Consider the following 234,591-nt stretch of genomic DNA (forward strand, 5'->3'; position numbering starts at 1 on the left):
GTTCCTTTCGTCTAAAACATATAATTTATGTCAAAATATAAATCGTTTTAAATATTTAAAATAATAATAAATAATTTTTTTATATATATTATTTTTATTTATATTAAATATAATAACTATATTCACGGTTTTACGCCGGTAAGGATGAATTTAGTATGATATGACAGTCAAAAGAGGGGGCAACAAGCAGATGAATGCATTAACTGATGGTAATTGTTCTGGAAATGTACTCTCATTTATTGTCTTGAAATTATCAAATTTCTATAAGAATGTTAAGCCACAATTCTTGGTACTCAAATCTTCATTAACCCCTTCTTTGGAATTAATTTCAAATTCCTTTTCAGTTGCCTTTTTGTTTATTTTTCACTTTATCATGTTGAAGCATATAAAAATAAACTGATCTTTAGACGAATTTTAACTATAAAATTAAATCGTTATCGGAAGAATTTTATCTAAATAATATTTCGGATTAAACTTAGAAATATGTGTGCGAATAAAAAAAAACATAAAATTTAAAAAAATCCTTATTTATAGATAAATTAAGTATGATTATTAACTCACTGTGCATGGTCAAAGTGAGCAGTGAAATTCTATGATTTAGAAGAAGGTTAAAAATTGAAAAAACTGCGTCGTTGTCTGTCCACAGTCAAAGTTGGGTAAAAAAATTGACCCGCAGATAAGATTGTTGAAAGAAGAATCCCATAGGACTCCAAACAGTACACATTTGCCCCTTTGACAGAACGCAGCCATTATTAAGCAATTTCAAGCTTTTTCAAATTCAGAGACACCTAAAAAGAAAATTTACTTTTCAGTTTAGCCATTACTTTCAGCCCACACCCCCACTTATTGTAACAGTTAAAACTCCCTATTCTAGGTGAAAAAAAAAAATGGAAACCCCACAAATTATGGGGCCCCATCTCCTGTCTCCAGCGTGAATGTAGCTCAAGAAATCATTTTTTCTTTCAAAAAAATAATAAAATAATAATATAACTTGGCTGGTCAAGAGATATTTGCTTATATGGGAAACGAGAATTAAGGGGTTGTAAAAAGTGAGATCTATATTATAATCTGAAAGGTTGACAAAAAAGCTACCAGCCTCCAAGACCAACCAAGCAAAGCCAAACCTATTTTTCTTTTTTTCCTGTTTTTTTTTTTTTTTTTTGGGGGTATAGTATTACTACTGTTTGCTATAAAGAACTGAAATGTATCTTTCTTTCTAGATTCTCTCTGCAAATTCTGAGGTATTATTATCTACTTTGCGAAGAGAGTGTTTCTTGAGAATCCCCAAATAAACCCCCTTTTTCCGCTATCTCCCTTTTTAGATAGCAGCTCTCCAATCTTTCTCTCTTGCGCCTTTGTCTGCACTTTTTTTGTTTGTTTCACTAACTTTCTCTTCTTCTTTGGCTTCTTCTGATTGCTTTGCCACAACATTAACATGGATGTAAGCTATTTCTTTCTCTCTTTCATTTCTTGGCTTTTTTCATGACCCAAGAGACCATTTCTTGGCTTTTTTTTTTTTCTTCTTGAAAATTCAATGTCAAGAATTCAATATTAATCTTGGATATTCAAAAGCCGAGGGACCATTTCTTGGGCTTTTATTTCTCTATTTTAAAAAAAAATTAAATTGCAAGAATTCAATTCTTGGATATTCAAAACCGAAGAAAACAAGAAAAGATGCTTTCTTTTTTGTTTTTTCAATGGAGATTAAAGTTTTTTCTATTGTTTTGGGTGGTTTTAGGAGTGGAAAAGGACTAGTGGGCAAATTCCAGCATTTGGAGATTGGGAGAATGCAAATGAAATGCCAATAACTCAGTACTTCGAGAGTGCAAGACAAGCTGGATTGATTCGATACAGTTCCTCTTCTGGAGAATGTGATCAGTACATGCATGGTCACGGTTCTTCTGATTTATATGCTTCTGATCTCAAGAAACCACCTTCTCGTGATCTTGGTCCTCCAATAAAGGTTCTTAAATTTCCTCCTTTTCCTTCTCTTCCATTTCAAGATTTTGCATTTCAACACCATTAGATCTATTTGATGTTTCCCCAAAGAAAATACAACCCTTTCCACAATAGAAAAAGTGTAGGATTTGAATCACCGATTACTAAGTGTGGGTTAAATAAAAAAAAACATATTGATTGAGTGGTAATAATTTTGAAGTGGGTAATGACAAAATAGATGATGCAGAAAAGCATAATTATGGTATTAATGATGATTTTGGGTGGTTAAAAAATTTTTGGCAGACAAGGGGGAGGGAGAGGAGAGTCCCACGTGTGAAAGAGCAGAAGAAACTAGGCAAAGTCTGTGACGTGACTGAACCGCCAAGGAAACAACACATGTCTATGTACACTGTGTCGCATGGTAAAAACGACAATGACGTTCCTCATCCACGTCCAAAATTGCCTACCAGGCCTACAAAAGCGGTCGACGAGGATCTCTATAAAATCCCTCCTGAGCTCCTTCACTCTTACAAGCGGGTTAGTTCTTTTCTCCTTCTTGCCCTTTTTTTTTTTTTATTTATGTAAATTTAATATGGACACTCCTTTCTAGCTTCTAAATAAGAAAATTAAACATTAATCTGAAATTGCATTTAGTATTGGGGTAAGGACTTGTAAAATAAATATTTTATGTTGTTTTCCTCCATGCCCTTGGGAAGTAAAAAAGAAAATGAGGAGACAAACATTGCAGACAGTGGAGAAGTTAGGTGTATGAGCACACTTTTTTTCTAGTGGATGGACTTCCCATTTCTCTAATTAAGGTTGAAAAATTGGGTCATGGTGGATAATTGGATATGTGTCAACCAAGGAAATTGAATTTTAGTGCATCTTATAGGGTCCACATCACATTAAATAAATGGCCTCCATTGTCACTAATTGGGTCACTGTCTTCATTTTTTTAAATTATTTTATTTTATTATTTAATAAGGTATATAATAATACAAAAATAAGACAATTTCATCAATCCAACTCCCTTCTCACCCTATTTGATCATCTAATGTGGACCAAGTATGCTCACAAAGATATCCAGTTTGGATTTGGGCCAGACTGATTATTGACACAGATCTTTTATCTTTATTTTTTATTTTATGGTTTTCCATTTTTTTATATTATTATTTTTTTAGGAAATACAGAGTTTATTTTGGAATTTTATTTGCCTTTTTTTTTAATCTTGTTTTTCAATGTAGAAGAAGAAGATGTCAGGGTTCTTTTCATGCTTTGCGCCTGCCTGCGCTTCATAGATTTGCATTTGGTTAAGAGATTGCGTATGTGAAGAAGAAGAAGGAGAAGAAGAAGAAAATATGACAAAGCTCTTATTTTGTTTTTTTTTTTTTTTTGGTTTCCTTATTACATAAAATGTTTAATGATTGTTAATTATAAACCAAGCTATGATATGAGAATAGATATGTTTATGCTAATTAAACAATTAATTAATTAATTGTATTAATTATGGTGCTAATTAAGCAATTAACCTATTATAGAAGAAAAACCATATGTATTAATTAATGAATACATTTAGTGCATTCGAAAGTATATTTGAAACCATTTTATGGTTTTTTGCTGGAAATCTAAATCCAGAATGACTATTCCAAACATATGCCCCTAGCGATCAATTCATTGCACTGTCTAGTTAAAAAATAAAAATACATTGGATATGATTCAATTGGCAACGCAAGTTAAACACATGAGAAGAACTCTTAAGTTCGATTCTCATTAAATACACTTGTAGGGAAGAACGATTAGCTTTAACTATGACTAAATTTTGAGCCGAATTAGGCGGTCTCCATGGCTTAACAAAAAAAATTAAAAAAAAAGGTTATTATACAATTTGGTGAAGTTATTTCTATTGTTGGCCTTTTTTCCATTTTTGCATGAGCGTTTTCATTTTTAATTTGAATATAAAATTAATTTTATTTATGGATTCCTGATGGCCTTTTCTTTTCTATAAATTTTTCTCCGGATCCAACACCAATAAATGTTTCTCCATGGATCCAACACGCGCCTAACTTTACATAAATAGTCCACGCAAAGTATGATATGGACATTAATGACGTTATTTTTAGTCAAATATATAAATTTACATATGAATTTTGTTATTTATAGTCGAATATATAAACACATCGACCTATAAAACTATATTTATTAAATATTTTAATTTTTAAATTTATTTTATTGAACACTTTAATTTGTAAAATTAGATCAATTAATCACTCATTAAAAAATTTAAATTTATAAAAATTATTATTTATTAAATATTTTAATTTTCAAATTTATTTTATTAAACACTTTAACTTGTAAAATTAGATCAATTAATCACTCATTAAAAAATTCAAATTTATAAAAATTATTATTTATTAAATATTTTAATTTTCAAATTTATTTTATTAACCACTTTAACTTACAAAATTATATCAATTAATCACTCATTAAAAAATTCAAATTTATAAAAATTATTATTCTGAAATTCATGCTAATTGCATATCACGTTGAAATTTTGCATATAAAAGTCAAAAACGTTAAAATTTATTAATATTATTGCTGAAAAGTGTATAATATTATCAAAAATCATAAATTCAAATACACGATATGTCATTCTTAAAATTTAGGGTGCCATAAAATTAAAGTTGTAAAATTGAGAAGTAAATTTATATATTCAGCCCATTATTTACTGGAACAAGCATATGATCATTGCCTATTGAAGAGAAATATTGAGATAAGGTATTAGTGATAGTGGGAATCTCCTCCATCCTATTTCCTTATATGAGCAAATACAAAATGATGTTTGATTTTATATATATATATATATATATATATGAACTGTAGAGGTGTCTTAGAGAGTGCTTTTGTGGTACCAAATTACCAATTTCAAGTCTTAAATAATTCGAACTTATAAAATAATGTGCCTTGTCTGGGCCTTGATGTTCTAATGATATTTTCCAATTCAAGGGCTTGTCTGCAATCGCAAAGGACATGAATCTTCCTAACCCTAATTTGCAGTGCTAAATTTTTGTAAGTCACTAACAATTTAGATTAAGGACCACTTAAGTCTAATTTCAATTTTGATGTCTGTTTTTGGCTTTATTGCTAAGTAAGCATTTGACTTTCTTTTTTTTTTTTTTTTAAATAAGGAATGTTTTCTTAAATTAATTCAAAATTGCTTAAATAATCCTCGAAAATTTCCAACACCTCAAAAATATTTCTAGGACAATGTTTTAGGGCTGTTTTTTTATTTTTATTTTTATTTTTATGTATAAGAAATTAGCTTCGGAGTGCAATATCAAATGAAAGTGGAAAAATGTCATTTTTCATTTTTGGTCAAAAACATATGTCATTGTACTTTATTTATTGGATTGGTTTGGACATTCCCTATCAGAATATGCATATAACATATCGTAGCCTTTTTTTGGTCTTTGATTCTCAAGTGATGGAAGCCCAAGGGAATAAATAATATTAGAATAAAAAAAGAAAGAGCAAATCAACTAATTTATTTGGAAAAAAAATCACTGGATTAATACTTTAAATCCCAAAAAAAAATATTTTAAATTATTGATAAATGATTTTTTTAAAATTAATTATAATTGAAAAAAATTATATATAGCTAGTGAGAAAAGCAGAGAAGGGCAGTTAATTTATAAACGTACATTTTTAACCATCTAACCTTAAGTTCTGGCTGATGTGGATATATAATTAGTTTTTTAATTAATGTCCAGAATTCCTGATAATCTTCAATTTTTACTGTATTGCTTGTCAATCTCAAGAACACTGTTCTCTCTTTCTTTTATGGACCACTTAACCGAAAGCCAACACAGTAATTACATGACTAGTTGAGTCCAAATACACTCATTTAAGATGAAAATGACACCGTTTGGTAACTACTACCTTTGTCTAAAGTCACAACAAAATTTAGATTCCTGCAATTCAATTCATCTTCCAACAGTAACTTTTGACACATCAAGAAAAAAAACAAAAAAAAAACCAAACAAGTACAATAATGGAGGTTTTCATGTCTTGTACCAAACTGTGGTTCCCATTTTTCTTATCATCTTGTGTATATTTAGTTTCATCCCAAAAATAGTTTCAAGCCATTCAAATAGTATAAATCGATCCTCTAGATGACGTTGAAAGAATTATGTCGGTCCATAATTTTATAGCAAAAGTTATAATTTTCTCTGTTAAAAATTATATTGGTATACGCATTGGTTTAGGTGGTATGTGATTAGAATTCTTGTAAGATTGAGAGTATTAAATTTATTTTCTAGAAAGGGTTGAGAATGTAAAAATCTTACGCTCTACTGATCAATATGAAGTTTACAAAATATTGAATGATAACTTAGGAAATTAGGGGAATTTTATTTTAATCATAACCTAAAATAAGTAAATACAATCTAGATTTGTGAAATTCCAATTTATAATTATTAGAGGAGATAGCCAAATGGCATGTGAAATTCTTAGAAAATTTTTATATTTTTTTTAAGAAAAAAAAAAGAAGAAAGAAAAAGCAAAAGGGTTTTTGTGTTGCTTGCTAATTCAACTGAAAATCAAGATTTGCATTAAAAAAAAAAAGAAAAGAAAAAAAGAAAGAGTAGCTAGTTGTTTAGCAGTATATTTTGACTGAAAGAAGGCTAATTCACCAAACCCAAACTAAAAGTTGGGGTATCAAGAATCAGCACTAACCCTAAAAATGCTTACCTTGTTGGGATAACTAAAGTGATTGGAATAACGAGTCAGCTCAGCAACATATACTTTCTTTTCTTTGTATTATTATTCTTGTAGCTCTTGAATCTCATAGCACCGTCCAAAATTTGTCACTATGTGATACAGTAAAATTATTGTATTAGTGAAAAACCAAATCCATTTGTATATTAAATATTAAAATTGTGCCGACACTCTTAAAGTTGTTGCTGAAAGGAACAATTCAAATTTGAAGCCACTGTCACCATCTTAATCTGTGAAAATCATTTCCTAACAGTAGGCCTTTTTTCTCTAACATTTCAAGTATCATCAAACCCAAAACATTAAAAATCCTATGTTGGCTTTTATAATTATGTAATTAATAAGACAGTGTCGGTATACAAAACTTTCAAGATTACAAATTCTAATGCCCTTTACTCATCTATTAGCCCCAAATGAACCAAAATTTTGCCTGGAGAACACCAATAACAGGATATCTGACATGTGAACTTTTTACATGTAACTGAGCTAATATCAGTAATGTGTACAATGGCAGAGTTAAGAATGAAAGTATGTACAAAAAGCAATTAATCAAGTTTTGAACTAGTGTATCATGCAGTATGAGTAAGTAATGCAACTCTATCGAGTCTCTCAAGAATACCATTAGCCTTTCTCTTAGCTCTTGAAGTGCCATTTTCTGCAAGCTTAGAAAGTGTTCCATAGGTCTTTTCCTCTTCTTGAATCTCTTTAAACTTAGTTCTGTCATTAAAACATATTGTGTATAAGATTGCTATGCAGTTCTCTTTGTTGCGCTCCGAAGTGCTTTCCCTAATAATGTCGAGCAAGCAATTTACAGCACCGAGTTCAGCCATTTCCTCAACAGCCGTCTGATGGCTAGCAAGCATTGCTAGTATAGCCAACAACTCATCAACAAGTACTCCACACATAATCTTTTTCAAAATAACCTTAACTGCACCGTCACGAACTGCTCTCCCTTTGTTATCAATAACAATGCATAGGTTGAATATTGCAGAGGCAGCATCCTTCATGGCTAATGGATTTCCTTCTTCTAAAAGGTCAATCAGAGATTTTAGAGCACCCGATTGACCAATAAGAACCTTGTTTGAATCAAGAGCTGATAGGGTAAAGAGAGCAGCAGCAGCATTACTTCTTGTTTCCATAGTTCCAAATTTTAGAGATTCAATAAGTAAAGGGATGACAAGTGGATTTCCTGCTACTATTTTCTTATTATCATCATGAATGGATAGATTTAGAATCGTTGTAATCAAATCCTCTTGTAAATCAGGATGAGCATCAGCCTTCCCTGGAGAAAGTGGATTTAGTAATTGAGGAATTGCAGCAGTAGACTCACTGAAAAGAGCTCGAAATGATGGCTTCCTTTTAGTTAGCAGTCGAAGCTCTTTTGCAGCTAATTTCTGATCAGAAAGGGAAGACGACATTTTCTTGAGCAGTGAATTTAAGTATCCTTTGTCTGCATCAGTAACCACATTATCATCAACATCCTGAACAGGCATATCAAGTTTAATTCCACGCTCCTTGCTCCACTGTAATATCATTTCTCTCACCAAGTGATTAGGGGTGAGGATAGTATGAGGAAGGACTTGTTGAGTTTGAGGACATGTCCGATGCCCATCATTTAGCCACCTTAAGATGAAGGGTCGATCATAAGTCTGCAAATCAAGAAATATTTCAGGAAGAACAAAAATAAAATGGATATTGCACTACAAGCCTGCAAATCAAAGACCTAGAAGAAGATGCTAATATTGATTCGTAAATGCTCCAAAATTGATCAGACTAATCACAAGTCCTGCTTTCCAATGTCACTATCACAAATTAAATTGGCAAAACAATTTAAGCTAGAATCAATCACAGCATAAGGACACTGGTGACAGATTCATTAATGCACCACAATGAGGGTCAATTTCTTATCATTGTTTGAGAGGCCACCCCGAAAGTAGATATTTTTTTTCTACCTACCTACCTTATCTCCAACATGGAAAACAATGGTAAAAGATTCAAACGAAAAGCCTGCTAGAGGCTATGCCAGCTTATCATCTGAAAATTATGCTTAATTATCAACTTTAGTCTTCATCTACAAAATTTTCTTGCTTTGGGCCCCACTTTCTCTTCATTTCAACCTTCTTGAAATTCAATGTTTCTATAGTTGAAAGGAGGAAAGGTGAACCAAATTAACTGTTTCCATATTATTAAAGTTAAACCTTTAATTCTCTAAGACTAATACTATTCTCTTACGAACTTTAATTCTTGCATAATTGGCCAAGGAAGGTACAAGTAAATTCCGAAGCAGAACTTAAATTCTGCAATGGATACCAAGTTTTATTCTTGCATGTGTGATCAACATAATTTTAACAAAAAGAAATCATCCAATAGGATCTCAAAACTCTAACCAGAATTCTAACAAGTAGTCTAGAATGTAAAAAAAAAAAAAAAAAAAAAGAATTCCTAACCTGCCCGGTAGCCAAGATTACAGGGTCAGTCATGAGCTCTCTTGAAATTGGACATTTAAATTCATCAGGAACAACACAATCATCAACCACCTTCAAAGAATCATCAGAAGAATTCTGCAACTTCTTCAACTTCAATTTTTTCAAAGCAGTCAAAATGTTTATAATCTGATCAGTAATTCCCAAGCTATAATCTTCCTCATCAAGAATTGCCTGTACCAGTATCTGAAGCTGTTCCTTTAACTCCGAAGCTTTTGCCATTCGAGTAGAAGGAATAGGTTCAATAAACCCACTTTTAGCCATAAAAGTTGAAGAGAGAACAAGAATTTCAAGAAAAGGAACAAGAAATTATAAAAATGAGTTTGTAATTAAGAACTGAAAAAGAGGATGGTGTATCGTATGAATCATGAGGTTTCTCGTTCTTGTTTCTTTCTTCTTTGATTTCTATTTCTTTTTTCTATTGCGGTTGTTGCCCCACTTTCTTCACACAGTTGAGAGAAAAGAGAAGAATTAATAGGAACAGACGAAGGGGTTACACTAGGTGGCAGAATATATAGCGTGGGGAACTGGGGTAGTCTACATTGTGCCTCTCTTGCTGACGTGTCTGTTTCTCGTTTTCTGAAAACCAATAGTTTTTTTAATTTAATAATCTTTTAATAAAATGGAAACTTCACTGTTTGGAATCATAAAGTTATGGATGTATTCACTTAAACAAATTGGAATTTATTTATCTGAAAAAAAAAAATTTTTTTTATAGCGGCTCACTGCTCACAAAAATTGATGAAAAAATTTATGGTAAAAAAGAGATCTCTCACTTTTTACGTAAATGAAAAGATTCAAATAATTAATATTTGGAAAAAAGAGATTTAAAAAATTATATATAAAATAAGAAATTTGAATCTTACGAAAATTTTGATGATATATTCTTTAATTATTATATTTTTTTGAGATAATTTATGTAAATGAAATTTGTTGAGAGATACTTTAAAAAAAGATTTCTTAGATCCACATAGATTAGATTCAAGGAATTTGAATCTTATGCCAATTTTAGTGATATTTCTTTAATTATTATATATTTTTAGATAATTTATATTTGTAAATAAAATTTGTTGAAAGATAACATGGAGGCTTTAATTGAAGAATGATCATTCATTGTTGGACTAAAGAGGTAGAATTTTCAATTCATATGCACATGCAAATTATTAAAGCCAGAAAATAAGAATCTGAGGCGTAATATAAAGTTTAATAATAAGTTTATTTTTGTAAAAAAAAAAAAAAAAAAAAAAAAAAAAAAACTCTTTCCAAATTTTGGAGGAGCAGTGGCCCAATGCTTAATTGTAATATAAATATTGTCTTACGAAAATTAATTGATTATTATCTTTAATTTGTATTTTAAACATTGATTTGCTAGTAATTAATTGTGGGTTTGTCCTTAGGTTTGTGATGCTGCGCTGTTTATTGAACAAGTAGTTTGTTTGAGGAGTTTATTTTCTCCATTTGGAAATAGTCAATTGGATGCAATGTAAAAGATAAAAAAGAAAATCTACAAATTAGGAGATAAATAAATAAAAATGGTTATTGGCAGTTGTTAAAAACGTGCTACAGAAACTGCATAAGTATAATAAATAAATAATAAACTGAAAAGCTGCAATGAAAGACTTTTTAGTGTGGGGTTCTAAAGTGGCTTTTTCGTTGGCAGTCACAGAATCGCCCAAGTGCCAATTGTCTTTCGGTTTCTCTCCTGTGGAAATGGCTGACAAGTTTCTTTTTTCCTTCTTTTTTTTTTGACATGTAAAAGAAAAGGAAAATTATTAGTCAGCCAAAAGTATATTATTTTATTTTATTTTTATTCTGCAAATGTGTAATAGTTTAGTAAAATTCTCACATTCAAATCCCTTCACTCTCAATGGAGTTGCTCAATTGAAACGTATTACAATTTGTTGAAATAAAATTAAATTTTCATATATTTTATTACAAGTATTTTATTACACGAGAAAAAAATATTATTTCAAAAATATATTGTTTCTTAACAATAGAAATAAAAGATTTATATATTAGTTATTGTTATTGTAAACACAAAGACCATAGCCTCCATTCTAATATTCAAACTTTCAATTAAAATTTTAAAAGTTTTTCACTTAGACAACTTTCCCTTTATCATTCTCTTTTTATCCTCTTCTTTATTAGTAATTTTTGTATTATTGCATATGATTCCTTTAATGACATGATGTTAAAAACATGGCACCATGACCTCCAATAACCACAATTAATTTGAAGCTTTCATGAACTACTTTAAGAGGATTCCTTAATTCAATGCCCAACCTTTGGACAAGAGTTGGAGATAAAAGAAGAAAAAGATAAAAAAGAATTTGACTATTTGAGGCCACATAATAATGCATGAAAAGACATGAATCTGAAACTTCATGTCGTTTTGTATCTCTCTCTCTCTCTCTCTCTCTCTCTCTCTCTCTCTCTCTCTCTCCCTTTAACTGCTTTTCACCCTCTAATTTTTTAGTGCATTTGTTTCCATCTATGACATGAGGTAAAAAACAAAAAAAAAAAAAAAAAAAAAAGCCACTATCACCTCTAATAACCAGAATTAAAGCTTTCATGAACTACTTGAGGAGGTTTCTTTAGCTGCAACAACAGAAAAGCTTGGGAAAGGTAGGTTGAGCAAATAAGATGAGCTAGAAATAGACATAAAGAAAGGAACTAAAGAGGGCATTTATCACTTATCATGAACTTTAGAAAGTGAAATAGCAGTTGCAATAAATGCCTCATCAGAAGGGATGTTAAGTTCCACTACCTGCAGGAGAAAAAGGTATTTGTCCCTACCAAACAAAGGCAAATAATCAATAGATACAAATTCCTTGTCGGGTAACAAATGTCTAATCTAATCCGCACAACTGCAATTTTAGGTTTGCCCCGAAGGTATCCCTTTCTTTGCTTAAGGCATGCTTGGTTCACTTTCTAACAAGAACTTGTGAAACTTTATTTCAAGAGTTGCATTTCATTTTTATTTGGAATAAACAAAATGTGCCATCCATTTAGTAACTAACCCTTCAAGACTTCTCCCATTCTTTTGGAATGATGTTCCATATTCAAACCAAAATAAAAAAAAATTTAAATTCATTTGAATACAAACAAAAGAAAGATTTACAATAGTAAACAAAAAAAAAATGTAATTTAGCATCATTATCTTTTCATATTAGAGAGGAAACTACGACAGCGAAGGGTAAAATGGCCAGGGTGATATAAATGGTAAGAGCAACAGCAGGTGAATATTAACTTTAAATCTACATCTATGAGAAACAACTAGAGATATAAAGACAAAAGGCTGATGGAAAATTCGTAAGGTCATCATCTTACTGATATGATAATTCTTTTGTTCCATTGCTAAGCTTGTTTCTGCACCATATGGAAGATCTTCAAGGAAACTGGAGCTCCAAAAACTTCATATATTCTTCAAAAAAAAAAAAAAAAAAAAAAAAATTGCAGCATTCTTTTTTAATCTACAAGCAGAAAGGTGAGATATAATCTCAAATAACAAGCCAATTTTGCACGTAGAGATAAAACCCCTCAAATTTAGGAAAATTCAATGTTATGCATTATAATGCTTTCTCCTTCAAGAAGAAGGGATTTTAAACTGGAGTTATTCAAATCAAGCAAACCTGAAAACCAATGCTGATTGATTATCAATTGCTTTTGCCTTTTTAACCAATGATCTTACCATCAAAGAATTGTTTAGCAAGGAATTGAAAATTTTGAACCAATCACAAGAAACATCTCAGGTGTAGACATTATTAATAACTATTTCTGTTGGTATGGGAAAATATGACAGTATAAAGTAAATATTAAATAGTTTTCACAGTAATGTCATTTCAACTTAATTGACTATTGCTACTCATTGTCAATTGAACTAATGATAAAACAGTTAAGGATACAACGGAGGATACAGAAGCAGACAAAATTGCTGAAGCCTGATGACTTCCTACTGCAAAGTTGTGTGGAAAGACAGTGTTAAGAGCAAACCTACACATGTAGTTCAAATAAAACAGTTTTAGAGGATACAGAAGAATGAACAGAATGACTTACCCATATCATAAAACTTAAGGCTTTCTCAGGATAAGCGGTCGCAGAATTGCTGCAATTTTAATTATGGAATTTCTCTGCTCTGACATACTTCTTGTTAGCGTACACATCATCTTGATATGTGTCATGAGATACTGCAGGGTTGTATCTATCCTCAAAAGCATTTTTCGCCAGAAACTTTGAGCTATGATTCTCATATGAGCTTCTTAGATGCCTATCCATAACATCCAATTTCTCGTCATCCTTTTGTCTACCAGAATTATTGGCAGAATGTGACAAATACTGAGATGACTTGTTTTGATAACTGGACTTGCTAGAAGATCTTTTGTCACGATGCTTATTAGTCACTTCTGAATCATCTTGTTCTGTTTGACGGCTACTCTGTTCATGCAACAGGCCATGACTTCTATGTCTTTCTGGACTTTCAGAATAATAATCTTTAACATGTCTGCCTTGACAGGTGTTTCTCTGATATTCTACATGTTCACGGTACCTATCATGACTGCGTTCCTGTCGTGCATAATATTGAGGTGAAGTATCCTTGGCTTTTATAGATCTGAGGCTATGATCAGGTTGTGATTGTTTTTCATAGTATTTTGGAGTAGCTATTATTGCTTCAGAAGACTTAGACTTGCTATTGCCTTCTCTGAATTCATCAACGTCCATATCAATGTTAGAAGCAGAGGATGGTTTATGAGACATCCGTTCCTCTTCAGCCTCCTTCTCAAAACAACCAATCCCTCCAGCTTGCTTGATTTCCTCCATGTATTCATCTATTATATCCCGCATCACCTATAAGAAAACATTACAGAAATAAAAATAAGGAAAGCTCAGGGCACTTCAATATGACAACCATGCGCAGAAGAAGAATAACAAGAAAAAGAAACTGTTAGCTGGCTGGGTTCCTTCGTCAAATCCAGTGATCAGATACAGTCATAAATTTCTCGCCTAAGTCTAACATATATCAGAAACATATTTTAACACAGCCATTCAACAAATCTAGGATTTAATCAGGCTTTGAGAATCAACAAGACAGTGTAATAATTAATTAAAGCATCTACTTCAACATGAAAACATCATCCTACCTGCAAAGTTGTCCTTTTCAACTTCTTGCCACGATATGACATTCTTCGCCGTTTGTAATCCCGTTCTTCAGCCAATAACTCCTGCCTTGTCTTAGTCTTGCTCGTTTCCTTGTTAAAAGTCAAAAAATCTTAATTTACAGGCTATCAGTCAATAAAAGGGAAGCATTACAAGAGAAACAAATGAGTTTCCATGGCAGCAAAACAACATATAGGTTGTCATCTGCTAAGATGCCAACCTTCAGACAAGCTCCTAATAACATGCCAGACCAAAAATTTATGATTATTGGTTAAAAGATTTCAAGTCCCAATACAAGCTATACTCATGCACAGTCTCTCTGGGGAAAAAGCAGCTATCCAGCAGGATACAGTTCTATTCTACAGTTCTAGCTGCTTGTTTATTTTCTTCATTTGAAATATGCCCAGAAACAAATAATAAACCACATTACATAGGGTAGATCATCATGTATCACAAATAAGCTTAGCCCACTACACTATTTTTCTGAAGTGAAAAACTTAAAGAGAATTTCTTCCGTTTTTTTCTGAAAAGAAAAGCTGGCTTTCAAATTCTAAAATAAACTGCAACATTCACTCTTTTGAAAATTTTTCAGAACTGGATTTTCAAGCTTTAAACTTTGAAATAGACTGCATTAATCACTTATGAGCCCATAACTACACCGCCGACAGTGTAATTTACTTGTGGCAAATGAATCATACACTTTTATGTGGTACCTGGTTATTTGATTGCTTCGAAGGCAGACCATCATGCTCAATAATAGCTCTGTAGTTAGGACGTTTTTGACGCTCCTCTTCTGCCCTTTTTGACATATATTCATGCTCAGCCACCCTGCATGTAAGAATATATCTTACCACACTTCCTTTGAGCACACACATATTACCACATTTAATGAACTGTAAAATACTATGAAACATATTGACTTGCAAATTATGAAACATATTGCAACTAAAGAAAAAGCCAAGCACCAAATAAGAAAAGGAATCACGACATGCCGTTGATATCTTGGTAGTGTTTGAGACATCCTTAATCTCTTCAACTTTGCTTCGAGTAAGGTGCGTTCGTGCAGAGCTGCAACCGAAGCTGCCACTTGGGACACAAAAATCTCCTCTCCATCGACACTTTCAGCCACTTTTGTGCCACCTTCACAGTCTATCCTTCGTTCAAGAGGCTCATTTAATTTAAGATCTCTTATATCACTAGCATTATCATCCGAATCTATTGATTCTTCCTTCGAATTAGATTCCCACGGAAACAGTATACCATTGGCAACTTCTAGCACACATTGCCGAAAAATGTGAATAGCAAAGCACTTCGCATTCACTTCACCATACAAACCAGAAAGGTGAGATGCAATCCACATCAAAACTTGCCCCAAAACCGGGCAGTTGTAACTCGAAGTTTTCATGTTCACCTCGTGATCCACAAGGCTCAAAGCTTCTCTTCTAATTGCCTTTAAACAAAGCTTAAATAGCACAGAAATATGATCTCCCATATACACATCAATCACCACACCATAATGCGGAGAATGGGCAATAAGCCATCTCCTCAAATCGGTCTCTCTAATCACATTCAACTGTAAAATAACACCAAAAACACCATAGGAATACATACTAGGATACTCAACCCAACCCTCAACTTCCCTCCTAATTGCCCATAAATCTGATGGCAAAATTTTAAACCCGTTCTTAACAAAACCCTTATTATCTCCCTCACCACTGCCAACAAAATTTGCACATTCTACTGATAAAACACCAGGTAATGTGAATGTTTTATTTGAGTCATCTAAATCAGTGGAGTTAACAACACCTGGGCAATCTTTATAAAAGAAGTTGGAACCGAACTCATTGTAAAAACTATCTAAAGAAAAGCACAGTTCAGTGTTGGAATCCTGAATCGACTCAGTAAAGAGACTTTTAGGCGGCGTTTGGAGTTTCACAGTTTTTGGGTAGTGGAGGGAATCGATAAGAGACGTGGGGTCATCAAAGAGAGGAGATGGACAACGAAGAGAGTGGAGAAAGAGAAACTCTGGAGGCATGAGGTGGTGAGGATTATGGGGACAGGCAACAAAATTGGCATTCTGGGATTTTAGAGAGGTAGTTTGAGGAGAGAGTAGAGAAGATAGAGAGCTAAGGGTTTGTTGGGAGAGAGAGAGTAGGTCAGTGAGAGAAGAAAGTGTGGTAGAGAGATCGAGAGTCGGAGTGGCTGCGGCGGAAGGAAGTTGCTGTTGCTGAGCTTGAGATTGAGACGGCGGTGGTCGTTGTGGTGGTGGTGGAGGTTGGTGAACAGCGGAGAAGAAGAAATTAGGGATAGGATTAGGGTTAGGGTTTTGAGGGGGATAAGGGAAAAGGTATTGATTGGGATATGGAGTCGAAGAGGGATTCATGGAGAAAGGTAGAAGAAGAAGAACTCTGAATCCGCAAATGAAGCCAATTCTAATTTTTTAGCGATAAAATTTAGTGACAAGCGATACGTCGTTTTTATGAAACACCAACACCTTTCTCCGAAACGACGGAACGACAGGTCCTTTGGTAAGCACAAGAGACGCACTATTATCTTTTCTTTTCCGTGTGAATAAGATTATATATTATAGATATAACTAGGCGAAATCCGCACTATTACTTTATTATTATTTTTTAAAAAAAATTGTTTTATTAATGTATATAGATTTATAATTTATAAATTGAATTTACTAATAAATTAACAAAAACAAAAAAATCTCTTAATTAGAAAATAAACTCAAAAAATTTAAATTAAGTGTGAACCAATAATGAAAAACTAATTTAAGAGTCTTGTTTAATAGTTTTTTTTTTTAAATATAAAATTTAGAATATATATATATCAATGATCATATTTTGCATTCAATTATCATTTCATTCAAGAAATTCAGTCAATCCTCTAAGGTCAGATTTATACACTAATAAAATTAAATCGTTTAACATCACTACAATCAAAGAAAAAAATGTTTTATATCAGTATCAACTTCTTTTCTGCTTGAAGCTATACTGAAAAATAGAAAGAGTTCATATTAATATAAATTAATAAAGGCAAATTGATACTTAAACAATGATACATATTGAGATTTTAAAAAGAAAAGAATCGTTTTTCAAAGTCAGATGGAACAATTTTAAGCATATAATTTCAATCATACACAATTTTGATTGGATATCATTGTCGGTAGAAACGATAACGAAAGCAAAAAACTCTTTTTGGAAATGCATGATTCCAAGAGATATTGAGTCAAACTACGAGTGTGATGATTAATGCTTACCCGTGAGAAGATAACTGGATTGTAAATATAGTAAAAATGTGTGAAATATACTAATTGATGCCCTATTCAAAAGAAAGAAAACAAAAATTCAATGTACAACACACTAGGAAAAGAAAGAAAGCAAAGCAGTAACCATATAGGTATATAATAAAAAACAAACTAATTATATATTTTATGCAAAAACAATAATAGAAGCCAATAACTACTAATTATATATAGATACAGATACAGGTATAAAATTAAAAATTTTCAAAATAGCCAAATTATCTTTAAAAAAATTTAAATTTTGAAAAAATGAAAACCAAATACCAAATAAAATAGAATAGTTTTTAAATTAGATTAGATTTTAAAATATATTGTTATTATGTAAATATTACTTTTAAAATGAAACAAATATAATCATCCAATCAAAACATAAAAAAATAAAGAAAAAATATCCAAAATTTTCAAAAGCTAAATTATTTTTAAAAAATTTTAAATTTTGAAAAATGAAAATAAAATACCAAATAAAATAGTTGTTAAATTAGATTAGATTTCAAAATATATTGCTATTATCTAGATATTAATATTAATTTTAAAATTAAAAAAAATATAACCATCCAAGCAAAACATAGAAAAATAAAGAAAAAAAATCCAAAAATTTCCAAAAGATAAAAAAGAATGCTAAAAAAATAGAGCTTCAATATATATATATCTGACATCTACATATAAATATGCATGTCTCATGCAAGATTTCTCCACACTCCCTCATACCTACCAAAATTGTACGACGACCTAAATAAGCGTGCATATAGTATAATCATGAGAGTTGCTAATTTCCACGTCGTTTTTTCCTTTTTGGCCTTAGTTTTCTCCTCTGCCATTGCATTTGACTAGAGATGGCCAAATTACGGTTCGGGGGAACCGGAATTAGAATCGGACCGAACCGATTTGATTTCGGTTCTAGATTTTCTGGAACTGAAATCGGCGGTTTCAGAAAATCGACCGGAACCGGATTGGAACCTCCGGTTCCAGTCCAGTTAGAACCGCTGATTTGAACCGGCGGTTCTAGCCGTTGTAACTATCAGACCAGTTTTTTTTTTTTTTTTTTAAATTTTATTGTGAAATCTCTTAATTACCCCTCCCAATAGCCATAAACGGCTACATAACGACTAGTTTCAAGGGTATTTTTGAAAAAATAATTTTTTGAATTTATTATAAATACCTCATTTCATTTACAAATTCATTACAAAAAAATCTCAACTCTCTCTAATTACTCTCTCTACAATATACTGCACTCTACTTACTCTCTCTACAATATACTACACTCTATTCTATATTATTCATTTATTATTCTCTACTCTACAATCTCTCTTATTAAGTTATTATTCTCTCTAATTTTTTTATTCAATTTTTCAAATTATATCTTATTATCATATAATGGCAAGTGGAGGAAACTCAAATTCGGGTAAGGGCAAGGGAAAGATCGGAGAAACACAATATTCATCTATCCCTACAAACGACATCTATGATCTCACTCCCAACCAATTTAATTTTGAGGGATATCCAAATGAAAATTTGGAAATTCCAACTCAAGAATCTGAATTTAATGAGCAATTACAAGAAGAGGAAGAGCAAGAGCAAGAGCAACGAGCACAAATTGTTGGAAGAGCAAGACAAAGTTCCGACATATTCGCCATTCATTTCACAAAAAAATTCAAAGGTGAGAAAATGTACGATGTAATTTGCAATTATTGTGGAAAATCTTATAAATTTAAACAAGCGGGCGGCTATGGATCATTTTGGAAGGATTTGGAGACAAAACATCCAACAAAAATAGGAGTTGATCGGTCTCAAACACAAATTTCCGGGTACGCATCTTCTAACCTTTCTTTATTTCAATATTCTGAAAAAATACAAAAAGAAGAATTAGCAAAAATGATTTCTATGGAACATTTATCTTTTAGTTTTGGTGAAAAAGTAGGTTTTAATAATTATTGTCAAAAAGATTTAAATCATTCTGCTAAAAGAGTACCAAGAAATACTGTAAAACGAACTATTATTTCTTTATATAATAAAGGAAAAAAGAGTTAGAGCTTTTATTTTCTCAAATGAAAATTCGTATTTCAATTTGTTGTGATATTTGGAGTGATCATTGGCAAATGCATTCTTATATGGGTATTACATGTCATTGGATTAATGATGATTGGAAAATGCAAAAAAGAATTATTGCTTTTCGTGTTTTTGATGATAAACATATTGCAAATAATATTTATAGAATAATTTTTTCAATTTTAGAGGAATATAAGTTGACAAAAAATTTTTTTTTCAATTTCATTTGATAATGCTTCTGCAAATACTAAATCAATTATTGAACTTAAAAAAATTTGTGAACCAAATATTGGTGGAAATTTTTTCATATAAGATGTGAATGCCATGTTTTAAATTTATGTGTACAAGATGGTTTAAAAATTCTTGAATCTTTTATTTCTCCAATTAAAAAAGCTATTTCATATTTATGGGGACATCCCCAAGTGATGAAAAGTTGGGCTAAATTTTATAAAGAAAATAAGAAAAGACCAAAACGTTTTCCAAGGGATGTCCCAACTCGTTGGAATTCAACATATGAATTACTAAACGAGTCTTTTTCTTATAAAGAATTATTATGCTTTTTTGTTACTAATAATATTGAGGATATTAATTTATATCCACAAAATTGGGATATTTGTGCAAAAATTTTAGATATTTTAAAAATTTTTAATGATGCTACCTATAAATTTAGTGGGGTTTATTATCCCACATCTCGTTTATTTTTACCTTTGTGTATTAATATTGTTAGTGCACTCAAAGAATTTGAAAATGATGATTTATTAAAAGATTGTATTTTTTCAATGAAAAAAAAATGATCTTGTTGCTATTGTATTTGATCCTAGATGTAAAATTGATGTTTTATTTGATTATTTGACTATTTATTATGAAGTATTAAATCTTGATGTAGAAAATAATGTTAATATAAATGTAGTAATGCATGAAGTTAAACAAAATATTATGCAATTATATAATGAATTTGTTCAAGTTTCTAGTTCATCTACTTCTACTTCTTCTCAATCTAGTATTCAACAATTTCCAACACAAAGGGTAAGTGGTGTTGGTGTTGCTCAACAAATTTTACTACAAAGACAAAAAAGAACAAGTGAATCCAGTTCTATTTCTGAATTTGATAATTATCTAACCACTTCTTTTGAGTTTGGTGATGATTATGCAGATACTGATTTTCCAATTTTAGATTGGTGGAGTCGTCACGCAAATACTTTTCCAATTTTTTCTTTAATTGCAAAACAAGTTTTAGCAGCTCCGGTCTCCACTGTTGCGGTTGAACAAGCTTTTAGTCAAGGAGGAAGCATACTTGATGAAATACGATCTCGTATGACACCCGATTCATTGGAAGCACAATCATGCGTGGATGATTGGACCAAGGCCGAACTAAGAGCCCAAGAAAATCCAAAAGAAAATGAAGATTTATATGATTTATACGATGGGTCCTCAACGGGAATATCAACCGGTGGTGCAAATAGCGATTAAGGTAAAAGGGGTGAAATTGGTATAAGGTAAGTAAGAACTACGTGGGCTTGGATTCCTCTAAACCCCAAGAGGATACGTAGGCAACTTAATTTTTTTTTTTTTTTTTAAAAAATTAAGTTCAAGCCCTTTTTTTTTTTTTAGGATTATGTTCAAACTTTTTTAAACAAAAAATAAATTCAGTTGAAATTTTTTTTAAAAAAAATAATTATGTTCAAGTCTGTAAAAAACTAAATTTAATTGAAGTATTTTTTAATTTTTTTGGTGTATTTTTTAATTTTTTATGTTCAAAAAATTTTTTTAAACTGGTCTTCAAAATTTAAAATTTAAAATTATGCGATTCGCCGAAAAACCGATCGGAACCGTCGGTTTTGTCACCGGACCGGAACCGGAACCAGAACCGGACGGTTCCAAACCGGAACCGGACCTTTTCGGTTCGGTTCCGGAACCGTGGCCATGCTTACATTTGACCCTGCTCCTCTCCAGGACTTCTCTGTTGCAATAGATGACTTAAAATTTAACGGTAATGTATGCTAATTTTCGTTTTTTTCCTTTCAAGATTAAACCCTAATGCAAAAAATTATAAATATGGAAATTAGTAATTTTAGGGATATATTAGTTATTATGTATTATTATTCCTAATCCTAATATTAGTAGGTTATTCAAACACTATAAATAGTCACTGAGAATCCTTTTTCCACTACAATCAGTTTACTCTTCCCTTCAGATTGTTTCTCTCTTTTCGCTTCTTCTATTGCCTTTTCTTCTAAATCCCTAATTTTAATCATAGTAGGAAAATGCTTTCAATCCATAAGAATGCAGACCCATTATCCTTCAATTACGGAGATTTGCCTCTGCACAAGCTACAATCGATGGAGGAACGGGATCTAAGTCGGTGGACCAAAGTGCAAGACCTAACTGGATTGTTGAAAGGCAAGGAGGTGTTGATTAGAGGCCGGGCTGAGACAATCCGTGTAACGAAGGATGTGGTGCTTGTTGTGGTTAGACAGAGGGTTTTACAGTCCAGTGTGTGATTACTGTTCAACTTGGATTGGTTAGCGACCAGATGGTTGTTTTTGTGGCTAGCCTTAGCCCGGAATCCATTATTGATGTTTAAGGTTTTGTTTTCGTTCTATCGTCTGTCCCTATAAAGGGAACGACTCAGAAGGTTGAGGTTCAAGTGAGGAAATTGCATTGTATCAGTCGGGCAATGCTGACTCTTCCAAATAATATTGATGTTGCTAGCAGGAGCGAGAAAGAAATTGAGAAAGCTAGATGTTTGAATTATAGAGTTCTGGACGTGCGAGCAATTGCTAACCAGGGAATTTTCCATATTCAGAGTGAAGTTGTCTTTATATTCACGCAGTTCTTAAGATCAGAAAATTTTGATGAAATCCACCCCCAAATTTGGTATCAGGCATTAATGAAGATGGTCCTACTGTATTAGAGCTGGACTACAAAGGCCAACCAGCATGCTTGGCTCAGGCACCTCAACTTCACAAGCAAATGGCAATCTGTGGTGATAAAGAACGTGTTTTTAGGGTCGGTCCTGTTTTCAGAGCAGAGGACTCTTATGTTAGCCGCCTTTGTTGAAAAAAAAAAAAAAAGGTTTAGCTCAATCCCACATCGGGGAGATTGAGTTTTGAGGGTAGGTGGTTTCGCTATAAAAGAAAGCCAATGTTTAGGTTTCTAAACACACCAAAACACTTGAATGTGTTTTATATTAGGGATTTAGAGCAAGTCTCTTGGAGTCCCTTGGAGTATAAAATATTTGGAATGTTTTTGAGGGTGTCGGGTAGAAAAATATTTTGTAATTGTGGTTGTAACAATTTGCCGCATAGTGAATATTTTTCTTGGTTGTCGTTTGGCAACGGCCGTGGTTTTTCTCCACTTGGGGAGTTTTCCACGTTAAATTATCGTGTTCTTTTTAATTTCTCAGTCATTATTTTATTTTCTCATTTGTTACTGCTTGAAGCCGATCCGAAGGGCGGGAAAATAGCGATTTTCCCAACAAGTGGTATCAGAGCCTAGTTGTTAGGTGGAGCTTTTAGTGTTAAAATAATTTCTTGTAATTTAAATTATAAGTATGCACTGTGGTTGCGGCTTAGTCTGATCTTCCACATCAGAAATACTGTTGTCAGAAATTATTTTATTTTAAAAGCAGGTGGAGTTTTGGAAGTCTTGAAGCGGGTGGAGCTTTGCTTTGGTGTGCTTGAGTACCGGTGGTGAAGGTCCTGATGATAATTATTGAAGTTATTCTAGTACGAAAGTTCTGATAATATACCGTGCACGTAACTTCTGTCTAGAAGGCCGGATTTTAAGTGGGACCAATTGTGACCCCTCCGCCCAATTGGGATTTTACGTGGAATGGTAATATTGTCTAGGAGATCATTGTGATCTTTCCTGGGTATTGCCGAATCGGTTTACTTCACTAATTATTGGGTTCACGGTTATAAGCACAAGTAAGCATGTCGGCTATGAGATATGAGATTGAGAAATTTGACGGGAGAATGAATTTTGCACTGTGGCAAGTGCAAGTCAAAGACGTGTTGATTCAGTCTGGACTGCATAAGGTTTTACAGGGTAAACCAGTCAGCGGAAAGAATTCAGGAAAAGACAGTGGCAGTGGAGGCTCAGAAAAATCCAAGATTAGCGATGAAGAATGGGAGGAGCTGGATATCAAAGCGGCAAGTCAAATTCGCATGTGTCTAGCAAAAAATGTTCTTTCTAATGTGCTTGGATTGTCCACGACAAAGGAGTTGTGGGAGAAACTGGAAGAATTGTACCAGATAAAAAATATATCCAACAGGTTATATTTGAAGGAGCAATTTCATACGTTGAAAATGGCGAAAGGTACAAAGCTGTCAGATCACCTGAGTGTTCTTAACGGCGTCGTCTCTGAATTGGAAACTCTTGGAGTGCAAACCATAGATGAAGATAAAGCTCTCCGACTCATCCTGTCACTTCCTTCGACATATGAGCACATGAAACCTGTTCTGAAATATGGTAGTAAGGAAGTGGTGTATGCAGATGTGGTTAGTAAGCTCATTACTGAGGAGAGAAGACTGAATGAAATGAAAAATAAATCATATGAGGATTCAGCTTTATCTGTCGGTACTAGGAAAAAGAAGAAAAGCTCCGGAAAGAGGAAGGTTGTCTGCTGGGGTTGTGGTCAAACTGGACACGTGAGGAAGGATTGCCCGAACGGTGGAGCTGATTCGGCTAGAAGCTCTAACGTTGTTGCTGCCAATGTGATCTCCTGTGGCGAAGGAGATGATGTGTTCTCTTTGTAATTGAGAGATGGGTGTCCTCATGGCATGATTGCTACCCGTTGAGATGCCATGGAAGAGGACGGATTATTGGTAGCTGGTCCACGAAAATGCGCATGGCATTGGTTGACAGTTGATGCAAAGTGTGTGGTGGAAAAAATATGTCGATGGCTAATGAATTCTCGGAAAAGTCAACAGGAGGGTTGCACCATAAACTATTAGCGGGATTCGACATGGCCGATGGAAAATTCTTAGAGTCGGTAAAGTGGTTCCAAGTGGCGATACTCTTTTATGGTGGAGTATGATAATTCTTGACGATAAGAATTATGATTGTCGGTAGCAGACAATGTTGTGTTTTTTTTATTTTATTTTCAAGGTGGAGATTGTTAGCCGCCTTTGTTGAAAACAAAAAAAAAAAAAAAGGTTTAGCTCAATCCCACATTGGGGAGATTGAGTTTTGAGGGTAGGTGGTTTGGCTATAAAAGAAAGCCAATGTTTAGGTTTCTAAACACACCAAAACACTTGAATGTGTTTTATATTAGGGATTTAGAGCAAGTCTCTTGGAGTATAAAATATTTGGGGTGTTTTTGAGGGTGTCGGGTAGAAAAATATTTTGTAATTGTGGTTGTAACAATTTGCGGCATAGTGAATATTTTTCTTGGTTGTCGTTTGGCAACGGCCGTGGTTTTTCTCCACTTGGGGAGTTTTCCACGTTAAATTATCGTGTTCTTTTTAATTTCTCAGTCATTATTTTATTTTCTCATTTGTTACTGCTTGAAGCCGATCCGAAGGGCAGGAAAATAGCGATTTTCCCAACATCTTACACCCATAGGCATCTAAGTTTGTGGGTCTTAATGTTGAAATGGAGATTTAAAAACACTATTTTGAGGTAATGGGTATCGTTGATCGGTTATTTGTCATGATTTTTGACTATTTGAATGAGAATTGCAAGGAGGAACTTGAGGTTGTTCAGCGGCAGTATCCATTTGACACTCTGAAGTACCTACGAAATACACTACGATTGAGGTATGAAGAAGGGATCCAGATGCTTAAGGAAGCAGGAGCGGAGATTGATCCTTATGAGAAATTGAATACTGTAGTAGAGAGAAAACTTAGCCAGCTAATTTTGGAGAAGTATGGAGCCGAATTCTACATGCTTCATCGCTGTCCTTTAGCGGCCAGGTCATTCTACACCATGCCTTGCTATGATGATGCAAAGTACAGTAACTCATTTGATGCCTTCATTCGAGGGGAGAAAATAATTTCAGGAGCACAGTTGTCGGAAGAAAGTGCAAAGACCTGTGGAATTGATGTCAGTACAATATCCACATACATTGATTCTTTTAGGTAGGGAGTGCCTCCACATGGTGGGTTTAGTGCAGGGTTAGAGCGGGTGGTTATGCAATACTGTGGTTGGAATGATATTCGGAAAGCATCACTTTTCCCTCCTGACCCACATAGGCTTGCCCCATGATATGATAAATGGAATGGTTTCTGAGCAGATTTGAAAGACTTCTGATATTATAATTCAGTAAACTTCGTAGGAAGAGGAAGAGGTTCGTAGAGAGCACAACTGGGCTTTTGTTCAGTAGTGTATTTCCCTTATGCATCCCTCTCTATTTTATATCTGACAGAGATAGTTTTAGCTTTATTATGTTAATTCTAATTGGTCTATAATTTTAACTGCTGGCCAATGTTGATTGTTTGTGATTGATGAGATCTTGGTTTATGTTATTATTTGTTTTTAGACTTTTAGTAAAGGAGTCTGTGAACTCATTATTCATATACTCCAGTTTCAATTTAATTAATGTCAAGTGCCAAATTACTATTGAAATTTACTCAATCTGCGTTTAATTACAGTGCTTTACATTCCAATCTTTTTTTTTTTCCTTTTTTTTAATTTAATTTAAAACATTGCAATTGATAGAAGGTTAGGCAAAGAGCGGAGGAAAGCGATGCATGGATCCAAAGGGTTTCAAATTGGAGAACATTTTATCTACTTACATCCTTTTTACTTGTTTGATATAAGTAAAATTGAAATGCAAAAATCATTTATTAATTATTAGAATGATTCAGTTGAAATTTAATTAGAGTAGATAAAAATTTTTCTTCTTAATTAATATGATATTTCTTGTATGTTTTTATATTTATATGTATGTAAATATATATTGATTTTTTCAGGTATGGAGTGTCTTCACATGGTGAGTTTGAAGCGGGGGCTAGAGTGGATGGTTGCAATTCTCTGGTTCGAAACTCCATAGCAGGGTCTCATCCTTTTATCTTCAATAAGATCAAAATTCTTCTCTTCGAAGTTGAGGTCCAAATCCATTCATAAGCCCCTGAACTTTAAATTGTTAGTATTAAACATATATGTCAAACAAGCTAGTTGTTTTATTATCTTCTGGCTTGGATGTGGAGCATGTGCTGCGATTGTGGTGCCCAACTGCCAAAATCCAAATGTGAAAAGAAGAAACCAGAGCATGAGACTGCTTCGAAATTAAAATGGTGAAGGGAACGATTGGTCTTTTAGATTTTGTCAGGAGAAGCTCGCACAAGAACATATAAAGCAGGATGGTTGGAATCCGATATCACTAATGATCAGTCCAAAATTAATTGCTTGCATTGTGACATAAAAAGTTATAGTTGACCATGGAGGCCATGGCAGTAATAACTTTATGTAATTAGGGCAGTATTTAAGTAATATTCCTTTTAAACGATGGTAACTTTAGATTTTAAATTCCTAATTTTATAGAAAAAAAAAAGTTAACTTGAAAATGAAATCCATTTCGCACGGATAAATATAAAGTTGCTAAAAATAGTAATAAGAAAAAAAAAACGAAAAAGTCCATAGTCAGTAAATTCAACAAAAGACTGGTGTATAGTCTGCTTAAAATTTCATCATAGGATATCTCACACTTAAATTTCAGTTAGAACAGTTGATTAGTCAGAGTCATCCTACTCTAATAATACATCAGTTTTTCTCTCCACTCTAACTACCTCTAATCCAACTTTTATTTTTCTTTTGGTTATTCCTTGCAAAGCTAATGTTTTAAATCATCAAATTTCATATTCAACGCTCCTTTATCTCGTTGATTCAAAAAATAGTTATTTAGATTGAATTCTAGCTCCATTTATATGCCAAATCAATGAAAATAATTTTTTAAAATATTTAATCATATTTTATCATTTTTTTTCTCGCTTAAAAATATTATTTTTTTATTGAACTATTCCATGGACTTGGTCTAAAAGCAGACTTGGCCACGGTTCCGGAACCGGCGGTTTCGGTTCCAGAAAAGCTAGAACCGGAACCGAACCGAAAAGGTCCGGTTCCGGTTCCGGTTTGGAACCGTCCGGTTTCGGTTCCGATCTGATTACAAAACCGACGGTTCCAATTGGTTTTCCGGCGAATCGCATAATTTTAAATTTTAAATTTTGAATGCCGGTTTAAAAAAAAAAATTTATTTGAACATAAAAAATTAAAAAATACACCTAAAAAATTTTAAAATTTGAAACCGGTTTAAAAAAAAATTATTTGAACATAAAAAATTAAAAAATACACCTAAAAAATTTTAAATTTTGAAGACCGGTTTAAAAAAAATTATTTGAACATAAAAAATTAAAAAATACACCTAAAAAATTAAAAAATACTTCAATTAAATTTATTTTTTTAAAGACTTGAATTGTTGAGTGTTGAACATAATTATTTTTTTAAAAAAAAATTTCAACTGAATTTTTTTTTTTTTAAGTTTGAACATAATTTAAAAAAAAAAAATTGGGCTTGAACTTAATTTTTTTTTTATTTAAAAAAAAAATTAAGTTGCCTACGTATCCTCTTGGGGTTTAGAGGAATCAAAGCCCACGTAGTTCTTATTTACCTTATATCAATTTTACCCCTTTTACCTTAATCGCTATTTGCACCACCGGTTGATGTTCCCGTTGAGGACCCATCGTATAAATCAAATAAATCTTCATTTTCTTTTGGATTTTCTTGGGCTCTTAGTTCGACTTTGGTCCAATCATCCACGCATGCTTGTGCTTCTAGTAAATCGGTTGTCATACGACTAAAAGCTTGTTCAACCGCAACAGTGGAGACCGGAGCTGCTAAAATTTGTTTTGCAAGTAAAGAAAGAATTGGAAAAGTATTTGCGTGACGACTCCACCAATCTAAAATTGGAAAATCTGTATTTGCATAATCATCACCAAACTCAAAAGAAGTTGTTAAATAATTATCAAATTCAGAAATAGAACTGGATTCCCTTGTTCTTTTTTGTCTTTGTAATAAAACTTGTTGAGCAACATCAATACCACTTACCCTTTGTGTTGGAAATTGTGGAATATTAGATTGAGAAGAAGTAGAAGTAGAAGTAGATGAACTAGAAACTTGAACAAATTCATTATATAATTGCATAATATTTTGTTTAACTTCATGCATTACTATATTTATATTAACATTATCTTCTACATCAAGATTTAATACATCATAATAAATAGTCAAATAATCACATAAAACATCCATTCTACATCTAGGATCAAATACAATAGCAACAAGATAAAGAGGTGGTATATTTTTAAAATAAGATAACCATTTTTTTTTCATTGAAAAAATACAATCTTTTAATAAATCATCATTTTGAAATTCTTGGAGTGCAGTAACAATATTAATACACATAGGTAAAAATAAATTAGATGTGGGATAATAAACCCCACTAAATTTATAGGTAGCATCATTAAAAATTTTTAAAATATCTAAAATTTTTGCACAAATCTCCCAATTTTGTGGATATAAATTAATATCCTCAATATTATTAGTAACAAAAAAGCATAATAATTCTTTATAAGAAAAAGACTCGTTTAGTAATTCATATGTTGAATTCCAACGAGTTGGGACATCCCTTGGAAAACGTTTTGGTCTTTTATTATTTTTTTTACAAAATTTAGCCCAACTTTTCATCACTTGGGGATGTGTCCATAAATATGAAATAGCTTTTTTAATTGGAGAAATAAAAGAATCAAGAATTTTTAAATCATCTTGTACACATAAATTTAAAACATGGCATGCACATCTTATATGAAAAAATTTACCACCAATATTTGGTTCACAAATTTTTTTAACTTCAATAATTGATCTAGTATTTTCAGAAGCATTATCAAATGAAATTGAAAAAAATTTTTTTGTCAACTTATATTCATCTAAAATTGAAACAATTACTCTATAAATATTATTTGCAGTATGTTTATCATCAAAAACATGAAAACCAATAATTCTTTTTTGAATTTTCCAATCATCATCAATCCAATGACATGTAATACCCATATAAGAATGCATTTGTCAATGATCACTCCAAACATCACAACAAATTGAAACACGAATTTTCAATTGAGAAAATAAAAGCTCTAACTCTTTTTTTCCTTTGTTATATAAAGAAATAATAGTTCGTTTTACAGTATTTCTTGGTACTCTTTTAGCACAAGGATTTAAAGCTTTTCGACAATAATTATTAAAACCTACTTTTTCACCAAAACTAAAAGATAAATGTTCCATAGAAATCATTTTTGCTAATTCTTCTTTTTGTATTTTTTCAGAATATTTAAATAAAGAAAGGTTAGAAGCGTACCCAGAAATTTGTTGTTGAGACCGATCAACTCCTATTTTTGTTGGATGTTTTGCCTCCAAATGCTGCCAAAATGATCCATAGCTGGCCGCTTGTTTAAATTTATAAGATTTTCCACAATAATTGCAAATTACATCGTACATTTTCTCACCTTTGAATTTTTTTTGTGAAATGAATGGAGAATATGTCGGAACTTTGTCTTGCTCTTGTAACAATTTTTGCTCGTTGCTCTTGCTCTTGCTCTTCATCTTCTTGAAATTGCTCATTAAATTCGGATTCTTGAGTTGGAATATCCAAATTTTCATTTGGAAAACCCTCAAAATTAAATTGGTCGGGAATCATATCATAGATGTCGTTTGTAGGGATAGATGATTCTCCAATTTTTCCCTTGCCCTTACCCGAATTTGAGTTTCCTCCACTTGCCATTATATGATAATAAAATTTAATTTGGAAAATTGAATAAAAAAAATTAGAGAGAATAATTACTTAATAAAAGAGATTGTAGAGTAGAGAAGAATAAATGAATAATATAGAGTAGAGTGTAGTATATTGTAGAGAGAGTTGAGATTTTTTTGTAATGAATTTGTAAATAAAATGAGGTATATATAATAAATCCAAAAATTCATTTTTCCAAAAATACCCTGAAACTAGCCGTTATATAGCCGTTTATGGCTGTTGGGAGGGGTAATTAAGACATTTCACAACAAATTTAAAAAAAAAAACTGCAAAAATCTGACAGTTACAACGGCTAGAACCGCTGGTTCGAACCGGCGGTTCCAGTTCGGTTCCGACCGGTTCTCTGGAACCGAAATCGAACCGAATTTTTTCGGTTCCGGTTCCGGTTCGTCCCGATTTCGGTTATGGTTCCGGGCCGGTTCGAACCGACGGTTCCGGTTCCCGAAACCGTAATATGGCCATGACTATCTAAAAGGTTTCTTATTCTTAAAGAGTTCCTCTGTCGGTCATCATTGACTTTCCTTTAAATGAGTCGTTGATATAATTTGTAATGCATTTAGAAAATTGGAATTGCATTAAAAAATGTGTTTGAATGATCGCAACATTGCCTATTATAAATATGAACATTTTATGTTCGTATGAACAATTAAAATTAAAGAATTCTACGTAATTTTTTTTTTCAACTGCCGCCCCCCTTTTTCTCTCCCTTCAAAATTTTCTTCCATTCTCTATATTGAAACACAAAATCAAGCATGTAGATACGGGGAAGGACTGAGTTTTGTCTCTTGTGACAACCCCTCCTCATATTTTTAGTATATTTTTAGTTTTGTTGTAAATTTTTATATTTTTTTGTTAAATAAATTACAGATTTATGTTTATTCTGGCATAGATTTATGTTATTTATATTTTTGCTATTGTTTGTATTTTATTTCCATCTTGTGTGACGTTTATGATCTCTCCATTTTATGTGGGATTTTGTTTGTTGTTTGCATTTGCTTGGTTTATTTGGATAAGTTGCAATTTGTGGAGAATTTTTCAACTATCCAATGATTTTCGTCTTTTGGAGTCAAGTAGTACGGCCTGTTCCTCCATTGGATTTAGTGGTTTAAATCCTCTGTGTTCGTCATAATCAATTAATTTATGGATAATTACGTCGTATATAGAAGATTTGGAGAGTTCATCTAATTAACCACTTTTGAATATCTATTCATTTTCTTCAAATTCACCTTCTATTTTTGAATGAAATTTCTTATTAGATCAGCGAACAATAATTATTTTATAATTTTTGTTTTATGTTTGGTCTTCATGATAAAAGTCATGTTCTCCCTACAATATTTGTATTGATTTGAAGTTTTGCAATGAAATACTAATATTATCTTAAAAAAAAATTAAAGAATTCTCTATAGTATAATTTTACTGAAATTTTACAAATTTATAAAGCGAATTAGTACAAAGAAAAATATAGAATACAAATTAGTGAAGCAAAATTTTCCCCATATACAATCAACAAAATGTTTTGGAAGACCAGTCTATTATTATCCAGTGACTGTAAATAGAAGATTCCTGATTATATATATATATATATATATATATATATATATATATAATTAAAAAGCCTGAATTAAAAATAAGAAGCATTTCCTTGCAAAATCATAACAATTTTGTAACTCAAATAAGTGTTTCCAGTGAAATTAAACCTGCGATTATAATTCTTCCAAAATACTGATTCATACACTTCTAGAACGATGATTCGTTAGGAGAAATTATAAAAGAAAAGGCAACAGAAAAATTTAAGCCATTAACCACTACTTGGTAGTTGGTAATTGCCTACATCATCACTCTATATGTGATCAATATAGGATCGATGGCTTTGAATACTTCAGAGACTTGCTTCTATAAATACCTACGTATTCAACCAATATTTCTCACACCCAGCACTTAAGAATAACAAGCTACAGAAGCCTCTTATTTTCACAGAAAGTTATAAAAAAATAAAAATGAAAGGCGCCATTTTTCTTTCTCTTTCACTGTCTTGGCATTGGCTTTCTCATTTGCCTCTGCCTACGACCCTAGCCCTCTCCAGGACTTCTGTGTAGCCTTTGAAGAACCCAAGAATGCTAGTAATATAAGCTTCCTCAGTTTTCCACTTTCTTTATGTTTATTATATGTATATATAATTTATGCATGGATTATATTAACATTTCTGTAATATTATTGCAGTCTTCGTGAATGGCAAGTTCTGCATAAACCCAAACCTTGCAGAAGCAAATGATTTCTCCTTTTCGGGTCTAAACATTCCAAGAAATACAAATAATGGAGTGGGATCAAATGTAACTCTCGTAAATGTAGACCTATTAGCAGGCCTCAACACTCTTGGTATTTCTTTAGCTCGTCTTGATTTCGCACCATATGGCGGCTTAAACCCTCCCCATATCCATCCTCGTGCAACAGAGATTCTTGTCGTCCTCAAAGGCACTCTTTATGTTGGCTTTGTCACATCAAACCCAAGTCGTCTTTTCGCTAAAGTATTATACCCAGGAGATGTTTTTGTTTTTCCAATCGGTTTGATTCATTTTCAGTTGAATGTGGCAAAGACTGAAGCAGTTGCTTTTGCTGGGTTGAGCAGCCAAAATCCTGGTGTTATTACTATAGCTAATGCAACTTTTGGGTCTGACCCTCCTATTAATCCTGATGTTCTTGCTAAGGCTTTCCAATTGGACAAGGACGTTGTTGCTTATCTTCAGAAGCTGTTTGGTGGTAGCAACTAATTAACGACATCTATATGTACATGCATGCATAAAACAGCCATTTAAAAGAATACATATATACAGTGTTGTTTGACAATAATTTTACGCTGTTTATTTTTTTCTGTATTTCCCAAGTTGCATGTGATACTTTGATAATAATAAAAAGGAAATTGCTTTCTTTTACGATTAAATTTTTTTTTTTTAAATTTGTGTGGACAGTATATATCTCATTTTGTGCTTAGTTAATGGTATCAAGATCGTTTGTCTAATTGGACGAATTAAGAAAAAGAATGGAACTCTTTTATTCAGATTTTGCTACAATTTGTTGTTGATAGTTAACTGTGTCTACACATTTTTCATATTTCCATATTTTAGGAATTATTGAACGCAATTGCTATTGTTTTATAAGGAAAAGATTTAAATATACTCAGTATATGCATCTGCCTATATATCAAATCAATTATAAACGATGTTTTGGTTTAAATAAGTGTATTTATGATTATACACTAGAAAGAAAAAATGACAAATCAGTAACATTTAAAAAATTTTTTTTTATTAATATAATGTATGAGACCACCCATACATCTCTAGCTATACACACGAATTTTTCATATTTTACTAGTTAATTTAAACCTATTGTTTTAGAAATTTTTATCTCTCTATTTTTATAACTATAAATATTAAAGTTTTCGAGTGATCATTCGTTATATATTTGTTTTTATGTTTGTTGTGCATTACTTCTAAACTATATATATTATTGGGATCGGTTTCCAAATTGGAATCATTCATTATAAGTGGATTAAGTTTATAAGTTAAAAAAAATAGTTTACCAACCAAAACCACTTCTCTCACTCTTTTCTAACAAGTTTCATTTTTTATTATCAGTGTATGTATATTTGTCAATACTTATTAATTTGCGGAGTTGTTCAAAAATTGGGAGCTTACCCAATAAATTAGCAATCTAGGAGCTTAAAATTGGAAGTAATACTAATACCACTTGCGGTGAGGGATAAGACTTATCCAACACTCTCTCTCTCTCTCTATATATATATATGCTAACAAAGTAGCTGCGTGATTAACAATATAAACACAAATTTTTTTTGTCATTAGCAAAGTTTGAAGGATAATTTCAGTTGTCAAACATCTTTGATTAACCAAATTGAAAAAAGTACAAATAATTTAATAATTTCAAGAATTTATTAACCTAATTTAGGAAGGAACAAATTTATTTCTAATCATTAATCATAATTTTAAACAATAAGTATTTATCTTTCTTTCAAATGTTATGATAAAAAAAAAAATTAAATCTTCTATTGTAAAATAATCAAAATTATTTTTTAATACAATTAATTGTTTATTTAAAAACTAAATATTGAGATTATATTCACAAAACAAACAATAGTCATGTCATGTTTGTATAAGCATTGAAAATTCCAAATTCATTTATCATTTCTAATCCATTACTCATCCATGTGAAATGTCTATAGAAAATTCCATGTATCATTATTATCATTAAAGAAAATTTTTCATCCTTCTTTACCATTGATTTATAAACACAAACCTAATTTAAGGTATCATATCTCATATTTGCAATTTTGGTGAATGATGCAATTAATTTAGGTTTGTGTTTATAATTTAATAATATTTTTTTTAAGAAGTAAATCAAGGATATCTTTATACTAAATGATGTATGTTTTGGTGAAAAAATATTTTGAGCAAATAAATATTTTTAGTGAAGCTATTAATTAATCGGATGGATTTTTAATAAAACATTATTTTTTGTGTATTTTTTGCTCACTAATAGTCATATCTCATATTTGCAATAAAACTAGTTTAATGAAAAAGTCTTTTTGATAATTTACAATTTTTATTTATAGAAAACAACTCGATTTGGTGATTTCAATGCAAAATAAAAATTATTTAATGTTCTGATCGCTTTTTCCTGCCTTCAATTAAGTGTAATATTCACTTTCCATAGCAGACAAACATTAGATTTATAAATAATTTAAATTTTACATGACACTCGTAGATACAACATTATTTTTGTTAAAATTAATCAGCGGAGAACTGACAGATTAAATTGGTCATGGCAAAATTTTCATGTCACTGAATATTGGTTGCTTGTAGAATAGGATAACAAGCTGTATTTGATTCATTAAAAATGACCAGTGCCACGCATCTGCAGATGACGTAAAAATAAAATAAACACAAATTTGTCAACCAAGTTTTATTTGTATAGGGAGAAGAATGATTCATGCAGGAAGAAATTATAAAGGATAATAAAAATAATGATTCTAACACTAACAATAATAATACTAATAAAAAAAAGAAGATAACCATTACCAAAGTTTAGCTATCAATACTAATCCACTAATGCAAGATTTCTCACACCTTGAATTCGAAACAAGAAAGCTAGACAAAATGAAAGATAATCATTCTTCCCTTGCTGTATTATCTTTCACATTACTCTTGGGTTTATTAGCTAATAATTCGCCGTTTGTCTCTGCTTATGACCCAATCCCTCTTCAAGATTTCTGTGTAGCCATTGATGAGCCGACAAATGCTGTGTTTGTCAATGGAAAATTCTGCAAAGACCCCAACCTTTTTGTAGCAGATGATTTCTCTTTTTTAGGACTGAAAACTCCAAGAAATACAGGAAATAAGGTCGGGTCAAATGTAACTATGTTGAATGTTGACAGAATACCCGGTTTGAATACTCTTGGAATTTCTCTGGCTCGAATTGACTATGCACCAAATGGTGGATTAAACCCTCCACATACTCATCCTCGAGCTACGGAGATTCTTGTAGTTGTTGAAGGCACTCTTTCCGTTGGCTTCGTTACATCAAACCCTAATCGACTCATCAGTAAAGTACTATACCCAGGAGATGTTTTTGTTTTTCCGATTGGTTTGATTCATTTTCAGATGAATATTGCAAAGACAAATGCAGTGGCTTTTGCTTCAGAATAGTTTCTTCAGATGAATATAATTATAAATTTTATAATTGATTTAAACATAATAGTTTCTTCAGAACGAGAAATCTTTTTGTGAAATAAATTACTTCCAAATAATATGTTTGCTAGAAACATAGATAAACCGAAAATTCAGTATAATACAAAATGGAAGGGAAATGATTTAATTATAGTTCCCTTGTCTCTGTCATTTCAGTTAAAAACCGGTCTTTAATGTACAATAATTCAGTATAATACAAAATGCAGATTTGCGCCTAATAATATTTTTCCTCACAAAAAAGAAAAAAATTATTTTTCCTCAACAAAAATTTTGTTTTTTCTCATTTTAGTTGTGGAAGTGTATGAGAGCTGAACAATACTGAGTACAGACTCACCTTAAGATTGAATCATAGCTTCAAGTAGATAACCAACCAAAACTAATCCTTGAAAAAACAGATTATTTATGTTGTTAAGGAACAAGACTCGATAGTGCAAAGATATTCATCTATAAATAATGTGTAATCATGCAGTAATTCTCACACTCTCAGTCTCAGGCGCTCATTTAAGAAGTAAAGCTAGATGGGGTCTCCGATAAAAATGAAAGGTGTTCATTTTCTTCTAGCCTTCACAGTCTTGGCTTTGGCGCTCTCATATGTCAGTGCCTATGACCCTAGCCCACTCCAGGATTTTTGTGTAGCAATAGATGAACCCAAGAATGCTGGTATAATCTTGTTTCAGTTTTTTTATTTTTTTGCTTTATTCCAAGTTACTGTTTGTTATTTTTTCATCCCAGAAAGGACATTATTTCTTCTAAAAAACGAGTATTGTTGGAATACGTTGGTTTACATGATTTGAATAGTTAACAATAAATTTTTGCCATGCAGTGTTCGTGAATGGAAAATTTTGCAAGAATCCAAATCTCACTACACCCAATGATTTCTCCTTCTCGGGACTCAACATTCCCGGAAATACAATGAATCAAGATGGATCAAATGTAACGCTCTTAAATGTCGACCGGATACCAGGGGTTAACACTCTAGGTATCTCCCTATCTCGTATCGACTATGCACCAAATGGTGGTTTAAACCCTCCTCATATTCACCCCCGTGCCACAGAAATCCTATTAGTCCTCGAGGGCACCCTTTATGTTGGTTTCGTGACAACAGACCCAAATCGTTTTATCAGTAAGATCTTACACAAAGGAGATGTTTTTGTCTTTCCAATTGGCCTAATTCACTTTCAGTTCAACATTGCAAAGACCAATGGAGTTGCCATTGCTAGTTTTAACAGCCAAAATCCTGGTGCTACGACCATAGCAAATGCAACCTTTGGATCTAATCCACCTATCAATCCTGATGTTCTCGCTAAGGCATTCCAATTGGACAAGAATGTCGTCAACGATCTTCAGAAAAAGTTTGCTAGTAGCAATAAGTAAGGAGACATGCACAAAATAACTGTGAACCAGTAACCTTCTATGGTGATGTTGTTCTATGTTCCTTGAATACCACAAGTAGAATAAACTAATAAGAGATTTCCAATCATGTTCTGTTGTCAATTCCAATCATGTTCTGTTGTCAATTCCAATCATGTTCTGTTGTCAATTTCAACTTTGGAAGCAGTATGAAATATTTGAATTTTTGTCAAATTGATTCTCTCCTTATATTCCAGCAGAAATTCCGAACTCTTTATTCTACAGTTCTATAACTAGCCAGGAGATAATACATCGAAAGAAAGAATCATTCTTATTATCTTCTCGTTCAAAGCAGATACTCAAATGAAGACAATGAATACATATGCTTACAAAAAAATATAACTGACTGTTATATATATTTAACTCAAGAACTACTTTTTTTATCATGTAGCCTAGTGGAAGCTTTTTCAATGTTTAAGGAAAAAACAAAATGAACTAAAACTCAACAAAATATAATGGTCTCTGTTAATTTGATTGCAGAACAAAGTTTGTGGGCTAATTGGACCCAAATTGATAAAATTATATCATTATTTCTCTATCATCTCCATGCACAAATGATAGACTACTCTGTGACTTACCCATAAAAAGGATTGTGACAGATGCAAGATTGTACAAGATCAGGAAACCAACATCACTTAACAGGAATTTAAGATTGGAGCAGATTAACCATTATTTTTAGGTTGTTTAATTTGCTTGCAGCTTTCTTCCTCTTGAGTCACCCCCTGCCAGTCTTCTGTATTGCTATCAATGACACAAAGCTGCTGGCATGTGTAGTCTCTCCACACTTCCAATACACTTCTCATCCTAGAAAGATATCAATTTGTTATTTTAACAAGCTGCATCGCGGAAAATCACACGAACAGTATTTGTTTATGAAATTATCATCTAAATGAACAATTATAATTTCTCATCTCAGTGCCCATTATCTTTAGAAGTCTTCGCTTTGGTTGACAATTAACTGAAATTAACAAAAATATCTTTCATGCAGTTATTGCAAACAGAAAGTTCTGCAAAAAGAACGCAAAGGCTTGCAAACTAAACGATTGCTTTTTGCAGGTTCAATACAATTAGATAATAAACTCATTTAAGCATTAGGCTTGAAATGCAGATAATGACCAGCAGACAGCATCAGACACTCGAATTCCCACATCATGCCGCAAAGGACAGATTTAGGAAAATTATAACTTAAGTGAGGCTGGTATTTGAGCATTTCTCTCCTGGATTTACAACTAAGACCAGAATCTACCTTTGCAAATCAACCAGCTTTCCATATCCAAGCAGCACTTGTCATCCATGAGGGAAGCGGAATAAAATTCTACAAATTCCATCCATGATGAAGAAACTGTCAACAATCAAATTCTAGAAAGAGACACTTCTAACTGTTCTATCCTCTTAGCCAGATCATGCTTCCCGCAATTTTTCAACCCATCAGTCACCATATCAAAGCACCTTGAAATTGGCATCAACCCCATCTCAGTCATCTCAAACAAATAATTAGCTGCTTCCACATATCTGCCTGCACGTCCACACATAGTTATCAACATTGTATATACTGGCCTATTTGGAGGGTGACCCTTGACCTTCATTTCGCCGAAGAAACAGAAAGCATCATCAAATTGCCCTGTCCTACACATCCCCTTGATTATAGGTGCATACAAACTAGGAAATGGCTTATGCCCATGCTCAATTGAACTATGCAACAACCGAAAAGCCTCATCAATCCTGCCCACCTTTGAAACAGCAGGAATCAAAATCTTATACGTATTTATATCAGGACAAAGCCCCAAATTACACACACCATGATACATATCAACACAAAGACCAATCTCTCCTACATTACAAATAGCTTCTATCAAACAATTAAATGTATTAACATCTGGCACAAAGCCCTCCTCAGTCATCTTTCTAACCATTTCCTTTGCAGAGTCTAAATACCCTGCACTTAACAATCCTTCAATCAACAAATCTCTTCCTCTAACAGGAGGATTAAACCCTTTCTTACTCATCTCCTCTAGAAAACCCTGTGCCTCAATCATTTTCCCACTTGAGCACCATCCATTAACAAGAACAGCATAAGTCCTCTTATCAGGAGCCAAACCCTTCCTAATCATCCTTCTAATCAAAGCATAAGCTCCATGGAACATTTTCACTTCACAGAGAGCAAAAAGCAAGGCATTGTAAACGCCAACGCTTTGTTCACAGTTCAAACTACTGCACTTATTAAAAACCTCCACGGCTTGATCGATCAGTCCATGTTTGCCATACTCTTCAATAATAGAACACACCGTATCACTAGAAATGCTGAATTGGGGATTTTGGTCTTTCATTTGAGTAATTAGTTTCCACATAGAAGCATAACGTTTCGCGCGGGCTAGGGTTTTGATAAGTTCTTCATATTCGACGGAGGTAGGGGAATAGTGCGCGCGGGCCCACGTGAAGAAGCGGAGGGACTCGGAAGGCGAGTGAGAGCACGCGCGTAGAACACGGAAGACGAGCTCAGAAGTCACAGGGAGGTTGAGTCTGTTGAGAGTGCGTTCCGGATAAATGTCGCGACGGACTATGTTGGTTATGTGATGGACCAAGGCAAAGTAGGCGTCTTTATTGGCGGTTGTAGTGCTGGTAGAGAGAGTTAGGGTTTTGAGGTGGCGGCGGTTTGCGGTGGCGGTGGCGGTGGTTCTTAAATAGAGTTTGACGGATCGGAGCATTTCGTATTCTGATGGCTTTGCTGAAGTGAGATGGTCGCACCGGAATTACGCAAATGGGCATCTGCAGTTCTGCACCGCTGCTAAGAATCAGAGGGGAAAAACACAAAAAGTTTTATTCCAAATTAATCCATCAAATATTATCATAATGTATTTATACTTTAAAATCTTAAAATTTTAATATTACCAATTATTTTAGAAATGAAGCCCAAGTATTTTAACTGTAAATATTACTTGTTATGTAAGCAGAAACACGCCAAATACTCTCTATAAGAATACATTTAATTTCAGATGAAAAAATAAAACTAATTAGTTAACATTTTCAAACTTCATGAATTAAATAATATCTTTTAAAAAGTAAAAATTTACTAAAATAAGACAGACCTCAACGAATGATTTTACTCTTCCCTTTAAATACTAAATGAGTGCCATATCATATTATGGAATATTTACAAATTCTAGATTAACTTTATAAAATTTAAATTATCCGATTAAAGGTAAGTATATAAAAAATACAATTTATCTTCCGAATAACAGCGAAATCAAATAAAAAAAGCTAACTGTTTTTTTACCTCATATATACAGGAAACTAGGAGAGCTTGAGCACAGGTGAACTCGAAAAAGAGCGATCAATTTATGACTTCTGTAATGAGAATTAGCAGTATAACAAGAAGCATTCAATGAGACTAATAATCCACAATGACCTCTTCGCAATTTAAAAGATCAATGAAAGGCCCTCAAACTCAACTACCCACGTTAAGATGAAGGGTCGATCATAAGTCTGCAAATCAAGAAATATTTCAGGAAGAACAAAAATAAAATGGATATTGCACCACAAGCCTGCAAATCAAAGACCTAAAAGAAGATGCTAATATTGATTCGTAAATGCTCCAAAATTGATCAGACTAATCACAAGTCCTGCTTTCCAATGTCACTGTCACAAATTAAATTGGCAAAACAATTTAAGCTAGAATCAATCACAGCATAAGGACATTGGTGACAGTTTCATTAATGCACCACAATGAGGGTCAATTTCTTATCATTGTTTGAAAGGCCACCCCGAAAGTAGATATTTTTTTCTATCTACCTACCTTATCTCCAACATGGAAAACAATGGTAAAAGATTCAAACGAAAAGCCTGCTAGAGGCTATGCCAGCTTATCATCTGAAAATTATGCTTAATTATCAACTTTAGTCTTCATCTACAAAATTTTCTTGCTTTGGGCCCCACTTTCTCTTCATAATCAACCTTCCTGAAATTCAATGTTTCTATAGTTAAAAGGAGGAAAGGTGAACCAAATTAACTGTTTCCATATTATTAAAGTTAAACCTTTAATTCTCAAAGACTAATACTATTCTCTTCAGAACTTTAATTCTTGCATAATTGGCCAAGGAAGGTACAAGTAAATTCTGAAGCAGAACTTAAATTCTGCAATGGATACCAAGTTTTATTCTTGCATGTATGATCAACATAATTTTAACAAAAAGAAATCATCCAATAGGATCTCAAAACTCTAACCAGAATTCTAACAAGTAGTCTAGAATGTAAAAAAAAAAAAAAAAAAAGAATTCCTAACCTGCCCGGTAGCCAAGATTACAGGGTCAGTCATGAGCTCTCTTGAAATTGGACATTTAAATTCATCAGGAACAACACAATCATCAACCACCTTCAAAGAATCATCAGAAGAATTCTTCAACTTCTTCAACTTCAATTTTTTCAAAGCAGTCAAAATGTTTATAATCTGATCAGTAATTCCCAAGCTATAATCTTCCTCATCAAGAATTGCCTGTACCAGTATCTGAAGCTGTTCCTTTAACTCTGAAGCGTTTGCCATTCGAGTATAAGGAATAGGTTCAATAACCCCACTTTTAGCCATAAAAGTTGAAGAAAGAACAAGAATTTCAAGAAAAGGAACAAGAAATTATAAAAATGAGTTTGTAATTAAGAGCTGAAAAAGAGGATGGTGTATTGTATGAATCATGAGGTTTCTCGTTCTTGTTTCTTTCTTCTTTGATTTCTATTTCTTTTTTCTATTGCCGTTGTTGCCCCACTTTCTTCACACAGTTGAGAGAAAAGAGAAGAATTAATAGGAACAGACGAAGGGGTTACACTTGGTGGCAGAATATATAGCGTGGGGAACTGGGGTAGTCTACATTGTGCCTCTCTTGCTGACGTGTCTGTTTCTCCTTTTCTGAAAACCAATAGTTTTTTTTTAATTTAATAATCTTTTAATAAAATGAAAACTTCACTATTTAGAATCATAAAGTTATGGATGTATTCACTTGAATAAATTGGAATTTATTTATCTGAAAAAAAAAAAAAATTTTTTTATAGCGGCTCTCTACTCATCAAATTGATGAAAAAAATTTATAATAAAAAAGATTAAAACTCGATATCTCTCACTTTTTATATAAATAAAAAAATTCAAACTGATACCTCTCACTTTTTATATAAATAAAAAGATTCAAACTGTTGATATTTAGAAAGTGAATATTCTAAAAAATTATATATAAACTAAGGAATTTGAATCTTACGAAAATTTTGATGATATTTCTTTAATTATTATATTTTCTTGAGATAATTTATGTAAATGAAATTTGTTGAGAGATACTTTAAAAAAAAATTTCTTAGATCGAAATAGATTAGATTCAAGGAATTTGAATCTTATGCCAATTTTAGTGATATTTCTTTAATTATTATATATTTTTAGATAATTTATATTTGTAAATAAAATTTGTTGAAAGATAACATGGAGGCTTTAATTGAAGAATGATCATTCACTGTTGGACTAAAGAGGTAGAATAATATTATTAAAAAAAATTAATTATAAAAGTTAATGACCATAATCTTTACCCTTAACGTTCAGATTGAGATTGTTGGGTCATGTTCTACATAGACCCGTTACAATAGTTAATGGTCGACAATATTAAATGAGAAAGAATCACAGGAGGAAAAATTATTATTTCAAAAATATATTGTTTCTTAACAATAGAAATAAAAGATTTATATATTAGTTATTGTTATTGTAAACACAAAGACCATAGCCTCCATTCTAATATTCAAACTTTCAATTAAAATTTTAAAAGTTTTTCACTTAGACAACTTTCCCTTTATCATTCTCTTTTTATCCTCTTCTTTATTAGTAATTTTTGTATTATTGCATATGATTCCTTTAATGACATGATGTTAAAAACATGGCACCATGACCTCCAATAACCACAATTAATTTGAAGCTTTCATGAACTACTTTAAGAGGATTCCTTAATTCAATGCCCAACCTTTGGACAAGAGTTGGAGATAAAAGAAGAAAAAGATAAAAAAGAATTTGACTATTTGAGGCCACATAATAATGCATGAAAAGACATGAATCTGAAACTTCATGTCGTTTTGTATCTCTCTCTCCCTTTAAGTGCTTTTCACCCTCTAATTTTTTAGTGCATTTGTTTCCATCTATGACATGAGGTAAAAAAAAAAAAAAAAAGCCACTATCACCTCTAATAACCAGAATTAAAGCTTTCATGAACTACTTGAGGAGGTTTCTTTAGCTGCAACAACAGAAAAGCTTGGGAAAGGTAGGTTGAGCAAATAAGATGAGCTAGAAATAGACATAAAGAAAGGAACTAAAGAGGGCATTTATCACTTATCATGAACTTTAGAAAGTGAAATAGCAGTTGCAATAAATGCCTCATCAGAAGGGATGTTAAGTTCCACTACCTGCAGGAGAAAAAGGTATTTGTCCCTACCAAACAAAGGCAAATAATCAATAGATACAAATTCCTTGTCGGGTAACAAATGTCTAATCTAATCCGCACAACTGCAATTTTAGGTTTGCCCCGAAGGTATCCCTTTCTTTGCTTAAGGCATGCTTGGTTCACTTTCTAACAAGAACTTGTGAAACTTTATTTCAAGAGTTGCATTTCATTTTTATTTGGAATAAACAAAATGTGCCATCCATTTAGTAACTAACCCTTCAAGACTTCTCCCATTCTTTTGGAATGATGTTCCATATTCAAACCAAAATAAAAAAAAATTTAAATTCATTTGAATACAAACAAAAGAAAGATTTACAATAGTAAACAAAAAAAAAATGTAATTTAGCATCATTATCTTTTCATATTAGAGAGGAAACTACGACAGCGAAGGGTAAAATGGCCAGGGTGATATAAATGGTAAGAGCAACAGCAGGTGAATATTAACTTTAAATCTACATCTATGAGAAACAACTAGAGATATAAAGACAAAAGGCTGATGGAAAATTCGTAAGGTCATCATCTTACTGATATGATAATTCTTTTGTTCCATTGCTAAGCTTGTTTCTGCACCATATGGAAGATCTTCAAGGAAACTGGAGCTCCAAAAACTTCATATATTCTTCAAAAAAAAAAAAAAAAAAAAAAAATTGCAGCATTCTTTTTTAATCTACAAGCAGAAAGGTGAGATATAAGCAAATCTCAAATAACAAGCCAATTTTGCACGTAGAGATAAAACCCCTCAAATTTAGGAAAATTCAATGTTATGCATTATAATGCTTTCTCCTTCAAGAAGAAGGGATTTTAAACTGGAGTTATTCAAATCAAGCAAACCTGAAAACCAATGCTGATTGATTATCAATTGCTTTTGCCTTTTTAACCAATGATCTTACCATCAAAGAATTGTTCAGCAAGGAATTGAAAATTTTGAACCAAACACAAGAAACATCTCAGGTGTAGACATTATTAATAACTATTTCTGTTGATATGGGAAAATATGACAGTATAAAGTAAGTATTAAATAGTTTTCACAGTAATGTCATTTCAACTTAATTGACGATTGCTACTCATTGTCAATTGAACTAATGATAAAACAGTTAAGGATACAACGGAGGATACAGAAGCAGACAAAATTGCTGAAGCCTGATGACTTCCTACTGCAAAGTTGTGTGGAAAGACAGTGTTAAGAGCAAACCTACACATGTAGTTCAAATAAAACAGTTTTAGAGGATACAGAAGAATGAACAGAATGACTTACCCATATCATAAAACTTAAGGCTTTCTCATGATAAGCGGTCGCAGAATTGCTGCAATTTTACTTATGGAATTTCTCTGCTCTGACATACTTCTTGTTAGCATACACATCATCTTGATTTGTGTCATTAGATACTGCAGGGTCATATCTATCCTCAAAAGCATTTTTCGCCAGAAACTTTGAGCTATGATTCTCATATGAGCTTCTTAGATGCCTATCCATAACATCCAATTTCTCGTCATCCTTTTGTCTACCGGAATTATTGGCAGAATGTGACAAATACTGAGATGACTTGTTTTGATAGCTGGACTTGCTAGAAGATCTTTTGTCACAATGCTTATTAGTCACTTCTGAATCATCTTGTTCTGTTTGACGGCTACTCTGTTCATGCAACAGGCCATGACTTCTATGTCTTTCTGGACTTTCAGAATAATAATCTCTAACATGTCTGCCTTGACAGGTGTTTCTCTGATATTCTACATGTTCACGGTACCTATCATGACTGCGTTCCTGTCGTGCATAATATTGAGGTGAAGTATCCTTGGCTTTTATAGATCTGAGGCTATGATCAGGTTGTGATTGTTTTTCATAGTATTTTGAAGTAGCTATTATTGCTTCAGAAGACTTAGACTTCCTATTGCCTTCTCTGAATTCATCAACGTCCATATCAATGTTAGAAGCAGAGGATGGTTTATGAGACATCCGTTCCTCTTCAGCCTCCTTCTCAAAACAACCAATCCCTCCAGCTTGCTTGATTTCCTCCATGTATTCATCTATTATATCCCACATCACCTATAGGAAAACATTACAGAAATAAAAATAAGGAAAGCTCAGGGTACTTCAATATGACAACCATGCGCAGTAGAAGAATAACAAGAAAAAGAAACTGTTAGCTGGCTGGGTTCCTTCGTCAAATCCAGTGATCAGATACAGTCATAAATTTCTCGCCCAAGTCTAACATATATCAGAAACATATTTTACAACAGCCATTCAACAAGTCTAGGATTTAATCAGCTTTGAGAATCAACAAGACAGTGTAATAATTAGTTAAAGCATCTACTTCAACATGAAAACATCATCCTACCTGCAAAGTTGTCCTTTTCAACTTCTTCCCACGATATGACATTCTTCGCCGTTTGTAATCCCGTTCTTCAGCCAATAACTCCTGCCTTGTCTTAGTCTTGCTCGTTTCCTTGTTAAAAGTCAAAAAATCTTAATTTACAGGATATTAGTCAATAAAAGGGAAGCATTACAAGAGAAACAAATGAGTTTCCATGGCAGCAAAACAACATAAAGGTTGGCATCTCCTAAGATGCCAACCTTCAGACAAGCTCCTAATAACATGCCAGACCAAAAATTTATGATTATTGGTTAAAAGATTTCAAGTCCCAATACAAGCTATACTCATGCACAGTCTCTCTGGGGAAAAAGCAGCTATCCAGCAGGATACAGTTCTATTCTACAGTTCTAGCTGCTTGTTTATTTTCTTCATTTGAAATATACCCAGAAACAAATAATAAACCACATTACATAGGGTAGATCATCATGTATCACAAATAAGCTTAGCCCACTACACTATTTTTCTGAAGTGAAAAACTTAAAGAGAATTTCTTCCGTTTTTTTCTGAAAAGAAAAACTGGCTTTCAAATTCTAAAATAAACTGCAACATTCACTCTTTTGAAAATTTTTCAGAACTGGATTTTCAAGCTTTAAACTTTGAAATAGACTGCATTAGTCACTTATGAGCCCATAACTACACCGCCGACAGTGTAATTTACTTGTGGCAAATGAATCATACACTTTTATGTGGTACCTGGTTATTTGATTGCTTCGAAGGCAGACCATCATGCTCAACAATAGCTCTGTAGTTAGGACGTTTTTTACGCTCCTCTTCTGCCCTTTTTGACATATATTCATGCTCAGCCACCCTGCATGTAAGAATATATCTTACCACACTTCCTTTGAGCACACACATATTACCACATTTAATGAACTGTAAAAAACTATGAAACATATTGACTTGCAAATTATGAAACATATTGCAACTAAAGAAAAAGCCAAGCACCAAATAAGAAAAGGAATCACGACATGCCGTTGATATCTTGGTAGTGTTTGAGACATCCTTAATCTCTTCAACTTTGCTTCGAGTAAGGTGCGTTCGTGCAGAGCTGCAACCGAAGCTGCCACTTGGGACACAAAAATCACCTCTCCATCGACACTTTCAGCCACTTTTGTGCCACCTTCACAGTCTATCCTTCGTTCAAGAGGCTCATTTAATTTAAGATCTCTTAAATCACTAGCATTATCATCCGAATCTATTGATCCTTCCTTCGAATTAGATTCCCACGGAAACAGTATACCATTGGCAACTTCTAGCACACATTGCCGAAAAATGTGAATAGCAAAGCACTTCGCATTCACTTCACCATACAAACCAGAAAGGTGAGATGCAATCCACATCAAAACTTGCCCCAAAACCGGGCAGTTGTAACTCGAAGTTTTCATGTTCACCTCGTGATCCACAAGGCTCAAAGCTTCTCTTCTAATTGCCTTTAAACAAAGCTTAAATAGCACAGAAATATGATCTCCCATATACACATCAATCACCACACCATAATGCGGAGAATGGGCAATAAGCCATCTCCTCAAATCGGTCCCTCTAATCACATTCAACTGTAAAATAACACCAAAAACACCATAGGAATACATACTAGGATACTCAACCCAACCCTCAACTTCCCTCCTAATTGCCCATAAATCTGATGGCAAAATTTTAAACCCGTTCTTAACAAAACCCTTATTATCTCCCTCACCACTGCCAACAAAATTTGCACATTCTACTGATAAAACACCAGGTAATGTGAATGTTTTATTTGAGTCATCTAAATCAGTGGAGTTAACAACACCTGGGCAATCTTTATAAAAGAAGTTGGAACCGAACTCATAGTAAAAACTATCCAAAGAAAAGCACAGTTCAGTGTTGGAATCCTGAATCGACTCAGTAAAGGGACTTTTAGGCGGCGTTTGGAGTTTCACAGTTTTTGGGTAGTGGAGGGAATCGATAAGAGACGTGGGGTCATCAAAAAGAGGAGATGGACAACGAAGAGAGTGGAGAAAGAGAAACTCTGGAGGCATGAGGTGGTGAGGATTATGGGGACAGGCAACAAAATTGGCATTCTGGGATTTTAGAGAGGTAGTTTGAGGAGAGAGTAGAGAAGATAGAGAGCTAAGGGTTTGTTGGGAGAGAGAGAGTAGCCCAGTGAGAGAAGAAAGTGTGGTAGAGAGATCGAGAGTCGGAGTGGCTGTGGCGGAAGGAAGTTGCTGTTGCTGAGCTTGAGATTGAGACCGGGGTGGTCGTTGTGGTGGTGGTGGAGGTTGGTGAACAGCGGAGAAGAAGAAATTAGGGATAGGATTAGGGTTAGGGTGTTGAGGGGGATAAGGGAAAAGGTATTGATTGGGATATGCAGTCGAAGAGGGATTCATGGAGAAAGGGAGAAGAAGAAGAACTCTGAATCCGCAAACGAAAGCCAATTCTAATTTTTTAGCGATAAAATTTAGTGACAAGCGATACGTCGTTTTTATGAAACACCAACACCTTTCTCCGAAACGACTGAACGACAGGTCCTTTGGTAAGCACAAGAGACGCGCTATTATCTTTTCTTTTCCGTGTGAATAAGATTATATATTATAGATATAACTGGGCGGAATCCGCGATGGTGCGAGTTGCTTTATTATTATTTTTTAAAAAAGACTGTTTTATTAATGTATATAGATTTATAATTTATAAATTGAATTTACTAATAAATTAACAAAAACAAAAAGATCTATTAATTAAAAAATAAAATCAAAAAAATTAAATTAAGTGTGAACCAATAATGAAAAACTAATTTAAGAGTCTTGTTTAATAATTTTTTTTAAATATAAAATTTAGAATATATATATATATATCAATGATCATATTTTGCATTCAATTATCATTTCATTCAACGATTTGAGAAATTCGGCCAATCCTCTAAGGTCAGATTTATACACTAATAAAATTAAATCGTTTAACATCACTACAATCAAAGAAAAAAAAAAGTTTTATATTAGTATCAACTTTCTTTTATGCTTAAAGCTATACTGAAAAATAGAAAGAGTTCATATTAATATAAATTAATAAAGACAAATTGATACTTAAACAATGATACATATTGAGATTTTAAAAAGAAAAGAATCATTTTTCAAAGTCAGATGGAACAATTTTAAGTATATTATTCTAATCATACACAGTTTTGATTGGATATCATTGTCGGTAGAAATGATAACGAAAGCAAAAAAATCTTCTTGAAAATGTATGATTCCAAGAGATATTGAGTCCAACGACGAGTGTGATGATTAATGTTTACCCGTGAGAAGATAATTGAATTGTAAATATAGCAAAAATGTGTGAAATATACTAATTGATGCCCCGTTCAAAAGAAAGAAAAAAAATTCAATGTACAACAAACTAAGAAAAGAAAGAAAGCAAATCAGTAACCATATAGGTATATAATAAAAAACAAACTAATTATATATTTTATGCAAAAACAATAATTGAAGCCAATAGCTACTGATTATTTATAGATATAGATATAGGTATAAAATTAAAAATTTTCAAAATAGCCAAATTATCTTTAAAAAAATTTAAATTTTGAAAAAATGAAAACCAAATACCAAATAAAATAGAATAGTTTTTAAATTAGATTAGATTTTAAAATCTATTGTTATTATGTAAATATTACTTTTAAAATGAAACAAATATAATCATCCAATCAAAACACAAAAAAATAAAGAAAAAATATCCAAAAATTTCAATTAAAAATTTTCAAAAGCTAAATTATTTTTAAAAAATTTTAAATTTTGAAAAATGAAAATAAAATACCAAATAAAGTAGTTGTTAAATTAGATTAGATTTCAAAATATATTGCTATTATCTAGATATTAATATTAATTTTAAAATTAAAAAAAAAATATAACCATCCAAGCAAAACATAGAAAAATAGAGAAAAAAAATCCAAAAATTTCTAAAAGATAAAAAAGAATGCTAAAAAAATAGAGCTTTAATTTACATCTTTTTGCTTCAGAAAAAAAAAAAAAAAAAATATATATATATATATATATATATATATATATATATATATATCTGACATCTACATATAAATATGCATGTCTCATGCAAGATTTCTCCGCACTCCCTCATACCTACCAAAATTGTACAACAACCTAAATAAGCGTGCATATAGTATAATCATGAGAGTTGCTAATTTCCATGTCGTTTTTTTCCTTTTTGGCCTTAGTTTTCTCCTCTGCCATTGCATTTGACCCTGCTCCTCTCCAGGACTTCTCTGTTGCAACAAATGACTTAAAGTTTGGCGGTAATTTATGCTAATTTTCGTTTTTTTTCCTTTCAAGATTAAACCCTAATGCAAAAGATTATAAATATGGAAATTTAGTAATTTTAGGGATATATTAGTTATTATGTATTATTATTCCTAATCCTAATATTAGTAGGTTATTCAAACACTATAAATAGTCACTGAGAATCCTTTTTCCACTACAATCAGTTTACTCTTCCCTTCAGATTGTTTCTCTCTTTTCGCTTCTTCTATTCTCTTTTCTTCTAAATCCCTGATTTTAATCATAGTAGGAAAATGCTTTCAATCGATGAGAATGGAGACCCATTATCCGCCAATTACGGAGATGTGCCTCTGCACAAGCTACAATCGATGGAGGAACGGGATCTAAGTCGGTGGACCAAAGTGAAAGACCTAACCGGAGTGTCGAAAGGCAAAGAGGTGTTGATTAGAGGCCGGGCTGAGACAATCCGTGTAACGAAGGATGTGGTGCTTGTCGTGGTTAGACAGAGGGGTTTTACAGTCCAGTGTGTGATTACTGTTCAACCTGGATTGGTTAGCGACCAGATGGTTGTTTTTGTGGCTAGCCTTAGCCCGGAATCCATTATTGATGTTTAAGGTTTTGTTTCCGTTCTGTCGTCTGTCCCTATAAAGGGAACGACTCAGAAGGTTGAGGTTCAAGTGAGGAAATTGTATTGTATCAGTCGGGCAATGCTGACTCTTCCAATTAATATTGATGTTGCTAGCAGGAGCGAGAAAGAAATTGAGGAAGCTAGATGTTTGAATTATAGAGTCCTGGACGTGCGAGCACTTGCTAACCAGGGAATTTTCCATATTCAGAGTGAAGTTGTCTTTATATTCACGCAGTTCTTAAGATCAGAAAATTTTGATGAAATCCACCCCTAAATTTGGTATCAGGCACTAGTGAAGATGGTCCTGCTGTATTAGAGCTGACTACAAAGGCCAACCAGCATGCTTGGCTCAGGCACCTCAACTTCACAAGCAAATGGCAATCTGTGGTGATAAAGAACGTGTTTTTAGGGTCGGTCCTGTTTTCAGAGCAGAGGACTCTTACACCCATAGGCATCTAAGTTTGTGGGTCTTAATGTTGAAATGGAGATTTAAAAACACTATTTTGAGGTAATGGGTATTGTTGATCGGTTATTTGTCATGATTTTTGACTATTTGAATGAGAATTGCAAGGAGGAACTTGAGGTTGTTCAGCGGCAGTATCCATTTGAAACTCTGAAGTACCTACGAAATACACTACGATTGAGGTATGAAGAAGGGATCCAGATGCTTAAGGAAGCAGGAGCGGAGATTGATCCTTATAAGAAATTGAATACTGTAGTAGAGAGAAAACTTGGCCAGCTAATTTTGGAGAAGTATGGAACCGAATTCTACATGCTTCATCGCTGTCCTTTAGCTGCCAGGTCATTCTACACCATGCCTTGCTATGATGATGCAAAGTACAGTAACTCATTTGATGCCTTCATTCGAGGGGAGAAAATAATTTCAGGAGCTCAGTTGTCGGAAGAAAGTGCAAAGACCTGTGGAATTGATGTCAGTACAATATCCACATACATTGATTCTTTCAGGTATGGAGTGCCTCCACATGTGGGTTTAGTGCAGGGTTAGAGCGGGTGGTTATGCAATTCTGTGGTTTGAATGATATTCGGAAAGCATCACTTTTCCCTCGTGACCCACATAGGCTTGCCCCATGATATGATAAATGGAATGGTTTCTGAGCAAATTTGAAAGACTTCTGATATTATAATTCACTACACTTCATAGGAAGAGGAAGAGGTTCGTAGAGAGCACAACTGGGCTTTTGTTCAGTAGTGTATTTCCCTTGTGCATCACTCTCTATTTTATATCTGATAGAGATAGTTTTAGCTTTATTATGTTAATTCTAATTGGTTTATAATTTTAACTGCTGGCCATTGTTGATTGTTTGTGATGGATGGGATCTTGGTTTATGTTATTATTTGTTTTTAGACTTTTAGTGAAGGAGTCTGTGAACTCTAACTCTCCCATTATTCATATATTCCAGTTTCAATTTAATTAATGTCAAGTGCCAAATTACTATTGAAATTTACTCAATCTGCGTTTAATTACACTGCTTTGGATTCCAATCCTTTTTTTCTTTTCTTTTCTTTTTTTTTTTTTTTTAATTTAAAACATTGCAATTGATAGAAGGTTAGGCAAAGAGCGGAGGAAAGCGATGCATGGATCCGAAGGGTTTCAAATTGGAGAACATTTTATCTACTTGTTTGATAGAAGTAAAATTGAAATACAAAAATTATTTATTAATTATTAGAATGATTCAGTTGAAATTTAACTAAAGTAGACGAGAATTTTTCTTCTTAATTAATATGATATTTCTTGTATGTATTTGTACTTATATGTATGTAAATATAGATTGATTCTTTCAGGTGTGGAGTGTCTTCACACGGTGAGTTTGAAGCGGGGGCTAGAGTGGATGGTTGCAATTCTCTGGTTTGAAACTCCATAGCAGGGTCTCATCCTTTTATCTTCAATAAGATCAAAATTCTTCTCTTCGAAGTTGAGGTCCAAATCCATTCATAAGCCCCTGAACTTTAAATTGTTAGTATTAAACATATATGTCAAACAAGCTAGTTGTTTTATTATCTTCTGACATGGATGTGGAGCATGTGTTGCTATTGTGGTGCCCAACTGCCAAAATCCAAATATGAAAAGAAGAAACCAGAGCATGAGACTGCTTCGACATTAATGGTGAAGGGAGCGATTGGTCTTTTAGATTTTGTCAAGAGAAGCTCGCACAAGAACATATAAAGCAGGATGGTTGGAATCCGATGTCACTAATGATCAGTCCAAAATTAATTGCTTGCATTGTGACATAAAAAGTTATAGTTGACTAGCAGCCTTCATTTGGAAAATCTAATTATCTTTTTAACTACTATAATGTCAATAATCATCTATACCAATCTTATCTTTTTAACTGCTCTAACGACTTTGGTACAACACCTAATTAATACCTACCAATCATTTGGCTTAATCTAAACTAATTAATTACGACTTAATTAGTGTGAGTATTTATTCATAAGAGTTGAATTATCACATATTTATTTATTTTTATATGCTATACAATTATTTTATATTTTGATAATTTCCTATACACAGCTGGCAAATGCACCTCTTGTCTAACACATCGCTCCGCGGCTACTGGCGGCCATGACAGTAATAACTTTATGTAATTAGGGCAGTATTTAAGTAATATTCCTTTTAAACGATGGTAACTTAAGATTTTAAATTCTTAATTTTATATAAAAAAAAAAAAAAAAGTTAACTTGAAAGTGAAATCCATTTGGCTAAGGATAAATATAAAGTTGCTAAAAATAGTAATAAGAAAAAAAAAAAACACAAAAAAGTCCATAGTCAGTAAATTCAACAAAAGACTGATGTGTAGTTTGCTTAAAATTTCATCATAGGATATCTCACACTTAAATTTCAGTTAGAACAGTTGATTAGTCAGAGTCATCCTACTCTAATAATGCATCAATTTTTCTCTCCACTCTAACTACCTCTAATCCAACTTTTATTTTTCTTTTGGTTATTTCTTGCAAAGCTAATGTTTTAAATCATCATGTTCCAGATTCAACGCTCCTTTCTTTCTTTCATTCAAAAAAATACTTATTTAAAGTGACTTATAGCTCATTCTGTAAACCAAATCAATGAAAATAATTTTTTAAAAATATTTATTCATACTTTATCATTTTTTTTCTCACGATTAAAAATATTTCGTTTCAATAAAAATTTTTTTTTTATTGGGCTGTTCCATGGACTTGGTCTAAAAGGTTTCCTATTCTTAAAGAGTCCCTCTATCGGTCGTCATTGACTTTCCTTTAAATGAGTTGTTGATATAATTTGTAATGCATTTAGAAAATTGGAATTGCATTAAAAAATGTGTTTGAATGATCGCAAAACTGCCTATTATAAACATGAACATTTTATGTTAGTATGAACAATTAAAATTAAAGAATTCTACTTATATATATTTTTTAAACTGCCGCCCCCTTTTCTCTATCCCTTTTGCCATTAAAATTTTCTTCCATTCTCTACATTGAAAGACAAAATCAAGTATGTAGATACATTGAGGAGCTAATTCTTGTCTCTTGTGACAGCCCCTCCTCATATTTTTAGTATATTTTTAATTTTATTATAAATTTTTATGTTTTTTATTAAATAAATTACAGGTCTTCATGAGAGAGGTCATCTGTAATATTTGTATTGATTTGAAGTTTTGTAACGAAATACTAATATAATCTTTAAAAAAAAAATTAAAGAATTCTCTATAGTATAATTTTACTGAAATTTTACAAATTTATAAAGCTAATTAGTACAAAGAAAAATATAGAATACAAATTAGTGAAGCAAAATTTTCCCCATATACAATCAACAAAATGTTTTGGAAGACCAGTCTATTATTATCCAGTGACTGTAAATAGAAGATTCCTGAATATATATAATTAAAAAGCCTGAATTAAAAATAAGAAGCATTTCTTTGCAAAATCATAACAATTTTGTAACTCAAATAAGTGTTTCTAATGAAATTAAACCTGCGATTCTAATTCTTCCAAAATACTGATTCATACACTTCTAGAACGATGATTATAAAAGAAAAGGCAATAGAAAAATTAAGCCATTAACCACTACTTGGTAGTTGGTAATTGCCGTCATCATCACTCTATATCTGATCAATATAGGATCGATGACTTTGAATACTTCAGAGACTTCCTCCTATAAATACCTACGTATTCAACCTATATTTCTCACACCTAGCACTTAAGAATAACAAGCGACAGAAGCCTCTTACTTTCACAGAAAGCTATAAAAAATAAAAATGAAAGGCACCATTTTTCTTTTCTCTTTCACTGTCTTGGCATTGGCTTTCTCATTTGCCTCTGCCTACGACCCTAGCCCTCTCCAGGACTTCTGCGTAGCCATCGAAGAACCCAAGAATGCTAGTAATATAAGCTTCCTTTCAGTTTTCCACTTTCTTTATGTTTATTATATGTATATATAATTTAAGCATGGATTATATTAACATTTCTGTAATATTATTGCAGTCTTCGTGAATGGCAAGTTCTGCAAAAACCCAAAACTTGTAGAAGCAAATGATTTCTCCTTTTCGGGTCTAAACATTCCAAGAAATACAAAAAATGGAGTGGGATCAAATGTAACTCTCGTTAATGTAGACCTATTAAAAGGTCTCAACACACTTGGTATTTCTTTAGCTCGTCTTGATTTCGCACCATATGGCGGCTTAAACCCTCCCCATATCCATCCTCGTGCGACAGAGATTCTTGTCGTCCTCAAAGGCACTCTTTATGTTGGCTTTGTCACATCAAACCCAAGTCGTCTTTTCGCTAAAGTATTATACCCAGGAGATGTTTTTGTTTTTCCAATCGGTTTGATTCATTTTCAGTTGAATGTGGCAAAGACTGAAGCAGTTGCGTTTGCTGGGTTGAGCAGCCAAAATCCTGGTGTTATTACTATAGCTAATGCAACTTTTGGGTCTGACCCTCCTATTAATCCTGATGTTCTTGCTAAGGCTTTCCAATTGGACAAGGGCGTTGTTGCTTATCTTCAGAAGCTGTTTGGTGGTAGCAACTAATTAACGACATCTATATGTACATGCATGCATAAAACAGTCATTTAAAAGAATAAATATATATAGTGTTGTTTGACAATAATTTTACGCTGTTTATTTTTTTCTGTATTTCCAAAGTTGCATGTAATACTTTGATAATAATAAAAAGGAAATTGCTTTCTTTTGCGATTTAATTTTTTTTTATTTGTGTGGACAGTATATATCTCATTTTGTGCTTAGTAGTTAATTAGTTTAATGGTATTGAGATCGTTTGATAGTTAACGGTTGTTGTGCGGTGCCCACTCAGTGGGACCCACATTTGAATTAAATAATAAAAAAAAAATTCTTTGGTAGGTGATCTATTTTTCAGTGATTTCTTAGGTAGGTGATCTGTATTTCGGTGGACGCGCGATTAACGCGTCTACCTCCGGAGATGCCACTGGAGCTTCAACACAACAAGCATAGCAAAAGAAAAAGAAAGATTTAGAGAGTTTCCGTTTTAGAAAGGGTTCTAAAACAAGGGTAGAGAAAATAGTGAAGATAATTTGGGGTGTTTTTGGAAAACACTTTTGAGCGCCACTATTTTGTATTACTCTCTTTGTAAGCTTACTATTTTTAATAGTGGAAGAAATATTCGGTTTTTGTCCCGTGAATAAAGCCCTAAACAGTTAAAGGGTGAACCACGTAAATATCTGTGTGTCATATTTCTATTTTTTCGCTGTGTTATTATTCTCGTAATTTTATTGCCGAGACCTAACAAGTGGTATCAGAGCCGAAGGTTTCAACAGATCCAGCCAGGCAAATAGCGGTACTAGATCCGTGGATATATTTTGAAAATAAATATACCACGACGACTAGAAAATTACAACGTGTCCATTGGTATAGTCCGTTCGAAAAGAGGTTGCAGAATCGACTTAGTGATGAATAGTAAACTAGTAACTCAAAATTGATTGTGAACAGTACTATTGGCGAGCCCAGCACTATTCACGCATAGTACTATTCACGTGTATAGTTACTATTCACGCATACAGTTACTATTCACGTATAATACTATTTACGTATACGGTTTCTGTTGGTGATAATACTCTGCATAAGTCAAAAATGGACGACAGAACAACAGACACAATGGTTAGACTCAACTCATCAAACTATGCAGTATGGAAGATATTAATGGAAGATCTTCTATGCTGCAAAGATCTTTTTGAAATGATTGAGTTGAAAGGGGTCAGACCAACGTCAATAAATGAGAGCGATTGGAAGTCGATTAACAGAAAAGCAGTCGCAACCATCAGGCAGTCTGTTGAAATGAGCGTCATAAATCATATCGCTCGTGAGAAAGATGCCTATTCAATCTGGAAGAAGTTGGAGGACATGTACGAGCGAAAGAATGCCCAGAACAAAGCCTTTTTTAATTAGAAAGCTTGTAAATCTAAAGTACAGAGATGGCGAAAGTACTTCAGATCACTTGGGCAAATTTCAAGAAATATTGAACCAACTGACGATGTCAAAAATAGTGTTTGACGACCAGTGCAGGCACTATTCTTATTGAGTTCCTTGCCGGATAGTTGGGAGACGCTGACTGTTATGCTCGGTAATGTGTCAGAGGGGAATCTAACCTTAACCATAGTTAAGGAAAGTATTCTGAATGAAGATACCAGACGTAAGGAGAATGGCACGAGTAGCAACTCAGATGCACTCGTTATAGTTACAGAAAGAAGGGGGAGAAGCAAAACCAGATACCCCTAAAATCCAGACAAACGTGACAGTTCACGAAGAAGATCCAAGTCAAGAAAAGGTGTCACTTGTTATCATTGTGGCAAGCCCGGTCACATCCAAAGGCATTGCAGAAAGTGGAAGAAGGAACGAGCCAAAGAAAATGATGAGGAAAAAGACGATACGGAGGTGGCTTCAGTAGCTATTGATGTTGACACACTTGGTGATGATAGTGCGCTGATTTCTCATGCTGGTCTCAGTGAGTGTTCCACTAATCAACAATCTCTTTGGATTATTGACTATGCATGTTCTTATCATATTTCTTCAAAGAAGGAATATTTTTCATCACTTACCCTCGGAGATTACGGCCATGTCAAGACTTTGAATGGCACATGTATGAAAAATTATGGCATTGGAACAGTATGCATCAAAACCAATGCTGGTTATGATCTCTGGTTGGAAGATGTGAGATACACTCCGACGGCAAACTTCAATCTGATCTCAGTTCATTGTCTTGATGAATTGGGCTATGTAAATCTGTTTGTCAACAGAACGTGGAAGCTTTCCAAAGGTAACTTGGTGTTCGGTAGAGGAAGAAAGTTCAACACCCTCTATTACACCCAGGCCAAAGTTTGCACGGGAGTGGTGAATGCAGTTGAAGATTCATCTGTTGAGTTGTGGCACCAACGACTTGGTCATTTGAGTGAGAAAGGAATGGAGACTCTCACCAAGAAGAAAATGCTATCTTTGAAAGGTTTGCCTTTAAAAATATGCACTGATTGTTTGTCTAGTAAACAACATAGAGTTTTCTTTCAAAGATCCCCTTCTCCTTCTAGAAAGCCTGGTATTCTAGAATTGGTACACACTGATGTTTGCTCAATGGGTGACAAATCCTTGAGTGGTTGCTCATATTACGTAAGCTTTATTGATGACCATTCTAGAAATGTGTGGGCTTTACCAATAAAGTCAAAAGACCAGGTGCTGGATATGTTTAAAGTCTTTCATGTCAGTGTTGAAAGACAAACGGGAAGAAAGTTGAAATGTGTTAGAGCTAATAATGGTGGTGAGTACAGAGGACCATTTGAGAGGTATTGCTCAGAACACAACATCAGACTTCAGAAGACAGTTCCCAAAACTCCACAACAGAATGAAGTTGCAGAGAGAATGAACAGGACCATTGTTAAATGTATGCTCTCTCATGCTAAATTTCCGAAAACCTTTTGGGCTGAAGCAATGAATATTGCAGTTTACTTGATCAACCTTTCACCTTCAACCTCCCTCAACGGAGATGTACCAGAAAAGGTGTGGTCAGGGAAAAATATTTCTTACGATCATCTTAGAATATTTGGCTGCAGGGCTTTTGTTCATGTTCCAAAAGATGAAAGATCCAAGCTTGATTCGAAGTCAAAACAGTGTATCTTCTTGGGATATGGAAATGATGATTTTGGGTACAGATTATGGGATCCAGTTAAAAAGAAGCTCATCAGAAGCACAAAACAGTCTTTTTTTTTTTTTTTTGAAAACACATAAAACAGTCATTTAAAAGAATAAATATATATAGTGTTGTTTGACAATAATTTTACGCTGTTTATTTTTTTCTGTATTTCCAAAGTTGCATGTAATACTTTGACAATAATAAAAAGGAAATTGCTTTCTTTTGCGATTTAATTTTTTTTTATTTGTGTGGACAATATATATCTCATTTTGTGCTTAGTAGTTAATTAGTTTAATGGTATTGAGATCATTTGTATAATTGGACGAATTAAGAAAAAGAATGAAACTCTTTTGTTCGGATTTTGCTACAATTTGTTGTTGATAGTTAACGGTTGTTGTGCGGTGCCCACTCAGTGGGACCCACATTTGAAATAAATAAATAAATAAAATTCTTTGGTAGGTGATCTGTTTTTCGGTGGTTTCTTCGGTAAGTGATCTGTATTTCGGTGGACGCGTGATTAACGCGTCCACCTCTCCTATAAATAGGATATGGCACTGGAGCTTCAATACAACAAGCATAGCAAAAGAAAAAGAAAGATTTAGAGAGTTTCCGTTTTAGAAAGGGTTCTAAAACGAGGGTAGAGAAAATAGTGAAGATAATTTGGGGTGGTTTTGGAAAACCCTTGTGAACGCCACTATTTTGTATTACTCTCTTTGTAAGCATACTATTTTTAATAGTGGAAGAAATATTCGGTTTTTGTCCCGTGGATGTAGCCCTAAACAGTTAAAGGGTGAACCACGTAAATATCTGTGTGTCATATTTCTATTTTTCCGCTGTGTTATTATTCTCGTAATTTTATTGTCGGGACCTAACAACGGTGTCTACACATTTTTCATATTTCCATATTTTAGGAATTATTGAATGCAATTGCTATTGTTTTATAAGAAAAAGATTTACATATTCGCAGTATATGCATCTACCTATACATCAAATCAATTACAAACGATGTTTTGGTTTAAATAAGAGTATTTATGATTATACACGGAAAAAAAATATAAAAATCAGTAACATTTTTTTAAAAAAAAAATTATTAATATAATGTATGAGACCACCCATACATATTTTAAAATTTTTTATTTCTCTATTTTTATAACTATAAATATTTTGTTTTTATGTTTATTGTCCATTACTTCTAAACTATATATATATATATATATATATATTATTAGGATCAGTTTCCAAATTGGAATCATTCATTATATACGTAATTGATTGATTAAATTATTACAAGAATTTCTAAACTGAGTCATGCTTTCTCTCCCTGCGGTTCAACTCTATTATTGAGGGGTTCAACATTTGAAATTGCAAAAAATCATTGAACTCGTCTTAGATTGGAGATCACTGCGGCATGGCTTACCAACCAAAACCACTTCTCTCTCTCTTTTCTAACAATGTTATTTGTATTATTCAACTAAGACAAAATAAATTAAGTTTATAAATTAAAAAATAGATATAATAGTAAGTATAAATATGGTAAAAGAGATGCGGAGAATAACCCTTGCTGTTGCTGCTTGGATTCAACATTAATTAAATTAATATGATATGTATATTATTGACTTGGTATTAAAGCCAGGCTACAGATAATATTATCATTTATGCATAAATATATATAGTTAATTAAGGAGTGGGAGAGCAATAAAAGCGTCATGCTGCTAGACGAAGCAGTGAAGTGCTGCACCCCAGATAATAAAAGACCAAAATACCACCTTCTTTAATTTTACAATTTGAGATTTAATTTTTTTTTTATTAATCTTTAGTTCAAAGTTCAAACTGTCAACAAATTTCATTTTTTATTATTAGTGTATATTCGGTCGTATAAGACCTTGTCAGTACTTAATAATTTGCGGAGTTGTTCAAAAGTTGGGAGCTTACCCAAGAAATTAAAGGGAAAAAAATAAAAAAAACATGTGGTAATTAGCAATCTAGGAGCTTAAAATTGGAAGTAATACTAATGCCACTTGCAGTGAGGGATAAGACTTACCGGTCAACCAAAGACTTATCCAACACTATACTAATTATATGGGTTTTTTTTTTATTGTTTGCATTTGCTTGGTTTATTTGGATAAGTTGAAATTTGTGGAGAATTTTTCAACTATACAATGACTTCGTCTTTTGGAGCCTAGTAGTGCGGCTTGTTCTTCCATTGGATTTAGTGGTTTAAATCTTCTGTGTTCGTCATAAACAATTAATTTATAGATAATTACGCCATATATAGAAAATTCGGAAAGTTTATCTAATCAACCACTTTTGAATATCTATTCGTTTTCTTCAAATTCACCTTCTATTTTTGAATGGAATTTCTTATTAAATCAGCGAATATTAATTATTTTATAGTTTTTGTTCTATGTCTGGTCTTCATGAGTTAGGTCATGTCTTCCCTACAATATTTGTATTGATTCGAAGTTTTGTCATGAAATACTAATATTATCTAAAAAAAAAATTAAAGAATTCTCTGTAGTATAATTTTACAGAAATTTTACAAATTTATAAAGCTAATTAGTACAAAGAAAAATATAGAATACAAATTAGTGAAGCAAAATCTTCCCCATATACAATCAACAAAAAGTTTTGGAAGACCAGTCTATATTATCCAGTGACTGTAAATAGAAGATTCCTGATTATATATATATAATTAAAAAGCCTGAATTAAAAATAAGAAGCATTTCTTTGCAAAATCATAACAATTTTGTAACTCAAATAAGTTTTTCGAATGAAATTAAACCTGTGATTCTAATTCTTCCAAAATACTGATTCATACACTTCTAGAACGATGATTCGTTAGGAGAAATTATAAAAGAAAAGGCAACAGAGTAGTTGAGAATTGCCTTCATCATCACTCTATATCTGATCAATATAGGATCGATGACTTTGAATACTTCAGAGACTTCCTCCTATAAATACCTACGTATTCAACCTATATTTCTCACACCTAGCACTTAAGAATAACAAGCTACAGAAGCCTCTTACTTTCACAGAAAGCTATAAAAAATAAAAATGAAAGGCACCATTTTTCTTTTCTCTTTCACTGTCTTGGCATTGGCTTTCTCATTTGCCTCTGCCTACGACCCTAGCCCTCTCCAGGACTTCTGTGTAGCCGTTGAAGAACCCAAGAATGCTAGTAATATAAGCTTCCTTTCAGTTTTCCACTTTCTTTATGTTTATTATATGTATATATAATTTATGCATGGATTATATTAACATTTCTGTAATATTATTGCAGTCTTCGTGAATGGCAAGTTCTGCAAAGACCCAAACCTTGCAAAAGCAAATGATTTCTCCTTTTCGGGTCTAAACATTCCAGGAAATACAAATAATGGAGTGGGATCAAATGTAACTCTCGTAAATGTAGATCTATTACCAGGTCTCAACACTCTTGGTATTTCTTTAGCTCGTCTTGATTACGCACCATATGGCGGCTTAAACCCTCCCCATATCCATCCTCGTGCGACAGAGATTCTTGTCGTCCTTAAAGGCACTCTTTATGTTGGCTTTGTCACATCAAACCCAAGTCGTCTTTTCGCTAAAGTATTATACCCAGGAGATGTTTTTGTTTTTCCAATCGGTTTGATTCATTTTCAGTTGAATGTGGCAAAGACTGAAGCAGTTGCTTTTGCTGGGTTGAGCAGCCAAAATCCTGGTGTTATTACTATAGCTAATGCAACTTTTGGGTCTGACCCTCCTATTAATCCTGATGTTCTTGCTAAGGCTTTCCAATTGGACGAGGACGTTGTTGCTTATCTTCAGAAGCTGTTTGGTGGTAGCAACTAATTGGCGACGTCTATACGTACATGCATGCATAAAACAGTCATTTAAAAGAATATATATACAGTGTTGTTTGACAATAATTTTATGCCGTTTATATTTTCTGTATTTCCAAAGTTGCATGTAATACTTTGATAATAATAAAAACGAAATTGCTTTCTTTTGCGATTTAATTTTTTTTTTATTTGTGTGGACAATATATATCTCATTTTGTGCTTAGTTTAATGGTATTGAGATCATTTGTATAATTGGACCAATTAAGAAAAAGAAAGGAAATCTTTTATTCGGATTTTGCTACAATTTGTTGTTGATAGTTAACTGTGTTTACACATTTTTCATATTTCCATATTTTATGAATTATCGAACGCAATTGCTGTTGTTTTATAAGAAAAAGATTTACATATACTCACTATATACATCTACATATACATTAAATCAATTATAAATGATGTTTTGATTTAATGATAGTATTTATGATTATACATCGGAAAGAAAAAATAACAAATCAGTAACATTTAAAATAAAAAAAAATTTATTAGGGTAAATTATTATTTAGTCCCTCAGGTTTTACATAATTAACCAACTAATCACAGGTTTTGAGAAAATATCTAGCTAGTCCCTCAGGTTTAATTCCGTCGAATTAAAAGGTCCTTCCGTCCGAAAAGTTGATTTTTTTCCGTTAATTATAGAGTAAAAGACTAAAATACCCCTCCCCAACTGACGTGGACCATAAGGAAAAATTATTATCTAGTCCCTCAGGTTTTACATAATTATCTAACTAATCTCAAGTTTTGCGCAAATATCTAACTAGTCCCTCAGGTTTAACTCCGTCTAATTGAAAGGTCCTTCCGTCCTAAAAGTTAGTTTTTTTTCCGTTAATTGAAGACTAAAAGACAAAAACACCTCTCCTTAGCTGACGTGGACCAGTATGAAGCGATAAGGGAGGGGATTGTATAAACTAAAAGACTAAATAATTTACCCTTTTTCTTTTTACCCCAAATTATCATCATAGTTTCTTTTTTAGCAAAAAAGTAATAAACATAATTTTCTATTTTATTCATATTTAATATGCAAATTTTATCAAGAAACATTACTATTATCATTGATAAAATCTAAAAAAAAAAAAAAAACAAAGTATTCCATCTATTCATAAATACTTTTAATGTTTTTATGGTAATTAAGTAAGTAAATTTATTCTTATAAATTATAACAAAATATTAATTAATTTTATTACGTAACCTTAAGTAAGAGAGGAGATATTATATGATTTTGAAAAATTATAAAAATAATTATTAAATTTAATATAAATAAGAATAAAATTGAAAAAAAAATTAATTACTCATTAATATTTTAAAAAAATATATATTTGCGGAGAAAACACCGGCTCTAAAATAATAATTATTTATAGATAAAAAAAGTAATTATCTATAGATAAAAAAGTAATTGTCTCCATCGACTTTATATGAAACTCTTCAATTTTCATTTTTAAATTTAGCGAAGCTAATTTTCCTACTCGTGTAATTAAGCTTAGTCTATATAATTCTACATGTGCATAAAATTATAGGAAAAATTATTATTTAGTCTTTTAGTTTATACAATTTCCTCCCTTATCGCTTCATACTGGTCCACGTCAGTTAGGGAGAGGTGTTTTAGTCTTTTGGTCTTCAATTAACGGAAAAAAACTAACTTTTCGGACGGAAGGACCTTTCAATTAGACGGAGTTAAACCTGAGGGACTAGTTAGATATTTGCGCAAAACTTGGGATTAGTTAGATAATTATATAAAACCTGAAGGACTAGATAATAATTTTCCCTTATGGTCCACGTCAGCTGGGGAGGGGTATTTTAGTCTTTTACTCTATAATTAACGGAAAAAAACCAACTTTTTGGACGGAAGGACCTTTTAATTAGACGGAGTTAAACCTGAGGGACTAGCTAGATATTTTTTCAAAACCTGTGATTAGTTGGTTAATTATGTAAAACCTGAGGGACTAAATAATAATTTACCCTATTTATTAATATAATGTATGAGACCACCCATACACCTCTAGCTATGGACAAGAGTTTTTCATATTTTACTAATTAATTTAAACCCATTGTTTTAGAAATTTTTATTTCTCCATTTTTATAATTATAAATATTAAAGTTGTCGAGTCATCACTCATTATATATATTTTTTTATGTTTGTTGTCCATTACTTCTAAACTATATATATATTATTAGGATCTGTTTCCAAATCGGAATCATCCATTATATATGTAATTGATTGATTAAATTATCACAAGAATTTCTAAACTGAGTCATGCTTTCTCTCCCTGCGGTTCAACTCTATTATTGAGGGGTTCAACATTTTGAAATTGCAAAAAATCATTGAACTTATCTTAGATTGGAGATCACTGCGTCATGGCTTACCAACCAAAACCACTTCTCTCTCTTTTCTAGCAATGTTATTTGTATTATTCAACTAAGACAAAATAAATTAAGTTTATAAATTAAAAAAAAAAATAGTAAGAGATGCGGAGAATAACCCTTGCTGTTGCTGCTTGGATTCAACATTAATTTAATTTAATATGATATGTATATTATTGACTTGGTATTAAAGCCAGGCTAAAGATAATATTATCATTTATGCATAAATATATATAGTTAATTAAGAAGCGGGTGGGAGAGCAATACAAGCGTCGTGCTGCTAGGTGAAGCGGTAGAGTACTGCACCCTACATAAAATACCAAAATACACCTTCTTTAATTTTACAATTTGAGATTTAATTTTTTTTTTATTAATCTTTAGTTCAAAGTTCAAACTGTCAACAAATTTCATTTTTTATTATTAGTGTATATTTGGTGGTATAAGACCTTGTCAGTACTTATTCATTTGCGGAGTTGTTCAAAACTTGGTTTCTTACCCAATAAATTAAAGGGGCAAAAAAAAAAAAAGTAGCTGCTTGATTAACAATATAAACACAAATTTTTTTTGTCATTAGCAAAGTTTGAAGGATAATTTCAGTAGTCAAACATCTTTGATTAACCAAATTGAAAAAAGTACAAATAATTTAATAATTCCAAGAATTTATTAACCTAATTTAGGAAGGAACAAATTTATTTCTAATTCATTAATCATAATTTTAAACAATAAGTGTTTATCTTTCTTTCAAATGTTATGATAAAAAAAAAAATAAATCTTCTATTGTAAAATAATCAAAATTATTTTTTAATACAATCAATTGTTTATTTAAAAAAACTAAATATTGAGATTATATTCACAAAACAAACAATAGTCATGTCATGTTTGTATAAGCATTGAAAATTCCAAATTCATTTATCATTTCTAATCCATTACTCATCCATGTGAAATGTCTATAGAAAATTCCATCTATCATTATTATCATTAAAGAAAATTTTGATCCTTCTTTACCATTGATTTATAAACACAAACCTAATTTAAGGTATCATTCATCCAAGTTGCAGTAGGTGTAGACACCTTTATTATACTAGGAGGAGATCTTCTCTTATTGCAATTTGGTGAATGATACTTTAATTTAGGTTTGTGTTTATAAATTAATAATATTTTTTTTAAGAAGTAAATCAAGGATATCTTTATACTAAATGATGGATGTTTTGGTGAAAAAATATTTTGAGCAAATAAATACTTTTAGTCAAGCTATTAATTAATCAGATGGATTTTTAATAAAACATTATTTTTTGTGCATTTTTTGCTCACTAATAGTCATATCTCATATTTGCAATAAAATTAGTTTAATGAAAAAGTCTTTTTGATAATTTACAATTTTTATTTATAGAAAACAACACTCGATTTGGTGGTTTCAATGCAAAATAAAAATTATTTAATGCTCTGATCATTTTTTTCTGCCTTCAATTAATTTTTATTTTTGTTAAAATTAATCAGAGGAGAACTGACAGATTAAATTGGTGATGGCAAAATTTTCATGTCACTGAATATTGATTGCTTGTAGAATAGGATAAGAAGCTGTATTTGATTCATTAAAAATGACCAGTTCCACGCACCTGCAGTCTGCAGATGCCAGTGACGTAAAAATAAAATAAACATAAATTTGTCAACCAAGTTTTATTTATATAGGGAGAAGAATGATTCATGCAGGAAGAAATTATAAAGGATAATAATAATAATGATTCTAACACTAACAATAATAATACTAATAAAAAAGAAGAAGATAACACTTACCAAAGTTTAGCTATAAATACTGATCCATTAATGCAAGATTTCTCACACCTTGAATTCAAAACAAGAAAGCTAGACAAAATGAAAGATAATCATTCTTCCCTTGTTGTATTATCTTTCGCATTACTCTTGGGTTTATTAGCTAATAATTCGCCGTTTGTCTCTGCTTATGACCCAAGCCCTCTTCAAGATTTCTGTGTAGCCATTGATGAGCCGAAAAATGCTGTGTTTGTCAATGGAAAATTCTGCAAAGACCCAAACCTTGTTGTAGCAGATGATTTCTCTTTTTCAGGACTGAATACTCCAAGAAATACAGGAAATAAGGTCGGGTCAAATGTAACACTGTTGAATGTTGACAGAATACCCGGTTTGAATACTCTTGGAATTTCTCTGGCTCGAATTGACTATGCACCAAATGGTGGATTAAACCCTCCACATACTCATCCTCGAGCTACGGAGATTCTTGTAGTTGTTGAAGGCACTCTTTACGTTGGCTTTGTTACATCGAACCCTAATCGACTCATCAGTAAAGTACTATACCCAGGAGATGTTTTTGTTTTTCCGATTGGTTTGATTCATTTTCAGATGAATATTGCAAAGACAAATGCAGTGGCTTTTGCTGGATTGAGCAGCCAAAATCCTGGTGTTATTACTATAGCTAATGCAATTTTCGGACCTAAACCACCTATTAATCCTGATGTTCTTACCAGGGCCTTCCAGTTGGACAAGAATGTTGTTGGTTATCTTCAGAAACAGTTTGGGGGTAGTTAGCTATGATCCTGTTGTTTGATTGCGTGTGTTTTTCTTTTTCTTTTTTTTTTTTTTTTTTTTTTTGGTAATATGATTATGGGTGTTTTAATGTTTTGCTTGAATAATTGCTCTAAGCATTTGAATTTGGTTAAATGAATTGAGTTTTCTATCTTTTCTTTTAATTTCTTTTATTTGGGATACTGAAGATGGTATGAAATATTATTGCAGTTGGTCAGTTTATATGTAGACTTGTTTGAATTTCTCCAAAAAAAAAAAAAAAAGAAAAAAAAAAGAAAAGAAAAATAGTTTGAATAGCATAAATCTTGCAAAATAGCCAAAATAAGCTGTTAGGTGAGAAAATTACTTGACTTTTACTTGGTCTGTTAGACATGATAAAAGTCAAAATTGCTCTGAAAAATAGCTCTTTAGAGCTAGTTGAGACAATTTAAATTTTTAAAAATTTATTCACGAGCTCACATTTTTATTTTCATTTCATTTTTTAACGTAAATAAGGAATTTAATATTTTCAATTTCATAACCTTAATATAATAAAGCTATTAAATTCTAAATATAAATTAATAAAATAATACGTTTAAAATAAATTTTATAATTGACTTAAACATAATAGTTTCTTCAGAACAAGAAATTTTTTTGTGAAATAAATTAATTCCAAATAATATGTTTGCTAGAAACATAGATAAACGGAGACTTTAGATTAATGAATTTCTATGAATAAAAAAAAATCTGATTCAGAAATATCAAAATTAACAGAATTATAATTCTACATATGTTAAGAGATAATATAAACACAGGTGTCACAAAATTAAGGTAACAATACTTTTATAATATTAATTAATACTAATTAACTCAGTGATCATGAGATAAAATGTTACGTCTTTAAATTAAGTTTGAGGTCTATTAAACAAATACTAAAGAAACAAAACAAATCAAGAAATTTTTAGGTAGTTCAGCAACATGCATGTACTTCTATGGAGCTTCCTTTGTTTTTACAGACTCAGAAAAAGCTGGTAATATCAACAATATCAACAAGAAAGAAAATTATGCACTAAAATGGAAGGGAAATGATTTAATTATAGTTCCCTTGTCGCTGTCATTTCAGTTAAACCAGTCTTTTATGTACAATAATTTAGTGTAGTACAAAATGCAGATTTGCATCTAATAATATTTTTCCTCAAAAAAAACAAAAAAAAAAAAATATATATATATATATATATATATATATATATATATATATATATATATATATATATATATATATATTTCCTCAAAACAAAAATTTTGTTGTTTCTCATTTTAGTTGTGGAATTGTATGAGAGCTGAACAAAACAGAGTACAGACTCAACTTAAGATTGGATCGTAGCTTCAAGTAGATAACCAACCAAAACTAATCCTTGAAAAAACAGATTATTTCTGTTATTAAATACCTAATATAAACACCAAATCATCATTAGAATAAACAAATAAAAGCCATCAACTCAGAAGCCATGAAGACATCACTGTTTCCCTCTCTTGTTAAGGAACAAGACTCGATATTAGTTGGGTTCCTATATATAAATTAACAGCCCAACTAACTGATATTAAAAATCTAATTAGAAAATACAGAGAATATCTAAAACTCGAAATAGTCCTATTTCCATGTGACAAAAAGTAATGTAAGCATTGAATAGTGCAAAGATATTCATCTATAAATAATGTCTAATCATGCAGTAATTCTCACTCTCAGGCGCTTATTTAAGAAGTAAAGCTAGATGGGGTCTCCGATAAAAATGAAAGGTGTTCATTTTCTTCTAGCCTTCACAGTCTTGGCTTTGGCGCTCTCATATGCCAGTGCCTATGACCCTAGCCCACTCCAAGATTTTTGTGTAGCAATAGATGAACCCAAGAATGCTGGTATAATCTTGTTTCAGTTTTTTTATTTTTTCGCTTTATTCCAAGTTACTGTTTGTCATTTTTTCATCCTAGAAAGGACATTATTTCTTCTAAAAAACGAGTATTGTTGGAATACGTTGGTTTACATGATTTGAATAGTTAACAATAAATTTTTGCCATGCAGTGTTCGTGAATGGAAAATTTTGCAAGAATCCAAATCTCACTACACCAATGATTTCTCCTTCTCGGGACTCAACATTCCCAGAAATACAATGAATCAAGTTGGATCAAATGTAACGCTCTTAAATGTCGACCAGATACCAGGGGTTAACACTCTAGGTGTCTCCCTAGCTCGTATCGACTATGCACCAAATGGTGGTTTAAACCCTCCTCATATTCACCCCCGTGCCACAGAAATCCTATTAGTCCTCGAGGGCACCTTTTATGTTGGTTTCGTGACAACAAACCCAAATCGTTTTATCAGTAAAATCTTACACAAAGGAGATGTTTTTGTCTTTCCAATTGGCCTAATTCACTTTCAGTTCAACATTGCAAAGACCAATGGAGTTGCCATTGCTGGTTTTAACTGATAGAGATATACTATTAACCATGCCTATGTAATAGTATAGCTATGAATGATTTTCTATTGACAATTATTTCTTTGTATTTAATTGGAAATTTGCATTAAATAAATGTTATTAGCATATGAACAATAATTGTGATTAGTACATTTTGTATGTATTTAATTGGACCAAGTAGAGAATGGATGCTTAGTACTGACTGTTAAACATATTCTCTAGGACATTAGAAATAATGTTTATTGTTCTTAATCTTGATTTATTTTAATATGAGCAAACATTGATTGTCTTATGCTTTGATTCATTAAAGGGTGAGTTTCATTATTGGAATAATATTCTCGGTGAATTGGGCAAAGATATTTTGTGTTTGTGAAATATTAATTAATGATAGAATCCATGTCTCGGTTTAGAGATTGATGATGCACTTTAAGTAAGCTTATAAGGTTTCATAGTGTAAACCCTGCAGGTGGATATTGAATCCGACACATGAAATAAGTTGAGCGACAATCTTAAAGTTATATTGTGATTTAAATAAATTCTCAGTAAATTATTTAAATGACAGCATCTGTAATCTTAACGTGGGGAACATTATTTTATTATGTTGTGGAATTGTAAAATAAATAAGGAGTTCAGTCATGAGTTTTTAGTGGAATAATTCATGATTAATTATAATAAGAATATGTTGGTCTACATAGGTTCTTATTATAATTAGTAGCTTGATTTATTTTATTCCTGCGGTCCCTGTAGTGCCCTAATTATTTGAAAAGTTAAGGGTGTATTAAATAATAGATAAATTATTTAGTTTTAAAATAATTGATAATTATTTTAATTAAATAATTTTTTATTTAATTTATTTTATATTAAAAAATATCTTCCTATCGAAGAGAGTTTTTTTTTTAATATAAAATTGCAAAACCCTAAGAATAAAGAGACGCACGTTATTCTATTCTCTGCCACTCAGAGAGTTCCAAAAGAGAGATAGTTAGGGATTACTGCAGAAGATCGTGGGTGACTCCAAGATCTCTGGAAAGAAGACCGGTGAGCGATTCTGTGCTTCAAGAGGTCAGTTTATTGATTTGTTCGATAATATTTTTAGTTTGCCTCATATGGTTTCGAAGAGGGTTGTTTCCGCTTTATACCCGCTCCCATCAATTGGTATCAGAGCCATACGAAACTGTATGATGGTGGCTATTTTGTCATGTTTCAATCGTGTATCTATAATCTGTTTTGATTGTTTGATTGGTACATGGTTACAAGAGCTTCAAGAGTTTTTGAAGGACAGCAGCACAAAAGTGCAGTACCTGATACAACCTTTGTTTTTGAAACTGTGGTTTTTAATGGGCATTAATATATATATATATATATATATATATATATATATATATATATATATATATATATATATATATATATATTGGGTTTTGTTTCGATGAACAGGAGAGGGGCAAGAAAAGACGAAAAAAAAAAAAAAAAGATCAGTAAATGGAGGTTGAAGGGAAAAGGGGCAGCGGCGGCTAGGGCTTCTTCGTGAAGAAGAAGCTGCTGCTTGCCAAAATTCCCGTCTGGTCCCTCAATCTTTTTAAATTTTATATTTTTGACCCCTGATCTTTAAGTTTTTATTTTTTTTTGACCCTGAATCTTTCTATTTATTATATTTTGACCTCTGGACTTTAATTTTTTACATTTTGACCCAGAAAGTATCAGTTATTCCGTTTTGGCCCCCTGGAGTTATTTAAATTATAAAGTGAGCCTGATTGTTTCTGGTTTTATTAAAATTGCCTAGACTATTTTCGGTTTTTGCAATTTTGGCCCAATAGTTTCTGTTTTATGCAAAATAGTCCAAACAAGTTCTGAAATTTGCGAAATGGCCCAGAATTTTTCTGCTTTTGCAAGATAAACCCAGAATGTTTTAATTTTTTTGCATAAATAGACCAGAACACTAAATTTTTAACATTTTCAACCAAAAATGTTAATTTTATTTGCAAAATTGTCTTAAAAATATATTATTTTGCAATTTTGATTATAATTAATTTATTTTAATTATATGAATTAATTTGTGAGTGGTTTTTTATTACTTTCTAGTTGTAATTATTTGCATTTCTTCCCCATCGGAAGATGTCATGTTTTAATATAATTACTGAACTAGTCTAATTTGTCTGTATTGATTTAACTCTCCATCTGAGTAAATTAATTAGTGACATGAATCAGATGTAATATTTTCTCACACATTAATGTTAATTTAAGAGGCATGTTATCTCCCATCGAGTAGTATGTGCCGGTCTTATCTAATTATAATATGCAAAACATGTGATTGGTTGAATTCTCCCATCGAGGTTGCTATTCATGAATGTTGTGAATGTGTATTTTTTTTTTTTTTTTTTGAATTGTGATATCAATGTTGTATATTTGCAATTTTGATTTATTCAATGTTTATTATTGATATGCTATTTTTGTTTAATGCATGATATAGAAATGGCATCATTCAGTCCCCTTGCAAACATCTTAACCCAAAACAAACTTGAGGGTCCAAACTATGTTGACTGGAAGAGGAATTTGGACATTTTGCTTACTGCTGAGGAGTATAAGTTTGTGCTTACTGAAGTTTGTCCTGAAAAACCCGGTGAGGGTGCCTCTGAGGAGGTCACCAGAGCTTACCAGAAATGGGTTAAAGCTGATGAGATGGCGCGATGTTACATTTTGGCTTCTGTGTCAAATGTTTTGCAACATCAGCATCAGAAGATGGACACAGCTTTTGACATGCTCGAAAATCTCAAGGAGATGTTTGGAGATCAAACTAGTGCAGCAAGGCAAAACGCACTGAGGGAGATTCTTACTTCCAAAATGGAGGAGGGAACTCCAGTTAGAACTCATGTCTTGAAGATGATGAGTCTTCTGAATGACATGGAGGTTCTTGGTGCTGAGGTTGACAATGCTACACAGATAGAAATGATCTTGAACACTTTGCCAACCAGTTTTCAGCAGTTTCGTTTGAACTATAACATGAATAAGATGGATTTCACTCTGTCTAAGTTGCTGAATGAGCTGGTGGCTGCTGAGACTATCATTAAGTAAGGAGCTGCACCTGTTGTGCTTAATATTGAGCGAGGTTCTTCTTCTGCCCTGAACAAGGGTAAGAAGAAGAAAAATGCTCACAAGGCTAAGCCTAAAACAAGTGCTACATCTACTAGTGCAAGTGTTGCTGTGAAAAAGCCTAAGGGTAAGTGTTTTCACTGCAAGCAACCTGGGCACTGGAAGTCACAATGTCCAACATGGTTAGCCAAGAAGAAGCAAGGTATGTCTCTGTTTTATATGCTGATAGTTGAAACTTGTTTAGCGGTGTTGACTACACTCCAATGGTGTGTAGATTCTGGAGCCACTAATCATGTCTGCAATTCATTGCAGCAGTTTGAGGTAACTCGTCAGCTAAATAAAGGAGATGTAAGCATTTTTCTAGGAGATGGCACAGAAGTTGCAGTTCTAGCTATAGGAAATGTTTCTTTGAATTTTGAGAATAATAGAACATTGTTTTTGAAGGATGTTTTATATGTACCTTCAATTAGAAGGAATTTAATTTCAGTTTCTATTTTGAGCAAGAATGGATATTCGGTTTGTTTTAATGAATTTTATGATGATTCTGTCGTTATTAAATTTAGAAAACAAATGATATGTTCTGGCTCAATGATTGATGATCTTTTTATTCTCAAAGTTTCACCTGAACTGCAAATTCCTAATTCTGAAGTTAATAACTTTGATGTCATTGTTCCATTGAAAAGAAAACGTCCTATTGAATTTAGTCATACCTATTTGTGGCATTGAAGGCTTGGTCATATTAATTTAGATAGGATTTCTAGGTTGGTCAAGGATGGACCATTGAGTTCATTGAAAGTGGAGCCACTACCAACCTGTGAATCTTGTTTAGAAGGTAAAATGACTAAGAGGCCTTTTCCTATAAAGGGTAATAGAACTAATGATGTACTTGAATTAATTCATTCTGATTTGTGTGGTCCAATGAGTGTCCAAGCTAGGGGTGGTTTTGAGTATTTTGTGACTTTCACAGATGATTACTCAAGATATGGATACATTTACCTGTTGCGCCGTAAGTCTGAATGCTTTGAGAAATTCAAAGAGTTCAAGGCAGAAACGGAGAAACGACATGGAAAATATATCAAGTCGTTACGGTCTGACCGTGGTGGCGAATACCTCTCTAGGGAATTCATTACTTATTTATCAGAACAAGGAATTACTTCACAGTTGTCTGCACCTGGTATGCCACAACAGAATGATGTAGCAGAAAGAAGAATTAGGACGCTTATGGAAATGGTTCGATCAATGATGAGTTATTCAGATTTGCCCATTTCGTTTTAGGGGTATGCCATAGAAACAGCAGCATATATTCTGAATTTGGTTCCATCTAAGTCAGTACCTAAAACTCCTACAGAACTGTGGACTGGGCGAAAGCCAAGTCTAAGACATGTTCGGATGTGGGGTTGTCCAGCCTATGTGCTGAAAGGGAAAGCAGACAAGTTGGAATCAAAAAACAGACTTATGCTTCTTTATTGGATATCCTAGAGGAACGAAAGGTGGTTTATTTTATAGTTCTCAAGATAAAACGGTCATTGTTAGCACCAATGCACATTATCTTGAGGAAGACTATATTAAAAACCATATTCCCAAAAGTCAATTAGCCTTGTATGAATTGAGAGGAGAAAATATACCAACTAGAACCTTTCCATTAGAACAACAACCTAAACCATCAATGGTTGGAGCTGACATTCCATTGCCTAGTCGTAGTGGAAGAAATGTTAGTCGACCAGTAAATCAACATCAGCCTGAATATTCAGTACCTAACATTTCGCTACCACCTGAAAGTAGTGGGAGTTATGTAGAAACTGAAGTGGCAGCTGTTGATCCAAATATACAGGAGCACAATGTTGGGGCTTCTAACATTTCATTGCCTCCTGGTGATGACAGACATGTTGAAGTTCCAGAACATGATCAAGATGTAGTCCCACCAGTCATGGACTTGCCGGCTTTACAGCCACAGTAAGATGAAGGTGTGATTGCAGAACCTGTAGTACTTCGTCGTAGTGGGAGAATTAGACAACCACCGGTTCGATATACACTTTTGGGAGAAGCTTTTGATAGAATCCCTGAAGAAGTGAATATTGAACCTGTCTGTTACGATGAAGCACTACAAGATAAAGATGCTGATAAGTGGCTTGTAGCTATGAAATCTGAGATGGAGTCCATGTACTCTAACCAAGTCTGGGAACTTGTAGAACCACCTGAAAGGGTTAAACCCATCGGATGCAAGTGGATCTATAAGAAAAAGAGGGGTATAGACGGTAAAGTGCAAACTTATAAGGCAAGGCTTGTTGCGAAAGGGTTTACTCAGAAAGAAGGGATCGATTATGAGGAAACTTTTTCGCCGGTGGCCATGCTAAAGTCTATTAGAACTCTTCTATCCATTGCAGCTCATTATGATTATGAGATTTGGCAAATGGATGTCAAGACAGCTTTCCTAAATGGAAGTCTTGATGAATGCATCTATATGAAGCAACCAGAAGGTTTCATAAACAATGGACAAGAAAATTTGCTTTGCAAATTGAATAGGTCCATTTATGGGCTTAAACAAGCATCTAGGTCATGGAATACTTATTTTGACCAGGCGGTTAAAAGTTTTGGCTTTGATCAGTGTCATGATGAGTCTTGTGTGTATAAGAAATGGAATGGTAGTAAGGTTGTTTTTCTGGTACTATATGTGGATGATATTCTGCTTATAGGGAATTGTGTAGGTATGTTGAATTCTGTCAAAGATTGGCTATCCCAACGTTTTGATATGAAGGATTTGGGAGAGGCTGCTCATATTCTTGGGATTAAGCTTATGCGAGATCGCAAGAAAAGGATGATTGGCTTATCTCAAGCACTTTATATTGATACCATTCTTGCTCGTTTCAGCATGCAGGATTCCAAGAAGGGTTTTCTTCCCTTCAGACATGGAATCACTCTATCTAAGGACCAATGTCCTAAGACACCTGAGGAGATAGAGAACATGAAGGCAGTTCCATATGCTTCTGCAGTTGGAAGCCTTATGTATGCAATGTTGTGTACCAGACCTGATATCTGTTTTGCTGTTGGCATGGTTAGCAGATTTCAATCTAATCCTGGGCGAGAACACTGGACTGCAGTCAAGCATATAATCAAGTACTTGAAAAGGACTAGGGATTATATGTTAGTTTATCAATCTGACGATCTTGTACCCATTGGGTATACAGATTCAGATTTTCAGACTGATAAAGACTCTCGGAAGTCAACCTCTGGTAATGTTTTTGTCTTGGGAGGTGGAGCCATAAGTTGGAGGAGTATTAAGCAAACTTGTGTTCCTGACTCCACCATGGAAGCTGAATATGTGGCAGCTTCTGAAGCTGCAAAGGAAGCTGTATGGCTTAGGAACTTCCTTATGGATCTAGGCGTAGTTTCTTCAGTGCAATTGCCTATTACACTTTATTGTGATAATAGTGGGGCAGTTGCAAACTCGAAGGAGCCACGGAGCCATAAAAGGGCAAAACACATTGAGAGGAAGTATCATTTGATACGAGACATAGTTCAAAGGGGAGATGTGGTAGTGACAAAGATTGCATCGGAAAACAACCTGGCAGATCCTTTTACAAAAAGCTTACCAGCAAAGACTTTTGACAGTCATGTAGAAGGAATGGGAGTTAAAGTTATAGATGCATGGTTATGAGTCTAAGTGGGAGATTGATAGAGATATACTATTAACCATGCATATGTAATAGTATAGCTATGAATGATTTTCTATTGACAATTATTTCTTTGTATTTAATTGGAAATTTGCATTAAATAAATGTTATTAGCATATGAACAATAATTGTGATTAGTACATTTTGTATGTATTTAATTGGACCAAGTAGAGAATGGATGTTTAGTACTGACTGTTACACATGTTCTCTAGGACATTAGAAATAATGTTTATTGTTCTTAATCTTGATTTATTTTAATATGAGCAAACATTGATTGTCTTGTGCTTTGATTCATTAAAGGGTGAGTTTCATTATTGGAATAATATTCTCGGTGAATTGGGCAAAGATATTTTGTGTTTGTGAAATATTAATTAATGATAGAATCCATGTCTCGGTTTAGAGATTGATGATGCACTTTAAGTAAGCTTATAAGGTTTCATAGTGTAAACCCTGCAGGTGGATATTGAATCCGACACATGAAATAAGTTGAGCGACAATCTTAAAGTTATATTGTGATTTAAATAAATTCTCAGTAAATTATTTAAATGACAGCATCTGTAATCTTAACGTGGGGAACATTATTTTATTATGTTGTGGAATTGTAAAATAAATAAAGAGTTCAGTCATGAGTTTTTAGTGGAATAATTCATGATTAATTATAATAAGAATATGTTGGTCTACATAGGTTCTTATTATAATTAGTAGCCTGATTTATTTTATTCCTGCGGTCCCTGTAGTGCCCTAATTATTTGGAAAGTTAAGGGTGTATTAAATAATAGATAAATTATTTAGTTTTAAAATAATTGATAATTATTTTAATTAAATAATTTTTTATTTAATTTATTTTATATTAAAAAATATCTTCCTATCGAAGAGAGTTTTTTTTTTAATATAAAATTACAAAACCCTACGAATAAAGAGACGCACGTTATTCTATTCTCTGCCACTCAGAGAGTTCCAAAAGAGAGATAGTTAGGGATTACTGCAGAAGATCGTGGGTGACTCCAACATCTCTGGAAAGAAGACCGGTGAGCGATTCTGCGCTTCAAGAGGTCAGTTTATTGATTTGTTCGATAATGTTTTTAGTTTGCCTCATATGGTTTCGAAGAGGGTTGTTTCCGCTTTATACCCGCTCCCATCATTAACATCCAAAATCCTGGTGTTATGACCATAGCAAATGCAACCTTTGGATCTAATCCACCTATCAATCCTGATGTTCTCGCTAAGGCATTCCAATTGGGCAAGAATGTCGTCAACTATCTTCAGAAAAAGTTTGCTAGTACCAATAAGTAAGGAGACATGCACAAAATAACTGTGAACCAGTAACCTTCTATGGTGATGTTGTTCTATATTCCTTGAATACCACAAGTAGAATAAACTAAAAAGAGATTTCCAATCATGTTCTGTTGTCAATTCCAATCATGTTCTGTTGTTAATGTCAACTTTGGAAGCAGTATGAAATATTTGAATTTTGTCAAATTGATTCTCTCCTTATATTCCAGCAGAAATTCCGAACTCTTTATACTACAGTTCTATAACTAGCCAGGAGATAATACATCGAAAGAAAGAATCATTCTTATTATCTTCTCGTTCAAAGCAGATACTCAAATGAAGACAATGAATACATATGCTTACAAAAAAATATAACTGACTGTTATATATATTTAACTCAAGAACTTCTTTTTTTATCATGTAGCCTAGTGGAACCTTTTTAAATGTTTAAGGAAAAAACAAAATGAACTAAAACTAAACAAAATATAATGGTCTCTGTTAATTTGATTGCAGAACAAAGTTTGTGGGCTAATTGGACCCAAATTGATAAAATTAAATCATTATTTCAGTATCATCTCCATGCACAAATGATAGACTACTCTGTGACTTACCCATAAAAAGGATTGTGACAGATGCAAGATTGTACAAGATCAGGAAACCAACATCACTTAACAGGAATTTAAGATTGGAGCAGATTAACCATTATTTTCGGTAGTTAGCTATGATCCTGTTGTTTGATTGCGTTTGTTTTTCTTTCTTTCTTTTTTTTTTTTTTTTTTTTTTAATATGATTATGGGTGTTTTAATGTTTTGCTTGTATAATTGCTCTAAGCATTTGAATTTGGCCAAATGAAGTGAGTTTTCTATCTTTTCTTTTAATTTCTTTTATTTGGGATATTGAAGATGGTATGAAATATTATTGCAGTTTGTCAGTTTATATGTAGACTTGTTTGAATTTCTCAAAAATAAAAAATAAAAGATAAAAAATAAAATTTGCACATTCTACTGATAAAACACCAGGTAATGTGAATGTTTGATTTGAGTCATCTAAATCAGTGGAGTTAACAACACCTGGGCAATCTTTATAAAAGAAGTTGGAACCGAACTCATTGTAAAAACTATCTAAAGAAAAGCACAGTTCTGTGTTGGAATCCTGAATCGACTGAGTAAAGAGACTTTTAGGCGGCGTTTGGAGGTTCACAGTTTTTGGGTAGTGGAGGGAATCGATAAGAGACGTGGTGTCATCAAAGAGAGGAGATGGACAACGAAGAGAGTGGAGAAAGAGAAACTCTGGAGGCATGAGGTGGTGAGGATTATGGGGACAGACAACAAAATTGGCATTCTGGGATTTTAGAGAGGTAGTTTGAGGAGAGAGTAGAGAAGATAGAGAGCTAAGGATTTGTTGGGAGAGAGAGAGTAGGTCAGTGAGAGAAGAAAGTGTGGTAGAGAGATCGAGAGTCGGAGTGGCTGTGGCGGAAGGAAGTTGCTGTTGCTGAGCTTGAGATTGAGACCGCGGTGGTCGTTGTGGTGGTGGTGGAGGTTGGTGAACAGCGGAGAAGAAGAAATTAGGGATAGGATAAGGGTTAGGGTTTTGAGGGGGATAAGGGAAAAGGTATTGATTGGGATATGGAGTCGAAGAGGGATTCATGGAGAAAGGTAGACGAAGAAGAACTCTGAATCCGCAGATGAAAGCCAATTCTAATTTTTTAGCGATAAAATTTAGCGACAAGCGATACGTCGTTTTTATGAAAAACCAACACCTTTCTCCGAAACAACCGAACGACAGGTCCTTTGGTAAGCACAAGAGACGCACTATTATCTTTTCTTTTCCGTGTGAATAAGATTATATATTATAGATATAACTACGCGAAATCCGCGCGTGGAGCGGGCTGCTTTATTATTATTTTTTAAAAAAAGATTGTTTTATTAATGTATATAGATTTGTAATTTATAAATTGAATTTATTAATAAATTAACAAAAACAAAAAGATCTCTTAATTAGAAAATATACTCAAAAAATTTAAATTAACTGTGAACCAATAATGAAAAACTAATTTAAGAGTCTTGTTTAATAGTTTTTTTTAAATATAAAATTTAGAATATATATATATATCAATAATCATATTTTGCATTCAATTATCATTTCATTCAACGATTTGAGAAATTCAGTCAATCCTCTAAGGTCCGATTTATACACTAATAAAATTAAATCGTTTAACATCACTACAATCAAAGAAAAAATATTTTATATTAGTATCAACTTTCTTTTCTGCTTGAAACTATACTGAAAAATAAAAAGAGTTCATATTAATATAAATTAATAAAGGCAAATTGATACTTAAACAATGATACATATTGAGATTTTAAAAAGAAAAGAATCATAGCTTCAAAGTCAAATGGAATAATTTTGAACATATAATTCCAATCATACACAATTTTGATTGGATATCATCATCGGTAGAAACGATAACGAAAGCAAAAAACTCTTCTTGGAAATGCATGATTCCAAAAGATATTGAGTCCAACGACGAGTGTGATGATTAATGTTTACCCGTGAGAAGATAACTGGATTGTAAATATAGCAAAAATGTGTGAAATATATTAATTGATGCCCTATTCAAAAGAAAGAAAAAAAAATTCAATGTACAACAAACTAAGAAAAGAAAGAAACCAAAGCAGTAACCATATAGGTATATAATAAAAAACAAACTAATTATATATTTTATGCAAAAACAATAATAGAAGCCAATAACTACTAATTATATATAGATACAAATATAGGTATAAAATTAAAAATTTTCAAAATCCCAATTATCTTTAAAAAATTTTAAATTTTGAAAAAATGAAAACCAAATACCAAATAAAATAGAATAGTTTTTAAATTAGATTAGATTTTAAAATATATTGTTATTATGTAAATATTACTTTTAAAATGAAACAAATATAATCATCCAATCAAAACATATAAAAAAAATATCCAAAAATTTCAATTAAAAATTTTCAAAAGCTAAATTATTTTTAAAAAATTTTAAATTTTGAAAAATGAAAATAAAATACCAAATAAAATAGTTGTTAAATTAGATTAGATTTCAAAATATATTGCTATTATCTAGATATTAATATTAATTTTAAAATTAAAAAAAATATAACCATCCAAGCAAAATATAGAAAAATAAAGAAAAAAATCCAAAAATTTCTAAAAGATAAAAAAGAATGCTAAAAAAATAGAGCTTTAATTTACATCTTTTTGCTTCAGAAATATATATATATCTCATGCAAGATTTCTCCACACTACCTCATACCTACCAAAATTGTACAACAACCTAAATAAGCGTGCATATAGTATAATCATGAGAGTTGCTGATTTCCATGGCGTTTTTTCCTTTTTGGCCTTAGTTTTCTCCTCTGCCATTGCATTTGACCCTGCTCCTCTCCAGGGCTTCTCTGTTGCAACAAATGACTTAAAGTTTGGCGGTAATTTATGCTAATTTTCGTTTTTTTCCTTTCAAGATTAAACCCTAATGCAAAATATTATGAATATGGAAATTAGTAATTTTAGGGATATATTAGTTATTATGTATTATTATTCCTAATCCTAATATTAGTAGCTTATTCAAACACTATAAATGATCACTGAGAATCCTTTTTCCACTACAATCAGTTTACTCTTCTCTTCAGATTGTTTCTCTCTTTTCGCTTCTTCTATTCCCTTTTCTTCTAAATCCCTGATTTTAATCATAGTAGGAAAATACTTTCAATCGATGAGAATGCAGACCCATTATCCGCCAATTACGGAGATGTGCCTCTGCACAAGCTACAATCGATGGAGGAACGGGATCTAAGTCGGTGGACCAAAGTGAAAGACCTAACCGGAGTGTTGAAAGGCAAAGAGGTGTTGATTAGAGGCCGGGTTGAGACAATCCGTGTAACGAAGGATGTGGTGCTTGTCGTGGTTAGACAGAGGGGTTTTACAGTCCAGTGTGTGATTACTGTTCAACCTGGATTTGTTAGCGACCAGATGGTTGTTTTTGTGGCTAGCCTTAGCCCGGAATCCATTATTGATGTTTAAGGTTTTGTTTCCGTTCTGTCGTCTGTCCCTATAAAGGGAACGACTCAGAAGGTTGAGGTTCAAGTGAGGAAATTGTATTGTATCAGTCGGGCAATGCTGACTCTTCCAATTAATATTGATGTTGCTAGCAGGAGCGAGAAAGAAATTGAGGAAGCTAGATGTTTGAATTATAGAGTCCTGGACGTGCGAGCACTTGCTAACCAGGGAATTTTCCATATTCAGAGTGAAGTTGTCTTTATATTCACGCAGTTCTTAAGATCAGAAAATTTTGATGAAATCCACCCCTAAATTTGGTATCAGGCACTAGTGAAGATGGTCCTGCTGTATTAGAGCTGACTACAAAGGCCAACCAGCATGCTTGGCTCAGGCACCTCAACTTCACAAGCAAATGGCAATCTGTGGTGATAAAGAACGTGTTTTTAGGGTCGGTCCTGTTTTCAGAGCAGAGGACTCTTACACCCATAGGCATCTAAGTTTGTGGGTCTTAATGTTGAAATGGAGATTTAAAAACACTATTTTGAGGTAATGGGTATTGTTGATCGGTTATTTGTCATGATTTTTGACTATTTGAATGAGAATTGCAAGGAGGAACTTGAGGTTGTTCAGCGGCAGTATCCATTTGAAACTCTGAAGTACCTACGAAATACACTACGATTGAGGTATGAAGAAGGGATCCAGATGCTTAAGGAAGCAGGAGCGAAGATTGATCCTTATAAGAAATTGAATACTGTAGTAGAGAGAAAACTTGGCCAGCTAATTTTGGAGAAGTATGGAACCGAATTCTACATGCTTCATCGCTGTCCTTTAGCTGCCAGGTCATTCTACACCATGCCTTGCTATGATGATGCAAAGTACAGTAACTCATTTGATGCCTTCATTCGAGGGGAGAAAATAATTTCAGGAGCTCAGTTGTCGGAAGAAAGTGCAAAGACCTGTGGAATTGATGTCAGTACAATATCCACATACATTGATTCTTTCAGGTATGGAGTGCCTCCACATGTGGGTTTAGTGCAGGGTTAGAGCGGGTGGTTATGCAATTCTGTGGTTTGAATGATATTCGGAAAGCATCACTTTTCCCTCGTGACCCACATAGGCTTGCCCCATGATATGATAAATGGAATGGTTTCTGAGCAAATTTGAAAGACTTCTGATATTATAATTCACTACACTTCATAGGAAGAGGAAGAGGTTCGTAGAGAGCACAACTGGGCTTTTGTTCAGTAGTGTATTTCCCTTGTGCATCACTCTCTATTTTATATCTGATAGAGATAGTTTTAGCTTTATTATGTTAATTCTAATTGGTTTATAATTTTAACTGCTGGCCATTGTTGATTGTTTGTGATGGATGGGATCTTGGTTTATGTTATTATTTGTTTTTAGACTTTTAGTGAAGGAGTCTGTGAACTCTAACTCTCCCATTATTCATATATTCCAGTTTCAATTTAATTAATGTCAAGTGCCAAATTACTATTGAAATTTACTCAATCTGCGTTTAATTACACTGCTTTGGATTCCAATCCTTTTTTTCTTTTCTTTTCTTTTTTTTTTTTTTTTAATTTAAAACATTGCAATTGATAGAAGGTTAGGCAAAGAGCGGAGGAAAGCGATGCATGGATCCGAAGGGTTTCAAATTGGAGAACATTTTATCTACTTGTTTGATAGAAGTAAAATTGAAATACAAAAATTATTTATTAATTATTAGAATGATTCAGTTGAAATTTAACTAAAGTAGACGAGAATTTTTCTTCTTAATTAATATGATATTTCTTGTATATATTTGTACTTATATGTATGTAAATATAGATTGATTCTTTCAGGTGTGGAGTGTCTTCACACGGTGAGTTTGAAGCGGGGGCTAGAGTGGATGGTTGCAATTCTCTGGTTTGAAACTCCATAGCAGGGTCTCATCCTTTTATCTTCAATAAGATCAAAATTCTTCTCTTCGAAGTTGAGGTCCAAATCCATTCATAAGCCCCTGAACTTTAAATTGTTAGTATTAAACATATATGTCAAACAAGCTAGTTGTTTTATTATCTTCTGACATGGATGTGGAGCATGTGTTGCTATTGTGGTGCCCAACTGCCAAAATCCAAATATGAAAAGAAGAAACCAGAGCATGAGACTGCTTCGACATTAATGGTGAAGGGAGCGATTGGTCTTTTAGATTTTGTCAAGAGAAGCTCGCACAAGAACATATAAAGCAGGATGGTTGGAATCCGATGTCACTAATGATCAGTCCAAAATTAATTGCTTGCATTGTGACATAAAAAGTTATAGTTGACTAGCAGCCTTCATTTGGAAAATCTAATTATCTTTTTAACTACTATAATGTCAATAATTATCTATACCAATCTTATCTTTTTAACTGCTCTAACGACTTTGGTACAACACCTAATTAATACCTACCAATCATTTGGCTTAATCTAAACTAATTAATTACGACTTAATTAGTGTGAGTATTTATTCATAAGAGTTGAATTATCACATATTTATTTATTTTTATATGCTATACAATTATTTTATATTTTGATAATTTCCTATACACAGCTGGCAAATGCACCTCTTGTCTAACACATCGCTCCGCGGCTACTGGCGGCCATGACAGTAATAACTTTATGTAATTAGGGCAGTATTTAAGTAATATTCCTTTTAAACGATGGTAACTTAAGATTTTAAATTCTTAATTTTATATAAAAAAAAAAAAAAAAGTTAACTTGAAAGTGAAATCCATTTGGCTAAGGATAAATATAAAGTTGCTAAAAATAGTAATAAGAAAAAAAAAAAAAACACAAAAAAGTCCATAGTCAGTAAATTCAACAAAAGACTGATGTATAGTTTGCTTAAAATTTCATCATAGGATATCTCACACTTAAATTTCAGTTAGAACAGTTGATTAGTCAGAGTCATCCTACTCTAATAATGCATCAATTTTTCTCTCCACTCTAACTACCTCTAATCCAACTTTTATTTTTCTTTTGGTTATTTCTTGCAAAGCTAATGTTTTAAATCATCATGTTCCAGATTCAACGCTCCTTTCTTTCTTTCATTCAAAAAAATACTTATTTAAAGTGACTTATAGCTCATTCTGTAAACCAAATCAATGAAAATAATTTTTTAAAAATATTTATTCATACTTTATCATTTTTTTTCTCGCGATTAAAAATATTTCGTTTCAATAAAAATTTTATTTTTATTGGGCTGTTCCACGGACTTGGTCTAAAAGGTTTCCTATTCTTAAAGAGTCCCTCTATCGGTCGTCATTGACTTTCCTTTAAATGAGTTGTTGATATAATTTGTAATGCATTTAGAAAATTGGAATTGCATTAAAAAAATGTGTTTGAATGATCGCAAAACTGCCTATTATAAACATGAACATTTTATGTTAGTATGAACAATTAAAATTAAAGAATTCTACTTATATATATTTTTTAAACTGCCGCCCCCTTTTCTCTCTCCCTTTTGCCATTAAAATTTTCTTCCATTCTCTACATTGAAAGACAAAATCAAGTATGCAGATACATTGAGGAGCTAATTCTTGTCTCTTGTGACAGCCCCTCCTCATATTTTTAGTATATTTTTAATTTTATTATAAATTTTTATGTTTTTTATTAAATAAATTACAGGTCTTCATGAGAGAGGTCATGTGTAATATTTGTATTGATTTGAAGTTTTGTAACGAAATACTAATATAATCTTTAAAAAAAAAATTAAAGAATTCTCTATAGTATAATTTTACTGAAATTTTACAAATTTATAAAGCTAATTAGTACAAAGAAAAATATAGAATACAAATTAGTGAAGCAAAATTTTCCCCATATACAATCAACAAAATGTTTTGGAAGACCAGTCTATTATTATCCAGTGACTGTAAATAGAAGATTCCTGAATATATATAATTAAAAAGCCTGAATTAAAAATAAGAAGCATTTCTTTGCAAAATCATAACAATTTTGTAACTCAAATAAGTGTTTCTAATGAAATTAAACCTGCGATTCTAATTCTTCCAAAATACTGATTCATACACTTCTAGAACGATGATTATAAAAGAAAAGGCAATAGAAAAATTAAGCCATTAACCACTACTTGGTAGTTGGTAATTGCCGTCATCATCACTCTATATCTGATCAATATAGGATCGATGACTTTGAATACTTCAGAGACTTCCTCCTATAAATACCTACGTATTCAACCTATATTTCTCACACCTAGCACTTAAGAATAACAAGCGACAGAAGCCTCTTACTTTCACAGAAAGCTATAAAAAATAAAAATGAAAGGCACCATTTTTCTTTTCTCTTTCACTGTCTTGGCATTGGCTTTCTCATTTGCCTCTGCCTACGACCCTAGCCCTCTCCAGGACTTCTGCGTAGCCATCGAAGAACCCAAGAATGCTAGTAATATAAGCTTCCTTTCAGTTTTCCACTTTCTTTATGTTTATTATATGTATATATAATTTAAGCATGGATTATATTAACATTTCTGTAATATTATTGCAGTCTTCGTGAATGGCAAGTTCTGCAAAAACCCAAAACTTGTAGAAGCAAATGATTTCTCCTTTTCGGGTCTAAACATTCCAAGAAATACAAAAAATGGAGTGGGATCAAATGTAACTCTCGTTAATGTAGACCTATTAAAAGGTCTCAACACACTTGGTATTTCTTTAGCTCGTCTTGATTTCGCACCATATGGCGGCTTAAACCCTCCCCATATCCATCCTCGTGCGACAGAGATTCTTGTCGTCCTCAAAGGCACTCTTTATGTTGGCTTTGTCACATCAAACCCAAGTCGTCTTTTCGCTAAAGTATTATACCCAGGAGATGTTTTTGTTTTTCCAATCGGTTTGATTCATTTTCAGTTGAATGTGGCAAAGACTGAAGCAGTTGCGTTTGCTGGGTTGAGCAGCCAAAATCCTGGTGTTATTACTATAGCTAATGCAACTTTTGGGTCTGACCCTCCTATTAATCCTGATGTTCTTGCTAAGGCTTTCCAATTGGACAAGGGCGTTGTTGCTTATCTTCAGAAGCTGTTTGGTGGTAGCAACTAATTAACGACATCTATATGTACATGCATGCATAAAACAGTCATTTAAAAGAATAAATATATATAGTGTTGTTTGACAATAATTTTACGCTGTTTATTTTTTTCTGTATTTCCAAAGTTGCATGTAATACTTTGATAATAATAAAAAGGAAATTGCTTTCTTTTGCGATTTAATTTTTTTTTATTTGTGTGGACAGTATATATCTCATTTTGTGCTTAGTAGTTAATTAGTTTAATGGTATTGAGATCGTTTGTATAATTGGACGAATTAAGAAAAAGAATGGAACTCTTTTGTTCGGATTTTGCATCAATTTGTTGTTGATAGTTAACGGTTGTTGTGCGGTGCCCACTCAGTGGGACCCACATTTGAATTAAATAATAATAAAAAAAATTCTTTGGTAGGTGATCTATTTTTCGGTGGTTTCTTTGGTAGGTGATCTATTTTTCGGTGGTTTCTTCGGTAGGTGATCTGTATTTCGGTGGACGCGCGATTAACGCGTCTACCTCTGGAGATGCCACTGGAGCTTCAACACAACAAGCATAGCAAAAGAAAAAGAAAGATTTAGAGAGTTTCCGTTTTAGAAAGGGTTCTAAAACAAGGGTAGAGAAAATAGTGAAGATAATTTGGGGTGTTTTTGGAAAACACTTTTGAGCGCCACTATTTTGTATTACTCTCTTTGTAAGCTTACTATTTTTAATAGTGGAAGAAATATTCGATTTTTGTCCCGTGAATATAGCCCTAAACAGTTAAAGGGTGAGCCACGTAAATATCTGTGTGTCATATTTCTATTTTTTCGCTGTGTTATTATTCTCGTAATTTTATTGCCGAGACTTAACAAGTGGTATCAGAGCCGAAGGTTTCAATAGATCCAGCCAGGCAAATAGCGGTACTAGATCCGTGGATATATTTTGAAAATAAATATACCACGACGACTAGAAAATTACAACGTGTCCATTGGTATAGTCCGTTCGGAAAGAGGTTGCAGAATCGACTTAGTGATGAATAGTAAACTAGTAACTCAAAGTTGATTGTGAACAGTACTATTGGCGAGCCCATCACTATTCACGCATAGTACTATTTACGTGTATAGTTACTATTCACGCATACAGTTACTATTCACGTGTACAGGTACTATTCAGGCATGCTTTCACTATTCACGTATAATACTATTTACGTATACGGTTTCTGTTGGTGATAATACTCTGCATAAGTCAAAAATGGACGACAGAACAACAAGCACAATGGTTAGACTCAACTCATCAAACTATGCAGTATGGAAGATATTAATGGAAGATCTTCTATGCTGCAAAAATCTTTTTGAAATGATTGAGTTGAAAGGGGTCAGACCAACGTCAATAAATGAGAGCGATTGGAAGTCGATTAACAGAAAAGTAGTCGCAACCATCAGGCAGTCTGTTGAAATGAGCGTCATAAATCATATCGCTCGTGAGAAAGATGCCTATTCAATCTGGAAGAAGTTGGAGGACATGTACGAGCGGAAGAATGCCCAGAACAAAGCCTTTTTTAATTAGAAAGCTTGTAAATCTAAAGTACAGAGATGGCGAAAGTACTTCAGATCACTTGGGCAAATTTCAAGAAATATTGAACCAACTGACGATGTCAAAAATAGTGTTTGACGACCAGGTGCAGGCACTATTCTTATTGAGTTCCTTGCCGGATAGTTGGGAGACGCTGACTGTTATTCTCAGTAATGTGTCAGAGGGGAATCTAACCTTAACCATAGTTAAGGAAAGTATTCTGAATGAAGATACCAGACGTAAGGAGAATGGCACGAGTAGCAACTCAGATGCACTCGTTACAGTTACAGAAAGAAAGGGGAGAAGCAAAACCAAATACCCCTAAAATCCAGACAAACGTGACAGTTCACGAAGAAGATCGAAGTCAAGAAAAGGTGTCACTTGTTATCATTGTGGCAAGCCCGGTCACATCCAAAGGCATTGCAGAAAATGGAAGAAGGAACGAGCCAAAGAAAATGATGAGGAAAAAGACGATACGGAGGTGGCTTCAGTAGCTATTGATGTTGACACACTTGGTGATGATAGTGCGCTGATTTCTCGTGCTTGTCTCAGTGAGTGTTCCACTAATCAACAATCTCTTTGGATTATTGACTCTGCATGTTCTTATCATATTTCTTCAAAGAAGGAATATTTTTCATCACTTACCCTCGGAGATTACGGCCATGTCAAGACTTTGAATGGCACATATATGAAAAATTATGGCATTGGAACAGTATGCATCAAAACCAATGCTGGTTATGATCTCTGGTTGGAAGATGTGAGATACACTCCTACGGCAAACTTCAATCTGATCTCAGTTCATTGTCTTGATGAATTGGGCTATGCAAATCTGTTTGTCAACAGAACGTGGAAGCTTTCCAAAGGTAACTTGGTGTTCGGTAGAGGAAGAAAGTTCAACACTCTCTATTACACCCAGGCCAAAGTTTGCACAGGAGTGGTGAATGCAGTTGAAGATTCATCTGCTGAGTTGTGGCACCAACGACTTGGTCATTTGAGTGAGAAAGGAATGGAGACTCTCACCAAGAAGAAAATGCTATCTTTGAAAGGTTTGCCTTTAAAAATATGCACTGATTGTTTGTCTAGTAAACAACATAGAGTTTTCTTTCAAAAGATCCCCTTCTCCTTCTAGAAAGCCTGGTATTCTAGAATTGGTACACACTGATGTTTGCTCAATGGGTGACAAATCCTTGAGTGGTTGCTCATATTACGTAAGCTTTATTGATGACCATTCTAGAAAGGTGTGGGCTTTACCAATAAAGTCAAAAGACCAGGTGCTGGATATGTTTAAAGTCTTTCATGTTAGTGTGGAAAGACAAACGGGAAGAAAGTTGAAATGTGTTAGAGCTAATAATGGTGGTGAGTACAGAGGACCATTTGAGAGGTATTGCTCAGAACACGACATCAGACTTCAGAAGACAGTTCCCAAAACTCCACAACAGAATGAAGTTGCAGAGAGAATGAACAGGACCATTGTTGAAAGGGTTAAATGTATGCTCTATCATGCTAAACTTCCAAAAACCTTTTGGGCTGAAGCAATGAATACTGCAGTTTACTTGATCAACCTTTCACCTTCAACCTCCCTCAACGGAGATGTACCAAAAAAGGTGTGGTCAGGGAAAAATATTTCTTATCATCATCTTAGAATATTTGACTGCAGGGCTTTTGTTCATGTTCCAAAAGATGAAAGATCCAAGCTTGATTCGAAGTCAAAACAGTGTATCTTCTTGGGATATGGAAATGATGATTTTGGGTACAGATTATGGGATCCAGTTAAAAAGAAGCTCATCAGAAGCACAAAACAGTCTTTTTTTTTTTTTTGAAAACGCATAAAACAATCATTTAAAACAATAAATATATATAGTGTTGTTTGACAATAATTTTACGCTGTTTATTTTTTTCTGTATTTCCAAAGTTGCATGTAATACTTTGATAATAATAAAAAGGAAATTGCTTTCTTTTGCGATTTATTATTTTTTTATTTGTGTGGACAATATATATCTCATTTTGTGCTTAGTAGTTAATTAGTTTAATGGTATTGAGATCGTTTGTATAGTTGGACGAATTAAGAAAAAGAATGGAACTCTTTTGTTCGGATTTTGCTACAATTTGTTGTTGATAGTTAACGGTTGTTGTGCGGTGCCCACTCAGTGGGACCCACATTTGAAATAAATAAATAAATAAAATTCTTTGGTAAGTGATCTGTTTTTCGGTGGTTTCTTCAGTAAGTGATATGTATTTCGGTGGACGCGTGATTAACGCGTCCACCTCTCCTATAAATAGGAGATGGCACTGGAGCTTCAACACAACAAGCATAGCAAAAGAAAAAGAAAGATTTAGAGAGTTTCCGTTTTAGAAAGGGTTCTAAAATGAGGGTAGAGAAAATAGTGAAGATAATTTGGGGTGTTTTTGGAAAACCCTTGTGAGCGCCACTATTTTGTATTACTCTCTTTGTAAGCCTACTATTTTTAATGGTGGAAGAAATATTCGGTTTTTGTCCCGTAGACGTAGCCCTAAACAGTTAAAGGGTGAACCACGTAAATATTTGTGTGTCATATTTCTATTTTTTCACTGTATTATTATTCTCGTAATTTTATTGTCGGGACCTAACAACAGTGTCTACACATTTTTCATATTTCCATATTTTAGGAATTATTGAATGCAATTGCTATTGTTTTATAAGAAAAAGATTTACATATTCGCAGTATATGCATCTACCTATACATCAAATCAATTACAAACGATGTTTTAGTTTAAACAAGAGTATTTATGATTATACACGGAAAAAAAATATAAAAATCAGTAACATTTTTTTTTTAAAAAAAATTATTAATATAATGTATGAGACCACCCATACATATTTTAAAATTTTTTATTTCTCTATTTTTATAACTATAAATATTTTGTTTTTATGTTTATTGTCCATTACTTCTAAACTATATATATATATATATATATATTATTAGGATCAGTTTCCAAATTGGAATCATTCATTATATACGTAATTGATTGATTAAATTATTACAAGAATTTCTAAACTGAGTCATGCTTTCTCTCCCTGCGGTTCAACTCTATTATTGAGGGGTTCAACATTTGAAATTGCAAAAAATCATTGAACTCGTCTTAGATTGGAGATCACTGCGGCATGGCTTACCAACCAAAACCACTTCTCTCTCTCTTTTCTAACAATGTTATTTGTATTATTCAACTAAGACAAAATAAATTAAGTTTATAAATTAAAAAATAGATATAATAGTAAGTATAAATATGGTAAAAGAGATGCGGAGAATAACCCTTGCTGTTGCTGCTTGGATTCAACATTAATTAAATTAATATGATATGTATATTATTGACTTGGTATTAAAGCCAGGCTACAGATAATATTATCATTTATGCATAAATATATATAGTTAATTAAGGAGTGGGAGAGCAATAAAAGCGTCATGCTGCTAGACGAAGCAGTGAAGTGCTGCACCCCAGATAATAAAAGACCAAAATACCACCTTCTTTAATTTTACAATTTGAGATTTAATTTTTTTTTTATTAATCTTTAGTTCAAAGTTCAAACTGTCAACAAATTTCATTTTTTATTATTAGTGTATATTCGGTCGTATAAGACCTTGTCAGTACTTAATAATTTGCGGAGTTGTTCAAAAGTTGGGAGCTTACCCAAGAAATTAAAGGGAAAAAAATAAAAAAAACATGTGGTAATTAGCAATCTAGGAGCTTAAAATTGGAAGTAATACTAATGCCACTTGCAGTGAGGGATAAGACTTACCGGTCAACCAAAGACTTATCCAACACTATACATATATTATATGCTAACAAAGTAGCTGCTTGATTAACAATATAAACACAAAATTTTTTTTGTCATTAGCAAAGTTTGAAGGATAATTTCAGTTGTCAAACATCTTTGATTAACCAAATTGAAAAAAGTACAAATATTTAATAATTTCAAGAATTTATTAACCTAATTTAGGAAGGAACAAATTTATTTCTAATTCATTAATCATAATTTTAAACAATAAGTATTTATCTTTCTTTCAAATGTTATCATAAAAAAAAAATTAAATCTTCTATTGTAAAATAATCAAAATTATTTTTTAATACAATCAATTGTTTATTTAAAAACTAAATATTGAGATTATATTCACAAAACAAACAATAGTCATGTCATGTTTGTATAAGCATTGAAAATTCCAAATTCATTTATCATTTCTAACCCAGTACTCATCCATGTGAAATGTCTATAGAAAATTCCATGTATCATTATTATCATTAAAGAAAATTTTGATCCTTCTTTACCATTGATTTATAAACACAAACCTAATTTAAGGTATCATTCATCCAAGTTGCAGTAGGTAAAGATACCTTTATTATACTAGGAGGAGATCTTCACTTATTGCAATTTGGTGAATGATACTTTAATTTAGGTTTGTGTTTATAAATTAATAATATTTTTTTTAAGAAGTAAATCAAGGATATCGTTATACTAAATGATGTATGTTTCGGTGAAAAAATATTTTGAGCAAATAAATATTTTTAGTCAAGCTATTAATTAATCAGATGGATTTTTAATAAAACACTATTTTTTTTGAGCATTTTTTGCTCTCTAATTGTCACATCTCATATTTACACTAAAACTATTTTAATGAAAAAGCCTTTACAATTTTTGTTTATAGAAAACACCACTCGATTTGGTGGTTTTAATGCAAAATAAAAATTATTTAATGCACTGATCATTTTTTCCTGCCTTCAATTAATTTTTATTTTTGTTAAAATTAATCAGAGGAGAACTGACATATTAAATTGCTCATGGCAAAATTTTCATGTCACTGAATATTGATTGCTTGTAGAATAGGATAACAAGCTGTATTTGATTCATTAAAAATGACCAGTTCCACGCACCTGCAGTCTGCAGATGCCAGTGACGTAAAAATAAAATAAACATAAATTTGTCAACCAAGTTTTATTTATATAGGGAGAAGAATGATTCATGCAGGAAGAAATTATAAAGGATAATATCAATAATGATTCTAACACTAACAATAATAATACTAATAAGAAAAAAAGAAGATAACACTTACCAAAGTTTAGCTATAAATACTGATCCATTAATGCAAGATTTCTCACACCTTGAATTCAAAACAAGAAAGCTAGACAAAATGAAAGATAATCATTCTTCCCTTGTTGTATTATCTTTCACATTACTCTTGGGTTTATTAGCTAATAATTCGCCGTTTGTCTCTGCTTATGACCCAAGCCCTCTTCAAGATTTCTGTGTAGCCATTGATGAGCCGAAAAATGCTGTGTTTGTCAATGGAAAATTCTGCAAAGACCCAAACCTTGTTGTAGCAGATGATTTCTCTTTTTCAGGACTGAATACTCCAAGAAATACAGGAAATAAGGTCGGGTCAAATGTAACTCTGTTGAATGTTGACAGAATACCCGGTTTGAATACTCTTGGAATTTCTCTGGCTCGAATTGACTATGCACCAAATGGTGGATTAAACCCTCCACATACTCATCCTCGAGCTACGGAGATTCTTGTAGTTGTTGAAGGCACTCTTTACGTTGGCTTTTTTACATCAAACCCTAATCGACTCATTAGTAAAGTACTATACCCAGGAGATGTTTTTGTTTTTCCGATTGGTTTGATTCATTTTCAGATGAATATTGCAAAGACAAATGCAGTGGCTTTTGCTGGATTGAGCAGCCAAAATCCTGGTGTTATTACTATAGCTAATGCACTTTTCGGACCTAAACCACCTATTAATCCTGATGTTCTTACCAGGGCCTTCCAGTTGGACAAGAATGTTGTTGGTTATCTTCAGAAACAGTTTGGGGGTAGTTAGCTATGATCCTGTTGTTTGATTGCGTGTGTTTTTCTTTTTCTTTTTCTTTTTTTTTTTTTTTTTTTTGGTATTATGATTATGGGTGTTTTAATGTTTTGCTTGAATAATTGCTCTAAGCAATTGAATTTGGTTAAATGAATTGAGTCTTCTATCTTTTCTTTTAATTACTTTTATTTGGGATACTGAAGATGGTATGAAATATTATTGCAGTTGGTCAGTTTATATGTAGACTTGTCTGAATTTCTCCAACAAAAAAAAAAAAAAAAAAAAGAAAAGAAAAATAGTTTGAATAGCATAAATCTTGCAAAATAGCCAAAATAAGCTGTTAGGTGAGAAAATTACTTGACTTTTACTTGGTCTGTTAGACATGATAAAAGTCAAAATTGTTCTGAAAAATAGCTCTTTAGAGCTAGTTGAGACAATTTAAATTTTTAAAAATTTATTCACGAGCTTACATTTTTATTTTCATTTCATTTTTTAACGTAAATAAGGAATTTAATATTTTCAATTTCATAACCTTAATATAATAAAGCTATTAAATTCTAAATATAAATTAATAAAATAATACGTTTAAAATAAATTTTATAATTGACTTAAACATAATAGTTTCTTCAGAATAAGAAATTTTTTTGTGAAATAAATTAATTCCAAATAATATGTTTGCTAGAAACATACATAAACGGAGACTTTAGATTAATGAATTTCTATGAATAAAAAAAAATAAATCTGATTCAGAAATATCAAAATTAACAGAATTATAATTCCACATATGTTAAGAGATAATATAAACACAGCTGTCACAAATTTAAGGTAACAATATTTTTATAATATTAATTAGTACTAATTAACTCAGTGATCATGCGATAAAATGTCACGTCTTTAAATTAAGTTTGAGGTCTATTAAACAAATACTAAAGAAACAAAACAAATCAAGAAATTTTTAGGCAGTTCAGCAACATGTACTTCTATGGAGCTTCCTTTGTTTTTACAGACTCAGAAATAGCTGGTAATAAGATCTTCATATTGTACATAAGCCACAATATCAACAAGAAAGAAAATTATGCACTAAAATGGAAATGAAATGATTTATTATAGTTCCCTTGTCATTTCAGTTAAACCAGTCTTTAATGTACAATAATTCAGTGTAATACAAAATGCAGATTTGCATCTAATAATATTTTTCCTCAACAAAAATTTTGTTGTTTCTCATTTTAGTTGTGGAAGTGTTGAGAGCTGAACAATACAGAGTACAGACTCACCTTAAGATTGGATCACAGCTTCAAGTAGATAACCAACCAAAACTAATCCTTGAAAAAACAGATTATTTCTCTTATTAAATACCTAATATAAAGACCAAATCATCATTAGAATAAACAAATAAAATATACAGACAGCCATCAACTCAGAAGCCATGAAGACTTCACTGTTTCCCTCTCTTGTTAAGGAACAAGACTCGATATTAGCTGGGTTCCTATATATAAATTAACAGCCCAACTAACTGATCAAAAATCTAATTAGAAAATACAGAGAATATCTAAAACTCGTAATAGTCCTATTTCCATGTGGTAAAAAGTAATGCAAGCATTGAATAGTGAAAAGATATTCATCTATAAATAATGTGTAATCATGCAGTAATTCTCACACTCTCAGGCGCTCATTTAAGAAGTAAAGCTAGATGGGGTCTCCGATAAAAATGAAAGGTGTTCATTTTCTTCTAGCCTTCACAGTCTTGGCTTTGGCGCTCTCATATGCCAGTGCCTATGACCCTAGCCCACTCCAAGATTTTTGTGTAGCAATAGATGAACCCAAGAATGCTAGTATAATCTTGTCTCAGTTTTTTTATTTTTGCTTTATTCCAAGTTACTGTTTGTCATTTTTTCATCTAAAAAACGAGTATTGTTGGAATACGTTGGTTTACATTATTTGAATAGTTAACAATAAATTTTTGCCATGCAGTGTTCGTGAATGGAAAATTTTGCAAGAATCCAAATCTCACTGCACCCAATGATTTCTCCTTCTCGGGACTCAACATTCCCGGAAATACAATGAATCAAGTTGGATCAAATGTAACGCTCTTAAATGTCGACCGGATACCAGGGGTTAACACTCTAGGTGTCTCCCTAGCTCGTATCGACTATGCACCAAATGGTGGTTTAAACCCTCCTCATATTCACCCCCGTGCCACAGAAATCCTATTAGTCCTCGAGGGCACCTTTTATGTTGGTTTCGTGACAACAAACCCAAATCGTTTTATCAGTAAAATCTTACACGAAGGAGATGTTTTTGTCTTTCCAATTGGCCTAATTCACTTTCAGTTCAACATTGCAAAGACCAATGGAGTTGCCATTGCTGGTTTTAACAGCCAAAATCCTGGTGTTATCACCATAGCAAATGCAACCTTTGGATCTAATCCACCTATCAATCCTGATGTTCTCGCTAAGGCATTCCAATTGGACAAGAATGTCGTCAACTATCTTCAGAAAAAGTTTGCTAGTAGCAATAAGTAAGGAGACATGCACAAAATAACTGTGAACCAGTAACCTTCTATGGTGATGTTGTTCTATGTTCCTTGAATACCACAAGTAGAATAAACTAAAAAGAGATTTCCAATCATGTTCTGTTGTCAATGTCAACTTTGGAAGCAGTATGAAATATTTGAATTTTGTCAAAGTGATTCTCTCCTTATATTCCAGCAGAAATTGCGAACTCTTTATACTACAGTTCTATAACTAGCCAGGAGATAATACATCGAAAGAAAGAATCATTCTTATTATCTTCTCGTTCAAAGCAGATACTCAAATGAAGACAATGAATACATATGCTTACAAAAAAATATAACTGACTGTTATATATATTTAACTCAAGAACTTCTTTTTTTATCATGTAGCCTAGTGGAAGCTTTTTCAATGTTTAAGGAAAAAACAAAATGAACTAAAACTAAACAAAATATAATGGTCTCTGTTAATTTGATTGCAGAACAAAGTTTGTGGGCTAATTGGACCCAAATTGATAAAATTATATCATTATTTCTGTATCATCTCCATGCACAAATGATAGACTACTCTGTGACTTACCCATAAAAAGGATTGTGACAGATGCAAGATTGTACAAGATCAGGAAACCAACATCACTTAACAGGAATTTAAGATTGGAGCAGATTAACCATTATTTTTAGGTAGTTAGCTATGATCCTGTTGTTTGATTGTGATAGGCCAAGAAGATCTTCTAGGATGCCTATCAAGAATAAGAAGTATCTTGACTGAGTCCTCATTTTACTGATGCGGCAATCACTTAGTTGTTATTCTTTTATTTGTTTTTAATATTTTTTTATGCCTAATAAGAAGTCAAATTGCTGTTGAGATTTTCCAGCAATTCTTGACTAAAATAAAGCCCATATTGTGCCGTTGTGGCCTTAGAATAGGTCTGAGTTTGTTTCATTACTTTCTCTATTTATTCCTTTGTAATAGCAGCAGAAAGCATCAAGGAAAAATACACCAAAAAACTTCTCATTCTGAGAATTAATCTCCTTGGCTTTGACTGGGCCCTATCAGTGGTATCAGAGCCATCTATCCTAATTTCTTCTTTTCTTCATCTTTCATGGCGACAAACAAAGAGCCAATTGAAAATTTGGAAGTTGGCCTTGGCCAGCTCCAGGAAAATCTATCTAGAATGGAACGAGGACTTAGTGATGAACTGCAACAAATCAAAGCAGCCATCACTAAATTCTCTGAAATTACACTTCCTAGCAGAGATACGTCTAGCAGTACAAGTGACCACATTAGCCAAAATTGCACCAACCACGATGAATCCAGAGAGGGAGGAAAGCCATTGTATTCTGCGAAATTGGCGAAATTGGAGTTTTTGAAATATTCCGGAGACAACCCTACTGAATGGTTCACAAGAGTGGATCAATTTTTCGAATACCAAGGAACCCCAGAATTAGAAAAAGTGTCCTTGGCGTCTTATCACCTTCGTGGAGAAGCAAACGAATGGTGGCAGTGGCTTTGCAGAACTCACACCGAAGCAGGGAAAGCAGTAACGTGGGGAATTTTCTCTGAGGAATTGTGGTCCCGTTTTGGGCCCACTGATTGTGAGGATTTTGAAGAATCATTATCGAAAATCAGACAAACGGGACTCCTACGCGACTATCAACGAGAATTTGAGAGACTGGGAAATAGGGTCAAGGGATGGACCCAAAAGGCACTAGTGGGAACGTTCATGGGAGGTCTCAAGCCAGAAATTACTGAGGGCATCAGAATGTTCAAACCGCAGACTCTAAAAGATGCCATCAGTCTAGCTCGGATGAAAGATGAGCAATTGCTGCGTCAAAAGAAGGCAATTCGCCCATCTTATCAGATGAGCTCCTCATCTGCAACGAAGATAAAACAGAGTACACCTGTCAAACGACTTTCTTGGGAAGAGATGCAGAATCGATGGGCTAAGGGGTTGTGCTTTAATTGCGATGAAAGATTCGTTCCTGGGCACAGGTGTTCCAAACCGCAACTTCTTCTTCTTGATGGCGGAATTGGCATTGAGGAAGACGATGATGAAATTGAACCAGAGATTTCGTTACATGCACTTACTGGATGGTCCTCGGCAGGTACTATGCGGGTTGCTATTCAAATCAAATCCCTGGAATTAATTTGCCTCATTGATAGCGGATCCACGCACAATTTCATCAACGAAAAGATAGCCGAATTTTTAAAGCTATCAGTGGAGCCAACCATACCATTCAATGTGAAAGTAGCGAATGGGGATCCTCTACAGTGCAGCGGAAAATTTAGGAACATTCCTACTATTCTACAAGGTATACCCTTCTCAATTACTTTCTATTCCCCGCCAATTATGGGTCTGGATGTGGTATTAGGGGTTCAGTGGCTGCGCAAATTGGGAACAGTTCAATGCAACTGGGACAGATTGACGATGGATTTTATGTGGAAAGGGGAGCAACAGCATCTACAGGGAATTAAAGGGCAACAAATCAAAGCTTCTTCCTTGAAGGCAATGGCCAAAGAATTAAACCACAACACTTCACTCTTTGCCATTTGCGTAGAGGCTTCTTCAATAAATTTCCCTGAAGGACTACATCCAGAAATGCGAACTCTGTTAGATCAATTTCCAGATATCTATCAACGGCCTAGTCAGCTTCCTCTGGAGCTGAAAATCAATCACCGGATCAACCTCAAAGAAGGTGCCAATCCTATTAATGTCCGGCCTTACAGATATGCCCACTTTCAAAAGGCAGAAATTGAAAAACAGGTTCACGACATGTTGAATTCTGGACTAATTCAGCCAAGTACGAGCCCCTTCTCTTCACCTGTGTTACTAGTTAAAAAAAAAAGATGGTTCTTGGCGATTTTGTACAGATTACAGGGCCCTTAATACGGTGACAATACGAGACAAATTTCCAATTCCAACGGTAGACGATATGTTGGATGAACTATATGCGGCTTCTTACTTTACAAAACTTGATTTCATTGCTGGATTCCATCAGGTTCGGGTTCACCCTACTGACGTCCATAAGACCGCCTTCCGCACTCACAATGGCCATTATGAATATCTGGTAATGCCCTTTGGCTTGTGTAATGCTCCCTCCACCTTCCAAGCCCTCATGAACACAATTTTTCGTCCATATTTGAGAAAATTTGTGTTAGTTTTTTTTTATGATGTTTTAATTTATAGCCCAACTTGGAACATGCACCTGCATCATGTGCGATTGGCCTTTGAATTACTAAGGCAACATAAATTTTACATCAACAAATTGAATACTTGGGTCACATTGTCTTTTGCAATGGCATTCAGTGGATCAAGGGAAAATAAAGGTTATGCTTGATTGGCCTGAGCCTACTAATGTGTCTGAATTATGTGGTTTTTTAGGCTTGACAGGATATTATAGGAAATTCGTTCGTGATTATGGAGTCATAGCCTGGCCTTTAACTAATCTATTAAAGAAGGGTCAATTTTCCTGGAATGCCGAAGCAGACAACTCTTTTACTGCATTGAAAGAAGCCATGGCCTCAACACCCATACTTGCAATGCCTAATTTTGAAGAGCCTTTTGTCATCACCACAGATGCTTCCAATAATGGCATCGGGGCTGTGTTATCTCAGCAAGATCGGCCCATTGCATTCATGAGTCGCGCCTTGGGGGGCTTCCAAACAATCATGGACCACATATGCTAAAGAGATGTTAGCAATTTTGCAAGCTATTCGAACATGGCGACCATATCTGCTTGGCCGAAAGTTCTACATTCACACTGACCAGCGTAGCCTCAAGTATATGGTGGAACAGAGGATTGTCACACCTGAACAACAAAAGTGGGTCTCCAAGTTATTGGGATTTGACTATGAGATAATTTACAAACCGGGCAAGGAGAACAGAGTTGCAGACGCCTTATCCAGGGTTAGTGGCAGCCCAAGCCTCAACGCTCTTTTCATCCCTCACACTTCACTTTGGGATCAGATTCGAGCAACAATCTCCACTCATCCCTACATGATTAATATAAGCAGATTGGCTACGGAGAATCCAGGAACCCCTTATTCTTGGCGAAATGGGTTGATCCTTTACAAAAATCGGGTTGTGGTTCCCCCTCATTCTGACTTAACTTGTAAGAATTTGCAGGAATTCCATGATTCGCCTTGTGGTGGACATTCCGATGTCTTGCGCACCTATAAAAGGGTTGCTTTGCAGTTTTACTGGCCTTCAATGCGGAAGCAGATTCAAGAGTACATTGCTGCTTGTTCTGTTTGTCAGAAAAATAAAACTTCCACCTCTTCTCCGGCGGGGATCCTACAACCGCTGCCCATTCCACATCAGGTTTGGGATGATATTGCAATGGATTTTATTGATGGGCTACCAACTTCTAATGGGAAAAATTCAGGTAATTGACAGGCTCAACAAGTATGCTCACTTCTTGCCTTTGTCTCACCCTTATTCTGCTAAAATTATTGCTGACAAATTTGTGGATGTGATTGTTAAATATCATGGGATGCCCAAGTCTATAATCAGTGACAGTGATCCAATTTTTATGAGCAATTTTTGCCGTGAATTTTTCAAACTGTCTAGTACTAAGCTGAACATGAGTTCTTTGTATCATCCAGAGACTGATGGCCAATCAGAAGTGACTAATAGATGCTTAGAACAGTACCTTCGCTGTTTTGCATCTCAACAGCCTCGAAGATGGAGTTTTTTCTTGCTTTGGGCTGAGTACTGGTATAATACTTCTTTCCACAGTTCGATTGGCATGACTCCATTCATGGCTTTGTATGGCCGAGCTCCTCCGATGGTACCAAGATATGAAACAGGACAAGCCCTTGTTCATGAAGTTGATCAGACATTGGCCACCCGCGATGAAATCTTACAAGAACTTAAGTCTCACCTTTCACGTGCTGCTAATCAGATGAAACAGGCAGCAGATTTGAAACGTTGAGACGTTGAGTTTCAGGTTGGTGATCTTGTTTATCTCAAACTTCAGTCGTACCGACAACATTCAGTATACAGGAGAGCCTCTCAAAAATTAGCTAGTCGGTATTTTGGGCCTTTCTTGGTAGAAGAAAGAATTGGGAAATTGGCCTACAGATTGCGGCTGCCTACGGGGTCCAAGATTCATCCAGTTTTTCATGTCTCACTTCTCAAGAAACATATTGGAGATACTGTACCTGTGTCTACTGATTTACCTCAATTCTCTAGTGACGACGAGGCTGTTTTGGAACCTGAAAAAGTGCTGGAAACGAGACTAATTCGAATTGGTTCCAGGTCTGTACAAGAAAGTCTAGTTCAATGGAAGCATTTGCCCCAAGAAGATGCTACATGGGAAAATTCTGCCAACTTACGTTTGCGCTTTCCAACTCTGAACCTTGAGGACAAGGTTCCTTCTCAAGGGGGAAGCAATGATAGGCCACGAAGATCTTCTAGGATGCCTATCAAGAATAAGAAGTATCTTGACTGAGTCCTCATTTTACTGATGCTGCAATCACTTAGTTGTTATTCTTTTATTTTTTTTAATATTTTTTTATGCCTAATAAGAAGTCAAATTGCTGTTGAGATTTTCCAGCAATTCTTGACTAAAATAAAGCCCATATTGTGCCGTTGTGGCCTTAGAATAGGTCTGAGTTTGTTTCATTACTTTCTCTATTTATTCCTTTGTAATAGCAGCAGAAAGCATCAAGGAAAAATACACCAAAAAACTTCTCATTCTGAGAATTAATCTCCTTGGCTTTGACCGGGACCTATCAGATTGCGTTTGTTTTTCTTTTTTTTTTTTTTTTAATATGATTATGGGTGTTTTAATGTTTTGCTTGTATAATTGCTCTAAGCATTTGAATTTGGTCAAATGAAGTGAGTTTTCTATCTTTTCTTTTAATTTCTTGTATTTGGGATATTGAAGATGGTATGAAATATTATTGCAGTTTGTCAGTTTATATGTAGACTTGTTTGAATTTCTCAAAAATAAAAAATAAAAGATAAAAAATAAAATTTGCACATTCTACTAATAAAACACCAGGTAATGTGAATGTTTGATTTGAGTCATCTAAATCAGTGGAGTTAACAACACCTGGGCAATCTTTATAAAAGAAGTTGGAACCGAACTCATTGTAAAAACTATCTAAAGAAAAGCACAGTTCAATGTTGGAATCCTGAATCGACCGAGTAAAGAGACTTTTAGGCAGCGTTTGGAGGTTCACAGTTTTTGGGTAGTGGAGGGAATCGATAAGAGACGTGGGGTCATCAAAGAGAGGAGATGGACAACGAAGAGAGTGGAGAAAGAGAAACTCTGGAGGCATGAAGTGGTGAGGATTATGGGGACAGGCAACAAAATTGGCATTCTGGGATTTTAGAGAGGTAGTTTGAGGAGAGAGTAGAGAAGATAGAGAGCTAAGGGTTTGTTGGGAGAGAGAGAGTAGGTCAGTGAGAGAAGAAAGTGTGGTAGAGAGATCGAGAGTCGGAGTGGCTGTGGCGGAAGGAAGTTGCTGTTGCTGAGCTTGAGATTGAGACCGCGGTGGTCGTTGTGGTGGTGGTGGGGGTTGGTGAACAGCGGAGAAGAAGAAATTAGGGATAGGATTAGGGTTAGGGTTTTGAGGGGGATAAGGGAAAAGGTATTGATTGGGATATGGAGTCGAAGAGGGATTCATGGAGAAAGGTAGACGAAGAAGAACTCTGAATCGGCAAAGGAAAGCCGATTCTAATTTTTTAGCGATAAAATTTAGCGACAAGCGATACGTCGTTTTTATGAAACACCAACACCTTTCTCCAAAACGACCGAACGACGGGTCCTTTGGTAAGCACAAGAGACGCACTATTATCTTTTCTTTTCCGTGTGAATAAGATTATATATTATAGATATAACTAGGCGAAATCCGCGTGTAGAGCGGGTTGCTTTATTATTATTTTTTTTAAAAAAATTATTTTATTGATGTATATAGATTTGTAATTTATAAATTGAATTTACTAATGAATTAATAAAAACAAAAAGATCTCTTAATTAGAAAATAAACTCAAAAAATTTAAATTAACTGTGAACCAATAATGAAAAACTAATTTAAGAGTTTGTTTAATAGTTTTTTTTAAATATAAAATTTAGAATATATATATAATCATTGATCATATTTTGCATTCAATTATCATTTCATTCAACGATTTGAGAAATTCAGTCAATCCTCTAAGGTCCGATTTATAAACTAATAAAATTAAATCGTTTAACATCACTACAATCAAATAAAAAAATGTTTTATATTAGTATCAACTTTCTTTTCTGCTTGAAACTATACGGAAAAATAGAAAGAGTTCATATTAATATAAATTAATAAAGGTAAATTGATACTTAAACAACGATACATATTGAGATTTTAAAAAGAAAAGAACCATAGCTTCAAAGTCAAATGGAACAATTTTGAACATATAATTCCAATCATACACAATTTTTGATTGGATATAATTGTCGGTAGAAACAATAACGAAAGCAAAAAACTCTTCTTGGAAATGCATGATTCCAAGAGATATTGAACCCAACGACGAGTGTGAAGATTAATGCTTACCCGTGAGAAGATAACTAGATTGTAAATATAGCAAAAATGTGTGAAATATACTAATTGATGCCCTATTCAAAAGAAAGAAAAAAAATTCAATGTACAACAAACTAAGAAAAGAAAGAAACCAAAGCAGTAACCATATAGGTATATAATAAAAAACAAACTAATTATTTATTTTATGCAAAAATAATAATAGAAGCCAATAACTACTGATTATATATAGATACATATATAGGTATAAAATTAAAAATTTTCAAAATCCAAATTATCTTTAAAAAATTTTAAATTTTGAAAAAATGAAAACCAAATACCAAATAAAATAGAATAGTTTTTAAATTAGATTAGATTTTAAAATCTATTGTTATTATGTAAATATTACTTTTAAAATGAAACAAATATAATCATCCAATCAAAACATAAAAAAATAAAGAAAAAATATCCAAAAATTTCAATTAAAAATTTTCAAAAGCTAAATTATTTTTAAAAAATTTTAAATTTTGAAAAATGAAAATAAAATACCAAATAAAGTAGTTGTTAAATTAGATTAGATTTCAAAATATATTGCTATTATCTAGATATTAATATTAATTTTAAAATAAAAAAAAATATAACCATCCAAGCAAAACATAGAAAAATAGAGAAAAAAAATCCAAAAATTTCTAAAAGATAAAAAAGAATGCTAAAAAATTAGAGCTTTAATTTACATCTTTTTGCTTCAGAAATATATATATATATATATATATATATATATATATATATATATATATATATATATATATATCTGACATCTACATATAAATATGCATGTCTCATGCAAGATTTCTCCACACTCCCTCATTCCTACCAAAATTGTACAACAACCTAAATAAGCGTGCATATAGTATAATCATGAGAGTTGCTAATTTCCATGTCGTTTTTTTCCTTTTTGGCCTTAGTTTTCTCCTCTGCCATTGCATTTGACCCTGCTCCTCTTCAGGACTTCTCTGTTGCAACAAATGACTTAAAGTTTGGCGGTAATTTATGCTAATTTTCGTTTTTTTTCCTTTCAAGATTAAACCCTAATGCAAAAGATTATAAATATGGAAATTTAGTAATTTTAGGGATATATTAGTTATTATGTATTATTATTCCTAATCCTAATATTAGTAGGTTATTCAAACACTATAAATAGTCACTGAGAATCCTTTTTCCACTACAATCAGTTTACTCTTCCCTTCAGATTGTTTCTCTCTTTTCGCTTCTTCTATTCTCTTTTCTTCTAAATCCCTGATTTTAATCATAGTAGGAAAATGCTTTCAATCGATGAGAATGGAGACCCATTATCCGCCAATTACGGAGATGTGCCTCTGCACAAGCTACAATCGATGGAGGAACGGGATCTAAGTCGGTGGACCAAAGTGAAAGACCTAACCGGAGTGTCGAAAGGCAAAGAGGTGTTGATTAGAGGCCGGGCTGAGACAATCCGTGTAACGAAGGATGTGGTGCTTGTCGTGGTTAGACAGAGGGGTTTTACAGTCCAGTGTGTGATTACTGTTCAACCTGGATTGGTTAGCGACCAGATGGTTGTTTTTGTGGCTAGCCTTAGCCCGGAATCCATTATTGATGTTTAAGGTTTTGTTTCCGTTCTGTCGTCTGTCCCTATAAAGGGAACGACTCAGAAGGTTGAGGTTCAAGTGAGGAAATTGTATTGTATCAGTCGGGCAATGCTGACTCTTCCAATTAATATTGATGTTGCTAGCAGGAGTGAGAAAGAAATTGAGGAAGCTAGATGTTTGAATTATAGAGTTCTGGACGTAAGAGCACTTGCTAACCGGGGAATTTTCCATATTCAGAGAGAAGTTGTCTTTATATTCACGCAGTTCTTAAGATCAGAAAATTTTGATGAAATCCACCCCCAAATTTGGTATCAGGCGCTAGTGAAGATGGTCCTGCTGTATTAGAGCTGGACTACAAAGGGCAACCAGCATGCTTGGCTCAGGCACCTCAACTTCACAAGCAAATGGCAATCTGTGGTGATAAAGAACGTGTTTTTAGAGTCGGTCCTGTTTTCAGAGCAGAGGACTCTTACACCCATAGGCATCTAAGTTTGTGGGTCTTAATGTTGAAATGGAGATTTAAAAACACTATTTTGAGGTAATGGGTATCGTTGATCGGTTATTTGTCATGATTTTTGACTATTTGAATGAGAATTGCAAGGAGGAACTTGAGGTTGTTCAGCGGCAGTATCCATTTGAAACTCTGAAGTTCCTACGAAATACACTACGATTGAGGTATGAAGAAGGGATCCAGATGCTTAAGGAAGCAGGAGCGGAGATTGATCCTTATAAGAAATTGAATACTGTAGTAGAGAGAAAACTTGGCCAGCTAATTTTGGAGAAGTATGGAACCGAATTCTACATGCTTCATCGCTGTCCTTTAGCTGCCAGGTCATTCTACACCATGCCTTGCTATGATGATGCAAAGTACAGTAACTCATTTGATGCCTTCATTCGAGGGGAGAAAATAATTTCAGGAGCACAGTTGTCGGAAGAAAGTGCAAAGACCTGTGGAATTGATGTCAGTACAATATCCACATACATTGATTCTTTCAGGTATGGAGTGCCTCCACATGTGGGTTTAGTGCAGGGTTAGAGCGGGTGGTTATGCAATTCTGTGGTTTGAATGATATTCGGAAAGCATCACTTTTCCCTCGTGACCCACATAGGCTTGCCCCATGATATGATAAATGGAATGGTTTCTGAGCAAATTTGAAAGACTTCTGATATTATAATTCACTACACTTCATAGGAAGAGGAAGAGGTTCGTAGAGAGCACAACTGGGCTTTTGTTCAGTAGTGTATTTCCCTTGTGCATCACTCTCTATTTTATATCTGATAGAGATAGTTTTAGCTTTATTATGTTAATTCTAATTGGTTTATAATTTTAACTGCTGGCCATTGTTGATTGTTTGTGATGGATGGGATCTTGGTTTATGTTATTATTTGTTTTTAGACTTTTAGTGAAGGAGTCTGTGAACTCTAACTCTCCCATTATTCATATATTCCAGTTTCAATTTAATTAATGTCAAGTGCCAAATTACTATTGAAATTTACTCAATCTGCGTTTAATTACACTGCTTTGGATTCCAATCCTTTTTTTCTTTTCTTTTCTTTTTTTTTTTTTTAATTTAAAACATTGCAATTGATAGAAGGTTAGGCAAAGAGCGGAAGAAAGCGATACATGGATCCGAAGGGTTTTAAATTGGAGAACATTTTATCTACTTGTTTGATAGAAGTAAAATTGAAATACAAAAATTATTTATTAATTATTAGAATGATTCAGTTGAAATTTAACTAAAGTAGACGAGAATTTTTCTTCTTAATTAATATGATATTTCTTGTATGTATTTGTACTTATATGTATGTAAATATAGATTGATTCTTTCAGGTGTGGAGTGTCTTCACACGGTGAGTTTGAAGCGGGGGCTAGAGTGGATGGTTGCAATTCTCTGGTTTGAAACTCCATAGCAGGGTCTCATCCTTTTATCTTCAATAAGATCAAAATTCTTCTCTTCGAAGTTGAGGTCCAAATCCATTCATAAGCCCCTGAACTTTAAATTGTTAGTATTAAACATATATGTCAAACAAGCTAGTTGTTTTATTATCTTCTGACATGGATGTGGAGCATGTGTTGCTATTGTGGTGCCCAACTGCCAAAATCCAAATATGAAAAGAAGAAACCAGAGCATGAGACTGCTTCGACATTAATGGTGAAGGGAGCGATTGGTCTTTTAGATTTTGTCAAGAGAAGCTCGCACAAGAACATATAAAGCAGGATGGTTGGAATCCGATGTCACTAATGATCAGTCCAAAATTAATTGCTTGCATTGTGACATAAAAAGTTATAGTTGACTAGCAGCCTTCATTTGGAAAATCTAATTATCTTTTTAACTACTATAATGTCAATAATCATCTATACCAATCTTATCTTTTTAACTGCTCTAACGACTTTGGTACAACACCTAATTAATACCTACCAATCATTTGGCTTAATCTAAACTAATTAATTACGACTTAATTAGTGTGAGTATTTATTCATAAGAGTTGAATTATCACATATTTATTTATTTTTATATGCTATACAATTATTTTATATTTTGATAATTTCCTATACACAGCTGGCAAATGCACCTCTTGTCTAACACATCGCTCCGCGCCTACTGGCGGCCATGACAGTAATAACTTTATGTAATTAGGGCAGTATTTAAGTAATATTCCTTTTAAACGATGGTAACTTAAGATTTTAAATTCTTAATTTTATATAAAAAAAAAAAAAAGTTAACTTGAAAGTGAAATCCATTTAGCTAAGGATAAATATAAAGTTGCTAAAAATAGTAATAAGAAAAAAAAAAAAAACACAAAAAAGTCCATAGTCAGTAAATTCAACAAAAGACTGATGTATAGTTTGCTTAAAATTTCATCATAGGATATCTCACACTTAAATTTCAGTTAGAACAGTTGATTAGTCAGAGTCATCCTACTCTAATAATGCATCAATTTTTCTCTCCACTCTAACTACCTCTAATCCAACTTTTATTTTTCTTTTGGTTATTTCTTGCAAACCTAATGTTTTAAATCATCATGTTCCAGATTCAACGCTTCTTTCTTTCGTTCATTCAAAAAAATAATTGTTTAGACTGAGTTATAACTCCATGTCTATAGACCAAATCAATAAAAATAATTTTTTTAAAATATTTATTCATGCTTTATCATTTTTTTTTCAATATATGATTAGAAATACTTTATTTCAATAAAAAATTTTATTTTTATTGGACTGTTCCATGTACTTGGTCTAAAAGGTTTCCTATTCTTAAAGAGTCACTCTATCAATCATCATTGACTTTCCTTTAAATGAATTGTTGATATAATTTGTAATGCATTTATAAAATTGGAATTGCATTAAAAAATGTGTTTGAATGATCGCAACACTGCCTATTATAAATATGAACATTTTATGTTAGTATGAACAATTAAAATTTAAAGAATTCTACTTTTTTTTTTTTTAACTGCCGCCCCCCTTTCTCTCTATCTTTCGCCATTAAAATTTTCTTCTATTCTCTCCATTGAAACACAAAATTAAGCATGTAGATATGGGGAGGGGCTGATTCTTGTCTCTTGTGATAACCCCTCCTCATATTTTTAGTATATTTTTAGTTTTATTGTAAATTTTTGTGTTTTGTGTTAAATAAATTAAATATCTATGCTTATTCTGGCATAGATTCATGTTATTTATATTTCTGTTATTGTTTGTATTTTATTTCCATCTTATATAGAGTTTACGGTCTCTCCATTTTATATGGGATTTTGTTTTGTTGTTTGTATTTGCTTGGTTTATTTGGATAAGTTGCAATTGTGGAGAATTTTACAACTATACAATGATCTTCGTCTTTTGGAGCCTGGTAGTGCGGCATGTTCCTCCATTGGATTTAGTGGTCTAAATCCTCTGTGTTCGTCATAGGCAATTAATTTATGGATAATTACGCAGTATATAGAAGATTCGGAGAGTTCATCTAATCAACCACTTCTGAATATCTATTCGTTTTCATCAAATTCACCTTCTATTTTTGAATGAAATTTTTTATTAGATCAGTGAACAATAATTATTTTATAGTTTTTGTTCTATGTCTGGTCTTCATGAGAGAGGTCATGTCTTCCCTGCAATATTTGTATTGATTTGAAGTATTGTAATGAAATACTACTATTATCTTTGAAAAAAAAAATTAAAGAATTCTCTATAGTATAATTTTACTGAAATTTTACAAATTTATAAAGCGAATTAGTACAAAGAAAAATATAGAATACAAATTAGTGAAGCAAAATTTTCCCCATATACAATCAACAAAATGTTTTGGAAGACCAGTCTATTATTATCCAGTGACTGTAAATAGAAGATTCCTGATTATATATATATAATTAAAAAGCCTGAATTAAAAATAAGAAGCATTTCTTTGCAAAATCATAACAATTTTGTAACTCAAATAAGTGTTTCCAATGAAATTAAACCTGCGATTCTAATTCTTCCAAAATACTGATTCATACACTTATAGAACGATGATTCGTTAGGAGAAATTATAAAAGAAAAGGCAACAGAGTAGTTGAGAATTGCCGTCATCATCACTCTATATCTGATCAATATAGGATCGATGACTTTGAATACTTCAGAGACTTCCTCCTATAAATACCTACGTATTCAGCCTATATTTCTCACACCTAGCACTTAAGAATAACAAGCTACAGAAACCTCTTACTTTCACAGAAAGCAATAAAAAATAAAAATGAAAGGCACCATTTTTCTTTTCTCTTTCACTGTCTTGGCATTGGCTTTCTCATTTGCCTCTGCCTACGACCCTAGCCCTCTCCAGGACTTCTGCGTAGCCGTTGAAGAACCCAAGAATGCTAGTAATATAAGCTTCCTTTCAGTTTTCCACTTTCTTTATGTTTATTATATGTATATATAATTTAAGCATGGATTATATTAACATTTCTGTAATATTATTGCAGTCTTCGTGAATGGCAAGTTCTGCAAAAACCCAAAACTTGTAGAAGCAAATGATTTCTCCTTTTCGGGTCTAAACATTCCAAGAAATACAAATAATGGAGTGGGATCAAATGTAACTCTCGTTAATGTAGACCTATTACGAGGTCTCAACACTCTTGGTATTTCTTTAGCTCGTATTGATTACGCACCATATGGCGGCTTAAACCCTCCCCATATCCATCCTCGTGCGACAGAGATTCTTGTCGTCCTTAAAGGCTCTCTTTATGTTGGCTTTGTCACATCAAACCCAAGTCGTCTTTTCGCTAAAGTATTATACCCAGGAGATGTTTTTGTTTTTCCAATCGGTTTGATTCATTTTCAGTTGAATGTGGCAAAGACTGAAGCAGTTGCTTTTGCTGGGTTGAGCAGCCAAAATCCTGGTGTTATTACTATAGCTAATGCAACTTTTGGGTCTGACCCTCCTATTAATCCTGATGTTCTTGCTAAGGCTTTCCAACTGGACAAGGACGTTGTTGCTTATCTTCAGAAGCTGTTTGGTGGTAGCAACTAATTAGCGACATCTATACGTACATGCATGCATAAAACAGCCATTTAAAAGAATAAATATATATAGTGTTGTTTGACAATAATTTTACGCTGTTTATTTTTTTCTGTATTTCCAAAGTTGCTTGTAATACTTTGATAATAATAAAAAGGAAATTGCTTTCTTTTGCGATTTAATTTTTTTTTATTTGTGTGGACAGTATATATCTCATTTTGTGCTTAGTAATTAATTAGTTTAATGGTATTAAGATCGTTTGTATAATTAGACGAATTAAGAAAAAGAATGGAACTCTTTTGTTTGGATTTTGCTACAATTTGTTGTCGATAGTTAACGGTTGTTGTACGGTGTCCGTGGGACCCACATTTGAAATAAATAATAAAAAAAAATTCTTTGGTAGGTGATTTATTTTTCAGTGGTTTCTTCGGTAAATGATCTGTATTTCGGTGGACGCGTGATTAATGCGTCCACCTCTCCTATAAATAGGAGATGGCACTGGAGCTTCAACACAACAAGCATAGCAAAAGAAAAATAAAGATTTAGAGAGTTTCCGTTTTAGAAAGGGTTTTAAAACGAGGATAGAAAAAATAGTGAAGATAATTTAGGAATTATTGAACGCAATTGCTATTGTTTTATAAGGAAAAGATTTAAATATACTCATTATATGCATCTACCTATATATCAAATCAATTACAAACGATGTTTTGATTTAAATAAGAGTATTTATGATTATACGCTGGAAAGAAAAAATGACAAATCAATAACATTTAAAAAAAAAATTGTTTTTTAATATAATGTATGAGACCACCCATACACCTCTAGCTATAGACACAAATTTTTCATATTTTACTAGTTAATTTCAACCGATTGTTTTAGAAATTTTTATCTCTCCATTTTTATAACTATAAATATTAAAATTGTCGAGTGATCAGTCGTTAAATAATTGTTTTTATGTTTGTTGTCTATTACTTCTAAACTATATATATATTATTAGGATCAATTTCCAAATTGGAATCATTCATTATATATGTAATTGATTGATTAAATTATTACAAGAATTTCTAAACTGAGTCATGCTTTCTCTCCCTGCTGTTCAACTCTATTATTGAGGGGTTCAACACTTGAAATTGCAAAAAATCATTGAACTTATCTTAGATAACTGCGTCATGGCTTACCAACCAAAACCACTTCTCTTTCTCTTTTCTAACAATGTTATTTGTATTTTTCAACTAAGACAAAATAAATTAAGTTTATAAATTAAAAAAAAAAAAATAGTAAGAGATGCGGGGAATAACCCTTGCTGTTGCTGCTTGGATTGAACATTAATTTAAATTAATATGATATCTATATTATTGACTTGGTATTAAAGCCAGGCTACAGATAATATTATCATTTATGCATAAATATATATAGTTAAGTAAGAAGCGGGTGGGAGAGCAATACAAGCGTTGTGCTGCTAGGCGAAGCGATGGAGTACTGCACCCTACTTAAAATACCAAAATACACCTTCTTTAATTTTACAATTTGAGATTTAATTTTACACCTTCTTTAATTTTAAAATACCAAAATACACCTTCTTTAATTTTACAATTTGAGATTTAATTTTTTTTATTAATCTTTAGTTCAAAGTTCAAACTGTCAACAAATTTCATTTTTTATTATTAGTGTATATTTGGTGGTATAAGACCTTGTCAGTACTTGTTCATTTGCGGAGTTGTTCAAAACTTGGTTTCTTACCCAATAAATTAAAGGGGCAAAAAAAAGTAGCTGCTTGATTAACAATATAAACACAAAATTTTTTTTGTCATTAGCAAAGTTTGAAGGATAATTTCAGTTGTCAAACATCTTTGATTAACCAAATTGAAAAAAGTACAAATATTTAATAATTTCAAGAATTTATTAACCTAATTTAGGAAGGAACAAATTTATTTCTAATTCATTAATCATAATTTTAAACAATAAGTATTTATCTTTCTTTCAAATGTTATCATAAAAAAAAAATTAAATCTTCTATTGTAAAATAATCAAAATTATTTTTTAATACAATCAATTGTTTATTTAAAAACTAAATATTGAGATTATATTCACAAAACAAACAATAGTCATGTCATGTTTGTATAAGCATTGAAAATTCCAAATTCATTTATCATTTCTAACCCAGTACTCATCCATGTGAAATGTCTATAGAAAATTCCATGTATCATTATTATCATTAAAGAAAATTTTGATCCTTCTTTACCATTGATTTATAAACACAAACCTAATTTAAGGTATCATTCATCCAAGTTGCAGTAGGTAAAGATACCTTTATTATACTAGGAGGAGATCTTCACTTATTGCAATTTGGTGAATGATACTTTAATTTAGGTTTGTGTTTATAAATTAATAATATTTTTTTTAAGAAGTAAATCAAGGATATCGTTATACTAAATGATGTATGTTTCGGTGAAAAAATATTTTGAGCAAATAAATATTTTTAGTCAAGCTATTAATTAATCAGATGGATTTTTAATAAAACACTATTTTTTTTGAGCATTTTTTGCTCTCTAATTGTCACATCTCATATTTACACTAAAACTATTTTAATGAAAAAGCCTTTACAATTTTTGTTTATAGAAAACACCACTCGATTTGGTGGTTTTAATGCAAAATAAAAATTATTTAATGCACTGATCATTTTTTCCTGCCTTCAATTAATTTTTATTTTTGTTAAAATTAATCAGAGGAGAACTGACATATTAAATTGCTCATGGCAAAATTTTCATGTCACTGAATATTGATTGCTTGTAGAATAGGATAACAAGCTGTATTTGATTCATTAAAAATGACCAGTTCCACGCACCTGCAGTCTGCAGATGCCAGTGACGTAAAAATAAAATAAACATAAATTTGTCAACCAAGTTTTATTTATATAGGGAGAAGAATGATTCATGCAGGAAGAAATTATAAAGGATAATATCAATAATGATTCTAACACTAACAATAATAATACTAATAAGAAAAAAAGAAGATAACACTTACCAAAGTTTAGCTATAAATACTGATCCATTAATGCAAGATTTCTCACACCTTGAATTCAAAACAAGAAAGCTAGACAAAATGAAAGATAATCATTCTTCCCTTGTTGTATTATCTTTCACATTACTCTTGGGTTTATTAGCTAATAATTCGCCGTTTGTCTCTGCTTATGACCCAAGCCCTCTTCAAGATTTCTGTGTAGCCATTGATGAGCCGAAAAATGCTGTGTTTGTCAATGGAAAATTCTGCAAAGACCCAAACCTTGTTGTAGCAGATGATTTCTCTTTTTCAGGACTGAATACTCCAAGAAATACAGGAAATAAGGTCGGGTCAAATGTAACTCTGTTGAATGTTGACAGAATACCCGGTTTGAATACTCTTGGAATTTCTCTGGCTCGAATTGACTATGCACCAAATGGTGGATTAAACCCTCCACATACTCATCCTCGAGCTACGGAGATTCTTGTAGTTGTTGAAGGCACTCTTTACGTTGGCTTTTTTACATCAAACCCTAATCGACTCATTAGTAAAGTACTATACCCAGGAGATGTTTTTGTTTTTCCGATTGGTTTGATTCATTTTCAGATGAATATTGCAAAGACAAATGCAGTGGCTTTTGCTGGATTGAGCAGCCAAAATCCTGGTGTTATTACTATAGCTAATGCACTTTTCGGACCTAAACCACCTATTAATCCTGATGTTCTTACCAGGGCCTTCCAGTTGGACAAGAATGTTGTTGGTTATCTTCAGAAACAGTTTGGGGGTAGTTAGCTATGATCCTGTTGTTTGATTGCCTGTGTTTTTCTTTTTCTTTTTTTTTTTTTTTTTTTTTTGGTAATATGATTATGGGTGTTTTAATGTTTTGCTTGAATAATTGCTCTAAGCATTTGAATTTGGTTAAATGAATTGAGTTTTCTATCTTTTCTTTTAATTTCTTTTATTTGGGATACTGAAGATGGTATGAAATATTATTGCAGTTGGTCAGTTTATATGTAGACTTGTTTGAATTTCTCCAAAAAAAAAAAAAAAGAAAAAAAAAAGAAAAGAAAAATAGTTTGAATAGCATAAATCTTGCAAAATAGCCAAAATAAGCTGTTAGGTGAGAAAATTACTTGACTTTTACTTGGTCTGTTAGACATGATAAAAGTCAAAATTGCTCTGAAAAATAGCTCTTTAGAGCTAGTTGAGACAATTTAAATTTTTAAAAATTTATTCACGAGCTCACATTTTTATTTTCATTTCATTTTTTAACGTAAATAAGGAATTTAATATTTTCAATTTCATAACCTTAATATAATAAAGCTATTAAATTCTAAATATAAATTAATAAAATAATACGTTTAAAATAAATTTTATAATTGACTTAAACATAATAGTTTCTTCAGAACAAGAAATTTTTTTGTGAAATAAATTAATTCCAAATGATATGTTTGCTAGAAACATACATAAACGGAGACTTTAGATTAATGAATTTCTATGAATAAAAAAAAATAAATCTGATTCAGAAATATCAAAATTAACTGAATTATAATTTCACATATGTTAAGAGATAATATAAACACAGCTGTCACAAATTTAAGGTAACAATACTTTTATAATATTAATTAGTACTAATTAACTCAGTGATCATGCGATAAAATGTCACGTCTTTAAATTAAGTTTGAGGTCTATTAAACAAATACTAAAGAAACAAAACAAATCAAGAAATTTTTAGGCAGTTCAGCAACATGTACTTCTATGGAGCTTCCTTTGTTTTTACAGACTCAGAAAAAGCTGGTAATAAGATCTTCATATTGTACATAAGCCACAATATCAACAAGAAAGAAAATTATGCACTAATATGATTTAATTATAGTTCCCTTGTCTCTGTCATTTCAGTTAAACCAGTCTTTTATGTACAACAATTCAGTATAGTACAAAATGCAGATTTGCATCTAATAATATTTTTCCTCAAAACAAAAATTTTGTTGTTTCTCATTTTAGTTGTGGAAATGTATAAGAGCTGAACAAAACAGAGTACAGACTCAACTTAAGATTGGATCATAGCTTCAAGTAGATCAACAACCAAAACTAATCCTTGAAAAAACAGACTATTTATGTTATCACATACCTAATATAAACACCAAATCATCATTAGAATAAACAAATAAAATATACAGACAGCCATCAAATCAGAAGCCATGAAGACATCACTGTTTCCCTCTCTTGTTAAGGAACAAGACTCGATATTAGTTGGGTTCCTATATATAAATTAACAGCCCAACTAACTGATATTAAAAATCTAATTAGAAAATACAGAGAATATCTAAAACTCGAAATAGTCCTATTTCCATGTGATAAAAAGTAATGTAAGCATTGAATAGTGCAAAGATATTCATCTATAAATAATGTGTAATCATGCAGTGATTCTCACACTCTCAGGCGCTCATTTAAGAAGTAAAGCTAGATGGGGTCTCCGATGAAAATGAAAGGTGTTCATTTTCTTCTAGCCTTCACAGTCTTGGCTTTGGCGCTCTCATATGCCAGTGCCTATGACCCTAGCCCACTCCAAGATTTTTGTGTAGCAATAGATGAACCCAAGAATGCTGGTATAATCTTGTTTCAGTTTTTTTATTTTTTCGCTTTATTCCAAGTTACTGTTTGTCATTTTTTCATCCTAGAAAGGACATTATTTCTTCTAAAAAACGAGTATTGTTGGAATACGTTGGTTTACATGATTTGAATAGTTAACAACAAATTTTTGCCATGCAGTGTTCGTGAATGGAAAATTTTGCAAGAATCCAAATCTCACTACACCCAATGATTTCTCCTTCTCGGGACTCAACATTCCCGGAAATACAATGAATCAAGTTGGATCAAATGTAACGCTCTTAAATGTCGACCGGATACCAGGGGTTAACACTCTAGGTGTCTCCCTAGCTCGTATCGACTATGCACCAAATGGTGGTTTAAACCCTCCTCATATTCACCCCCGTGCCACAGAAATCCTATTAGTCCTCGAGGGCACCTTTTATGTTGGTTTCGTGACAACAAACCCAAATCGTTTTATCAGTAAAATCTTACACGAAGGAGATGTTTTTGTCTTTCCAATTGGCCTAATTCACTTTCAGTTCAACATTGCAAAGACCAATGGAGTTGCCATTGCTGGTTTTAACAGCCAAAATCCTGGTGTTATAACCATAGCAAATGCAACCTTTGGATCTAATCCACCTATCAATCCTGATGTTCTCGCTAAGGCATTCCAATTGGACAAGAATGTCGTCAACTATCTTCAGAAAAAGTTTGCTAGTGGCAATAAGTAAGGAGACATGCACAAAATAACTGTGAACCAGTAACCTTCTATGGTGATGTTCTATGTTCCTTGAATACCACAAGTAGAATAAACTAAAAAGAGATTTCCAATCATGTTCTGTTGTCAATTCCAATCATGTTCTGTTGTCAATGTCAACTTTGGAAGCAGTATGAAATATTTGAATTTTGTCAAATTGATTCTCTCCTTATATTCCAGCAGAAATTCCGAACTCTTTATACTACAGTTCTATAACTAGCCAGGAGATAATACATCGAAAGAAAGAATCATTCTTATTATCTTCTCGTTCAAAGCAGATACTCAAATGAAGACAATGAATACATATGCTTGCAAAAAAATATAACTGACTGTTATATATATTTAACTCAAGAACTTTTTTTATCATGTAGCCTAGTGGAAGCTTTTTCAATGTTTAAGGAAAAAACAAAATGAACTAAAACTAAACAAAATATAATGGTCTCTGTTAATTTGATTGCAGAACAAAGTTTGTGGGCTAATTGGACCCAAATTGATAAAATTATATCATTATTTCTCTATCATCTCCATGCACAAATGATAGACTACTCTGTGACTTACCCATAAAAAGGATTGTGACAGATGCAAGATTGTACAAGATCAGGAAACCAACATCACTTAACAGGAATTTAAGATTGGAGCAGATTAACCATTATTTTTAGGTTGTTTAATTTGCTTACAGCTTTCTTCCTCTTGAGTCACCCCCTGCGAGGCTTCTGTATTGCTATCAATAACACAAAGCTGCTGGCATGTGTAGTCTCTCCACACTTCCAATACACTACTCATCCTAGAAAGATATCAATTTGTTATTTTAACAAGCTGCATCGTGGAAAATCACACGAACAGTATTTATTTATGAAATTATCATCTAAATGAACAATTATAATTTCTCATCTCAGTGCCCATTATCTTTAGAAGTCTTCGCTTTGGTTGACAATTAGCTGACATTAACAAAAATATCTTTCATGCAGTTATTGCAAACAGAAAGTTCTGCAAAAAGAACGCAAAGGCTTGCAAACTAAACGATTGCTTTTTGCAGGTTCAATACAATTAGATAATAAACTCATTTAAGCATTAGGCTTGAAATGCAGATAATGACCAGCAGACAGCATCAGACACTCGAATTCCCACATCATGCCGCAAAGGACAGATTTAGGAAAATTATAACTTAAGTGAGGCTGGTATTTGAGCATTTCTCTCCTGGATTTACAACTAAGACCAGAATCTACCTTTGCAAATCAACCAGCTTTCCATATCCAAGCAGCACTTGTCATCCATGAGGGAAGCGGAATAAAATTCTACAAATTCCATCCATGATGAAGAAACTGTCAACAATCAAATTCTAGAAAGAGACACTTCTAACTGTTCTATCCTCTTAGCCAGATCATGCTTCCCGCAATTTTTCAACCCATCAGTCACCATATCAAAGCACCTTGAAATTGGCATCAACCCCATCTCAGTCATCTCAAACAAATAATTAGCTGCTTCCACATATCTGCCTGCACGTCCACACATAGTTATCAACATTGTATATACTGGCCTATTTGGAGGGTGACCCTTGACCTTCATTTCGCCGAAGAAACAGAAAGCATCATCAAATTGCCCTGTCCTACACATCCCCTTGATTATAGGTGCATACAAACTAGGAAATGGCTTATGCCCATCCTCAATTGAACTATGCAACAACCGAAAAGCCTCATCAATCCTGCCCACCTTTGAAACAGCAGGAATCAAAATCTTATACGTATTTATATCAGGACAAAGCCCCAAATTACACACACCATGATACATATCAACACAAAGACCAATCTCTCCTACATTACAAATAGCTTCTATCAAACAATTAAATGTATTAACATCTGGCACAAAGCCCTCCTCAGTCATCTTTCTAACCATTTCCTTTGCAGAGTCTAAATACCCTGCACTTAACAATCCTTCAATCAACAAATCTCTTCCTCTAACAGGAGGATTAAACCCTTTCTTACTCATCTCCTCTAGAAAACTCTGTGCCTCAATCATTTTCCCACTTGAGCACCATCCATTAACAAGAACAGCATAAGTCCTCTTATCAGGAGCCAAACCCTTCCTAATCATCCTTCTAATCAAAGCATAAGCTCCATGGAACATTTTCACTTCACAGAGAGCAAAAAGCAAGGCATTGTAAACGCCAACGCTTTGTTCACAGTTCAAACTACTGCACTTATTAAAAACCTCCACGGCTTGATCGATCAGTCCATGTTTGCCATACTCTTCAATAATAGAACACACCGTATCACTAGAAATGCTGAATTGGGGATTTTGGTCTTTCATTTGAGTAATTAGTTTCCACATAGATGCATAACGTTTCGCGCGGGCTAGGGTTTTGATAAGTTCTTCATATTCGACGGAGGTAGGGGAATAGTGCGCGCGGGCCCACGTGAAGAAGCGGAGGGACTCGGAAGGCGAGTGAGAGCACGCGCGTAGAACACGGAAGACGAGCTCAGAAGTCACAGGGAGGTTGAGTCTGTTGAGAGTGCGTTCCGGATAAATGTCGCGACGGACTATGTTGGTTATGTGATGGACCAAGGCAAAGTAGGCGTCTTTATTGGCGGTTGTAGTGCTGGTAGAGAGAGTTAGGGTTTTGAGTTGGCGGCGGTTGGCGGTGGCGGTGGCGGTGGTTCTGAAATAGAGTTTGACGGATCGGAGCATTTCGGATTCTGATGGCTTTGCTGAAGTGAGATGATCGCACCGGAATTACGCAAATGGGCATCTGCAGTTCTGCACCGCTGCTAAGAATCAGAGGGGAAAAACACAAAAAGTTTTATTCCAAATTAATCCATCAAATATTATTATAATTTATTTATACTTTAAAATCTTAAAATTTTAATATTACCAATTATTTTAGAAACGAAGCCCAAGTATTTTAGCTGTAAATATTACTTGTTATGTAAGCAGAAACACGCCAAATACTCTCTGTAAGAATACATTTAATTTCAGATGAAAAAATAAAATTAATTAGTTAACATTTTCAAACTTCATGAATTAAATAATATCTTTTAAAAAGTAAAAATTTACTAAAATAATACAGACCTCAACGAATAATTTTACTCTTCCCTTTAAATACTAAATGAGTGCCATATCATATTATGGAATATTTACAAATTCTAATTTAACTATATAAAATTTAAATTATCCGATTAAAGTTAAGTATATAAAAAATAAAATTTATCTTCCGAATAACAGCGAAATCAAATAAAAAAAGCCAACTGTTTTGTTACCTCATATATACAGGAAACTAGGAGAGCTTGAGCACAGGTGAACTCGAAAAAGAGCGGTCAATTTATATGACTTCTGTAATGAGAATTAGCAGTATAACAAGAACCATTCAATGAGACTAATAATCCACAATGACCTCTTCGCAATTTAAAAGATCAATGAAAGGCCCTCAAACTCAACTAGACAAGTGAAAAAGCTTGCAATACGGCCAAGCAGCCACCAACCACCATGAAACTTCAATTCGTATTAACAAATTCTAATTCATAAAAAAGAAGAAAAGAAAATGAAAATGAGAAAGGAGAAAAGAATCGTCAATGATGGCAGAGAACATGCAGAAGGAAAGAACACCACTGCATGAATTTCTCATTTCAAACTAAATAAGCAGGATACAGATAGAGACTGAATTTTCGTTGCATTGGTACAATCACATTGACAATCACTAACAGTAAGTAAACACATCACCATTCCATCATCTGAATAATTTTGAACAATATCTTCCTAAATACACTATTCATTTTCTCTTGCTCTTATCTACAATGCCGGATATTCACTCTTCTCTCATCTATCACAAGGGAACTCTGAATCATTCTCAGCAACTTTGAAGTGCCGGGGCTGCTGGCCCAAGCAATGTATATTCCACATTTTGAAATATGCCCTCTCCAGATTCCGGACCTGCATAATTATTTTCAAGATAATTGGGTCTGTCAAATAAAGCAAACCAAAAAAGATTAAAAAGAAAATCATCGACAATGCTATAGTAGGCTTACCCAGCGTGCTGTATCAAACAAAGGACAACTCATTCGGACTGCCTTCAGTTTATTGGTAAGAGCTTGGAGTTTTGACCTATTCAAAGCCAGGGACACTGCTCTCTCTTCGTATTCCTTCATGCTGTCAAAAGGCAAATCATTCCAAAATTCACACATTTTGACAACCAGCAAAAATAGAAACCACAAAAGCAGGCCTATAGTAGGTAATGCAAATCAGAATCCATAATAAGCATTCCACCAACACACAAAAAATTAAAATGCCTACCTGCTAACTATCATCTCGTCCCCAAGTCCAGTGGCAACACAAAGCGATCCAGCAACTCTAGTAGCCATTTTCTCAAGGGGCAGTGTTACCATTGGCAAACCTGCCCACAGAATATCTGTTCCAGTGGTATGTGCATTACATAACGGCCTAAAACAGAGATATCCCACATCAATACCCAAAACAAGTAACAAAATAAACTGCCTTTCGAATGTAAATATAACATATACAGGTAGGTAGACATATATATATATATATATATATATATATATATAGAGAGAGAGAGAGAGAGAGAGAGAGTACGTGTCCAGAAATAGATCTGCTAAGGCAGACCGCCTGATATGTTCCTGTTTCATGGCAACATCAGTAAAAATGATCTGCTCAGGTTGCACCCCTTGTGCGACAGCATCTGAAAGAAGTCCCAGCTCAATTAAAACCAGATTTGCAATGTGTATGGTAATGATCCACCTTCTATTGTCAATTTGTTCTTCCTAGACTATATGCTTGGAACTTTGACAATCATCAATTGTAGCTATACCAAGTAAAAATTTAACAAATTCCTTACAGAACGTCAGTAAATAGAACAGGTTCACCTACATGATCGAAGTCTCATTTCGCCTGCAGCAGGGAACCTAAGGAGCCAAAGTGCACTATTTGGCACACGTTTAAGAATATTGCACCTAGAGTGATCAAACATAAAAAACAATTAGATAACAGAAATAGCTATATTTGGAAGTAGAAAATGAACTTGGTACCATCTTTATTACCAAGTATTAAGTATTTCAGGATCCATCTTGTATAACTGGTTGAAGCATGCAAATATGAACTTATCCTCAGGAAGACCATAATCTGATCGCTTGTGTTGACATGTTGGATCCAAGACATCCAGATTTTTCTGAAAAAAAATAATAACAGTTTGGGAGAATCGGATCACAAAATTGAAACAAAAAGAATAGGTTGTTTATAGCCCTCACTGAAGCAATTTCTCTGCGACTAGGTTTTTCAAAAAGGACTTACCTGTTTATAATCATTCACAAAGTAGCAATGAGGCATGTGAACCAGCTTTTCAGAATAAATATGCGAGTACCTTGTAGGTGAAACAAACTGAGAGAAGAGAACATGCATCAGAGAAATTAAAAATGAAGAGAAAAAGTGGTACAAAATTAGATTAGATTGAGGTCAATCTCCCACCTCATCAGTGACCAAGTAGTCTATGTATGTTGCTCCCGTGGTCCCAGGGAAGCCCATGTATGACACCTGTATAGGTGCAGGCTGCATAGCAAATATTTCATTTCTGGCACCCTGCATGATCATAAAGGTATATCTGTAAGAAGGAATGTTGGAAATGGTCTCATACAAAGTTTACACCCTCAAATACATGAACAAGGAACAAGATTATGCTACAGAAAACACTACCACAGTCCTTTGGAACCCCAATAGCAAATAATTCCTTGATGAGTAGAAACTGAGAGAATATTACACCCAGCACACTTAACTTCAGAGTTCATTACAAAATTACCCATCTTTAATTACTCTAGTACCAATTCTAGAATTTATAAACAGGCGCAATTGGTAACTTCACTAATTTTCTCTTCCTAGATTTTCAATCAATTACTTTGCAAAATTTTAGAACTCATGGATCTAATGAACAAATAATCTGATCAAGGGGGGTCTACGCACTCAATTTCCACAGAACAATAATGGATTAGTGAATTGTAGTAAAGAAAAAAGACTCATATTTATGCCCAGAGCTTTTTTCTAAGATCTCTCACATAGTATTTAACTGTTTTGAATTAATTACACATCAAAGAAGAATTTATTATATGAATAACTGAAACACAAACAATTTTGTCAACCAAAAAAGAATTTACATGAATTTCTAATTCAACAAGAATGGGTATTATAAATCTTAAACTAAAGATTATGGTCTAAATTGTGATATTTTAAATTATTGTTTGTTATTGTTGCAAGAATTGATACTGTACCTTGGTATAACCATTAAGGTTAATAAGTATCTGTATCTTATCCTCATTAATCAGTTTAGCAATCATATCAGATGACATGGAAGAAACATCCACAAAATGCTCAGCTTCAGACTGGATACGCTGCCTCCACTCAGTGCCATCATTGGGACTCAAGGCATAGCAGAAAACCTGTTACATTTTGTTAGCTCTGATAAACTATTACAAATTACAAAAGGAAGGATATGCATGTTGAGACAAGATAGCTCCTCCAGCCAAATAAGAAAAGAAGGGTTTTGGTAGGAAAGAATAGAGAGAGAAATAGACGTTGACCTACCTCAACATGTTCTCTGTTGTGCATGCCAAATACAGATCCCATGAGGTGGGACAAGGGGTGATTACCAAAGTCACTGCTCACATAACCAATCCTAAGTCTTTCATTTCCACGATCACGCTTCACAGGAATTGGTGCAGGATGATTAAAAGCAGGAAGTCCAAAACGAGATGCAATCATAGAGCAATGAGCTGCATATTTGCGGCTTCAAGAAGGATAAACAAAAATGAGAACTAGAGGCCTTAGGTAACTTAAGCTGATCATAAATTAGTCCAAGACAACAATCCTACCTGATATCAAGTGCTAGCATTGGATCAATGGGATATGCAATAGCATGAAAAGGTTGCACACTAGGGAGAACAGACATCTGAAATGATACAATTATAGATTAGTTTCATGTGTCTATGTGAGATGCAAGCCATCTGAAGAATCTTTTGAAGAATATGAGCAAACATCATGACTCTTACAGTAATCTGCCTCCGGATAATTGCTTCAACTTCAGAGAACATTTTATCACGATCCTCCCAGCTGCAGACACACTGAAAAACACATCATCAAAGTACATTAGTTAAGAAAGTATTTTCTTCTAAAGGAGAAACATAAAAAGATTCCTCCAAAATTCATAATTTGGTCAGCTTAAGAAAAGCCAAAAGTGCCAAAATTTATGGACAAATGACAGAAGCAGATAAATATTTTGGATATGCAGCACACTTCAGTTTAACAGTACCTGTAATGTATGCAGCAGGTTGCAAGTAGCTTCAGGAAAGTCCGGTCGGAGAAGCAATGCCTGCCTATAGCTCTTTATAGCAGCCTCCACATGTCCACTGCATAATACATCATCTACCTCATGAACACCAAACTATATAATCCATAACTGAATATAATAGCCACAGCAATTTAATATATCAGGTAAATTCTAACCTTCTTGCAACAAAAACTGGGATTAAACAAAAACAGCTTTAAGCTATCCAGAGAAATCCAGAGAAAAAACAGAGTATAACGTTGGATGACCCAAAAATGTAGGCATAACCTATCCCAATACAATACCTGTCTTTATAAGCTGAAGCCAAATTTGCATGAGCTTCAGCCATAGTTGGCCTGATAGTGATAGCACGAATATAATCCTGGATTGCTTCACTTACTCTACCAATCTCCTTGTATGTGTTGCCTCTGTTTACAAGTCCATCAGCTGCCAAGGGATCAATGCGAAGAACCTCATTGTAACAAGATATTGCATCCGAATAATTTCCCTGACATAAAAACAGCATACTCAGAACAGAAATAAAGAATCTAAAAAGGGTATTTGAAAGGTCAGATGCTGATGTTCAATTAATTTGACACACAAATGGAAATTCAGACACCAAAATAGAAAGTTGAAAATACTCCAGCTGCCAATACCTGTTGTTTATAGATCACAGCAAGATTGTTAAAAGGAGCAGACAGTCCCGTTGTGACAGCCAACGTAGCCTTATAATATGAAGCAGCAGTAGATGTCATGTTCCTAGACATTCACAAATATCCCATATGAATTTCATTTACTGTCATAGACAATCAACATAAATATAAATTCTGGAAGATACAAGAAATTCAAACATCATATACCATTCCATATATATGTTTCCAAGGTTGGTAAGAGCTTGTGGGTGGCTTGGTTGTAATGCAAGGCATTGCTACACCAAGACAGAAAGAGAAACATGTACAATTATATAAACGGAACCCAATCAAGGAAAAAAAAGAGTTAAAAAATTAAAGAATAAGATGTTCACTCACATTATAGCATTGGATTGCTTCATCCACTCTGCCCACATCTTTTAGTGCATTGCCCTGGCAATTGCATGATAATTGAGAAGTTCAAGTTATTCAAATTGAAAAGACTCCAAGGCAATAAAATATCAAAAAGAATAAAGATAAAGACACCAACCAAATTATTGTAAGCCTCCAAAAATCTTCCATCACAGGCTATGGCTTGTTTATAATGAAGAATTGCCAAATCCAGTTGGCCTCGTTCATAATAAGTACTGGCCAAATTTCCTGCACAGTGTAATAGATTAAATGGTCAAGTTAAAGCAGTTTACATGACCCAATATTAATATTAAAGAAATAAGGTATTGCAAAAGAGATGACTCCAACAAGAACTTCTAATGGTAGCCACCGATTCTTTTTCATGATAATAGTAAGATTCCATTAATTCCTTGAAGACAATAATGGAAGAGAAGCTACACTTAGTGACAGTTTCACCTCAACAAGACATACAGATATTGGACACAAAAATAAATTGCAACCACCCTCAATCAACTAAGAACATATTAAGTGAAAAAACCAAAATTCATCACAAGGGAAAGCCAGGGTCAATTGCCGATTGTAACTTGCCAAAAGCAACCGCATAGTTAGGCCTCGTCTGAACAGCTCGTTGGTAGCACACAATAGCCTCTTGGGGCATTCCCAAGGCCTGGAAAAGGCAAAACAAACATCTGGGTTTCATCCAAATCTACAATAATAATCTACCACATCATACTACCTAATGGACACAAAACCAGGACAGCTTACCCTGTAAACATTTCCAAGGCTTAGGTAGGCATCAGGAAACGTGGGCTTGAGTTTTACAGCTTCCTGGAATTCACATTATAAAATCAAAATCAGCATGTCTAAACAAAGCATAAAAGATGCAAATACATTTAAATATGTTGATTATTCAACAATGAAGGGAATAACTATTGAAACATACTTTAACATGTCTAGCAAAAGAAAAACAAAGGGAAAAAAAAAAAAAAGAGGAATGACAAACAAAATAAAAAAATACCTTATAATATTGAAGAGCTCTGTTAAGGTCACCAGACTCCAAAAAGAGACCAGCAAGATTTGACCACGCAATAGCAAAAGTTGGTTGTATGCGTAAAGCCTCGAGATAGCAACTGTATGCCTGCAAAAATGTTAGATTCTGACAATTTGGAGTCTTGCACATGGAAGTTACAACTAGACCAACCATCATCTGAGCCCTGGCCTGTAGATAACAACTTGATATCTGTATCGAACTGTGATTTAAAACAGTTCCACACATGAAGCATGTCGATCAGTAACTTCACTGGAAAAGGAGAGAGAGACGCATGCTACTAAAATCTATTTATAGAAAGGATATCTTCCATGATATCAGAACGGGTATGAGTTTGGGCCAGGTCAATCCAGTTGAGAATTAACTCAAATTGGGATGTCAGGTTGCCACTGGACCACCAATTCCATCAATGGAAGGTGAAATGGTTTGTCCATATTTTAGTCCTAACATTGGGCCTCGTAGTGGGAATAGATATCAATACTGGAAGGAAATGAAATCCCACAGCCCAAAAAAATTTAGTGCAGCTGACCACCATGAACAAGGGTATTGGTATAGGAAACTAGAAAACATTTAGCAACCCTTGATACTTACCTCTTGCACCAGCCCTTGCGCCTTCATTAGATTCCCAAGGTTGCTATGAGCATCGACCTAAACGCCAATTGACAGAAAATTAATAGCTCATTGCCATTCAAACATAAGTTACAACTAAGAATAACACAAAACCCTTTGATGCCAATAGAGGACACAACATACCAATAGAGGATTCAAAGCAAGCGCTTGACGACAGCACTGTGCTGCCTCATTGAGTCTTCCTTTTCGCATGTAAGCACTAGCCAGGTTTGACCAAGCATCAGCAAAGTTGGGACGGAGCTGCCATAAAAATGAGTCAAAACAAAATCATGTAACATATTATTAAACAAGGTAGCAGAGAAAGTGCAATTACAGAGGCAACAAATGCAGGAAAAGGTTTAATCTGCATTGCTCATAATATGTGGCCCTAGCAACAAAATTTGCCCAACTCGGGATGGTATAAATTGGCCACAAATCAGATTTGAAGCGATTTTCTTCTCCTGCCTCTCCCAGAATAAGTTCTCATTCCAGATACAATTTTTACGTCAAAACCTAGTCGCTAATTTCTCCATGGCTACTACCTATATTTGCTAAGATTTTCTTATGAATTTATTCACAGTTCTTGACATGGCTCTCTTTTTTCATTAGGTTAGGGCTGTTAAGCAATTAATCCATTAACTGAATTCAACTATCTGAGCCTTAGCAAATCAGGGGAAAAATTCCATGATTATTTGGCTAACAAAGTGCGGAGTAGATGAACAAAAAAAAATAAAATAGTATGCAAAATAAATAAGATGGTGTTGCCAGGATGATTTTCATCGGTTAACAAAGTATACAGATCAACATGATCTAATTCAAGCTTAGAATAATAAGAACATGGCAACATTGCAAACAATCCCCTCAGCCTGAACTATAAATAACAAATCAAAGTCATCCACTGTGACCTCCCAGATAACTATTTAACTGAATAAACTAGGAATCAGCTATTTGATTAAAGAAAGTGCAATAAGTGCATACGAACCTCAATGGCAACCAAATAGTACCGAATAGCAAGATCAATGTCACCCTTTTCCTGCAATAAACGACAAATCACCACCATATGTACCAACAGCGATTTAGCACTTTAAAAGCCGAAACAGTAGAATTCTTTTATTAAGGCATAAAATGATTTGTACAAACAGTGGTACCTTCCAGGCATTTGCCATGTTCCCAAAACACTCTGCAAAACGTGGGTCAAGTCGAAGAGCTTCTTCATTTTTTGAAATGCACATGTCATAGTCATGCAACTGCAAAGGAATGAATACAAAAGTTAAGATGAGACAATTTCAGGCTCCCTAAACAACCAGTCATATCTAAACCAGTGAAACCTGATAATAAATAGCACCCAGAAGAAGAAGATTGTCAGTGCGCTGTGGACTTCTCTCATAAACAGCAGTGCTATGCTCTAGTGCCTGTTTATAGTTCCCAGATTTGTACATCTGATGAGCAAGGGCCAAATACATGTCTTCATCAACTGCATTAAAAAATTACAATAGGCCAACCCCTAATTAAAACAAGAAGTAACGAGGTATCAAACCAACTCATTTGAGTAATAAGCACATGATCCATATCAACATTGCATAGCCTAATGCATAGCTCGAAATAGTGAATAAACCTAGACTAGATATTCGATCTTTTATGCAATGAAAGCTACTCCTAAAACAAGAAACCTAGGAATCCCTCAACTTTCAAATGTTCAGTCGAAAAAACGCCTAATATTCTTCTGGCACAATAATGAGACACAACCTGAAAACGTTGGTACGGCGGAGAGTCCACCAACAAAGAAATCCTCAGAAAAATCTAAATCTAACCAAAAAAAACCCTGGAAAAACAGTACCAAGATATAGCCAAACTACGCACATAGTGTATGCATAATAAAGAAATGTAAACAGATGTAAACAACAGGATCATCACTCACCTTCATGATGAGAATCACGACCCTTAAAAGGCACAAGACTCAGCGAAGATGACGATGGCTCGAGCTTCACCTGGAAGCTGGCTTCATCGCGAGCCGAGCCGAGACCAAGAGAAGCCCGAGGTCCGTTCTGCAACGAAATCATCCTGATCTCTTAAACAAACCAATGAAACTCCAGAAAATCAACCGCTCCCCCGCCAAAATCCAACCATCAAAAACAAACACGCGATTTCCAGATCAGATCCAAAAGCTCTACACAGAGAAAAATAGCCTTTTAATGGAGTAGAAGAAGAAGCAGCGAACTCGATTTCGAAAAACCCTAGCTTCCGTAAACTGCTAGAAATTGGGGTTTTCTCGAGCTTGTTTGCTTCTTCGACTTTGATTTTAATTTTTTTTTTTTTTTCTTAAATAAATGGAACTCTCTAATTTCTGCTGTTTTCTTGAGAGAAGAGAGAGAGTATATGTATAAGTAAGGAGGAGGATGATGAGGATAAATCTGGGCCGTTGAAGTGTACGGCGATGATACTGTTGTTTTACTTTTTAGTTTGGAGATGCGGTTTAATTCTGACACGTATCTATGTAGCTTCTTTGATGAGCTGGCTCCTTTGTAAAAATTCTTTGACATTAATTTGGTGGATTAATTGAATTATTAGAACTTATTTCAACAAATTTCAAATATTAGATTTAAAGTTAGTAATTTTTTAAAAACTCTCTTGTTTTGCTAATAAGAATCTCACTTATTGTTTGGATAATTAAAATTAATTAACTAATTTATTTGGCTGGAATTTGTCATTTTGGTGTTTCTCGATTTTCAAATATTAATATCCAAAAAAATTAGACCAATAATAAACACGTGCTGGCTAAATTTGTAAATTCATATTGGAAACAAAGTAAAGAAGACGCAACTCTTGTTCGTTGCGACCGAATGTTTGATCTAGAAGGTAGATACCATATACAGAACCGCCACTTGGTTCAATTTATCCATCCGCCTGTGGTTGATTTACATCCAAAAAATGTGATTTGGTAAGATTTTAATACATAATATAATAATATATTGTGATAAAAGTCTCAATAAATTAACTCCCGATTTTATTTGATATAATTGTAATAATAGAATAAAATTGTGTTTGATAATAATTTCGACATAGTTATAAAAGCGGTTCCTATCGAACTCCTAGTCAGTTTATATTTATATTGGCATTATTCAGTAATACCTTATTTTCAGTTATAAATTTGAATTTCATTAATTTTGTGGTTAAAATTACTGTTGTATTCTTACTGTTTGGTAGAATTATAGACTTGTCCTTGAATTTTAGCTCCGTGAAATAGGTTATTTGGAGTTGTCCTAGCAGCAAAAAAAAAAAAAAAAACGAAGGCAAGGCAAATAATAACTATTGTGTTCGGAATATACTAAGGGCAGTCTGTATACTACTCTTTGTAACTAATACTATGATAAATTAGCTGCTAATTAGAAATCATCCCAATCAATCAAAATTATTTATTACACATGTACAATCAGTTCATCACTTGAACTACCATGATGACTTGGTGATGAATCAAAATGTCCTTCACTCGAATTAGCATGATGACTCGGAGATGACTCGATGTATCCTATTCGTTTGCTGGATTCGATAAGCATCAAAACAGCTTCTCTCATTGTTGGTCGATCGAAAGGAGTCATGCTTGTGCAAAGTAAAGCAATTTTCATTACAGTAATCATGTGAGAGACAGTATTCTCATCTTCTAGATCGAGTCGAGCATCGAGCAGTCCAGGTGCTAATGTATGAACTTGAATGTAATTTCTAACCCAGGTTACCAGATCACCGCCTTGGTCGAGTGGTTGCACAGGTGTTCTGCCAGTCAGCAACTCCAAAAGGACAACTCCATAGCTATATATGTCACATTTTTCTGTCACTTTCATAGTGTATGCATATTCTGCATTCAGCATACAATTCTTCATCAACATATTTAATTGACTTCAAAAAAAGATTGGGCAATAAAAATGCCCTGATTCAACAATATATTCAAGAATAAGTTTCAATATATATATATATATATATATATGCAGTATCAATAATGGTAATCGATAAAAAGGTATCACAAGATAGCTTACCAGGAGCAATGTAGCCATAAGAACCTGCAACAGCAGACATTGATTTTGACTGTGGCATGTCAATCACCTTTGCTAACCCGAAGTCACCGACATGAGGTTCAAACTTGTCATCAAGCAGAATGTTATTGGACTTTATGTCACGATGAAAAATTCGAGGCTTGCAATCATGATGCAGATAAGCAAGGCCCTGAGCTGCTCCGAGGGCAATCTTGAATCTTGTACACCAATCAAGACTACAGGATGCTCCATGTAGCAATTCTCCCAAACTACCTTTTGCCATGTACTCATAAAGAAGTAGATTGGAACCTTGGTGGTAACAAAAACCATATAACTTCACTATATTCCGATGCCTGATCTTTCCCAAGGTCAAAATTTCTGCGCGGAAGCTATTGTCAATGGTACTTCCTTCCCTGTTAGATGCTAACTTCTTAACTGCAATGGTGTGACCGCATGGCAAGACTGCTCTATATACAGTTCCACAAGCTCCCCTTCCTATAACAAAGCTATCATCAAAATTGTCGGTGGCTGCAACCAAGTCTTGGAAAGTGAATCCTTCTCTTGGAGAAAAGTAAATATCAGAAACTGGAGAAGAGAATGGTTTGTCTTGCAAAGGTGCTACTATTTCAACTGGACGTCTCAAGAAGTATATAATTACTACAATTAAAATGAGAGAAATGCCACCAATAACAGCTGAAACTATGGCAATGATTTTACCCAAACGAGCACTTTTTCCTTCTGTATCAGAAGGAAGATAGGAGGACGGAGATTCACTGCAATTACCAAGAGGGCCACCACAGAGACCTTCATTTCCAAGAAAGCAGTTGTTGCCTGAGTTTAGAAAGAGAGGCAGTGACGGTAAAGGCCCTGTTAAGTCATTGTAAGAAAAATTGCATCCAAGTAAGCTAGAAAGGTTCCTTAATGAGTCTGGAATTTCACCACTCAAATGGTTGTTGTTAAGCACCAAGAATTCCAGTAACACAAGATTTCCAAGCTCTTCAGGTATTGACCCAGAAAGATTATTATAGCTGAGGTTTAAGGCTATCTGCAAGCTTGAAAGGGCACCTAACTCAGCTGGTATCCCACCTGAAAACATGTTTCCTCCCATTTCTAACTCGGTTAGGTGTCTCAGATTTCCTACCTCCATAGGTATAGCACCAGAAATTTGATTGTCTGAAAGCATGAGAAGCTCCAATTGGGAAAGACTCCCTATCTCACTTGGTAAAGCACCTATAAAATTGTTCCTGCTGAGATCTAGTCGTTGAAGCATCTTGCAGCTGAAGATATCAGGTGGTATCGTTCCGCTAAGCAGATTAGATGAGATGTTAAAGGTTACCAATTGAGAAAGTTTACCAATCTCTCTTGGCAATTCACCAATAAAGTAGTTCTCGGAGAGATGCAACCTTTTGAGACCACGGCAGTTACCTATCTCCGGAGGAATTCGACCAGTAAATCTGTTCTGGTCCAGTTCAATACTAGTGAGGTTCTCCAACTTGCACAAATCAGTGGGAAAACTCCCTACAAGGTCATTTCCTGCAAGATAAAGCTGTGCCAATGTCTTGCAGCTAATGACGCCATTAGGGATATAACCAGTTAGGTTGTTTGATCCAAGGTTCAACAAGAACAAGCTACCATTTTTGCACAGATACGGAGGAATTCTTCCAATAAGGTAGTTATTTGACAAATCGACCACCCAAAGATTTCCATAGACTCCGAGACCTTGAGGGATGCTACCAGTGAACGAGTTGTTGAAAAGCTGCAACATGGCCAAATGCTTCAAAAACTGGAATCCGGGAGGAATAGTACCAGTAAGATTATTAATAGAGAGGTCAAGCCTTGTCAAGTTTGCCAAAGTAGTGATCTCATTTGGGATGACACCAGTAAGCTCATTCTCGAAAAGATAAAGCAACTGCAGTCCAGTTATCTTAGCAAACTCTACCGGAATAATTCCAGACAACATATTCTCAGAAAAATCAATCTCTATTGCAGAAGACAGGTTCCCAATCTCTTTTGGGATAGTACCATTCAACTTATTTCTATAGAGGTACAACCTCTCAAGAAATACAAGGTCACCAATCTCCTTAGGTATAGCTCCCATGAGATTGTTATCATAGAGAGCAAGAGTGGCTAAATTTGTGCAGTTGCTTATCTCCTTTGGAATTGACCCTGAAAGCTGATTACCCCAAAGGACTATATCAGCTAGATACTTAAGCATTCCAATTTCTCTTGGTAATTCCCCAGTTAATTGATTTTGTGCAAGACCAAGATACTGCAAGTTCTCACAGCCACCTATTTCTGGAGGTAAGCTTCCTGATATCAAATTCTGGCCTGCTCTAAAAGTAATAAGCTTTTTAAGGTTGCCAAAAGAAGCTGGCAAAGGTCCAGTGATGTTATTACTATAGGCAATCAAGTGGGACAAAGACAAAAGATCACCAATTTTGTGAGGGAAAGGGCCTGATATTCTATTGTTGGAGATATTGAAAATTGTCAAACGAGAAAGTTTAACAACTTCTACAGGAATATGACCTTCAAATTGGTTATTGTTTAGAAGAAGAAGCTCCAAATTTGAGCAATTCCCAATCTCATTAGGGATATTTTGAGACAACCCATTAAAAGAAAGATCAAGATTTTTCAAATGACCCAATTCACCTATACTTGGAGACAGAGAACCAGAAAGATTTCTATAGCTTAATTCAAGAGACCAAACTACAGGATTGTAATAATCATTTGTGCAATTCACACCTTTCCATCCACAAGGAGTGGAATCATTTGGGTTCCAATCACTCAAATGGTTATAGCTATCAATTAATTTGCTCTTTATATCTAAGAGGTATATACCCTCAGTATTAAGCCCTAAAGATCGATGAAATAAAAGAACAATAATAAGAGCAAATATAATGATAGACCCACATGGTATTCTCTCCATACCTAAGGAATACGAGTGCAAGAAGTGAAAAATATACACTCAAGATTTTGCATTTACACGAAATATTGACAACTCATGGTTGGATATGAAACTACAGAACAGGACATAAACTACCCACATGACACATATCAACTTTTTATCATCTCTTCGAAAACACTAAATAGCATTTACAAAGAAAAGGAAAAAGAAGAAGAAGAAGTAATGACTCTTTACGTACCTTTTTAGCGAACGAGTGACCAAACAGAGAAAGGAACCCAACCCAAGAAAATCAAAGAAAGACAGGGAAGACGAGTTTGAATATCCCAGATAATACTGTTACCACAGTTTTGAATGTATGAGATACATTTCTTTAATGGGTCTTTGAGTTATAAATGCTAAATGCGATGGATTGTGACAATTGTCAACCTCTTTTGATGATCTCAAAGAATAACAGAAAGCAAGTGTTCATTTTATCCTGACTACAATGATTAAGAAAATCCTATTTGCTTTGAATGCGAAGGATTTGTGAGAAACAGAGAAAGACCATATATCTTATATGAATATATATTTATTTACATGTTCATTATCATATATTATATACATATATACAAAGAGAGATATGGCCGACAGGCATGAAAATACTTTCTCCTATCTTACTCCATTTCTGCAATATTTTAGTGCTTTGGAAAGTAAACAGGAAAGTATTTTGTCTTTTTTCTTTCTTGCTTTCAATTTGTGTTCTGCAAAATAATACAAATATAAACTCTAATTTTGACACTTAAAAGTGATTTCTACTCATATTTCCACAAGCCAACAACAAGAATATTAGAGGGCTGTACGCATTTCTTCAAGGATAAATAAAATTTATAAGAAAAATATTGAATTTTTATGTTCTAAATGATTAATTAATCATGAAAATTAATAAGCTATTGCATTAATAGTGACATTAAAATATGTTTTTATCATACTATTAAAATAGATGCAAGAGGTGGTGTCTTTCATGCTATTTACACGTATACTGCACTTAAAGCCCTTGCAATTTTATTTTATAATCACATGAAATGAGTCATTGCTGACGACTTTTCTCACACATCATTATAGTTATTTATCATATTTCTTATTACTATTTTGTATTTTATAATTTTTATATTTATTTTATGAATATTCGGTGATCACAAGCCTCTAGGTCTTAAAATTCATGTGTATTATTATCAAGAAAAATACAAAAATAGTTGTACCATTGTTCACATAGTGCAGTACTTATTGCCTGGGTCCTTTCAAAGTGGCTAGAATAGTAAAAGAGGATCTAAATCACCACTATGTGTTCTTTTGGAATATGAAATTCTCATAGTGGCTATAGAAATGCATAATATAAATTTTAAGCAGTTCAAAAAATATATATATAAAAATTTTAAGAGATTATAAAATTGACTTTTTATATATGCGATTCTTGCTTATACTTTTCAAGTAGATAAAGGATATACCATAGAAGGGATTATAAAAAGATGAACTAAGGATAAGAAATATGTGTAGACAACTATCATTAAATAAACATTAGAATCCATACAAGACAATAATTTAATGGTAAGCGAAAATACAACTTGCAATAAATTGAGCTTCGAATTCCTCTTTTCCTAATACTCAAAAGAAAAAAAAAAAAGATTAAAATGATTAGGAAAATCTCATATAAAAAGTCTTAATAAAATGGTATCATCTTTATACATGCTTGAGTGAAAGACTATTGGATTAGCAAAAGTAGATTATATTTTCAAGTGAATTTTATATGTAAGTACAATACCAAAGGTCTGAAACCTAGAATCATTGTCATTAAGAGAGTTTTATCTGAATACTATCTTAATTCTAACGTAGAACATGCGGGTGATTAAGATAGATGAATGAAAATGGATTAACTTTTCTTTCTTTTTCCATCTGTTGTTATTTATAAGGAGGGGTATTACCATCTACACTAGGCAGGAAGTGCTGCAATTTAAACAGACTTAACACAATTACAATTTTCAGATACAAATCAAAGCTCAATAGGTCATGGGTTCAATTCACACCCCATCAATACTTTGTAATTTGTAATTATATACTACTCCTTATGGATTGGACCGTCCTTATTGTCTTATTTTGTCTTAACAACAAAATAAATTGGAATTTTCAAAATAATTTGTGCAAATTAAATGAAACCTAACAAAGAAGAGTGAAATTGGTGAATTATGTATTGTGATATGAAAATGATTATCCTTTTGAAAGTGAGCATTTAGTGTCACATAAAAAAATGGTGTTGGGGTTATGAGTGGTGGTGATGGTGTAATGTGCCTACCCATGACTTGGAAGAGCCACCAAGTTTGCCAAAACGTGGGCCAATGCTTCACATAATTTCAAGTGGATTCATTTGAAGCATACTGTTGTTGGTGGTGGAATGTGCAGGCCAAGTAAGTCAACCTGTGCACTTCCTCTCCCTAAATTCCCATCTTGTGGAAAACCTAAAAATAAAATAAAAATAAAAAGCTCTAATTGGCTTAACAAGTTCAAAAAGGAAAAAGAACCATTAAAGAAAGAAATAGCGTTTGACTGTTCAATTCACTTATCTTATATTTGTCTTAATGGATGACAATGGTGTGTGGTGATGCTAATTGTCCTTTTTTTTTTTAATATAAAAAACTACTTATGCTAAATTATCTCTAGGTCAAGTTTTTTTTTTTATGGGTTGATTTTTTTGTCAGGGCTTAAATATGTCACCTTAATTGGGTTAATTGGTCTAATTATAGGACAAAATAATTTAATTGAGCTAATTCTTTTACTCCTTTTACCAATAAATTGCCACCGATAATGTATCTTCATATAGAATATATAGCTTAATATGCCTTTATAATATTCTGATTTTATTAAACAACGTGCGTCTTTACTGTTTTGTGTATATTTTAAATAAAAAAAATATTGATAAATTAGTAATTTAATCGTCAGAATAATTATTATGAAATACAAAAAATCAAAAATCCAAATCCTAGACAAAATAAAATCAAATATTCATATTTAAAATTCAAAATTGCCTTCTTTTTAAGAGAAAAAAAAAAAGAGGGGAAAGTGCAAACCAAATTTTTTTTTTTTTTTGAGTGTTGCAAAAATTCAGTTATTGGATCAACAAAAAAAAACCATGTTGGTAATATTCCAATGTTATTCTTTATTGCTATTATCATTATTGATACCAATCATATGAGTACATGATAAAAGCAATACAATTTTGTATTTGAAAGTATACATAATACATATGTCCTGTCATTGAACAATTTTATAATAAGCAATCATTCTCAATTACATTATCTCTCAAATTAAACAAATTTTGAGATTCTCCTCCTATGACTTCTCAACAAATCTTGGTAGGTATAATGTATTTGGATTTCATATTCCCTTTTCTCACTAAGATTCTTTTCTTATTTTTAATTGTATGTTATGTTTCTTTCATTTGATTCTTTCCTTTTCTTTCGATTTTAAAGGAGATGAGGGAATGTAGAAACCAAACTATTCCATCCTACCTCATGTTCATTCCATCTTGCACCTTTCTTAAAGGCTAAATTTTAATTAAGAGAGAAATTTCATTATTAAATTAATTTTTCAATTTCATTATATACATTGTGCATTTTGATATTTTTCCACCATCTTTTAATTTATCGTGCATTTTTGATATATTTAAGAAAACATTGCATTTTGAACATTAATTATGATAAATAAAGTATTCATATATGGTATGTTTTTTATTGAATTAGATTTAATTGATGAGCAAAAATTGATCCATTATTACTATTTTTTTTCGAGAGAGCATTATTTTTACCTTAATTAAAAAAAAAGTAATGTTAGGTGGAAAAACTATATTCAATTAACTAGATTAAAGAATTTTACTACTAATCTAATTGATTTGATATTAAAGTTAATTAACTATTTTGCCCTTAAAAAAAACTAAAATTTCTATAAGAATAATAAAATGATTGAGCTCTTTGCCATTTTCCTTGCCAAATATTTTAAAGTTAGGGATTCAAGAAACAAGGAACCACATAATTATTTTCCTCCTTTAGAATTCTACTTAAAGATAGAGAGAAGTAAAGTTGTCATTTTTTTGGGCAAAGAAGAACACCCACCAGCACAAAGTTAATAAGCTCTCAAAAATGGCAGGTTGACAATTCATTTTCAATTATACACATTTATTAGAATACAAATGGGAGTTTACAACAACCCCTACATAGGGTAGACTATACAATTTGCATTTTCATCTCTAATACAATTTTTAGGAAACACCTTTGCAACTAAATCTCGATAATCTTGCAATCATGGATATTATATAATGAGAACAAAAGATTACAAGACTCGATTCAAGCACCCTTTTGAGGCAGAGTCTCAAATGCAGAAACAGTGTTTTCAAACTTGATCCGGTGCAGAGGGGCTCCACTTTGCTTTATCGCACAAGCAATCTTGTCCTCTAGGGGGCAACGCGCTTTTAGCATAGAGAAAACATGATTGTTCAATCTTCTTGCCTTCTTCATGGCTTCTAGTAAGGTTTCCCAACCCTTCACAAAAGAACATGGTAATTAAGCGATCCGAAGGATTGCAAATGAACAAGTTAGGGAAAAAAAATTGCAAGTTGGGGCACATCCCAGTCCAACAAAATGTTGAAAACTACTCCAGGAATACATGTAAATTTCTACATATACCTGAGAAAAATGAGGATTCCTGTGCATTTGCGAGAGTGATCCAGCCTCCACCTCAGCAACATTCAGGACTTGGTATGAAAAATCGAAGAGCTCAAAATGTAGTTGCTGCCCAAGCAAGTATATTATAGTGCAACCACCCCAGGAAACCGAATCACCCAGCATTTCACAACTGTTCAATGATGGTTTATCAGACTCCTCCAGGTATCCCTAGAGTTCAAGAATTAGCAACACATTAGCAGGGAGGACCATAGCCCATTCACATGGTGATGCAAGGAATAACAAACCCCTTCCCTAATCCCCACTAGTTATGCAACAAAAATATTATGGCACGACTAAAACCATTATTAATCAGATGTACAAGACCATAGCCCATTCACATGGTTGTCCAAAAGAGCTACATACTTGTAAAATACCATTTAATCTCATGTATGAAGAATCTAAATAGACCAATGCAAGACCCAAGTGCAGTTCTCCTTCCCAATGCTTAGAAAAAGGAAAAAAGTTATTGTTCCTTACGATTAGAAGGCCACTATATATACGGTAGAAATCTTTTGAAGTTGTTATGTCAATGAACCCTGTCTTTGGAGCAGCACTCCACTTATTACAATATTTATCAAGTGCTGCACTAGTAAAAGCAAGAGCATATTCCAGCACACTTCCACTATTTATGTTAGCCTTATACAGAAGATCTGCAAGCAAAGAAACACCGGAACTGTAAAACTAAAAATTAAAATTAAAAACAAACCATTAAATGGGAATGCAAGGGCAGGCATGTAAATTGGAGAATTTAACCAGTACAAGAAGGTATAATAGAAATACTTTCAGACATTAGTATTTCCTCTTTCTGTTTCACCCATCCACACCAAGTCTGAAATTATTTGCATTTTAAATTTTGTATTTAGGCCCAGGAGAAAACTTGAATTGAGACTTGCATCAAGGATAAGAAAATTTTATTAAGCATCTGTTATTTGTATCTTAACTGTAAGAATAGTCATTGGCCCAACTTCCATTAGCAGAGAGGCAAATGTCCTTTAGTTGCACTTGTGTGTGCGTAAAGGAGTTGTCTACATTGGAAGTTGCCACGTTCCTGGGATGGCAAGAACAACAAGCATGCCAAAAAGAATTTGCACCATTGTACAAGACTTTGCAGATCCTCTTAGATGTTTATGTGATATATTTTCTCCCACAACAAATCTATTTCTGTTTGTTCTTTCTTCGTAAATCCGACCCTCTTCCAAAGAACATCTCTAACAAAGATTTATACTGATAGTACAATGTTACTGGAGTGACTTTTAATCCCCATCCACAAATTTTGGGAACCAAGCAATGGTATGGAGTAAATGACATATTACACACCTGCAGCTTCTGCCTGCTTTGACATGGTGAAGAAAGATGAAGGATTTGGACACCCAGGATTAGATACTATGGCAGCAATTGATGATTTGAAAAGATTGACAAGAGGACTATCCCCTCCATCCTGCGACTGCAATATTTGCCCATCTGCACCAGGAAGCAAGCCCAACCATGGCGCTGTTTGCATGAAATGTGTGGTATCGACTTCCCTCTGCCAAAATATGAAACTACAACTGTAAGCAGCTAGAAACTTCCAGTTACTGCCAAGGAGTCCCAACTTGTAGGATACTAACCAATACAATGTCAAGAAGCCCCATCCAATATATAACACTTCCAATTTCCTTTATCCCCCTAAGAACCTCTGCTTTGAGCTCTGACTTCGTTCCCCAACTAAGATTTTCTTTGATGAGCCTCATACAACCTGGGTATAGATTATAGAGAGTTAAACAGATGAACTAGGAAAAATAAGATATAGTTAACACACACAAAGAGAAGCATGCATAAATTCAGCATAATATAATAGTAAAATTTTTAACTCTCTCTCTCTTGCACATATATAAAAAGGGAGGGAGCCTCTTTCCCACATGGGGATGAAGATCCTATTCATTGGCCACGTATACATGGAGGTATGCTTCGGAAAAGAAATTAAATATTATTTCTCCATAAATATTTTCCCTATGATAAACAAAGAAACTCAAATAAAACTATTATACATTAGATTCAAGTTTACAGCAGTCACTAATCACTAACATTGATTGCGTGCCCCACTTTCTACAGTCAATGAAATCTCTTAACCCAGGGTTTTAAAATAAACAAATGGTTCACTGAATCAGGATTGCTTATGGTTATGCAGATTTGGAAAATAAGAGGAAATTGGTTGCCACTTGCCACACTACTGTAAATTTTTTCATAAAATTAGAAAAATAATTCAAATCAAACATTATACCAAAAACTTGACTAAATACTCCCTCCGTCCTCAATTGATAGGCACACTTTCTATTTAACAAGAGCTAAGCAATAAGAAGAGAAGGAAAACACTGCCAGAATTATGACACTACATGTACCTGCAACTCCAGCATCAAAAGGAAGCAGTCCGATAGATTTTGGCAATGCTTCTTGTAATCCCGTAATCATGGGTTCAAGTGCAGTTAGCTGAAACATTAGACTGAATCTCAATGAATTTGATCTCCAGTAAACTCAATATAAGCAAGATAATATGGAATACTTTATATACTGATGTAGAGAACAAATTATTTGCTGAACACAATAAATTCATAATCCACCCTCCTTTGCCCCATGTGGTAAAAAGGGAACGTCCAAGGGGAAGAAACACAGATTCTTCAAATAGGAACGAGAACTAATTGTCCTGGAAATTCTGTTTTCAATTAAGAAATGAGAATGAGGTAAAGTTTGGAAAGCATGACATACCTTGTTTGATATGTGATCCAGTAGGGCTCTGATAAGCCAGGGCAATGATCTGGATCCAAGAAGTTTAACGATGGAAAACATGTGGGGAATTCCAAAGAACCCACTGTGCAAGCGAGCAAAACTCTGATGTGCAGAATTCAACTCCTATGATATCAAGCCATAAGGAATAACAGTTAAAAAATATGAGAGGAAGCATAAGTAACAAGAATGTCATTGATAAATTCCAGTCAAAATATGGTGATTAGCTTCTCACCTGCGTTCCACAATAGAAGTTGGGCTTGGCATAGGGAACTGAAGGTTTTTGAACAGGAGTCAGTGGAACTCTTGATGATCGGACAAAACGTTGAGTAGTATTGCATAGAACAAAGTTCGGCAGGAAATCATTTTGCATCTCTGACCAAATCTAACAGGTAAAAGAAAAAATTAATCCAGTGAAAACCGGCAAAGGTGAACCAGACTCATTAAGTTTGCATCCTCAATTCTGACCTTGGAAATTTACCAAAATAACATATTTTCCTCATTCCCCTCCTCCCCCCCCCCCCCCCCCCCCCCCCAAAAAAAAAAAAAAGTATTTTCCTCTAAGTAATCCAAATATATATATATATATATATGTTCATGTCATGATATATGACAGAACATACAAATTTAAGAGAGAGATACATTATAAAATGAAAATAATGCATCCAAAATCAAGATTGAAGATTTATGAGGAAGAAATTATTATACACACAAATATTAGTACCCAAACACACAAATAGATGTCCCAAGAGAGTTTCACCACACCTGAGAAGCAAGTCGACTAGAAAATGACACGAGTGATATATTTTCTTGCATCTCATTCAACATGAGACCAAACGAGTCTATTGAAATATCTTTAGAAAGAAGTTCATGGGTATGCTTCAAGATATCCAGCAGTTTTTCTAATTCCTGCAACCAATATAATGTTTTGGGTATGAGTTATGGTTGGAAAAATAAAAAACAATTAACTGTTAGAGTTAGTAGTCCAAGACATTAGATGGACAGGGCCATACACTGGATGCACCTATACAAATCCCCACATGCAGCTCAACAAAAACATACTCAACATACTCAGCAACAAAACCAACAATTTTCAACGGAATTGGTACAGTGGATGTGGCATTAACAGCAAGGAAACACAATGAGATGGTCAAATAACATATCCAATAATCCACCCGACTGACTCAAGAGGGCCATACAATGCATGCAACAATATCATTCTCAACATACTCAGCAACAAAACCAAGGATGCTCAAAGGAATGGGTAAAATAGACATGGCATTGGCATTAACAGCAAGGAAACACAATGAGATGGTCAAATACTATGTTCAATGATCCACCCAACTGACTGAAGCAGATAGGTGGAGAGACCCACATATTATGTAAAACTTTCTAGAATTCATCAATATGAGATTACTTAACAGTTGCATCAATCTTTAAAACGTAGGGAGAACTTAATTACCACTATTGCACACAAATCCTGTGACTCAAAACGATCAAAAAGAAACTCAAGATTGTCTCTGAAAACTTTGTTCATCCGTTCAGCGATCAAACTTCTTAAATCGATGGTTCTCCCAAGCAACTGTGATCACAAAGATCCCAAAGAAGTGAGGGAGTATGACATTATTTAAAAAAATAAAAAAAAATACTCAAAATGAAAAGAAGAAATCCCAGAAAGTGCCAGTATAACAGGTAGCATCACAAAGATGTATGGTTCAGTTCTCATGTTAAAATATGTGCATTAACTATCAGTCGAAGATATATCAATGATGACAATGAAGGGACCACAAAAAATATACTGAATAAACAGTTCAAGAGTCTCCTTTATAGAGCCTATTACTAAAAGATACAAAAGCAGCATGACCTGCGCTAAAAAAAAAGAGGTCATGAAAAGAAGAGTGACTGCTTTGTCTTTAGAGATGTACAGATGCTGAAAATCACTTAGAAATCAATCCCTCAGAATGATACCAAGAAATCAACAGACAGATGGCATTTCATGCTTCCTTAAACCTAGCCCTACAATGAAAGAACCTATTTTAAGCATTTAACTCTCGTTTCTACATTCTTTGAATAGTTCCCATTAAGTTCAAGTAGAGCTGCAAATGAGTTGAGCTGAACCAAGCATTGGCTGAGCTCCTTTATTAAATGAATTTCAAATTTAAGCTTGGGTTTGGCTAATTTAGCAAAATACCAAAACAAATAAAAAAAAGAGAGAGACAACTGAGAAAGTATACAGGCTTTCAATGATAGTAGTGAAATGACAGAAATCATTTTCATTTTCATATTTCCAATCACTGTTAGCAATTGGCCAGTGTGAATAACATTAATGAGCTTTGCAAGACATCATAGATAGAAGTGAACAAATTAACTTGCAAAAGACTGATTAACTATTGACAACAACACAAGAAAGGCTATACATATACCTTTACTCTAGTCATCTTAAATAGAGAGCTGAACCTCATAGGCTGGACAGAATATTTTTCTCCATTGTCCAAGGCAAAAAGAAATGATGGATCAAGAAGTTCACTACAGAATTTAACAAGCATTAGATGGTTCATTAGATTTACATTGCCTAGGAACTACAGTAGTAATCATGGCAAAGCACATACCTTGCTGCCCAGCTCTTGTAATACGTGAAAATGATCTCACAGAGTTTTGAAACAAACAAATCAAAACAGTGATCCACCTATAAAGAGAATACATATTTGCAAGCGTCAAAAGGAAACCATTCCACTTAACTTATATGACCAAAATCAGAGTACAGAGTTGTATGGATGAACACTACTGAGACTTATCCATGCATCTCTTTGGATATGTGAATTTGAGATGATCTCATGCTTTGGATATTTCACATAAGAAAAACTTCCCAGCAAATGAATCAATCATCATATGATGGAAAAAATAAAGAAAAAAAAAAAAAAAAAACATAATCAATAATTCTATATAATTTGTCCAAACCATCACAGAATCAATTTGGACTAAATTATTAACCTATAGAAATGCCAGCTGAAATGAGATCAAAATTCAATTTGATTGGGCACAAAGATCTAATTCAGAGTCATAGGAAAAAAAGAATGATCTGAGAGACTGAGACATTACTTAAATGTTTGTGATTAAGAATGTGGAGGTGGGGCTGTTTTTTCATGGACTGCTGTGATTCTACAGTATAATTGCAAAGGCTTACTGAATCCATAAAAAAAATGGAGTTATTTCAGACTAAATAGCACATCTATCCACATAAAGAAACTCACTGTTTAAAGGAGAACAACTAGCAAGAGTTGAGAAAGAAAAAATCTCAATTAAACAGGGTATTCAACATGGCAGTACCAATTTATCAAAATTATAAACGAGATGTACATCCAAGGAAGAGATTTTAAAAAAATTAACACTTAGAAAAGACTTAAAAATTGATATACCTCTGCCTCAATTTCATCATAGAGGAACCGCTGCCTCAGCATGACCAGAGCTTGCTGAGCTGAATCATTGTAGATGTCAAATGGCATAAGAACACTTTCAAGGAGGCCCGCATTCTGCGACTCAAGCACATGATCTACCAACATCCAGGGAAGAGAGCATTCAATGGGAAACTACATATAGATACAAACTAGAGCCTGTAAGTCAGAAAGTAATCAAGCAAACAAAATATGTGTGGAAAAACAAAATTAGAGAGAGAAAGAGATAGATTAACTTCACAACCATAGAACTCAAGCTCTATACAGCATTGTAGAACTGACCTAGGAATCATGAAAAGCAATTGGAAAACAGAGTTGAATAGGCAGTTGCTATAGAAGATTTTATTCAAGCGAGTACTTTTTTTTACTACTTGTCCATTTGAAACTTATTCAAAATCAAGCATTTCTCTTCCAACTTTTCTCACCATCATTCCAGCTGTACCAAATCCTAAACAAAATAATCTATGCTAAACAGAAGAACAATATGGTCAGCATCTTCCAGCCATCAGTAAGTAGTAGCTAGATGATTTGCCTGAAAACCTCCTAATTCTTTACTTTCTCAGGGAAAATAAAAATCAGTGACAAAAGCACCTCCCCTTCTCTAAGAAACCTTGTTCATTTCAGATATATTCTCATTGCAGATATAATTAGACCGCTTTTTAGTAACATGTTTATCCAAATATAGCCAACAACCTCTTAGCCGATGATATCTCCACAGATCATTCCTCTGATTTAGGAACAGATTACAATTAATTTCCTGTAATTAATCTCTGTAATTCCTTTCCATATTCTGTTTGTATTCTCCCTATTTAAAGGGCCTTATACATCAATACAAATCATCAAGAATTCCAAATCCTCAAACACTTTCATGGTATCAGAGCTTCGGTTCTGAAAATTATCCCTCCCTCTCCTTTCTCTCTCATATTTTTTAGCTGCCGCCGCCGATAGCCATGACACAAACACCCACCTCCATTCACCCTGCCTACTCTGTGACTAACATCCAATCAAAAATAAGAACCCTAGATGGTAGCACAGTTACATACACATCATGGGTGAAATTATTCAAGTTTCATTCTATTGCATACCGTGTTCTTGATCACATTGATGACACGCCACCCCCAGCCTCTACAGATCCATCATACAGTGCTTGGAAAGAAATAGATGCCTTGGTGTCTCAATGGATTTACAGTACCGTGTCTGATGAACTGCTCACCCGCATCCTCGACACTGAAGCTACGGCTAGAAAAACATGGCTGAAACTTGAGAAAATCTTCCTTAGCAACAAGAAAGCAAAAGCGGCAGCTCTTGAAACAAAATTCGTTAATCTCACCCTTGCAGCCTGCAGTTCCGTTGATGATTACTGCAAGAAATTGAAAGACATCGCCGACCAACTGAACGATGTTGACCAACCAGTTACAGAATCCCGATTGGTCTTACAACTGGTTCGTGGCCTTCCTCAAGAATTCGACGCCATAGCTTCTCTTATTAACTCACAAAACGCAGACTGGGACCTTGCACGAACCATGTTGAATGATGAGGTCATTCGCCAGGCTGCACGACAACAAACCACCTCTGTCCTTGTCGCTCCAACCACGCAGACAAACCAAACCCAGCCGGCCACAACTCAACAACCTGAAAACAATCAGCCTCACAACAGTTCTTACCACTCCAATTATAGAGGCCGTGGTCGAGGCAGACGTGGCAGAGGCAGAGGATGCGGCTACAGGGGAAACTCTCCGGGGACTCCTTGGGCTATAACCCATCAGTCCGCCAATCAAACCTACCCAAAATGGGCTTGGTGGAACACTCCACCTTGTCCCTACCCAACACAAACTCCATGGCCACCAAATCATATTCAAAACACACCCAATGCCCATTATGCCGCTTATTCAGAACAGCAGCCATACGGCCCAGCACCACCATATCCCCCTCCACCGCATACTGGATATGATGCTTTAAGTCCTTCCGATCTCAGCCAAGCTTATAACACGATGCAACTCAACTACACAGATCCAAATCTGATCATGGATACAGGGGCAGAACGTCATGTCACCGACAACCGAGGTATGATTCGCAACCCTGACTCTTTTCCTGTTAACACTAAACTTTTAGTCGGCAACGGACACTATTTACCAATTGAGGGCTCAGGAACAGGTTACCTTCCCATCCTTAACCGTACATACATCCTCCCAAACATACTTTACAGCCCACAGATCATTAAAAATTTATTATCTGTCCGCCGTTTTACACGTGATAACAATATTTCTGTTGAATTTGACCCTTTTGGTTTCTCTTTGAAGGACCTCAAAACAGGACAGCTCCTTTCCCGCCACAATAGTACCGGAGATCTCTATCCTGTCACTCCACCAACCCTACCACCACAAGCTTGTTCAATCACATCTCCCAATTTACCTTGGCACGATCGCCTCGGTCACCCTGGCACACAAGTTTTAGATGTTTTAACCAAACAGTTTGGTCTTCCTTGTAATAAGAACAAGCATTTATTTTTTTGCAATTCTTGTCATTTATCTAATAGCAAACGATTACCTTTTTATGAGTCAAATTCCTTTACTTTTTCACCATTTGATATAATACACTGTGACTTGTGGACCTCCCCTATTCCAACCAAATCTGGATATAAATACTACATGGTGCTAATTGATAATTTTTCCAATTATGTGTGGGTATACCCTCTCAAGTTCAAATCTGAAACTTTCACCACCTTTACTAAATTCCATAAACTCATAGCCACCCAATTCAACCGCAATATCAAAACTTTTCAATGTGACTTGGGGGGAGAATTTGACAACCATAACTTCAAAATTTTTGCCCAACAACATGGTCTGTTATTCCGTTTTTCATGCCCCCAAACATCTTCCCAAAATGGTCGGGCTGAACGCATGATTCGTCGTCTCAACGACATCATCCGCTCACTCCTCATCCATGCTCAATTACCACCTATGTTTTGGGTCGAAGCACTTCACACTGCTGCCTATCTCCATAACATCCTTCCAACCAAACGTCTCAATTATTTCACACCCACTTTTGCCTTATATCTCCGCCACCCGACATACGATCACTTACGTGTGTTCGGGTGTGCTTGTTATCCCAATACCTCCGCAACCCAACCCCACAAATTACACCCAAGATCCGTTAGATGCATCTTCCTTGGATATCCTCCAGATTTTAGGGGATACCGATGCTTTGACCCTACAACCGGGAAGATCCACATATCACGACATGTAACCTTTGATGAACAAACTTTCCCATACACCATTCCAACTCCACCCAAAACATACACATTTCTTGATGAACAACCACCACCAGGATTTCAGTTTATACAACCTCACCCAACACCAAACACCACCCAAACCCAAAAACGCCCAATCTCTCACCCCATAATATACACCCGCCGCCATAAACAACAGCCCCTTAACCCAGTCTCACAAAATCCCAACACTCAGACCACCGCTGTATCAAAACCTGCACAGAATACTCATCAAATGACCACCCGCTCCAAAGCTCGCCATGCCCTTATGACCACCTCAATTTCACCAATACCCACCTCTTATGCAAAAGCTTTTTCTGACCCTCATTGGTTAAGTGCTATGCAGGCTGAGTTTCGTGCTTTGCAGGAAAATGATACATGGGAACTCGTGCCTCGCCCTCCTGACCGACCAGTCATTCGGTGTATGTGGCTTTTTCGACACAAATTTAAATCAGATGGGTCACTTCAAAGGTACAAAGCACGTTTGGTGGTAAATGGAAAATCTCAAACAGTGGGCATTGACTGTGACGATACTTTTAGTCCCGTAGTGAAACCCGCTACTATACGGACTGTGTTATCCATTGCAGTTTCCCGTTCTTGGCCAATACACCAGTTGGATGTCAAAAACGCGTTTTTACATGGGCATTTAAATGAAACTGTTTTTATGCATCAACCCCCGGGTTTCACAGATAGAAGATACCCTCATTTTGTGTGCAGATTGAAAAAATCCCTTTATGGGCTCAAACAGGCTCCACGGGCATGGTACACCAGATTTGCAGCCCATCTGCTGTCTCATGGGTTTCGCAGCAGTGTGTGTGACAATTCCCTATTCATTTTCTCAAAGGGAAATCAGCTTGCTTATTTACTTCTGTATGTTGATGATATAGTGCTCACTGCCTCTTCTAATGAGTTATTGCAGAATATTATCCGCATGCTCTCACGAGAGTTTGCAATGACAGATTTGGGCCGGGTGCATCATTTCCTGGGAATCAAAGTGACACGGACATCTGGTGGGTTATTTTTGGATCAGTCTCAATACACAAAAGATATCATCTCCAGAGCTTCAATGTCCTCTTGCAAACCGTGTGCCACCCCAGTCGATCTATCATCAAAACTGAGTGCTTCTGATGGACCTCTCTTCCATGATCCAACATTATACCGCAGTCTTGCTGGCGCATTACAGTATCTCACATTCACACGCCCAGATATATCATATGCTGTTCAACAAATATGCCTCTTCATGCATGAACCGCGGGATCCACACTATGCCTTTCTCAAAAGAATAATCCGATATTTACAAGGCACAGTTGACTACGGTATAAGAATTGGCAAGACAAATACACATACCTTGGTAGCATACTCAGACTCAGATTGGGGTGGATGCCCAGACTCCAGAAGATCAACTAGTGGCTACTGTGTTTTCCTTGGTGATAATTTGATTTCATGGTCTTCAAAACGGCAGCCTACTATCTCACGGTCTAGTGCAGAGGCAGAATATAGAGGAGTAGCCAATGCTGTTGCAGAGACCACCTGGCTTCGCAATTTACTTCTGGAATTACACCTCTCACTTCAGCAGGCCTCTGTCGTATACTGTGACAATGTTTCCGCAGTGTATATGTCTGACAATCCTGTCCAGCATCAACGCACAAAACACATTGAGATCGACATACACTTTGTACGGGAGAAAGTTCGAATAGGCCACATTCGGGTCTCACATGTCCCATCTGCTTTTCAATATGCTGACATCTTCACCAAAGGCCTATCTCGACAGTTGTTCCAGTCATTTCGATCCAGCTTGAGCGTCTGTCCTCCGCCAGCTCAAACTGCGGGGGAGTCTTAGCCGATGATATCTCCACAGATCATTCCTCTGATTTAGGAACAGATTACAATTAATTTCCTGTAATTAATCTCTGTAATTCCTTTCCATATTCTGTTTGTATTCTCCCTATTTAAAGGGCCTTATACATCAATACAAATCATCAAGAATTCCAAATCCTCAAACACTTTCACAACCACCTTGACCCACAACAAATTAAGTGACTTACTTCCTTTCCATTCAAAGACTCCATAATAAAGCAAAATAAAATAAAAATTCCACAGACTTGTAGCATCTTTCCTGCCACTAAACTCTCTATCTTAATTTAAGAGAAGTTTTAAAAGATTCTGGAAATACCAATGCTCTTCAGAAAATACTGAATATGTGATTTGCATTTAGGTTTACTCGTTGAAGAGCCCCCTGAGTTCTACATCATGTGTATAATAGTTGAACTAAGAATTTACATTTCCATTTTGTCATAGTTGCAAAAGGTTTTCAATTATTATAGAACAAAACATAAATGAATATGAAGTATCTGGCAGTCCTGAAATAGCACACAAAACTAATCTACTAAGTTAGGCTAGCTCTCTAGAGTATCATAACCAAAATAGTTATAAAAGGAAATTGCATTTCTATGTAGTAGTTATAGCAGAATAACGCTAGCACATTTCTGTACCTGAATAACGCGAGAAGACTCCAAATAAAATTCTCTAAACCACAGGAAACCAAGATCTGTCAAAGTTCCAATGGTCACTGCAAAATTTATTACAGCAAAATTAAACTTAGTTTACTATTGAAAAGCCAAATATCTTTACTTTGTCCACACAGTTTAACCAAGTCAAGGACAGCAAGATGAAACATAATTGTTGTAGCTTCAAGAATCATCATAAGCATCAAAGTGATATAGTGTTAAATAAACAACCCCACAGCAATATTATACACTGTTATCACAGTGATGAAAGAACAAAGAAGATTTTATGCTTGGAATGACAGCTTACAGGCATACCTGAGTAATCCAATATATGAAGGAAGAAAGTAAGCTTGTAAAAGAAGGTCTCCAACTGCTTTAAATCATTCACGGGAATCTCAGACCCGCTATTGCCAAACAGGCCACCGGGCTTCCGAAGATTACCACCAGATACTACTTCATAGATCAGGAACTGCAAACAGTGGACCTGAATAAAGAAAAGTAATGTTCTGAATCCTGGAATTAAGTACACCCAAATACCTGTGCTTAGCATATTGCAACATCTTCAAATGAAAAGTTATATATTTTGGAATAGTAAGACATTTACAGTATAATGCAGCTCCAAGCGGCATGGCTCATTTGCAGCCCAAAGCCCCACAATAATATGTAATCTGGTGAAAATTTGCCACTAAATTAATTTAATTTTCTTGGTAATAAATTTTCCTTCTCTCGCTTTTTCATTTTTTCTTTCTATTTGATGTTTCAGTCCACATGTACAAAATGCCAAAATTTTTTTTAATTCTTCAATCTTTTACTTTACTTTTTGTAAGTTTTCATAATTCATATAAGTTAGAGAATAAGTGGATCAAATTATGTTTGATAAGAGAGGCACATTTGCCACTGTTGCACACAATGTAGCTGCCTGCTGCACATGTTTATTTCTGAATATATATTGTAAGAAATTTTCCAAGTAACAGGATAATATGATAGTTAATCTCCGTGGTAATAAAACCAAACTATGCCTTAACATCCATTTAATCCAATACAGGATGCTGCGGCTCCACGGCTTGATAGCACAATATTGATAAATATTCAGCTACCACCATTATCAACTGAAGGAGGTAATGAGGTAATTTTATTCACTGGTTCATCTTGCCATCATGAAGTAAATACCACCTATGATCATTGAAATGAAATTAAGGGAAAAAGAAGAGAAGAAACAAGCAGGGAAAATAAGTAACAACCTGTGCAGTTGTTGGTGGGACAGCTCTAGGATAAAAGAAGCTTCCTTTACTATTTTCACCTCCTTGTGATTGTAAGTCGGTTTCAGGCTTGTTTGTATTTGCCATCCAGTCTGCTGAAAGAGTCCGCATATCAGAAAGAATCCTGAAATTCAGCAATTAGACAAACATATAAGCAAGGGAAACATTTAAATAGAACACTCAATTAGAAAAGGCAGATTTGCCTTAATTAGCAGATTAAGAAATCTCATCATTTTTGTTTTGGCATGATGTAGATAAGAAAAATTAGAAGATGATGTTAGCTTTGGCTTCTGATCCTCTTTTGGTTTTATTCCAAATATGATGGCATTTTTTAACTTCATTAATAAGTCAACAAGCAATATTTGAAATTTCACCATATGAAAAATAGAAGAAATAAATGTAATAAACATGATTATGTTTGCAACATTTGCAAACCTATTTGACCAGACGAATTATCAGAAACTACCAAAATGGAAATAGAAGTGCAGGTTAACATCGATAATCCCTCCAGATATATAGATGTCACATTCCTATGTCAGAAAAGAAAATCCCTTTTCTTCATACTTAACTTATGACCTTTTTACTATTTCATCATATGTCCTTCAGAGGCAAATAAAAGATCATAAGTTACAAAATGTGAAATTTGTTACACTTCCTTCATCGCTTATATTTTTATTTCACTTCAATAGAACCGTTAGCCCACTAACATGATTATATCATTCATGCTATAGCGTAATATTGAGAACTAAGCTTATGAAGGACATCAAAGTTAATAGAAATCAGTAAACATATAAACAGAAATTCAGATCACAAAATACCAACTCAAAAGCCCACCTTGAAAGATCCTTCTTCTTTCGGAAGGTAGTTCGCAACATAGTGGCTAATGTGTTTTGGACAAAATCTTGAACCTCAGCATGTACAGTTTCCCATAAGGCGTCAACTACCAATGTCTCACAACGATGCATCATGGATCCAACATTCTTTATGCAGCTAATGAGTTCAACGAGTGCTTTCCTTTCCTCAGCCGTGTAATTATATCTTACGACCTGCAAGATAGGCCAAGAAGCATGAACAGACAAGCAAATAATAGTATATATATATATATATATATATTTATGTAATATTATATGTGTATGCTACACGAGGCAAAAATTCTCAAATTTGTTTATATATTAATTACATGCGCATGTATTTATTACCATGTTGGTTATAAATAATTGGAGTTTATATCCTCAAGTGAGCCTGCAAAGTCAAGGATTAGCATAATACCTTTTCATAGTCAGAAATGGTTGCAGAATTTCCATTTGATTCAGAAGGAATTGCATCTTTACATGGACGAGAAAATTTCCATGCACATTGTTCCCAAATGCGTGCTGTCCACCTGCTTAATAGCTGGAATCCTTCAACAACCATATCATACATGTTTCCCTTGGTTTCTTTGCACCACTCGATATCAGCACCATCTGTCGACTTCAACAACAACAACTGTACATAAAAGTGTAAAAGGCAAGAAACACGTATTAAAATCCTGTAAAACAAAGATTAGAAGAACTCTCATCAATGTGCATAGAAAGAAGGATAAAATGTGTGGCTTGGTGGAGGGGGGAAGGGTAGAGTACCTGATTCATGGCCGACGCAAAACGAATTGCAAAATCATCATGCTCAGCACGAATAGCTCCTATGTGATTGATAATTAGATAATGTCTCTGATAGGTAAAGTATTTTAAGGCTCATCAATTGTATTGAGTATAGCAGGATACTTAAAACTAAAAAATCACCAAAAGATAGTCAGCAATTAATGGCATTAAATGCAAATGATATAGTAAGAAAGGCAATAAACTTGCACCCAATGTGTTTGCAAATGTCAAGTAAACCAATTTTCAATCCATAAACCCAACATGAAACCATCGTTTCAACTAGCCACCATATTTTCAATCCATTTTCAAGTAAGAATACAGAATATTCTTTCCCGGCGGGTATTGCAGACATATGTTTTTCTAAAAAGTATCCACTCATATCTTAATGGTAATTTATGCAACTAAAAAAGCTCTTACAATGCTGAACCATATTCACAATGATGGTTGTCAAAATCAAAAGCGAGAAAGATATAGGCTTATTACCAGATATCGAGTAAAAGATCAAGCAAAAAGTTCATATGGATAGCAATCAACAATGACCTAGGTCAACCAAAATAGAACTGTAAGATGGTACATGAAAAAGAAAATCGAAATGAAAAATGATGTCAAGGATATTCTTGTGCCTCCCGGGGTGGAAGTTCATGAGGTGCTGGAAGGGTGAGGAGGCGAGTCTGTGAGGAAAACTTCTGAAAGTACATTGACAATTCTTTCAAAATTGCTGCTGGAGAAAGATGCAGATCAGGAAAAGCAGGAATCACTGGATCATTCTGCCAGAGAATAGAAATTATGAATGAATTTTATTAGGTTTCAAACATAAGGAGACAAATTATTTTGTGACTTCATAAGTGATGTTTTAGAATATTATATGCACAAGAAGGTATAATCAAAAATACCTTAAAAATATTGATCAGCCTGTTGATTTTCACCCTCTTGTAAAGTGACTCGCTGTCTTTCTCTGATGATGTTGCTAGGACAACAAGAACAGGCAAAACACGCAGAAGAATGTGTCTCTCTGGAAATAGAAGAGCAAAATCTAACTCCAACGACTCTACAGCAAATACTATGAGAACCTGCAGAATGTCTTCTACACTGTTTTCTTTGTCAAGGATCTCAGAATGAATTGTTAAGAGGCAAAAGCATTAAATCAAGAAAACAATGCACACACAATATATTAAAAATAATAAATAAAAAAAAGATAAGAATAATAAGCAGTAAATCAAAGGCATATCACTTTCCAAATGAACTTAGAAGGCATCACAGAGAATTTATGTCAAAGAAGGTCATATTTTAGTGCTTAACCCAAAATATTTCTCCTTCGCTATCATACCAAATGCCTGCAGTATTGTTCAGGATACTTGTTCACACGAAACATCTCAGCATGCAAGTTCAACAAGATAGCCCACCTCGTGCTCAAGAAAATCTGCAATAGTTTACAGATTTTTGAAGGACAATTAAATGATTATAGATTAGATAAGATTTATCTATCTGATAGAATTTGTTCTCTATAGTTTTATTATTACACAACAATCTGTAAATATCCTTTTAGTCCTTTGAATTCTAAATTAATATACACATCAATGAAACAAGTCAGTTTCTGTAAAGTTTCTATTCTGCAATACAGCATAGTGAGTTTTTTTTTTTTTTTTTTTAAGGAATACAGCATAGTGAGATGTAATATACAAACATATTGAGAAAAATCAAGTTGGAACTATAAAAATATAGAAAGCAAAATAATACTACTGGAATAAGTGATAAACTACTGGAATAAGTGATAAGATACTGCTGCATGTTATTGGATCCATAAAAAAAAAGGGCAAACACACACCTGTAAATCATCTAACTCCTCCCTCATGGAATCAATGTCTTGCCACTGAACACTGACTTGCGTGAATGTCCTGGTAAAAGCAGGAATACGTAAAATGTTAGAAAAAATTTTGGGCGAGGGAGGGGGTGACATAGGTGGAGAAAGAAAGCAAGAACAGTGTTAGACTCCTTAGCAAAGCAGTTAGCAAACAAAGTTCCAGTTTGTTGGAACTTAACCAATTGAAAAACTGTGAAAATACACAGCTAGTAAGTAACATCAGGCAGAAAACATGATCCATGTGAAAAAAGCTGACATCAGCTCAAGAAATGTACTGCAGCAGAAAACCGTTTGATTGAACTAATAGCCAGAATTATTATTATTTAATCGAAAACTGGTAGAAGAAACAATTAAAAACACTAAATGTTGACATAATTTACTCAAAAAAGTTTATTCCATCAGGCCAAATTTGACAAAAATAACCTTTCATTCTCATTAGACTTAATCAATGTTAATGAACATTCTGAGCCACACTAAGATTAAGGCAAATTCAAAGATTGCCAAAGAAGATATATTAAGGAGATTGGTTGTTAGGTTAGCATGACCTTTTACAATATTGCAATGTTTTTTATGTGAAGGAGCGTGTCCTGTCCCTAACCCGTGTGTGTTGTGTGTATCCTATTCAACCAATAAAATAAAATTAAAAGAAAAAAGGAGAGAGAGATTGGTTGTGGTAAGAAGATAAAGGGGAAAAAAAAAAGATAATTGTGATAATTATGATCTTGTAGAGAAAATAAAGATTCTCAACTCCAAGTTACTATAACCATAAAGAACAGAAAGGACATAAAACAAAGTAATTATTTTCATACCTCTTATACCAAGAGAAGTCATTAGGTATACTTGCTTTAGCATTTTTAAGATGATCGAGTTGCACTAAAACATCAAGTAACTTCAACATGGACCTGAAGTAATAAATGTATTAAGGAAAGAAGATAACAACCAAGAGAACATCGCAGTCAAACTAAAGTTATATATATATATATATTAGAAAGAAAGAGCGAAAAGGTTTCCATAATACCATAAATGAGTAATTGTAGGCCCATTAATGCGTCGTTCTGGCCTAGAAAAACGTTGCATATCAGCTGCTAGCTGAATTAACAAATTAACAGTTAAGAGGAAGTGAATATCTATCATGCACTCTAATGCAGACTATGTAATAATATTCCAACAATAAAGAAAAGACATGAGATTATATACTTTAGATGCAGCAGATGCTTGCCATCGCTGAATTTCACGCAGACGACTCATCTCCAAGTCCAAAACTTGATATGTTTCAAGATACAAGTCAGCCTGACTGTGTTTCATAGAATCAGGTAGCTGCCACATCAAACATGACCTTAGATTTGTTGTTTAAGAAAATAATATAAACAAAATTGTGACGTTTACTGAACTTTTTATTATCATTTATGACATAGAATTCGCTGTATGGTAACAACCAACTACAAATTGGCTGTGGAATAAATTTTCATGCGAAAAGAATTTCAATTTATGGAAAAAATTACAGAGAAAAGGCTATCTTGGCCGACAAAAATGATAAAAAGGAAACTAATATTCATAACATGGAAAAAGGGGCTCTCAGCGACATCTCAATCCAGGGCATAAAAAATGTTCCAATATTATTATTTGAATTGAAACCAAAATGCACCTGAGGCAGTGCTTTGACGCAACTGCGATATGTATAAAGCACCGATGCCATGCCCTTCCCCTCTTGGATAAGTGCATTCTGTACATATTGGAGAATGTACTATTAAAAATCACCAAACAATTCAAATGCTACAATATTCGAAACCAATAGTCAACTTATCTAATAGAAATAAGCAAAGCAAATGAGTTCTGCGCATGAAATGATAAAGCAAAGAGAGGGGAAAAGAAAGACCACATACCAGCTGATTCAGTGCCTTTGTGTCTTCAGATAAAGATAAGCGATATGCAGAAACATCACTGTACTCTGCACAAGGAAAGGAAATCAATTCTAATTTACTACAAGCTGTGCAATTTTTCCTCTTCAAATTGTTGTGCATGACTTGCCCAGAAATTGCAATCTGTAAGTTACTCAACTACCACTATCTGCAGACTCCATGTTAGTTATTTAAACAATTAAAGTGGCAAAAGCTAACCTTTTCTATTATCATTATTAGTAGATATTAGCTAACATATTCTAAACAATCAAAGGAAAGAATGCTCAATGGAAAGCACAATCCTTCATGACAAATTGACAGCTGCAAGCCTTTTTCTCCTGATTCTTCTGCTATTAATCTTCTTCATTCTTTCTCAGTTTCTTAGCATTAACAGCAAGCCAAGATTTGTTGAGTTCGAGCTTACTTGTCAAAGGTATACTCAAGCTTGAAAATCGAGCTTGAGCTTAGCTCTTTCACAATTTTTTTTTTTTTTTAGAAAAAAAAAAATTGCCCCTTTGCAAGCTTTACTGCTCAAGCTCGCCTTGTCTATTAAATGAGCTCGATAAGCAAGATCAAGCTCGACTCATTAAGCTTATCAAACGAGCTTTTCCTGAGCCAAGCCTCAAGCAGCTCGTGAGCAGTTGGCTCATTTACAATCCTATTAACAAGGCACAAAGTTCTCCATATATTTGACCAAACTTTCACATGTGATAATTTATGAATTTAAATGAAATCAATTTGTCCAAGAATTTCAATTTGACAAAAGAAAGGCTACTATAAACAAGCCAAGTTACTTAAAAATCCATGTTTTTTGAATTTTAACCTTAGTAAGCCATGAACTTTGGTTAACACTGCAATTATGACAAAGTTGCATAAATGACAAGTACTTACATTTTCTAATTATGTCTATGCAATAGTTTGATCCCAGGAATACCTATTCCTTTTGCCAAAAAAAAAAAAAAAAAAGTTCTACACCATCCTTAAAGAGACAGGATATGAATTGAAACACGAATAACTGATATGCAACTGAATAACAGCCAATTGCACTTGAGTAGACTGTGGGCGGTACAACAATTCAAGGTGGACCTGAAATTCAATTTCCTAGCAATTAAGGGAATGTATTTTCCTAGCTCATCCCTAGCCATAACTAAAATCCTACCCAAAGTTGAATTGAAGCCTTGATTTTAGCAAACTAATAAAAGATTACGCTAAAAGTTACAACAAAAGAGAAGTTACAACTTATTGAACTTTTAAGTAATTTACCAAGATAAATATTGGCAAAGACATACCAACTGGACTACTGGTTGCTCCCCTCTCACTTGACACCAGAACTGCTGGTCCTTGCACCTCTGGTTGCTCATCCTTTTACATAATTCCCCACAAAAAAAAAAAAAAAAAATAATAATAATAATAATAATAATAATAAAAATAAAAAAGATGACTATATTTCAGAACACAAACATAATACACATTATAGCTTTCTTCTTGAAAACTTGCAAAATGATGTGACAACTAAAAAAAAACTACAGGATGGGTACTGTAAAATGAACACAAAGGACTAATCTTGAAGTATAATTGCTTTCAAAGTTTTTAACTTCGTATCATTAAGAAAAATACCCATTAAAGTTTCATCAACGGAAAGATTATTACAACAGAAAAAGGAAGAAAATTTTGTTACCTCCAGAGAGAATGTGGAGAGGGCAGCAATGGCTTCTTCTATTGGAACTGCCATTTAACCTTCTTATTCAGTGGGTACAGTCAGAATTCTATCTCTTTATGTGTCAAAAGCTTAAGAGAGTTTTTGCATTTCCAATGGAAGACAAAAATGAGGTAGATCCGGAAATGTAGTGGTTCTCCAGATTGGTTTGGTGAGTTGAGGCTCGGAATTTTAATGCTGGAACCAAGTCGGAACTAGCTTGATGACTGTCTAAACTTTGGGATTTCTAAAATTGGCATAATATGTGCCTTCAATTACGCTATTGCCATCATAGGACGTGAATAAATTTTTTCCTTTAAAGGGAAAATTTTCCAATAGGATTCCTCTATTTTTCCGGTCATTCCCATTAAGTTCTAATTTTTTTTTTTTAAATTAAGAAATTCATTTAATTTGAAAGATCAAAAAATTAATTTGTTTCTTTATTTATTCTAGAATCTTTGTCTGTTTATCTTTAAACAATTAGTTAACCTATCTTTTTTCTTTAAAAAAAAAATACATTTTTGAAGTAGTACTTTGAACAATATAATTTAATCGATTGTCCATTTATATGAATTTCCCGAATTCCTTTATTTAGATTAGAAAAATATATTACAATTCATCAATTTTATAAATTTCATCATATTTTCATTGTATTTAAAGTTAAAAGTGAGATTTTCCATTCCTCTACTCATGGATACAAATCAATTAAAATTGAGAAATCAAATTGAATTGATTTAGTTTGATTTTTTTTGTTCAGCTATTTAGACTGATATATTTAGTTCGGTTCATAAACTTAAAGCTCAACTTTTAATTTAATTATAGAAAGTAAGTTAATTATATCCAAAATCGAACCAAAACACAATTTATTAGAATCAAATTTTATAGTATTTACAGAACAGAAATAATTTTGTGAGTTCAATTATTAACCAATCATGAATAATCACCTAATGTTAAATTTTAATTCCAAGCTCAAATTGCTAATTGTGCGCATTAGAAAAAGGGGTTTGGACTTGAGAATTCTTTTAGCTCTTTTTCGAAACCAGATTAATTATGCATATTATACTTGGGTCCCATCCCATACGCCACCTGGCCAGCTGCCTACAATTATTCTTTTATTGGTTTGGCTTTGCTTCCGGTTCAAGTGGGGATTAGTTAACGTCTCCACCAAGAAAAATTGAGTACACGTCATGAACTTCTATCATGAACTCAAATAAAATACCATACAGAGTGGTATTCTAAAGCTGCTCCTTTTTTCTTTTTTCTTTTTTTTTTTTTTTTTTTTTTTTTCATTTCTACTTCAAGATCATTGTTAAAGAAGTACGTGAGGTTATGTTAGTGCATGTAATAATGTAGTGGTCCTCCACTTCATTTCTTTTTTTTTTTTTTTTTGAACCGAGTATATCCACCTCAGTATAAAAGGAATGGCTCCAAGGTCAAACCCGTTGCCCTTTTTTTTTTCCCTTCTTCATTTTTATGGGAGAATTTTACAATTGCTCTTCAACCGCCTGTCAAGCAGTGTCAATAACATTATTATCAGTTCCCTGTCTTGCAGAAATCACCCGGTCAAGTGTTTGGTCTGGGACAGTGATTCCAGTAGTCTCCATGTCTGCAACTATGGCAATTGCTGCATCTAGTTCCCCAAGGTCGAGACACAGCGAGATTACTTCATTATAAAGCGGACTGGCACAGAATAAAACATTATTAGAACTGAAAGTGAAAGGAGATACAGTTGCTAGCCAATCTCCAAGATGGGTTAGCCAGAATCAAACTTTCTAACCAAGAGTCAATATGTAGGATCTTACCTCCCAAATGCATAACCTAGACTGTGTGTCGTCTGCAAGATCTTCAAGAAAGCTGAAGGCATAGGAGCCCTAATCGCTGCACGTAAAATCATTGCACAATCCCCAATGGTGGGAGTTCCCCCGAGTTCTATTACCTGAAACATTATCCGGTATTTTTTTTTTTTCAGAGTGAAGTATATAACAAACAAGACCTATCAATTGATTTGTGTGAAGAAAGATCTAGGAACATGTTATCTAAGAAAGAGCAGTCTATGCATATCATGAATGAGTACAAAATGAGGAAAGAAGATCTTCAATGTGGAAATAAAACAAGTATAAGCTGCTAGAACATGCCTTCAGCATTACTTTAATTGCCAACTCAACTTCCCATTCTTGTGACCACTTCTGTGGAGGCCTGTTCTTTATTTCTCTCTCCCATGTCCAACCCCAAGCATCAGCTATCGTGTACATGTCTTGTACGTCAAAAACTTTTCTTTCTCTTAGCTCCTTAAAAGCTTCAAATATATCCTCAGGAAACCAGTCCTCATCAGCGTCATCCTACATCCATATGCAGAAGGGTTTAATGTCTTTATGATAGTATGCATTGTCATTACTACCACAATAGTCAGGTTAATGAGAAATTGTGTGCACCGTCATCCAGTTTGGTAATCTCACCGACTGAAACTAATATCAACAAGCGCAACAATTGATCTAAGCCAAGCAGTTATCCACATAAAAGGCAGAGAATTAGCTCAACAAGTTGATCCCCACATGGACCAAAAGAAGAAGAGCATGTATTATAAGCAGTTTTCATACCTCCAGTGATGCTCGAGCGGATCTTCTTTTTGATTTTTTTGATGTCCTATTTGTTTGATCAGAATCCTTCAATAACTGGACTCCAATCATTTGAAGAGGCTTCTTAGCTTCAACTTCCTTGTCCTTAACAACCCTGTCTCCTTCTTGGCTCTCAGTTTGTTCCACTTCCACTTCTACTTCCTCGTCATCATCAGCTTCCTCATCTTCAACATCATCTTCAACATCTTTTTCAACATCTTCTTCTGCAGCATCAATGTCATCCAATGTATCTGAAAGTTCTGATTTATTCATATTCATAGGCTTAACATGATTATCATTCAAGCCTTCTCCAAGAAACCGGCGCTTCCAGAACTCCGTATTTCCTTCTTCCAGCTTTATCCGAGATATTAGTTCATCAAGCTCTTCATCAACCTGAAAACAGAAAACGTTTACATTTAATCCGTGGTAAACAGGAATCTCCAGTTGACACCAAAAGGTGAACAGAACTGCTCAAAGATGAGCTACTAAACTAAGGGTCCAAAACTACAAGGCAGAGAAAAAGACACCATAGCTGATAAAGAACAGGTTGATTAAAAATGAAAGGATAATGAATGCTTAACCTCTTCTTCTTCCTCCTCCACAGGAGGAACCCAAAGGGGTCGACCCCGAGAACGGTTTATTCTCCTTGCTTTTTGCACTCGCTGGTAAAGAACATTTCTAGTTCCATCAATTGGTAGACCCTGTGCTTCTAGCTCTTCCTTCAATTCTGATACTACCATCTTACTTGCAGCTTTAGGCTTTAGAACATTCTGATCAGGACCCTTAATTATTTTCTTCAGTCTTTCCACTACTCTCAGATAATCAGATTCAGATGCATCTCCCAAAACTGCAGGACCTTCATTCTGTAAGGTTCTCCAAAGCTTTCGATGATGCACCTTCAAATCCTCAAGACACCTTTGCTTAAATGAGGTTTCCATCGGATTTGAATATATAAATCCAGCCGCATCAGGATCTAGAGGGGTTTTTCCTCTTCGGGGTACCCACCTCTTGCGTTCACCAGTAAGCCCACCCTCTGCAATATACCTGTTATATAGCCAAAGCAGGAAAAAGCTAAAACAATAGATTCACAATCTAAAAAAGCAAAGGAACAAGATGATTGAAAAGTTTGAAATCAAGTAATACTGTGCATGGAAAAAAAAATTAGAAAGTAAATTATCAACAAGTTCCAGTTAAGACTCAATATGCATGCTTTAAATTAGGCAACATATGCTTGATTCAAGAATATCTGGGTAAATAACAAGTCATAACAAAATTGCAGCAGCTGTTTTAAGTAGTTAATATGCACACCTAGCAACATAATCAATCTCGTATCCAAGTTCAGCTTCTTCTTGCAATGGTTCAATCCACGAGCTAACCAATGTCCGATATTTTCTGCTCAGTATCATGGCTCTTGGTGGAATAGGTTGGTTATCTTTGGCCATAGTTTCTAAAGCTTCCAGCAATTCAACAATCCTACCTGATTCAAGAAGGTATACCATCTTATAAGCATTATATTTAGGTTCGGTAATCAAACACAGGTCAAGGATCCATGAGAAATATTTATTGGAGTCTATGAGACAATAACGAGATAGAAATTCAGGAAAATGAAAGCAATACTGAAATAGAGGAAAACTCTATTCAATTCTCAATGGAAACAGACGTTTGTGAATTTTGCATATTCTGTAACATGTACCTCTAATTTGTTTTTCCCAAAAGGAATGCCAGTCAAATTCAAGGTAACTAGCAACACAAATATTCAAAGATGCTATTACTTTCATTGGAAAATCAAACGAAAATTAGCAGTTAGCACAACTCTAGAAGAGATCAAGAGAACAGGAGTAACTTAGGCTTCAAATAGAATACATAGTAAAACACCATTCGCACAAAAGCTAAAAAAAGACAGGGAACAACCGTGGCTCATGCAGCAGTCCAATCAGGGACAATCTATGATTAATGAGTATTAGGCCCAAAAACTTAAGTCCAGCATCTGCTAAATTTTCCTTTTTTCAATTGAGCCATTAATGCATTCTATCCTTCTCCATTTTTCTAGAACGGCGAATAGAAACTAAAACTATTCATATCAGGGATATTTTCCTGCCTTGTCTGTTATAATCATCCAATTGCTGAATAATCTCACTCTTTTTAAAGATATTTGAGAAAGAAAACTAAATGAAGAGCAAGTTATAGTTTGTTTTGGGGTGATTGAGATGAGGTTGAATCTTTAATTGTATTATATACACCGAGTTTCCTCAAGCATTTCTGGATGCCTTTGCACTGAACTACATAAATCATCAAATCATAATTTTTATTGTTTTGCATTTGTGCATTAATCTTGTTTGACTAGAACATAGATCTGGAGTTCACTAAAAATAGAATTCTGATTGTTTTTCTTGTAAAGCCATTGCTAAAGATATGTGCAAAGTGGGGAGCATGATATATGATCACATATAAAATTACTTATTAACTTCAAGAGTGAATAACAAACAAGAACATGGCCAAAATACATTTTAACCATACAAAGGGAAGAACAAGCAAGCCTTAAATTAAAACCACATCCAATAGGCTGGGATAGAAACAAGAATATGAGGAAATACAAGAAGACAAAGCATTCCAACCACAAGGACATCTCTAAAAAGAAGTTTCAAGTATCAGCTTCTGCTATATTATAACGACAGAATTTAGACACAAATTAAAAAAGCAATTGCAGTAATAAAAAAAATAATCTAAAACACACAAGTGTGCTATGAAAAAGAAAATGAAATAAACATCCCTGTAAAATACCTTCTCGACATAAAGCCCGAAGATACAAAGAAAGTGGATCGCCAAAGTTCCCTTCATTGTGTAATACTTTTGTTCCTCCTTCAAAGTTTCTGAGTGCACGAAAATGCCGAATAGCTTCACGTACCACACAGTACTTGGTAAAGCACTCTATTAACAGCCTGAACATGCAGGTACCCTGTTATCAATCACAGAAGAAGCAATGTATGCACAACATCCACACACACATATGGATGTTACTGCTTGACTCACAACATCAATACACACAGTGTCGATTTTCATAACACGTTATTTTCAGTATTCCATTTGTAGGGGTAAGGGTAGAAATGTAGTTCTGTTTTCAAATGAGAAGAAATCAGCTAGGCAGCACCATGTTTCGATCCTAACGTTCAGCAGGAAAACATAAGGATTATATCAATCAAGATAAAGGTTTTGCACATCTGCTTATCAGGATGTAGGACAATTCGATATTGCTTATTATATAAAACTCTCTGCTTGAGCTTTCTATTTTTATCACGAAATACCTTCAAGGATTTTAACAGGAGTTTTGCCCCTTCCCTTCCCTCCTAATTTTCCATACTTGATATCAGCATGAATAACTCAAAGAAATATAATCCTCACACTAGACAATCTTCCAAGCTCAAAATCTGCAACAATTCAGTGGAGCTTTTATGTTTCGTACCCTCTCTCTCTGCCATCCACCCTCTACTTCCTTCCCCCCAACCCCAAATGTTACATTAGAAAATAAGGATATTTGGTAGGAAAATGTACGCTGTTCATATTCAATAAGCATGCAATTATCAACCCCCTCCTTGAAGTTAGGATAAGCTTCCAATGCTTGCATACAAATAAGATGCTAGAACAGTGAGGAATATAAACATCCAACTAGAATTTTTTCCCCATTTTCCTCTTAGTTGTTTCCTCAGTTTCTTCTATTAGAAAATGTATTGACCCTAATACAAGATCAAACCAACAATATCAACCCTCAACAGTCCAAAGTGTCGTAAGAAGTAAAGGAGAAAAGTGCATATGGTAAAGCAACATTTGCATAAATCTAAAGATTGAGTTGAACTGTGTCCATCAAATTTTTTACAATTTCATCAAAATATCATCTACATGAGACCGCAAGGCACATGAACACAAACCAACACATTTGTGTATGTGACAGACAACAACACTTAATATAATGATTTCACAGGATAAAAATTTATCATACACTTGTGAAATACAAAATTACCAAATAAATTATCTATTTATAAGTTGAGCTCAGACAACCAAATCTAGCACCACCAGTTAAGACAAGCTTACTTGAATTGTATAGCCCAATAAGTCAAGAGGAAGCTGTACTTACGCATAAGTTCTCACATTAGGTTGCAAACGCTTGTGGTCTTCAACCATCATCCCAAGCAACTCAGCAACATCTTGAACTCTGTGTTCAATGTCAGAATCAAGACAGATGTAATATAGATGCTAATAAATATAAAACTTATAACTTGCAAACAATTTAATAATGACTCGGAATTTCAAAATTTAGCCACATGCACCAATCAAAGGGTTATGCTCAAAATGGAGATCGTGGTTTATGGCAAAACATATTCACCAATAGCAAACATTAATAGAGCTTTTACATGACATGAAACTGAAAATTTTAAAATTTTTAGTCATTAAGGAGAATTCTCATATACCCAGGTTTAAGAAAAAGCTGCCAGTGGCAATCCGCAAACAAACATAGCATGTGCTGTTGATGTGCAGCAGATTTTACCTGTCATAGGATTCAGCCCTTGTATATGCTTGGATCACCCAGTTATATGTCTCCGTATCAGGTTTCATATATGCTGTCATGCAAAAACTGTAATTGTTATAATCCAGAAACTTGAGGAGCCAGTACAACTTGAAGAAACCCAAAAATATTCCTTTGCAACAATTTTCGTTAAAAGCATCATTTCTAACTCTCAACCTTCATTTAGTGGGCAGAACATTGACGGAAGCAAGATATGAAATAGAATTGGATAAATGGCTCACACAACCAAGCGACAACCTAATTCACAAAGAAACTAATTTTATGCGAACGCTCGCTAAAGTCGCTAGATTGGCAAAGCAATGTGGCTTTTTATATGCCTGACTACATCTTGATCGAATAACATCCACAATTATAGATGAAACAAAAAATTTCATATAAAATAATGTTTCATTATATATTGTTTATTTTTCCATAACATGCATTATAAAAAATTACTATAAAATGACCTAGAAGAGTATCTGAAATGTGACTGACAGGCATGTCAGACATTTTGTCTTTTTTGTTTTTTTGTTGGACACGGTTTAAGGTGCACATTACATTCTGGCCAAGTTTGAGGCAATTGCACTTGTTAGAAATGCATCCAACGCTGCACATCCTTGTTAGGAGGTCTGTCAATGCATCATAGCAAGTAAGCAATAGATAAGTAAAAGAAGATCGCTGAGTAAGAATAACCTTCTCCATATTCCATGTTCTTAAATGTTGCAAAAGCTATTTCAGGTATTCCACAAGTAGCCTAAAAAAGGGAACAGATACAATCAGAGTTAAATTATAATAAATGACAGGCCAAAAAACAAATTGCAATAATTTAGTAGAAAATAGAGAATACAAGATAAATAGAAATAAACTCTTAACAACATCCAGCCAAAGAGGCAGCAGCAAGAACAGCTTTTATTTGTTTAGGGATGAATTCAGAAACAATTATGCTTCCAACAAATCTTTGAAACATGTTAATTAGAACATATGGTTATTACAATCACAATTTGCTTCCAATATGGTCCAAACTATGACTCTCAGGAGGAGCAATGAAATGGCTTAATCATTTAGCAACGTTTAGGCAAATGGAAATTGAAACGACTAACCTGCACACTAAGAAGACAATTGAAATGAAAAGTTGTTGCCATTCGCCCAGCTGCCTCCATTTCGTAGGAAATTTCAAGAGCATTAGAATGATCCCCAACTTTACAGTCTTCCTCAATCAATCGATCATAGAGCTCATCTGTACCCTTAAGCCCACCTTTGGCGCCCTTCAAGAACACTTTATTGGCATCTTCCAAATACTTATTCTTAACAAGCTCCTCTAACCCCAAAAGAAAAAAAAAAAAAAATTACCAACTTATATACACATTGTACAATAAAATCAAACTGAAATGGTTAAAAAAAAAAAGAGCATACCAACAAGAACTATCCAAGCGAAGCGAATATCATAGTTTAACTTCTCCATTGCTGAGAGGATCTCTAACGCTCTAGTAGCGTGACCCTTGGTACCAAACAAACGAATCAGAGCAATAAATGTTTCGTGGAGAGGGCGAATGCCTGTACTAAGCTCTCTTCTCAACGATTGCATCTGAAGTCAAAGAAACACTAAATTCTAACATAAGAATTCAAAGATAAAACAGTTTCCAAAAATGGAAAAGGCTAGCGAAATTTGAATGTACCGCGCCTTCGACGTCGCCGTTGAGAGCGTGAGCGACAATGAGACCGTGAAAAGAGCGCGGGCCGGGGCTTAAACCGGCAGCAACCATGTCGTAAATGACGTCCGATACACCGACCGAGTCGCGATTTCTCGCGCGTTCCATGAGTTCCTCCATGAAGCTGAACCGCAAGTTCTTCTCTGCGGCAGAGACGGCACCGAGTATTCCAAAATCATCGCTTTTATCTAGTCGCTGTTGTTGCTGTTTCTTTCTTCGCGACTTGGGCTCTGCAGTGGAGGTAGCAGCCGCGTAAACGACAGTGTTTTGGGAGGGAAACGAGCGGAGCTTAAACAAAGGAGGAGTTAGAAGAGAGACGATGGACATTTTGGATAAGAGGGGTTTAAGAACATGTATAGCTGGTAATAAGAGGGAATTATGGACACGTGATACTGCACGTGATCATAACTGGTTTAATAATTAATGTTGGCCAAGTGCCCCTATAATATAATTTGGACAAAACGTATCCTCAACTTTCATAATGACTCATTCTACACTTCAATTTACAATTAAACACCTCCAACTTTTAAATTTAATTAATTAAATATTTATGAAATAATTAAATTGTGAAATTTATTATTTAAAATTTATAATAAATACATACTAAATTGATATTTTATATGTAAAAAATCACAAACACCAAATAATTATTGTTATTAATAAAAAAATAGATAATATTATAAAAATTCATAATTTTAATGGTACGATAACTCCATAAAATTATGGATATCGCAAAATTTTTTAAGCTTTTATCAGAGTCGGGTGATAATTTAAAAGATGATGGAAATAATTTATTTATTTATTTATAATTTCATCTTAATCGTTATTGAACGTGCTATTATTAGAAAATGTTGAAATTGTAATAAAGTGTATAAAAATATCAAAATAGGTGAAATTGCAAAAATATAAAATTCTAGTCACTCACCCCTTGTTATAACCCACTAAAGATCTAATAACAGGAACCAGCAGCCACTCCCACAACACAAATTTATTGGTAATCTGGCTGCAGTAAAATAGACAGATGATGATCTGCGACTACGATCATCCTCATCGGAGTCGAAGTGATCGTTGTCGTCAGTGGCGATTGTGGTGGGAAATGGAAGGAAAGATGCAATTTTCTCAATACTTAACGGCTTAGTTAGAAATGCACTCATCTGCGCCAGTTTCCATGAAGTTTTGAACCTCATCCTCTTCATTACTTGAGATGACACCAACAAATGGCAGAGTAGAGTCCGAAGGAAAAAGACACAGCATCAATTCAATGAATGTCGATGGGAATATCAAATTCACACATATATAATAAGAGAGCGAACTATCTTGTTATATGAAATAAAAAGAATTTCTAACTAGTCAAAAACTAAAAGAAAGTACAGTAGCATATATATATATATATATATATAAATGGATATATAGACCAAGATTCAAAAACTTCATTTCAGTCAAGTTTATGGATATATAAGTATTGCCCTTATTTCTACCGCGATGAACTAGATAGATAATAAGTTGTCGTTGTTGCTAATATTGTGAAACATCCTCATCAGAGTCAACAATACAGTCCCCATTGTAGTAGTCATTGCTTGATGGCGCTTGCGGAGAGCAACGCGGGAGTCAATGGCTTAGAAACGCAGTCGTCTAAGCTTGTTTCCAGGAAGTTTTTCGGCTTAACCTCCTCATTACTTGAGATGACTCCAACAATTACAGTGTTAGTGTCCATGTCTCCTAGTTGATAACTTATGAGAAAAAAGAGTGGGAAATGATGATTGGAAAAGGAATTTTCAATTTAAAAGCCTCATCATCAATGATCAACAAAGAAAATGATGGAAATGAGAAGAATGTCACTAATTATATGAATAAATGCTAATTTCACTGTACTTGTCGTAGATGTTGATGCTATTGCAAGAGCAATCCACAAGCTGTTGACTGTCATTATAAAAATAAGATGTTCATTAGTTTTCGTCTACTAGTTAAAATGCTGAAATGAAGATTAACGTTAGTATTTTTATCGATGATGATCAACAGCTTGTGAATTGCTCTGACAATAGTATCATCATCTGCGACAAGTACAGTGAAATTAGTATTTATTTATATAATTAATGATATTTTTCTTATTTCCATCATTTTCATTGTTCACCGTTGATGATGAGGCTTTTCAACTGCAAATTCATTTTCCAATCACCATTTTCAACTCTTTTCCTCATAACTCATCAACTAGGAGAGATGAACACTGACACTGCCATTGTTGGCAACATATCAAGTAATGACGAGGTTAAGCTAAAAAACTTCATGGAAGCTGGCTTAGACAACTGCATTTCTAAGCCATTAACTCTCGAGAAAATTGCCTCTTACCTTTCATTGCCCTCCACAAGCGCCACCAACGACAACAATGACTACTGCAATAGGGAATATGTCATTGACAACGATTAAAGTTGTAAATGAATCGAGTTGAACCGAGCTTCGATAACATCCGTTTGAGTTCGGCAATAGAAATATATTCATCAATGCAAAAAAACCTGCAAAATAGAAAACCAAAAAAAATAAAAAAATAAAAACCCCGTAAAAACTAAAAAGTGGAAATAAGAAAAATGACAAAAAGCCCAAACCAATCAAAAATAAATAAATTTCGGATATGTTAATGTGTGAAAATAAAAGCATTTCTAACTATTCAAATGCTAATTTTACCTTTCAATTTAGATATATTGCTATTCATGCCTATGAAGCTAAGATGTTTAGGGTTTATATAATCCTTGAAAAGTAATTAGGTTGATTTGTAAATTGTGGCATAGTCATAAGTTGGCAATACATTTAATACAAAATCTAATTACTTTGATTTTTTTCTGCTTTTGAAATAAATTTGAGATGCTGAAAAATCTCAAAAAATCTAAATTATCTAAAAAAAGGAAATGTTACAAATCATATCTACTATAATGTTTATGTAGATTTAGTAGTCTAAAAAAAGTAAAATGTTTATAAATGTCATTAACTATAATGCTCACTTATATTTGGTAGATTAAGGCTGGACTCAATTCAGTTCAATTTGTATAGAAGAATCAAATTAAATTAAAATTTTATTCGTATATCAGGCAAGAGGACATTCGAATAGAAATCTATTGTCAAGTCATATATCTACTTATCACGAGACTATATGTTGATGTGCCAAATTAATTCAATTTGATTTTTTGATATCTTGAAAGAATAAGGATAAAATAAAATAAAAAAATTAATCGAACCAACAAAATAAGATCCCAATTAGGTTCAATTTCTTTCACCTAAAAAAAAAAAAAAAAAATGCTTTGGCTAGTTCAGACTAAAACGGCCAAACGCTGATTCTTGAAAGTCGTAGATCTTACTTTTAAACCATCAGTATGCAGACCTTAGTTTTAGACCATTTTTTGTGGTATGCCATAATAAATTGAGGTGGTGCCTTACATTTCTGTGAGGGAGGGTTGCGCCCTCACATACCACATAGGAACCAGCAGCCACTTCCATAGTAACGTGCACAAAGGACGTCTCAGACTATTTTAATAATACCAAATATTTATTATGGATTACAAATCTCAGGATATTAACAAACTAACATACATAAACATATAGACCAAAAAAGCAACAAACTTTGTTGAAGTGGATACAGAAAAATTGGTAAATATTCTCCCTTGAGAAATAGACATATGATTAGCTGCCATTGCTGCTGGTGCTGCTTTGCCAATCTTCCTCATCATAGTCATCATCGCTTTCGCCAGTGGAAGCTGTGGATGGAAATGGAAGGAAAGGAGCCAGCTTCTCAATGCTCAACGGCTTAGAGACACAGCCATCCAAGCCCGCTTCCATGAAGTGTTGAGCCTCCTCATTTCTTGATACTACTCCAACAATAGCAGAGTAGACGCCCATGTCTCGTAGCTCCTTTGTAGCCTATTATTCATAATCGATTACCACATAATTAAGCAGCCAATTATATATTTCAATCTATTAACTATATGCAAAATGTAGGTATAAGTGGTGAGCTAGACTCTGGATCTCAATTTATACAAATCCGGAGTAAACTATTTATAAAATTTTAATAATTTACTTTTGTTTCTAAAACAATCACATCAATATACAAAGTCAATTTTTAATAAAACTGAAAATCAAAATTTTTCTCCTAAAAAAAAACTGAATTTCCTGGTTTATGTTGAAAATAATGCATGTGAACAAAAATAAAGATGAGTTATACCTCATAGCCATTCATGACAGGCATTTCCAAGTTCATAAGAATCAGATTATATGAAAGCCCAACACAATGAAGGTCAACGGCTTCTTTTCCATTGAAAGCTTCTTCAACTTCCACTCCATGCTCTGTGAGCATCAGCTTGTGGATTGCTCTCATAATACTATCCGCATCCACAAGCAGCACTGTGAAATTACTATTAGTATCATTATCATTGTTGAAATTAGTACTGTTTCCATCAAATTCATTGCTTGCTGTTGATGATCTTTCTGAACTGCAAATTCTGTTCCCTGACACCATTTTCCACGCTTTTCTTCTCTTCTGTAGACATGAAATTATTACTATTCATTAAATTATAGCATCTTAGTAATGTGCTATACTTGGAAAACATAGTAATTAACATTGTATGAGATAGAGATATCATACTCACATGCATAAAAAGAGAGAAAATTATTTTCATATGAAAACACAAGCATTTCTAACTAGTCAAATACTAAAATTACCTCTATCTTTGCACAAACTTGCTAACCATGCTACAGCAACAATGATGTTGAGGTTTATATAAGCCCTAAACAGTAACTGAAATTTAAAAGATGTCATACAAATTAAATGAATTAAGACTAATCCCAGATTCTCAATTTGTCGGATAGTCTTAAGTTGATATTACGTGTTATGTGGGTTCTAATTACTTTGATTTTTCTTAATTTTAAAGTAAATTTGAGATGTGGAAAATCTAAGAAGATCTCCGTTCTCTAGAAAACGTAAAAATATTATTGATACTCTGCAGTCTGTACACCAATACAATAATTACTTCAAGAAGTTTATGTATATTCATAATCTACTATGTAGATATTACTTTCTAACAATTTTTGACATGCCGTAAAAAAATGCTGAATGAAATCTAGTTTCATTTTAACAATTTCCTGTTTGAACTAAGAAATGCATTTTATTACATTACATCACTCGAACTGTTTTTCGTCTCTTAAAAAGAATAGAATGTATGTAGGGTTGGACAATGACCAAAACGAACCACGTAAACTTGTTAGATTTTAAAAAATTCAGTTTATTTTCAGTTAATAAAAAATTCAAAATTTTTTCAGTTTGATTTGATTTTCAGACATCCTAAAATCCTACATGATTTAACCTAAAAAGCAAGTCAACACCGAAAAATCAAATTGAATTGAAACAATTCAGTTTGACTTGATTCTATAGATAATTTGATAACTTTTATTTTGGTTTATTCAGTTTGCTTAGACTGAGTTTCATTTGAACCAAGATGGTCCTTGCAATTTTGTTAGGGAGAACCAGAGAGGATTGTGCCTTATCGCCTCATAGAGGTGCTGAGCCCTTGCTAAAACACACTAAGGCTTGTTTGGATGGAGGGTATTTGAGGGGTTTTGAGAGTAAGATCAAATAATGTAAAAATTCTAAGTTGTTTGTGAAGGGGTTTGATGAAGGGGGTTTTGGAAGGTCATTTAACAGGTTAATAATCAATTAATTTTAGATTGTGGATTAGTCCATTTGAGATTCAATAAATTTTACATAAATCTTAATCATCATTTTTTATAAATTTTTTTTATTGACTCAAAATAAAAGTTAAATAATCAAAACTAGAAATAAATTAGTATCGTTTCCATGATATCAAGTATGTAATTAATACACTCACATTAAAATATTGTAATTTAGAAGAATTATGATCAGAACGTCAATTTGTACTCAAAGTTATACCGATGGAAACTCTTTGACCATGTACTGTTATTTTCCAAGAGATATTATTATATACATTATACACAATATCAATCATAAAGCTGAATCGATGTTAAACAGATATAAATTCATCAACAATTACATTATCAGTCAACCAGTAAGCCAAACAAATATTAGGAAAACAAATACCCACAGCCAATGAGGTGAAGTTTGACCAAGTTTTTTACATTTTTTTTCTTTTACATACTTTCTAATATTTACTTGAACACTAAAAGGGAAGCCACAATTACTACAGGAACAAAAAGCGAGCCATACAAAGAGTGAGGATCTCAACTTTGTGTCATTGTTCTAGGAAAAATAATTTGACTATTTTATCCTCAAATTATTGATCTTAAAAACAAATTCTTTGGTTCTCATTATATGACTTTAATCTTCTTGAGTCTTTTTTGATCTCGTAATCATTAACAATTGATCCAAGCATCTAATTTGAGAATAGGGCATTGACGTCAACGATTTTTCACCTCAAGCAAAATTAGAATTTAAGAACTGATAAGGATCGAGGATTATTTGATAAAGAAAACGTGAAATTAGTATAATTAAAATTTGCTATAGAGAAAGATGAAGCATTTGCTATAGAGAAAGATGAAGTATGTTCAACGACCACAAATTAGCATCCATGATAAAAATTTGGAACATTATTGAGATAGAAAAATAATTTAATATTGAAATTTAAAAATGAAAGTTAAATATACATTGAAATTTTCTGAAGAGAAATCTATACTAAAGTTGAATTTTTTTTTTTTAAAAAAAAAAAAAAACCTTTTTTTTTCAAAAAATAAATTTTACAATTTTACCAACGTAAAAAAAAAAAAAAAGATTTATATTTTATGATTTCTAACCATTTTTCTATTATACTATTTAGACATAAGACCATGAATAGCTAATGAGATTTAGTATCATTATACTTTTCTCTTTATATTCCATTTCCGTTCCCATGGGCAATCATAATATTGTCTCAACACCTTTATTAAAAATAAAAAGAATAAAATAAAGACCTTGCAAACCTCTTTAAATGAGTTTATTTATCAATTATCTTAATAATAAAACAAAATTTTATTTAGAGAAACCTAAAATGATAAGCTCCATAAATTGACAGCTGCAGCATTGCGCCACTAATTGTACTTGTGTAGTCCTATTTGGTGTCTTGGGAAGACTCAAACCCAGAACACTGAATCTTAAAATATATTTGAGGCTTGTTTACACTTGGGCTTTGTTTATTTATGTAAAATATTTTTCTGAAAAATATATTCTGTATTTCTGGCATTTAAGATATCAAAAAAAAAAAAAAAAAGTCAGTAAAAATATATTATCCTAGTCAAAAAAATTAAGTCATTTCAAAGAAAAATAACTTACCCTATTTTTTCAACTTTGGAAAACTTACTATACTGAATGAAGGAAGAATATATAAATAAATGTTATTAATCTACGGATTATTGCTAATCACTGTTACCATCATTCTCTTGTGTTTTTCTTCTCATATTCAACAGTAAATTAAATACAAAACTTAGTTTTTAAAGGTATATAAATTAAAAATTTTAATGCGTTGCAAAATTTCAAAATTGCAACTGAATAATAGAAAATATGTTCTCTACAAAAACAATTTCTAAGAAAAACATTTACTGATAAAATAATTTCAGAGATAAACTATTTTCAGCAAACAAAGGAAGCTTTAATCAGGTTCAATCTTCTAAGGTTGGTTTTACCATTACTTATAATGAATGGTAGTATGGTACAATTCTTGTAACTAGTTCTTATATTATAAGATTTGGTAACTATAACTAACTCAAAATTTTCTAAATCCTGCTTGTAATGTACCAAGAATTTGCCTTTTTTTTCTTTTTTCTTTTTTCTTTTTTTTAGCATCCTTATACACATTGAATAAACTGGGCATTCACCTTAAAGTTCAAATAGAATTTGGAATTTTAAGATGGATCAGTGAGGACGATTGTATACCGTTTTGGGAAGAGAGGGTTTGATTTATCCTAATTTCAGCAAAATTAGGGTTTTGGGAATTATTTCCCCCAATTCGATTGGTATTTGGGTTAGCAAGTTAGCATTAAAGTATTGCCCAATTTCTAGAACTTGAGGTCTCCCCAATCTCGCGATGGACAGGAGTAGGAATAGGACCCTGGTTTCATGCAATTCTCTCATCACAATATCATTACTAGAGGTCGGATGCTTACCTCGGGGTTGGAGAGAGCGAATCATCTCGATACGAGTAAGCGTTGATGCCAGAGCTCGTCAATTTTTTTTTTTTTTTTTTTTTCCCTTGAACCTCTTGAGCCGATGTCGAGTCAGTTCTGGCCTCCTCCAACTCAGATCGCACCTAGACCATTTTTCTGGATTCGGTCAATTATCGCCTGAAATCTTGAAGAAGAACGACTAATCTGGAAGAAGAAACCTTTCTTCAAAGGTCTGGAAATGCGATGCATTAGTCATCGCTATCCGTTTTCTTTGATTTTGGATACTGGAAGAAAGTGTCTCGCTAGTACCGACACTATCTGGTACCAGGATGTTAGGATTTCCAGTCATGGCGGCTTTGTTTGTGAACTGAGAAAGTTAGGGAAAGGCTAAGAAACAGAAGGAAATTTGAAATGGAGAGAATCTAAAGAGAAGAAAAAAGAAAAGAAAGTTATTCCATAACAGTACACTTTACACGTCACCATTTGTATGAATCCTTGCATGAAACACAAATCAGCACCAACTAAGCAAATATTTGCAACATCAGCAACAACAATTACAGAAATGATAATAAAAAATACAACTCAGTCCACAAGATTACAACCAAATCACAATCTAATCCAATTTAAATGAAATCCCATATAATTTACTTATATTTGTTTAAGCAAGCTCTAAAGAGAAATTTAGAGAATCAATCTTATGTTGGTAGCCTAATTCATGATTATAAATCTATTTCTCGAGAGTTTACTTCATTAAATTTTTCTTTCCTTAAAAAATCAGTGAATCCGATAGTTCATATTTTAATTCGAGAAACTCATTTTGTGTCTTATGTATTGAAGTGGTGTATTGATTTTCCATCTATTATGCATGATGTACTACTTAAGGAAACTAATCATAATAATAATTAATAATTAGTTTCTTCTTAAAAAAAAATCTCATTTTTGTGTGCCATATGCTTGAGTTATAGGTTTATAATGACTAAATGCATAAATATATCCATATACTTTACAGAAAAAACTTTGCGGCAGCCTAAAATTTAGTGGTGACTTATTATGCACTCAAGTTACGAAGATTACTAACATTGTATCCTTCTCTATACTAACAACAACATTTTGTTGGTGTTTTTAATATTTATATGTAAGATATTCATTTAATGTGCGATTAATATATATAATGTTTGGAACATTAATCTTCACATTTTTCAATTATCTAATCAATGTTTAGTTGATTTAATTTTAAAAGTTTGAATATTTAATAGAATAATTTTTATAAGTTGAAATATTTAATTAGTTATTTCATTAATTAGTTAAATAAAAAGATAAGGAATTTTTTTTTTTTTCATGAAAAGAAAAGACACGAAAGGAAAAGTTTCCCTCTGCGTCTAGTTGGGCATGGACTTGGTCAAGTTTAATGAGTAGACTTAGAATTGATTTAACCAATCTTAAAACAAGTTGATTGATGGAACAAGGTTTTTACACACAATTTGTATAACCCACAATTATTAGTAAAACTCGAATTCTTGTATGGAATTGATTGATCGATGGATGGATCATGTCCTGGAATCCAAGGCCATGACGGTGCTAAGATTCATAGGACTCATGTAATTAGTGGAGCCAGAGAATATTTGTTCAACGATTATCCTATTTGCCTTCTCAGACGGATGAAATGGATCCCAAAATGCATACAAGTCTCTGTCTGGACACAAGTTTGATGCTACTGTACATAGTCCAAGTCCGTTATATGGTCCTTGTCCACAACAGGCAACTTTTGAAGTAACAAATCCTGCATTATAAGTTCAAACTAGTTAATCTTTAAAGATTATTATGCTTTAGCAAATATAAACGTATTTTCTATCTATACCATATGCTTGGGGATTGTTGATGAAATCCATATGCATTTGTTGTGTATTTGCACCAATAAAAACATCTTTGCCTATTTTTTTGTTTAGTCCTTTCAGCATTTGAACTAGTTGCGGATTATACAAGGAAGCAGCTCTCTGAAGCTCAGGTGAGCAGCTGCAATTTTTTCCGCCCCGGATAGCTAGTTCTGCCGGAACACAGCCTAGCGGTCCAGTTCCTGTCACAACAACTCTCCGTGCTCCTAATTTATATAGCTCCTACAACGTGGTTGATCCGGACAGACATTGAGTTAGTAACTTAGCTGCTGGATATTTGATCTATTGTTCCTTCTAAATTTATTATGTACCAAAAAAAAAAGATCAATGCAGATAAAGAAGAAATGCGTACTCAGTGGAAAATTACCATTAATAATTTTTTGTACTCTGAAATAAGAAACTTGACATAATCTGGCAAAGGATATTGGCGAGACCTAGCAGATAAAGGAACCAAGTAATAGTTATTCACAAAATCATTGCCACCCACAGTGATAAGAACAAGCGCTCCTTTAACAAGCTTTATAGTCTGATCAGATCCGATAAGAGCACAAACTCGCCGCTTATATTCTTCAAAGTAGTGAAGCTGTCTAAACATTCTAATAACGTCTAGCTGGAAATGTATTTTACGATTTCAGGCAATAACCGAAATAAGGATTTAATTTTTTAAGCCATTGCATAATTGCTTGACTTACAAATTGAACTCCAGTGTCATTCAGGATTCCAATTCCAGCTGAAGCAAAATTAGCACCATTTAACAACTTTTGTCCAGTTAGTTCCGGGCTCAGGTACGGTAACGGAGGTTCCGATCCGATTCGCTTACCTGCCAATGCACCATTATGCATGCTTAATCAATCCAGTGATAAGTGTGTGTGTGTGTGTATAAGACTTAGTTAACAAAAGAGTAATTAATGGTTCAAGAATCTAACTGATAATGTCGGGAATATTAAGGCCATTAGAGAAACGACCGGTTGGACGATGACTTGGATAATCAATTCCATAAGGAGACGAATCAGCACGAGCAATGGTTGCAAGATAGTTATTGTTGCCACTGTCAACAAGTGAATCCCCAAAAACAAACAATGCTCGAGCCTCAACTTGTAAAACGACATCGATACTAATTGTAGCTAGAGCTAAAAGAAAAATCGCCATCTGGTAAATGAATGAAATTGAAGTTTCCATTGTTATTGTATAATCCAAGAATGTTTATGGGATTGATTTCGAATGATGGAGATGGGTTTTATATATATATACGCATAGATTGTGGGTTTCAGCTTCACTGAATAAAAAGGAACATAAACACCGAAAATGCAAGATAGTGTAGTTGGCTTTGAATTGCAACCACTTCTAATAAGTTTTATTGCTGTTATTAATTTGTGAGGTAACTTAAAGTTCATCACAAAGGTAGCTTTTCCATAACTCCTGCATGTGATGATTAGCTGTTTCAAATTGAGTTCCTAATTGCCAATGAGACTTTTCAATTGACCGCTAAAGAAGAGGCAGAGAGATTTAAAAGGTTTGGGTTTTGAATTCTAAATATGTTTGATATATATATATTTCTAACACTGTCAACTGTCAGATTACTACAATTAACTGCCAATAAAAATGGGCGTTCAATGTTAATTTAGCGAGCTGGACAGTAAGTAGAAACCTTGAGCAACCATTAAAACAGTAATAAAACGAACCTGTTAATTAGCGGTAGAAACAGTTGAAATATATATGTAGACAAAAAAAAAAAAAAATATTCAACTACAAACTTTAATCTTTCTTTTTAAGTCTCTTGATTTCTCAACTGTATTTTTGGAATAAAAGCCACCTGCTTTTGAACCTACATCTGATCTGTTTATCATTATTTGTGTCCTGATATGTATGCATTGGGACTTTTAAAACATTCTCATGAAAAAGGATTTTCTTTCTGTGAATATTATATTTTGACCCACAATGAGTTTGCATTCTCAAAGGAGACTACACAGAGCTGTCGTCGCTTCTTATATTAACTTATAAAGACCGTTTAAAGAACCACAAGGAACAATTAGTTTTCCTCTGTTTTTCAAGAAATTTTTGTTAGCTTTTGACCTTTTGTCAACAAAGGGAAACTTTTCCTTTCTTCTACAACCACAGAAAACCTTTCCGCTCTCTATAAATGACATTTTTTCTTTATAATGCACTCTTTTTCTCTTAATTTACACTTCAAATATACAATCGTAGCAAGAAGGTGAAACTGCTTTTTGCATGACCAATTCCCTTACAAGATTCAATTCAGGTTTATACGGCAGAGTGATGGACTTACCTACGACTAATTTATGAGCACAAATAAATAAAAAATATTTTTTTCTCAAACGAAGGAATTCAATATTTATGACCGTCCATTAAGATTTAACAATCTTTTAAAACAACCTTTTTTTTTATTTATATAAATGGTCTCATACATTGGTAGACAAGTTTTTATCGTTATAGTAATAAATTTTTTATAAATACAAAATCAAAAATTTGATCCGTGGAAAGAATTTATGAAAAGGACAATCACAAAGGATATCGAATTATATTTAATTGAAAAAATATATTCAATCAATTTAGACAATTCTGCTTTCAAAACTATAAATGACTCACTTTTTGATTTTTATGTTTCCTTACTAAATCAAATTACCAACTTTTCTAAATTGAGGGGTCATGACCTCTAAATTATTGTTTTCCAATTTTATCTTTATCTTTTAGTATCTCCACTAAGTAACAATTAATTATCTAGAGAATTAATAAAAGAGTAATTACTTTATTTTTTTCCATTGTATATAATTCAATCATTTTTTAAATTTATTTGTAAATTGAAAATTGACAAATTTAATAGAACATAAAAAGTAATTAACAAAATTAATCCATATTTATATAAGACAAAGAGAAAAAAGAGAATTAAGTGCAATTTATTACACAAACAAACATCATTACATTTCAATAGTAATTTAAAGAAAATTACTCCAAACAACATAAAAATGCATCAAGACTTTCCTTAGAACAAGGAACATTTATATGTGTGGGTGTTACATATATTATTATTATTCAAGTAATAATTAACCAGGCTAAAACCAACAAAGCTTCCAAGAAAAGGTGACCAACAAATGAACTAGACCCTTGAGTCCAAAGCCATAATGGTGCTAAGATTCATTGGACTCATATAATCAGTTGACCCAGACAAAATCTGCTGAGCAATGTATCTATTTGCCTTTTCTGATGGATGAAATGGATCCCAAAATGCATAGACATCTCTATTAGGGCACAAATTTGATGCTGGTGTGCATAGTCCTATACCATTATAAGGTCCTTGCCCACAACAAGCTACCTTTGATGTCACAAATCCTGCATATATACCCACCAATATTGAGACAAATTTATTAATTTAGTTAAATGTGTGGAAAAAAAAAAGTTATCCAATGTCAAAAATTTAAAAATAAATACTCATCCATTGATTAAATCAATAATTTTGCCGCAAAAGTAGATAATTTATAAACAGGGTTTTTGTGAGTTCAATTGAACGAAAATCATGAAAATGGTAGTCTAGCACATACAATCGACCTAATGATAATGAACAAAATATTGGTGTATGAGTAGTGTCATACATTAGGAGTAAGCAGGGATGTGCGAATAATTAGTTTGGTGTAAAAAAGAACCGAACTGCATAAACTAAATAAATTGAGAAATTCTTTAAATTGAAAATGGAATTGAATTGAGGAGTATACAAAAATTTTTTCAGTTATTTTTAAAATTGAAAAGTCTCGAGTTCAAATCTCAATCAGTCACTTAATGTTATTGTAAATGTGAATGAACTTTACCATAAGCTCCAGGATTAGTAATAAAATCACCAGTCATTCGACCAGTATTGGCAGCAATGAAGACATCTGAACCATACTGAGAATTGAGTTGTCTAAGCATTTGAGTGAGTTGAGGATTGAACAGAGACGCAGCTCGTTGCAACTCAGCAGAGCACTGTCCATTTCTACCTCTCTGAGCCAATTCTGCAGGCACACAACCTAATGGTCCTGTCCCTGTCACCAGTACTCTTCGTGCTCCCAAATCGTATAACCTCTGATCAATAATAATTGGATTGGAGACCAAAAATTAGATTATTTCACCCTTTAACATATGAAAGAAAAGGAAAGAAGTGAAAATTTGATTACCTGAAGGAGCTTTTTGTATTCGGAGATCAGAAATTTGACATAATCTGGGAGTGAGTACTGGCGAGATCTTATAGAATAAGGCACCAAATAATAGTTATTTACAAAATCATTCCCACCAACGGTGATGAGAACAAGTGCTCCATTTACCAATTGCTTTGTTCGTTGTGCACCGATCAGACCAGTCACCCGCCTTTGGTATTGTTCGAAGTAATCAAATTGTTGAAACATTCTAATTATATTTGCCTGAAAATGCATTGTTAATTTTATAATTCAGACTTAAACCTGTTTTTGTTTTCAGAATCTAATTATCTATATAGTTTCTCGATTTTATTTCTTTACCTTACTGAATCTTTATGTTAAATTCACTTTTGTGAAAAGAATTAAATAGTGTAATAGGGATAAAACAGAAAATTACATTAAATTCCAAATGTAAAGAGTCCTGACTATATATTTAAGTGAAATCAGATGACTAAATGGTCATTTACTATTTTCATTGCTCTTATGTACCATGACCAACAGTCATATTTATTATATTAGGGACTATAACGACATTTCAATAATAATTAATGGAAATGACGTTTTTTTTTAAAAAAAAAAAAAAAAAAAAAAACTTGTTTGTAACCAAATTAATAACGATTGAAGCATTTTTGAGGCAGGTTTCACTTACAAATTGAATTCCGGTGTCATTCAGGATTCCAATTCCAGCAGAGGCAAAATTGGCACCATCAAGAAGCCTTTCTCCATTGAGTTGTGGACTCAAGTAGGGCAAGAGGAGGTTTCTTGAGCCAATTGCTTGACCTATTAATTAATAAAATTATTAGTAATAGACAACATTAGAATATTCTCAAAAAAAAAAAAAAAAAAAACATATACATTATAATAAAAATGAACTCAACTGATATAGTCAGGAATATTATAGCCGTTAGAGAACCGGCCAGTGGGTCGACGAGTTGGAAAATCAATGCCATAAGGGGGAGAGTCTGCTCGTGCAGTAGTAGCTAGATAATTGTTGTTGCCATTATCGACAAGTGAATCTCCAAACACGAAAAATGCCCTAGCCTCAGCTTGAGGAGCAAGAATTCCCATTGCCATGACTAGAACTAACATTGTCGAGGATATGACAATTGTGGAAGTAGCCATGGAATTAGACAGGAAAAGAAAATATCAGTGAGACTTAAGAGACTAAGACTTGCATTGCATGGATCCAACATTAGAGAAACATCTTATATATAGAAAAGGCTATTGTCAATTGAAGGAAAATAATTATGGCCCAGAAAATAAAAAGGCGATCAGTACAAGTAGTTGTGTATTTGCCAATAATACATGAGCCAGAGGTCAGTCTTTGAGTCACAAGCTTGCCTTCATTAATTCAAAGTTTTACTTTTTCAGTCTAATATATGTTTGTCCTTTTTTTTACTAACATTGAATAAAATAATTGTGTATTAATTATCAATATGCTAAGATCGGAATTTTAACACTTGCTCAGTCTTTTTTTTTTTTTAAATAATTAACAAATCATAGGCTAAGACATTCAAATTTATTATTTGAGCGTAGGCATATTTTTTATTTTTTTACTATATGGTAAAAAGTTTACTAACATGACAAAGATTATCAATCTTTTATAGTAAATTGTCCCTTAAACCTTAAAAGAGGCACTTTGGTTTTGGTAGAGAAAATTTGCCAAGTCATTTAATGCTATCAGCTTTTTACCACTTCTGAACTAGTTGGAGCCAGCTTTCTGTACAAAAAAAGTGTATACTAATGTCATATGGATGTCTCTTTCATGTGAATTATGAAGCTTTTAACTGGCAAATATCTTTATTTCCTCAAAAAGAAAAAAAAAATATACATATGTATTTTATATATGAGTGAAAAATACAAGCATTTTATCAAAAGTTCCAAAAGGGGATTAAACACTCAATTTGTAAATCCATTTTATTAGTAAATGCTTTATGTTATAAAATTAGATTAATCAAATAACTATTAAATGGTTAAAAAATATAAAAGATAAAAATTTTAAAAATAATTGTTATTACTGTAGAAAAGTATGCAATGATACCAAAGTTCGTAACTTTAAAAGCATAAAACTTAGCAATTTATGTATTTAACATATTTGAAAATGTCATTTAAGTTTTTTCAATTAGATATATCTTGCATTATATAGTAAACAGTTGACACCAAAAAAAGGGGCAGCAGACAGCAATGTAAAAGGCATTTATTTACCAATTTTGTTATATCTTTAAGGTTAGAAGTGTAAAGGACATAAATAAACCTCACATCCAGATAAATATGTTATCATCCTTTAGTTCTTACATGATGAGCCTTATCTTAAATTTTAATTTATTTTAGTTATTTAGACTATTTCTATATTAATACACAAAAATTATTTTATTGCATGAGTATTTTGTAATAATGGATTCAAAGATTGAAAACCGAAATTATAAAAAGTTCAAAAATTGAAGTTAAAAACTAAAATCAAATAATTGAACCAAAAATCGAAAATAATTCGGTCTAGTTCGATTTCGGATTTTTTTCAAACTTTGCCCACTTAGTTATAGATATGCAACCACATTAGAGGCTATAGCAAGTATGGATAACAGCCTATAAGCTGGAGCCAAAACCAATTAATTGTGTTCCAACTTTTCCAGCTCTTGAATGCTCGTATGGCTTACCTTTAATATTTTTTTTATTATTTATTTTTATTGTTTGTGACATTTACCTACTCAATCAAATGTTGTTGATGAGTCTTGAAAATGAAATGCTTTCTTATAATCATAAGCATGCATCTAAATTTCACATCATTATTCTTTTAATTTAAATACTAATTATTAATTGCATCATTAATTGTACAATTAATTTAATTATATGTCAGCCTATTTTTTCCAATCATGTGAGCAAAGAATTGAAGTCATTTTGAATTGGAATTCAACCAATTTGGAGATAAATAATTCTATTTAATGCTTCAAAATTTTATAAGTCGGCAAAGTAATGTGAACTTAAGAAATTATTCTAGTAATTTTCTTACATTTATAAAATTATTTATCCTTGGATTAATATTAAATTTTCAATAAATAAAGACAAATGTATATGGTTGAATATAAACTTATGTTCGTATGAAAAAGGATATCGAAATCTACTAATTAAATTGGAAAATAACACTTTAATTTTTGGATAAATACACCCAATACGCTCGTCTTTCTCGAACATGATTAAAAATTTTTTAGACTCAAAGACACCTAATATGCAATCTTAGGCAAAACGAAAGTGCAACTCTAATTCGTGAATCGTAATATAATAAAATATAAAGTAGCGGGTTATGTTACATATACTCAATTTGTTAATTTAAGTTTTTTCACGTGAGAAAATAAAAATGATAAGTTAACCTTAATTTTATAATTTTTTTTTTTTTAACTACCTTAATATCCATTCACTTTTCCAAATTCAAACATTTCTTTTAGTCAGTGTGATTCTATATATAAGGATAAAAAGGTAAAATGCAATGATTTTTTTTTTTTTTGAATTTTAAAAAATAGTACTTAAAGTGAAAAAAAAAATCTTTAAAATTAACGGTTTGAGCATAATAAGGGACATTCAATTACTCTTTCTGCTGCCAATACTTATTACTTTGAAAAATAATAAATTTGTGGACACATTTATCACATTTGTGGACACAAATAATAAATTATTTTTTTGATTTTTACCCATTATACATTTCAGCCGTGATTGTCATTCAAATTATCAATTAGAATAGCAGTACTTGCACTCAATAATTTACTGTAATAAAGTTATAAATTGAATGATTTTTTTCTTAAAAAATGCGAAATACTCAAATGTTATGAATATTGTCTCTGTTTCACAGTATTTGTCACATTTGAAATTCCACGTCATTTAAGAAATATATTAAATTTATTTAAATTATAATAAATTATTGAGTAAATGCACATGATTACCCTTAATTTAATATTAATTTTTTTAAAAAATTCTTAAATTAAAGTAATAATTATTGATCATATATAAAAAATAAATATAAAAAAATAAATTATTATTTATTAAAACCATAAATATTTTAAAATTTTTTTAAATATATTAAATATCATGGAACGGAATCAATATTTAATTAGGAAACGATTACAAATTGTACGTAGTCATAAATTCATAACATGTAAATGATTAAAGAACCTGGGCACCGCAAGCGGGCGTTGACCCCCTAAGAGGTGGTGACCATGTGGCACGTGTCTAATTAGAACAAAGTGCAAATGGCTGTCTCTGCTAAATGAACATATGTTTTCAATTTCAAGATATTTTTTGTGTCAATTTATTATATATATTCTTAAACAATAGCCCACCTTTTTCTTTGATATTTGGGAATGGGCCGGGTCCTCTCCTCCACATTATCTAATAGCTCCTCTTCAATCTTCCAATGATTTTCCTTAAAAAAAAAACTTCTTCGATGAAATATAGGATTATTAATTCATGGAGAAGTGTTTATTTCGCTATTGGTAACGAGATATTCTATAATATAATAAAAATTTTAATTAGAAAAATGATAAATCTAATTTTCAATTTATATTTTTAAATAGTATTATTAAACCTAATCGACGTACTGAGTCTTTTGCTTTCTCTCATTTAATATTCTTTTAGATTTCATGCTTTAAATGACCGTCAACTATCATTTTTATTGAGTGATAGTTTCTTTTATTATTTTGTTTTTTTTTTTTTTCGGTAATACATTTATAACAAATTTTGTATTTGTTTTATTATTATTGCGTGATCTTAGAGTTTTTAGTTCTTTTTCAGTGATTTTTTTTGTTGTGTTTTTTCTCTTTTTATAGACTTTTTACCTGTTGTTAAGAATTTTTTATCCGAAACTTTATATTTTCGAGTAATGATATTTTATTATATATCTATAAAATGTGGTGGGTTGCCATTAATAATTTATAGATGAATTTATAATGCCACCTACTTCTCCATAGATGCAACTCAATTAAGCATTGTTGGGGAAACGGTTCAACAACCTTTACCCACTATGTTTTCAATTTAATTCAAGTAAGTACTATTTTTTCCGACCTGTTTTTTCATGCACATAAAGCTTCATATGGCCTACTATGTATTTACTATATAAATATTAGCAACTCAAGGCTATAATAATTGGGTTGGCATAGCCTTCTAGATAGTATTCAATAGAGCAAATGATTCATAAAGAAAAAATATCTTTATCTTAATATATATATATATATATATATATATATATATATATAATTCCTGTTTTTTGATCCGCAAAAGATTTTCATATAGCATTTAACATTTTAATAAGATCAAAATATATTTTATATATTCACTTATACTAATGTTTATAGTTTGAAAGAACGTATTATAAAATGTTATTTTTTTTAACGTTTAATGAAATGTTAAAACAGTTGATAGCTATTGAAACAGCCAAATTTATCGAAGAAGGCTTAATTAATAGATTTTAAAAAATATAATTTCTTTATCGCTTTTCCTGCTCGTATTCTTGTTTCCACGTTTAGATTAGAGTAATATTCTCATAAATTCTCAAAATAAAAATAAAATCTTATTGTATTATTATTTGAGTGATAATAGATAAAATCTTATTTTTCATTCATGTAATTGAATTCATAATATTATATTTAACTTAATCGTGCCATAAATCCACAAATTACAGGAGTGTTATTATAGCAAATCTCATACAGTAATTTGTGATCGTGTGGCATTATTTGATTCCCAGCAATGTTAATAGGATTGTCGGCAATCAATGATAAAATAGGTCTTCAACAAGTCTACGTGGTAAATTTATTTTGTAAAGTTAAATCAAAAGAAAATATTAAATAGGATAAAATTATGTTTCTTCCTATTTTATCCAATAAAATTCATACAATTGAACTCATTTTAATGTAAATCGAAAAGTATATATGATTTCATTTTATTTTAATTAAATAATTTATTTTAAAAGCTATGCTAGTATTTGAAGTCATTGCATTTTTCATTAAATAAAAATTAAAATTTAGTGATTAAAACTAATAAAATAAATAAAATAGTGAAACTTTATTAAATTAAGTGTAAAATATGATAGACTGTGGATATACTTTTAACCACGGTAAAGAACTGTGATAATAGTTGGAGCTAATCAAATAAAAAACAGACAACCAGATATGAATCTTAATTTATTTTCTGAAAGAGAATTCCATGACCATGTGAATGCAGGTTTTTCAACCCAAAAAAGGGACGTTTTGCTGTCAAATCGGGTCCAGTAACCCGATTTGAAACACTCGTAATTATAGTTATGAAATTGATGGTGATGGGTAACAGACAAATTTTAATTTATGTTTTTTTATTGCAATATAGTTTTTTTTTTTTTTTTTTTTGGAAAATTAGCTAGCAATTTTTTCTTAAAAAAAAAAAAAATCTTATAGAGAATCGGCTCAGCAAGTATTGGGCTGAACCTGAAGTATGGCCCATGTTTATGTGGGCTGTTAGATTTAATGATACATGAACTGTTTTATAGGATGATTGATATTTGGGTTTAGTTCATAGGTCCTTCTTGTCAGTGGTTGCCAGAATAGGGCCTAGTTTGCGAGGGAGAAATCTTATATAGGTCCCTAAACTTATAGTGGTTTTATCAATTGAGTCCTATAAATTCTATCGAGTCGAGTTAAACCTCAAGACAGTCACATTTAGTGAATGAAATCAAATATTTAACGAAATGCAAACAACTGTGGGTTTCTTTAAATAGAAAATTAAAAATTTTATAAAATAAATATACATTTTTTTATGGCAACCCTACAGGATAAAGTTCTACCACTAATCCAAATATACTTATTTTTTTATTGAAAAATATTATATTTTTTAATTTATTTTTATAAATTTATTAAACAAAAGTAAATAAATAATAAATTATCTCAATCGATATAGGTGAAATGATTGGAAAGTATTAAATTCAAGTTTTCTATAGTCACAGTACTTTTCTTATTTTGGATTTTAAAAATCGACACTTATACCTAACACCTAAAAGGAATTCGTTAGAAGTTATTCACAATTAATTTGAAAACAGTATTTAGAGAGTTTGTGGTACACTAAGCGGTCCATTGGATTTATTATTAGCGTAACAGTTGGGTTACAATGACATGACTCATTGATGTCATGTTTACATTGCCATGTCATCTATAAATTGGTTCTCAACCGTACACTTTTATTTATCTATTTACAATAGGTGATCGATTACTGAGAATTATATAGTAGATCCATCGTCTTTTAATGATATTAACTAAATTGATGATAATTTTTGACTCTTCGTCTTTTTTATAGATCATGAAAATACAAATCAGACATTGGCAAAATTTAGACACCTCATTTTTTCAACCTTTATTTTACCATCTACATAATAAAATTATATTTTTAAAAAAATATGAAAAATTTTTCTTAGGTCATTAAATAAATAATTATAAGAGAATCATGGATTTTAATTGCATTTTGTTAATTTTAGTTTTTTTATTATTTAAAGTCGAATAAAATAAAAATAATTAAATTTAATGATAAACCAATATCAAATTCAACCAAATTTTCTGAAATTTGAAAATAAACAAATAATATTTTCACCAGTAAATTTTTTAATTTATTTTACTCTACTGTCCATAAATAAATCATAACATTTACAAATGCAAGAATGTTAAGGCTATGGCTGTCAAAAATTGACTAACATCACAAAATACCGTTACACTTTAATAAACAAATGAACATTTTATCTTATTCCACTTTAAGTGTTTATATAGGATTTTGAGAGTATATTATTTTTTTTTTTAATTTTACCTATATTTATTAGGTGTTCTATAACAAAATTAGACGATAAGCTTTTAATTTTAAAAAGGGCAATTTAGACATTCTACTATATATTTTTAAAAAATCAATATATTTCAATTATTTTCTTAATTTCTATAAAAATATCCAATGTTACTATTAAAGTAGAACATAAAGAGCATTAAAGGATTTTACAAGATATATGCAATTTGTACGTGCGCACATGGCTTTATTACTATTAATTAATAAATTAATGTTACACTTAACAAAAGTACAATTGCAACCATTAATACTATATATTACATATAATATTCAATTTATTGAGTAACAAATAATGTTTATCCATAGCTAAACACATATATATCATGAATTTCATACAAATAATCACTCCTTAAAATTTAATGACACTTGATAAAAGCCCTGCCCCAAAAAAAGAAAAATAGGAAAACAAACAAACCATACCAAACCTAGCCAATAAGGAAAAATGATAAAGAATAAGATTGCCATATGCATAGCACAAAATATTATATTTTTAAGTCCTAGAATCTAAGGCCATGATGGTGCTGAGATTCATTGGGTTCATATATTTGTTGTCCCCAGTTAAAATTTGTTGAACAATGATTCTATTTGCTCTCTCAGATGGATGGAATGGATCCCAAAATGCATAAATGTCTCTATTAGGGCACAAATTGGATGCTATAGTGCATAATCCAATTCCATTGTAAGGCCCTTGTCCACAACAAGCAACTTTCGATGTAACGAATCCTGCGAAAAGATATAACAGTGAATTATTATACTATACTGTTAATATTATTAAAAATTAATATATTTGTTGTAATAATAATTTAAATATATTTTTTCTTTGTAGTATAAACAAAATTGATTCACTAAATTTGGACATTTTCCATTCTTAGCATCATAAATACTAATTTGCCATGTCAAGGGACCAATTACTTGGGGCCTTTATGAATAGGAAATCATACACAATATTGCATTTATTTCATTTAAATGGTCCACAGATTTCCCAACATTTAATGTTGTTTGCCTGTTGGTCATTTTGTTCCCCAATGATATTTATTTAATTTAAATTATTAAAACGAGGTTTAGAACGAGAGTAGTCTCATGCTTAAATAAATTATGAATATCCATGAAAAATTAAAAAAAATTGAAATTGTTAAGATTTTGAAAAAATACCATATGCTTGGGGATTGCTAACGAAATCCATATTCATTTGATATGCATTCGCAGCTACGAAAACATCTGCTCCAATTTCACTATTAAGTCCATTTATCAGTTCCACAAGTTGTGGATTGAATAGACCAGCTGCTCTTTGCAATTCAACAGAACATTCTCCATTTCTACTTCTCTGAGCTAATTCAGCCGGAACACAACCTATGGGTCCAGTTCCGGTCACCAGAACTCTTCGTGCACCCAGTTCATATAATCTCTGTTGCAAAACATAATTATTTGAAAAGTGCACAAAAAAGAAAATGAAATTGATATATTAGACAACTAGACCTTAATTTTCCAACTAACTAATTAATGCAAATAACAAACTAATTTAATTAATGTGACTTAAGGTGCCATAAAGAAGAGTTATGTGTAGATTTATCATTTACGCGTTGTTGATGGATCTGAAGGAAAAGGCTTTAATGAGAAAATTACATATCAATAAAGTATGCCCTGTGAAGTACTTAATGCAACCTGCAAAACGTATCTACCTCTTGCAAATTGAGCATAAATATGTGTCCCCACTTTATTATCTTTTGGGTAAGGTTAGTTAGATTATAATAAACATAAGGATTTGTACTTACAATCTCACTGTCTCAAAGATTATTTCAGTATCATTAGCTCAATATTTTCTTTCTTTGAAATGCATTCTGGAAAATTTTTATTAAAAACAAGGGAAAAAAAAGAAAGAATAACGACTGAATTGTACCTGTAGAACTTTCCGATACTCGGAAATGATATAGACAACATAATCTGGAAGGGAGAATTGGCGAGATCTAGCAGAGAAAGGCACCAAGTAGTAGTTGTTGACAAAGTCATTACCACCAAGTGTAATAAGAACAAGTGCTTCGTTCACTAGTCTTTCTGTTTGATCAGGTCCGATTAGAGCACTAACCCTTTGTTGATATTGTTGAAAATATTCCAATTGCTTGTAAATTCGGATTATATTGATCTGAGAAAGTACAATCACAATTATCAGAATACGTGTTTAAAGTCCAGGGTTCAAATTTTAAGATTAAATACATAATTAAGAACCAAGATATTGAACTTAAAATGGACTTACAAATTGAATGCCAGTGTCATTAAGTATACCAATTCCAGCAGAAGCAAAATTGGCACCAACAAGTAATCTTTGTCCTGTGAGAGCTGGACTTAAGTATGGTAATGTGGCTTCTGAGCCAATTGCCTCACCTTAAACCGCACAGAAATAAAGAAAATCAAATTATTGCAGAAAAAAAGAAATATACTCATATTACATAAACACACACACATATTAAAATTGAAATCGACACAAACATTAAAATTGAAATCGTACTGATAAGGTCGGGAATGTTAAGGCCATTAGAGAAACGGCCAGTGGGTTGATGAGTCGGATAATCGATGCCATAGGGGGGGGCATCGGCACGAGCAGTGGTGGCAAGGTAGTTGTTATTGCCATTATCAACCAATGAATCACCGAACACAAAAAAAGCCCTAGCTTCAGCCAGAGAAGCAACACTTACTAGTGAAAGAACTAGCAGCACAGATATTACAGAGAAATTTGAAAAGCTGCCCATTTTGGGATATATTTCCAAGAAACCCTAGAAAAGGCTCAATGGGGTTTAAGTGCTATTGACACTGTTTTCTGGATGTCAAGACAATGTGAATAAAGCTGGCTACATATAAAGGTGACGCAGTGAGCTTTTGCAATTGGCTGCACATTAATGGCTACTTCTACCACTAGAGGTGCTAGCTAAGGCAGCCATAATAAGTATAGAAAGGTAACAAGTTGTAGATTTTAGTACAAGTTAGTTCTGATCAGTTAATGAAGAGTTATCTTGTAGAATTTTTTTTTAATAAAAAAATGTAAAAAAAAACCATGTCCAACGTTTTTCTTCCCAGACAATCTGTTGCTTTGGTAATTAGGGCTTACGTTTCATATATAACTATCAGAATTCATGTACATATATTAAATATTAAAAAAGAATACAAACAACTAAATTTTAGTTACAAACTAATTGAAATGGGTTATATGAATAATTTATTTTCAATATCCACTTTAATCAATATAAATGTAAAGTAAATGTTAGGTCGAGAAAAAGATTTGAAATAACTTTTATAAAAGATTTTCCATGGAGAGTTGATATGTAGAGATTTCATGAAATTGTATTAAAATAAGTTCTGATTTAATTTCACTTGAGTAATTTTTAAGATTACAAGATTTTTCGAGTTTGAATCTGAGTTAAAGCTTAATTAATAAAGATAAAAAAATAAAAATAGTATGTTATATAAACAACATGGGGTTATCATTTTCTATGAGTTATATATATATATATATATATATATAACATTTAATTTGAAAGCTTTGTTTAATTTAGCTGCATCTATAAGTAAATGATATGACAAAAATGATGTTGATGATTTGATTGTCTAATTGTTTTTTCACAAACATGAAGGATAAAGAAAAGAGAGCACTTCATTTTCAATTGGTGATAATTATAATGTAATATGGTGCTAAATCTAACATAAATGCTCCAATCAACATCAGCAACAAAAGCATTATTATCAGCTGATTTTATGAGGAAAATTGGTAGAGCCTAGTTTATTGCTTGCTTTTCTATTTAATTCACATAAGCACTTTGTCACTTTAAGATCTTGATGTCTCTCTTTTGTTTTAATTGAATATTATTGCATATAAAAAAAAACATTATACCTTGTGGCCCAATTAGAAAATGATGTATAATATTTCTATTAAGAAAAAACCCAAAAATGTTGGAATGGTTACTATAAATTTGAAGTTTTCTATAGCAAATAATTCAAAATTGCTTGATTCAGTGTTAAGTGCGTATGATCCCATGCTAGTAATTGTAGGATTGAATAGTGGAATCATTAGTTTTTATTTTTTTAACTGCTTTTACCTTAAGAAGGACTTCACACACATAATTGCTTTTACCTTAAAAAGTAATGTAGGTAACGAGACTATTATTCGGTCCATTAATTAGAATTGAAGTGGCCACCAAACTATAATTAATTTGCTTAATCACGCCATTAATGAAACTTTATCGTTTTCTTTACCAATTATTTCAACATTAATCACTAATAATCATGGTATGATTAGCAATACAACATTAATCAATGCTAACGGTTGTTTTATGAAGTTAATAAAATTTCTAAGTCTTATTGAATTAATATTTTATTTTAAAAACTTACTACTCCCTCTGTTTTTTTTTTTATTTAGAGAAATTTACTTAAAATATAAACTTTCGAAGGATGCAAATGTTCAAAGTTTAAAATACTCTCATTTAATTTGAGCCCCTGTATTAATTGTGCACGGTTAGCAAGAGAAAGTGACAGAAAAAAAGATTGGATATTTAATGCCCTTGTCTTTGCAAAGTAAAAGTGAACAGTTATTTTATCACAGAATTGTAAACTATTGAAAGTTAACAGATGTGCTCATATTAAAAATAAGTTGGACAAATATATATTTCATCTACAAGAGTCTAAGTCATTTAAATGTGCTCAACTTACAAATGTATGCTCATTTTATTATCTCTATCTATCAACATTATGTTTTCTTATATACGATAGTGTGTGTTTGTATGATTATGCACCCTTTTTTTTCTTTCCCCTCTTCAAATAAGGGTATCAAAACAATGAGAGACACAACGTTTGAAAACTGCCTTCATACATCTCTTCACAATCCTCTCATTTTCACAACCGCCGCCCCGTGCCTTCTCATTAGCATCGATCGATGTCTATATATGAAATCGTTGATCATGAAAATGACCGCGAAAGCCAAAAAATAAAAAATAACTAAACAAAAACACATACTCTCCTCAAACCCTATTTCGAAGAAGAAAAAATTAGGAAAAAAAAATCTACAAAATCGCCCTTTGATCACATGGGTGAAAAAAAAAAGCACAATGAAAATAAAGGAGAGTCTCAAAGAAGTATGTCCACAAACGTCAACACACGTCACTCCAAAAAAACCCTCCACATAAGAAGAGAAAAGTGATTGAGGACCCTCCACATGACAAGAAAAAAGTGATTGAGGAAGATGTTGACTCTACAGAAGAGGAAGAGGAACGAATTGAGTCTGAGACAGAAAAAGAAGAGAGTAGTGACGACGGCTAAAGAGCGGATTGTCATACGACGTCTAAGATGAATTTCTTTTATTCTTTAATCTATGAATTGAACTCTTTTTCTATCCCTATTCCATGGACATTTTATGGCACTAGAGTTATTCTTTGGATGAAGCTTTGCATTTCGTAAAATTTTATAAACTGTCTTCACAGAAATATTGGATGTGGCAGCAGCTTTTCATAACTGCGCTTATTTACATTACCTTGTTGCATCTCAGCTAAAAGCATTGTGGTTATAGAATTTTTAACATCATCAACAATGTTTTTCTTCTTGTTTCCATTTTTCCTATTATCTGAAACAATATTTTGGGATTGACTATTGTCTGTTTCAATTCGTTCCATCCGTTTCAATTCTTTTTCTTTTTTTGAACTTATGGAGTATATCAAGTCTATTTCTTTTTTTTAAGTATCGGGGAGGGGAATGAAATGTACTTCTTAAATGTTGTCATCCTTATTAAAAAAATTAAAAAACAAAATACAAATACTACAAAATTACATGAACACATGAGGATGAAAGGCAAGTCCACTTTTAATCTTTTGACTTGCTACTTACTAGTACTAGTAGTTATAGTTGCATGACTCACCGTTTATTTAATTGCCTTCAATGCAGCTTTAAATTTTAGGTAGAATCAAGAGATATGTTGGATTTTTTTTCCCCCCACTCAAAACAGATTGCATTTCAATTTACAAGGCTAGTTATTGCATTTAAACATTTGATTGAAATTGAGTTTATAATATTAGTCTTAAAAATTATGTTCATAATGATTATAAAATTTAAAATGAAATAGGTAGATAATTAAAAAACAAGGTTGGATGACAAACTCTACATGCATGGAAGGATTTGGTTCAAATAAGCACACTCTTTAATTGCTGCTACAGTTTGTAAAAAGGAAAGGAAAAAACAAAAAACACCATACCATAACTAGTGAAGTACATATATATGGTTCTGATCTTTCCCTAACACAGATTGAGAAGGAGCATACAGGGAAGCATGGAGACCAAGAAGCCATGTGACCAACATTAATAGGGTAGAGTTATATGCCATCTACTTCCAATTTTGTCCCCACTAAAACAATTATGAACTCATCAAGGTTCAAGACCAAAATAATAATTTCTTTATATATATATATCAGAAATTAGACATCTTTCAATTAGGATCCACAAATTTTTGAATTTTTATTTTTATTTTTATGTGTCGACAATCAAGTGCGCGCAATAGACATAAATGTTGCGAGTTATAAAAGGATAGTACAACAAACAATGCATTTAATATTAAAAATATACTTGTTATGAAAAGATAAAAATTTAATGCTCTTGATGCATGAAAATCCTCTAATAAAAATTTTTTAATAACACTACTATAGATGTCTTCCTTTTCTTTTAATAAAGGGAGGTGAAAATTTCATTAAAATAAAATAAAACATAAATATGAAATAAAGATTTGCATATTTCTATAACGATAATGCTACTATGAATGTTTGGCAATACTATTAAAATATTCTTCTTTTTATTTATAGGGTTTCTCCTCCCTATATTTATAGTATTACGACATTCATTATAATTAGCCGTCAATTTTATTTTATTTTTTATATAATCTTAAGCTTTATTTTGTCAAATCATAATTGAATATAATATGATGTTATCGAATGCACTGTAAATGTATTTGATTACATTATATTAAATTCCAATTCACTGAATAAAGTTTTATATATATTTTGTAAGTCGTAATGAAATTAAGTACAATATAAATCAAAAACAGTATATTTTATTATATTACATTATATTTTATTATTTTATTAAATATAGTTTTATTTTATTAAAAGAAATTCATTATAGTGATAAGAGTGAATTATTATTTATCCTCTCCCTTATACCCTAATACACAAATGATGATCGTTATTTTCATAACATAATTATACAATCCGTTGTTCTTATGTTTCTATTATACTATTCAATCCTTTTTTTATTGATATTAAAATTTCCATAATAAGTCAATCAATTATGATATGATTGGTATTTTTACCTCCTCTAACAGATTTAATGACCGAATGGTATCGCCGAAGTCATCGTCAATTTAATAAATGTTATTTAAAGAGAAATACTGTCCCCTGTTGTACAACTCACAATGTTGTTCTGATCCGTTGGACCTCTCATGTATCCAAAAAAATATTTTCTCTAATAAATGCAGGTGCTAGTTAGATGACTTGTAAAAAGCGCCTAAGATTTGATTTTCTCACTTATGCGAGAAGTGGAGAGTTGTTTTCACCAATTTAATAAGTCAAAGGGAGGGCTTCTCCGATTGTATAATCCATAATATTATTTCGTCCAATAAAGACCTCCAATAATTTTTTTTTAAAAAAAAAGCGCCTAAGAAAATGAATTAGTATTTAATACTTTGGTTGTACTCAAAATACTAGTCAATAACCATTGTTATCAAATTTTAATTGTATAGTCCCACAATTTTGTCTTGCTTACTATTTAATCAGTCCGACTAACGGTGAATGTATAAAAATTAAATAATACACTAAAGTAAGACGTACTAACGAAAATAAAAGTATTGACGAACGTACTTGAATGTAGTTGAGGGATTAAATAATAATTCACAAGAAGAATTCTAAGTTCGAGAATTGTATTCTTAAATCTTATGATATGCAAGAAATTTCTAGCCATGGACATTTTTCGTGTTTCAAAAATATTTTTCTGTGCACTTTTTTTAATATAAAATACTGTTTTCTTACTATTTTTTTTATGTAATACTCTATCTGTTTCATTTTGTTTGCTTGTTGTTCTTTTTTTTTATGTCCCAAAATATTTGCAATGTTTATAAATTTAGATATGTAAATAATTATTTTTCACATAATAACTTTTATAATTGCTCATTAAATGAAATACTTTTATTAATATCTTAATGAGTTATGGGTAAAAAAGAGCAAAATAACTTTTATTGAATAAATACTTAATATGTGTGTTTTGTCAAATCATGCAAACAAAATGTGACGGAATGAGTATTATATTTTAAATGTTGTTTCCGTATATTTTTGCATTTACACGGTTCTCCTGTATGTTTCCATGCACCATAGCTTAAATCTAATTGGCTGTTTTATTTTTTATACTTTTGTTAAATTAAGATGCATGTTATAATGTTTATGTTACAAAATGGAAGTGTTGTGGTTGTGTGCCCACTCAAGTGGGACCCACGAACTAAAGTTAAAAACGGAAGGAAGTAAAGTTGGCTGCAAAATGTGTTATGTGTGAAAGTAAGAAAGAAATAGGAGCAGCCAGTTCAACAGTGATGGCTTTGAATTGGTGTACATGGGCGGTGACTTGAATAAGTTGTACACGGCTCATTAAACGCGTTAACCTGCCTATAAATAGAGGCAGAGGCAGAACACACAATACACACAGAAGAAAGAAGAGAAAAAAATGTAGCGAGAGAGTTTTCTAGTTTTAGGATGCGTTTCCTAAAATTAGGGGTGAGAAAAATAGTGAGGAAATTATTTTGGAGTGTTTTTTGGAAAACACTATGAGTGCCACTATTTTTATATTACTCTCTGTGTACCTACTATTGTTAATAGTAGAAGAATGATTCGGAGTTTGTCCCGTGGACGTAGCCCTAAACAGTTGAGGGTGAACCACGTAAATTTCTGTGTGTCACAATTTTACTTTTCCGCTGCGTTAATTTTCTCTTAATTGGTTGAAAGGGCCTAACAAGAGTGGTATCAGAGCTGATACCCAACAACTGGTATCAGAGCTGATGCCTAATAGGAAGTACCATGAGCTGTATGAGAATTAATATTGCAACTACTTCAACAACAAAACTATTGAAACAAAATGACATATAAGGAGAAGCAAACCAACTGTACAAAGCACATCCACATACAACACAGTCCCAAAACTGGGCACGCCATTATTAAATAGCCAATATTTTCAGGCTCTTCAATTCCCTGTAGGCTATAGTAATGGCCACTTTGATGCCAACTCGCATATCTTTCAATTAACTTTTCATTTCTTCGACAATCTTCTGTTAAAAATTGAGATAAAAAACATCGATTTGGTCTGAATTAGTGATCCTGCCGATTGTTGATCCATATTTATTAGGAATAACAAATATAGAAGGCATATAAGTGATATTGGTTGAGGCTAAATTATCCTATTCACTATTGAATAATTATTTCGGCAAGGATTGAATTTTTATTGGGAGGGGAGAGGGAAAAAGAAGTAGGAGCGATTCGAACTAGCTCAATTATGTAAATACATGAGAGTATATCCGTAGATTAAAACCTAATTCTTATCACTAAATTTCCCTATTAGTAAAAATATTAATATTTAGTTTACTATAATCTAATGTTTCTTTATAGCCTCGCGGTTTGCTTTCAAATGGACATTTGGTGGTCAAGCTATATCATATAAAATTAGATGGAATACAAGAACATAGGAATTCATAAAATTAGAGTATTGCTTATTTTCAAGGATTAATTTGTGTGAATTCCTTATTGATCAAAGTTTGATTTATGGTTATGGTCTTAGTATTTAAAGGTAATTTCTTAATATAGGTTAATTCGAGGGTATTGTATTCTTAAATTTATTTTTAAAAAAATATTTATCTACACTTTTTTTTTTTTATAAGAAATGGGCATTTGAATCTGAATTTAGTGTCGGATCATATATACACTCATTATATTCTTCAATTCGTCATTTTTAAATTCATCAATATTTAATTGATGAATCACCGTACTATAGATAGAAAATAATTTGAGGACTTGTTATATATTTATATATACTATGATGATGGGCTGGATTTGAGTGGAAAGTTGCATCCAATTTGCTCCGACCAAGCCCGTGTGCAATGTATATGAATACATGCCATTACCCTAGGTTTTTTCTTTTAAAATTATTTATAAAACTCCAAACCGAAATAACATTGTGAAGAACATAATCATTTTCGTATAAAAGACTTTCATTAAATTAGTGATAGATTTATAATAGTTTTAATGAAAAAAAATATATATAATAGTTTTAATGAAAAAAAATATATATATAATTAAAATGATAGCGGATTGAGTATCCACGCAATTACAATCGCATATTTAATGTACAAATCCGTTTAAAAATTAAAAAAAATATATATATTTCTTCATTTCTAAGAATAAGAAAAGTAAAGATTCATAACATTCTATTAGATTTAAATCATAATCTAAAATGCATATTTATAATTATATCCGTTCGGAACCCATGTATTCATCCTACTCAAATCATTGAACTCGATCTCATTGAATATTCAACATATTAAGTTAATTGATATTCTGTTGAATCCATTTCGTGATTTTTTGGTTTTGGACTTAGATGTTTAATTAATTGAGACCCAATTGATGTTGTTTTGAGTTATTAATTGATTAATTAATTGGAAGAGATAAAGGATTAGTGATCTCCAGTTGAGCAAGCATTCCTCAAGCAGCTGTTCATGTACATGAAGGTGGGACACCAAAGGACTTAATGGGAACGTATGTAGTTGATCATTTTGGTAATCACATGTGAAGCTTATAAAAGGAGCAAGGGAACCACAATATAGGTCTAACCAAATTCTCTGATGAATTTAACAAATCAAATCAAATTCTCCAACAGTCAAGCAATTTTGTTTTCAGAGCATTGTCTTTATTTTTTCCTAAGCACGGTTTATTTATGTTTCCTGCAATTACAAGTTTTCATTTCAATTCAAGTAATCAAATTCATTTTTACTTTTTCAAACTATCAGACTCTCTTTATAATTTCCTTTACTCAAATTTATTTTAATTGCACAACCGATGAAACGTTTACCGTGGATCTAATCCACAGCCTAGAAGTCAGATTAAACGCACTCTAATTCCTCAATTGGTCTATTTCACAGACCTGATACGCCCGCAATTAATTTACAAATCAAGCTGTCAGCCAGCGAATTCGTTGCTCTTTCCAAAAAAAGAACCAATACATCCCAAAATATAACAATTTAAATTTTATATTTAATTAATTTCACTATTTAATAAGATTAATTATAATTATTACATGTTTTAATAACTATTAATTGTTTTAAAAGTCTTTCATTATACTAACATTTTATACTCTAATCACGCAAGTTTGATTAAATAAAAACAGTTGCTAATAGAAACTTCATCCATTCACCTTTTTATTTAAATACAATTCCTAAGTTACAATTTTGTTTTTAGTTATATTTATGAATCATTAGTTAATAAAAGAAAAATTATTCTCGTCCAAAATATTTGAACTTAAACAAAATTAAAATTCTATCATTTGAAATTATCGTATGCAAACATATCTTGATTTGGACGAACATTAGAGTTCAACGATGAAAAAATAACAAATTAATATTACACAATCTTATTGATAATAAATGTACATTGGAGTGACTATTTCTGTAAGTTTCCCATAATATTACTAACGCCAAAAAAAGTTTAATGAATAAATAGAGTAACCTCCTTTCAGCATAATAGTTCTTCTGATCATACGAGATTTTTTTATTTTGATTTTTAACCATCCAATGTCCTAACTGCATTAACCTGGTTAATCTAGATCTATTATTAGGCAGATCATGGAGAACTTAAAACCAAGAACTTCTATCCTACCATTTCAACTCTTGACAACAGTAACAGTATCTGAAAAATTTTTCCACGGATTGGTTTGGTATATGCTATCCTAAATCAAAAGCCCCATGCACCTCCCCATGTATTTCCAGATCCATCCCAGCTGAACCCATCTCCACCGATTCCAGTACCTCCACCGATTCCAGCACCTCCAAAAAAAGTATTATCCATGAAATGATTCTCAATGTCCAACTCATCTTGAGGCCAGTAAAAATCATTATCCCCTAATCCTCCAATTAAACATGAAGAACTTGAACAACTCTCACAACCAATTGCACATGTATTAGAATTCCTTGCCCCGCCAGTAATTACTTCACTACTACAGCTTCCAATAAGATCTTGACACATACTAGCACATGAACTGCTAATTTCTTCATTATTAGAGCTGCCAATAACATTTTGACATGTACCGGCACTAATATTGCTGTTACTAGCAGTACCTATTGGTAGGTTAAAGCAGTACTGTGGCAAGTTTAGGGTAGCAGAAGAGCCATAAAGTTTAAGGGCAGCTTGATCATAAGCCCTAGCTGCTTCATCTGACGTATTGAAAGTACCTAACCAAATTCTATTACCTCTATTTGGTTCTCTTATTTCAGCAACCCATTTTCCCCATGTTCTCTGCCTTACTCCTCTGTAAGTACATAGTGCATTTTCTGGTCCTCCTTTCCCTTTCATGCACCCTTTTCTTGATCTTCTCATGCAGGGTTTCTTTTCATTTGCTTCTTTTTCCATGGATATAACTATAACTATAAATTTTCTCTTTTCCTGATTCCTTTCTCACTCTGCAGGGGTTTATGGTGATGTGAAGTGTTCTGGTTGATAATATAATGTTGAGATATTAGAGACGTGTCATTGTCTTAATGCCAAGTAAGCAAAACCGGTAATGGAGTTCTCTGTACAGATTAACTGGGTTTTTGACACGTGTAAAGCCATAGCGAGGTGATTGTGCTTGGTTTGGATATGTAAAGGGACAAGTAGCAATAGTCAAAAACACACCTGTCGGGAATTCCTTAATTTCCTTTTGCTTGAAGGAGCTTAATTTCCTTTTGCTATTTTTCTTTCCCAAGAAAGTTTTCCTTTATTTATGACTTTTCATAACTGATTGGGTTTTCCAATTTTCTTTTTTTTTTTTTTTTTTTCTTTAGACTCTGCCGAGAAACTTTAAAGGGTCTTGGCCTTTGATGGTGGATAAGGGTTAATTGGTTTGCGAGTAAAATAACAAGAAAATAGATAAGTCGGTGTTAGAGAAAGCCACTGTGGTCTTGTTGTATAGAACTTATCAGGAAGGATTATATCAGAATTCTACATCCTCAGTCAGCTCAAGGTCTGTCAAGCCTGCAGCCAATTTATGAGAATGTGTACTCCAGTTGTCAACAATTAGCATATTATGTATTATTTTAAAAAATATATCTGAAAAATATCTTCACTGTGAATATCAAAAGAAAATAATGATAATAAAAAGAAAATATTCTTTATCGATATACGTTTAGATGAACACATACATAAACGAAAGCGTGAAATATGTTAATAATTAATCTCAAATAATTCCACAATAACCTAGATCGTGCAAATCACTAGATTCAACAAAATAGATTGAATAAGAAAAAGGTTGCGTACCTGACATCGTTGTTTGTCGATCTTGATGTGTAGAATTAGGTTTGCAGCCTTCCAGAGAATTGAAGAATCGATTTAGCGGAAGCAATACGAAAGGAACGTAAAACTGAATCGTATTCCACTCCTCTGGGACCACGACCTTTATATACCTGTAGGGTTAGTACAATTCCTATTTCGGTCCTTTAAAGAAATAGGAATTATATAATGGTCTCTACACTTAATATCTATAATTAGTTGATACCTCAATAGTCAATTATTCACAATCAAGACCACATTTAAAATTGACTTTACAATTGGACTGCTGTATATATTTAATTTTACATATTAAGCCCACAATAGAAAATTAAATCCAACAAAATACATATCGGAATATACGTAAAAACAGAAAAAAATATCCTAATTTATGTTTGAAAAGACTCCTTGATTATTAAACATCTGTAGTAATTACTGAAGTATTTTGGAGCATGAATTTCAAGCTCCAATCTTATTGGGAAGAAAATAGCAATAAATGTTAAGATTTGTCATTATATTATTGAATAAACATAAAGGACATTATTAAAATTTGGAACTTTTTCTGGAAAGGTCTCGAGGTCAATTATAAAGATATATATGTTTTTAAGAAAACAAAGAGTCACTCCCTATGGTACAGCTCTATTGTATACAGCAATTGCTTTGGACGAGCAGGATAAAGCTTTTCTTTATATAAAAATAAAAAATAAAAAACAAAAGAAAAAAGCTCGTCCCACAGATCTAAATGGGAATAAGAAAAAAAAAAAAGAAAGGCATAAATAATTAGTTCGGTTTAATTTTTAAGATATTGATGTGATTTCGATTTTAATTGATTAATTCAATTTAATTATTAAGATATTTGATGTAATTTCGATTTTATTTCATTTAAAATATTTGCGTGGTTTTTTTTAATTTTAATAAGAAAAATAATTTTTTTTGTTCAGTTAAATTATTTCAATCATTATGTTAGATTGAAAACTTTAAAGCTTTTATTTCTTTCAAAAAAAAACTTATTTTAAAAAATGTTTTTCAACAAAATTAATTTTTTGAAAATTTTAAAATAATTTATTTTTCGCTATGTGGTTATAATATTAAAAATTAGTTAAAAATTAAAAATGTCAATTTACAAACCCTAAAAATATTTTTTATTATAAAAATGTTACGCTGTTTAAAAAATTTATTATTGATTATGAGAAAAATGAATAAAAAATAATAAATTGACATCGCTGATGGCGAATTGTGATAACTAATGGTGATGGTGGCTACTGATAATTATTGATTAATAAAAATGTAAAATTTGTAAGATTGTATTATCTCCATTCTATAATATTTATTACATTTGAGAAAATATTTTATTCCAAAATATTTATAACATTTGTGGTTTCAATGGGTAATAAATCTTTTTTTTTTTCATATTTACTTTTTGTATATGATCAATAATTATTACTCCAATTTAATGATTTTTCTAAAGAATTAGAATTAAATCAAGAGTATTATAATCAATTCATTCAATAATCTATTGTAACTTTGATCAATTTAACGATTATCTTAAGGGAAAGTAAAATTCAAAATATGACAAATATTATGGATTAGATGTAATAATAAATATATCATATTTTGAAATATGTTTCATTATTTCAAGGATGAAATCCTTTAAAATGATTTAGTTTTATCTTTAATCAAGAAATTAACTGATTTTTCTGAGGGCTCAAATATCAGAAAATATGAAAATATTTTTTAAATAAATTATTTTTGGAAATAAATGGGCTTAAAATTTAAAATAAAACCAAATTAAGGATAGAAACGAGTCAAAATCGAAAGTAGAATCCAACCGATGAAATCGATAAAACGATTTGCACACTCCTGGCCCAAGAGTGATTTCTACATGGGCCTGAACCAGATTTTACATAGAGAGAGGAAAGCTCAATAAGACGGTCCATGGACCGTAAACTAAATCCATGGAAGTCTTAAAGCCCACTATTTGTGATAGGAAATTTCTTTTAGTTTTCAAGCATCAACAATAACATGTACTCATAGTCTCTTCAGTCAGTTCAGTTCAGTTCAGCTTCTAAAACCCTAATCAAATTTTAAAACGTACTTTCCTTTCATCTGGATTGCTATATGCATCACCTACTCTCCATTTCCGTTGCCGGAGCTTGAAGTTTTTACTCGGATCCATAATCCGGACCTCCCCGTTTCAAATGGCGGATTCCCTCATTTCCATCGCCGCTTCCGTCTCCACTCCATCCACCAAGAAACGGGTCCGGATCTTCCGCGATGATATCCCTTCGATTCTCAACAATTCAGGCTAGTACCATTCTCATATTCTCTTGATTTTGTATATGGAGCTAGCCATTCATTGTTAATGGAAGCAAACCAAGTTAATATGACATTCTAACTATTAAGTTAGCTCAAAGGCCATGGAAACAAGACGAATTATGTGTATTGCGAGTTCATTTTATTACAGAATTATAGTTGGAAATGTTTGAAGTCGAAGATTTTTGCTTATGCATTGATTATTATACGGTTTTCTATGCCCTCTTTCAGTATCTAAAACTCACTTGTAACTACCATCTGAGCAATTTCTAGCTAATTTGTTTGAGATACAAGATCATATAATGCAGTTTGAGAGAAGCTTTTCCATGTCTGTGTAGCTTGGTTGGCTTTATTTCGAAAAATAGTAAAATTGATGCACATTCCTTCAGTTTTTACACAGGAGCATAGTGGATAGTGCATAATTATATCCAATTTAAAGTTTCTGTGCATTCTGAATTACGTCCCTGTCCGCTTAGAAATGATTTTAAAATAAATAGATAGACACGCACAAAACGTAAAGAAATAAATAACTAATAGAAAAGAAAATATACTAGCTCCAAGCAGACCAATTCGTGGGTGCATGAATTGAAGCCATTTCAGGCAACGATTTTGTTTGGTAGGGCAACTTATTTGGCCACTGCTGATGTCATCTTGATTTCGACTGGAATTGTTATAAGGAAAAGGGGAAAAAGCTAGAGTTGATTTGCAAAATCAGAAATCGGATTTCTAACTCCCCATTTAAATATTTTCACAACCTAACACGTATCTAGTTTTCATGTTTCTTGAAATCATTTCATAGAAAGCATGCCTGGTTTTCTCACAACTGAACATGACCTTAGCAGTTGAGTTTAAGCGTGCAGTGCATCCAGAAGACTTTACCTCTTCTGCTTGTAATAGTCTCTATTTTCAGATGATGTGATAAGTTGGAGAGTGATTTTACATATGTTTGGTGAGAGAAATTCAAGTGTAAAATTTATGTGGGCAATGTTAATGTGACCTTCTTTTGCCCTCATTTACGTCTGCCACAAGGTTAATACTATGATGCTTATATGCATCAGTTGATAATCTGGTTAGGTCTATTTTATTGTTCTTTGTTATTTTGAAGAAGGACATCCTGAACTCTGCATTCTCCAAACATGCTCGGGAGGTGCTAGGGTTGTTATTCAAAGCTGCATTGTTGCACAACTTTTGTAATGTTAATATCCGGTTGTCTAACTTTTGCAATTTTATTCTGCACAGAGATGTCTCCTGAGCTTGTGTCATTGTTGGTAGATATAATTTTTAAAACATTGGCTATATATGGGGATCTTAGATCAAGGAAAGCAGTTGATGATGTGATCGCAAAAGCTTTAGGTGAAATCACATTCATGAAAAGTTTTGCTGCAACCCTTGTTCAGACCATGGAAAGGCAGTCAAAGTTCCATTCCCATGTGGGCTGCTACAGACTTCTCAAGTGGTCATGTCTTCTGTTAAGCAAGAGTCAGTTTGCTGCAGTTTCAAAGAATGCAGTGTGCAGGGTTTCTGCAGTCCAGGCATCTCTGCTTCATATTGTTATTCAGAGATCTTTTCGGGAGAAAAGGGCTTGCAATAAATTATTTTTTCATTTATTTTCACAGGTTTAGCCCTATTTATTTTTGCTTGTTTTCGGGGAGGTTACACTACTGAATTGGCTGATATTTGTCAATCTAATGATCCAATGTTTTTCGTACTTTATCAGTCACCGGACATATACAAAATCTACATGGATGACTTAAAGGATTTACGGATTCCCTACAAGGATAGTCCAGAATTAATGTCGCTGTTGCTGGAGTTTTCAATTGCATCACCTTCTTTTGAACAATTTAAGGTTATATTTTCACATCCTGTGCTAGTAGAGATATTGCTTACATGATATGGGACTGTTGGATGGTAATGGTTCTTTTTATTACATAGCGAACATTTTGCTTCTTAGCCTTGAAGTCTTGACATAATTTTTTTTTGTTCTGTGCAGCCAATTTTTCTTGATTTATATGTTAAGGCAGTTTTAAATGCCAAAGAAAAGCCTCCAGCAGGGCTTAGTGAATCTTTCCGTCCACTTTTTATGCATTTGTTGCATGAAGATTTTCAAAATATTGTGGTTCCATCTTCAGTAAAAATGTTAAAGCGCAACCCTGAGATTGTGTTGGAATCAGTGGGAATTCTTTTGAAATTAGTTGAACTTGATTTGAGCAAGTATGCGAGTGAACTTCTTTCTGTAGTATTGTCACAGGCTCGACACACAGATGAAAGTAGAAGACTTGGGGCATTGGCTGTAGTTCGTTCTTTGAGCCAAAAGTCGAGTAACCCTGATGCTTTAGAGGCAATGTTTGGTGTTGTTAAAGCTGTAATTGGAGGTTTGTGCTTGCTCTTTATGGTTTTTCACAGTGGATTATAACATTACAATTTTGATCTTCTATTAATAAATAATTGGTTGAGATTCTGCCAACTTACATTTTCAATGTCGTCAGGCTCAGAGGGAAGACTTCAGTTTCCTTACCAGAGAATTGGCATGTTCAATGCTCTTCAAGAGTTGTCATATGCTCCTGAAGGAAAATATTTAAGCAGTCTGTCATGTAAAATATGTGGGTTCCTTTTGTCTTGCTACAAAGATGAGGGTAATGTGTTCTGATATTAATAATATTCAAGCTGCTTCTGTTTATTGATGCATACGTTTTCCATTCTCTTGCTTCAACCCCCCCCCCCCCCCCCCCCCCCCCCCCGCGTCATATTTGGTTCTAATTTGTGACGGCCATTCAAATTTACAGGAAATGAAGAAGTAAAGCTTGCAATTTTGTGTGCTATTTCTTCTTGGGCAGCACGATCTGCCGATGCTGTTCAGACAGATATGGTTTCTTTTATTGCTTCTGGTCTTAAGGAGAAGGAAATTTTGAGAAGGGGGCATCTTCGTTGTCTACGGGTCATATGCAAAAATGCTGATGCTGTTTTGCAGGTAACTTTAGCCAATCAATATATGTTTATCTGAGCTTTTGCATTTCGTACTAGTCTCCATGTTTTGTGACTTAAGTGAAACTGGCGAATCGTGCACCTCAGATATCCTCTTTGCTTGGGCCTCTCATACAATTAGTCAAAACTGGTTTCACTAAGGCAGTTCAGCGCCTGGATGGTGTATATGCTTTGCTTATTGCTGCAAAGATTGCATCTGCTGACATCAAAGCAGGTTTTTGTGCCTACTACTTGCTGCTGTTTTATATCTTGATAAGAGATATTTAAATGTTGTACTTGAAACAGAATCTGCTATTTCTTTCCTGCATGATACTACTTTGGCTTCCTATTGGTTTAGCTTTGAGCTGATTTTTTCCTTCATTTTGTTTTCCAGAGGAGACTATGGCAAAGGAAAAGATCTGGTCTCTGATTTCTCAAAATGAACCTTCACTTGTACAAACTTCTGTGGTAGCTTCTTTCACGATCTTTGTCTGTCAGTGCATGTTTTGTGCCTGTGCCCGTCTGTTATTTAAATGAATTGCATCTTTATACAGGCTTCAAAATTGTCTACTGAAGATTGTTTGGCATGTGTTGACCTTCTTGAAGTGCTCCTAGTGGAACATTCACGCAGGTGGTTTCATTTATACTACACCATTTTGCTGTCATCAAGATTTAATTAATTTATTTATTTATTATGAGGAAAGTTCTAATTGGCTCCCCTATTCATTCTTGTGTAGAGTTTTGGAAGTTTTTTCAATGAAATTGCTGTTACAGGTATTGCTTGAAAGCATTTAATGGATTTGTTTCCTCGGAAACATGGTAACTAATTATGTATTGGCTGCAGTTAATGGTCTTCTTAATATGCCATCCAAGTTGGGAGATTCGAAAAGTGTCACATGATGCTATCAAAAGGATAATTACTTCTGTCCCACAATTATCTGAAGCACTTTTAACTGAGTTCACTAGTTTTCTTTCAGTAGTTAGAGAGAGACTGTCTGTTTCAAAAACAAGGTAAATTTTTAGCTGATGACTCTTTACCTTTCATGTGGTTTTTTTCCTTTAGGTATTTATGGCATATTCTGAATGTGTCCAGTTGTTTTAACTGATTGCGCCCTTTCCGCCTCTTTCTCTTTTAGATTTCTCTGATTGTTGACTTGTAGTTTCTTTGGGCGCTCTTTTCTTTTGGTGGTTTGTCCAAAGGTTTCTATCCTCTCCTCCTAAATTGATTTCTCTGTAGTGACACAGATAATTCATTGGACACTCAAGTTTCTTTTCTTCCATCGGTTGAAGTATTAGTGAAGGCTTTAATTGTGATATCGTCTGCAACTCTTGCTACTTCTCCAAGTATTTCTGCTCAAATAATATTCTGCTCGCATCATCCATGCATAGTGGGCACAGCAAAAAGAGATGCAGTTTGGAGGGTAGATCTCTCTCTCTTTCCATGGCTCTCCTGCTTTTTCTTACCTCCATCCGTGCGTGCGTGCTTTGCATTTTGCATATACAAGCCTTGTTGTCAATGACAATAACGTCTAAGATTATATTTGCTCATAATGGTTGAAATGTTAAGCAAGAAGCAAAATGTATTATAGTCAAATGTAATATTCACGGTGTCCTGGCATATTTGACAAAATGACTGGAAAGCCCCCTGATTTAGATATTATTCACTCTTTGTCCATATCATTGTCAAAAATTTTAGCTTTACTATTGAGTTTTATAAACTTATTCCAAATATGTTTAAATTGGAATAAGTCTGGTAAGTCATTTTCGAAAGTAAACGTAACAGGGGGATATGCAGCAAATAAAGTTAACTATGAGAATAACGGAAGCATGCCAGATGGGTGGGAACTGCTAATTTTAAAATAGCAGGATGAACGATGTTTCTGACAAGAATAAAAAGTTGCCAATAGCAGAAAAGATCATCATTATTTTGCCTCATCTAGGTTTGATTGACAAATTCTTCTTTTCATTCGCAGAGGGTCCGAAAATGTTTACAAACACTTGGGTTTGATGTCTTTTGCATTATTTCTGCAGAGGTTGAGAATTTGTGCAAGGTAAGCACGAAGTCTTAATTTTATTTTTACATTTGTAACTCATTTACACTTAGCTTTTAATGTAACAAAGTCCGTGAAAGTTGTGGATTAGACTTCAAACTATATGCATTTTTTTATGGCTTAATTTAATTTAATGATAGAAAACTTGACAACCTTGTGGCGGGGATACATTTTTTCAGTTGATTAATGTCCACTGTATGCCAAGTTAACTAGATTTGTTAGATTTGAACTTTTTTCCTAGAACTTATTTAAAGTGCTACAACAAAGTTACCTGAAAGATGTGCAATGTTGGCCATAAGTTACTTTGATGTGTCTGCAAAGTAAAGAATATCACTAATAAATAACCTGAGATATATTCTTCTGCTGCTATGGCTAGCTTTGTTGAACTGTATAAAGAACATAAGGTTTGAATTTATGGATCCTGATGCAACTCTTTTTTTTTTTTTTTTTTGGGTTCATTGCTTTATGGCTTTTCAACATTTCAGATTTTATGAAATAAAAACTGTTCATTACCTGTGTTGTTTGAATTTTTCAAGTTGTAGCTCTACTGTTAATAAATATTGTAATCTCAATAATATGAAGTTGTTGCAGTTAAAAGATTCATTAGGTAGTGAATTGTCTTGCTTGTGCATGCCTGGTTGAAGCTATATGGAACTTGTGTTTTTTTTTGGAAGTATCCTCAACAGTTTGATATATTTTTAACTGACAATATTCCTGTCAGAGTCAAAGGTTTGCTATTTTTTCTTTTGATATGCTTACGATATGATTGGGTTCATTAAAATTGCTCATAAAAATTGGTGCTACTGATATTGAATGCTATTAATTATGCAATGAGAATGCACATCTGCACATTCATATTTGGCTTATTTCAAATATTATCTTTAAAGTATTGGTGGAAAATTGGGTATTTACATTCATATAGGATTGTTTCAGTGTTCATTTTATTATTTTATTGGAGATCAATATTTTTATGGTTTCCCATTGTCTTTTTCTTTTTCCTTTTCCTTTTTTCTTTCAATGCTTTTCTGTGACATGATCTTGAAAGAAAATGATGGGGGAGAGAGTTCCCTGCAGTGTAATATAAGCTATTTGTAGCTAGATGAGTTCCAATAAAACTTGAGAGAATGAGACTGTCTTGATTTTGATGTTTGAAATATTGCTTAGGAAGTGTTATTGTTGTGACTTATAATTGGAGTTACTATATAAATTAACTTTTGATGTTTAAGCGTGATTTTAATTGAATGCTCTAGAATTAGTTTGGGATTAAGGCTTAGTTGTTGTTGTTAAGTGCTCTAGAATTTTCTCAGTTAATTTGATGTGGTATATTCTACTTTTAGCTCCTCCAATTAACTTTAACTGGGGTGAGTGTTGTATTACGTTGTCTCTGTATCTCTAACGTGAAGACATGCCTGTACTTGTTGTTAGCCACTAATAGTTTCATTTGCAGGTTCTGCTTGGACCAATGGGGTTGATGAGTTTGAATGTCTTGGAACAAGAAGCAGCAATAAATTCTCTAACCACACTGATGTCAATTGCACCTAGAGAGATTTATATGGAGTTTGAAAAGGTTTATAGCTAGTATGCTTGCTGTTTTGAATGGAACTTTCCTGAATTATGGCTGATGATGTCATCTTTGATAGTTGAGTCTTGACCAAAGCCTTCTTATTCTCTTTGGCAGCACTTAAGAAATCTTGAAGATCGTTATTCACATGATATGCTTTCAGAAAGTGATATTCAGGTAAAGTTTCTTATATTCATCTAATTGATTTATTTTAGATTTGCAAAATGTAGGTTTGATCACATTTTTGTATTAATTAAAATTGAAGTTGTTTATCATTTTTGTTAGTAAATCTCCCGATAGAAAATTTTGAGATCAAAAATAATTTTGAGGATGAGGACTTTCTTTGTTTTTTTTTTTTTTTTTTTTCCCTGTTGCATCCGAATGAATTATATTGCATCCTCCCACATTGCTTCACAACTTGAGAGAAGTTGTTGGTTAACATGTAATTTTTTGGCTCCTTAACTGAAAGTTGGTGATCTATGAATTGCATAGATTTTTTGTATTTCTACCAAGTGATTGCAATGACGTAGTTGTAGAAATAATGTTTGCTTGGAATGATTTCTTTCATCTCTCTGTTTTTGTGTTTTTGTGATCTATGAATTGAATTCTCTTTATGACTTAAAAATGTTTTTTGCAACAAGCTATCATTTACAAGATGACATAATATTTCTTTAAGATTCTGGTAGCTACATTTTCCTGTCATTTTGTTCTCGAATGACACATTTTCAACATCTATATCTGTTCAGTTTTTAGAAAGTTAATGTGGATGGTTCTGATTCAATGTTCTCAATTAGACTATTGGTTTGAAATTGGCAGTGGAGATGTTGGCTTCTTAGCTTCCATCTTTTGTGTCCGTTTAATGATAAAGAATACTGTGAACCAACAAAATGACAAGTGATTAGACTCTCAAAACTGGCAAGTCATTGGGCTGATTTAGCTGTTTGGTCTTTGAGTAAATTTTTCTTTTTATGAGTTGTATATTTAGGCTTCATAGTTTCTCGACTCTATTACTGACTTTCTCTATTGTGAAACATAAGGTTATCCCATTCTGTTGGCTTTGACAATGAATCTGCTTCCTGTCTAGGAACTTTTTAATTCTTGATGCTCTTTCAATTCATCCATATTCTTTTCTTGATCATGAGTGGTAAATTATATAGATGTGAAAAGATGGCATCTTCTGATGATTTGATGTCCCTATTCTAACTACTTGTACTTATGCCACATCATTTTTGCTCTAGTATTATATTTTCATCCATCCATTTTTTTTTCTTGATTATTTTTTCTTATTTCAGATTTTTCATACTCCTGAAGGAGTTCTTTCCAGCGAACAAGGTGTATATGTTGCAGAATCTGTTGCTACTAGGAATACAAAACAAGCAAAGGGTCGTTTCCGGATGTACGAGGACCAAGATGGCATGGTAATTATCGATACTCAACTATTATTTCTCTCTTTTTTTTCCCATTATTCCCATTATTTTTTTGTTGCTTCTTCTGTGATCTCTTTGAGGTAATTAATTTGTCAACTAAATTGTCGTCTGATAACAGGATCATATCAGTTCTAATCATTCTGTCAAGAGAGAACCAGCGGGTAGAGAAGCTGCTGGTCCGGGGAAAAAGGATACTGGAAAATTAGTGAAGAAAGCTGGCATGTCATTTGCATTCTATGCATTGGTTGATGACTTTTGTTTATTGTGTTATTTATGTTTTTCTTAACCCATTTTAGCTGCCTTTGACTTTTGTAGACAAAGGAAAGACTGCAAAAGAAGAGGCACGTGAGTTATTGCTAAAAGAGGAGGCTTCAATACGTGAGAAGGTCCGAGGTATACAGCATAATCTGTCTTTGGTGCTGAGGACACTTGGGGAAATTGCCATAGCTAATCCTATATTTGCTCACAGTCAACTGCCTTCCCTGGTGTGTGACTCATAACCACCTTTTCATTCTATATATGTTTCATGTTTTGATGCTCAACCGGCCAACCATCCAACATCTAACAAATGTATAATGTTGGCAAAGTTGGGGTAATTTTATTTTGCATAATTATCCAATATGTCTTGAACTTTTTGAGTGTTCCTTATTGTATATAATGCTTCATATTTTATCAATTAGCTACATGAAACTTGGAATTGATAACGATTGTATGCGTTGAGTAAGAGGTGTGAGTAGTTGGTAAAATTCAGCTCACACGATCTGCTAAGGTGGAGGGCAAGGCTAAGAAGACAATTCTTGTTATTAATGACCCCTGCTGGTTCCCTGAAATTTGATTGGACGTTGCCATATCAAATGTATTTCCCTGGACAAAATCATTGAAATGACAACTATTTGAATTTTTGGAGGAATTAATTGGTTAGCATACAAAGGCTTCCCCACTCAGTGTTGCCCTTCACCTCAGAATTAGGCTTGGCCAAATCACGGTTCCTGGAACCGGAACCGCCGGTTCGAACCGGTCCGGAACCGGAACCGGAACCGGTGAGAACCGGAACCGGGACCAACCGGAACCGGAACCGGAATATTCCGGTTCCAGATTTTCTGGAACCAGAACCGGCGGTTCCAGAAAACCGGTCGGAACCGCCGGTTCTCCGGCCGGTTAGAACCGCCGGTTCGAACCGGAGTTTCTTATAAACTGTCACACCAAAAAAAAATTAAAAAAAAAAGCTCCTTTTAGAGCAAAGAAACCCCAGTACCCCACCACTCTGTCCACCCAACCTTAGACACAATAAAATTATAAACCCTACGCCTACACCCTACAAAGGGACAACAGAAAAATGAAATAAAAAAATAAATACATATTCTTCTTATAATTATTGGTCTGAACGTTGTGTTTTTTTTTTTTAATTTTATTGTGAAATCTATTAATTATTCCTCCCAATAGCTATAAACGGCTATATAACGGCTAGTTTCAAGGGTATTTTTGAAAAATTAATTTTTTGGATTTATTATAAATACCTCATTTCATTTACAAATTCATTACAAAAAAATCTCTACTCTCTCTACTTACTCTCTCTACAATATTTTTTTAAATTATATTCAAACTTTTTTAAACAAAAATAATTTCAGTTGAAGAATTTTTTTGTAAAAAATAATTATATTCAAGTCTTTAAAAAAATAAATTTAATTGTAGAATTTTTTAATTTTTTAGGTGTATTTTTTTTACAAATAACTTTCACAAATTTATTAAATTTTGAAAACCGGTCTTTAAAATTTAAAATTTAAAATTATGTGATTCGCCGGAAAATCGATCGGAACCGTCGGTTTTATCACCGGACCGGAACCGGAACCGGAACCGTCCGGTTCCAAACCGGAACCGGAACCGGACTTTTTCGGTTCGGTTCCGGTTCCAGTTTTTTTGGAACCGGAACCGCCGGTTCTGGAACCGGAACCGCCGGTTCTGGAACCGGAACCGCCTGTTCCGGAACCGTGGCCACCCCTACTCAGAATGTCATTAGTGCCATGTCTTCAATTACCTTAACTCCTTGTGGATGTGAATATTACCAATTCAAAATTTCGTGTAGCAAATTGATAAATTGAAAGTAATTGGATAGAATGGAGAATAGCAGCTAAGTTTAGGATAGTTCGGATCATTAGGACTTGAATTTTTATTCTTCTTACATCTGTTGCATGTGGAAACAAACGTTGAATATATACTAGTTTCTATTCTCTGGTTTTCTCAAGTCACTCTTGATGCAGCAATATTCATGCAGATAAGGGGAAAAAAATTTCCATGTAATGGTTAACATGTTACGAGCAGCATCTGTTGATTTTTATTTTCTCAAGTACATTGCTCCTTTTATGATCTTAAATAAATTGTTTCTCATGATTCATGAGTATTCATTTGTCATTGATATATCAACTTGATCAACTTTCATGTTTATGTTTATATAATTTCAAGATGTGTTATATTCATTTTCTTCCTTATATATATGTGTTTGCTCTCCTTTGTATTGTGTCCTAACTTTTGTTTTCATATGCCATTAGGTTAAGTTTGTTGATCCTTTGCTGCGGTCCCCTATAGTAAGTGATGTGGCTTATGAAACCTTGGTGAAACTTGCTGGATGTACAGCTCCACCGCTTTGTAATTGGGCCCTTGATATTGCTACTGCTCTACGGCTTATTGTCACTGAGGATGTCAGTGTTCTGCTAGATCTAATTCTGGCAGTTGGTGAAGCGGAAGCCAATGAAAGACCATCCCTGGGACTTTTTGAAAGAATAATTAATGGATTATCAATCTCTTGTAAATCTGAACCTCTTCCTGTAGATTCCTTCACTTTTGTCTTTCCAGTAAGTGTTCTGTTCTCAATTTTTTTTGTGGGACTATCCATTCTATGACAAAATATTCTATTAATACGTTTATTTTTTTTTTTTTTCCAGATAATGGAGCGTATTCTTTTAACTCCAAAGAAGACTGCACTTCATGATGATGTGCTTCGGATTCTCTATTTGCATATGGATCCCCAATTACCCCTCCCAAGACTTAGAATGCTATCAGTTATTTCTCTTCCTTTTGATACAAAAGTTTTACCTGTCACTTAATAGCATATTTTTATGTTGCTTTTTTTTTTTTTTTTTTTTTTTTTTTTTGCATTTCAGGCTCTTTATCATGTTCTAGGTGTTGTTCCTGCTTACCAAGCACCCGTTGGAGCAGCCTTGAATGAATTGTGCCTTGGTCTGCAGTCAGATGAAGTTGCATCTGTATGTTCTTTATATTTTTATTTAATTAGGGGTATGCAAATGATCAATTCAGTCAAAACTGAAAAAACTAAACCGAAGTGATTACTGTACAGAATTAAACCAAAATGAATAATTTCAGTTTGGTTTTTCGGTTTGAAGTAATTTGGGCTTAATTCAAATTGTTTTTCAATTTTCAGTTTTAAATGAAATCTGATATGATCTGAAAAAAAAATTTTGGTTTTATATAGACTGAACTGTTCAGTTCGGTCACTTTGACTGAGTTCTGCTCAGCCCGTACATTTAATTTGGTTCTGCATGTGCTGCATTAATTTTCTCATGATTCCTGACATTTATTTTTGGCAGGCTCTGTATGGTGTGTATGCAAAAGACGTCCATGTGAGAATGGCATGCTTAAATGCCATAAAATGCATTCCTGCTGTTTCTAGTCATTCTCTTCCTGAGAATGTTGAGGTTGCAACCAGCATTTGGATTGCGTTACATGATCCAGAAAAGGTTCGGTCTGGCAACTGTATTTTCTCTCCCCGTCTGTAATAACAAAACTGTATCTGTGAATGCATCTGAAGAGTGGTGTCATGTACTGTGCACCAGAGATGCACATATGAGACCCAGTCAAAAGATTAAATAACAAATAAAATGATTTCTTAGAAGTGTAACCCATGGTGAGTCATGGGAACTTGTGTGTATGATGTTGCCTATCCCAGAAGCAAAATATAAAGAAGATATCTTAGATTTTGTGGACCAGGGTGATATTTCTGAGGAAATCTTAGTATTTTTCTTCCTTATGACCATCCAATTAAACCAGGAGACAAATGTTCCTCTGCTTTGGAATTGTGCTATAATGTTAGCCTCTTAGTATCACATTTTCACTGTATGCAACAAATTCCAATGGAAATGAAAATAAGAACCCATATTCATAAGCGAGGTAACAATTAATAAGTGATTGATAGTTTCCCATTTCCTCTCACTCTCAGAATGAAATCTAATCTGCATGATTAGCAGCGTAAGAACTGCCACCTTAATGCCTTTGTTCCCATACTTCTTTTGTGGGAAGCTCTTCAGTCAAAGGTTACCATCCTTTTGATTTTGCGCCTTATGCTCAACCTACACTTTAGTGGAAACTATCTTATCTTTACATAAGTATTAAATGAAAATTGGATTAAATATCACCACCCAGTTTTTGTACTCTGGGCAGTACTCCACCAACAATTCTTTGTTGATTGTGACATTATAAAGGGAAGCAAATGCTCCCAGAAAGCTCTATACCTACTCATTCCAAACAAACTAGGGGGTCCATTTTCCACTTCAAATATCAAGAGTTCACCAAGGTTGTCCACCCATGCTTTCTGTCCCTTAGTGTGAGACTCTGTCAACTCCTTGTTCACATTGCATTTGAGATTAACTTGTAGAAGTTTTGCAGGAAGCATTTAGCCAACTCTCAACCAACCAAATATATTTCCTATCAACTTAAGTTTTGCTCTCTGTTGTGTGTACCCAACTTGCTCTGTCACTGTCTTCGTTCTCTGAGGATGACATTTAAATTAACCAGTGGGCCTTGGTGCTGAAAAAATGAAATTCTGCTCTGCTGGTAGTAATTCTAACCCATGCAGACAGTTTTACAGTGAGGTTCATGCCTTGGAAGTTCTCTCAGTCAGTGAAACCTATTATACTTCCTCTTTTTTTTTTTTTTGTTCCTTTCCTCTTCACACATAATTTTATTTGTTCAGTTGTTTTGGGTATTTAAAATAACTTAACAAAGGCATCTAAAGTTGGTGCCTTCTTTGTATATCAGTCACATTGTTTGCCGGAATGACAATACCAGTTTTTCCTTGCTTTATCAATTATTTCAGTTTGTTGGCCTTTTCCTTATTAATGAAATTTTTTAAACTTAATCTTATTCACAGTCAATTGCTGAAGCGGCAGAGGATATCTGGGATCGCTATGGACATGAATTTGGGACTGACTATTCTGGACTTTTCAAAGCACTTTGTCATAGCAACTATAATGTTCGTATGGCTGCTGCAGAGGCATTGGCTGCTGCTTTGGACGAAAACCCTGATTCTATACAGGTTATTTTGAATGCAACTAAGCTGTGTCATTCCTCACTTAAAAAAATAAATATTGCTTTAGCTGTGTTTTCTTGGATTTTATTTTGAGTTGCTTAACAATAATTTCAGGAATCGCTTTCAACTTTATTTTCCTTATATATTCGAGATTCTGCTTTTGGTGAGGACAATATTGATGCTGGGTGGATAGGCAGACAAGGATTAGCTTTGGCTTTACATTCTGCTGCTGATGTTCTGAGAACAAAAGACCTTCCTGTTGTCATGACATTCCTCATATCACGAGCGTTGGTAAGATTTAATCGCTGTTCTCCAAATAGATTAATTGTTAGTCAAATTTATAATCTCTATCTAAATTGGATTGTCGAGTGTTTTTTTTTCTTCCCATTCTCCTGGAAATGAAATTTTTGTGTTAACATCAATACGATATTATAGCCCAATGAAGTTAGCAAATTTTTTGTAGTCAATTCTATTCCCACAATTTTCCATACAATTTTGGATGCTCTTTACGGAAGTGAACTGCTATCAACACTTCTCTCTCTCTCTCTCTCTCTCTCTCTCTCTCTCTCTCTCTCTTTTTGAGTATGCAAATGATGTTAATGGGCCACATTTATGCCCCTGGCCAGGTTGGGGCAATATACTTGAAGTTGATTGTAGGTGGGTTAATGGTTGCATCCCCATGGCCTTCCCCATTGGAAAGAAAATATATATATGCATATGGGTATGTGTTATAGAAGATTTCAAATAACCACGTCTGTTTTTAGACAGCAGTGTTTTTGTCTTGTATATAAATAGTATGATTATGAGGTTAGACCTTATTTTCTTTATCCCTGTAATAGGGTAACTTTTTTCTCTTAGATAATGTAATTGCCTCTTGGTTGTTTTACAGTCCTGTCTTCTCCCAATATCACATTGACATGTTCTACTGTTCCATTGTCTATGATGTTCAAAAATTAATTCTAAGTGGCATGATTATTGGAATCATAATGTTCATTCCATTTTGAAATGAATACTTTAGTAGGATAAATGGCAATGGCATGATGTTTCTAATAGTTGGTCACTTTTAAATGGTTTCATGATACAGCAGGGGTATCATCTGTTGATACATTGTTTTGTTCAGTTTATATTATTTAATTAGAGCTCTGATCGTATTTATCCCAATGTTTGTGCGTATATGTATTTGTGTATATGTTTGTGTGTTAGAGTATTATGGCTAATTCCTGAACGGTTTTGATGTTGTAGGCTGATCCTAATGCAGATGTTCGGGGAAGAATGATCAATGCTGGAATAATGATTATTGATAAGCATGGGAAAGAAAATGTTTCCTTGTTATTTCCAATCTTTGAGAATTACTTGAACAAAAAGGTTTACCTTGTATCTCTTCTTTATGTTCGATGTCCTTTGGCTGGGATATGCATGATCTCTCATGTAAATGTCTCAAATTCTTTTATTATCTTACCCTATCTTTCTTCTTACTTAGGCATCAGATGAGGAAAAGTATGATTTGGTTCGTGAGGGTGTAGTTATTTTTACCGGAGCTTTGGCTAAACATTTGGAAAAGGTTTGATTTGCATATTAGTACCTATCTTTTTTTTTTTTTTTTTTTTTTTTTTTTTTTTTTTGTTTTAGGAAAGTATCCTTTGCATTCTTTCTACTTTAGCCTGGACATGGGAACTTCATTGCAGGATGATCCAAAAGTTCATACTGTAGTTGAGAAGTTGTTGGATGTGTTGAACACTCCGTCAGAAGCTGTTCAGCGGGCAGTGTCAACGTGCCTGTCTCCACTCATGCAATCAAAGCAAGTATGTAGCCAGTGCGGTGCTTCCCTGAACTTTCAGATTGTTCTGTATTTTAATTATCTTAATGCAAATTACTGTTTAAGCAGTCACTTGGCACATCTAGATACCGTTGCAATCTTATAAAAAGGGATAATGGCTGGGAATGTTTTCTGTTTATTTTCGAAAGCATAAATTCATTGATGTAATATTTCTGGCATCAGGATGATGCAGCTGCACTTTTTTCTAGACTGCTGGATCAGCTGATGAAGAGCGACAAATATGGTGAACGTCGTGGAGCAGCTTTTGGACTTGCTGGGGTGGTAAAGGGATTTGGAATATCTTGCCTAAAGAAATACGGGATTATTGCAGCCTTAAGAGAAGGCTTTGTTGATAGGTATAATAATATTCTTTTATTTATGTATTATATATACAAAACTTTTAAAGAGAGGGGTGCTAGGGATTGAACCTTTAATTCCTTCCCTGAAAGTTGGATACTTGATTATTGGGCTATAAGTCCTGTGGTATTTTCCCTCTTGTTTGGGATCACAGCACTGCCCCTACTAGTATGTGCACTGTATTATTACTTTTAATGGTTCCTCTTCCTTTACCTTGATTGTTTAGTGTGGCAGTGTTATTCTTGGTAGTGGTCCTTGATGTTTATGTTTTTAGTATGATGGCATTAATAGAGCTTGTTATTTATTTTCTTTGAATTTTAGGAATTCTGCAAAATCTCGTGAAGGAGCTCTTCTGGCTTTTGAGTGCTTTTGTGAAAAGCTGGGGAAACTGTTTGAACCGTACGTTTTACAACTTCTCATCATAGTAAAACATTCTGTCTGCTATTTTTTTTTACAATTAATCTGTTCTTCTCTATTGGTCTAGGTATGTGATTCAGATGTTACCACTACTTCTGGTTTCTTTCTCTGATCAAGTTGTTGCTGTTCGTGAAGCTGCTGAATGTGCTGCTCGTGCAATGATGTCTCAACTCAGTGCACAGGGGGTTAAGCTTGTCCTTCCTTCACTGCTAAAGGTTCGTAATTTGTAATTTGTCTCTCACCCCCCCCCCCCCCCAACCCCTCTCTCTTTTTCTGTACTTTTCATATTTGAATGATTTGATTTACGACTGTGTACTTGCAAGTCGTCCAGCCTTATTAAATGCTGTTTGACAATGAAAAATTTGATATGACCAACCTGTTCAAATTGCGTATTCATAAGAACAAATTTGTTATGCTTGTCAAAATGAACAATTTCTGCGTATTTTAACCATTTAGTGCTTTTAATTTGATTCATTGTGCCAAAATGCTCACATATGAATCTATGTGGAATCAAATGAATCATGATACTATTCAGTTACTTTGGATACCTTGCTTAACTCTGAATATATGTGAAGGATTTTGGCTAACAAAAAACAAGTGGCGAAAAAATCAAATGTGCACATTGTCTATGCCTTTACTTAGGTGTTCTATAAATATTCCATATCATTACTGAGATATAAAGTTGTTTCTTGCGCACATATTTAATTTATAGCGTCTCACTGTGAAAGTTGTGTCGGAGAAATTCAATCGTCTCAAAGTGCTCAATTGACTGACATTACGCTTTTTTTTTTTTTTCAGGGTCTTGAGGATAAAGCCTGGCGGACAAAGCAAAGCAGCGTACAGCTTCTTGGTGCTATGGCTTACTGTGCTCCTCAACAGTTGTCTCAGTGCCTCCCCAAAGTTGTTCCGAAACTGACAGAGGTATATCTGAATAAGACATAAGCATGGTTTGCTTCCTTAAACAAGTTTGAATTTTCTAAACTCTTGATATTCTTTTTTGAATTAAGGTATTAACTGATACTCATCCCAAAGTCCAGTCAGCCGGGCAAACAGCGCTTCAGCAGGTTATATTTTATTGTATATTTCATTTCATATGTTTATTTTATGATTGTCCATAATATTTGTCAGTGCTATTCTTAGGTAGGGAGTGTGATAAAGAATCCAGAAATAGCTTCCCTTGTCCCTACTCTGCTCATGGGCCTTACAGACCCAAATGATCATACCAAGTATTCCCTTGACATTCTCCTCCAGGTAACTTTACTGATAAAAAGAAAATAAAGAAATTCTTGTCTATGTGAGGTATATGTGCTAAAATTTGCATATGTCATCAAGCTTTTGATTTTATTTATATATATACATATATTTTTTTGCAGACAACTTTTGTTAATTCCATTGATGCCCCTTCTCTTGCACTGTTGGTACCAATAGTTCATAGAGGGCTAAGGGAGCGGAGTGCTGAAACTAAAAAGAAAGCTGCACAAATTGTTGGAAATATGTGTTCATTAGTTACAGAACCGAAGGATATGATTCCTTACATTGGGTTGCTTCTTCCTGAAGTTAAAAAGGTAAATTTCTCACTTGAGTTGCAGATATTGATGTATGCAATTTGTTCTGACATATGATTTACCATGGTGTGTAAAAATAGGTTCTTGTGGATCCAATCCCTGAAGTTAGGTCTGTTGCAGCACGGGCAATTGGGTCGCTTATAAGAGGAATGGGAGAAGAAAACTTCCCAGATCTTGTCCCATGGCTTTTTGATACGCTAAAATCTGATAATAGTAATGTTGAGCGCTCCGGAGCTGCTCAAGGGTTGAGTGAGGTTAAACTTAATCAGATACTTCTGCTTTTCGTTTGATTGGATTTTTATTTCTCCCCATAAATTTAGCCAGTTCTACCATGTATATCTCACAAATTATGGACGTTTTTAATTGATATGATTATGGAGTTTGGTATTTCAGTGGAAACTTTAATTTTGAAAGTTTCTCCTTATTAATTCTACTTAATAGAGGTTCTTCTTTGTCTATCTTCCAGGTATTAGCTGCACTAGGAACGGAATACTTTGAACATGTACTACCTGATATTATACGGAATTGTTCTCATCAAAGGGCATCTGTACGTGATGGATATTTGACACTTTTCAAGGTGAATACCATAAATGTTGTTGTATTCTTATGGGTTGTTTTCATGATGCCTGGTAATTAATTCCTGTTGTTTATATTTGCCTGCAGTATTTGCCAAGGTCACTAGGTGTTCAATTCCAGAACTATTTGCAGCAGGTGCTGCCTGCTATCTTAGATGGTGAGTTTCCTTCTTGGGAAATTTCTTTTGCTTTAGTAACTTAGTTTATTATGTTCACCTGGGTTTTTCTTGTATTTTCTAATATGGTGATATATTTTACAGGTCTTTCTGATGAGAATGAATCTGTGCGTGATGCGGCATTAGGAGCTGGTCATGTCCTTGTTGAGCATTATGCAACAACGTACTGCGCTGTCATGATATTTACTTCATTTCTCTATTTTTTCTTACTACTTGGCAGTGGGCTCAAAATATACTTCTACTTCCCTTGTCATGTGTTCCAGCATTTAAAATATATTGACACTGCTGGAGGAAATAACGTCAATGTTGCCTCATATAATCCTTTGAATTAAATTCATGGACGACTTCTTAGCTCATTAAATGCAATTTTTATTGCTTTCCTCCTGTTAGTGCATTGAAAATTTCTTGGAGGCAATCAAATCTAATCTTGCAAAGTGTCGTTTCTGTTGTGAATATTTTGGATCATTGCTTCATGCCATTTATTGCGGTGATTTTTACTTTTCTCTCATTATTTCTTCTCCCCTCCCCCCCCCCCCCCCCCCCCCAATCTATAGGGCCTTGCCTCTTCTTCTTCCAGCAGTCGAAGATGGTATATTTAATGATAATTGGCGTATCCGGCAAAGCTCCGTGGAATTATTAGGAGACCTCTTGTTTAAGGTTATTCTTCTTAACATTTTCAAGTTCTATTTTCTATGTAAAATATTTCCGCTAGTAGCTTGCTGAGGTAGCTTGTTTCACCTCCCAGGTTGCTGGAACTTCTGGAAAAGCTTTACTTGAGGGTGGTAGTGATGATGAAGGTGCTAGTACTGAAGCACATGGACGTGCGATTATTGAGGTTTTAGGAAGAGAGAAACGTAATGAAGTTCTTGCTGCATTATATATGGTTAGAACGGATGTGAGCTTGTCCGTGCGTCAGGTAGTGACCTAATATAAACTATTTTGAATCACTTTGGTACATGCATTTCCTCCATTTGTTTTGAAATTCCAAGTAAATCATTCTTTCCTCTATTTTTTTTTTTTTTTTTTTTTTTTTTAACTTTTACGCTCAGGCTGCGTTACATGTATGGAAAACTATTGTGGCAAATACTCCGAAGACTCTAAAGGAAATCATGCCAGTTTTGATGAATACATTAATATCCTCTTTGGCATCATCATCATCTGAAAGGCGCCAGGTTTGTGCGTTCATCTTTTTCCTTAAACGTCGCCTTATTCTTTGTTTACAAAATTGAAATCATTAATTACATATTGCTCTGTAGGTTGCTGGACGAGCATTGGGTGAACTTGTGCGGAAGCTTGGTGAGAGAGTACTTCCTTTGATTATCCCAATCTTATCCCGGGGGCTGAAGGATCCTGATGCTAGCAGAAGACAAGTAATATTCTCTCTCTCTCTCTCTCTCTCTCTCTCTATATGTTGTTTGCATGTGCAATTATATTCTTTAACAAAATTTGTTAAAAAATTGCAAGTTTCTACATTTACTTTCTTTGAACACTTATCACTACAAGACTATAAGGTCTGTTCAGTAGTGTGCATTGCATAAGAATGCACCACTGTTTCTATCATCTTTTCTTGCAGCAGGCAGCATCAGGGTGAAAGCTTAGGTTGCGAGGAGTTCACCTCACCTTTTTTTTTTTTTTTTTTTTTTTTTTTGCATCTGTTATAGACGATTTAGGAGTTTTCTTATTTGGAATGCACCTTGTTTTAGACAGTTGAGCACAATATATCCCCTGTTCACAATTCTAATATTACATGGTCTGCCAGGGTGTATGCATTGGTCTGAGTGAGGTAATGGCAAGTGCTGGAAGGAGTCAGCTATTGAATTTTATGGATGAGCTCATCCCCACTATTAGGACTGCCCTTTGCGATAGGTAATATAAATTCGCTTACTGCTTATCTCTAATATTTTGTGCAACAAATTTAATTTTTTTCCTAAAAAGAAATTTGTGTGAACAGCATGCCTGAGGTTCGTGAGTCTGCAGGCTTAGCATTCAGCACTCTGTACAAGGTGCTCTTTTACTAGTCCGGTCTCTTTTGAGTTTGTATCTGTATTAAGTATTAATTCATGAGATGAACAAACTTAAACATCTTATCATTCAGAGTGCTGGAATGCAAGCAATTGATGAAATCGTTCCAACTCTTCTGCATGCTCTGGAGGATGATGAAACCTCTGATACTGCTCTCGATGGCCTCAAACAAATTTTAAGGTAAAATTTCTTTAGAAGATACAAATTGTTGTCTTTGTTTTATCTTGAAACTGATACCCTTTTCTTGCCAATTTCAGTGTCAGGACTGCGGCCGTATTACCTCATATTCTGCCCAAGCTTGTTCACCTTCCCCTCTCGTATGCTTCACTTCCACTATTGCTACGAAACTTTCTAAATATGTGTATTTTTCGGTCATTTACTTATTGCTCTTTCTTATTGAAAACTGTTTGTGCATGCAGTGCCTTCAACGCACATGCTCTGGGAGCATTAGCAGAGGTTGCTGGACCAGGGCTTAATGTCCATCTTGGTACCATTCTCCCTGCCTTACTCTCCGCAATGGATGATGAGGACAAGGTATGCACTAGTATTCCAACGTGAATAAATTTTCAAATTTTTCAGTTTTTCTTCTTTAAGTGTGTTTCTTTTATTAAAAAAATAAAATTGGTTGGTTGGGATTAAGGCTTCATTGTTGTTGTTTTCTTTTATTTATTTATTATTGTTTGTCACAGTTGTTGCTTATCTAGACTCACTGTATCAATTTGCTCTAGGAATGTGCCCCATTGTTGCCGATTTATCCTGTTAGGTCTTTAAAACAGAAAAATTATAGTAAAGCTGAAAATTAAGTGCTGAAAATTTAAGATCTGAATTTTTGTGCTGAAATTGCTAACTTACAAAGTTGTTCATAATTCCAATAATTTGTTGTATCCAGTGCAAATTTTAAAGTGGAAAATTTGACTTATCATTTGAGCGCAATTTTGCTTAAACGAGACTAATTAAGTGATGTGTTTGTTACTGTTATCAAACAAGTCCTGAAAGTTTTTAATTTTAAGTGCTGAATTGTGTTATCAAACTCCAACTTATTTTACCTAATATGTTTAAACCTTTCAGGAAGTTCAAACTCTGGCAAAGGAGGCTGCAGAAACAGTGGTCTTGGTCATAGATGAAGAAGGTGTCGAGTACTTGATAACTGAACTTCTTAAAGGTGTTGGAGATAGCATGGTATGTCGTGCAAGTAATCCTTGGAGGCTTTTATCATTCTCACTTCCCCTTTTTTTTCTCATACTCCCTGTTTTCTTTACCTTTGCGGTGCCAGGCTTCTGTTAGGAGAAGTTCGTCATATCTGATAGGATACTTCTTCAAAAACAGCAAGTTATATTTGGTTGACGAAGCTCCAAACATGATATCTACACTGATTATTTTGCTTAGCGATACGGATTCTGCAACCGTTAAAGTTGCCTGGGAAGCACTATCAAGGGTTGTTGGCTCAATTCCTAAGGAAGTACTTCCTTCATATATAAAACTGGTGCGGGATGCTGTTTCTACATCCAGAGATAAGGAACGTAGGAAAAAGAAGGTTAGTTGTTGCTTTTGCGTTTGAGTTGGTATTATGATAAGCATTATTTCTTTGGTTTATGTCTTTCTAGTGTGCATATAGTATGAGTATTGTTGAACTTGTAAATGGTTGACTAATTAGGATTCTCTTTTAATTAACTTGCAGGGAGGACCAGTTGTCATTCCTGGTTTCTGTCTTCCAAAAGCTCTTCAGCCATTACTTCCCATATTTCTCCAAGTATGCATCTTCTTTTTCCCCCTCTCTTTTTCTTGCTATTACTATTCCAGGTAAATAGCCATTGTCCTTTAGATGGTTTATTTATGTGTTATAATGTGTTTTTAATATTTTTGGATCCTGAAATGAGCCCATAGACACTTCACTCTTGGCATGCTTCAAATTTAGTGTTCATGACTTTTGAATGGAAAAGCTGCCACTTTATAAGAAAAGGTGCTCTGACTCTAAAAAGTCACTCTCAATTTTAAAGTCCTGCTGTTTAATTTAAATTTCTTAACTGTAGCTAAAAATTGAATGTCCGCTAACTGTCATGAATTGCATCAAACTTGGGACAAGTACAACTAAATTATGGCTCAAGCTTGATGTAAACTAAATCAATGGAATAGTGTAGTCAAGATGAACTTGGACAATGACTTAGTGATCTGTACCTCATCTGCTATTAGCGTAAAACTAACTCTTCACAATCTACAATCAGCAACATGTTATTAAAAAAATGTTTCCAGCAATTGACTTTTATCTGCTTTTTTTGTTTGCTACATGCACTCAACATTTTTCTCTTTTGCATTTATGGTCTTCTGTTCAGCTTAATGTTTCCAGCAATTGACTTTTATCTGCTTTTTTTGTTTGCTACATACACTCAACATTTTTCTCTTTTGCATTTATGGTCTTCTGTTCAGCTTACCATGTCACTGAATGTATATTAGCATGGATTATTCTTTAATATCATGTCGTTTTGCATGTTAAGGAGTGCTTTTGGTCCTTGATAACCATTTTAATGCTGTTGTATTAATTTCTTATGTCTCATTTCTCATTTAATGTCCATGCTTCTAAATTTGTGTTCACTTTTTACTTTTGTTCTTTTTGAATGGAGAAAACATTGATTAAATGAGTGGGATCAGCCTCTAATACTTTCTTGCTTTTTTAGGGCTTAATTAGCGGCTCTGCAGAATTAAGAGAGCAGGCAGCATTGGGCCTTGGGGAGCTTATTGAAGTGACTAGTGAACAATCACTGAAGGAGTTTGTCATCCCAATCACAGGGTATAGACTATGGACTTTTAGGGAATGTAGTTTGTAGTCAAATTTTGATACATCTGTTCCACCATAATTGTTGAGTGATGGCATTATAAAAACTGTGCCTTTGTGGAATTGTTTTTGACACTCATTTGCCATATGTAGCCTTCATGAGGTCCGGTGCTAAAATTGGTCTATTTCCAGCATCATATCCATATTTAATGCATTCATTCTATTTAGAAACTCCAGCTCTGACCAAAGTAACTGTTGATGTCGTCACTGACATCAATATTATCATCACTTGTCATCGCTGTATCATTTTGTCTCTCTATTCTATGTATATACTTCTCAAGCTAACTTAGGCATGAAAGATGCTTGTCACTTATTTGTAACAATGTCCCTTTCTTTGGAACACATAGGAATATGTCCCACTAAATATTGGTCTACAAAAGGAAAGCGACATTGAAAGATTCCATGTGTCTTTATATACTACAACCTCATAACACTATTCAAGATTAAGAATTTCAACCATTCAGTACCTTCAGTTTTCTGCTGGGATCTGCCTTTTATCAGTATTAATTGACCAGGTCTTTTATAAGCTTGTTAATTCTTCACTAAAATTTCTTTTTACAGCGAGTGCCTCGTGATTTTAGACTAAATATGAACAATTTCATTTCTTTTTATTTGCTTTCCTTTTGGAAGTTATTGTTGCATACAAACTGTACATTAAGAAACAATTTTCAAAAGCTCTTACCTAATACATTCCATTGTCCGATGAAATCTAACATGCTTTGTAATTACAGGCCTCTCATCCGGATCATAGGTGATCGGTTCCCTTGGCAGGTGAAGAGTGCCATTTTGTCTACTTTAAGCATCATAATAAGAAAAGGTGGGGTGGCCCTGAAACCTTTTCTTCCCCAGCTTCAAACAACTTTTATCAAGTGTTTACAAGATAATACAAGGTATGCATAGAAACCATAGTTTTTTTAGAAATTGTCTATTCCAATTCAATCTATGGCTTGGACAAATTATTCACTAACATTGGATACCAATAAAATAAATGGATTTGGGATTTATTCTTTTGGTGAGATAAAATTCACTGTGACAGACTTTTCTAAATTCGGTTTACATGTTTGATAATTAGACATAATACTTTTTTCATATTTGAGGCCTACTGCTTTATTTTCCATGTTTGGTTTCACATACACGATTTGGTTTACTTTGTTATTTCTAAACATTTATGAGATATTCTCTCTGTGCAGGACTGTCCGTACAAGTGCTGCTCTTGCACTTGGGAAGCTTAGTTCGCTCAGTACCAGGGTTGATCCTCTAGTCAGTGACCTCCTGTCCAGTCTTCAGGTAGTGCTTGCCATTTGCTTTTAGCATATTTAATTTAGTGTGATTATGACATTGCTATTATTTTCCTGTTTCAGTCATCAGATGCTGGTGTGAGGGAGGCCATCCTCATGGCTTTGAAAGGTGTCTTGAAGCATGCTGGGAAGAGTGTGAGCATTGCTGTCAAAATTCGTGTTTATGGTCAATTAAATGATCTGATTGATCATGATGATGACCAAGTCCGAATTTCAGCTGCTAGCATATTTGGTATCACATCACAGGTCTGTTCTGAATGTATCTTGGTTTCCTGTGTTCTGTGGCAGTTCGGCAAGTTCTGAGTTTTCTTTGCTTTGCACTCTACCAGTAGGTTGTGATGAGTTCAACATTAGTGTTTTAACTGTAATCGTAGCTACTAACAGTAGGCTGGCTGTTGATTTTGGCTTTGGTCTGATAACTAACTGGATCTAATCAAGTGTTTGACAAAGTTGGATTCATTGGCATCCTTTATCTTTCCTGTGCGTCCACTTCTGAATTCTTCACTTCCTTTTGGTTTTGCTCACATTGTTTTAAATAATCATTATGCAGTATATGGAAACTGCTCAGCTTATTGACCTTCTTCATAAAGTCTCAAGTTTGGCCTCTTCTCCAAGCTGGGTTTCTAGGCATGGCTCAGTGCTCACTATCTCATCCTTGCTAAGACACAATCCTTCTTCTATTATTACTTATGCGGAGTTCCCATCTATTGTAGACTGCATTAAAGTCGGCTTGCAAGATGAGAAGGTATTTACAGTTCTGATAGTTTAAATTTAAGTTGTGTTTACTGGTTGCTGAAATTGCATTCGCTTCTGTAAATTAGTTCCCTCTTCGTGAAACTTCAACCAAGGCATTGGGAAGGCTTCTCCTTTATCAAATCCAAACCGATCCTGCAAAAACTTCTGCATATGCAGATGTCATATCATCCATAGTGTCAGCTTTACGTGATGACTCCAGTGAAGTCAGGAGGAGGGCATTATCTGCAATTAAAGCTGTTGCAAAAGTAGGCATTTGTTCTTTTATACTTAAAAATTGTAACGCTTGAGTTCCATCAGAGATAACTTGTAGGAAATTGAACTCGGAAAATTATATTGCAGGCAAGTCCTACATCCATCATGTCTCATGTTTCTATCGTCGGCCCTGCACTTGCTGAATGTTTGAAGGATGGTAGTACTCCAGTGAGGATGGCGGCAGAGAGATGTGCCCTGCACGCCTTCCAGTTAACGAAAGGTATTTTTCTTTTGGCTTTAATTATGTTTTTATTTGTTGTCATCTTTATTGATGTAGCAAAAAATTTTAATTGGACCATTACACTGAATCAGCTCAGCCAGGGGGCAGAGTCCAATTTTATCCGTAATCTGTTGTCATATTCTTGTTTCTCAGGTGCAGAAAATGTTCAGGCTGCTCAAAAGTTTATCACAGGCTTGGAGGCAAGACGACTTTCAAAGTTCCCTGAGCATAGGTAATCCAATTGAACCTTTACTATTCTCGGTTTTATTTTTCTTTTTGTGATATTTCTAATTCATAAAAATCATTCTTCCATGAATATAATATTAAATTGAGTCATAAAATTTATGGGATTTAAATTTTATATTTGTGATATGGACCACCATGTATATATCAAAATATGTAATATTATATATGATGGTTCTGGTTGTGAAAAATGCAGTGACGACAGTGAGGATAGCGAAGATGACTTGACAAGTAGCTGAAACGTTGGTTGCTGATCCATTTTTATTTTTGATTGTTCAAGAGATTTAGTTAACAATCTGTACCGACATGAAGGTTTTGGCCAATAGATTTGCGGCATTTTTGTCTGTAGTGAGTATATAGTAATATACACACGTAGCAAGAAACAGGTTTGACACCCAAATTTTCTCAATTGGGTTTAATTTAAAGTTTCTATATAGATGTTGATGAGAGCTATAAGAAGATGATGAGCACAAGGTAGCACTCATTTTTTAAAACTTTCAGAATTTGCATTAGAAAATAGGAAAAGTTAAGTGTTATAGAGCTGTCCTGTTGTAATTCATGTTCAACTGTGCTTTATATAGCCATTTGATGATCTTTATGTTCTTTCCCTGCCCAAATTATTTTTTTTCCTCTTATGTGCAGTAGTGTTGTTGAACAACTAGTTAGAAATTGGGAATAATCAATTATTTGGTCAAATCATTGTCTCTATTGTGCCATAAAATGATGTAATATTACGTTATTGATTTTGAAATTATATCCTAGTTGATTGTGAACCGTCTCATTTTTTATATTTGCCATGTGTTTTGTGCGAGCTTACAGTGGCTTTGACTCGACTAAAGTTGAGCAAAGACATGGAACCCTTTATACTTTGTGGATAGAATTTTTGATTGATTCCTAAATAACAGCATGTGGTACACTGTATCTATCAATAAATTAACTTCTCAGTGACAAACTTTGTTAATTTTCAATTTTTTTTTTATAAAGGATTGCAAGTAGTTTGCAAATAAAATATACTTTAAAAAAAAAAAAGTTTAATTTTATTTAAAGGTTCAAAATAAGTCTATTGTGATTGGACAATTTATCTGTATTTAGCAGTTCAATCGATAAAGTCTTACACCTA

General features: G+C 33.3%; 24 protein-coding genes, 1 non-coding gene and 8 pseudogenes across 41 annotated transcripts; 20 read left to right on the forward strand and 13 right to left on the reverse strand.

Moving 5' to 3' along the window:
• The first annotated feature begins 1,051 nt into the window (after positions 1 to 1,051).
• Positions 1,052 to 3,421, forward strand: LOC105647789 (ubiquitin hydrolase). The gene is made up of 4 exons (XM_012234017.4): positions 1,052 to 1,441; positions 1,739 to 1,963; positions 2,242 to 2,475; positions 3,183 to 3,421. Exons 1-4 carry the CDS (start codon positions 1,436 to 1,438, stop codon positions 3,234 to 3,236), a joined length of 519 nt encoding a protein of 172 aa, XP_012089407.1. The 5' UTR covers positions 1,052 to 1,435; the 3' UTR covers positions 3,237 to 3,421.
• A 3,589-nt stretch (positions 3,422 to 7,010) lies between these two features.
• On the reverse strand, positions 7,011 to 9,675 carry LOC105647791 (U-box domain-containing protein 9). The gene is made up of 2 exons (XM_012234018.4): positions 9,156 to 9,675; positions 7,011 to 8,357 (listed from the first exon to the last, which is right to left on the reverse strand). The coding sequence occupies exons 1-2, from the start codon at positions 9,453 to 9,455 to the stop codon at positions 7,278 to 7,280; spliced, it is 1,380 nt and encodes a 459-aa protein (XP_012089408.2). The 5' UTR covers positions 9,456 to 9,675; the 3' UTR covers positions 7,011 to 7,277.
• A 5,521-nt stretch (positions 9,676 to 15,196) lies between these two features.
• Positions 15,197 to 25,914, forward strand: LOC149498591 (aspartate--tRNA ligase 1, cytoplasmic-like; annotated as a pseudogene).
• A 6,584-nt stretch (positions 25,915 to 32,498) lies between these two features.
• On the forward strand, positions 32,499 to 33,383 carry LOC105647884 (germin-like protein subfamily 1 member 13; the record flags this gene model as incomplete). The annotated part of the gene is made up of 2 exons (XM_020684658.3): positions 32,499 to 32,628; positions 32,729 to 33,383. Coding segments are annotated over 2 exons (678 nt in total), but the record flags the coding sequence as incomplete, so codon positions are not given.
• A 2,293-nt stretch (positions 33,384 to 35,676) lies between these two features.
• On the forward strand, positions 35,677 to 36,229 carry LOC105647883 (germin-like protein subfamily 1 member 7). Its single transcript, XR_016319394.1, has one exon. It is a non-coding gene; the product is annotated as a germin-like protein subfamily 1 member 7 (transcript).
• Positions 36,230 to 36,732: 503 nt separating this feature from the next.
• LOC110008601 (germin-like protein subfamily 1 member 16) lies at positions 36,733 to 37,851 on the forward strand. The gene is made up of 2 exons (XM_089717668.1): positions 36,733 to 36,927; positions 37,091 to 37,851. Exons 1-2 carry the CDS (start codon positions 36,786 to 36,788, stop codon positions 37,639 to 37,641), a joined length of 693 nt encoding a protein of 230 aa, XP_089573794.1. The 5' UTR covers positions 36,733 to 36,785; the 3' UTR covers positions 37,642 to 37,851.
• Positions 37,852 to 38,176: 325 nt separating this feature from the next.
• LOC105647787 (uncharacterized) lies at positions 38,177 to 42,483 on the reverse strand. 9 transcript variants are annotated; one of them, XR_016319503.1, is made up of 4 exons: positions 41,957 to 42,483; positions 40,952 to 41,632; positions 38,924 to 40,459; positions 38,177 to 38,481 (listed from the first exon to the last, which is right to left on the reverse strand). XR_016319503.1 is itself a non-coding variant. In XM_089717667.1 (4 exons), exon 4 carries the CDS (start codon positions 40,380 to 40,382, stop codon positions 39,030 to 39,032), a length of 1,353 nt encoding a protein of 450 aa, XP_089573793.1. In that variant the 5' UTR covers positions 40,383 to 40,451; positions 40,952 to 41,022; positions 41,471 to 41,632; positions 41,957 to 42,483; the 3' UTR covers positions 38,620 to 39,029. The 9 variants fall into 9 exon arrangements, 8 of the variants coding, with proteins under 8 accessions (XP_089573793.1, XP_089573790.1, XP_089573792.1 ...); XM_089717667.1 differs by lacking the exon at positions 38,177 to 38,481 and having other exon boundaries at positions 38,620 to 40,451; positions 40,952 to 41,022; positions 41,471 to 41,632; XM_089717664.1 differs by lacking the exon at positions 38,177 to 38,481 and having other exon boundaries at positions 38,620 to 40,459; positions 40,952 to 41,022; positions 41,471 to 41,632.
• Positions 42,484 to 44,400: 1,917 nt separating this feature from the next.
• Positions 44,401 to 48,911, reverse strand: LOC105647786 (U11/U12 small nuclear ribonucleoprotein). Of its 3 annotated transcripts, none has more exons than XM_089717658.1 (5): positions 47,450 to 48,911; positions 47,198 to 47,312; positions 46,469 to 46,576; positions 45,388 to 46,176; positions 44,401 to 44,751 (listed from the first exon to the last, which is right to left on the reverse strand). In XM_089717658.1, the coding sequence occupies exons 1-4, from the start codon at positions 48,865 to 48,867 to the stop codon at positions 45,445 to 45,447; spliced, it is 2,373 nt and encodes a 790-aa protein (XP_089573784.1). In that variant the 5' UTR covers positions 48,868 to 48,911; the 3' UTR covers positions 44,401 to 44,751; positions 45,388 to 45,444. The 3 variants fall into 3 exon arrangements, with proteins under 3 accessions (XP_089573784.1, XP_089573783.1, XP_089573785.1); XM_089717657.1 differs by having other exon boundaries at positions 44,401 to 45,286; XM_089717659.1 differs by having other exon boundaries at positions 44,401 to 45,286; positions 47,477 to 48,910.
• Positions 48,912 to 50,860: 1,949 nt separating this feature from the next.
• LOC149498592 (aspartate--tRNA ligase 2, cytoplasmic pseudogene) lies at positions 50,861 to 52,876 on the forward strand (annotated as a pseudogene).
• Positions 52,877 to 55,564: 2,688 nt separating this feature from the next.
• On the forward strand, positions 55,565 to 56,588 carry LOC149498593 (germin-like protein subfamily 1 member 13). The gene is made up of 2 exons (XM_089718465.1): positions 55,565 to 55,768; positions 55,871 to 56,588. The coding sequence occupies exons 1-2, from the start codon at positions 55,645 to 55,647 to the stop codon at positions 56,416 to 56,418; spliced, it is 672 nt and encodes a 223-aa protein (XP_089574591.1). The 5' UTR covers positions 55,565 to 55,644; the 3' UTR covers positions 56,419 to 56,588.
• A 5,942-nt stretch (positions 56,589 to 62,530) lies between these two features.
• On the forward strand, positions 62,531 to 63,537 carry LOC149498594 (germin-like protein subfamily 1 member 13). The gene is made up of 2 exons (XM_089718533.1): positions 62,531 to 62,720; positions 62,823 to 63,537. Exons 1-2 carry the CDS (start codon positions 62,597 to 62,599, stop codon positions 63,368 to 63,370), a joined length of 672 nt encoding a protein of 223 aa, XP_089574659.1. The 5' UTR covers positions 62,531 to 62,596; the 3' UTR covers positions 63,371 to 63,537.
• Positions 63,538 to 67,614: 4,077 nt separating this feature from the next.
• Positions 67,615 to 68,495, forward strand: LOC149498595 (germin-like protein subfamily 1 member 13 pseudogene; annotated as a pseudogene).
• Positions 68,496 to 70,057: 1,562 nt separating this feature from the next.
• Positions 70,058 to 78,835, forward strand: LOC110010895 (germin-like protein subfamily 1 member 16 pseudogene; annotated as a pseudogene). Its single transcript, XR_016319395.1, has 3 exons — positions 70,058 to 70,224; positions 70,388 to 70,782; positions 78,681 to 78,835. The product of XR_016319395.1 is annotated as a germin-like protein subfamily 1 member 16 pseudogene (transcript).
• Positions 78,836 to 82,534: 3,699 nt separating this feature from the next.
• Positions 82,535 to 84,381, forward strand: LOC119370241 (aspartate--tRNA ligase 2, cytoplasmic pseudogene; annotated as a pseudogene).
• Positions 84,382 to 87,072: 2,691 nt separating this feature from the next.
• On the forward strand, positions 87,073 to 88,096 carry LOC105647785 (germin-like protein subfamily 1 member 13). The gene is made up of 2 exons (XM_012234011.4): positions 87,073 to 87,276; positions 87,379 to 88,096. The coding sequence occupies exons 1-2, from the start codon at positions 87,153 to 87,155 to the stop codon at positions 87,924 to 87,926; spliced, it is 672 nt and encodes a 223-aa protein (XP_012089401.3). The 5' UTR covers positions 87,073 to 87,152; the 3' UTR covers positions 87,927 to 88,096.
• Positions 88,097 to 94,594: 6,498 nt separating this feature from the next.
• Positions 94,595 to 95,471, forward strand: LOC110010893 (germin-like protein subfamily 1 member 13 pseudogene; annotated as a pseudogene).
• A 1,495-nt stretch (positions 95,472 to 96,966) lies between these two features.
• On the forward strand, positions 96,967 to 97,962 carry LOC105647876 (germin-like protein subfamily 1 member 16). Its single transcript, XM_020684691.3, has 2 exons — positions 96,967 to 97,130; positions 97,270 to 97,962. The coding sequence occupies exons 1-2, from the start codon at positions 96,989 to 96,991 to the stop codon at positions 97,818 to 97,820; spliced, it is 693 nt and encodes a 230-aa protein (XP_020540350.3). The 5' UTR covers positions 96,967 to 96,988; the 3' UTR covers positions 97,821 to 97,962.
• Positions 97,963 to 98,535: 573 nt separating this feature from the next.
• LOC110010892 (uncharacterized) lies at positions 98,536 to 103,547 on the forward strand. Of its 2 annotated transcripts, XM_089718084.1 has the most exons (3): positions 98,536 to 100,876; positions 101,191 to 102,193; positions 102,414 to 103,547. In XM_089718084.1, exon 1 carries the CDS (start codon positions 98,911 to 98,913, stop codon positions 100,693 to 100,695), a length of 1,785 nt encoding a protein of 594 aa, XP_089574210.1. In that variant the 5' UTR covers positions 98,536 to 98,910; the 3' UTR covers positions 100,696 to 100,876; positions 101,191 to 102,193; positions 102,414 to 103,547. The 2 variants fall into 2 exon arrangements, with proteins under 2 accessions (XP_089574210.1, XP_089574209.1); XM_089718083.1 differs by having other exon boundaries at positions 98,536 to 102,193.
• A 2,876-nt stretch (positions 103,548 to 106,423) lies between these two features.
• On the forward strand, positions 106,424 to 108,451 carry LOC149498596 (aspartate--tRNA ligase 2, cytoplasmic pseudogene; annotated as a pseudogene).
• Positions 108,452 to 111,595: 3,144 nt separating this feature from the next.
• LOC119370235 (germin-like protein subfamily 1 member 13) lies at positions 111,596 to 112,598 on the forward strand. Its single transcript, XM_089718550.1, has 2 exons — positions 111,596 to 111,778; positions 111,881 to 112,598. Exons 1-2 carry the CDS (start codon positions 111,655 to 111,657, stop codon positions 112,426 to 112,428), a joined length of 672 nt encoding a protein of 223 aa, XP_089574676.1. The 5' UTR covers positions 111,596 to 111,654; the 3' UTR covers positions 112,429 to 112,598.
• Positions 112,599 to 115,489: 2,891 nt separating this feature from the next.
• On the forward strand, positions 115,490 to 116,368 carry LOC119370236 (germin-like protein subfamily 1 member 13 pseudogene; annotated as a pseudogene).
• Positions 116,369 to 117,840: 1,472 nt separating this feature from the next.
• On the forward strand, positions 117,841 to 118,922 carry LOC149498597 (germin-like protein subfamily 1 member 16). The gene is made up of 2 exons (XM_089718545.1): positions 117,841 to 118,025; positions 118,189 to 118,922. Exons 1-2 carry the CDS (start codon positions 117,884 to 117,886, stop codon positions 118,737 to 118,739), a joined length of 693 nt encoding a protein of 230 aa, XP_089574671.1. The 5' UTR covers positions 117,841 to 117,883; the 3' UTR covers positions 118,740 to 118,922.
• Positions 118,923 to 119,232: 310 nt separating this feature from the next.
• Positions 119,233 to 122,035, reverse strand: LOC149498598 (Pentatricopeptide repeat (PPR) superfamily protein). 2 transcript variants are annotated; one of them, XR_016319783.1, is made up of 2 exons: positions 119,992 to 121,572; positions 119,233 to 119,549 (listed from the first exon to the last, which is right to left on the reverse strand). XR_016319783.1 is itself a non-coding variant. In XM_089718544.1 (2 exons), exon 2 carries the CDS (start codon positions 121,448 to 121,450, stop codon positions 120,098 to 120,100), a length of 1,353 nt encoding a protein of 450 aa, XP_089574670.1. In that variant the 5' UTR covers positions 121,451 to 121,527; positions 122,020 to 122,035; the 3' UTR covers positions 119,590 to 120,097. The 2 variants fall into 2 exon arrangements, 1 of the variants encoding a protein (XP_089574670.1); XM_089718544.1 differs by lacking the exon at positions 119,233 to 119,549 and adding an exon at positions 122,020 to 122,035 and having other exon boundaries at positions 119,590 to 121,527.
• Positions 122,036 to 122,335: 300 nt separating this feature from the next.
• On the reverse strand, positions 122,336 to 131,138 carry SEC (Tetratricopeptide repeat (TPR)-like superfamily protein). Of its 2 annotated transcripts, XM_089718542.1 has the most exons (27): positions 130,699 to 131,138; positions 130,109 to 130,254; positions 129,929 to 130,027; positions 129,763 to 129,813; positions 128,925 to 129,041; positions 128,763 to 128,819; positions 128,142 to 128,261; positions 127,889 to 127,951; positions 127,712 to 127,790; positions 127,263 to 127,372; positions 127,112 to 127,165; positions 126,944 to 127,011; positions 126,740 to 126,842; positions 126,389 to 126,591; positions 126,069 to 126,165; positions 125,809 to 125,880; positions 125,632 to 125,708; positions 125,345 to 125,546; positions 125,032 to 125,199; positions 124,238 to 124,348; positions 124,064 to 124,150; positions 123,814 to 123,941; positions 123,644 to 123,726; positions 123,350 to 123,455; positions 123,050 to 123,196; positions 122,785 to 122,905; positions 122,336 to 122,689 (listed from the first exon to the last, which is right to left on the reverse strand). In XM_089718542.1, exons 1-27 carry the CDS (start codon positions 130,838 to 130,840, stop codon positions 122,576 to 122,578), a joined length of 2,925 nt encoding a protein of 974 aa, XP_089574668.1. In that variant the 5' UTR covers positions 130,841 to 131,138; the 3' UTR covers positions 122,336 to 122,575. The 2 variants fall into 2 exon arrangements, with proteins under 2 accessions (XP_089574668.1, XP_089574669.1); XM_089718543.1 differs by lacking the exons at positions 128,925 to 129,041; positions 129,763 to 129,813; positions 129,929 to 130,027; positions 130,109 to 130,254; positions 130,699 to 131,138 and having other exon boundaries at positions 128,142 to 128,373.
• Positions 131,139 to 132,129: 991 nt separating this feature from the next.
• On the reverse strand, positions 132,130 to 136,280 carry LOC149498600 (uncharacterized). Its single transcript, XM_089718201.1, has 2 exons — positions 132,809 to 136,280; positions 132,130 to 132,630 (listed from the first exon to the last, which is right to left on the reverse strand). Exons 1-2 carry the CDS (start codon positions 135,729 to 135,731, stop codon positions 132,197 to 132,199), a joined length of 3,357 nt encoding a protein of 1,118 aa, XP_089574327.1. The 5' UTR covers positions 135,732 to 136,280; the 3' UTR covers positions 132,130 to 132,196.
• A 3,611-nt stretch (positions 136,281 to 139,891) lies between these two features.
• On the reverse strand, positions 139,892 to 161,041 carry PIR121 (transcription activator). The gene is made up of 30 exons (XM_089718253.1): positions 160,779 to 161,041; positions 160,390 to 160,462; positions 159,086 to 159,150; positions 158,848 to 158,925; positions 158,400 to 158,519; positions 158,221 to 158,291; positions 158,012 to 158,104; positions 157,167 to 157,236; positions 156,697 to 156,761; positions 156,235 to 156,430; positions 155,957 to 156,108; positions 155,324 to 155,417; positions 154,974 to 155,189; positions 154,539 to 154,750; positions 153,687 to 153,828; positions 152,761 to 152,929; positions 152,431 to 152,507; positions 146,635 to 146,805; positions 145,828 to 145,904; positions 145,642 to 145,744; positions 144,681 to 144,800; positions 143,984 to 144,127; positions 143,454 to 143,603; positions 143,201 to 143,344; positions 142,837 to 142,924; positions 142,066 to 142,193; positions 141,776 to 141,983; positions 140,936 to 141,108; positions 140,420 to 140,626; positions 139,892 to 140,275 (listed from the first exon to the last, which is right to left on the reverse strand). The coding sequence occupies exons 1-30, from the start codon at positions 160,830 to 160,832 to the stop codon at positions 140,081 to 140,083; spliced, it is 3,855 nt and encodes a 1,284-aa protein (XP_089574379.1). The 5' UTR covers positions 160,833 to 161,041; the 3' UTR covers positions 139,892 to 140,080.
• A 1,168-nt stretch (positions 161,042 to 162,209) lies between these two features.
• Positions 162,210 to 170,021, reverse strand: PTAC3 (plastid transcriptionally active 3). Of its 2 annotated transcripts, XM_012234002.4 has the most exons (13): positions 169,646 to 170,020; positions 169,383 to 169,554; positions 169,070 to 169,287; positions 168,663 to 168,723; positions 167,952 to 168,024; positions 167,541 to 167,618; positions 166,193 to 166,350; positions 164,720 to 164,888; positions 163,993 to 164,455; positions 163,394 to 163,804; positions 162,932 to 163,135; positions 162,599 to 162,732; positions 162,210 to 162,476 (listed from the first exon to the last, which is right to left on the reverse strand). In XM_012234002.4, exons 1-13 carry the CDS (start codon positions 170,003 to 170,005, stop codon positions 162,305 to 162,307), a joined length of 2,673 nt encoding a protein of 890 aa, XP_012089392.1. In that variant the 5' UTR covers positions 170,006 to 170,020; the 3' UTR covers positions 162,210 to 162,304. The 2 variants fall into 2 exon arrangements, with proteins under 2 accessions (XP_012089392.1, XP_020540394.1); XM_020684735.3 differs by lacking the exons at positions 162,210 to 162,476; positions 162,599 to 162,732; positions 162,932 to 163,135 and adding an exon at positions 163,143 to 163,288 and having other exon boundaries at positions 169,646 to 170,021.
• Positions 170,022 to 173,194: 3,173 nt separating this feature from the next.
• Positions 173,195 to 178,279, reverse strand: LOC105647777 (two-component response regulator 24). 2 transcript variants are annotated; one of them, XM_012234001.4, is made up of 3 exons: positions 177,830 to 178,279; positions 173,886 to 174,200; positions 173,195 to 173,584 (listed from the first exon to the last, which is right to left on the reverse strand). In XM_012234001.4, exons 2-3 carry the CDS (start codon positions 174,177 to 174,179, stop codon positions 173,348 to 173,350), a joined length of 531 nt encoding a protein of 176 aa, XP_012089391.1. In that variant the 5' UTR covers positions 174,180 to 174,200; positions 177,830 to 178,279; the 3' UTR covers positions 173,195 to 173,347. The 2 variants fall into 2 exon arrangements, with proteins under 2 accessions (XP_012089391.1, XP_089573458.1); XM_089717332.1 differs by lacking the exon at positions 177,830 to 178,279 and adding an exon at positions 174,383 to 176,345.
• Positions 178,280 to 179,231: 952 nt separating this feature from the next.
• Positions 179,232 to 180,948, reverse strand: LOC105647873 (GDSL esterase/lipase At5g33370). The gene is made up of 5 exons (XM_020684615.3): positions 180,648 to 180,948; positions 180,414 to 180,541; positions 180,089 to 180,331; positions 179,688 to 179,943; positions 179,232 to 179,609 (listed from the first exon to the last, which is right to left on the reverse strand). The coding sequence occupies exons 1-5, from the start codon at positions 180,898 to 180,900 to the stop codon at positions 179,377 to 179,379; spliced, it is 1,113 nt and encodes a 370-aa protein (XP_020540274.1). The 5' UTR covers positions 180,901 to 180,948; the 3' UTR covers positions 179,232 to 179,376.
• A 1,667-nt stretch (positions 180,949 to 182,615) lies between these two features.
• On the reverse strand, positions 182,616 to 185,104 carry LOC149498601 (GDSL esterase/lipase At5g33370-like). The gene is made up of 5 exons (XM_089717333.1): positions 184,784 to 185,104; positions 184,555 to 184,685; positions 183,888 to 184,130; positions 183,543 to 183,795; positions 182,616 to 183,069 (listed from the first exon to the last, which is right to left on the reverse strand). The coding sequence occupies exons 1-5, from the start codon at positions 185,025 to 185,027 to the stop codon at positions 182,837 to 182,839; spliced, it is 1,104 nt and encodes a 367-aa protein (XP_089573459.1). The 5' UTR covers positions 185,028 to 185,104; the 3' UTR covers positions 182,616 to 182,836.
• Positions 185,105 to 191,998: 6,894 nt separating this feature from the next.
• Positions 191,999 to 194,598, reverse strand: LOC105647775 (GDSL esterase/lipase LTL1). Its single transcript, XM_012233998.4, has 5 exons — positions 194,245 to 194,598; positions 193,993 to 194,120; positions 193,639 to 193,881; positions 192,894 to 193,146; positions 191,999 to 192,464 (listed from the first exon to the last, which is right to left on the reverse strand). The coding sequence occupies exons 1-5, from the start codon at positions 194,483 to 194,485 to the stop codon at positions 192,232 to 192,234; spliced, it is 1,098 nt and encodes a 365-aa protein (XP_012089388.1). The 5' UTR covers positions 194,486 to 194,598; the 3' UTR covers positions 191,999 to 192,231.
• Positions 194,599 to 203,391: 8,793 nt separating this feature from the next.
• On the reverse strand, positions 203,392 to 204,467 carry LOC105647872 (uncharacterized). Its single transcript, XM_012234096.4, has one exon. The coding sequence runs from the start codon at positions 204,415 to 204,417 to the stop codon at positions 203,743 to 203,745; it is 675 nt and encodes a 224-aa protein (XP_012089486.1). The 5' UTR covers positions 204,418 to 204,467; the 3' UTR covers positions 203,392 to 203,742.
• Positions 204,468 to 207,334: 2,867 nt separating this feature from the next.
• ILA (putative protein kinase regulator ILITHYIA) lies at positions 207,335 to 234,244 on the forward strand. The gene is made up of 59 exons (XM_012233997.4): positions 207,335 to 207,615; positions 208,864 to 209,240; positions 209,342 to 209,470; positions 209,615 to 209,996; positions 210,111 to 210,257; positions 210,408 to 210,592; positions 210,694 to 210,820; positions 210,980 to 211,053; positions 211,140 to 211,216; positions 211,323 to 211,359; positions 211,430 to 211,596; positions 211,823 to 212,006; positions 212,559 to 212,636; positions 214,084 to 214,203; positions 214,315 to 214,374; positions 215,490 to 215,615; positions 215,743 to 215,842; positions 215,940 to 216,109; positions 218,171 to 218,473; positions 218,564 to 218,680; positions 218,783 to 218,884; positions 219,227 to 219,376; positions 220,786 to 220,950; positions 221,059 to 221,235; positions 222,187 to 222,309; positions 222,425 to 222,505; positions 222,630 to 222,746; positions 222,944 to 223,116; positions 223,439 to 223,516; positions 223,602 to 223,749; positions 224,333 to 224,455; positions 224,542 to 224,598; positions 224,675 to 224,785; positions 224,908 to 225,099; positions 225,180 to 225,353; positions 225,566 to 225,676; positions 225,763 to 225,832; positions 225,935 to 226,013; positions 226,405 to 226,507; positions 226,596 to 226,766; positions 226,900 to 227,022; positions 227,107 to 227,220; positions 227,610 to 227,716; positions 227,802 to 227,853; positions 227,946 to 228,052; positions 228,130 to 228,189; positions 228,292 to 228,406; positions 228,941 to 229,051; positions 229,146 to 229,406; positions 229,551 to 229,622; positions 230,545 to 230,657; positions 231,434 to 231,592; positions 231,893 to 231,989; positions 232,064 to 232,246; positions 232,551 to 232,745; positions 232,822 to 233,001; positions 233,096 to 233,228; positions 233,382 to 233,460; positions 233,668 to 234,244. The coding sequence occupies exons 1-59, from the start codon at positions 207,510 to 207,512 to the stop codon at positions 233,708 to 233,710; spliced, it is 7,875 nt and encodes a 2,624-aa protein (XP_012089387.1). The 5' UTR covers positions 207,335 to 207,509; the 3' UTR covers positions 233,711 to 234,244.
• The last annotated feature ends 347 nt before the right edge of the window (positions 234,245 to 234,591 follow it).

This window comes from Jatropha curcas, chromosome 2 (assembly GCF_041381405.1).
Source record: "Jatropha curcas cultivar XTBG-Jc1 chromosome 2, XTBG_Jcur_1.0, whole genome shotgun sequence".
Taxonomy (NCBI): Eukaryota; Viridiplantae; Streptophyta; class Magnoliopsida; order Malpighiales; family Euphorbiaceae; genus Jatropha; species Jatropha curcas.

Coding starts and splice junctions, on each gene's coding strand:
- LOC149498601 (XM_089717333.1), bottom strand. CDS start 185,027: ATGGCTACTTCCACAATTGTCATATCCTCGACAATGTTAGTTCTAGTC. Junction 183,796..183,887: donor AATACAAAAAGCTCCTTCAG/GTAATCAAATTT, acceptor ATTATTGATCAG/AGGTTATACGATTTGGGAGC. Junction 183,070..183,542: donor TACTAATCCTGGAGCTTATG/GTAAAGTTCATT, acceptor GTATATATGCAG/GATTTGTGACATCAAAGGTA.
- PTAC3 (XM_012234002.4), bottom strand. CDS start 170,005: ATGTCCATCGTCTCTCTTCTAACTCCTCCTTTGTTTAAGCTCCGCTCG. Junction 168,724..169,069: donor ATTGTCTTCTTAGTGTGCAG/GTTAGTCGTTTC, acceptor TCCCTTTTTTAG/GCTACTTGTGGAATACCTGA. Junction 164,456..164,719: donor GAGATTGATTATGTTGCTAG/GTGTGCATATTA, acceptor GCTATATAACAG/GTATATTGCAGAGGGTGGGC.
- SEC (XM_089718542.1), bottom strand. CDS start 130,840: ATGATTTCGTTGCAGAACGGACCTCGGGCTTCTCTTGGTCTCGGCTCG. Junction 126,592..126,739: donor CTGTGATCTATAAACAACAG/GTATTGGCAGCT, acceptor TTTTTATGTCAG/GGAAATTATTCGGATGCAAT. Junction 122,690..122,784: donor TGTTTGATACAGCACGCTGG/GTAAGCCTACTA, acceptor ATAATTATGCAG/GTCCGGAATCTGGAGAGGGC.
- LOC149498600 (XM_089718201.1), bottom strand. CDS start 135,731: ATGGAGAGAATACCATGTGGGTCTATCATTATATTTGCTCTTATTATT. Junction 132,631..132,808: donor TTATGGCTACATTGCTCCTG/GTAAGCTATCTT, acceptor TGCTGAATGCAG/AATATGCATACACTATGAAA.
- LOC105647873 (XM_020684615.3), bottom strand. CDS start 180,900: ATGGAAACTTCAATTTCATTCATTTACCAGATGGCGATTTTTCTTTTA. Junction 180,542..180,647: donor TAATATTCCCGACATTATCA/GTTAGATTCTTG, acceptor GTGCATTGGCAG/GTAAGCGAATCGGATCGGAA. Junction 179,944..180,088: donor AGTACAAAAAATTATTAATG/GTAATTTTCCAC, acceptor ACCACGTTGTAG/GAGCTATATAAATTAGGAGC.
- LOC110008601 (XM_089717668.1), top strand. CDS start 36,786: ATGGGGTCTCCGATAAAAATGAAAGGTGTTCATTTTCTTCTAGCCTTC. Junction 36,928..37,090: donor AGATGAACCCAAGAATGCTG/GTATAATCTTGT, acceptor TTTGCCATGCAG/TGTTCGTGAATGGAAAATTT.
- LOC149498594 (XM_089718533.1), top strand. CDS start 62,597: ATGAAAGGCACCATTTTTCTTTTCTCTTTCACTGTCTTGGCATTGGCT. Junction 62,721..62,822: donor TGAAGAACCCAAGAATGCTA/GTAATATAAGCT, acceptor ATATTATTGCAG/TCTTCGTGAATGGCAAGTTC.
- LOC105647876 (XM_020684691.3), top strand. CDS start 96,989: ATGGGGTCTCCGATAAAAATGAAAGGTGTTCATTTTCTTCTAGCCTTC. Junction 97,131..97,269: donor AGATGAACCCAAGAATGCTA/GTATAATCTTGT, acceptor TTTGCCATGCAG/TGTTCGTGAATGGAAAATTT.
- LOC105647775 (XM_012233998.4), bottom strand. CDS start 194,485: ATGGGCAGCTTTTCAAATTTCTCTGTAATATCTGTGCTGCTAGTTCTT. Junction 194,121..194,244: donor TAACATTCCCGACCTTATCA/GTACGATTTCAA, acceptor GTGCGGTTTAAG/GTGAGGCAATTGGCTCAGAA. Junction 192,465..192,893: donor TAGCAATCCCCAAGCATATG/GTATTTTTTCAA, acceptor ATCTTTTCGCAG/GATTCGTTACATCGAAAGTT.
- LOC105647872 (XM_012234096.4), bottom strand. CDS start 204,417: ATGGAAAAAGAAGCAAATGAAAAGAAACCCTGCATGAGAAGATCAAGA.
- LOC149498597 (XM_089718545.1), top strand. CDS start 117,884: ATGGGGTCTCCGATGAAAATGAAAGGTGTTCATTTTCTTCTAGCCTTC. Junction 118,026..118,188: donor AGATGAACCCAAGAATGCTG/GTATAATCTTGT, acceptor TTTGCCATGCAG/TGTTCGTGAATGGAAAATTT.
- LOC149498593 (XM_089718465.1), top strand. CDS start 55,645: ATGAAAGGCACCATTTTTCTTTTCTCTTTCACTGTCTTGGCATTGGCT. Junction 55,769..55,870: donor CGAAGAACCCAAGAATGCTA/GTAATATAAGCT, acceptor ATATTATTGCAG/TCTTCGTGAATGGCAAGTTC.
- PIR121 (XM_089718253.1), bottom strand. CDS start 160,832: ATGGCAGTTCCAATAGAAGAAGCCATTGCTGCCCTCTCCACATTCTCT. Junction 160,463..160,778: donor TCTCCACATTCTCTCTGGAG/GTAACAAAATTT, acceptor ATTATGTAAAAG/GATGAGCAACCAGAGGTGCA. Junction 142,194..142,836: donor TTTTGATGCTGGAGTTGCAG/GTACATGTAGTG, acceptor ATCTATACCCAG/GTTGTATGAGGCTCATCAAA.
- LOC105647777 (XM_012234001.4), bottom strand. CDS start 174,179: ATGGTGTCAGGGAACAGAATTTGCAGTTCAGAAAGATCATCAACAGCA. Junction 173,585..173,885: donor CTGTCATGAATGGCTATGAG/GTATAACTCATC, acceptor TATGAATAATAG/GCTACAAAGGAGCTACGAGA.
- LOC119370235 (XM_089718550.1), top strand. CDS start 111,655: ATGAAAGGCACCATTTTTCTTTTCTCTTTCACTGTCTTGGCATTGGCT. Junction 111,779..111,880: donor TGAAGAACCCAAGAATGCTA/GTAATATAAGCT, acceptor ATATTATTGCAG/TCTTCGTGAATGGCAAGTTC.
- LOC105647785 (XM_012234011.4), top strand. CDS start 87,153: ATGAAAGGCACCATTTTTCTTTTCTCTTTCACTGTCTTGGCATTGGCT. Junction 87,277..87,378: donor CGAAGAACCCAAGAATGCTA/GTAATATAAGCT, acceptor ATATTATTGCAG/TCTTCGTGAATGGCAAGTTC.
- LOC105647789 (XM_012234017.4), top strand. Junction 1,964..2,241: donor ATCTTGGTCCTCCAATAAAG/GTTCTTAAATTT, acceptor AATTTTTGGCAG/ACAAGGGGGAGGGAGAGGAG. Junction 2,476..3,182: donor TCCTTCACTCTTACAAGCGG/GTTAGTTCTTTT, acceptor TTTTCAATGTAG/AAGAAGAAGATGTCAGGGTT.
- LOC110010892 (XM_089718083.1), top strand. CDS start 98,911: ATGGCGACAAACAAAGAGCCAATTGAAAATTTGGAAGTTGGCCTTGGC.
- ILA (XM_012233997.4), top strand. CDS start 207,510: ATGGCGGATTCCCTCATTTCCATCGCCGCTTCCGTCTCCACTCCATCC. Junction 210,258..210,407: donor GTCTTGCTACAAAGATGAGG/GTAATGTGTTCT, acceptor TCAAATTTACAG/GAAATGAAGAAGTAAAGCTT. Junction 225,677..225,762: donor GATATTTGACACTTTTCAAG/GTGAATACCATA, acceptor ATTTGCCTGCAG/TATTTGCCAAGGTCACTAGG.
- LOC105647786 (XM_089717658.1), bottom strand. CDS start 48,867: ATGAATCCCTCTTCGACTGCATATCCCAATCAATACCTTTTCCCTTAT. Junction 47,313..47,449: donor GTGATTCCTTTTCTTATTTG/GTGCTTGGCTTT, acceptor TCTTACATGCAG/GGTGGCTGAGCATGAATATA. Junction 46,177..46,468: donor TGAAAAGGACAACTTTGCAG/GTAGGATGATGT, acceptor GTTTTCCTATAG/GTGATGTGGGATATAATAGA.
- LOC149498598 (XM_089718544.1), bottom strand. CDS start 121,450: ATGCTCCGATCCGTCAAACTCTATTTCAGAACCACCGCCACCGCCACC.
- LOC105647791 (XM_012234018.4), bottom strand. CDS start 9,455: ATGGCTAAAAGTGGGTTTATTGAACCTATTCCTTCTACTCGAATGGCA. Junction 8,358..9,155: donor TAATCTTGGCTACCGGGCAG/GTTAGGAATTCT, acceptor CTTGATTTGCAG/ACTTATGATCGACCCTTCAT.
- LOC105647787 (XM_089717665.1), bottom strand. CDS start 40,382: ATGCTCCGATCCGTCAAACTCTATTTAAGAACCACCGCCACCGCCACC.